The sequence below is a fragment of the Abrus precatorius genome, unplaced genomic scaffold (assembly GCF_003935025.1).
Source record: "Abrus precatorius isolate BTA unplaced genomic scaffold, Abrus_2018 Scaffold11, whole genome shotgun sequence".
Lineage (NCBI taxonomy): Eukaryota > Viridiplantae > Streptophyta > Magnoliopsida > Fabales > Fabaceae > Abrus > Abrus precatorius.
Genome location: NW_020874303.1, coordinates 28173084 through 28410460, shown reverse-complemented (window position 1 = coordinate 28410460; position 237377 = coordinate 28173084). Strand labels below are relative to the sequence as shown.

Sequence of the window (237377 nt, the reverse complement as noted above, 5' to 3'; positions counted from 1 at the left end):
TATACACGAAATAAATTAATTAATATGATAAAAAAAAGATAAATTAAATCTCGTTATGATAAATATCGGATATATAATATAATTTATTTTGATAAAATAAATAAATAAAATTATTACGATTATTGCTGAACAACAAAAGGAAGTATACCAAATTTACCAGCTGGAAAACACTTTACAGTGTAACTTACACAGTGAGACAGAATTAGAGGGGTAGGACAACGACCCCACCAGCAGCACTACTACATTACAATACCATACACAATTTTTATAATAATTTCTAAACTTTTTTTTATTTGTTTTTTAATTACAAAATCTACTTTATTGTGACTTTTTAAATATTTTTCTAGTGTGTAATTTTTCTAAAATAAAAACTAAATACAAATATAACTACTCTTTAAAATTATATCCATCATTGGATTAGTGAATATATTAATTCACGGTCATATTATATATTTTGTAAGATAAAATTTTGTAATAAATAATTAAGTAGTCAGAACACATCTTATATATAAATCTTTATTTATTAAAAAGAGATTAAAAAAAACAATGAAAATTTATTAAATTTGTTGAAAGTAATCTTTGTAATATGAATTCTTAACTTGATTTTTTACCGATATTTTATTTAATCGAATTTGAATTGTCCAATGTAATAAAGTTGACCAATTTGCAAGAACTCACTGATCCTGTACTAATAGAATAGTTACTAACTAATAATAATATTTTATTTAGTTACTGTTTCTTTATTAATCCAACGAACAAACTGGTAATACTCCCAACTCAACTAACTACCTTCACCAAAACCCAAAAAACAAAAACCCACAAACAAAAGAGTCACAACTAATCAAAATCCTCGAACGTGTGAGGAATAAGCACCTATCATTATTTAAGGAAAAATGGTATTTTTAGTGTATTAGTTATTAAAAACTTTTTATTTATTAATATTTAACTAATGTCTCGTAACATTGATTAATAAACACTTATCTAAAAGGAAGCAATATACATTGTACTAACACAGTTAAAAATAATCTATCAGAAGGAAGAGACAGAGATGCCGAAGATGCTAGCTGCTGATAGATAAACAGTGCCTTTTATATGTGAGTGCACAATAGAGAATCAGTTTTTCACTGATCACAAATTTTTCTTTTCTCTTTTTTTTTTTTTTTTTTGCCATGTAAACTTCACAGATTCACTACTCAGTTCCTTTTTTTTTTTTTTTTTTTTCTTTTCTGGTCTTTAGTTACTGCATTCTGCAATGCCACTACGCTTTTAAGAAGGGACTAGGAAGACACATGCACCCCAGCAACAGGGATGCTTGAGGTCAGTGCTGAATGTTTCTGAGGCATTGTAATTTGTAAATCATTTGGTTTGAGTAGTTGTGGTAGTTGAAGAAACACTAGTGACGTACAAAACCTGCTCTATGACAAATAAGACATAACTAAAGTCTAACCAAAAATGTTGCAGAAGTTCAACTTTTGCCTTTTCCTTCTGCCATTTTGTTTATTTGGATGAAATGCTTCTCTTGATCATTCAGAGAATAATCAGTGTACAATAGTAACATAAATGGTTCTTTAAACACTGCAGGGTATTGTGAATTTCTTGTAAAGGTTCACTCTTCTCCTTTTTTAGAATATTTAGCTTAGCTTTCTTCAATTGAAGTGTTTTCCTTACAAAATCCAAATTGGTGCAGATTAATTGGTGAGTCTTGTGTGTAGTGTGCTCTGAGAAAGGAAAATGCAGAAGCCACTAGAGCCCCTAGATTTTGCTCTCAAGGAGACCTCACCCAACATTGGAGCAGGTGCAGTCGCAAGGAACAAGCTCTCCTGCACCTATGACCTGGTTGAACAAATGCAATACCTCTATGTTCGAGTGGTTAAAGCCAAGGATTTACCTGGGAAGGATGTTACTGGAAGTGTTGATCCCTATGTTGAAGTGAAGCTTGGAAATTACAAGGGCCTTACCAAGCACTTCCAGAAAAAGTCAAACCCTGAATGGAATCAGGTTTTTGCCTTCTCCAAAGAGAGAGTTCAAGCTTCTGTTTTGGAGGTGGTGATCAAAGACAAGGATGTTCTTGTGGACGACTTGGTAGGCAGAGTGCTGTTTGATCTCAATGAAATTCCGAAACGCGTGCCGCCGGATAGCCCATTGGCTCCACAATGGTATAGGTTGGAAGATAGGAGAGGTGACAAAGCCAAGGGAGAGCTAATGCTGGCAGTTTGGATGGGAACTCAAGCAGATGAGGCATTTCCTGATGCATGGCATTCTGATGCAGCAAGTGTTGGTCCTGAAGCAGTTGCAAACATAAGATCAAAGGTTTACCTTTCACCCAAGCTTTGGTATGTCAGGGTCAATGTTATTGAAGCTCAGGACTTGATACCAAATGATAAAAGCCGGTATCCTGAAGTCTTTGTGAAAGCTAATCTGGGGAGTCAGTTTTTACGAACTAGAATATCCCCAAGTAAAACCATAAATCCCATGTGGAATGAGGACTTGATGTTTGTTGCTGCTGAGCCATTTGAGGAAGCCCTGGTTCTGACTGCAGAAGACAGGGTTGGACCAAACAAAGATGAAATCCTAGGAAAGTGTGTGATTCCTTTACAGAATGTGCAAAGGAGGTTGGACCATAAGCCTGTGAACGCAAGGTGGTTTAATCTTGAAAAGCATGTGGTTGTTGAAGGGGAACAGAAGAAAGAAACCAAGTTCTCAAGTAGGATACATTTGAGGATTTGCTTGGAAGGTGGCTACCATGTGTTGGATGAATCAACACACTACAGTAGTGATCTTAGGCCAACTGCAAAACAACTGTGGAAGCCCAGCATTGGAATTCTGGAAGTGGGGATTATAAGCGCACAAGGGCTAATCGCAATGAAGACAAGAGATGGTAGAGGAACCACAGATGCATATTGTGTAGCTAAATATGGGCAGAAGTGGATCCGTACTAGGACAATTGTAGATAGTCTTGTTCCAAGGTGGAATGAGCAATACATTTGGGAGGTTTTTGATCCATGTACTGTTATTACAGTAGGGGTTTTTGACAATGGTCATTTACAAGGGGGAGACAAATCAGATGGATCAAAGGATTCAAGAATAGGGAAGGTGAGAATTAGGCTATCCACTCTTGAAGCTGATAGGGTGTACACACACTCCTATCCTCTTTTAGTACTGCAGAATTCAGGTATGAAGAAAATGGGAGAAGTGCAATTGGCTGTGAGGTTCACAAGCTTATCTTTGATAAATATGTTATCTACATATTCACAGCCATTGTTGCCAAAGATGCACTACATCCATCCTCTATCAGTGATTCAGCTAGACAGTCTTAGACATCAGGCTATGCAGACTGTGTCAATAAGGTTGAGCAGGGCTGAGCCACCACTAAGGAAAGAAGTGGTGGAATACATGCTAGATGTGGACTCACATATGTGGAGTATGAGAAGGAGCAAAGCTAATTTCTTCAGAATAATGAAAGTCCTAGGTGGGTTGATAGCCATTGGAAAGTGGTTTGATCAGATTTGCAATTGGAAAAACCCTCTCACAACCATACTCATTCATATCCTTTTCATAATATTGGTTCTTTATCCAGAGCTTATACTTCCCACAATTTTCCTTTATCTATTTCTCATTGGAATTTGGAACTTTAGATGGAGGCCAAGACACCCTCCTCATATGGACACACGACTATCACATGCTGATGCTGCTCATCCTGATGAATTGGATGAAGAGTTTGATACATTCCCAACTTCGCGATCACCAGATATTGTTAGGATGAGGTATGATCGTTTAAGAAGCATTGCAGGAAGGGTCCAAACAGTTGTAGGTGATCTTGCCACTCAAGGAGAAAGGTTCCACAATCTGCTAAGTTGGAGAGACACAAGGGCTACCACTCTCTTTGTGACATTCTGTTTCATTACTTCTGTAGTTCTCTATGTCACTCCCTTCCAAGTTGTGTCCCTTCTCATTGGCTTCTATGTGCTAAGGCATCCCAGATTCCGCCAGAAATTTCCATCAGTCCCATTCAACTACTTCAGGAGATTGCCTGCTAGAGTAGACACCATGTTGTAAAAATGGATTATCACATCTCAACATCTCCCATCAGATAGATATATTCAAGCCGGGGAAGGAACAGTTGTGCAACCAGCTCCTTTATCATAATGCTTCATATAATGTGTTTGTCCTTATAAAGTGCAATTTTCATTAGACTGCAATTGTGTTATGCTCATCTAATGTTAATTATAAACTGTAACTAGATATTCCTTGTAACCCTTTCCAGTATGCAAAACTAGTCATTAGTATTATTTTTCAGTGATGTTTAGTGTAGTTAATGTTACTATTGGTGTTGGACAATTTATTGGAGTTGCTGTAGTTATTTTACTCATAGGTATGGAAATGGGAGTTTTTGAAGGAGAGGTGAGGGAAAATTTTGTATTTTAAATAAATATATTTAAAATTAATTTTTTTAAATAAAAATAAAAATTAATATATTAATAATATATATTTTTCTTAATTTAAAACTTAAAACGTAAAACTTGCTTTCTATTGAAAGCAAAAATTGCTCAGAGCAATGATTCATCAGTTAATTATGCTTAACGAAGTTAATACTTTAGAAAATATATGAACCACGTATACTAATTAAGGATCTGTTCGTATTGGAACTCAAACTCTATATTTTTTAAAGCGAAACAACGCGTCCTGTAATTCATTTAAATTCTGTTTCTCTTTCAAGACAAATAGGAACTAAGTCACCTTGCATTGCTCCTGAAAAAAATCATTCAAACCAAATAATAATTCTGAAAAATGATTAAAGGTTATGCACTCAATAATTTGAATGAATGAGTTTGTTTAATGACAAATGCTAGCATTCTTCGATTTAGAAACCATGGCATGATGCAATGCCTTTGTAAGCGTTGCCAATTGGCAAAACACTTAAAAATATGACTTCCACAATTTTGTAATTAATTACGTACTGTTAATAATTAATTTAGTGCGAAATTTTATATTTAATGTAGAAATGTCATTTTCCCAAAAAAGGGTACCGTTTGTCAATGCACTTTATATTATATCTAATTGATTTTCGCTTATGGCTGTAGCCATATTTTAGTCAAATCGAAAATGAAAGCACAATGGCCTGCTAAGTCTAATATTTGAGGGAGTCTACACTATAGAAATTAACCCCATAATTAGCATCACATTCATGATCTTTCTAGTGATGAAAAATTGACACACACAACAGAGAGAGAGAGAGAGAGTTTATAAAATTTGATTTCTTATATATGCAGATTGTAAGTTTTACTCATAATAAGTCTCACAAGATAGAGGATAAAAAGGAATAAGAAAGGGATAGTGTGTTATAATAAAAATAAAAACCATACTTACATACACATAATTCATATGATTATATTTAACTGAGCTGAATCAAGGGAACACTCTTGCTTCTCACATTATTCGGTGCTAGTTCTGAATATAATGCAGACTCCAGATCAATCATTGATTAAAAACCAGATAATCAATAATATATATTAAAGTGATGAATTGTGTTAAATGAATAATCCATGCAAACTCTAACTTCGGAAAATCTATTTTTTTTATGAATTTCATAAAATTCTAGCCCTTTTGTTTTGAGTGTTCTCATATGATTTTTATGTCCCCTTCAACATCATACTACAAAAAATGAAACTTGTAACTGTCTTGTCTAATGTCAAAAGCAACGAGAGTTTATCGCCATAAACAAAAGGTTGAGAAATGAGAAACCATGGCATGATGATGCAAGTCTTTCGCAAGCCATAGGCCAACACCGAATAAACAGTGCATCAACGACCGTGTAACTTTTATTTAGAATGAATCAAACGTCAATTTTAATATTTATTTCAGAAATGTCATTTTCATAAAAAAGGAACAATTTGTCAATGCTCTTCAAATTGTGTCTAAATAATTTCTGGGTAGCAGAGATGTTTGAGTCATTGCGAAAGCAAAACTACAACGGCCGGCATAAATTTAATTAACACAATTCATCATCTTTTATTCACTTGTTAATAAGCTAAAACATCATTTTTTCATTATTTTATTTTTGTAAAATGAGATCATGCACTTTTATTATTTATATGTCCAATTAATTGAGTAAATTAGTGTAAGAACACTATATAGTGTCTTAATTCACTTAATGATGATTAAAGAATATATTGAAAGAATGTATTAATTAATATATTGTTAACATCTTATCATAATAATTTTTCAAGGTGTGTCTAAAAATGTATTATACGGAATATTAAATATATCTAATTAAATATTTTACATTATCATTAGAGGTAAGTATTAAATATTTTTATTTTTAATAATAAAATTATTTTTAAAGATTAGAAACTCGTTAACATAGTAATACACATTTTCCTTCAACACCGAATGCTGATGATGAATAAAAAACACCTACATGCATATGCACGGAATATTCCATCCATGTTCATCTCTTCTTTTCTTATTTTCTATGCCTTTAATTTTTTTTATTTCCAGATATAATATTAGGCCTTTGTATGTCATTCAAAGTTCATTCTAAGATTACGCACTCTTATTCTAGAATTAATTTTTAGAGCAAAAAAAAAGCCTTAAACGATGATAATTTTTGTTTTATAAATCTTTTTAAGTCTATATTATTAAGTTTATTCAATTTGAGATTTTTTTTTATTGACCTTCATTTTTCTCTCATCCATATTCATTTTTTTTTCAAATTTTTAAACAAAACGATAAGAATAATATTAAGAATCAACTGTAATTTTAAAAAAATTACAAATAAGTTTTCTGGAACGTCTAACACAGAAATAGTAAAAACAAATGTATCATTAATGGTAAATTGATGTTATAATTTATTTACTGAATTAAGGTGGAGAAATATTATTACGAAACAAAGGAAAAATCTCATATATTGTTTGCTATCTTTCTAAATTTAATGAAATATTACAGTTACTCTAAATTGTAAATTATAAGTTGTAAGTTGTGATTCTTTTAATATTTTGAAAATTATAAATTGTGATTTTTTAATATTTTTAAATTAAAAAATATTTATGTAATAATATATGAAAGTGAAAAAAATATTATTATAAAACAAAAAAAAAGATTTAATTTAAAAATACTCTATCAAGTTTACCAGTATAACAGCAAACACCTTATTTTAACCTGGGTATTAAAGTAAATATAGTTTTAAATTAATTATTTTTAAACTTAACAATTCTTAATTGATAATTTATAATTAGATAATAGTATTAAAAATATTTATACAGAAAGTAAATTTAAAATAAATTATATCTTTAAAATAAGCTCAGTTCGAAAAAAATCATAAAAAAATTAAACAATGAAGAATCTAGAATATAGCAGAATTTAAGAATGTGTCTGGCAGCATCTTGCGAAATCGAAATCCAAGTTCTTGAAGGATTATTACGGTAGCGACATCCCCAGGAAACAAGTATATACCACAACTTCGAAATTATAAAGCAAACTATTATATATACTATTAAACAACGTACTACTTCTGAACTCTAATCTGTTAAAGACAAATAAATAATCGACAAATCATCACCAGCTTTGGAGATTTCGTTGTTTATTCATCGGATAAATATGAAGCACATTGAGATTATCCGAATCTAGAAAAGAATATAACTGCAGTGATAATGCGTTTATGTAATCTGCAATTGTGATAGCATGATTTTCTAGTGTTAAGTGTAAAATTTTTTGATTTAACAACGTTATTATTACAAGGGTAAGGTTAATTTGTCAGCATCAGACGGAATCGTCCAAGGGAATCTATCTCCTATTGATATGTTTTGGCATGTGTTAGACAGAAAGTGAAATTCTCGTAGTTATCGAGAACGGTTGAACTGCAATAATACGTTGTCACTACTTAGGACTTGGGAATTTGAACTTTTGGACGCTTTGACCCTTTCTTTTATATATTACTGCAATGAGTTCAGTGGAATTCATTCTAAGTATCCAAATGCAATTGAAACCATTGTTTACTTTTCCTCACACGCCATTTGGCATTCACTAGGAACTACTAAGAGTGTTCCAACCACTGAGGTAACTATAATAACTATTTTTCTTATGTTGGGTTTTTTCTTGCTTATAACCATTATTCATGACCATGTTTGATCGCATCCACGTCAACATGTCTGAAAGTCTGACGGAAATTTTCCCATGTCATGCGTGTTTCATGTATTGATCACTTCAAGTTTGATAGTTTATGATGACAATGACATTGCTATTACAGCAAGTGATGCACGTTGATTGACGAGCAAGTGCTTCACACTTCTGCTGATATCTAAGGTATTTTTTTCTCTGACCTTTGGGATTGGACCTTGTTCATAAATGATGTATGTAACTATGTCTGCAAATACAACTAAAGCAACTAAAGTTGCATGCTGTCATTGGACAGAGTTTGATAAATGATATCTCAACGACTTCCACAGATTGCAGGTTTTGAATTCAAAGATGGATCCAGAAAGATCAGTAGAGGACCAATTCTCCAAGTTACATCCTTGCATGCCAGTAAACACCAGAATTGGAATAGTGGGTGCTGGTCCAAGTGGCTTATCGGCTGCTTATGCACTGGCCAGGCTTGGTTATAATAATATCACTGTCTTGGAGAAACATCATGCAGTTGGTGGCATGTGTGAATCAGTAGAAATTGAAGGTACCCATTATCTTACTATCACTCTCTAGCTGATCCAATTTGATTATGAATTAAATATAAGTGTTTTTATACAGGAAAAATTTACGATCTTGGAGGTCAAGTTCTTGCTGCAAGCAGTGCTCCAATCATCTTTAACTTGGCAAAAGAGACAGGCTCTCCACTTGAAGAAATGGATTCTCACAAGCTTGCTATTATTGACAGTTCCTCTGGACAATACCAAGATGTTAAAGTTGCTGATGATTATGTATCTGTTATGTCACTTACATTAGAAATCCAAGTTAGTTTCTACTGTTTATCCTTCATAAAGAAATTTTCTTAGTTCTTATGAGTTGATAGTTGAAAGTTGAAAGTTGAATGGTGTTAATTCTCCTTGTGCTACTAACAGGAAAAGGTGAAGAATTCTGGTCGTTTTGGGGTCCATGCAGTTAGTGAAGTTGCTTCAGACCCAACTCCAGATTATCTTGAGTGTCATGGACTCAAACATGTACCTAAATCCGTGGCTTATGGTTACACTGCTTCAGGATATGGATTTATTCAAGACATGCCTTATGCCTACATTCATGAATTTACCAGAACGTCCATGGCTGGAAAAATTCGAAGATTTAAAGGTGGATATACAAGTCTTTGGCAGAGGATTGCTGAATCACTTCCTATAAAACTTCACTGTAACACTGAGGTGTTGGCAATCAAGAGGAACTCTGACAGGGTCATTGTCAATGTTAAGAGCTCAAATGAAATTGAAACTATGGAATTTGATAAGATCATTATCTCTGGTAACTTTCCATTAAAATATGGAAGAACTTATAGATCGGTGCCTTCAACTTGCTTAGGTACAACGCTTCTCACTGCTCCATGTTTACAGTGTTTTTGTTTATTGCTATTTCCTGATTAGTCAAGTCTTATTGCAGAGAGTGAAACAGAAGTAATGGATGTAAGTGAGCTTGAAAAGGATTTGTTCAGCAAAGTAGAAACAAATGACTACTACACCACTGTTTTAAAGATCAAAGGGTTTGAAAATATGCCAATTGGATTCTATTATTTTAATGAATACATGGAAGATCCTAGCACAATTGGAAATCCAGTTGCCATGCAGAAGTTTTATGCTGACACTAACATATTCTTGTTCTGGTCCTATGGCAACTCCGTCGATATTAAGGGACCAAATGTCACTGAACTAGCAACCAAAGCAGTAGAAGCCATGGGGGGAGAAGTTGAGAATTTCATTCTTCAACGTCGCTTCAAATATTTTCCTCATGTTAGCAGCCAAGGTATTTTTCTCAGTAGTTGTTAAATTCCATTTTTCCTTTCAAGTAAAATTCTAAATTTTGGAAGTTTGAATTCAGACATGAAAAACGGATTCTATGAAAAGTTAGAATCAGAGCTTCAAGGTTCAAGGAATACTTATTATGTCGGTGGTCTTATGGCATTTGAGCTTACAGAGAGAAATTCATCTTATGCCATGGCTCTGATCTCCAAGAAGTTTGCCAATAGCAGTGATTTTCCAGTATTTCCATACACCAAGGTAATTTGGCATATTACTACCCCTGTTTCATGATCATTAAGAACATGATTGGTTTTAATCCTTTTCCGAGAAATAGTCGTTATGTGAAATAAGAATTAAAAAATATATTTAATATCTTGTTTTACTAAAAGCATTATCAAATTTTCTATTATACTCATTTTGAAATTTGTTTATGTAATAAATAAACTGAGAAGATAGAAAATGAATTTTGAGATAATAATTATTATAAAGGTAAAATTAGAAGGAAAAAATTAATTCTACTTTAAAATTGTAAAATAACTATTATTTTGAGAAAAATAAAATTATTTATTTTTTTAAAGACAGAGAAAGTACCAACTATTATAGTAAAATAAATTAATTTTACCAAAATACTCCTATTAAAAGTGAAGTTATTGCAGTAGTTAGATGATAAATAATCTTAGGGTTATTTTAGTAGTTGGTTGGAAAAACTATTCCTAATAAATAAAAGTATTATTGAAAAAATAATTAATACTTTTTTAAAATTCTAAGGTAACAGTTAACAAATAATTCAAGTAACATCTAATACGAGACAGAGTGTATAACCAAAAATTGATTTGAATAATGATTAATCTAGCTTTTTGTGTACTTTAAGCAATCATGTTTTCCAAATAGACATGCACTTACTGGAAGCCTGTCTTATGCAGAGTTTGTTTCCCTTGCAAACTGAGTTCCAAAGAAAGGAACCTAAAGAGCTAGGTGAATTGGCAGGAGTGCAATTTCCTGATTTGGCTACTTTGAGTAGCTATTTAAAGCATTGGGGAACTCATCCAGTGACTCAAAACAGAATACTTTATTATTGGGTAAATGAAGGAGGAACAGTTGTAGCCAAGAGGACATTTGAAGAACAACATTTAAATGCTTCTTGCATTGCATATAAGCTCTTAACAAGCCAAAAGCCAATTATCAAGCCTGGGGACAAGGTTCTCTTGGTCTATGTTCCTGGTCTAGATTTCATTGATGCCTTCTTTGGATGTCTAAGAGCTAAAGTGATACCAGTTCCAGTTCTTCCACCAGATCCCATGCAAAGAGGTGGACAAGCACTTCTAAAAATTGAGAATATTGCCAAGTCATGTGGCATAGTGGCAATTTTATCAACACTAGCATATCACTCAGCAGTACGTGCTGGTTTAGTGAAAAGTTTGATCTCATTAACTGGAAAAAATGGGAAATCCACAGCAAAATGGCCTAATCTCCCGTGGCTGCACACTGACACTTTGATCAATAACTCAAAAAGTTCAGCTATGGGAGATGTAGATGATCAATGTGAACCTCAACCTACTGATTTATGTTTCTTGCAATTTACCTCAGGTTCAACTGGTGATGCTAAAGGAGTTATGATTACACATGGAGGGCTTATGCATAATGTGAAGTTGATGAAAAGAAGATATAAAAGCACCTCAAGGACAATGCTAGTGAGTTGGCTTCCTCAGTATCATGACATGGGGCTGATTGGAGGACTTTTTACAGCTCTTGTTAGTGGTGGATCTGCAGTTTTGTTTTCACCAATGACATTTATCAAGAAGCCACTCTTGTGGCTTGAAACCATCAGCAAGTATCAAGCAACTCACAGTGCTGGCCCAAACTTTGCTTTTGAATTGGTGGTTCGAAGGTTAGAGTCTGACAAGGATAAGCTTCCAAGTTTAGACCTTTCCTCCATGATTTTTCTTATGGTTGCTGCTGAACCAGTAAGACTGAAGACCCTGAAAAAATTTCTTGAGCTAACTAGTCCTTTTGGCTTATCTCAAAAGGTGATGGCTCCAGGATATGGCTTGGCAGAAAATTGTGTGTTTGTCAGTTGTGCATTTGGTGAAGGCAACCCTATTCTTGTTGACTGGCAGGGAAGAGTTTGTTGTGGATATGTTCACCCAGGGAATGCAGATATTGACATTAGAATAGTTGATCCAGAGAGTAGAGAAGAGCTTCAGGAAGATGCAAAGGAAGGAGAAATCTGGATCAGCAGTCCAAGTGCTGGAATAGGCTACTGGGGAAAGGAAGAATTGAGCCAGAAAACTTTTAGAAATGAGCTTCCAAACCATCCTGGACTCAACTACACAAGAACTGGAGACTTGGGAAGAATAATAGGTGGGAAGCTATTCATCACAGGAAGAATCAAGGATCTTATCATTGTTGCTGGAAGAAATATCTACTCAGCAGATGTTGAGAAGACAGTTGAGAATTCATCTGAAATTCTTAGACCTGGGTGCTGTGCTGTCATTGGTGTCCCAGAGGAAATTTTATCTTCAAAGGGTATTTCCCTGCCAGATGGCTCTGACCAGGTTGGCTTGGTTGTGATTGCTGAAGTGAGGGATGGCAAATCAGTTGGCAAAAATGTGATTGAGCACATTCAGACTCGTGTGGCAGAAGAACATGGAGTCAGTGTTGCTTCAATCAAGTTGATCAAGCCTAGAACCATCAGCAAAACAACATCAGGAAAAATCAAGAGATTTGAATGTCTCAAACAGTTTTCAGATGAAACATTGAACTTGGTACCACAACCTATTTTGACAAAGAAATCATTGATAAGGTCATTTACTACAGGAACATGCACAGAAGGAAGAACACCCCGGCCACAACTAGTGAGAAGCACACGTCTACCAATTCCAAGATTCAGTAACAAGGAAATTGTGGAGCACTTGAAAAGGCTTATTTCTGAGCAATCTGGAATCCCAATCAACAACATTTCAGTCACAGACAACTTGTCAACCTTTGGAATTGATTCAATTGGTGTGGTTAAAGCAACTCAAAAACTCTCTGATTTCCTGGGAGTGCCGGTTGCGGCTATAGATGTTTTTACTGCATCAAGCATTCAAGAAGTGGCTAACTTCTCAGAGAATCTTCTACGGAAGTCTCAACCTCAACTCATGAGCAATCCATCCCATGCTGAAGAAGCTGAAATTGATTCTGCTGACTTGGTTGTGGATGTGTCCAAGTCTCGTCAATTGGGTATCCCTTTACTTCAACTCCTAGCACTTATTTATGTTTCTAGCATCCTGGTATCTCCTGCTTATCTATCAATCAATGCTTTTCAAAGTTTCATGCCTAATGTCAGTGAATCAGTATATGGAATTCCGTGGTCAAACTATTTGATATCCTTGACCTTGGCACCCTTTTCTTGGATCCTTTGCATGGTTTCTACTTGCGTATGCATTTCACTTTTTGGGATTTCTTTCTTGAGGCCAAACTATGCCCTTACACCTGAAATCTCCATATATTCAATGGATTTTGTCAAGTGGTGGGCGCTTTATAAAACTCAGGAAATTTCCTCAAAAGTTCTGGCTACACACTTCAGAGGGACAGTGTTTCTGAAGTACTGGTTTGAGATGCTTGGTGCAAGAATTGGATCCTCAGTTGTGCTTGACACAGTTGACATCACAGACCCATCTTTGGTTTCAATTGGAGATGAAGCTGTCATTGCTGAAGGGGTTATGGTTCAAAGCCACGAGGTAAAGAATGGAATTCTAAGTTTCCTTCCTATTAGGATCGGCAAAAATTCTTCAATAGGACCATATGCTGTCATTCAAAAAGGAAGTGTTATTAAGGAAGGATCTGAGGTACAGCCTCTGCATAAGGTTGAAGGAGGCCAACATGTGCTCAAACCTGCTAAGCTTGATAACGTTAAAGAGGTCAGTTTTGAGTAAGACATACAAATTTTTCATAGATATATTCTGTGGGCAATGTTATTTACTCAATATTTTACTGCTACTACTTATGAGAGCATTGTCATTTTTTAGTGCTCACAACTTCACTCCATATAACTCATGACATTAAATTAATGCCCGGTAATCAATTCAAGGTTGAACTAATAAATGCTGTTTTTTCATTTTTATTTCAGAATGCAGTGCTGCTTGTTACAACCAGCAAAACGCAATCTGATGCAATCTACCACTTTCTGGGGATCTATCTTATTGGTTTTCTCAGCTCCCTTGCTGCAGCTATTGCTTACTTCCTATACATAAAGTTCTTCCAAATACCTGCATCACTTCAACAATTTTCATTTGTTTGCGTATGTGGAGCCTTCCACTGGATCCCGTTTACAATTGTTGCATATGCCACCATGTTTTCTAATGTCCCATCAAATCCCATTGCCTTTACTATTTCATTTACCGGTGCATACTTCCTTCATGGTCTCATACTCACCTTTCTCACCTGTGCTTTGACTCGTTTGCTCAAACTCAGTCACAATCAAACCCACTTTAAAACGTGGCTTCGAAATCAATTGACCATTTCCTGCCACCTTAGATTTGCAAAGCTTCTCTCAGGAACAGAAGCCTTCTGCGTATATTTACGCCTTTTGGGTGCAAAAATTGGCAAGCACTGTTCCATCAGAGCCATCAACCCAGTTTCAAATCCAGAGTTAATGTCAATAGGTGATGGTGTCCATCTTGGTGATTTTAGTAAGATAATCACTGGTTTCCACTATTCCAATGGATATGCTTGTGGGAAAATAGAGATTCAGGATAATTCAGTTGTTGGAAGTCAAAGCCTAATTCTCCCAGGTTCTCTTGTAGAAAAGAATGTGATTCTGGGGGCACTTTCAGTTGCACCAATGAATTCCATACTCCATGAACGTAGTGTTTACATTGGATCTCAAACGCGAGTGGCAACGAGGAACTCTTCAAATGCTTTAGATGAACGGATAGAGGAGATGGACATGGAATACAAGAAAGTAGTTGCAAATTTGGCTGCAAATTTAGCTGTCACAACTATTAATGTTAAAGCAAGATACTTCCATCGCATTGGTGTTTGTGGAAAGGGGCACTTGAAAATATATGACAAACTTGAGGGCATTCCAATGCACAAGATTTTTCACCCTGGAAAGAGCTATCCTGTTATGGTTCGACACAGTAATAGCTTGAGTGCTGATGATGATGCAAGGATTGATGCACGTGGTGCATCTTTGAGGATTCTTTCTGATGCACCTGGTTCTGACCATGTTCCTCTCATTGACCTGACACTAAAAACTGGTGAGGCATTCTATGCTCGCACTCTTGCTGACTTTGCAAGCTGGCTTGTATGTGGAATTGCTGCAAGGGAGGAACTAGTGAAGCGTGTCCCACATGTTCGTGATGCAGTGTGGAATTCCCTGAGACATGCTAAATCATATGCTGAATTGCATTACTACTCAAACATTTGCAGGCTCATGCGCTTCAATGATGGACAAGAAATGTATGTGAAGTTCAAGTTAAGGCCTTATGACACAAGTATCAGCAACGACACGGGTAAGGTTGAACCAACTGGGATTCTTCCTCCTGAGACAGGTGCAATTCCTAGGGATGAAAAAGATGCACGTCCTTTACTTTTCCTTGCTGATGATTTTCGACAGCGTGTGAGTTCCAGTGGTGGAGTTCGTTATGTTTTCCAAGTGCAACTACGAAAAGTACCAAGTGATGAAGCCACACGTGATATTGCATTGGATTGCACTAAACCATGGGATGAAAATGAGTTCCCTTACATTGATGTTGGAGAGATTAATATCAATGAGAACCTTTCTATGGAAGAATCAAATAGGCTTGAGTTTAATCCCTATCTCAAAAGTCATGAGCTAGATGTCATCCCAGCTACTTCCTACACCCAAAGTGCATCAATTGATCATGGCCGTTCATTGATCTACGAGATTTGCCAACACGTGCGTAATAAACAGCCACTCCCAGAATCTTGGAGGAACCTTGTAGAGCAATCTAACGTTAAGGTAGACTTGTCATGTTGTCCAATGGCTTCATCAGCACCATTACCAAAAAAGGAGCCAAAAAATTTGACCTTGACGTTGACTTTGACAAGAACATGGTATCAAACCTTCACGGCACTCTTCACTCAACCGTTGCTACAAACGGTTTTGCCTTATACGGTGGTGGGTTTAGCTGTTTTTGCTCCTTTGAACTTCGTGGTTCACCTAAAGAATGTAGGAAAACTCCCACTACATTGGCTGTTTCCAATGTTTTGGGTTGTGTCGGGTGTTATGGCTGCGTTGGCATGTGTTATAGGCAAATGGGTTCTCGTGGGAAGGAAGATAGTTGGTGAAACTATAGCCATATGGAGCAAAAGGGTAATCATGGATAGCACGTGGCAAGCCATTAGAACATTGGTTGGAGATTATTTTATGGACATGGCAAGTGGGTCATTTTTGTTTGTGGTGTGGATGAAGTTGATGGGTGCTGACATAGACATGGATCATGGCACTTACGTGGATAGCATGGGAGCATTGTTGAACCCAGAAATGGTAAAGATTGAGAGAGGGGGTTGTGTGGGAAAAGAAGCATTGCTATTTGGACACATATATGAAGGTGAAGGAGGAATGGTGAAGTTTGGTGAAATCAAAATAGGAGAAGATGGGTTTGTAGGGAGTAGAGCTGTGGTTATGCCTGGCGTTCAAGTGGAGAATGAGGGCATCCTTTGTGCCCTGTCTCTCGCCATGAAAGGAGAAGTAGTTAGGTCAAGATAAATATGTATTATGATGTCATATTTGTCACTGTAGAATATGATGTTTGTTTTCATATACATTTATTTGTTATCCCATCGTTAAACAAGTTAGATTAAGGTAATAATTATCTTTAATTTTTTTTAATGATGTGATAACATATGAACACATGATAGTGGGAACCAAAATAATTACACTATCATGGATTCAAATTATTGTATTATTGTCTGTTACGTTTCAATAAGACTGATAATTTATGGCTATTATAATCAGAGCATTTATATTATCACAGAAAAGTTATACTTATGTTTTATTTTAAATGTATAGTCGTATGTTTCTTATTTTTTATATGTATTCAGCAGTTGTTTTTATAAGTAATTTTTTCTTTAATACAATCATTTTAACTCAATAATATATTATACAATAATTACTTAATTTTATGCAACGCTCGATAAAGTTGATATTTTACACCACACCTGATTAAGATGACAGCTTACTGAGACTATTGTATTACCCCTACTTTGTCTATTATGTATTCTAAGTGAATTATGTTTAAATTCATTTTTTTCACTTTTTTTTCCTTTCATTATTTTTAGTTACATTTTCTTCCTTTTTTTTTTTTTTTTTACAGTGGTCTTTATAGTTTTTACTTTTTTTCTCTTATTTTCTTGTCTTTATATTTTTCTTTACCTTACATTCTTACCATATATCTTTATGCTAGTTATTATGTAATATACCTTACACCGATCGCATAAGAATTTATTTCTTGAATTAGAGATTATTTTTAACTAATATTTTATTATATTTGCATATGAGCCGATTGTGTTTTATATATATATATATATATATATATATATATATATATATATATATATTTGTATATAATTTTCATTTAATCTTTTATATATAAAAAATCTAATATTTACTTGTAAAATATGTATATTTTTTAACCATCATCTTTTATCTTTTGTAATTAGAGAATAAATTTAGTTCAAACTTAATTATATTTTGACATTTTTTACTACTTTCAATGAATTTTTTCTAAAAGTAATTATACATTTATATCATGTATGGATTAGTTGATTAATACTGATTTAAAACTTTTGTTCAACATCTTTTTTATTATTTATTATTTTTATTAATAATTTTTATGGAATCAATTTATTATATTATGTATATATATATATATATATATATATATATATAATTGAAATATATGAATAGTATAAAATAATTATAGTATATTATTTAATTATAAATTGTTATACTAATAAAAATTATTAATTTTGATGATAATCAATTTAAACATAATTACATTTACAGTATATTTGAATTAATTGATATTGTAGTAGAGCATCAAATGATAATAATTTGATTTTATCTAAATATATTATTATTTTCCTCTTTTTGCTATATTTTTTTAAGAGTGCTAAATTTTCTTGAATTCATTACCTATTTATTATATTAGATATTATTACACGCACAAAATTTTTTTATTTTAAAAATAGTTAATATGAAAACTTTTTTTAACAATTTATTTATCAGAAGGTATTAAAATACAAAATAAAAAAAATTAATTTCCATTATCTGAAAAATAAATAAAGGAATCGTTTGATTATCATGATTTATGTATTAATGAAATTTCTTTAAAGGGGGAATTTTTTCATAATTTTCTATTATTACTCGGTGTTTAGGTACAAAGAATGCATTTTGAAGAATACAAAGTATTAAATCATAATTAGAATTAGCTAATAAGATTGCGATAAATATATATAAAGTAAAGGATCAAATTATAATTAAATTAAAGATTAAAATTATAATAAAATAATCTATATACATTATTATGATGATTATTATTATTATTAATTCTAAACCTAAAATCCATAGTTTATTCGTTAAATGGAGACCGTGGATTCAGACAGCCAAAAAGAGAAAACAATAGAAGTTTGAGTGATTGAGAAAGTGAGGTGCAGAGTACATAAGATGAACGTAAAGTAGGGAATCTTGACATTCAATGCCACACTTTGAACTCAATTTCTCTTTTCTCTCCTCTCTGTCTCGGTCTCTCTCTCTCTCTCTCTCTCTCTCTCTCTCTCTCTCTATCGCCAAAATCTCCGCATCATTGAAATTCGGGCCATAATATTGGGTTGCAAAAGCTAAACCCCTTTTTGGGTTCTCGTGATTTTCGCCAATTATCAAAAACCGGGGTACCCGAACAAATCGAATCCGAAAGTTCAATTCTTTGTGCTTCCAATTTGCAAATATCGTCTTTGCAGAGTCTATCCCTTCAAATCCTCTTAGATGGGTGAAATCGAAGAAATTGGAACTGACGTTTGGTATGTCTAACAAGCTTTGTTGTTCCCACAACTTCAATTTAGTTGCATGTTTTTATGTATTGTGTTACGTTGTTTTTTTTATTGGTATTTTCAGTTTTTTTTATTTGGTGCTTTTTCCTTTATGATGCTATGTTTTTCGATAATTATAGCTGCTCCTTGAATTTCTATTGGCTTTCGTCAATTAGTTGGATTGCGTTTATGGGCTGTTGAGATTCATGCTATAGAAATTTCTCAACTGTTATGGGAGGTCAACTACTGTACAATAATTTTACTGAGGAATCTGTCTTTTGGGAAGCTTGTACAAGATCATTGAGGACTTTAATATTGTTAAAATGGAAACAATGTCTGTTTCTTTGTCTGGTTTCCGAGGAAAAAGAAATGGGAATGAAAATTTGATTGTTGATTAGTACCAATAATTGAAAACCTTGCATGTTATTCTGCTTAGTAAGTTCCAATGATCATTTGGGATATGCAAAGTTCCGTTTATGTCTATCGAGACCAAGTGAACCTAATCTTTTAAATTCAAAATCTGCCCCTTATATTTTTGTTCGATAGATTGCTTTTCTTAGCAACCAAGCTAAGAGAACTTGTTATTTAATTGAATGGAGCATCTTCTGACTAATGGTGACATGTTGAACTACAGTTCAGATATAGATGTTGATGATATTAGATGTCACAATATAGCAGAGAAAGATGTTAGCGATGAAGAGATTGAAGCAGAAGAATTGGAGAGGCGGATGTGGAAGGATCGAATCAAACTCAAAAGGCTCAAGGAAAAACAGAAGCTTGCTGCACAGCAAGCCGCAGAGAAGCAAAAACCCAGGCAGTCCTCTGATCAAGCTCGCAGGAAGAAAATGTCCAGAGCACAAGATGGGATTCTTAAGTATATGCTAAAGCTTATGGAAGTCTGCCAAGCTCGTGGATTTGTGTATGGTATCATTCCTGATAAGGGAAAGCCAGTTAGTGGTTCCTCTGATAATATTAGAGCTTGGTGGAAAGAGAAAGTAAAGTTTGATAAGAATGGCCCTGCAGCCATAGCCAAGTATGAAGCCGAGTGTCTAGCTATGAGTGAGGCTGATAATAGCCAAAATGGGAACTCTCAGAGCAGTCTCCAAGACCTACAAGATGCAACTCTTGGATCACTCTTATCATCTTTGATGCAGCATTGTGATCCTCCTCAGAGGAAGTATCCATTAGAAAAGGGTATACCCCCACCTTGGTGGCCAACTGGGAATGAAGATTGGTGGTCACAGTTGAATTTACCTCACGGTCAGAGTCCTCCTTATAAGAAACCACATGATTTGAAGAAGATGTGGAAAGTGGGAGTGCTAACTGCTGTTATAAAGCACATGTCACCTAATATTGCAAAAATAAGGAGGCATGTTCGCCAATCAAAATGCTTGCAGGACAAGATGACAGCAAAGGAAAGTGCAATTTGGTTGGGAGTATTAAGTCGAGAAGAAGCTCTCATTAGGCAGCCTAGTAGTGATAATGGTACATCTGGAATAACTGAAATGCCACCTGGTGTTCCTGTTGAGAATAAGCAAGCTGCTGCTAGTAGTGCTAGCAACTATGATGTTGACGGTACTGATGATGGCATTGGTTCTGTTTCTTCTAAAGATAATAGGAGAAATCAGTGTGTGGATACCGAACCATCAGATAACTTGCGCAGGATTAGGAATTCTGACAAAGACACAGATCAAGATAAGAAGCAACCCAGGAGAAAAAAACCTCGTTTGAGGTCAAGCCCCACTGACAAACTACCAGCACAATCTGACAATGAAATTTTACATGTTGAGCCAAGAAGCAAAGGGCTCGATGTGAACCAGACAGAAACACAGGTAGATGGACTCCAGATTCATGGAAACGAACAGCACAATGAGACAGATCCTGCTGTGAGACCCCTGGAAAAAGGACTTGAGGTCCCAGCTCAATTACCAGGAGCCGAGTTTGATCATTACTCTTACCTACATGCAAACAACTTAATTTCCTCAGAAAGCATGTATATCAGTGGAAGGCCAACGCAATATCCTGAGTTGCAAAACCCTGACATTCATCATGAAACTGCTTATAATCTTTATAATCCAGCGGCACAGTACGGGCCTAATCAGGATGGGCAGCAGCTTCAGTCAGGGAACAACGAAATTAGGCCAGAGAATGATGCAATTTCTATACCATCAGTACATATGAAAGGGGATGAAATTTCTGGAGGAGACTTGCAATATTTTGGTAAAGATACGTTTCAAAATGAGCTTGATAGACCTATTGATCAGTCTTTCTTTGGATCACCGCTCAGTAGCATGTCATTAGATTTTGGAGGACTTAACAGTCCATTCCACTTAGATGATTTCTTGGGGGATGATGAAATGATACAGTACTTTGGAGCATAAACTATTGAAACTGTTGACTCAGCAGAGAACGTAAGTGCTATTCTTCTTTTAAATAATGTTTTAAGTCATCGCATGCATCGTGATTCATGACTTCTGTGTTTTCTTTGTTTCATCCTTTTTCCAGGAACTACAAGATTTCCAGCACCTGTTACTCATCTGGGTTCAGGATCCCACATTGGTATTACTTTTTATGGCTTTATGCAGTTTGAGGTGGAAGAATATAATCTTAACATTGACCAGTCATAAGTTTATAGAACTGGAAGAAACGAAGCATGATTTTTGTTCTATTGATTACCCCATTTCCATATCAATAAATATGTTTGGGGTTCATGTAAATTTATCAATTGTTGGACTGTCCGAACTACACATATGAATGCTTAGCTAAATTTATTTAGAAAGGTTTTGACAACTTTATGCAACTAAAATGGTAAATTTTTACATTGAAAGGAAATAAGTGTAAATATTTCTTTTCTCAATAAAAACTTATTGCATTTAGTTGCTTAAAGTTAAAACCTGATGTTAATACTTCCCTGTTTGCAATAGGGTTGCCTCCAAATCTAATGAAGTGTTTGTCTTCATGTTCTCCTCCAAGTCCAAATTCAACGAGTTAATTTGTCCTCATGCTCTCTTATATCCGAGATTGGTTGATGTAGATTCTCCTATGCTTTACATTTATACGTTCACCTACTGAAGTAAATTGGGTTTCCAACAATTGCGCACTAGTCCATACTAGGAATATAAAAATATGGCAAGCAAATCATTCCATTGTTAAATGAAAAAAGACAGTGTCAAGTGCCACTCAGGTGTAGTGCCGAACTACGAATTATAGAATTCAGAGGTGGAAATGTCGAGTTTATAACTTATAGTCCATATCAAGGTTAAGTGAAGTTGGGTTCTTATTTATTAAAGACAAACGTTAATAAGAGTCTTCATCCATTAAAAAATTATAAGTAAACAGAAATTAATGAAAAATATTCACAATGTGATTTTTAATACAATTACACATAATTTGTAATGATTTTTTTATTTTTAATTCTTTAATTGGTGTTTTTGATACATTGGTAAAACTCTATTAATTGATTTTTTATTTAAAGCTATTAAGCTAAAAAGATTAAGTTTTACATCACTAAAAAAATAACACCTAATAAGTTAGCCTATTTAAATAAATCAACGACAACAATTATGGATTACTATTATTATTAAATGAATAAATTAACCTTGAATCTTTAATAAACATTTCGAGTGTTGTAAATTTTGATATATTTCTACCTCGTACTGAAGCGAGTGTTGCACGACTCTCGATGCATGCCATTTTTTCAGATGACGCTGATGAACTATAATTCTACCTGGTTTTTTTATTCTTCTTTTTTTCTCTAGATTCCTTCCTTCCCTCGAAGAGGGTTAGATCTTGCTTGTACATAATACGACTGTTGTAAGACTACTCCCGCTACACGTTAACACAAGAATGTTCCTCTCTACTCTCTATCTAAATGATATTGAATTGATTTTGATCTGTCACAATTTAATTGGGGTTACGCTTATCTGAAAGATCACATGTTGGCTTCAACTTCTCCACACGCAATTCCCTTCAATTCCTCGTATGTAAATAAGAATTTTAAAAGTCGATATGGTTTTAACAACAGTAATGCAGCAGTAAAAGGAAAATATGTATAGCAGCGTTAAGGGTGCAAAACAAAATCAAATATGAATGTGCATTACCAATAATTCGTATCAGTAACCAGTAGCAAATTCAACTTTTTTAATGAATCACTAATGCATACTTTTTTCCGGATGAGGGCAAAATCCTAAGAGAAAGGTTTGCTCTGTGACCAGAAATGGACCCAAATCCTGGAAACAGCCTCTTCGCTTACAGAAGGCTGCATTCAGAGAACATTAAATACTCTATTTAGTCTAAGTCTCGTGCAATAAGTCGCCTTCTTTTATTCATACCTTTCTGACTACAGTTAGAATGTCAGCTTCTCTTTCTCGTACGATTCTACCGACATTTCACAGTATTTACAAAATTTACAAACCAAGCTTCTTTGGTCTCAAGAATGTGGAAGAACCCTTTCGCAAACCTGGCATGGAGATTTGCTGTTGATGCTTAGCCATCTTTTCCTTTTCCTTCTGTTTCCGTTCTCTCTCAAACTCTGCTTGCTCCTTCTTCAAATTCTCCATCTCCTCCTCCATAGCAGTTTTCTCTTGTTTCTGTCTCTTCTTATGCTCCAGCAATGATGTATCCGACTCCTTAACAGAGAAAAACATGGGTCCCAGCTCAGCCAGCCACTGGGGCTCCACCGCTGTGGCACACTGCATGTACTCCTTCGTGGTCAGGATTAACTCATGATAAACCACATACTCAGGAGTGCAACCCATGCCAAAGAGAGCACTACTGGGATGTAGATGACATGGCATTCCGTTCCGGCAATTAACATACTCCCCCACACCCTTTAATCTTGCTGCATTGTGGAAGTATGCTGAACAAATTGCTTTTCTGACAATGTCGGTATCAGGCCAACTTGAGGTTAGAGGAATCTTTAAAGTCTTGAGAATATCAAGCAATTGGGATCTCACCTCTCTGGCCTTGCGTAGACCCTTAACATGCAAAAAATGATCATTGCACCAATCACCTCTGTAATCATGCTGTTTCCATTGCTGATAAACGTTGTACAGGGTTAAATGATCAGATTCTGGAACAAAAAATCTTTCCCGCGCAGCATCGCTCTCCTCTGCTCGGTCCTTGGGTCTAAAGAAAACAGATGGCACTGAAAGCATGGAAACAATTGTCAAAACCTCCTCAACACACCCCAACTGTTCACCCATCAAAAGCATCTTAGCAAGCGGAGGGTCCAGTGGAAATTCAACCATTTTCCAGCCAAGATCAGTTAATCCCCCCACATTGTTAAGGGCACCTAACACCCATAACTGGTACATAGAATTGAGAATATTATCTTGCGGAGGTGGGTCCATGAAATCAAAATCAAGTAAATTTTCAACTTTTAGAGATTTCAGCAACAAGACCACATTGCCCAGATTAGTCCTCTGAATCTCCGGAACAGGACTGGGCAACATTTCATTTAGGTAAGCACTCTCAGTATACAACCGATAGCATGTACCAGGGCCAGTTCTACCAGCTCGACCAGAACGTTGGTCAGCAGCAGCACGGCTAACAGGGAAGACCTGGAGGGCATCCATGCCCATCCTAGGGTTATAAACCTTCATTTTACCATAGCCAGTGTCTATGACATAGAAGATACCATCAACAGTTAATGATGTCTCAGCAATATTAGTAGCTACAATGCATTTGCGGGCTCCATCTTCAGCTTTCTGGAATATCTTTGCTTGCAAGTCAGCAGGAAGCTGAGAATATATGGGAAGAATCAAGAGTTTAGGAACTGCTTTGTTTGAAGATGACACCATCTGCTCCATTCTTTCAGCAAGGGCATAGCAAGCTGCCTCAATCTCATCTTGGCCAGTCATGAAGATAAGGATGTCACCAGGAGGGCTGGTTATGTGAATAGTCATAGCCTGCTTCACTGCACCTTCAACGTAATCTTCAACTGGAGTTTTACTCCATAATATATTCACAGGAAATGTTCGCCCAGGAATATGAAAAATTGGTACACTGCAAGGATCCCCCAATTAGGTCAAAGCAAACAAGGTTAACAATAATGAACAATCCTGCACGAGGAACTAAACTACCTTCCAAAGAAATTTGAAAATTTTTGTGCATTCAGAGTTGCTGATGTAACTATCAGCTTGAAATCACGACGTTGGGCAACAACTTTCTTCAATATTCCAAAAAGAACATCCGTGCTTAATGATCTTTCATGGGCTTCGTCCATGACAATAACCCTGAAACAGTTTGAAACCACATGACTGGTAACATTGTCTTTATTGCAAACAAACAATGAGGGGTAAATGTGGAGGGAAAATTTTGTTAATATTTTCATACCGATACTTGTCTAGATCAGAGTCTTTGAGTGTTTCACGTAGAAGTACCCCATCAGTCATGTACTGTAAAATTTAACCCCAAAAATTTAGAAGATAGCACAAGTTTATGATTAATATGTAGACAATACACAAACTTACAGCAGAGGCTACTCTCAGAATGAAAAGAAATGACAATTAATAGCAGTGTAATATCAAGAACAATAATAAATTTTAACTCTATAAACTCGAGAATTCACCTTTATAATGGTACTTGGCCCAGTCACATCCTCAAAACGTATGGCATAGCCAACTTTACCGCCCAATTCTGTATCCATCTCCTCGCTAACTCTCTTGGCAACACTCATAGCTGCCACACGCCGAGGCTGGGTGCAGCCTACTAGACCACCAACAGTATAGCCATCCTCATGCAGATACTGTTCAGGAACCCAAATGTCAAATTCCATTTCAATGAATATAAATATCTATTTCTGACAAATCCAAGAGATTCTTATGTCTTTTTTTTTTCTTGATTGGATAAACATTAATTAATAATATAAGACACAACAAAAAGAAAAGAGAAGACAATAAAACCTGTGTCAATTGCGTTGTCTTTCCTGAACCAGTTTCTCCCACCACTACTATCACCTGATTTTCACGAATCACCTACACATTGTATATCAAGAAAATTATTTCAATAACATTTTATCTGCATTTAGAAACAGAAAATCCAAGTGGAAACAATACTATTGAAGGTAAGACAAAGCTGAATCAAAACATATTGATAAAAGAACAGAGCAATCCAAACAAGCAGGTAAAACGGTGAACTTACAAATAAATGCATGACCAATAGGATGAGAGAAGGAAAAGGGATCTGGTTTGTGTATATATCAAAATCATATAATGATAAATATAGTTTTATATCCAAGTCAATTAGCAACATAATCAGTAAAATAAAAAGGAACAATATTGTGTTGCCAAGCTTAATCCCAGCCCCCATTCACAGATTAAAACTATAGGTCTTAATGAATGACTAAGATACCCATTGTCCTAAATTTGAACATTTACCCTCAGTGATTGTGATCATTAATTAGGAATTACTTTGATCTGAAAGAATGAATTCCCATAGGTTCCTTACATTTTCACAAAAAGCAACCTTAACAATTACTATCACATCACGCATGTATAACCAAGAAAAGAAAAACCAACCTGTAATAACTCTTCTCTCACTGAAAAAATAGGCAGATACTTTCTCTGCTCCGCAATGCTTTTTGACTTAGCAAATTCACTCACAGCTTCTCCCTTCTTCAAATGCTGTGAAAACTTGGCTTCCTCCTTAAAATCAATTTCACCATCTTCCCCCACTACAGCAGTGTCTGCATCAATCTGGCATTTGCAAAACAATTAAATAGAATGAAGTCAATGAAAAAATGAAGCAAAGGGACACAAAATACTCCAAAATCCAGAAGAATACCTGCTCTGCTGTTTTTTCAACACCTAAGATATCACCAAGTTTTGAACCTGCAAGTTCCCAAAAGCGTTGGCGAGATTTGTTCATACTCTGCTTCTCATGGATTTCCCTGACCAGACCAGATCCTTTACGAGATATTATAGCCATATCAGATGTTGGATCTTTTATTGGCATAATTGGCTCTGCCTGCTTAGTAAAAACAACTCTGCCATCAAGGAAAGGAGGCTTTGTATCTGACCAAGAGGGACAAATAATCAATCAAAATTGAAGTGATACAATACAGTAAGCAAACTGCATTAAAAGGTAAAAATTGGCCAGATGAATATTTACCATGCACAAGAAGAATAACTTTGCGTTCTTCCTCATCATCAAATTCTGTCTGAACTTCTGTACCTCTAACAGCCCCTGATCTCAACAGTTGCCGATCCTCCCATTGAGCATTATCAGCCGTGAGCTGAGACAACCTTTTGCTCTGAGCAAGGGACATCTTAGTCCCATCTCTTCGGACCTATGTTATTAATAAAAACTCTTATCATCAACTCGTACCAACTTGCTTTAGTCTAAAAAGCATACACCAATGCATTCACTTTATATATAAGATGAAACATGAACATTTCACCACATACAAGAAGAAGAAAACATGCGAATAGTACATATAGCATATTGCAAATACCACTTCTAAAACAAATGGTTGTTGCAAGAATAGTTAATTTTGCAAGCCAATCTCCACAGTTAAAATGCATATATAGAGAGGAAAGGTACAACTTAACCACATTTCACTTCATTGCAAACACAAACATCTAGTATCAAGTTCCTTCAACAGAGAATTACAGAAAACTATATGTCCAGTTGCAAACTTGGGCAATTTAAAGTTCCAAAACTACACATTATTGATTGGAAAGGTATCATAATCCTAACTCCATGAGACAGAACACAAAACACTGGAATTGGATACAGTATAAGCACCATCCACAACATTAATTTTCTGGTTTATTTAATCAAGGCATTCAAATGCCAATAACCCAAAAGCCACCTAAGAATTAAAATAGAATATTACAACATAAAAATATGCATATCTAGCTTACCACACCATGACCAAGCATGTGAACAAAGACAAACATTCACAAACTTATGATAAATTTCATAAAATTCAATCGCAAGCTAGATGAGATCCAAGTACGCATAACAAAAAGAATCACAATGGAAAAAAATTCCCTGCTATTATCTACAAAATATAAAACATAGGGTGTAAAACTTTTTCCCATACAAGCTTTTAAATTTTTTCAGTTCTCCATATGGCCAGTCAGTCTTTAATTAGTAGCAGGAAGCTCCAAACAGCTCCAAACAGTAACAGTCATGCACTTACAAGTACAGGAAAAGTTAGTTTAAAAAAGATTAAAATTCTATAAGTTACCAGTCTTTTGGCCAACTCAGCCTCTTTTTTCTGAAAGGAAGCTTCATCTCCAAGAAAAACTGATGAGTTATCACCATCAAACATTGTGCTACCTTCCTCTCTATCATACCTTCATAACAACAATTTTAATTTAGATTAAACTACAATATAAAAAAAAAAATAGTTTGTCAATCACACAATATAATGTGAAGTCTGAAAGAATCATCAACAACTTCAGCTCAATCACCACTAAGATAAGGTAAAAATTGAATGATGAGTTAAAATTCAGATCTATACATAAAAGAAGAAAATTTTCAAGCAATCTAAAAATTTAAAGTTAGAACAGGAATTATAAAAGCCAAGCAAAACAAAGGAACCAGCATATTATTCCAATATATTATTAAGCACTCTGATCTCTCTTTCCAAAAGATTCATCTATCGTAACACTCCATATTTCAAATTCAGTGATTTAAAAAGATATCAAAGTAAAATACTTGTCAAACTAGATTTAGATACCATGCTCGGTCAGCATCATATTCCATCTCTAAACGCATGCTTTCAGTAATCTCATACTTGTGGTCTTCACCCAAGTTAGACTTATCCGCCACTTCATCCTGGGGACATGAAATTAGTAATTATATTATTTGATGAAATGGCATGCATATCAAAAGTAACCCATAATAATATGGGTATGAAAAAAGAAAGTTGCGCAACATATTCAGCACCCTGCCTTTTCTTGTGATAGTCAAAATCATTTATGTTCAGCATCTATGATGAATTATCAAATATACCAGAGAACTATCAGACATGAGATGCAAAATATACCTTGTATCTATTTGAAGTTTCAGAAGAAAAAGCAAGTTGATGTGACCTCCCATGATGTCTAGAAATAGAAGATTTGGCTGAAGTTCCAGAAGCACGTATTGGGACAGGAGATGGAGAAACATGGTCCCAAGGAGAAGATGAAGTAACTACATTTAATTCAGCAATAAAACAAAATTATTTCTCAAAGACTACCATGAACAAAGACAAATTAGGAATTACAAACATAAAAAATTTGACATAAACAAAAACAATATTATATTTGGAATGACATACAGGATGAATGAGGAGTGTGCCCCCCCAACCACGGGGACACTAATCGGGCATCAGGTGAGGCACCTACAAACATTGGGGATGGTGAAGGTTGATGATGTCTAGAACTAGAGACACTGTCCCTACGTGGAGTATCTTCCCATTCCCAGCGGCCATCATCCCAGTCAGACCTGCCTGCAAATACAAAAATTGGTAATTCCTAGGTCATAAAGAATCGCTACTTTTCCCAATGCAGTGGTGCTAAATTGCAAATTTGTTATTTGAAATAAAAATCTCTTAAATGTCAATTAAATATAGTTGGAAAAACACAACAAAAAATTTATAGTATTCCAAGCAGATATATCCATGACATTTCTTGCTTCAATAGTTGGATTAATTTAAAAATATAGATGCAAGAAACAGAAAAGAAATAATTACATACCAGGTGTTCGCCTGGAACCTTCATATCTATTTCGCTTTCTACCATATTCACGGTCATACCTACTACGTGAATCCCTCTCTGAATATGATTCCCTACTTTCGTAGTTGTTTCGATGATAATCTCTTCTGCTACCACTTCTTGAATCATCCCTGGGACGCCTCCTCTCACTCCTATGGTTCTCCCTGTCATATCCAGAAGGCGAAGCAGGAACCTTCAAAATTGATATATCAAAATTAGAGATATAAAGCAAACTTTCAAAATAATGATAATTTTATTGAAAGAAAATTGTTAATTGTAGAAGTTAAATGTCAATATTAAGCAATGAAAATGCTGAACATTTATTAATTTTTTTGATACTTTCTATAAAATCTAACAGTCAACATACTCTCCCTTGTTCTTCAGAGCATATCAAGAAAACCAAGTAACTTGAAAGTAACACAATAATCTAAAACGTAAGTTTTTTGATTCCTCCTTTTCTTCACCTTCCCAAACCTGTCTGCTGGTAACAAGTTTGAACTCCAATCCAACACCATTGCTTCAACTAGTAAACAAAAAATGAGCTAACACGCATGCATACAAGGGGTTGGAAGGGGGAGAGGTAGGTTTCAATGTGGCTTGAGTTAAATAACACGAGATTCTATCCTCTTTACTTCCTGCTACACTAAAATTTTCAAACTTGCAAATGGACATGTAAGGAAAAATTAAATGTTAAGGTAATTTTGACATGTCCTCCATATGTTTCGAGACAAACCAGTAAAGAATGATATCACAGGCTAGTAGTTCATTAACGTTTTCTCTAAGATAAGTAAAGCCCACTAATGGAGTTAAAAATAACTATTCAATGGTGAAAGAAATAGACTAATTTTCAATCCTATACTCCATCTTTAGCCTTTACAGATCCAAGAGAAAGGATTACAAAATTAAAAAATAGAGAAAAACAGATTTTAAAAAAATGAACAACGATGTTGTAAATGCTATATTTTAACCCTGAATTGATCATGTCAATATTAATTGAACATTTGATCCTATCAATTTCAAGAAATGCCAGATCATTGGACTACCAAGAAACACTCAAGGGGGAGTTTCAAAAATGAAGTATTTCCTTTGGATAGAATCAGGACACTTTTAAACGTTATTCCTAAAGCAATAAAAAGAAAAGACCATTAAAAATGAAAAGGGAAAGAGAAAATAATCTTACATCTGTACTCATTTGCTCAGTTGAACGAGACCCATGTGTATTACCATAGTGATCTTCAGTCACAGAACTTTCTGCGCAGACAAAGTCACCGAACCTTCAGATGTTATTGTTTGGTTTTCTTGAGGAAAAAGATTAATGCCTAAATTCCACAAATACACATGCAAAAAAGCAATGCACACACTACTAAAACAACTTTAAATCGTCATTAACCCTTTGTACTACACTGATTGAGCTGAACTGGAGAATTTTCCTTTACAATTACCCTTTGTACTACACTGATCACTCACTTTACATATCCAAAAAGCTTTGTATCTGCCATTTCATCAATTTCTTCCCTTCAACAACTCCTCACGTGACGAAATATATCAAGCAATGAAGAAAATAAATTGTACTTCCACCTCAAGTGTATAATTAGTATCAACCTCCTTAATGGAAGTCGAGTGAGAGATATCTTAATATCCCCTTCATGAGTACCCACTTTAAAGTAAAAAATCCATTCAGACTTTATCAACAGCATTCATTTGCAACAATAAAAACATACAAAAGCAAGAACAAAATTAAAATGTTACTGCCCAAATGGAAGAGTGATATGCTATTCATATATATAACCTGTATTTGAAAATGAAACATTACCTAACAAAATACTAGGAGCAATGTTAGCAACACATATATACAAAGAAAATTTAACAATAGAATTCACCAAAAAAAAAAAATTACCTGTATGCGACGATGTTTCATGGGTCGTTTCACGATATCTCCTACTAGCGTGTCTGCGTGTACCCACATTACCATCATGCCCACTTTCATCATCAACAGAAGACTCGGACTTATCTTCATCCTCTGCAGATGCTGCAATGGAAGTGGTTCTTTCTTTTGGTACCTTGAATCCCCCATCATATTGAGACCCTCCCCGTTTTGCATTGGCGAGGGCATCAAGTCCTGTTAGAACATTCATTAAAATAATTTTGAAAAAATAAAAATAAAAATCAGCATTCAGTGCTTAAGAATATAAAACACTCTAATAGACAAGCAATAGAACTAAAACAGAGACGCGTGATTCAAAAATTCATATAAAAACAAAACAAAACCTAAGCGAGATTTTCTTTCTGGAGGCACGTAAACTACTCTATCTCCATCCTTTCCAGGAACAAAGAGTCCACCACCCGAAGGCTTCTCTGGTTCCAATGTCATCGTAGTCTTGTCTATGTCAACGACTCCATCATTCTATTCACAAACAACAACAATCAGAAGCAATGAATTACAAACCGTTGACCAATGAGCAACGGAAACGAATATGATACTAACCTCCATGATGTGAATTTTAGTGTCAAAATCTACACGGAAAAATCTTCGAAAGAGCAATTCGGATTCCTTCTCCGAGTGAAGAGTGAAGGGAAACTAAGCAAATAAGTATATTCGCATTACGAAAACCCTAATCGAGAGACGCAGCAGAAGAAATTGAGAAATTCGAAATTGAATAGGAAGTATATGAAATTTAGGGATCCAAAATTAAGCTACACACTCCATCGCATTCACAATAGTTATGCGAACGTCGACGATGCAAGCAATGAGGCGGCACGCCACTCCTTTTGATTTCTAACTTCTATTTCTCTTCCGACCGACTTCACCCAGAGACCACAAAGGAAAGTTTTCAATCAATCATTTTATTTTAAATTAATTTTTTTTCATTTAACCAAAAATAATATTTCCTCGAATAAAAAATTATTCTTTATTACGGGTGTTAAAAAATTTAGTTTTATAAATCTAATCTATAACTAACATTAAATTATTTTAAAAATTTAGATATACAATAAATTAATATTTTTATTAATCACATTTATATAATTAATTTAATGTTTAAATTTATTTTTTAAAATAAGCTTTTTTTATTTATTTAAATTCTATATATAAAATTATTGTCTTATATTTTTACTTATTAATCCTTCATGCTATAGTAATTTACAAAATTTTACTATAATTATATTTTGTCACTAATTTTTTTAATAATCTTAATTCTTCTAATTAAAATTAAATTTTAAAATAATTAAAGATAGTAAAATATAATAAATATTTTTAAATTAATTATTATTATTATTTTTATATTTATGTTTATTTTTTAATTTTTAAAATATTATAACATAATATTTTATTATTATTTATATTATTAATTTTTATTTTTACAGATTTTAATTTATATTTTTATTATAAATTTTGTTTAATAAAAATAAATTAAAAATAATAATAAATATTTATACACTTCTACAAAATATAATATATTAATAAATATTATTAAAATCTTTTTAAAATGCACTAATTTAATATAACGTTTTGTATAATAAATTATTTTTATTTTAAAAGTAAAATTTGAAAATTATTTTTGCATTAAAAATTAAATTTAAAACTACTTTAACATAAAACTAAATTTAAAAATAGTTTTGATAAAATTAAATTTAAAAATAATTTTACTGTAAATTTAAATTTTAAAATTATTTTTGAACATATTAAAAAAAATTAAATAATTTAAAATTTAATTCATATAATTAAGTTGTGTGATGGATAGATGATAAAAAGTATAATATATTTAAATATTTATTATTTTAATAAAATATAAAAATAAAAAAATTTATTAATAAATTAAAATATATGCAAATATTTTCTTAACATATATTGTTAATTCCTTTAGAGAGGTAATAATTAGAATACTCTTTGTATTCATATGCAAATATAATGATATTATTTATTATAAAATTTAAATATTTTTTAATATAATAATTTAATAATAATAAAAAAATATTTATAGTATATTTTTATCATGTATAAAAATTATTTAAAAACAGTTTTAAACTAAATTCAAATTTTAAAATTAAATTTAAATTAATTTTTAGAAAAATTAAAATGAATTGGTTTATAATCTAATTCATATAATTTAATTTTAAATAGATCTAGATTAATTTTTTAAAAATCTAATTCACGAACACCTGAGTCCTGTTTTTTACTTTCCTTGTATTACAGCAAAATTAAGATAATTATTCTTTTATTGGATAATTTATATATATATTTATTTATTTATTTTATTTTATTTTTACTTTGATGAAAGGAAAATATCTTTTTAATAAAAAATAATATATTTGTGTATATTTAAATTTATACAAATTTAATCTTTAAAAAATAAATTTTATGAGAAAATAATTATAATTTTTTTTTTATGGAGGGTTGATCACTATAATCTACAAGTTATATGAGCTGATCATAAAAATTAATAATCATTATAATTTTAACTTTCTAGAATACAATTAGTTAACCGAAGATGAGTTCATATTTATTTTCACGACTTTGTGTTTATTTACATGAATCAATCATGGAATGAAAGGTTGATATGAAAAATATTAAAATAACAAATTGTATCTAAATTTAATATACAACAAAATTAACTACTCAAATAACTTATGAATCTAAAGTAATAAATATGAATACAATTAATTACTAAATAAAAACTTAAAATTTGATGATTATACTTTTTAAATAATTATAACATAAAAAATGTTGTATTGTTGAAAAATTATAATTTCTAATAACCGATATCAACTGAAACCATAATACAAGTGATAAAATTTAATGAGGTCTTTATTTAAAAAAATCATCTAATTTAACTATAAATAATACACTAAGATTAAATTTGGATGATTCAAATAAAATTTTAAATTCAATTCAATCCAATTTAGAGAAAGGTGAAATATTTAAAATTACAGCTAAGGATGACAATGAGTAAAACACTTGATAAGTACTCGCAAAATTTATCCTTAACGAATAAGGTATTTATTTACTAAACGAGTAGAGGTATGAATATAAAAAAATATCCGCACATTTTAATTGAAATTTGTGTGGATATGGATCACATCGCCCTATTCCTGTAAGTATATATATATATATTATTAATTATGCTACTTATATGAGGAAGTTTTAATTCAAAAGCTCATGATGAGGGAAAATTAGGGTTAATACTTTATATATTTGGATACATTTTTTTATAATCATTAACAATCATATGATCATATAAGTTATTCCAAAATTTACCCTATTAAGAATTGTGCTTTAGGAGTCTGACTTACAGAAAAAGATCTAACTTATTATTACTTATAAATTTCAGAGATTAAGTATGACAACTTTTATACAAAAGTAAATCTAAAATTCTATTATAATTATTATTATTATTTCTAATTATCTTTATTATTCTAATTTTATATAATCTCATTTAAATAATGTTTTACTTACAATGGAACAACTATGAATTTAAGAAAATAATAACTTAATCTACTTTTATTTTTTAGAAGTTTTTTGAAGATATTTTTGTTAAATTTCAGTTAAGATAAATATTTCACTTTTTTATTTTATATAATTTTATATCTTATATTTTTTACTTAGTTCAAAGTTCATTTATAGGTTATAATTATTTTATTTTTTGAATGGACAAATTTTCTATTTTGAAATTTTAAGTGATATTGTCTATTAATTTATAACTCTATGTTTTCAAAAAAAAAATAAAATTATGCAAAATAAAAGGTTGAGAAATTTCATATAAATATTTATACTACTCAAATAGAAAAATGCATATTTAAAAATATAAAAATTTATCTAATTAAATTTATTTTATAAAATTAACATAAAAATATATTTACCAATAAAATAAAATATAATTTTTTTTTCATATTTTTAATAAAAAAATTTATTTACTATTTTATATCATTTAATTAGACTAATACAATTTAATTATTACATGATTAATATTAGATTGACTTTTAAAAAATATATATTTATATATAACACATACAAAATGTTTTAAAATTTAATGGTTAAAATTATGTGATATTATATTGACTTAAGTTAAATAAAATTTTTTATTTATGTTCTTACTATAGGTAATAACAAATGGTTAGAAGTGGTATTGTTTTTTATCTTTACTTGAACTTTGTTCGGTAAAATTATATAAGTATATTTTTTTATAAGTACTTTTTATTGTTATATACATAACATAAATGGGGACACACATTGTGACATTTATACTAATCTAATGATGTATCTATTAGATTAAAAAAAGAATCAACAAAATTATCTTTTATTTTTCAAGCATACAATTTGTTATTTGGTGAATCCATAAATATAGTATCTTTTATATAAATTTTGATTAGACTGATTAATAAGAAAGAATAAACTCAATAAAAAATTTTCAAAGAAATTCAGATTTATATACAAAAATGAGTATCATTACTATTATTAATCAATATTTATCAAAAACAAGAGAAAGAGGAAAGTTTTCTTTCCATTTTTTTATAGTAAAAAATTCATTTATATCTATTATTTCAATTTATATTCCTAAATTTTGTTAATTCTTTATAAGTTTTTTTTTATGGGAACAAGTATGAGTATGCGAGTATTTAGAGAATAAAAATACAAGAATTAAAAATACTACCCACATAAATATAAATTAGATACAAATATTTTTTTTGAAATATAGATATGAAAAAAAATGAGTAACTATCCATACTTTACCCATTGTAGCACCCGGTGGTCTTTAACTACCAGCTAGGTTTGGGTGGAATGAGGATCACGTTCGACTATATTCTGAGGTTGTTGGGTAACATTCATGTCTAGTATAACATTACACATACTCTGATACATTTTTTTAACACACTTTTTAACTACAGATTGAAATTTATATTACAAAAATATACGAGTCACACTTCTAATTTTGTAGCTAGCATTCCTCTTCATTTCTATATTTCTTCTTTAATTGTGAAAGTGAACGGGCTTTGGGCAAGGAAAATGAGACAGCAATTGACTGCCTGGGATTTAGCATTAAGGTTTGGTTTGGAGTTGCAATTATTATCGTAGAACTACTTGTTGAGACCTTCAAATCTGTAACGTTGTAGTGACTACATACAACAGTAACAATTATTCGAGGTACATAAACATTATTTGGTCACTTGTTGCTGTCACATAAGACAAACATTCAGAAAAACATCAAAGACCGACAAAAACATTCAGCCCTGGAGACTCAATTAATCTATACAAAACACACATCACATTGGCTAGAAAATTTTCCTTCAACAATTCTGAATTACTCGACTTTGAGAAAAATAGAATAAAAACTGATTCATCATGAAGAGGGGGGCAATGCAGCAGATAAGAACTGATCCATGCCCCTAACAGATGAACCCTTAAACCCGTCTTCATCTTTCATAGCATTCCTTATCATGTCCCTAACCTCACCAGCTTTCTTCCTCATCTCCAACCCTTTGTCCCTCTCACCCATCACCAACTCAATTTTGGCCAATATATCTTCATACCTCACCTCGCAGCTCTTCCCTCTAGCCACCTCCACACAAACACCAACCTCTTCCTCCAACACCTTACAGTTGTAAAACTGTTCCGCCGCCATAGGCCACCCAAGAATCGGCACTCCATGACTCAGCGATTCCATCGCAGAGTTCCACCCACAGTGACTCAAAAAAACAGACACAGCTTCATGTGAAAGGATCTCCACTTGCGGTGCCCAATCATGCACTATCAACCCTCTATTCGATTGCAGAATCTTCTCCATAAACCCTTCAGGGAACCACTCTTCCGCTCTGAACTCCGAGTTTATGTCAAAACCAATGGGTGGCCTCACGACCCAAATGAAATTCGTCCCACTTCGCTCCAAAGCCGTTCCAAGTTGCATCATTTGCGAACCAGAGATCGTGTTCATCGATCCAAAACACACGAATAACACTGAATTCGAAGGCTTTGTGTTAAGCCATTCTCTGCAAAGTTGAGGGTCGATGCCACCCCCTTTCCCGCGTGAACCGCTTCCGGTTGAGAGGAGAACCGGTCCAATAGCCCAAGCCGGCCGGTTCAGTTTCCGGGCGAAGTAGTTTAACCCAACCGAGTCAAATTCCTGAACCGTGTTGAACAGAAACCCGTCCGAGTTGACCCAGTCGGAAAAATTCTTCCTTTGGAAAATAGACCAAGCATCGATGCCATCAGCTTCTGATATATTAGCGGGTAACTGAGTTCTGTGAATGGCACGCGCTTCTGGAAAATCGGGTAAAAAAAAGTGGTGGGAATCGACGCGCCGATGGGGAAGGTTGATCCAGAGAGAGTAGTAGCAAGCCAAGCCGAAGCTGCTGCAGCCGCTGAAGATGACATGAGAAACGCCGAGCTCTTTAGCCACGCCGGCTGTCCAGCCGAAGAAGATGTCAGCTATGATGCATAGTTGTTGTTGTTGATTGATGATGTTTTGTATGAGTTGTTTGAAGGCTGGTCGGAGGGTAGTGGAGGCTTGGATGAGTCGAATGACGAGGTGGTATGGGACGACATCGGTGTTTTCTGTGTTTGGTGGGAGATTGTGGTGTTCACTGTTGAAAGGGATCTCGATGAGCTTAATGGAGGAGTTCGATGGGAGAGTTGATGCTAACTTTTTTATGTTTAGAGAAGTGTTGACTATGATGATGTTGTAGTTTTTTCTTTTTTCCAGTTGAAGGGCTAATGCCAAGAATGGGATTATGTGGCCTTGCGCCATGAAAGGGAATAGCACTATCGATTGTTTTCTTTCTGCCATGGCTGTGTTGTTGGTGAGATTGAGAGAAGTTTTCTTCTCTTTCCTCTTCTTCGTGGTGTTGGAGTCTCTTGGTAGGTGCTGCCTTTAATTTGTTTGTATTTTAATTTTTAATTAATGAAATTTAATTAACCTTTGACTGCGAGAAATTAGAACGCTTTTCCATGTAGGAGTTTTAATATATGAAAATATTCTTTATTTTGAAAATTGAAGAAAGTATTGATTTTTTTTATTTATAATGTATTTATTCAATGTAGAATATAAATTAAATGGTGATATCATTTATAATTATACTTAATTTTTTAAATTTTAATTATAGTCTTTAAATAAAATTTTAATAATTCATGGTCAAATGATAATAAACTTTAATTTAATAGGATTTTGATTTAAAAAGGTGTCTCAGTTACAAGGATTATTGGTATAGTCAATAAGTTTTAAAAACATGCATATTGCCTTAAACAATGTAATAAATAATTTATTTATTTATTTGCCAACTACTTAAAGACAAATTATAAAAATACAAAAATGGGGTGGGGTGCATTAGTGGGCCAAAAGCCTAGGCCCAAAAAGATTATATTATCAATTCGGATGATTGGCAGCAGGTAGCAATTACTGCCACATGACACTTTCCTTTAATCTCCCTACAACAATGTGTTTGTTAATGAAAAAAAAAATGGAACCAATAATTTCACACAATGTGAAAAGCATAGCTGTCAATAACCTAATTAATCCTATTTCTCACCAAGTCCATTCTTAATTGACTCTGAAACCTACTCCATTGGGCTATGAACAACGAGCCCAAAATTTATGATGGAACCTGCTCAATTAATTAGGACTTTTACAGACACAATTTAGAAAATAAATATAATAAATTGGACATAATAATGATAATAATACAAGGGAAGATGAACTAAACAGAGTCTTATTTGGTCTTTACGAATAAAATTAGTCTCACCAGCGATAATTTCCACCAATTGAAGTTGTAGCTTTTCAATTCTCGTCGCCACATTGGTAAGCCACCTAATGAATGGAAAATCAGAGATCCAAAATGCAAAAGTGATACAGTGACCCCTCCAACTATATTCTTTCCCACGTGGAATACAATATGAACATACGCTAAAAAAATTCTTCATCTAAAATTAAATAAGGTGAATCAAAAGAAACGTACATTGTGGCAATGTATATCTGGTATAGTACATGCTTTACACGAGAACTCAGAATAGACAGAAGCAGCAAACGGGTAAAGATACAATTTCACATTAAGCTATAGACAATGGTAACAAGAGTTTAATTTAGTTTATCCCTTAGTTAGAAATAGACTAACCAATTTGAACGATTATTCATTATCACATACATTTGGATAGTTACAAACTTAGAGAAGAGAGAATCTAAATTCTAAATAAAAGGAAAATAAAATGGACAGTGAAATCAAACCAATTTCCAAATTCCATTTTACTTTAGGGTGCAGATTTGTGCCTGCAAATAACTCTACACCTCAAGATCCTATCCTGAACATAAAACCCTGGCACCACCACGATCTTGACCCGGCTTGGACCTTGTGATCTTTGCCTATCCGTGACCAAATCTTCCATGTAGTGAGGATCAAAGCTTCTATTCTCTTCAACCCTTAGAATTCCCAATGGTGGGTTGAAAGAAAAGGCCAACAAATGTAGCAACCATATGCACTTTGCTGCCACAAAGAAAGCTTGAAGTAGTTGCTCAGGCCAAGGCCTAGTCCAACTGAGTGTAGTGATGATGCAACTCATTTTTTGGTCACAGAACTTGCTGAATTCCTCACTGTAGTACTTTGTACCCTTTCTTAGTACCTCATTCCAGCTCAAATTCCTTAGTGCAACAAATGATGAGAATTGTGCCTGGCGATCTTGTCTTGGGTCTAAGAACTTTGTGCAACCATTCTTTTGGAACACAATGTTCTCAAAGTCTTGAAAGAAAGATTGGTTTATGAAAGCTTCAAAATGGTATAAAACTGCCTTAGAGTATTTGGAATTCAAGGAAAGCCTATATGGTTGAAGGAGCAAGTTCAAGTTGTCCATCAAAGAATGATCCGTTTCTTCAATCTGGCATATAAGGGTCTTGCAGAATTGCTTCACTGATAACCTTGACTCTGACACTATCTGCAAGAAGCCTTCTACCATAACCTCCTCAGCCACAGGCATCAAATTTTCTCCATTCCCATCAAAGGGTATTCCTCTTTGAGGATGGTTATTTAGCTTTTCAGAAAATGTGGTTTCTTTTGTATGCATTGTTTGCCTCAAAACTTTCTTCAACTCTTCACAGTAACTCTCCAAGTACTCCAGCTTGTGTTTCAGCTCCCCCAATGAAGATCTCATCTCAGAAACTTCCATCAATGCAGCATCTCTACTCTCATGTGCTTCCATCAACTCCCTCTTCAATGACTCAATGGACATTATTCCCATGTCCTTAAGAACCTGAGAAACTTCCTCAGATTCTGTCCTGTTTGGAGAACTCACACTCCTATGCTTCTTCTTGAACCGAGGGAACAGCCATGAAATCACCCCTTTACTTTTTGGTTGGGTTTGAAAAGAAGCATGAGAATCTGTGAGGGGAACAACAATATTGGAACTTTTGTGGTTCCTGGTGCTCTCATATTCACTAGTTATGACAGCAGGCTTACATCTATTGCAAGAAGATAAGGGCTTCAAGTCCCCTAAACTGCTTCTCCTCCTAGATTTGAAGTAGTCATTTGCAGGTGAAGTTTGAAGAACCGTAATGTGATTTGCAGTAGAACCAGTCACAGATTTGGTATCATCAGCAGGACATGTGTGAGAGTCATGGTTGGCAAAACCAAAAGGTAGTCCCTTTCTTGAACCTGATTTCTCCTTGTAACCTGGGACCATGATTTCTATGCTGTTCCCTCCTTCTACCATGTTCTCATCCCAGCTTTCTGATACAGTTCTGCTCCTTGTTGGGTTTTGATGTGGCTCGTCTTCATAACTCTGTCAATGATTCTCACATTTAGAGACTAATTCTCCAACATAAAAGCATGATCTATGTTTCCAAATTAGAAGAATGAGACAATAAACATCATTGTTTGGTTTCATTAAAGTCAAGGTTCAGTTCAGTTACGAACTTACAATCTTAAAAGTTTCATGAAAGGTAAAATAAAGCAGAAGTCCTAAAAAGGTCTCATTTTTTAATAAGAAGTCAAAACACAATTCATGCTTTATGTTCCACTTCATATACGTGAAATAGATTTTGAATACCCATTTCAGAGAGGAGGTAGAAGAGAAAGTTGAATGACAAAAAATGAGGTAAAATTGCTTCTTCTTACTGGTGTGAAAACAGGGTAATCTTGAGCAGAGAAGTGAGAAGCGGAGCGTGAAGCAGGGGAAGGGGATGGGAATCTAGCATGGGTTGTGCCTGGGCTACTTCCTTGTGTTAATGCAGCATGAAGGGCCCTTAGTTCCACCGCTTTGGATATGGCGGTCTGAATTTCCTCCCTTGTTATTTCAGCGTTGTTGCCATTGTTGGTTTCGTTGTTGTGATCTTGAAGATAAATTGTTGTAGTTGCAGCCATGAAGAAGAACAGAGGAAAGAACAAAGCGGAGCATGTAATGTAAATGCTGAGAAGATAATATGTGCACTAGATTAAAATATTGATATAGTCGGAATTCTTATTGACAATTGGAAAAGAACAAAACGGATTAACCAGTGCTGATATCCAACGGCTGGATTTGATTTGAAGGCTATTATTATATGTGTGGTAAGAATGGGATCTTGGAGAACCAGAAAATAGAATGAGGGATAGAAAGGGTCACGGCTCAAACCCAATGAGATGAGCTTTGTCTCTGTTCTCATATGAAATCTAATGGCGTAAACACATGTGAAGAAGAGAGAGAGGAGTAATTTTTTTAAGTGCATGAGAAAAGTGATTTTGACTCAATAAAATATTTATATAATTTTTATGATTTGATTTTAGTCATTTTGATTTATCACTTGAAAAGTGATTTATATTGTATTGGTCTACCCCAAACCCAAGGATTATACGTCTAACTCTATTTGTGCATCCAGCAGAGTGATTTCAGTTTACCAAAATGCCCACACATTTGGAAAAATACCAGAAATCAGGTTAGGTGTATTTCTTTAGAAGCAACATGGGAGGTTTCTACTATATTCCTTCCTCATCATACTAAGGATATTGCTTTGGTACTCATTTATACTTTGTGTGTAATCATAGCCTCAGTATGTTCCCTATCTTCAAAAACCCATCAAATACTTCCTTATCCCAATATGGTGGAGAGAGTTGGTGAACGACCTAACTAAGCTATAAGCCTTTTCTTTTTTTTATAAAGAAAACATGTTACTTAATATTTATGTGAAGTGATATTATATTTGAAGTTTCCTGTATGAAGTATTTGCGTTTAAAAGAAGAAAAAAAAAACAGTGAACATGGAATGAATACCTTATTTTCTTTACATTAAAAAAATTCTATGGATTTCACTTTTTTTTTCATCATTTTTCGTTTTGAGTGTTAAAAAAAAGAACCGAAAAACCCTGTAAGAATAATCTTCTCTGTATTAAATGCCCAATGCACATGCCATAACACAAACCAGGTTGTTTTTTCTTTATCCAAGCAAGCGTGGTGACCCTTCATGAAGATTAAGATTGTAAACCTGCCCCATAAGACCAAAGGTCACTAGGAATCTTCAAAATGGAAAAACCACTAATCAAATTCATGGAGTTGATCTCAAGTTGGATAATTTTACCTACTCGTTTAATTCAAAGTAATATAAGTAAATTTAAGTCATTAAATGTAACTAAAATATGTATATAAATTAATTTAAATAATGTTTTTTCTTATCAAAATATTCAGTGTTATTAAAAATATAAAAAACAAACAAGCCAAAAGCGTCTTGGAAAAATAATCTTACTATAGAAGGCCCTAAAGTTTTGAGCTTCTATAAATTTGATTACTATCGCTGAGGTTAATATCGTCCAATAAGAAAATGGAAAAAACAAATATATTGAGCCGTGCAAAGATTCAGGTTTTTCTGCCGAAAGGGGAAGAAAAATAACCAAAAGGTTCAAAAACATCCAAAAACTTGCAGACAATGAATCTTACAAAACAGAGTGCCACAGTGGGGACCAATTGGTTCGTAGCATCTTTTAAAATTACATAATGCCCTAGTCATGCCACATATAAATACATGTTCCCATATGGTATTTTTGAAAATGGAGAATGTTTTTTCTTTCTTGGACTATGGTATCCTTTTGTATAATTGAATTTGGAGTTCCATGTAGGACAATGTAATTGTTTATTGAGGAGTTTGTTGTGACTATGACCACCCTTTTTCTTGCAAATTAAAGTCACTAATTTAAGGAAATTAATGTCCCTAAGCTCAATCAACAAGGGCAGTTAGTTAGATTTGTCAAACAACCACATGCAAAAAGTGTCTTTTCTTGCTTAATTGATAATATTAACTCAGGTGCCTGAATTAAATTCTGGTATTTTCTTTGTTCATGGAATATAACTTAGCATTTCACAACCACTCAAGCAATTCATAGTAGGTAGTTTAGCTATTTTTTAGAAGACAGGGGCATTAGGTTTTGACTATATAATTGATGTAGTAGTTGGGAAACGTTTAGTCTTCTCCTATAACCACCAAATATATTTTTTGCTCCCACCAAACGGATAATAGTAGGATAGTATTCAATAAACAAAAGTTTTAAAACTATAGGGAATACAGCATATATAGATTATGTTTTATCTGTGGTGGATTTAAAAGATAACACAAAACTAGATATGCTATGAAAAAAAATATACTTTGATTTTATTAAATTAAGTAAAAAAGAGTTGAACAAAACTGATCTATTCCATTTTATTGGATCACCAAATGCTGCTGTCTTTAATTATTCTTTGATATCATACTTTCACTCAAAATTATAAAAATAGTAAGTTACTTTAACATTACCATTTAAAGTGCCAATAGCATCTTTAAAATCCCAAAAGAGAAAATAAACAGAGGACACTCAAAATAGTAGGTCTTGACATTTTTTTTTATCATTGAAACTATTCAACTATATATCTCATAGTAGCTATACAATCTATTGACAAAATAATAACAATAATAGCTATACAATCTATCTATATTACATCATTTTTAAAGTACATGACATAAAGACAATTTCAGCACACAAGTTAATATTGTATTTGACACATGATTATTTTTGTTTAGTTGTTACTCTCAAATCTTAATCCATTTTTTTTCTCTTGTATTTTTATGAAATCAAAAGTAAAACTACATGTTCGTTTCTTGAAAGTCTTTTTTTCCTGTTATAACCCCTCCCCCCCTCTCTTGTGTAAAGCTCATGTTTTACATCTCATGAAATCATAGTTCCTTTTAACCAAACAATAAAAGCATAGAGAAACAATTATTTGTGATATATATAAAATAAAGTTAATAATAAATAATTATACGACATAATATTAAAATTGTTGATTTACCTAACGTTGAAAAGTATATCACACATTTTTTTTTTCTCTAACGTTGATTTACTTAAATAATGTCTGCAAAATGGGACCAAATATGAAAGGATACAGGACCAATCAATCATTGGTGCAAGGTTTACTGATAGGTATCTAACTGTTTTATATTAACTGGCTTCAATTTTTGACAATGGTGGGAACGAAGGAATAAGCCCCATGAATCCACGCTTAGTGTTCACGCAAGGCTTATGAGGACGGGCTACTACAGACAAAGGTTAATGAAAACGATGTCTTAGCCTAATCTGAAAAATCAAAATGGTGAAGATGCCATCTACCTTCGTCTTCTATGTATTTATATCAGGTTAAGCCACCGTCAAAGGCCACAAATTGAAGATTCACGTTATGATCAAATTCATTATTATTGGAGCTGATTTTGTAGGGATGTATATCATTTTTTTTTTTGTCAGTTTTACAATTTATTAACCTTAATTTCTAGAGTTCAATTTAAAAATAAATTTTATTAAAGAAAGTATATATTTATTGTATTAAAAACATAAATATATAATAATTTTTTTGTTTTTATAAAAAATATTAATATTATTAATTATTTAAATTTAACCTTAAAATTTAAATTAGTAAAATTAATTTTTATGATGTAATGCTTTCAATTCTATACTGAGTCAAGGATTTATTTTAGTTCTTCACTTGATTATTTTTCTAAATCTTGACTACAACCAGTCTTAAATTTTTTTCTTAAGCTCTGTTTGGATAATTTTTTAATAAATATTTATATAATAAAAAATTAAATAATAAAATGAATCAAATTCTTTTATTTAATTTATTTTAAACATAAGAAAATAATAATATTTAACTTAAAAATATTTATTTTTTATATTATTTTTTCTTATAAAAACTTATTCGCGTAAGTATTAATTATTATTTTTTATATCATGTAGTTATGAGTTAGTAGTTATCACTCTAACCTAAGTTCAGAGTAATTAGACACTCTAATTTTTAGAATATAAACTTCTAATACATTGATTTAGTAAGAATGTGAGAAACTTATCTTTGTGAGTGCATACCAAGAATACCATTACATTGACAGCTAAATACTAATTCATTAGTCATATATATTACGTAAGTAAATTTTATCTCTCTAAAAAAATTTATTATCCATACTCAATAAAAAATCAAACTTATATATCAGTATACCTAAAGGACAACTATCTACTAAGTGTAAGTGAGAGCTTATGGTAGTTAATCTAGGTTTTGAATTTATGTTTGAATAGTCTTAAAGTTGTGTTTACTTCAATTATATTAGTTGTAGTTTCTAAACTATATTTATGTTTATAGATTTTTTTAAGGTGTTTTAAAAAATACGTCATGATATAATGCAAACCCCACAAGCTCCAAGTTTAAAAGCGTAGGAGCTTGCATTAACGGTTGATCCAAGTAATGTATGTATGGTATAGAGCGAGTATTTCTCAGTAGGTACACTTGGCAATGCAACAAGCTTGAGTTCTAAAAAGGAAACTTCTCTTAGAAACAAAAGAACAAGGAAATAGGGGACCGCTAAGCTCGTTTGTCACAGACTCAGCCATTAAACAAATGCCGCAATGCACTGGAAATGGTTGTGTAGCAGTTAGAATGATATTAGTGAAAATTTCCATTTTAAATATTTTCTTTGTTTCATTGCCCCTAATTGGAAACAAAACATGGGAATGTACCTGGATTCCAGCTCTGTATGCGTGAACATTACTTCTCTTTCATTTTCACTCACGGTCACAGCCTAGCTTGAAAGAAACAAGTTATGCATTTTGTGGCTCTTTCTGATTAGCCCCCGTGAAAAATTATAGTGGTAAAGAAAAACCAAGCCAAGTACTGCTGCTAGTGTAAAATGACAACAACAATTATCTTTTTAGGTATCGACTTTTATGAAACATATATTGCAAATGCAAACTGAAGTAATTATTACTTATCATAAAGTTCCAAGTGTACTTGGATTCACGTTTGAATGAATATGCATTCATGTTCCCTTTAACACTAAAAATTCTAACTTTTGCATTTGACTAAGGTTTAAAATTTTTTTAACGTGTTTTTAAACATCATGGTCTAGAAGCTACATTATGTGAATCTTGTCCTCTTTGATTTTGTCTTGTTTTGGGCGGTTAATTACAATACAGCAAAGCCAGATTCCCCATTTCTTAATTACCAGTCTTTCACATCTCTTAAATTATATGTGTAGCTTGCCTTTCAAGTTGTCTTCAAAAACCTGCCATGTTTACTGTTTCTTTTTCTCGTAGCTTGATAAGAGTCTGAGAGGTCTCAGGAGAAGTTATATCATTGTCGATGAAAACTTAGAATGTAACAAATAAGAAAAACAAAAGACGTGTGGCTGAATCGATAAAATTCATGGAAGAAGTTTACCTTCACATGGGTTAGTTGAAGGTTAAGGAATAGGAAGTATAACAAGATAATAGAACGGGACAAGTCCGGGATTTTCGTGGTTTCTATTAATTTGGTTTTCTCTCGAGAAAAGATATCAAAATCGATCACCTTACTTTAACATTCAAACTCTATCAATCATTCTTTAATCAAATGTTTAATAAAAGAAAATCATACACAATTTTCCATTTTACAATAATAAGCTATTTGTGTAAACAATACAACTTGGTCTATAAATGTTAATAGAAACAAAGATAAATTAAAATTCAATCATTCAAGTAGTTACATACACTACAACACTATATCAGAAATGAGATAAAAAAGTAGTTTTATTTTAAATTAGAGAACATTTAGAACTACTGTAGAATTAGAGAGAATCGTTGTCTAAAGTATGAAGTAAACTGCAAATTTAAAATTTATTTTTTTTGCAGCAAATTAAAATTAATTTATTGTTAAGTTTAAATTTTAATTTATAAATTTGACATTCAAAATTTCTTTATTTTTATCGTAAATCAAAATTAAATCTTAAATTTATACACTATTAATTAAATAACTCATGTCTGCACAAACCAAACACAAATAAGAAGATAAAAGAGAATAAATTAGTAAGATAAATAAAAACTAATTTGTTAATGCTAAAAAAATAAAAAAAATAGAAGATGAAGAGAACCTACAAATATAAAAAAAATTAAGGACACCAACTTTGCTAACTCATAAAAAATGAAAAGAACTTATAGAAATAAAAGAGACTAACTTTGTTAGCAAGACGAAAAAATTCATGAGTTGAACGTGTTTTATTTATAAAAGTTAAAGATTTTAGAAATCAGTTCCTTATTAACCACTCTCCAAGAATAACTTTAGATAGCGATTTTTTATTAACTGCTCTGTATGACTTTACAGAGCGGTTTTATATTATCTGTTCTTTAAATGTATTGTTATAAAATGATTTTTACTAAATGCTATCTAAGTTAACGCTTTAAAAGCTTGTTTATGACGTAATGAAAATAAATATATTATTTATAATGATAATTCAATATTAGATTAAAGAGTATATTATTTATTAATAATTTAATATTAAATTAATCGTTATTAGTATAGGTTTATTTTTTTCACTACTTCCTCTAGTCTTGTATTATTATTATTTTTATTTTCTTTCATTTTCATTTTCTTAAACCAACCAAATTATTAAAGTGTACATTCTGTAAGAGGTACTTATAGTGTCCTATTTTACACAATTCCAATGATACAAGTGAATGTAGAATGACAAGTGTGGAAAAATTACCTACAATAATCATTCTGAATCGTGTATCATGCCTATAGTTTATTCTAGTTCAAAATTTTAGTGGACAATATATTATTTTTAAATAAAATTAATGACAATTAGATAAAGTAGGGGAAGAAAAAATATAAATAAGAATTCATTTTATTTGTTTTAATTAAGAAATAATTTTTTTTTTGCAAAACTAAATATTTTTTCACTTCAGTTTTTAATTTAATTTTTTCTCTCCTCTTATTATATTCTTTTTTTAAAAAAATTATTTATTTTCGGTCAATTATTACTTCTTAAACAAAGAATTAAGCGAATGAATATAAAAATAATATTTGATGAGTTTGGGCCCATATATCACATAGAATAAGCCCACAATTTGTTAGTCCAAAAATTCAATAAAGGCATCCTAATTCATAGCCCTTTGATTTTACGACAGATGAGATTGGTGCAATTCTATTGGTCTATTTTACATAGCCACAGATCACCATCTGTGTCCATACATTAATATCTAATCGAGGGTTCATATTTATTCTATCCCAAAAACAAATTTAGACTTCCCGCTTCTATTTTTATAAATCCTCGTACTTAAACGCCACACACACATAACTTCAATTCAATTTTCAGAACGATTTTCGATTAAGCGTTGAAACACACACAATTGTTCACTGTAATGGCACGAACCAAGCAAACCGCGCGCAAGTCCACCGGAGGGAAGGCGCCGAGGAAGCAGCTTGCCACTAAAGCGGCGAGAAAATCAGCTCCGGCGACCGGCGGCGTGAAAAAGCCGCACCGATTCAGGCCAGGGACGGTGGCTTTGAGGGAAATCAGGAAGTATCAGAAGAGCACGGAGTTGCTGATCAGGAAGCTTCCGTTTCAGCGTCTGGTAAGGGAAATCGCACAGGATTTCAAAACCGATTTGCGTTTTCAGAGCAGCGCTGTTTCTGCACTGCAAGAAGCAGCAGAAGCTTATTTGGTTGGTCTCTTCGAAGACACCAACCTCTGTGCGATTCATGCTAAACGAGTAACTATCATGCCTAAGGATATTCAACTCGCTCGTAGAATCAGGGGAGAGAGAGCTTAGGTTTCTTCACCGCTGGGTACGTTAGAGTATCGTCATACACATTGTTGTGATTCCTGTGATTTGTAATTGATGGCATTTGCTTTAACAAATTGATCCGATATTTGTGAATTTTATTGTATTGTATCTATTGGACGAACTGAAATTGTTCGTTCTTTTAGGTAAAATGCATCCATTTTTAATCAGATTTTTTTTATTTGTTCGTTTCTTGTTTTAATACTTAATTTTTTTTACTGTTTAATTTTTTATATTGTTCGGTATGTTATTTTATTTGTTAACCCAATAGGCCTAACGTTTGCGCTTACACAATTTTAAGTTTGAGATATACATATTTGTGGAAAAATAGGTATGGAATTTTTAATAATATGGAAACTGATATTGGTTGGTCAATGGATATTCAAACCGATAGAGTTTTTTTAATTGATGTGAATTATAAAAGCTTAAAGCTTTCTTTTGAGAGAGTTTGGAGGGGAAGAGAAGTAAAGAGTTTAAAAAGAGAAGAAAAAAAGAAAAAAAATTAAAGTTTAATAGAGATAAGAGAGTAACATAGAATTAATAATATAAATAATATTATGTTTTTTATTTTTTTTATTTTTAATTTTGTTTTTAAAAATATAAAAATTAAATATTTTTCTTATTCTAAAAATTAATATATTTTGAAATTATCACTTTATAAATTATATTTCTATTTTTTTAATAAATTTTTAAAAAAATTACTCTAAAAATTAATTTTTTTATTTTTTAATTGTTTTAAAAAAAATACACAAATTACATTTTTTCTCTAAAAGTTAATATTTTAAAATTTTTTATTTCTATTTTATTATTTTTTAAAATTAATATCACATTTTCGTAAAATTAAAAAAAAATTCTATAAAGCGAAGAGCTTGCTGAGAGAAATAGATCTTAATCGGAGAAAGGATAAGGATTGAGAAACAATTGAATGAAAGGATTGAGAAACAAACAAGGGTAAATTAGTTTAAGAGAGTTTTAGGGGTTTACCCTCTTCCAAATTAATTATCTCTTCAACAAAAATTAAACTTTGCTAACCCCTCCCTTCCACTCTTTGGCGCTGCCTGCTGTCGTGCAGCTGAACAATTCAGCTGATACAAGACGATGGACAGCACAAGAGGTTTGAGGAGCTTCTATCTATCTTTGTTGAATGTATTGATTGAAGTTTATAATTTTGCATTCCTTTCTCGGCTTTGGATTTTAACTTCTGTTGCTGTTTATATGAAACTTTGCTGGTTACTTTTTGGGGGCGTTTTCCTGTTTAATACCATGAAAGTGGCTTTTCGCTTCTCTTATTCTATGATATCTGAACAAAAAATCGATGAATCATATTATTTTTCGTAATTTGTCAAAATGTTTATGAAGTGATTATAATTTAGAAAGTTTATTTGTTAAAAGAGAATAAGTTTTATTTCAGGGATTATCAAAAAGTTTTAAGTGAGAGCTAATAATTAAAATGCTGAAATTTACATTTGCCTTAGAAGGCTGATTCGGAAGATGTTTCAGCAAAACTATAACAAGTGTACCTCTTACCCCGAAATATTATAACTGTAATTTCATGGACGCTTAAACCTTTTTTTTTTCTCCTCACTGAATTTTATTGAAAAGTATTTGATAGTTTTGCGATGTTAATAATCCCTAACAATGGCCTTTCTGTTTTTTTAGACTCTGCATCTTTAATGCATATCAGTTGGTGTCTTCCTTGCAGGAAGAGGCAAAATAAAAGAAGAAAGTCAACAAGGGAATCGTCAAGTTCTTGGAGACATTGGTAATTTGGAGGCGTTTAGTATTGCGGAAGGGAAGCAGATTTTGCGGCCAGTTAAAAGGTTCTCCAATTTTCTTCTTGTTCACTAGTAGCTTGCCATGTCTCCTCTATTTGCTAGTTATTAACCAAACTTGTTTGTTACCTTTAGGAGGTTACTTGCAAAACTGTTGGAGAATGAACAAACTGTACAGTATAAACTATGTCTCCTTCGCTATCTTTATTCGGCAATGAACTTGAATTGCACATATATCACATATATCTATGCACTAGTATTTAGTGAATTTATCCCTGTTGGATTGCAGAATCCAGTGTTAGAAGTCCAAGCTAATGAGCAAGGAGCTGCACAAGGGAATAAAGTACAATAGTATTCAGAAGACAATTTTCTTATCTCATTTAAATAATGTTTGAATAATCCTTATGATTGACTTAGTGCACTTTCAATTGCCAAATGTTTGTTCTCAGCATGTAGTCGTAGCTGCACTAGACAAAAATGCAATTGTTCACCAGGAACACTATGTAGAAGATTTATTTCACAAGCTAAATCCTGAGCTTGCAGATGTGGTTGGTTTTGAAGCTAGAAAAAAGGTAATATTTTCTAGGGAAAGGGAAGGGAGTCAAGGGAGAGATTTTGTAGGAAAGTCAAGACTCTAACTTCAGTAGTTACTGGACAAAGGAAGGAGGTTCAATTTTGTCTACAACACACATGGTGGTAGATTTGAATAAGTTGCTCTATCCCCATTTTGGCTTTTTATTGGCGGTTTCTTATATTGTTTTGGGTTTTGATGAAGGCTGCTTCAGGAATCTTGGTTGAAGGTGAGGATCAGCCTGTTGACATTGATGCAAATGACGCAAATGAAGTGGTAGTAGCTGAATACCTTGATGACATGTACAAATTCTATAAGCTAACAGAAGTACCCATCACCCTCAGATCTTGTACCTTTAATTATGATCTTCATCTGTTTGTTAATGGAAACTATATGATGCAGGAAGATTATCAAGCTTTGGATTACATGAAATCACAACATAATATTAATGAGATGATGAGGTCTATCACTGTGGATTGGCTGGTTGATGTCCATATGAAATTCAAATTTAAGCCTGAGACGCTCTATCTTACTGTAAATATAATTGATCGATATCTCTCATTAACAATTGTGTCAAAAGAAGAATTGCAGTTAGTGGGCATAGGCTCAATGCTCCTAGCTTGCAAATATGAAGAGATATGGTCTCCTCAGGTACCACAACTTTTTATTTATTAATTATACTCATTAACTCTCAATATTGAAAATAAAATATATTTTATGGGGATGCAGGAAAGTTATGAAAAAAATTGTTATTTCATCTCATTAATTTTTAATAATTAATTATCTATCTGATGGTAAATATGAAAAATAATTAATAATTTTATAAAAGTAGTAGAAAAAAAGTAATAAAAGTTTTCTTAAACCTCTGACAAAAAAAATAAAATAAAATTCTGAAGCCATAACTTTAAAAGGAAGAGAGGGAGTGTGATTTTTAAACATTTTAACAGTTTAAATACCTATTATATATATATATATATATATATATATTTATTTATTTATTTATTTTTATTTTATTTTTTTATTTATTTCTCAATTATTTCACATTAGGTAAGTATCATTTGTCTATCTTCTTGTCTTTCTCTTTAAATGTATGTACTCAAGGTGTTATTTAGGATTTTTCTTTCTAAATTTCTTACTGATTGTTGGAATTGTAGGTGAAAGACTTTGTTAGCATATCAGATAATGCTTACACCAACAATCGAATTCTTTCCATGGAGAAAACAATTCTTGAGAAATTAGAATGGCATTTAACAATCCCCACACTCTATGTCTTTCTGGTTCGATTTATCAGGGCTTCTGGTTTGCTAGATCAGCTGGTAATATCAATTACAGGATTCTGGTTTCCCTTGATATTCCAAGTTCATGTTTGAAAACAGCTAACGCTTTATTGGGTCTTAGAAAGAAAATAATAAAAAAGAATGTGAATACAAATTTATGAGAAAAAAAGGTAGAATTTTATATTTAGTAGGAAAGAAATATAAAAAAATATTTTTTTACATTAATTAAAAATTATTGTACTTTAATAAGAAAAAAGAAGCACAAAAAAGTAATTTTTTTTCATATTTCCTCCTTTCTTCTGCTTTTTGGCAACTTAGAGAAGAGATTTAATGTGGGCCTCAAGCAATATTTTGTTTCTATCTTTGATGTTTCAAATTATAGGGAAGATTAGGAATTTTACTTCTTTGCTTCTATTTCTTTTACAATTTCTTAAGTCCGAAACGAAAATTTACATTCGACAATTATTTTCTTATAAATTATCTTCGAACTTTAACAAAAACAAGCAATTATTTAAAACATATGTCGGATACTGTGCAGGTAGAGAACATGGCATATTTCCTGGCCGAACTTGGTCTCACGCACTATAAAGTCGCCATCTTCTACTGTCCTTCAATGACTGCTGCAGCTGCTGTCTATGCTGCTCGCTGCACACTCAATAGAAGACCTTTCTGGACGGAAATTCTCATGTACAAGGCTGGATACAGATCAGAACAAATTAGGTATTTTTTTTCCCCATTAATCCATTTCCAAACAATGCATATATTGATCAAATCACTTAATTAAGTTTCCTGTGTATTCAGAGACTGCGCCAAGATTTTAGTTAGGTTACACAAAAATGCTCCTCGTCGAAATCTCAAAGCAGTGTACCAGAAATTCTCAAATATAGATAAAGGAGGCGTCGCTTTCTTACATCCTCGAGAAGATATCGAAAAACATTTATAATATCTTAATGCATGTTGGATTTCACATAAACTAGCATGTGTTGTGTTAATTTGGATATGCATTCAAACTAAATTAACACAAATCCAAACACACTTTTAATCTGTTGATTGGATTATCTCATGTTTTGACACTCATTTATTTTTGAATGAATAATTTTGCTGTAATTAGCATCAAAGCAATGTACCAGATATTCTCTAGATAAAGGACGCGCCTCTTTCTTACATCCTCGAGAAGATATCAAAAAACATTTATAATATATTAGTGCATGTTTGATTTCACAAAAAAAACTACATGTGGTGTGTTAATTTGGATATGCATTCAAACCAAATTAACATAGATCCAAACACACTTTTAATCTGTTGATTGGATTATCTGATGTTTTGACACATTTATTTTCAAATGAATAACTTCTGCAGTAATTAGCATCAAATTTATTTAAATGTAGATTCAATCATACGTTTCACTGAGTTAGAAATTTACACAAGTTCAGATCCAGATTTTCATGAACTTGAAATAAGATAAATTTTACAATGCAAACACATTTCAAACATAATGAGATCTGTAGCATACTAAAACAGATAATAATCTAATTTTAATTGAATTGCAGATGAAAGCTACGTAGCTTAAGCCCTCTCGCCTCTGATTCTGCGAGCGTGTTGAATATCCCAAGGTATAATGGTAACTCTCCATGAATGGCGCAGAAGTTGGTGACCTCGAAAAGACCAACCAGATAAGCTTTAATAGCTTCTTGAAGAGCAAAGACGGCACTGTTCTGAAACCTAAGATCAGTATTGAAATCCTAAGCAATTTCTCTCACTGGTCTTTAGAATGGAAGCTTCCGAATAAGAAGCTCGGTGCTCTTTTGGTACTTTATGATCACTCTTAGAGCCACTGTTCCCGGCCTGAAGCGAGGCTTTTTGACTCTACTGGTGGCCGGAGTTGACTTTCGAGCAGCCTTCGTTGCCAATTACCTTCTCTGTGCCTTTCCTCCTGTAGACTTACGTGCGGCTTGCTTTGTACGAGCCATTATTATCGTCTTGCTTGAAATTAACAAACGTATTAGGGTTAAATTGTATTGGTAAAGATTATATGATTGTGGTGTTGGTGTGAAGGATTTGATAAGGTTTATGGTGTATATATAACGGTGGATTTGGAAAAAAGTGTAGAGAGAAATTTTGAATTGTTTTGGCTTTGGGAGGTTTTGATTGAGCGTTGTGAAATCTTTCAACTAGAGCCGTAGATGAGTTCGTCAATCAACGGTTCAAATGTTTCCTATACTCAAGCCACGGATCACGTGACATTCTATTCTAATAATAGTACAAAATAGTCGTGAATTATTATGACATTATTTTATACTTTTATACACTAAATCGTGAAATATTGTTTAAAAATTTAAAATAGTGTAACTGTAGCTAGCTTTATCCGTCTGTAAACCCTTTTTGATTAATAATGAAAAACAATTGTTAAATGTTTTATTATCATTATACAAGATAAATTTTATTTAATAATAGTAAAAATTATTAAAAAATATAACTTAAACTTTAATATTATTACCTTTTATACTAGATTATTAATTTACTTATTCAAACATTCACTTGATATAAATTTGGCCTTTTAAATTTTTATGATATTAAATGAGTCATCAAAATATTAAAATTAAAGATTGATAATCAATATCACCTAATTTCTTGGTCTACAAACCAAAAAACATTTAATATTAAGAAACTTCCACACAAAATGTGTGATTATTTTAACTCTATTAAAGGCTAAGCTTTGCAGGATTGTGTAGTAACTAGTAACCAATCTATTTGTAGCCAAATAAATCATGCTACCAATTATTATTACTGCACCGCCTCTTGATAGTAAAAGTTTACTGCATTATCTTCTTAGTTTATGTAAATGAATTGAAATGTCAAAGATTAGAGTTACATAAAGCAAAAGATAGCTAAAGTTTGTTTGCACTTTTGCTATTAGACTTTTCTTAGCCTATTAAGAATAATAATTTATTGAATGAATTTTGCCTATAAAATTCCATCTATGCACCATACAAATATTTGAGATTTCCTCCTCCTGTGCGTTAGTTTTGTGAGTTAACAACGTTCAATTTAATATCACTATTTAGCAAGTGGTCTAATTGGGTTGAGGTGCGGATGAACCAAAATAAAATTGGACAAACCAACTATCTTAGTTAAGTTACTTTGGGCCTAGCAACAAGTCTGTCATTCAGAATTCAGAATGAATCCATTGTAAGAGTACGTGAACCAACCATATCATTTTCAGCACTACTTAATCACAGAAAGGAAACAGTTACGAGATTTCTTTCACCAATTAGAGAACTAGAAATCATCTTGAGGCCACTTCGATAAAACTATTTTCACCCACTTCAATAATCTTTACTTTTCAAAAGAAATAATCTTCAACTGTCAGTTAAGAGAGAATCTTATCTTTTAATACTAAAAAATGTTTCATAACGTATTCTGAATGCTTTATTATTCTGCTTTTCCGTGAGGCAAAACAAGCTCTAGAAGGTTGAAGTATGAAACAATGTGCATTATATATGTACAATAACAAACTACAATTGCATAACCATCATTTCATAATTCACATGCGATCACACCCAGTTGCTAGATAAGGAAAAATCGTGGAATCTAAAAGAGAATTCGCCAGCTGTGTCTCTCTCAAGCCTAGACTGCGAAAGTTCAATGGTAATATCACTCGGTTCAGAAAGTTCAGGGGGCAATGGCAGTGCATGAGTTTTGTTTGGATGATATGTTAGTTGACCTTCAGAAGGTGCTGACAACACAGAAGAAGGCAGAACCTTAATTCTATTGCTTCCTCCACTTGAAGTAGCTAAAGCTCGGTCCCATAGAAAGAAGTGTAGGAGAATGGGAACTGTGGTGTGTCGGTGCAAGGAAAGTTTTTGGCTCACTGAAACAGTGTCATAACACCGAATGGCTCCGGTAGAAGAAACCATCCATGGAAGGACTTTTTGATTTGACACTCTTGAAACTACCAACAACCTACAAGTATCTGTTGCTAGTTTATACAGATTACTAAGGCCTGACCGAGTAGCTGGTACATTTTCTTGATTAATAACCGATGAGATGAAGATAAATCCCTGTAAATTACAAAACAGCTTATTAGTTAAAACTTTAAATAATATGATATGATGTGCTTAATTTAACCATGTATAGTATAAGGGTCATATCAAGAGTGTGACCTCTTCTGTACGACTAATGGCAAAACCAAGCTTTGAATCGTCCTCTTTTAGTTTAATTTCAATAGAAAATTCTCCTCCAACGGGAGCATACCATAGACGAACTGCTCTAACAACACCTATGTCTATTCCGTGATAATCTTCAAAGCCGTAAAGGCTTGCATTTGCCAGGTTAGCTAAGTCAGATAATGATCCTGCACTTACAGTGGAAGAAGCTGTCTCTCCCGATATCTGTCGCACAAATCAAAAGAAATCTCCATGTGTCATATTGTACAACAACAACCAGCAAAGAGCAAAGCAAAGATTCTCTCATGAAAAGAAATTAAAGATTTTCTTTATGGATAATGGACCTAAATTATGTTTCCTTAATTATGATCAACTGCAATATATATCGTGAAAGGTATAAAACATTATAACTAACACTTCAATTAACCATTTATGGACCTCAATATTAGTCTTCCTTCCAGCCTTTGAAATGGAAATTCAGTTTGTTGGCAAAACAAACATCCCCTCAAGGCCTTAGGAACCAACATTACCAAAAGTTTTGGGCTTGAAGCATAGATAATGCTACTATCTAATGTCGTAGAAGCTCTTAACCAATTCTTCCAAGCATAATCTCTGTAGTTAAATGCTCATGAATGGCACACCTGATTGAGTCTTATTGTGAATAGGGAGTGACTGTTTACCTTAGTTAGTAGGGACTCAGTTTGGATGTTCATGAAGACTATAGAAATCCCCGAAGCTTGACTTGCATTAAGCCATGCATTTGCCCTGGCTAGGGTGTCCTCTAGATCATTGTAGCGAGAAGCTACTCGATCTGAAGCTTTGGGAAGGAATAATATGGAAAGAAAGTTGCTAGAATTCGGAACTGATAGCATTTCCTGCATCCTCCTCTCCCATGAATACGAAACATATCCATCCTGTAGCTTGGTCCTGGTTAGCTCACTTACCATCCTAGTGCTCCTTGAAGCTGCAAATTGCAATTGTTCACAGATTAGATACGATCTGAGAAAGTAAAAGAGTAAAAGAAACTACAATTCCAGTGATGACCAAATAACTAGAGATTCTCAGCCAACAAAAGTGGGTAGATATTGAAACAAAGCGGCGCTACAACTTCCCAAAATAAATTATGGCGAGTGCAAGATGCATTAATTCTGCGTTGTTCTGAGTTTCAATCCTTAATCTTATTTAACCATACACAAGCTAATAATAATTCATTACAAGAGTGCATGTTCAAACTAGAATGTTTGATAAGACTCACAATGCTTTGTCATATGGTAAGATTACATTCTTGCAATAAAATTACAACTGACAAAAACTAATTAACTCTAACTTAGTTGCAAGGAGAGAACCATTAAATTAAAAACAATAAGCAGATGTTCAAGCTTAGTTCAGTATTTAAGGTGACAACATAACATAAATATTAAGCCTCATTGTAACATACAAATAAGAGTCTGCAACAAGAAGAAGACTCTTTTTAACATATTTTTTATTGTTAGTTAAAATTTATTAAATTTTTTTAAAATATATAAAAAACATTAATTTAATAGGAAAAAAGAATGCAACATATATAATTTTTAATTAATTTTAACTATTAAAAAATGTATGATTAACATTACTTTTTTTAGATTTTGTTCATGAAGTCAGTAATGCAAATCCATCACAGCTTATCTTGGAGCTGCATAATAAAAGTTTAACACGTAAAATAAGTTATTACTCCACGAGAAAGAACTCAAATTACATTACTTTTATTAAATGTAATGATTAGAGTCAAGTAAAATTATTAAATTAAGTTTAATTAACTCATAACATTTTAAAGAATATCGATAGGTAAAATCTGTGATGATTCATGAGACTACAATTAGTGGTACAGTATGTATGATGCTAGAAATCAGGGGATTTTGAAGTATTGCAAGGCAGAACAGCATTACGAAATCAAAAGGGGGTATTTTAATTCATTGTGAAGCTATCAAAGCTCCATTTCGTCATAATATACGATTATACGTTACACCAGATTAACAAAACCAATTTTATCACAATAGTAACAATGACTACTACGTGTCAATATACATTAATCAATCAAATGATAGCCAACAGAAATCCTAGGTCTACAGAATTTTCTTCTTTATTATATTTTTAATAAATTAAATATCTGAAAAGCTATAGAAAAAGCAGGAGGTAAGGGTCAACACTAGTTGTAAAGACTTCCATAATATTTCATGAACCAATTATCTCAAAAGTTTAAACTTTTAGGTGAAGACACTTAAACGATTTTGTGTGAAAAACATCGTTTCCTGAATCCATAGCAAAAAGGGAAAAAATAAAGAGAATTGGATGGACAGACCAATCGTCCTCATCATTGGTGACCTCACAAGAGGAAGTCACAGGTTTCACACAGCACGGTGCATGAATCTAACAAAGTTTGTAAATTTTAGAATAGTGCTATTTTAATTTAAAGTTTTCACTATACTTATTACAACAAAAAATGAAATATAGGATGAATGAATGATGTAATGGAGGGGGAAAAAAAAAGTTTTTCGAACATTTTAAATACAAATAATACTCTGACCCATAAAGAGAATTTAGTCCAATAAAAGGAGGACACTGTGTATATAACTGAGTATACTTAATTTTGAGTTATTAAATATAAATAAATGATTTGTAATAGTAAAACAAATAAATTGCAGTTGGATGAAAGAGACAAATGGACCTAATACACGTGCGGAAGATCCAACGTGGATGCAGAAGCGGGCAATTCCTTTCGTGCATTAAATACCTCACCAACGAATGCAGTGAGAAGCTAATCAAGCAAAACAACAAAAATATTGCAAAATTAATTTTTACTTTGTTAATTTTAATTTTAATTTTTAATTGTAAGAGTCCTCCTATACTTGATGAAAAAATGCATATCTTTCTTGTCTTAATAATTAGAATAAATTATAGATATATAAGATAGAAATTATTTAAATATTTAAAAATAAAATATTATTAACGTCATATACAGTCACAGAAAGTGAATGCGCCGTGTGAAAGAAAATTACGCCGCCATTGAAATGGCGGTGAAGAACTGTTCTGTTCCAAACGCACTGAAAAGTCAAAAGCAAACGGAAAAACCGAGGGAGGAGAGTAGTATAGTACCTTGAAGCCCGAAGCATTCAGCTTCGGTTCGATCCAAGAACCCGACCACATAATTCGGGTCACAAATCGACCGGAGAACCAACTGCTTCTTGGCGGCGAAATCGTTCGGCACAATACACGCCTGCAACTCCGCCAACTCGTCGGGTCCTCGCCGAACCCGAACCACAATGGATGTCTCCTTCTTCTTGTAAGCGTCGTTGAGAATCTTCTGAACGCCATTCTTCCCTCCCTTGATTGGCGACTTGAACCGGATCTGAGAGTTTGTGGAGGATCCGATCCGGAGCTCCTCGACGATATCACCGGTCTGGAGCATGTCTCCGCTCCACTCGTCGGCTTTTGAACTTCCTTTGAGACATTCGATTGAAAGCACTTTGGGATCTCTGCTCGGTGAATCGGAGCTGCTTTGAGATAATCTATCCATTCTCGTTTCATGCAAATTCCGCTGTGAATTCCAATCAAAGTAATTACTATTATATGTTATGAATATTGGTGCGAGTCAAAGAATCGAGGTTAACAATGGAAACACGATAATTCTGTGATTACATCAATAAAGTATCAGTAAAAAACTTTATGGAAAAGTATGTGAAGCATGCTTCAATTCCATGGTGTTGTAGACTTTGACCATTTTTCTTTCCATTGTTCTTTCCTGCAATGCAAGCTAACATTAATTTCGTATACCACCAAACATATATGAATATTCCACCATTTTCTTTTGTAAACATTAATTAATATCTTTCAATGATTCGTTAAAATTACTAATTATATTTATATATTCTTATCATACTTCTAATGTAATAAAGTGTTTATTTAATACATTTTAAATTAATATTTCCAGTAATAATCAGCCTTCTTACCAAAGATTAATTGCTTAATTTATTAATTCGACAAACAACTTGAATTTTCACATCTATTTCATTTTGAATAAACAATGACTACGCGTTTGACTTAAGGTTTTATAACTAGCGTTTTTTATCCATAGCATTCTTCTATACGATGATCCTTTTACGTTGCATAATATGATTATACAAACGATAATTTATTTGATGTTTTTGTTAAAAAGCATTGTGTGTCAAATGGTTATTGATGTATTAGTTTTATATGATAAAAACTAAACTAACTTAACACTTCACTGCTTAAGATAATAATTTTAATTGTTTTATTATAATCACAATTTTTTATGTAGCTGATATAATCAGACACTAAAAGTAAGAAATTGGCTTTTCTGGTAAAATTTAAGGACTATTGCATTAAGTTTGTTAACTGTCGTAATCTGAAAGTACTGATTATGAGTTACTGATTTTAGACTTCCAAAGTTGATAAATCAGATTAAAAATTGAGGGTACGTATTAACGATAATTTTGGAAAGTAGCAGACTAGCAGTCTAGTCGAAAATGATTATTATATTTTTTATTTTCTATATTTGTAAAAAAATTATTTATTAAATAATAATAATAATATTTTTAAAAATAAATAAATTTTTATTTACTATTTATTTTTAAAATATATATAAAAATATAACAAAGCTCACTTAGCGTGTAAAAGTAAACTATCATCTGACAAGTTAAGTTAATAAATTGTAATTGATATTGATAAGTTAGATTCAATAAATCATTAGAATATCCTTAACATACCACTTCACCAAGTATGACAGTGATCTTAACTTCAGTTGATTTAGGACACAGTCAAATGCCATATAACATTGATTAGATATTGCACAGAGTTCTTTAAAAATATGTACACTGTTTTACTCCCATATGAAAAAAGTGAATATCCACTTTTGTTTTTAATTTATATGCATTCGTCAATTTTATTTTTAAAGTTTTTAAAAGATTGTGTTAGTTTTAATATTAACATTAAAAAAAATCAATAAACTGAAAAGTTAACACGTTAGATGATATTGTATGGCATTTTCACGTCACTAAATTGAAAGATTATTATGCGATTCGAGACTATGTGGCCTACGACTCTACGAGCAGTAAAATTATTATGTACCATTATTGTCACATCACTTTTTCAACGCAACTTCTCACTCTTAGTGAAAAAAATCTTCAAACGCATTCTCAATCTAAACCTTCTCAGTTTGTAAAACTTGAACGACAAGATACCTAAATCCTTATTGAATTTTTCAAAATTCTTGTTCATACAAGACGCATACCCAAGAACGAGATTGAAGCATAAGATATTTTTCCATTTTATTCTTCTTGTTCAAGGTTCCACAAACTCAAAATTACTTGAGACATGTCCAAAAGCCTCGCAACATAAAACACAAGCACCAAGCCATGTTTAATGTGAGGATTTGGATCCCCTCATGTTCGATTTCGAACATGACGGTCATGTTCGCATATTTTTTAACATTCGCTTAAGCGAGTAAAAATTTCGCTTAAGCGAAAGTTAAAAAACATGCGAACATGACCGTCATGTTCGAAATCGAACATGAGAGGATCCTGGCGCTTAATGTGAACCTCTTGAAAAAGATGCATCTCAATAAAAAGAAAAGAGAAAAGATACAAAGTTAATGGATAGAAAAAGGAGGAAAATATATTTTGTTATTTTATATTGATGTTAAAGTTGAGATACAAAGTTTTCTTATATAAATCAACAACAAAATAACTAATAAAAATAACTAACAATTAATAAAAGAAAAATTTAAAATCTATTGTAATACCCTCCCTCAAAGTGAATTATGTATATCATACATGTTCAATTTAGATATAATGTTTTGAAAAGGAATTGATAGTAAAGCTTTAGTAAAAATATCAGCAATCTGATATGAGGATGAAATAAGAAATAATTGAAGTAGACTATATTGAAGTTTCTCTCAAGTCACATGACACTTAATTTCTATATGTTTCGTACCCTCATAGAGGGTTGAATTTTTGGCAATATGAATGGCAGAGCTATTGTCACAATACACAGCAGCAGGCTGAGAAGGCAAGATTTAAAAATCGTCAAGTATGTAACAATCCATTACAACTCACATGATAAATGAGAAAGGGCTCGATACTCGGCTTCAGAGATATCTAGAAATGGTGGATTGTTTCTTCGACTTCCAAGATACCAAGGTTGGATCAAGAAAAATACAGTAGCCAAAAACAGACCGACGAGATTCATTACAGTTTGCCCAATCTGAATAAGTAAAAGCAGCAACTTTGAAATCAAATTGAGAAGAGAAGAACAATCCTTTGGAAGGAGATCCTTTTAAATATCTTAAAATTATGGTAGCTACGTCAAAATAAGTCGTCATAGGATTTGAAACAAACTGATTAAACTGTTGGACAGTAAAGGAAATATCAGATCTTGTTGTAGTTAAATATAGCAATCGACCAATAAGTCTTCAATAGGTAGAGGCATCAGAATAAGGAGGTTCCATATTAGCAGAGAGTTTAATAGAAGAGTCTAAAGGTGTAGAAACATGTTTGCAAGCTAATAGACCAGCATCTTCAAGCAGTTCCAAAGTATATTTTCTTTGATTGATAACAAAACTAGATTTAGATCTTAAAATTTCAAAACCCAAGAAATATCACAGGTGACCAAGGTCTTTTATTTTAAATTCATAATCTAAAAATCTTTTTATACGAGTAATTTCAGTCATGTCATTTCCAACAAGCAAAATGTCAGTAACATATACTAGAAGTGCTGTAAAAGAATTCCCAAAAAGCTTGGTGAATAAAGAATGATCCAAGGCACATTGTTTATAATTCTGAGAAATAAGAATAGTAGATAATTTTGCATACCATTGGCAGCTAGCTTGTTTCAAGCCATATAAAGACTTATGAAGTCTACAAACCTTTGAGGTTGAAACATGTGAGAGACCAAGAGGAAGTTTCATATATACTTCTTCATGAAGGTCACCATAAAGAAAAGCATTATTCACATCCAATTGTTCAAGAAACCAACCTTTAGCAGCAGTAATTGCAAGCAAAATGTGAACAGTGGTGAACTTTGCTATAGGAGAAAAAGTGTCAAAGTAATCAATTCCATCCATTTGTGCATATTCTTTTGCAACTAATTGTGCCTTATATCGATCAATTGAACCATCTGCTTTGTATTTAATTTTGTAAACCTATTTACAACCTATGGGTTGTTTACCACAACAATGGACTAAGTACCAATTTAAGCAAGAGCATCTAATTCAGCCTTCATAGCATTACGCCAACATTCATCCTTGCAAGCTTGTTGATATGTAGTTGGTTTAGAATTTTTAATGATATTAAAACAAAAGTGTTGATAATGAGGGGAACACTTGGAATAACTAAGTACAAAAGATAAAGGATAGACAACTTTAGAAGAATTAGCTGCTGTAACATAGGAAGAATAATAACAATGGTAGTCCTTTAAATAAGTTAGACTGCGCTTAGAGCGAGAGGATCTTCTTAGAATGACTGATAAGGGTTCAGATTCTGTAATAAGCTCAAAGGAAGCTCTCATAGATGGAGTGGAATCTATCATAAGTGGAGAATCATCATTAATGATACTATCATTAAAGTTTAATCTTAGTGGAGTAGCTGTTGAAGGAGAATCGAAGCTATGGATGAAGGGGAACACATTCTCATAAAAAAGAACATTTATGCTAGTAAAAATTTGATGAGATAATAGATCATACAGAAGATATCCTTTTGTGCCATCCTTATAACACAAAAAGACTGACTTTCAAGCTCTTACATCAAACTTTGTTCTCTGTGTTTCAAGTGTACGAGCATAGGCAAGGCAGCCAAAGACTTTTAGATGAATTAAAGTAGGAGGTTCAAAATAAAGAAGTTCATAAGGACACTTATTTCCAAGTGAAGTTGAAGGAATCCTGTTAATGAGGTGAACAACATGTTTAACAGTAAAAGACAACATGATTTCTGGTGTTTGGGCTTGATGAAAAAGGGCTATTGCAATATTGAGAATATATTGATGCCTTCTCTCAACTACCTCATTTTGTGGGATGTCTCAACACAAGAGGTCTGGTGATGGATACCTTTATTGAGATAAAATTCAAGCATCATAAATTATGCTCCATTATCATTCCTAATACACTTAAGTTTTCTTTTGAATATATAGTCTAACCTCAGATTTTGATTTTAGAAGAATAATACAAGTAAATCTAGTGAAATCATTAACCATGATCAAGAAAAACTTGTGTCCCAAAATAGATGTAGTAGAATATGGCCTCCATATATCAACATGAATCAAGTCAAAAACATTATTGGTATGAGTTTCACTAAAAAAAAAAAGACAATTTTTGTTGTCTAGCTAAATGACATATATCACAAGGAGCAATTTTATTGTATGGAATAAAGGGAAACATATTGCATAGAAGCCTAAATTTGTTATCAGCAACATGTCCTATTATGAAATGCTATAAGGCACTCTCATCTAGATGGCATGAATTACAATTATTCAAAGTTAGAAGCAAAAATAGATTGATTGGTAGTATCAAGTACAAAAAGATCCTTGAACAATTTAGCTGAACCAATTCTCTTCTTGGCATAAATCTGCTGTGTTATGCAAGAATCATGATAAAAAGTGAGAGAACATTGTAAAGATTTAGCAAGTTTGCTCACAGAAACAAGATTTACTTGAAAAACTGACACATAAAAAATATCATGCAAAATTAAATCATTGAAAATTTTAAGTGCCAGATATGTTTGTAAGGACCTTTTGACCATTAGGAAGAGTAATAGCAATAGGTTTAATAGAATGATAGCTAGTAAAATTTTCAAGAATGAAAGTAATATGATCATTGACACCTGTATCTAAGAGCCAATAATTGGAATGTTTACTTGCTGCATTTACTAGACTTTTCTTTTGCACTATATTTGTTGCATGTGTGGAGGATGAACCATTTTTAGATTTTTGTAAAAGCTGCAAAATAACTTGATATTGCTCATGAGTGAAAGTAATATTATTGTTTCCAGTATTGGTTCCATTATCATATGTGTCTAATGAGTAAAATCTTCATAAGCTGCATTTATCTTTATATTTTTTAATTTTGTAACCTGGAGGAAAACCATGTTTGTAAAAACAAATATCAACAGTGTGATTACTCCAACCACAATGTGAGCAAATTCGCCTATTGTTATTGTTGTACTGGTTTCTTCCTTTACCTCTTCCTCTATTTTGAAAGTTATTTATTCCTCTGCCTTGTCCATAATGTTGTGGTGATTGTTTTGAATTAGCAGCTAATGCCTTTGATTCCAAGGTGATGTTATTGTCTCTTATATTCATCTAACTTTCTTGTTGTATTACTAAGGAAAAAACCTTGATAATAAGGGGTAAGGGATCAAAAAGCATTATTTGAGACCTGACTTGTGAATATTGTTCATTTAATCCCTTGAGAAACCGAATAACATGATCTTAATTCCTATAGATTTTAATCGTATTTATCATCCACAAGAACATGGTGTGATACATTTGCATTAAAAGGGAGGACGTAATTCATCTAATTCATCCCACATAACTTTTAATTAAGTGAAGTAATCAGTGAGTGTTTGTGTACCTTGATGACATTTGTAAATATCTTCTTGCAGATTAGAGATCTTGAATATATCTCCTTGAGAAAAACGATTTTTCAGGTCCTTCCATATCTCATAGGTTTTATCCATACAAGCAATAGAAGGAAGAATTAAATTTGAAATGAAATATTACAACCATGATACAACAGCGAGATTGCATCTCTCCCATACTGGATACATAGGATCAAATTCTGAAGGTTCTTTAAAACTTCCATCAATGAACTTTAACTTGTTCTTTGATCTTAGAGCAAGCTTCATCAACCGAGCCCAAGAATAGTAATTTTTGTTATTTAGAAGAGGATTAACAAGCACCACAATTGTGTTTTCATTATTGTTGAGATAATAAGGATTTAAAGAATTGGTATTGTAATATGCAAATTGATGTGTAGGTGTTCCTGAACTTGCCATAATCGTTGGGTGAACAAGAACTCTATAAATCTTGAAGAATGAGAATGTAATTTTATGAAAACATGTTAGTTCTAGATACCATCTTGAAAAAGATGCATTTCAATAAAAAGAAAAAAGAAAAGATACAAGGCAAATAGATAAAAAAAAAAAAGAAGAGAAAAACATATTCTATTATTTTATATTGATGTTAAAATTGAGATATAGAAATTTTTTATATAAGTCAGCAATAAAATAATAAATAAAAGTAACCGACAATTAATAAAAGTAAAATTTAAAATTTATTGTAATAGAACCATTTTTCATGTCTTATTCCCAACCTCTCCAACTTCATTGCTTTGAAACTTATCTTTTTGTCTCAAAGTGATTTTTTTTTGCGAAGTTCCTTACAATTGTAACATCATTTTTTTCTTACACTCAGTCTCGATCAATCTCATAAAAACATCTTTGGCATTCTTAATGACCATCACATAACTTTTCTTTGGTTGTACTCGTCTTGATCTATTCCACAACAATTTCCAAAATTTCTATTTTAGTCAACCATTTAACTTGATTCGTTTCATAATAACTTCTCTAGCAAAATTTCTCTTTTCGTCAACTATTTTGCTCACTTTTTCACTCTCCATCTTAACAAGAACATTTTCTCTATCTGCATTCTCATTGCAAGCCTTTCAAACTTACAAAGCAACGTCATTTTATTCTTTGACATATTCATTTAATACGTCAACTCGTTATCCTATTAATTATTTTTAACGTTGCTTAACAACAATAATTAATATAAATAATAATTTTAAGGATTAATGTAATATTTTAAAAAGCTTAGGAACAAAACTGATGAACACATGCAAATTTAGGGATGAAAGTGGTAATCACTTGTAATTTTTTATAAAGAAAACCTAAATTGGAAATTCTTTAATATTTGAAAAATTGTATTCATTCAATAGATATTTCCTCATAAAAGTGTGTTGACTCTAGAAACTGGGCGATGAATGCAGTATCCGCCGACAAAGAAAAGGCGTGTACATACGTGGACTGAGTCTGACTGGTGGGAAGCTTCTCAAAACGTTGGACCAAATGAAATTCGTATTGCAAAGCGCAGCCACGCCCATATGCTTGTTGCGCACACCTCAATCCATTTTGCAGACCAGAAGAATTAGGGAATAGTTGACCCCCTAAAAAAAAGGAATATATTTTATAATATTTTTATATAATTTTCTTATTATTTAAAATTTATAAAAATATGAATAAATTATTAAACTAAGAATGAAATTTAAATATTTTTAAAATTTAATTATTAATAAAAATATGTTTAAAATTATATTCTGTTGACACTTCTCTTTTATTTATTTATATATATATATATATATATATATATATATATATAAAGAAGAGAAGATATTTTTATATTAGTATAAATTTAAAAATTTTTATATTTAATTTATATTTAACAGTAATAAAATAATAAATTATAATCAATTAGATGTTAGGTGAATAAAAAGTTTCAGATCAAACATGTTCAGTCCTTTTCTACTTTTGGACTATAAAAAAGGAAAAATATGAGTCAATAAAATAAGTGTCATTCGAAAACCCAGAAATATGAATTTTTTAGGAGTTTTAAGCCAGTTAAGCTTCACACGACATCGAGGTTTCACTCGTTTCAGCTTCTTCAATCACATGATAAACAAATGGACCATCGATCGACCAAATTTAATGACCAAAACAGTCCATTAGGATATTTATAAAACAAATAAACATCCGTTACACAGCACTTACTAATAACTACATTTGAATAAAATAAAATCCCTATGCTGCGATCTGCAATTATCAATCTAAACCATAATGTGCAATAAGTATTTAAATAGTATAGACGCCTTGAGAGTATTTACCATCTTATGTTTGACACGATCGCATTGGCTAATTGCAGAACATTAGCGCAACCTGTCCCCTCCGACCTACATTTCCCACAGCAGCCTACAAAGAGAAAAAGATGGCGAAGTCACCTCTTAATATAAGACGATTTCAATCTAAAACGAGAAACCAAAAAGATGTATTTATTCGTGGCACTAGTTGGTGACTTGGTGCTTAGTTTATGTAAAAAAAATTTTGGATCATGTGAAGAAATTTGCTGCTTTTGATAATATATTTGAAGCTTTGATGCCAAGATTCTTAGCTTCAAATTCAGCGTCAGTCAGTCAGAGGAATAGTTGAGGATCAAAATACAGTGAAATAAAAGTTATGGCAAATTCAAGTAACAATGTTGACATGATTCTAGATTACTTACTCATTACTATACCCATTTCTTATGTGCAGTCGCACCCTTGTCTCCATTAAGAGATCGTCTTCTATTCTTTTTTAAGTCTCCACGAGCTGACAATTGCTTTTGGCCTGAAGAAGATGCATTAGGTTTCCGGCCAGTTGAAACTTCTTTGTGAGGACTAAGGGATCGAGATTTGGAATGACGTTCAGAAACTCTCTTTGATGAACTGAAGACTTTTGCTGGTGCAGGTTTCTGATCAATTGTGGAAGCAGAACCCTGATTCAGGACATTGACATCACCCGTAAGGTCTGGTGCAATGGAGGTAGGAGAACAATCTGAATCAGAAGATGAGGAGCTAGTGGTGCTATCCATATCATAAATGAGGTTATCGGTCATGTGCGGCAATTGATCGCCATTTGATCCGCTGGTAGAGAAAGAGGGTCTGCGAAGTCTTGAAAGCTGCACAACCTGCAGTTAATTGCGAAAGAGTCAGTTATATAAGAAACATTTGAAATTTGTAGATAAGAAACTCTTCTTGTTTTGCAATCCTTTGAGAGCATATAGTAATTTAACGTATACTTATAATTCAAATTACTGGGTTTGGCTTCTTATCATGCAAGACATCAAAGACCAAACCGGTGCGTCCCAATTTTGTTTATTACACCTTGTATAGCTGCATCTTACCGTTTGTTCTAGAACCACCAAGTCTTTCTTTAATTTTGAAATTGTTGAATTCTTCCTCCGTACGATGTCTTCTAATTCAGCAACCCTCTGTTTTAAATACCAGAGTAATGAGTGGATTAAAACGGGAAAAAAAGTTGCAAATTATCATCTCCAAGGATAAAATGCAGATGAGTATTACCTTGTAATTGGCAACCTCAGAAGAGTTCAACAGTGTGGTTAGCTCCTTTATCGTGATATCCTTCTCTTCACAGTCCCTCTTAAGATTATAAATATCTTGTTCCTCAGCTAAGCTGTTTAACTGGGGATAACAGAATGCATGATAAAGGAATCCGAAAGGAAAAGAAAAGAAAATGTATATTCGCAATTAATATTCAAATGATGATGGAACTAATATAACACAAGAAAACCTGAAAAAATAATATATAAAAAAAAAGAAAGCAAGAAAGTAGAACCAACTATCAATACAATTTTGTAATTACAATTAACCATGTCCAATACAACAATATAGTTAAACAATTAGTATTAATTATCCTGGTTCCCATTAAAGTCCAGGACTTAGAATGAAAACAAGCTACAAAAATATTTGATGCTTTTCATCTCTGACATCCTTATTACAGAAAAATCATTATCAAGATCACATAGCCTTAGAAAAACATTCCACTAATCTGTTCAATCAAAATTGAAAAGAAGAAACCAATTTCTTCAAAAAGAATAACGTCACCATTTAACTAAAAGGTAAACATTTACAAAATTACACATATTCCGTGCAATCAAATGTTGATGCTACTCAAGGTGCTTAGATGAAAAGTTGGTCCCTTTGCTCGTATAGCACCCCCAACAAAGATGAATCTGAAGAAAATAGTACCTGAATATCAGCAGCAGATGTGACACTTGAAGCCCAATCTGACAAGTCAGACATTCTTCTCTCCTCTTGTTCTTCATTAGAGAAGGGCATCTTATACTGGAGCACTTCATTTCCACAGGAGGCTCTTGTAACAGAGGCACCCTGCAGACAAAGTCAATGAGTGATCAAAGCCAAGTTGTTGTGTGTTAGGGAATATGCACCGTTATAATTGCGCCGCAACATCAAAAGAAAGCAATGATAGTATAATCAGCGTAAGTAAGGATGAGCTCTTACCATCAATTCATCAAAGAAAGCAGAGTGCTGTTCACAATGCCAACAACCACAATCAACAAACTTAATTTTCTCGGTGCCAAAAGTTTCATTCAATTCCAACTCTCTATCCTTGGTGGGTGACTTATCGATGGCGGTAGTTGAATGCTCTTTAGAACTATTAACCAGCTCGCAGAGATTGTCAAGCTTCTGCTGCATGCTAGACAGAACCTGATCCTGGCAAATAGTAATAAAATGATTAAATACAACGATATCACTTTTTTTTTGTGATAACAAATTAGACAGACAAACAAGCAAAGAAATTTATATTACAAATAATAAATCAAAAACACCATTGCAGACCAGCAAAGAAACAGCCCCATGTTCAACAAAAGTAGAAAAATTGGAGTAAACACAGATTACTAAAAATCAACATAGAGAATCCTAGCCCTTTTTGCAACAGTAAAATCACAAAAAAACTTTAAAGTGATAGAATCATTTTTTCAAAGGGTATTAAGCAGCAGTGCATGTTGCATACATTAGAACCGAGCATTGATTTTTGAAAGCGGAAACCGTAACGGTAATCCAATTTATTGCCACGAAAAATGAACGCTAGCTACAATTGAGTGACCCCAACTAAATATGTGTAAATTATTAAATTGAAAGTGAGTTGAGTACAAAGAAATCGACTCCATTCACGTTACTATCATATGCACTAAATTAATTGAAGTGAGAAATGCAAATTTAGGGACCCTACCCTTAGTTCAACGGACTTTTTGAGGTGACATATCTGAAGGTTCTTTTGGGAGTGTGCAACGGCAGCACCAATGACAGCCACTATGAGGAACCTTTGAACGGGAGGGAAAAGGTTCCAAGCCAGGGCTTCCTCTGCGCTTAAGCCGCCACCGATGGTTTGCGCCGAGCTGGCTTCATCGGCGTTAAGTATCCGTCCCTGGAGTGATATCCACGCCACCGGCTTCGCCGAGGAGACAGGGCGGCTCGGCTCAGCGAATGTGGCGGAGAGGCGGCGCCGGGAGGTAGAGAATGAAGCTACGGTTACGACGAATGGAGATGGTGGAACGTCATCGTCCATGGGAGCGTGGTTGAAACGACACGCAGCGTTTCAGCGTTTGGTTTTATCGGTGCATTCAAACATTTGAAATTGAGAGGGAAACAACAACATAATAATAATAATAATAAGCAGTGATATTGTTATGCTCCAAGACAAAACGGAGAAATGGTGAAAATTCGATGCAGACAAAACTTACATCCCCCAAACAATTTTCTTTCCTGTCTCTGTTTACCCTATTTCTCCGATTTTTTTTAAGAAATATATTTTAAATATTTAAATATTAATGCATAAGAATATGTTTGAATGATAATTTAAGTATTTATTTAATATTTTTTAATACTTAGAACGGTATATCATAAATTTAATTACGAAATTTATAACATAAATTGAAAATAATTTATTTTAGTAAATTATCTAATTTTTTATCAAAATAACTTAAAAAGGACGTAAAAAGGACGTAAATTGTTATTGTAAACTTTTCTAAACATTCTTGAAACTTTTTTTAAAAAAATTGAACCTATATTTTTATCAAAGATAAGAATATAAATAAAAAAATTACATTTTGTATATATAAATTTATGTGTGTAATTAATTTAGGTATTAAAATTTTAAATCATAAGAATAAAAATATATTTTAAAAATATGCATTTTAAAATTAGAGTATGTTATATTTAAATAATAAAGTATGTAGTGTTGGAATAACATACTCTTATTTAAATATAAAGGTGTAGCAGTAAAGCCTATATTTTATTTGGGTTGGAGAAAATCTTTACTGCTTTTATTTACAACTCTAATAGATAATAATTATGATATTTTATTTAAATAATTATTTTGTATGAAAAAACTTTGTTTTTTACTTCTTATATTCTTCTCAATCAAAACACTAACTAATAGCGTTATTCTTTCATTCTGTTGTTTTTTTGTTATCATTAGTAAGTATATGTGATTTAAATGTTTATTTTTTGCTAATGAGAGATAATTATAACCTAGGACAATTGTTAGATTTACAAAAAATAATGTTTTTATTTTATCATTATCTTACCTTTTATCCTCTATAATATAATCAAATACTTGTAAATACATTTGTATGAAATCTCTTATTTTTTCTTTTCTACTTCTCCTCTCAAACAAAATAATAACTAAGAGTGTAAGGACTTGACTGTTTCTATTTTTATTTTTATTTTTTAAAAATTATATTTTAAAAAAACATTTAGAAAATAAAACTTATATTAACAAATAAATTTTATTTTAGCTTACTTTAAAAATTTGTATTTAAAAAATAAATAAACAAGCTCTAATTCTTTCATTAGCTTTTTTTTTTCTTTAATAGAATCATGCTTTAAATTACATGCTTACAAATCATAACTGCAAGACACTTGTTTGGTTTACCAAAAGAAAAAAGAGTGTTTTTGTGACAGATGCATGCTTAATTTTTATTTACAAATTTACTATTTATTTTTAATATAAAAACTCGTTCCTCGCTTTTGAGAATTTCATAGTTTATACACAAGATCAAACAATAGATAATACATCAAAGGTATTTTTAACTACTACAACGACAATTTTCATGGCGCCAATTTGATAATTTTAAAAATATCTATTACATATTTTATCATCAATAATTAACATTAAAACATAAAAATCATAAACATTTTAAGTTTTTGTCTTTTTAATTAATTTTAGTTTTTATTTATGTATAATTATATGATCTAAATTAATTATTATGATTACATTAAAAAAATTATTTTTATTAAATGCACCATCAGTAAATAGATTAAAAAGTATTGTTGATCAAGCCGTTATTAAAAAAAATTGAATAAAAAGCATTGTTAATAAATTAAAAATATTCTTAGGCCTAAATCCAAGCCTTGGCCGAACTTAACCAACCAATTCCTCTTTGCAAAAACGATAAATACTTATTCACAATCAAGATCAATTTTTTTTCCTAGATTGTGTCACCTATTGTTGTTTTTTTAATCTAACTTTATATAGTTTTTAAAATAGAATAATTAAAACGATTTTTCTATCATGTATTAAGAATATAAATAATAATTTACGTACAATGTATTCTTTTATTAAAAATGAAATGATATCATGAATTATTAAAGCAATAACATTATATACTATAAATTTTAGTAAAAAATTATTATTTTTTATCACATTTAATAACAGATGGATTTAGCAATTAAACATGTTTAGTTTATTAAAACAATTATTGAATGGAATCAGAAGAAAAATAGTTAAAATTGATAGAATAATATGATATCGATATAAAGAGAAGAGAAAATGAGTTCAATTTATAGAATCTCTTTCCCTTTGTAGGACGTAACATGGGTGAATTGGTATATTATGAATCCGTGTGCTTTGACATATTCAGATGAGCCCCGCCCCCAGAAAAAGAGATTAATAGAAACGAAAGCACAAATTTGCAAAAGACGCTTGCAAGTTGCAGGCAACGCACCCCATCCCCATCCCCATCCGAATCAATAATAATCGAAAAAGACTGATTCATTCAACCATTTTACATGCCAAAGACTTGGTTTAGCAGCTACGAAAAATCAAAAATCAAATGAAGGGTAAGAAACGTTAACTTCACACATCTAATAAAGTTTTATTTTATATAACCTTATGATAATAATGAGCAAAAATTGATCAAGTTGAATTTTGAATTATTTGTACATTGTTGTGAATTGTTTATTTCCATTAATAGGTTGATGCAGGTACCTACCTCCCTCAACGCTGAGTGACATCATATGTGACATGGCATTCACTTAAATGAAATTGGACCCCACATTTGGACCAACAGGGATATGCTGACTCGTCCCGTCCATTGCTTCCAGCTGTTCCATATCCATCGATATTTACTTTTTCTCTCCAAAGCATATCGATTCCCAGTAACTCAAAACCCATTTCATTTTCCTCTTTCGCCCATCCATCCCCAACTATATTCTCTTCTTCTCCCTGTTCATTTTAGTTATCAGACAATTCAAGTGACTCAACACATTCCACCAAATCAAAATAATACATGTCTGTTTTTCCCTTTAATAAAACTTCCCTAATGCGGCACCAACAACAATAGTAAATTAACTCATTTTAGAAGTTGAGCAAACGTGTCATTTTGTGTTTTTTTAATCTAGCCCATTTAAATATTATGAAATTTATTTGTTAATATCTTTAAATATCATTGGTTTTTCGTCAAGTTTATGTAAATATATATAAAAAAATCATCTAAATATTAAAAACAAGTAAATGAAATTGGATTTTTAAAGGACGAGAAATTTAATGAATCTTGAAAACTAAAATAGTCGAATAGAAATTGGCGATAGATAGCATCCAAAAATCAATCCTCATAACAAGGAAGTTGCACCATTCATAAATGGCTTGAGATAATGAAACCCCAAAAATGGATATGACAACCACCGTATTGGCTTTATCGAACACATCTAGAGGAAAGAAAACGGTAAACCTCACATTTACTGTATAACCAACGAAACCATGTCGGTCTCGGCCCCCCCATGTTTCCTATGCCATTCATTGTGAAACCAAACACGTACGTTAATGCAATACCAATAAATTTTCTCATTTTTCCATCCCCTAAAATGGGGTCTCCAATGGCGTAAACTTACAAGTTACAACATCAACTTTCTACACACACGCTTTGCTCATGCACCATCAAAAGTCAACTTTTATAAGCGATTTTTCTCCCCCACCTCCGCAACCGTTGAAGAAGTGGCACACTCGCACCCTACAGCTACATAAATTTATCTTTATCCCCTTTTTTTTAATACATGAAGGGCCAAATAAATTTATCTTTGTAAGTGCAGAAACATAGAAACGCTAATTATCTTCTAGATTCTAGCTTTGCGACCAAATTATTGCTAATATGTACATATATTAAGTTGGTCTTCTTTGCCGTTATTGTTGCTGCTCTTTTGAACACGTACACTTAGAGTGACAATCTGAAAGTGTCTATATATATATATATATATATATATAGACGAATGTGGGAAGAAAGTGAGTGATTAATGGGTAAAATGCCACAGTAATAAATGACATATTGACTTTGTTGATAATTGATAAAAGTTGGCTTTTCGAAGTACCTGAACTTGCTTTTGAAGATCTTTGATGTAATCAACGGCCAAATCCAACATGTCTGCTGTGTTAGTTTGCTACAAATGGGAGAGAAATAACGTTATGCCACCACTCTCCAGTATCAACACACACCATGATGTCTCAGTACTCTTACCTTGTCCATGTTTGGGACCAGATCTTGTAGTTTCCTCATACGCTCACTAATTTTAGTTCTTCTAACCTGAAGGAATTTTTAACAAAAATAACCATTAATAAAAAAACATTACTCCACTGTGGATACCCACCACTTGCTCTAATCATTCCTTATTAGCATCCAATAAGTAACAATGTAAACTGTTTGATGCTTTCCAAATTGAGAAAAGTGATGTGGGGAAATCAGGTTGTCTACTTTAGAATCAAGAATGAAGTACAAGTGAGGATAGAAAAAGGGGAAACATTTGGTTACAATAAAATAAATCGTACCCTCTCTGCAATGCTTCTTGGATGAGTGGCACAGCCCCGTTTGGCACGAATTTTGCATGGGACAGAATCTGAGAACTGCAGAAACTTTTCAATGGCTGCCATTTCAGCTGAAGTATTTGGCAAACTCAAGTGATGGGCCAAAGGAGTAGGAGACTGTCCTCCAGTTTCATTCTGATTAAAGACAACAAAATCACGTCAATGACATTCCACTGACAAACATACATAAGATAAGACCAATGTCAGATATATATAATACTACATAATAGAATTACTACTATTATTCTACCTGAGTCTCAGCTGCATTTAAACCAGAAAATGGTTTTGCATCGTTTTCTCTAAATCTTTTTAGACCACTAACATTGTCAGATATCAATGCAGAATCATCCCAAGGACCAACTTGGAAACCTGTGATAAAATCGTTACCGTGGCTTTCAGCAAAAGCTTCACTGTCTGGATTATTCTCTCTATTGACTTTATCCCCAATTTCAGCTATTGATGACATTCGCCCTGACGAGTAGTTTTGCGGATTCTTCAACCTCTTTGCAGTAGAAAATTTCGCTTCTTCGATAGAGTTATTAACAGCCCCTAAAGTTCCCATGCCTCTTATAACATCATAGCCTGCCAATTAAGCTTGCATAACGTCATTATGACAACCTACAAACCTATTATTCAGTGTAAACAAATACAAAGATTGGGGCAAATATGATACCAAATACCCCAATTAGCCCAAACCTAGTCCAACATAAATTGGCTTTTCCTTTTTCATCACTGATAGGTTTAACAACAAATAATAATCAGAAATTTTCAAATTTTGGTGATTTAACAGTAGTGTAAAAAAAAAAAAAAAAACTTTAAATTTGGGCATGAAAAATTTTGAATTAGTATTTTTCCAAGAAAAATTTTATTTTTATTTTTATTTTTTTTCTAAGTAGAAAAAGAAATTGGGTATGCTATTGTACCTTGTAAGAAAAAAAAATTCAACAAAAATAGTAAAAAAAAACATAAAGGAAAATAAAGTGGATACACAACATACCATTTTCAATGTTAATTTGGGAAAATAGTCCTGCTGGTGAGCTACTATGTCTGATAAGATTGGAATGATTTCCACCACCGGTCTTCATCTGCGTCTGCGGCAACCGATTAACTTCCATTGAAAACGCGTTTTGATTTGGCAAAGGTGGTCTTGCTGAGCTTTGATAAAAAGTCTGAGAAGCAGAGTTATAATTATCAATACTATTACTCTGCTGGAGAACCACGTGTTCATCGCTGATGACCTGTTCCTGCTGCTGGTTAATCTCTTCCTTAACTGCAGAATCAGTAGAGAGTTTTTGATCGAGTGCTTCCTCTGCTGCACCTTCACCGCTTAAACTGTTCATGAAGCGTGAGAAAACTCGCTCTGTTTCGGGGCTAGAAGGTCGATTGAAAATGTGCTCGTAGAACTCACGGTCAATGATGTTGGTGAAATACGAACTCGGCGCCGATCGGTATCGCGTCAAACCTGAAGAATTTACCTGCGGCTGTTGCTGAAGATCTGACTCCATTGTTTCACACGTGCTGGATAAGAGAGAGAAAACAGAAAAGGGTTGGAAAATGAAAACCCAGCAATTTTACTCAGATCTATATGAACCCAAAATCGGATAAGGAAGTAAAAAGAAAAAAGGTGGCGGAAAAATTATAACTTGTTTTTTTGGTTCTTCAAGTGAATCACTCAACTCACGGGACGATTGGCAGCAAAAGCAACAGCTGAGTTATTTTTTTTCTATTTTTTCTTTTTATTTGTGTTTATGTTGTGATTAGGGTGGTGGAGATGGTAGCTGTGGGCTTTAAGAGAGAGAAAGAAAAGAGTTGTTTTTAAATAATAATAATAATAATAATAATAACAATAATTCCTCTCTCTCTCTGGTTATGCAGTGCAGCCGATGAAAAGCAAAACACAGCCATAAATCTTCGGTTTCAGATTTAGGATGTTGCGTGACTGATTTTACCATAATGCCCTCTTTTAGGAAGAAAAAGAATATGAGGGTATCAGACACTAGTGCAGTTCCGAAGAGAGAAAGCGAGAAAATAAATCCAAATTTTTAGTTGATAAAATGGGAAGGGTACGAGGTGAAATGACTTTATTACCTCCACTGTTGTTGTTACTTGTTATGCTGCACTGCACCATACACAATAATGCAATGTGTGCATAAAAAGTGGATGCAATTATGCCTAACGGATCACACTTCATTCTTTAACATTCTGGGAAAATTTTAAATCTAAGTTACCTCTGTAATTACACTTAGTTACCCCTCCTACATGAGTACCATCATGTTTATTTCATAACAAGTACAAAATTCATATGCATGCATTCATTGTGGAACTCGATTCCCTCCTTTAACTAAGGTGCAGTTCTAAATCTGACGGTGGTTAATTTTCAAAGCGTTTTTTCATAACTTTTAATAAAAAATTGGAAAGTTAGTGCAGTTAAGAGAAAACTTGATTCGAATATTATGGAGGCAGTGTGGCAGCTGTCCCGGGATTTTTTATGCGATGCATTAAATAACACTACAATACAACCAAGCACTTGTGTATGTTCATCCTTTCTGTTGCCAAATTAACCAAAGAAACCTCGCCACAATGTAACTCATGTCTCACATGAAAGACTTAGAACATAAAAAACATGATTAAGGTTATTTCTATTTATTTAATAATATTCTTTTGTACTAATAATATATGAAAATTATAACTCTTGATTACGTATCTTTCCATATCTTTATTTTTTAAAAATATTTAATAAACTCAAAATATATTATGAGTATTGAGTATTTATTCACAATTTGAAAACGTCTCATTCAGCCAAAATAAAACAAAAGTGGTTAAAATGTGTGGCTAATCACTAGTTAGACGTAAGGATGACAGTTGAGAAGGTATTATAGCATTATAATTTTATTTAAGATAAGTACCGCTATTCTTACTCGTACTTGCGTGGATAATCATTTTAAGGGTCTATTCGTGAACATTATTATTATTATTATTATAAAAAAAACAATTTAATTATGAATTTTAAAGCGTTTTAAACAAAATTCTTTGACGTAATTGGAAAATCATTTTTAACAATTATTCATACTCAAGTTTAATCTCAGTGAGTAGATAAACATCTGATCAATTTAAATTTTTTTTTTTTGTAAATATCTATTAGGTATACATCCAATTTTTTTATATATATACACGAAAATTTTGATATTTACAATTTTTTATTCTTAAATAACTGTAAATATTATATATCTTTTGAAACCCATTTCTTTATGTGGTCCCAGATTGATTATTTTTGCATAAATAAACCACGTATAGACAAAATCAATCCCCATTTTGTTGGGGTGCATACAGGCATACAGCTGTCCTTTTCTTTCTTTATTTTTCTTTCAGTCAGTTATTATTAGATATATATAACTACTTCTAAAATGTTATTTTTATAATTTGAAAGTTATATTTTTTTAAAATAAAAAGAAAATTAAGTAATTTAATAAGCTGCAAAATGAAATTATAAAAATAATATAACTCAACATTTCAGTAATTCTTCCTATTATTATATTTTTTTTACTAAAGCTAACTGAAATTCAAAACATGACGCAGTCTTTTACGAAGCAAATCATGCTATTTTAAATGGATAAGGATTTCAAAACAAAATGCATATAAGTCGCTTACGTGACGCAGACTATGCTTATATAATAAATTTATGTATTGTTTATTACGTGGTCTTGTGTTTAAAGATATTTGTGGATTGAATTTTAAGAAGAAGAAAAAAAAAGTGATCCAAGACACCTGTTTTTAAAATTTGATCGTTAAAATGTGTTTAACTCGGTAGATTTGCTCCTTTTGTGCAAACGATTAATGAAGACGTGCATTTTTCTTTCTTGGTGCTACCTGGAAGGGGATTATGAAATCCTCGGCTGTCATATTAAATACACTTTAAATTTTTTTTTAGTCAAAATATATATTATTATAGAAAGTTTAAAAAAGACTGAAATCTTATATAATATAAAAAAATTAACACTTATATAAAAAAAAAAATAAAAAAATCATACTTATGTTAAGTAAAAATAGATGTAATTTTATGAATTTAGATACTAATTAGTTAATAAAATAACTTTTTTTATTAATAAGTGATAATTACTTATCTCAAAATAATAGAATTTATAACTTATAACTTTTTTTTCATCTAAAATATTATTTTATTTTTATATAATCACAAATACTATATTATATTTACTTAGATAATTAATAAATATATTTTTTTCTTTCTACAACCAATATTAATAAAAAAAGTAAGTGAATTGATAAATCTAAAAATAAAATTAACAAAAATTAAATTAATACACAGTAAATTATTAGATTTGATATAAAATTTAATATGTTAAAAATAATTGATTTATAAATTTTTCTAAATTATAAAAAAATAATAAATTATATTATTAATTTGAACATAGCGATCAATAATTAAATATTTATAAGAAAATATATTTAATAATAATTATAAAAAATATTAAAAAAACTTGTATTTTCTACTGTCTTTATAAGTATACTTTTAATTACTTCATGTTTTGATGTTAAAATGGAAAGAATTTTTCATATTATATTAATTTTTACAAATAACGAAGATATGATCATATGAGTTTTATATCAAGTGAGACAACAGAGAAAAATGGTGTTACATCACGCTTGGCTTGAGATAGGAACATTCATATTTTAAATGATTTACTATGCATGACATCTCCATAGAATTGTCTGAAAATAAATACTATGACAGTCTTTTTTTTTTAATTTATTAAAAAATCCCTCAATCAGAGGCCTGAATCCTAAAAAATGAAATCGCGATGATCTCATCACTGACATCAAAATTACGATCTACACGATTGATCATAAGCTACCCAAAAGTTTGAAAAGCAAGGGATATTGTTTTTAAACAGCTTCCTTTTATTAACTTTACTTGCTGAAGTATCCGTAAATTTGAAATATATTTTCTATTTTTTTAAATTAACAGTTATAATTTTTTAATATTTTAATGATGAAAAATTATTAACATTTTTAACTCAATTATTAATTTTATTGTTTATTTATATGAATTTAATGATTAGAATTATTTTACGTAAAAGTACTTAAACTCTCTCACTTATCTAAAATATCATAAATTTTTTTTTTATTAATTTTCTTTTAAACTGAAACAAATTTTGAAGGAAAGAGAAGTTGATGATACATTTTATATTTTAAATAAATATATTTTAAAAAATTTAAATATAAAATAAATAAATTTATTAATTTAAATTTAATATATTAATAATTTATTTATTATCATAAATGATATATAATTTTTTAATTAAATTTTTTTAAAAATTTCTTACTTTTTTCCTTCAAAAACTCTCCTTTTAAATTTCAACTAAATTTATTAAGACAGTTCACTTAAATTCTATTATATATATTATTAATTAGTCAACAATTGTCATTTCATTAAAATAGATACTTTTCATTTTAAAATAAGAATATAATTAATAAAAAAATTTATATTAGATAAATAGTGATTAAAATCTTCAAGTATTAATTGAGAAATGAAATAAATTATTAGAAATGTTATTAATGCATTTTAAATGCGATTTTTAGCGAAATGGTTAGCGCTTAATTTTTAATAAAAAAAATTTTAGGCCATCGATAAAAGAGAATATTTTTTGGATTGAGAGTAATTAAAACAATAATTTTTTTAAAAAATATTTAATATATAACTGCATTAAATATTTTTATCTGTTGCTGCACATTATAAACATTAATTGATAAATATTTTATATTGTTTACAATTATTAAAAATGACAGATAAAAAATCTTTATAAAAACCGAAAAAGTACAATGCTTGGCATTAATTATTGTAAAATGTCTTCGCAAGAGAATAGTAAAATGGTAAAACTAACTTTTAAGACTGATAGGTGTTAAAATTTGACTATTGGCATAGGGTGGACGAACCTGCGATTGGGAAGTTGCAGCCAACGAAGCCAAAGATTATAATAAGTTTACAGCTTATTATAATCTAAGTTTGTGATTTACGCCATTAACTACTGGATCCTCACGTCCTTAATCTTAGTTAAATCACCTTTTTATGATTTTAGAACTTTAGATTATATAACTCTTTAAACAAATGCACGATTATTCATGTGTTTGTCGGTAATTAAGAATGCTAATGGTAGTTTCATTGAATTTAATAATATTTTAAAACAACTTTGCTGAAGAAAGAGAGATAATCTAATATAATATGGAATGATAGACTATGGTTATCCAGTATGAACAATAATGGTAATAAAAACATTATATAATAAAATGATCTGAATATCATCATATTCACAAAATTGGAATTCTAGAAAACCATGACTAAAATCTGATTTTTTGAAAGTAAAATGTACTCATGTTCTATGGTCATACAAAAAATTGCAAAAAATTAATGATATCAACCTATTTTTTAATACAACTATTAATTAAAATTTATTAAGAACTTTTAAAATATAAAAACTATTAAATTAAAAATAATAGCCGTTAAGTGTTAAGTTTAAAATGTGATTGATGTAAATTTTATAATTTTTAATTAATAATAAAAATATATTAAAATACGTTTTTAAATAACATGGTCTTCAAATAAACTTTCCTGCATAAAAATTAGGACAATTTAATTAAATAAACTGTAATGAAAGAAAATAGATTTCAAATCCAGTAAATTTATTGTTTTCAGATTTATCTCCTATATTTAGACGTGACTTATTTTTCTTAAAAAAACCTTCATTATTAAATGTACATTTGTTTCAATTTTTAAGAGAGTTTTTACTTTTAAAAATAAAAAATACATATAATTTTAGTTACAAAAAACTCTTTTAAAAATTGCGAAACAAACATGTCTTAAATATTTTTTTTCCACAATTTTATCCTGTCATGAATATTATTTTATTAAAAGACATGTGATAATACATGTTTCTTTACAAGAATAATTTCAGACTTTTCTCTTATTTGTGAATAAATGAACTTGACTGTGCATTAATATCTAATGTTATATTTATTAAACATAGTGTATAATAAAAAAGGCTATCCTTAAATAAAAATTCTATTTCAAATTAATTAGTTAAAATCTATACTAAAATACAAATACAAATTAAAATTGTTTTTAATTGAATTTAGCTTGCAAACATATTTTAAAATAATGAATATAAAATGAAAATTATATTTACATTACTTAATTTTTAATTAAAATAAAAAAATATCTAATTTCATATTAAATACTTATTAATCATATTTTTTTGTTTTAATTATATTTTAAAATGTATAGTAAAATTAAAATTATTTCAAAATCTTTAACATGTCAACAGTATGATCTATCGATGCATTATATTATAAATTTTCAACTACAGATAATTTAAAAAAAAAACTACACAAATTATACATCTTCATGATAAAATTTTCATGCATTGAATTAATTAACTTACGTTATTTTATATATAAAAAATGAACTTGAAAAAAAATCAATTTACAAATTTGACATGTAGTATTAAAATGTCTAATAAATATAAAATTAAAATAATATAATATTAGATATTTATTTGTCATTTTCTTCGTGAGTTTAAAATATTAAACCAGAAATAAAGGTTAATTTTGGAGTTTTATATAATTAAAACAATATATACAACTTTTTTTGCTTTGTGTGTGTGTATATATATATATAGATAACTTTACTAGAAAATATCAACATATATTGTTGATTTCAATGAAAAATAAATATACTTTGCTTAAAATTTTATCTGTTAAATTATAAATGGGTGATTTTTTAAAAATATTTTATTTATTGTAAATTATATATATTGTTATATTTATACAAACTCTTAAAGCGCACGATTATTATGTCTAATCAGTAGTATATCTTAGCCCATATTTCTGTTTATTGCGTGCGTGTATATGTTCTTCTGGTACGTAGAGTAGAGTACAATCATCCATAGATAAACCCTAATTTACTTTCCGAAGCCAAATTGAGGAATAAAAAGAGAAGAGGTTACTCAAATACCTGGTTAGGGCTTTGATCCGTGCGTATGGCAGTAGTTTTCTCGCATCAAAGGAAGATATGGAAGGAAAACAACCCCGAGTGAGGTCACCTCTGCTTCCTCTATATTTCACTTATTATTTGCATTTTCATTTTTTTTGGCTTCATTTTTCATTTTTATTCTTGCAATATCTATTGGTAGTTGTTAAATCCTCGATATACGGCTTCAATTTCCATAAATGATAAATGATTTAATCTAAGTTTTGATTAAGCTTGCATGATAGCTATTCCGCTCATTTAAAGCAAGGAACTGTATATTTGAAGCTGTTTCAATATATTTTAAATATTATGAAGTCAGATTCTGCTAAACTAGACTGTTAAAATAGAATTATGCATACATATATAGTTAAATAATTGCATGGAAATGCTTAGTATTTTGGTGAAGTTTTAAAACCCTGTTTTGGCTGTTTTATTGAAATATTGAGCCCTTGATTTCTTTACAAAAAAATGTATATGCATATCAAGAAGATCATTTTTTTCACTCCTGGCAAAGTCTCTCAATGAAGCATTGTTGGCACTTGGCACTGTCTTTACAGGATTATTGAGACAAACCTTTGTATCTTTCATATATGCAATACTTTTGGACGTGAATTAGTTGATCGGGAAGTGAACTGGATCTGAATTCTGAATGTTGCTGCAATAGTCATGGATTCTTCTGTTGTTGTGGGTAGTGCAATTTCGGAGCCTCGTAATGATATGGAATTTGAATCTCATGAAGCTGCGTATATATTTTACAAAGAATATGCTAAGTCTGCAGGGTTTGGCACTGCTAAGTTGAGCAGTCGGCGATCTAGGGCATCGAAAGAATTTATCGATGCCAAATTTTCATGTATAAGATATGGTAATAAGCAGCAATCTGATGATGCAATTAATCCACGCCCTTCTCCTAAAATTGGTTGTAAAGCAAGCATGCATGTGAAGAGAAGGCAGGATGGTAAATGGTATGTGTATAGCTTTGTGAAGGAACATAATCATGAGCTGTTACCTGCTCAGGCTCATTTTTTCCGGAGTCACAGGAGTTCTGATCCACTAAGTAATGATGTTCGGATGAGAAGGCGGAAGAACACAAATGCAGTTTCTAAATTATTTACTGCTTATCAAACTGTTGATTGCTTAGAGAACTTCATGAAACATCAACATGATAAGGGACGAAGCTTGGCTTTAGAAGCAGGGCATGCCCAGTTGCTTCTTGAACTCTTCATGCACATGCAAGAAGTGAATCCAAAATTCTTCTATGCAGTTGATTTGAATGAAGAGCATCGACTGAGAAATGTGTTCTGGGTTGATGCTAAAGGCTTGGAAGATTTTGCTTACTTTGCTGATGTTGTTTCTTTAGACACAACATATTTTGCAAGCAAGTATAAATTACCACTGGTACTTTTCATTGGAGTAAACCATCACATTCAACCAACATTGCTTGGTTGTGCATTGATTGCTGATGAAACAATATATACTTTTGCCTGGTTACTGCAAACATGGTTAATAGCAATGGGGGAACGAGCTCCACAAGTGATTCTTACTGACCAAAATGAGGCTGTTAAAGCAGCTGTTGCTGCTTTTCTTCCAGGAACACGTCATTGTTTTTGTTTGTGGCATATTTTGGAAAAGATACCAAAACAACTAGAGTTTTTAGGCACATGGCATGACAGATTTTTGGAAAAATTTAACAAATGTATATACAAATCATGGACAGAGGAGCAATTTGAAAAGAGGTGGTGGAAGTTGGTTGACAGGTTTAAACTTAGGGATGTTGAGTGGGTCCAATCCTTGTATAATGACCGTACATATTGGGTGCCAACTTTTATGAAAGATATTTCTTTTGCTGGCTTGTCTTCTAGTTCACGCTCAGAAAGTTTAAATTCATTGTTTGACAACTATGTTCATGTTGATACTTCATTGAGAGAATTTATAGAACAGTATTGGGTGATTCTTGAAGATAGGCATGAAGAGGAAGCCAAAGCAAATTTTGATGCTTGGCATGAAACACCTGAATTGAAGTCTCCTTCCCCTTTTGAAAAACAAATGTTATTAGTTTACACGCATGAAATTTTTAAAAAGTTCCAGGTTGAGGTATTGGGTGCAGCTGCTTGCCATCTTAAAAAAGAAAATGATGGTGTGACTACTACTTATACCGTGAAAGACTTTGAAAATAATCAAAGCTATGCAGTAGAATGGAACACATCAAGCTCAGATATATGTTGTTCATGTCACTTGTTTGAATATAAAGGTTATCTTTGTAGACATGCTATTGTTGTTCTACAAATGTCTGGTGTATTCAGCATTCCACCAAAGTATATATTGCAAAGATGGACAAATGCTGCCATGAGCAGGCATCCTATTGGTGAAAAATTAGAAGATGTTCAATCCAAGGTCCGGCGATTCAATGATTTATGTAGGCGAGCCATAATATTAGGTGAAGAAGGTTCTTTGTCACAAGAAAGTTACTATATTGCTTTAGGTGCTATCAGTGAAGCACTAAAGCAATGTGCAAATTTGAACAACCCTGTTGATAATGGTATGAGACCTGATGCCTCAGGTACCCATCTTGTTTGTCGTGTTGAAGAAGAGTATCAATCTGTTGTTGCATCTAACAATAAGGTCTCTGATCCAAAAATGAATACGGGAAAGAAGACCATGAGGACTGGTGTGACTGCTAGGGGTCTAGGAAGTGTTGAAAATAGTGAAGGAAATAAGGGAAAGGTCTGTAATCCTTTTGGTGATTAATGATGACCTCCTTGTATTCAGTTTCTTTTAAAATTGTCTCTTTAAGATTGCTCTGTTTATGTTGTAGGTATCACAGCTAGAAGCAGTGAGCGGGAAAGATGGTTTTCAACCAATGGTATGCTGTTCCCTAACTTTTATTATTTCCATCACAAGTCTGTAGTTATATTTTGTTTTAATTTTCATGAATAAATTCTGCTAATTCATCAAATTCCATAAAATAACTGTTTTCTGAGATTGAACTCTTTATTGACTACATTTATTTTGGTATGTGCATAGAATATGATATGGTATCCTCAAACAATGAAAAACATTAGTAAATTAAAAAAGAATACTAAAGGAAAAAAGAAAGAAAACCAAAGAAACAAGGATGCTAGGATTGCAGTAGGGCAGTCAATCCCTTTTGCATATTGAATGACACAGCTACATCCCCTTGAAATGCCCATTAACTGAGCACCGGAAGACCATTTTATTCATTGTCATTGTAGTATTAGTGAAAGCAAGATTGTGGTATGGTTTTAAATTTTAATGTCTGTATGTGCTTGTTCCAGGAGCATACTGATCTGAGGTCGCATGGTGTCTTGCCAATGCAGTTTCACAGTATGGTACCGGTTCTTTTCCATAATGTTTCATCCCCGTTTCACACTGCACCCGCAACTCACTTGCATGACAATCGTCTTCCTCGTTAGCTTAATAAAAATTTAATTTTAGAAAGACATGAAGACAATGTATAGAACTGTGTGTACATAAGAAATGCCACATCTGGAAGGCATCCCACCTTTCGCTTAATGGTAATATGTGTTGAGAGAGGGGCAATTGAATTTGATAGTTGTGCTTACCTGACTACTGTTATATTCCGAAGGTAGGCTTACCACGATGGTCGTTGTAGTTACCCTTTATTGGGTTGTCTATATCTTATGGGCATCTATTTTAAGCGTCGATAGGGTTACGTACCCATGTAGACATATGGAATGAAATTACAACTTGAGGCAGTGTAGTTGTTCTAGTTCAATGTTACCATGTAAATCACTCTTAAAAATCAAAGTGAAAAATGCATTTGCTCCAGTATTACCGTATTATTGACGACAAAAGGTGCCTAACTTTAATTCTTTTCTCATCATCATCGGTCCAAAGTTAGATCTTTGTATAATCAGCGCATGCGAGGTAAAATTGAGACCATTGAACTTAAAAGTAAGGAAAATGATAGATTATAGCTAAATTTGGTCCCCGGTAATCTCAGTATCTTTGTAGATTTTCTACTTCGTCCAATATTTGTAACGAAACACTCATTGGCGGGTTATTGATAATTGTATTAATTTCTCTTAGCTTTTTCTTCCCTCTTACCCAGTTCCCCCTACTTGCAATATCTCCCGTGTCTAGTTAAACTTTGTTCTTACAAAGTTATATGCTTGGTTTCTGAATGAAATGCTCGTGTCCTCTTGTTGTCTTGCCCCACTTTACAGTATTTATTAATTTGTCAATATTGCACTTATAGGGCATTATTCAAGATTGAACGTAGTATTAATATTAAAGTCATAAATTAAAAAATGTCAAACGAATTGTGTTTGTTTAAGCACAGTTTAGACTTCCTCACTTCTTTTAGTAACCAAGTAAACTAATTCTGAATGCTGTTTGTTGAACTCAGAAAATCTGCAACAATCATTTACTTTGGAAGGCTACAGAAAATTTTCTCCCTCGTTTAAGCAGATGTCGGGCTGGAAAACCTTTAAATTTCTTTAGTGACCTAAATTTCTTCCACATATATCTCGTGTTTGTCGGGATGCCCTCCAAACAAATTGTTTATCATTAATGTAAACTAAATTATTATGCACAAAACATTGCGTGACTGAAGGTTAATTCATGTATTTTGCTGGCTGGAAATGAAGATCAAACGCGTAATGGTCCTTGTTAGATGGCATGTTTGACGCACCAAATACGATCAATCCCACACACTAATTTGGATTACTTGATTATAAATATATTTAATTGATGGCTGACGTTGAACTTGTTGCATTAATGGAATTATGAATCTGTCTGTCTGAATATAGAAGCTGTCCGTTGTTAAATTTAATTTCTTCTTTAATTCACAAGCTAGAAACCTATGATTTATACATATTATATGTGGTATGACAAATTATTGTCTCTTTATCTTCTGATAAATCGATTCATTTGAAAAAATTTATTTAGATTTGATGATTAAGTGTTACTGTCAACATCTAGCAACAAAAAAAGGTCAATTGGGTAAAAGGTCCTCCATCCCTTTTAATTTATGTTTCGAATTTTTTGTTATTTTAGAAATTAACGACTTATTTTTCCTAACTATATTCCTATTTAATATGTAGACAAACAAAAACTTTGCGAAACTATTATAATTATCTCTCTCTCTCTTTTTTTTCACCTTCTTTCTTCCCTATCCAATAGTTTTAAAGAATAATGATAAAACAAGTATAGTTTAAACGATGATATTATCGTTAAAGTATAATAAAATTATAAATATTTTTTTAAAAAAATTAACTCATGCATAATTTTTAAAAACAAAGGAAAAGAAGAAGTGATAATTCTAAAATAAATATTAATATCACGTGATCATTAAGTTTTAGTAGATTAAAAATAGAGTATTGGCAATTGAGTAGAATATAAGTCATAGAAGAATTGAGTAATATGACAATAATTACACAGGTGACATTAGATGGATTAGGTTAATTCATAATTAAACTCTTGCAATTATGTGAGACTTTCGTGTTTTGATTGCTTTTACTATTTTTTCTTTTATTCTTTGTGAATTCATCTTGTTCAAATTATAAAATTTTTATCGTTTAAGTAATAAAAAAGTTGACTAAGCCTACTACTTACGAGTAATCCATACGAAGCAATATTTTAGAGTTTTAAATATATTTTTATCAAACGTGCTTTTCCAATCAGAACATGGCATTTTTATGAGACCCTTGTGTGCAGGATGCTATTTTTTTAGTGTCAATTTTTTTCTTAAAAACATGTCATTGCTGCTTGACAGTTACTAATATTTTGGTTAACTATTACACAAAAATAAGAAACCCAATTTTAACGTCTATGAGGACCAAATTTACAATTACAACTACAGGTATTAGAAGTTTAAATTATTAATTTTAAATCTATTTTATTAAATATTTACATGATATTGTTCAGAGAAGTTATATATTCTTCGATGGAAGTATATTGCAATGATAAATAAAATGGCAGTTCTTTGACCAAGACAAACTATTTGCTGGAATCTATATATGACCAACCGTCTTGGGTGAAGGTCATTTTGCACATGTAGACACATGCTTATTATCAATCATCTTACCTTAAAAAATGGCAGGATCATGGGTTATTGGTTTAGTCAATCTAAATTCAAAGGGGAGAGGCTCGCGTATCTTCTGTAATATATTTATTTATTTATAGGAAAATAAAGAAGGAAGGTTTTCATGCCACCTAACAGTGAGGTCTTGTGCGAAATCTTGAGTACAAACAAACAAAATAAATAATTATTTACTGGCTTTATTTATATTTAATGCAATGGTTCCTGATTCCCATAACTAGGCGTAAAATCCTGCGGATAAGGTTTTCTGAACATTTATATACTTGGCTTCACTGGATGGTCGGATTCTTCCTCTTGAATGCAAAGCAAGAGAGCTGAAATAATTGAAAACGCACACATGTATACGACAATAATTTGTATGATTTATTGCATTCAAATTGGCTTCTTGGATCAAGCTATTCACAGAGAAAACAATACAATTTCTCTCTTCTTCAAATATGATTTGCATGAAAAACAAATGTAGAAAACAGTAATAGTGTTGTTATATTGATAATGCATCTTTATTACTATTATTATTAGTATTACAACTTATACTGAACGGTCATGAGATTTAGATCAATTACACTTGGCATTTTTAAAATTTACAGTTATTACTATCGAGCACACTTATTTCTCCATTATGAGAGTTAATTGAAATTACATTGAGACTTAAAGGGAAGTGAGTTCGGCTGTTAAAGTATGAGGAATACTGAGTGTAATTAAATATTTTTAAACAGTGTTATTTTCAATAGAAATTAGTATAATTTTTTCTTCTTTTTCTTATTTAGGGTTAGAGCGGATGAAGAGGTTGATGTAATATAACGAAGAGAAAAAAATGATATGATATGATGGGGTTGTCCTTCTCGACCACCAGTACTGACCCATATGCAATATCTTCATGCAATGCAAGTGGGTGAGTTTTCAGTGTATGACCACAAAAAGGCATTTGGATTAATTAACTCTATATGATCCTCTATTTATTTAGTTAACATGTACAGATTCTGATAACCACTACAATAATTATCTTACGGCAAATTAGGTTAAAATGAAACGCATTGATTATGGAATTAAACCTAGCTCCTTAGGGACAAAGATTTAGGTACCTGTGGGGTTACTTTGCGTTGTACTATTCGTCAATAGATGGAGCGTGACAGGGTCCTAACTCCATTTACGTTGGATAGACTTAAGATCTCTTCCAAGCCTACATATGACATCTTTTAAACATAAAATTTCCATTTTTAGCTGTCCACCGCGTGTAATTAAAAGTCTCTACTTAAATGAACTTCATAAATGAAAAAAAAAGGCATTGCAAAGACAAGTAACCAAGTTAATGTGAGAACACCATTGCTGCTTCTGATTCTGAAAAGAGCCAGTAATTAATAATTAACTTGATAAATAACGAGTTAGAAGGTCCCAATACAATTGTCAATTAGTGAATAGAACCCATGAGCCAGCCTCATAATTTAGTTTGGGACCTTTCGCCACCATGTGCGATTGTGCATGCTTCAACCCTCAATCTCTTTCTCTGTCACACCATTTCCCTCTACCCACAAACTTATCCTCTCTCCCATGTTCACCTGTTCCTCCTATTTCTTCAAATTTAAAAAAAAAAGAAAAAAGAAAAAAAGTTGACCAGTTGCATGTAGTCCAAGACTTCACCAGTTACGAGCTCTATAAGGGGCAAACTCGTCACAAAATATGAATTAACAGTATAAATAAGAGTATCAGAATCCCAAACTCCCATGCAAAAATAGACACTCTCAGAGACACACACACAAACTCACACGCTTCCCACCGTTTCATTAATTTACTTCACACATAGCCGTAGAGGCACTGAGTTTTCACGAAAGCACATTAGTTGCAAATACATTCCCGCAATTTCCACCGCAACCACAATGGTTGGCGTTAGGTTTATAACAGTCGCGGTGCTATTCCTTGCGCTCACAGCCGGCGTGCGGTCGTGTCCGCCGTCGGACAGGGATGCGCTGCTGGCAATCAAGGCGGCGCTCCACGAACCGTATCTCGGCATCTTCAACTCGTGGACCGGCGCCGATTGCTGCCACAAATGGTACGGCGTTAGCTGCGACCAGGAGACTCGGCGCGTGGCCGACATCAACCTCCGCGGCGAGTCGGAGGAGCCAATATTCCAGAAGGCACATCGCACCGGCTACATGACCGGTTACATCTCGCCGGCGATCTGCAAGCTCGCTCGCCTCTCCAGCATCACCATCGCCGACTGGAAGGGAATCTCCGGCGAGATCCCTCGCTGCATAACCACCCTACCTTTCCTTCGCATCATCGACCTCATCGGAAACCGCATATCCGGCACCATCCCCGCCGACATCGGCAGACTCCGCCGCCTCACAGTCTTCAACATCGCCGACAACGTTATCTCCGGCACGATCCCAGCGTCGCTAACGAACCTCATAAGTCTTATGCACCTGGACCTTCGAAACAACCGAATCTCCGGGCCCATTCCGCATGACTTCGGGAAGCTTAAAATGCTGAGCCGGGCCTTGTTGAGTGGTAACCACCTTAGCGGGCCGATCCCGGACTCAGTTTCTTGGATTTACCGTCTGGCGGATCTGGATCTGTCTCGGAACCAGATCTCTGGGCCCATTCCGGAATCGCTGGGTAAAATGGCTGTTCTGTCAACGCTGAATTTGGACATGAATAAGCTGTCTGGGCCCATTCCGAAAAGCCTATTCGGGTCGGGAATCAGTGACTTGAACTTGAGCCGTAACGGGTTGGAGGGGAACATAGCAGACGCGTTCGGCGTTCGGTCGTATTTCACGGTGCTTGATTTGTCGTATAACAATCTGAAAGGGGCCATACCCAAATCCATATCCTCTGCTTCGTATATTGGGCATTTGGATTTGAGTCACAACCATCTCTGTGGCCCAATTCCGGTTGGGTCACCTTTCGATCATCTCGAAGCGTCGTCGTTTGTGTACAACGATTGCCTCTGCGGGAAACCACTCAAACCTTGCTAGCCAAACCATTTTTACAGTTGCAAACTCACTCACCTAATATATATATAGAAAAGAGTTTTGTGTGTCTTTTAGTTAACTGATTCGGTTTGTTTTTATGATGATTGTGATTGGCAAATAAAAGTACAAAGTTCCTTCCCTCCTCTTTAGTTAACCATTCTCTTCTTCCTTTTCATTCCAATCATTTTTAGTGGACACACCCTCCCCCTCTACACCTATCAACTTTATTCACTTGCCATCTTTTTTTTACTTTTTTTTATTATCAAATTTGTATTATTGAATGATGAATCGAGCATCGATCTTGGAGGAAGTTGAACTTGCAAATTAAAATGCAGAAATTTTAGCATATTGAATGAATTGAACATCAATCTGTCACATACAATCTCCAACCCATATCTATTCCATGCACGATCAATATAGTTTTTTAAATTCATTATTTTCATTTTTATTTGTTTTTTTCATAATACTGAGTCAAACATTTAAAAATAATAAATCTTTATTAAAAATCAAATGTTTATTATATTAAAAATATACTGTATAATAAATATTTTTATTGTTAATTATTTAAATTTAACTCTGCAAATTAAAGGTAACATTTTATATTACTATAAAAGTTAACAATTTTTGTTAGTATATTTATAAAAAAAAACTTATATTGTCAATATGTTCAAATTAAATTAATATTTTTTATTTGCCAACTTATATTTCCATCACTCTTTTATTTTTTAATTTTTTTGAATAATATCATAAATGTATCGTCCAATAAATAAAGTGATAATGTTTTATTTAAAAAATAAAAAAAGAATTATTCTAGGACCATCAACACTATTTTAATAAGATAGAATGAGTCTTATTAATGAGTATTTTTAAAATATTTTTAGTTATTTTACACATGTTTAGAAAAAATATTAATAATTTTATGGAATTAAATTGAAATTGGAGTGTCTTTCCTGATACCATAAAGATCCGAGATTTGAGAAAAAGGAAAATAAATGATTATGTCGGAGGAAGGACAAAATGAGTGGATAAGAAGAAGAGAAAACAGACACCGCACATGGTGAGATAATGAGTGGAGGCTAGCTGAAACATTGAAGGAGCCTCTGTAACTGCTAATCAATTTCTGAACTTTATTGCTCTGCTCTTTTATTCTACTCTCTCTTCTTCTTCTTCTTCCTCATCACTCAATTATTGTATTCCAAACAACATTCGCAATGGAATGCATTTGAGTGAATCAGAAGCTCCCTTTTTATTCCTCAAAAATCAACAAAATATGAACTGGTTCACAGGCTGTTAGAACTTGCCTTTTTGGTTCTATTGGACTTGTGAGATTAATAAGAAAAGAGAGGGGAAAAAATGATAAGTAATGTTATAACAAGTAAATATAAAATAAAAAAGTATGAAAAAATAAAATAAAATCTCATATTTATTATCCACTTGTCAAATTGTTTTGCACCCTTTAATATGTGTTTTCAGTGGCTAATATTATGCCACTTGGTTGTAACATTAACCACATCTAAAGCCGAAATTATACAAAGCACTTGGACACCAAAAGGCCCAATTCAGACACCATGGTCCATGCGAAACCTCAATAAATGATTGACTGGACAAAATCACAAAATTCTAAGGAAAGAACTCAAAAGTAACTGTTGATATTTATTGATATTTTATGAGGATATTAATATTTTACAAATGCATGTTAACATATATCTTAAACTTAATACATTAAAAATATTTTTAAAAAATGATATAGTATTTATTAAAAAATAACGATTAAAATATCTTGGTAATATGTTTCTCAATCTTAACTTTTAACTAATACAATAAAAATGCTTATTAATATTCTCCTTCTTAAAATTGCTTACATAACTTTATATAAGTGAACTGTCGATTTTAATGCTTTAAGATATACACAATAATTGTTACTTAATTTACTTTTAGCATTTCATGAGATGAGAATAGAGTCAATGTAATGATGCTCTCACTTTTCTTTTCTTTTATTTACTTTTCAAATTTTTTTCTGTCTCTCACCCTCCTTCCACATGCCATTGCACAGAGGAATCCTAATTTCTTTTTAGGAAGCAGAAGCAGAAGCATATATACTGCATACAAGCTTCCCCAAGGAAACTCATCCAGTTCATGCTTCAGCATCAAACCCTTTGACAGATCACAGAATCGCAATGCAGCATGCTAAGGAAGTTAAACACATGCCAATAATTATTAAAAAAAAAAAAAGTTTAATGGTGCTTTTCTTTTTACCATTAGTTATTCTGATGTTTTTAATTTCAATAATTGAAAATCTTATATCTTAAATTTAGTTCCCCCATTCAATTAAAATTAGTGTCCCCATTCTATTCTCACCTTCAAACACCCCTTTTTTAGAATATTATCGAGTGCATTCTTATTGCTCTTCTTTTAAAAATTAATAAAATATAGTTGTTTCTTTAAAATAAATAAATTCAATTATAGGATACCAAATGCATTGCTTCTGTCTTTAGTTAGGCCATTTTCTATCACTGTCATCACCGTCTCAGCAATTGTTACGCTTAGGTCAATTTTGACGGAGAGTTCTTTGTTTTTTTCTTACAAGTTAAGCAATCATATCTTCTAAGGATCCATTGTTCGAGTGTAATGAATTGACAAACTAAGCTACTGTGTATATGTCCAATATAAGGCACAGTACTAAAAATGGGTCCGTTTAAGATGTGATTGTGGAAGAGAGGGATGAAACAATTGGAGATAAAAAGAGATTGGTTTAATTAAAAGCATATGTTACCGTTTAAACGAATACATTATTGTTAGATAAAATCTTAAAAAGGAATGAGACTAAATTGGATATAAAATCATGAAAGTAATTGACTATGTTCTGATTGTTTAAAAAATTATTTCATAACGATTTTAAGTTTAAACAAAAGTAAATGTTTATGAGATATAAGAATGTGGTAACTTATTTGATAAACTTTTTAAGATTGAACTATTAGAGAAAAAATATTTAAATTATATATATATAAAAAAAATTACATTATGGTAAGACCTATAACATTTATTAAAGACAGTATATGATATGACACGTCTCACTATAGAGTACTCAAGGAAGCTAACCTTTTACATGCTTGTTTGAGGAGTGATGCGAAAGTGAACGCTCAACAACTTGTCTTCTAAATTCACGTGGGTGCTGTTTGAAAGGGTCCAAAATAGTATCAGAATTTTAATATAAGAAGCGACATTTCCCTCAAAACTAAAAATAACATCCACAATTGAAATAGTTCAATAGATTGCCAAAACAGTTATTATGAAGGGCACACCCCATTTGGAAAACACTTAAATATCACTCATAAAAAGGATCCTAAGAATTGGTTTGATCAAAGGTTTGTGTTAATAGTTGTGATTGCGTTGTTATTATCAAAATTGCCAAAAATTACAGGACTCATAGTTATGGTTGTTGTTATGAAGATTTGTTGCCTTATAAACCAATTTGAAAGTATGGTTAGATATACAGTTTGATTCAGTATAATGGCTCCATATTTCAAATTAAGCTTGAGATGTACTGAATGATGTATAGAGTTAGACCTTTCCTTTCTTCAAAATAGATGGAATTTCCCAATTTTGAGAATGCTTCAATTTGAAAAAATGAGAAGAAAAACCTTAACGTTTCAAGTCAACAGAATGATAAACTTAGAGAGTAAGGAATTTAGTGTAGGTTGAATGTTTGATTCATTTTGATATAATGATGTACAAAATCAATGCACACCAAAACAAATAATCAAACATAATGTAGTTTGCAAAATTTTGATTTTGATTTTTTAGTTCATATTATGTGAGATTATTTTATTCGCAATAAAGTAGAAGTAAGCGGATTACTTGTAAACTTGCAAACTTGCCAAAACTTTCATAGTGACCTTACTTTTAATAATATCGTTATTAAATATATCCTACACTTTCTTGACACTTGAATCTGGGTAAATTTGTAGCATGTTAGTTGCATTTCATACATTTCCTCATTTTCTTTATGAATAACACATAAAAGAGAACGTTTATTGCTGCTGCTGATACTCCCTTTTTTTCCTTCTAAATTTTGTTTTGCACGTAGATGCTTCCTGTTTATCATTTGAGTACAAGTAACTATCTAGGGTACATCTTAAAACATATTACTAGAACATTGATAGATAAAACTTATACTATTTTTATTTCAACTACTGTATCAATCCTTGATGTTGAAATAAACCGTATAGGGCTCATCTCTAAAGGCAAATAATGACTGTAGAAGAAAATTCTTGTTTACCCCTCTGGCCACAAAACTGATTGGATTATATTCAGTTAATCCTCTCCTTGCAATAAAACTTGTTGAATGTTTAAATGTAGCATCAGAATTAGACTTGCAACTAAGTTTCACTCCTCTGCCAATGTGAATACCACTATGGACGAAGCAACCATTCTGACTTTTGGACTCTAAAGATATGGTTTCTTTTCTTCCATCTAATCCTGGCACAAGAAGAAAATCAGAAGACCCATCAGATGATGAATCTACAATGCTAAGAGGATTTTCTGTTCCCTGGTGAATCACTCTCATTCCTGGATGGTCAAATGGCTCTAACATCACTGTTTTACCAATAGCATATGTTAATGTTGAGAATTTTGAAGATGATTCTCTTTGGATAACTCTAAAAGTTGCATGGAGAGCCAAATTACTTCCAAGCTTGGGCAAATTTTTCATTGTAAATGATTGGTTTGAGTTTGTTAAGACAAAAGTTGAGTTTGCATAATCTTGTGAAAAATAGAATAACTGACTATTGTAGCTGGCTGAAATTGGAGTAATCCAATTTGCCAAAGATGCATTAGGTCCAGCTTTAATGTCCCAATCACCAGTGGTGTGACCAGCAAGAAGATAAGGACCATAAAGAATTGCTTTAACAGAGGCATACTTAGACCTGTCATCTGTATTTAATTCAAAAAATAATTTCAGTGACGCATGGTAAACAATTATTTTTTCCACTGTAAATATATATTGTGACAGACTAACATTGGTAACTAATATACATGGAATGAAGCTACCTTTTATAGTTTCTGTTTTGAGCGGAATGGGCAATTGAAGGGTCAGTTGGTCTCCAGCGTTCCATCTTCGCTTGATTGATAAAAAATTTCCTACAGATTCACTAAGTTTCAAGTGTTAATGTTTCTCCAGTTTAAAAAGATTATATATACACAAAATCACACGGACAAGAAAGAGAGAATCACACCTGGAGTTGGCAGAGATAAAGTTTCATTATTTAACATGCCCTTAGCACCATCCCTATGCGTCCAAGTTGGTATTCGAAAGTTGAGTGTTGACGAAGTAGAAATTTTCTACCAAAATAGATAGGTTTTAGAAGACTAAGAAGAAAAATGTAGAGGATTTTTTACTTAGTAGCTTGTTGATTTTTTTCTTAAGAAGTTTACGTAGAAAAATTATTTTATAAGTACACAGATATCATCACCTGTCATCAGAAGATGTACTCTTTCTATTATCACTCTTAGCAATCAAAATGCAAAAGTTAAAGAAAAAAGTAATTTAACTTGCCATCATCAAGTCGAGAGATCACTTTTCTACTATCACATGATGAATCCATCTTTAAATAAAAATAAGATTGCTAAGGTGTGACACTACTAGGCTATACTCACAGATCAGAATATTTCTTTTTTCATATCACACGTGACCATGGTTTATTGATCACAAAGTAATGATCGTACACAAACACATACAGAGAAAAATTACGTCCGAAAAAGTGACATATATTAGTAAATCTATAAGTCATGCTTAACAATATTGAAAATTGAAAGCATTAGTAGACTGAGGGCAAATGAGACCAAATTAAATAAAGCCAGATTAGCCAGTGTTTACTCTAGCATCTACAAGTTATATAAGATTAATATTTGCAATATAACAAGCACCTTGGTAGGAGATAATGTAAAAGACACTCGTAGGAAAGGATCCCATGAAGCAACAGGAACAACTGTCTGATTAAGGATAATTTGTTCTGACTTCCAATTAAACAAGCTTGATATGTACTGGATGATGTAAAGAGCAGGATTTCCCCCTTCCTCTTCAAAATAGATAGAATCTCCTAGCTTTGAGAATGATTCAATTCCTAATAAACAGGAAAAAGAAATTAAGACATACCAAAATATGGAGAAGTTAAGAAATAATAATATGGTGTAGTTTGATGCGTTTTGTAGAGTATGATCAACAAAACATAGGGGTACCTGTTCCATAACAGCACCAAAAACTGTCAAATTTGTTTCCCCAACCAAGGTTAGTTTTAGCTTTGGAAACCCCACGACCCTGTGGAAGCATGTATAGCATCACTCCAGGTTCTCTTCCTCTTTGAATGCTTAACACACCATTTGTTAAGGCACGCTCATAATAATCTGCATAAGATACCTTTTTCGTCCATCTAAACAAGTGGCGTGAAACCTGAAAAATCGTTTTTTGTGCTTAGAAGACAGCATAAATACTTCAATATAAAATATTAAGGTTTGTCTACGAATATCAAGTGTTACATGCACACTCACATACCCACTGATTCATACTAATGCATCATCGTTTGATAACAAGTCTAACCTCTTCCAACACTACACAAAATATTTGTGACGCCACTTTATATACTAATTTTCAACTTCCAAAGCATTTCATTATGAATTTATTTGATGTCCTAATAAAATGATGACGATTGGCTGTACCTTCAACATATTATATGTTGTGCATGATTCCTCATTCTCCGTTGTTTTTAGGGTGTCTGCCATTCTCTTTGGATTACTCCTATGTAGAAAAATTGGAATAAAACATTCTTGTTTTTAAGAAAAAATAACAATAACATCTATGAGTAATTTCAACAAGAAGAAACAGAACACTTGCTCTTGTAGCATACAGTTATTTAATGGATAATTAAGTGCACATGAAATAATTGAAACTAAATTGCTATCATCTTAATACCAAAACTCTTCAACCGATGTCCCTCCAGTTGCATATGTGTGAGAAGAGTTAACAAGATCCATAAAGAATGTTCCAATTTCCTAAGACACCAAAAACCAAAAACCAATATTTAAAATAATATGACAAATTTCAGTATCGGTAATCTACAACATACATTAAACAATTCACCTTATAAAGTGGATCACCGGTGACTTCATAGCGCATCTGAGATCCTATAACCACTGGGATATGTGTATTAACATGAAAATCAGCTATATCATTAGCCTACATGAAATTGAAGTTTAGAACTCTTAGGCCTTTGACAAAAAATTAATACATTTTCATAATATTTAAATGATAGTCGCTTAAATGATTGTTATTACACGATCCGTTTCTCAACAGAAGGGAAACTTGAAACAAGGCAATGATTGTTTTCACTTTGAAACTTGTTGGTATATATTATAAGCATACTTTTTTAGATGTTCTTGCTTGTTTGAAAGCTAGCATTTTCATAACCACAACCCATGAAAAAGAGTAATTGAAAGACCATAATGTAAATATTGTAACCTCCCGAAACTACAAATCAAATTTTGAGTCAATGTAAACTTGGTAGCCATTTTATCTTGATATATATAATCACTACCTTCATTGCAAGCAATCCTAGAAAGCATGGCTTGTCAAAAAGGTGAGCCAACAATAGATGCTTTGGATTTCCCTGCATAGATTAAGTATTAAAAAGACATGTAAGTTCACAACAATACTAATATTAATATAATTCGTAGTCCAACTGAAATTATTAATAAAAGATAAATCTGGCAAGTATGGATTAATGGTCAATAAAAGGAGAGTTAAAGAATCTAAATAGAGCAATTAAAGTACCGTTATGCTATATAGTTTGTAAAGGACATCATTCATTCCTCCAGTTTCCTCATTCTGTGATTCATAGTGTCTACTTATACTATACTTTGTTATAACATTCTGCACTCGGCTGTAAAAGTAATCAACCATCCATGTCACCATATTTAGAGCTTGAGGATTTTCAGCTACAGAATGTTGATCCAAAAGGCCAGCCAAGATCTGTCAAAGTTGACTGGTTGAAGTGTCACAATATTAAGACAAAAAGTGGTTGCAAAATCAATGTCATTTTTTATTGTACCTTGTGAATGGTGTAATAGGGAGCCCAAACATATTTAGTAGCTTCAAATCGATCAAAAAACTCAGATGGAAAGGCAGAGAGATATCCTGTGCCTATTTTCTTCTGACACAGAGAGAGATTGGCAACAAGAGCTGACATTTTCTTCTTCAGGCTATCATTATGTGTGCTGGCCCACATAAGAGCTGATGCACTTAGGTAGTGCCCTTTACAATGTCAAAAGCAAGCAATTTTAATATACCATAAAAATGAGTTGCAAAGGTTTAGAGTCGCAGCCACGAGTAAGTTAATTACAAGTAAAGACTTTTACACCTTTTAAATCTTTGAATGAAAAAAAATACAAATTAGAGTTATGTTTAAGCAGTGATAAAGTCAATAAGACTTATAGTTACTTAACATGTTTTCTGTTAAGATTCAATTTCAAGATACGAGACTTGAGTCCCTCGTTAAAAGTATGACATTCTAGTGTGAAGTTTACAAATAATTTTAGACTTTCCAACTAAGAGGGCTAACCTTTATAGCATGATTCTTTCAAGTTCCTATTACTTTTATTGTTTTAGATACCCTTTTTCTTATTCCCTTGTCAAGAAGTCTTTATGAAGAAACAGAAGAAGCTTAGAATGAAAAAAGAACTTTAATAGAGAGACAACTAAGATTTGGAAACATAAAACCAAGATTATCAATGAAATAAACTAACCAACAAAATGACCCCGGATCTCCATTTTTGGATCTTCCCACCCTCCATATGGTATTCCAGGTGTTGGAAGACCAGCTGTTTTCCTGAAGCTCCAGAGCAACCTGTCCACATCTAACATCAACAGATACTCCAAGTTTGTCTGTTGTGCCTGAGCATGAATTGATCCTTCTTGCAATCTCACATCATGCAGAGACACCTGTTTAAGAAAACCTTGGGGTGGCTTCAACACACACTCTTTTGTTATTTTCTCGTACATCATCGTAGTCCAATGTTGTTGGTCTTCCTCTTTCAACAATTTCCTTGGTGGCAAATCTGTCCAAACATGATCTACCGTTGGTGTCAAATGATAAAGTGACATCACCTTTGCCTTCCAAGTTTCATTGTTGGATGTTAATAACTGGAAACGGAAAGTATGTGATTGAGCAAGATTGTTTGTGCACTCTTTACCCGCAGCACAACCCCACAACACAATGGCAACAAACACAAACAGAAAAGCCATCAACCTCCTGAGAAATTCAAATTCAAATTCAAATTAACCTTCTACTTAGCCAAATTATACGTACAAATTAAAAACATTAAGCATAATATCATTGCGCAAAAGACAACCTGAATTCAAGACTTGAAGTACAACTATAACTTAATGGAACCAATAAATTAAGAACTTGAACTAATGAGTATAAAAACAAGTAAAATATTTAGCTGTTTTTGATTTTCCGACTAAAGCTTTGGAAAAGTAAGAGTGAGAAACATACGCATGCACTTGGAGTAGGACAAAGATCAAATGGTTAAGACAACAAGAGACATGCGAGTGGGAATATATATATATATATATATATATATATATATAGACACACACACACACACAAAGCAAGCTTCGAGTGCAGCCAATGAGGAAGTCACATTTCAAATAAAATCATATCGTGAAAAGTAATGTTTGGGATTTGGAATCTAACACAACAATATCAATTTGTGAATAATAGCAGTATTGATAAAGAGCACTAACTGATGTCAATACGACCACAGAGGTCACGGCCATTAATGTTGTCAAGTTTAGATTCTAGAAAGTTTCTAATTTTTTTATGCCCGTACATTCTTGACAAGAGATCATTTTATTTTACGCATATATAATTGGACATTAAAGGTTTGTTTTGAATGAACTTATGAAAAGTTTATAAGTTTTCTAAATTTATTTTGATAAATATTTAGTTTATTTTTTAAAACTTATTTTACTAAACTTCTTAATTATATTTATACCATAATTTTTTACTTAATAAAAATTTCTACGTGTAATTCGTTTAAAACATTTCTAAATTAAAGCAAACAAGGTTCCAGAATTATGATTCAAACTATTATTCCACAAAATTGTAAAAGACTAAAGCTAAAGCTTTATACAAATAGCAAAGTAATCCTTTCAACATTAAACGTAAAATGTGTTGAATAAAAAAAATAAATATATTTAAAGCAATTAATATATTAAATAGAGATAGAAAAGGCTATTTATTTATAATAATTTAGCATTCTCTTCTAAAATTTTAGCTGAACATATACTTGCTTGCTGGGCGCCATAGAATGTGGGCTGTGCACATGAAAGAGGTTCAAATTGACCAAAAATATAAAAAAAGCCGTGGTGGCATTAAACTATTATTTTAATTTATTAACGAGCTTTGCACCATGAAATTTGTTTATTTTACTCCATTTAAATTGATCGTGATTTAAAATGACTTCTACATACCAGAGAATTTAGAAAAAATAAAATAGTATCAATCTTTAATATTCTAAACATCAAAGACTTTATTTGAAAATTAATTTTTAAAAGAAAGAGAAGAAAGTTTTATGTGAGAGTTTTTAGATAAGAGATGGAAAATTTATAATTTCTCTAAAAATTTCTTAGTTTTATATTTTTAAATTCTCTTAATTTAAAAGGTGCAGTATTAAGTGTCATTTCTTCTTCTTTATCCTTTAAATCATTTTCTTTCCGCTCTCTCTCCAAAGATCCAACCAAAACATAAGAAAAGAAAAGAATTATTTTTATATAATTTATTAGTGCAACTCTAATTTTGTAATGGCACCCGGTTCAGTTACATGCACATCCCTAAACCGTACGTAAGAGCATTTCGGGAACAACATTGGCGCCATTAATGATTAAAAGTATATGCTATATAAACAAAATTTCTGTCAAACACTCCACCAAGCAATCAAGTAAAATCGTTTTGATGAGTTCAAATAGTCGAAAAACGTCAAGTGAAAAATCACGCAAATAATAGTAATTTAAGAATAACAATGACCCCAAAATTTAGCACTTTCCCTATTTCTAAGGGGAGAAAAGAGGAAGATATGCACTTTCATCTGATCCTTTAGTAGGCACGTATGACATAATCTACTGTCTTTCGTTCTTATGCACTTCATGATCACCACCAATAATTATAATCAAATCCTAAAGCGAATTTAAATATGCATAGTTAGCTACTGTCCTTTTTTATATCCAAAGTTAGAGAATATGCGGTATCTCTAAATCTAAAGGAGTTAAAAGACTAATTTTTACTTGTAGTTCGTGATTGTCATTGGCTAGAAAGAATTTTACACACACAGTTTGAATACAAGATTTTTTTTTTTTTAAAAAATAATCGACCATACACATAGTTAGCTGCGATTTTTGTTGTCTCTGTTTTTGCACTTTCATGGCATGTTGGGTTGATTGTGATCTGCGCCTTGTGTGAACCTGAAATAATGTAAAGCAGGATTAACAATACTTAACTCTGGTGCTTTATCTTGACGAGTGTTGAATAAATTTGGAAAATTTTCGTCACGATTTGGTGAGTCGCGGTACATGTATATGTTGCCCACCAAAACGAGAAAGAGAAGCATTTCCCCCTACCAAGACCCGAAGAAATTGTGTTTGGATAGAGTTTAAAAAAACTATGTTTTAATCGTTTATCATTGAGCTCATCCTAGTTGATACATCAAAGTTAGAAAATTACCTACAAATCAGCTAGACTGATAAAGTTAATATAGGGGGTGATATGAATGATAAAAGTTGATACGTAACACAAAGCAGATAGAAGATAGATAGTCTCAAAATTCACGTAAAATATGGCACCGTGAGTCAATGACTAATTTGGGTGTTAATAGGGAGAATATAGGATCAATGGTAATGGTTGACGGAGAGGGGAAGTTTTTATTTCTAAAAAAAGGTAAAGAAATTAAAATGAGAGAGTAGAGTACAAGCAAAACATATACCGAACACACCATCCAACAAAAATATATGATAATGTCTGAACATGAAATGATGAAGAACTAGATTAGCAGTTAAGGTATCTGTAGCCTTTTTATCTACATTATTTTTCAAGACTGAGAATTACAAGAGATTCTTTTATTGTTATTATTCGGCCTAAATCAAGTGAAATTGATATGATTGAATTGTTCATCAAAAGACGGTTCTTGTTTGTTACGGTATGTTTTACTCGAAGAAAGTGGCTAAAAATAGGTAACCAATTAAGATTGCATCTGGTGAAATTACGTGCGTGAGGGGTTTACGTTAAGGAAACCAAAGTGCAGATTTATTGCCAAACCAAGTTTTGGCTTCGATTGGGAGAGAGAGAGAGAGAGAGAGAATTTAAAAATTAAAATATTTTTTTGTCTCCAGCAATTAAAGGAAGGGGTTTTACTCCAAAAATCCAAATATTTTGGCCCAAAATGTCATTTTGAACAACTTCTTAGCAATATATGAGGGAGGATATATTTGGGCCGAACTAACAGATAATATCTTTTTCTTTACCAAAACAAAACCTTTTCTCTTTTTTTCTAGCTTTTGATCAAATTCATTATAAATGGTGCACGGCCACTGTTTTTTTAGCGACCGTGCACATTCCTATAAGAAAAATGATATATAGACGGAAAAATAATTATTTTTTATTAATATAGATTCCATCTAGTAAACTAAATTATTTATATGTATACATATTGTAAGTATATGTTAATAATATAATAAATAATTTATTGATTTTATCATTAGTTTATCATATTATTAGTATAACATAATACTATTAGTGTAAATTTTCTATAGTTTATAGCTAGCTTAATTTTCATGAAGTAAAATTAATGAAATAAAAAATAATAGTAGTAAATCTAATGACGAACATTATTTTTAGTTTATATATATTGTTATTATTATTATTATTTGTAACGAACCCATCAATGTCCTCTTAGAGGATGATGAACTTAGGTTGGATGCTTTATCGGCGAAAAGGATCAATTCCCCCGAATTTGGTCAGAAAAAGGTTCTAACTTACAATGTCAAGTATGGTCAGAAAAGGATGATAGGATGTGGGCATGCGTTGAATGCATTGAGGGTTATACTTTTTATCTTCAAAAAGCATATATTGGGTAATTATCGATTGCTTACAGTTTATTGGTTTAACATTGAACTCACCCACTTGCCACTTTTCCATTCAACATATAGGCTTTTCGATTACTTTCACATCCAAAGTTAAAAGTATTTTTTCTTCTAAAAAGCTTGGACTAAATTCTTCCTATTATATAATTATCCCAATAACTTTCGGCAACTTACTCTTTCAATCATGTAACCTTGTTATGATACGAGTACACTTTAGTGGCGTATACAAATGAGCCGTAAGGAGCCAAATTACAAGTCAGATCACTGATCAGAGACAATACAAGAGAAGGCTTCAAAGCTAGCTTAATTAGGAGTTGTTTGTTGAGGGAAATGCCATACAAAGCCAAAAAAAAACGAGTAATTTAGAGCCACCCACAAGCATATTTCATGACTAATGATTTATTACTCGCTTTCTAATTACTAGTTGCTATATCCAAACACACACCCAGTAGATGTTTGCATGGAAGGACCATAAGCTTATGCAAGTGGTTGACCCAAAAACAAAAATAATGAACATATGAAAGTGCAATGATCCAAACGCATGCAACGTAGCTTGAGTGAGTGAGACAGAGGAAGACGACAAAAGGGCACATAAAAGGTTTTAAGAAGCAGTAGGTCCTCAGAATCAGAATTATCTTCTCTAACCAACTTAATACCTTATAAGCCAAAAATTGGCCGACACAAGGAATACTTGTTCACGTTACTGCTAGTTGCTAGGGAACCCGTTCCTATTTTTAGTCCTTTGTTTTCAACAGAGCACCAGATTTTCCGCAAAATAGACAGTTGAGTGAAGTAACATTGTGTACTATATAGCATTTGCCAGCAAGCCAGGGATTCCTCACCATCGCAAGTTTAGACTTTGGAGTACTGATAAATATGCATACGTCAGAATCTCACAAAAATCATAAATACAAAATAATGATTGATATTTTGTTTTATCTTTTCATAAATCAAAACTTTGTAGTCACGAGAGTAAGACTATTCAGTTAAAGATAAGTCAACCTAACTCAACCCCATTTTTTAAAGAATTAAAAAAGTTAATCATCAAATTTATATAAATAATTGGATCACGTTTTGTGAAATAATACAATCAAGCACTTAATTTATATGTACTACATCAATAATATACTTATATGTGTGAACATAGATAATATAATATATTCAATAAAATACTTAACAATTTTTAGTGCAGACGAGCAGAACTGGCGTCCATACCGTTTGCCTTGTATTTCTCCATGGTTCTTAGACAGAAAACCGTGAAATGTGGATTGCAACAAAAGCTGCTGATCATGAAGAGAACAAGTTTGGGCACGTGTTAAAGAATTATAACTTCAGTATCTCATTATTATGTAAGGACTTTATTTGATAACAAATCGCCACTCTTCACGGGATAAACAGTGTTATTATCATGATAATCTTTCTTTGAATAAGATGGTGCCACTTACTACACACAGAATTAAAATAACTGGTCCTACTATTACTTTCTTCTCAAAAGAGAGATGCCTTTTGTGCTTTCCCAATTGTAACAATGTATCAATAGGCCAACGTTAACGGGGGCATCAAGACCCCTCAATGCACCGAGATCAAACTGAAAACAACTATTTACAAATAGTAAAATTGGACAATGGTAATGCACTCGATGCACCTTTCAAACAATATTAATAATCATGTAAGGTGTAAACAAGATTGATTCATTGATCTTACGATGGGAAAACCAACAATGCAAATTTTTATTATGTAAAGCCCATTATCAATCAAGCATGTTCTTTAAGATTCAAAAACTTACATACGATCATCTCCCCAAATGAAATACTGATCAAAACCCATGAGTTTGCGCTCTCAGGTGGAAGGAAAACATATTTTACTTTATATTATATTAACATATGCATTAGTATTCTTTTTAAATAGGAGTTCTATCATTTTACTCATTCAAAACTAATTCTGTATTTAATATTATATGTTATTATTTTTATCTTTTACTTTTTATTCTTTCTGTTTAGATATATTTTAAAAATACTTTTCACTTAAAAGGCACTTTTAAGTATTCTATTTTGATATAGTTCAAAAAATATTTTCCAAAAGGTAAATATGTAGGGCAGAATGGGTGTATACGTATGTAATACATCAAAAAGATTATACCTATATATAGACAATCGTATTGTACAATTCTATTTGTAGTTCTTTAACTATATATAACGATATTGTACAAAGTAATTTCACTAACGGCGCCGTTTCTTCTCGGTGTACGGTTATTCTCTATGTACTCAGAATTTCGGAGAGTTACTAAAAAGAATAACTGGGTCTGGCTCAAGCATGCCCTCCCACACGTGCGTCAGAATTCTGGTAAAGAAGCATTCCTCTCAAACTCAGCATCAGACGGCGACGGTAACGGCGAAGGGGGCAACGACGGTGGAGATTTCAAGCTCTGGAAGTATCCCCTTATGTCGAGTCCACCGGTGAACGGCTTCGCCGGCAACACAACGTCGTCTCTGGACGGAATAAATGGCGGGCGCATAACCTCCGTTAACTGGTCCCACTTAAGCCCTCTGAAGAACTCGTGCTCCTTGATCTCGCTGGCGCCTCGAACGTAACCCAATCTTCTTGTGGGATCCTTCTCAAGCAACCTCGCGATGAGGTCCGTCAACGCAGATTTCTTCCCAATAAACTCAGGCGTTTTCAAAAGCACGTTTCGAAACGTTTCCTTGCGGTTGTTCCCCTTGAACGGCGTCGTGCCGTAGAGCATCTCGTAGGTGAGCACTCCGAGGGCCCACCAGTCAACGGCGAACTCGTGACCGTCGCCACGGACGACCTCCGGCGCGACGTACTCCTCGGTGCCGACGAAGGAGTTGGAGCGTTCGCCGTTGGAGAAACTCGGCCTGCGTCGACTGACTGGGCTGACTCGGGCGGGCTTGGGCTTGGGCTTGGCGTGGATTGGGATCCACATGAAGCGAAAATTGCGGCGATGTTTTCCGGGGGCGTCGTCATCAGGGATGTTGGAGTGGTGTGAGGGAGTGATGGTTTTGGGTGTGAGGGTTCGAGAGAGGTCGAAATCGGTGAGGGTGACGTGGCCGGATTGTTGAATGAGAACGTTTTCAGGTTTGAGGTCGCGGTAGGCGATGCCCATGGAGTGTAGGTGTTCGAGAGCGCAGAGGATTTCCGCCACGTAGAAGCGTATAACGGGGGGAGCGAATACGCGATCCGTTTGGCGGTAACGGAGGATGTTGAGGTCGGAGCCGGGGCAGTATGGGATGGCCCAGCCCAATAGGTTTTGGGTTTCGAAGGAGCCCAACAGGGTGGGGAGGAACGGGTGCGAGAAGCGAGATAGGAGTTGCATTTCCCAGCGTGCTCGGCGTGACCCGTCGTGGATTGAAGAGGTTTTGTCTACCACTTTGAGTGCCACGTGGGCTGTGTTGTGTTGAACCAGAAACACTGTTCCCATTGCTCCTTTCCCTAACACTTTCAGTGGTTTCAGCTCCTCCATTCCCCTCTCTCTTTTTACGTGCCTTTCTTTCCTCCTCTTTCCCTTTTATAGCGTTTTCTCTCTCCCTGTTCCCCTGCTTTCTCTGTCTCCTATTTCATTCAAATTCTAATTATAACTGTGTCTTTAGTAAATGCATCACTTTTCATCCGAAAAGTTAAGAATATGATTTTTTTAAATTTCTTTTTATTTATGGATATTTTTACTCATTTAATCGAATATTTTGACTAATGAAATGAATTTCAGCCATATAAAAATTATCATCAAGTATATTCTAACTCATCAATGAATAACAGATTCAACCAAATGTGTGGTGTAGCATTATGTTGGTAGTCATATATATTTCATGTGTAGTAGAGACTTTTGCAGTTACTAGATAGTAGTTGTAACGTATATAAAATAGAAGAAATTTAGCATAATAATTAAGATATAAAAACAAAATTTGTCTAAGGTTTATAAATAAAAAAAACCTTTGTATAATAAATGAAAAGCAGTAAAATAATTAGAATATTTTATTCAAATTGTATAATTAAAATCGATTCAATATATATTATAGCTATACTAATAAGGATTCAAATTTAATTTTACTTAAATTTTAAACAAACCAACACTAGAGTACTAACGCATTGATATTGTGTAATGATATATTTTTCAAAAGCAAGAAGCTGGCTTGATTTGCATATGAATGGTCACACGTGTGAGAAAGAGGGAAACAAAGATACTCTTTTAAAGTAATCCATTAAAAAACAACTCTTATATATATATATATATATATATATATATATATATATATTGAAAAGGTAATTTAAATTTTTTTTATTTATGTAAATATTTATAGATATAATTAAATTTAAATTAATAATAAATAAAGTTTTACTTTTTTATTTTATAAAAATTGTTAAACAATATGACAAAATGAATTGGTCGTACGGTAGTCACATGGGCGCTCCCTTATTATGAGGAGAACGTGAATGTTGGAACCTTGTCATTTACCAATCCATTATTTTTGTGCTCCTTTCTTAATTTAATTAATAAAACTCGACATTTCACTTGCCCTTCGTCATGCTACTTTAAAATCTTAAGAGTAATGATACTCTTATAATATATTTTTATAATAAAATTTATAATTTAAGAGAAAGTTAAAAAAGAATAAAAATAAGACGAGTGATGTAATAAAAATTTATTATTAAAATTTTTGTAAATTTTTGTGTGTATAAAAATACTTAAATCTTAATCAGCTTAAAAAATTATAGTATTTTTCAAGTATACGAGCTGCCATGTGTAATGCACTTAAATTAATTATATACTGTAAAATTGACTTTTTATTGATGAAATTTAGGTACATGATTTTTTATTTGCTACAATTGGAGTTGGACATGTTTTGTATTTTTAGGCGTCATTTGTAATCTTACACAATAATTCATATACTATTTGTCCTTTTTTATTAGATTGAGGTTGACTAATTAGGCTCGGCAAATGGTTATCTAGAAATGCTAATTTGCTGTATCATCAATAGTAAACTTTTAGACATATATTTTAATCCTCAATCCCGTTGTTTATGTTGGTAAATGTTGAGCTATAACCACAGAAAATTGAAGAGGAAGTACAGTTCGTAACAAAGGACAAAGCAATTAACGAGTTTCACACGTTCAATGTTCCTTAGTTGTGTTTCTTTTATTCATGCCTTCGTTGTAATGTAACGTACGGTGAGCCACTCCACGGGTGAGAATTTGTAAATGGGTCGTGTATGGTACCAAAATCATAAAATAATCCTGAGGAGCCATTGCCATTTTGACAATCAATTAGGTGGATGCTGAATTAGTGATGGCTTCATCGTCAAAAGTGTGGGCTTTATGCCAACATAAAAGATGTTGATATATATAAAAGAAGGCATATAAATTAGAACCAAGTTTATGGTTAAAATAGATGTAGGGTAGACAAGTGGAGGACAGAATGATTATGCTGCCTTTAACAAAGAATTGACGATATCCTTTTGATTTGCAAATCAAACTGTGAACTTAAGGAGAAAGATATTTACCAAGAAAACACACGTATAGAACAAGTCACTAATTCATAAAAATTCTTTTTGTAGTTCACAGAAGACGATCTTCAAAATAACGTGGAGTCGTGATTTGGGTAGGCGTTAGGTGATCTTCCGTTGGATCAAATCCTTGATAACATTATCTACCAACTACTAAAAAGAAAACATGTATAAAGGAGTAGAGGAATGGTTCAACCTAGTTGGTGGTTTCAATTCCTATTCCTTCTCATGTTATCATATATTCTTTATTCTCTAGTATATGATAGTGGGATTATGATTCCAAAATGGGTTACCATAACCTCTAGTATGGCTAGATGCTCTCTGAATTTCCAAGAACACTAATGTCCACAGCCTTAAAATATTCCATCAGGGATTCTCTATATATACCTTAATTAAATTTAGCTCATCTTCGGTTCTTAAAATAACAAAAATTTTAAGAGAAAATGCATGATTTTCATACACCAAACGTTTATCGGAAGAGTTTGGAAGAAAAATATATTTTTAAAAAATAACTAAAATATTAGTAAAAAAAGATGATATTAATATAAGTCATATGATGGTATAGATATTTATTTTTCTTAAAATAAAACTGATCGCCTTTCTTTCCCTTCGAATTTCCCCATCCTAACATACAAATTAGAGGGAAAAAAAACTCCACTCTTGGTTAATTCTCTATAGTATATGATAGTGGGATTATGATTCCAATTGATTACCATAATATATGGCTAGATGCTCTCTGAATTTCTAAGGACACTGACGTCCACGGCCTTGAAATATACCGTCTGGGATTCTCTACATTGATTAAATTTAGTTCACCTTCAGTTCTTCAGAAAGAATCTTTTTCAAGAAATATGATTTTCATAGACGAAGCATTTTCCTGAAGATTTTGGAAGAGAAATATATTTTTTAGTTAAAAGAAATAAAATATTAATGAAAATTGGAGACATTATATTAATAAGTCATACAATGGATTCGATATTTATTTAAAATAAAATATATTTTATCCTTTCTTTTCTTTAAAATTTATCCATCCAACGTATAAAAAATTAAACTCCATGAAACATGAGGTGCAGATAAGTGAAAAGGATGCATGAGCAAGAGCATTGCTGGGGTTTGTTCTCAATGCTTATACCACATGTACGTAGCACTCAGTGTGTGAAGGTAACGATTCGCAAGCATTTGTTCCAGTGTGGACCTACTCCTACTCACGCTGCCAAATAACTTAAATGGTACTGTCCAAAATCCTATCCTATTCTTCAATGCGTTCATCTACATCATCTGTCCAAATTAAAGCACCTAATTGCTATAGTTAATTTAAGGCTGCATGTGTGAGAGAGAGAAGATGATATAATGCATTATTAATATTTTTATTATAAATTATTTTATAATATACAAGTAAAAAGTCTAAAATTTTTTATATTTAATTTAAATTTTTTATTCAACTTATATTTGTAACTGACTGTTAGATATAAATTAAATTAATGAAAAGCTTAAATCAAATATAAAAATTATTAAACTTATACTAATATGAGAATATCCTTTCTTATAATATATATATATATATATATATATATATATATATATATTTTATTAAGCAAAATATATATTATTAGAGAGAGTTCAAGAGAAACTCAAAATTCATATACACAGAAAAAAAATACTTATTTAAAAAAATAAAAATTAAAAACATACTTATATAAAGTTAAGACGGAAGTAATTTTATAGATTTGGATACCAATCTGCTAACAAAATAACTTTTCCTTTACTAACAAATGATAGTTATTTCCAAGACTTTAAAATAATAAAATCTATGACTTTTTTCTCATCCAAAACACAATTGAAAAATATTATTCTTATAATATATATATATATATTATAAATTTTATATTAATAATTTAATTTTATTAAAAAAATTCACTGAATATTATAGAGCATGTGGGCGTGTATGGAGGAAGGAAATTACTGTACCTTAGAACGATATAAAATTAGATAAATAAGACTAAGCTCGCTTGAAATTTTATACGTGTGTGTGGAATATGCTACATTAAGTGTTAAATTAAACAAAAGGACATTTTTAATAGAATTTTTTTTATATATGACATAAAGCTGGTCTATAGTTGTCATGTGATACTGTGGGGAAATTGACGGACAGCCAAGTCCTACTAGCAATTGGCCAGTTACCATTTATTGCTTATAACGAATGAAATATCATAAAAAAAACATATAAAGCAAATACAGGGGTGTGTTTGTGTTGTCTGATATGTATGAGTGAGGAAGGGAAAAGGTTACCCCCCCCATGAACTTACAGATTTTGGTACCACAAGCTAACGCATGCAACCAAAGGAAGGAACTCCTTGGAAAAGGACCTTTACCTATATATATATATATCTCAAATCCCATAAAATACAAACTTTAGGTTACACGGGATCTTTGTATGCAATTTAATTTTTGGCCTTTTGAGCTTGTGCTGAAGACACAATAACCCCACCCCACAAATTTTAAAGAATGGCTTTACATTACCGTAGAAGTTTCACCATATGAGTTCCTGTTCGTCATCATTTGATGCAAGAAAAATATATAAGCTTCCACTAAACCTAAATGTGTCTACACACACACACACACACCACTCATGTCAAAGTTGGGAGCAAATGCACTTTAAAGGAAAAAGTTCTTTTACACTTTGTTGAAGCCCATGTCGGCCATGACTCCACAATCCAAAAGAATTCCTCACTTCAGGAGGTCTTGTTTATTTATTTTGAATGTGTTATTGGGCAATATATACTACAATTAAGTTAAATTTACTATAGTTGAGCTTCCATTATGCGTAATGCTTTCTTCTTGCTAGGTTGCTTGCACAGACAAACACATGTTTAGTAACGAACGAGACATTTATAATTTTATTTTTATAATATTGTATATTAGATACAGATTTTATTTTCTGCTACATATTCTTAGTATTGGATCACTAGGAGAGACGATAATGGTTAAAGTAGGGATACGCATTTATGAATACACTTTATTAACTCTGCTCGTATATGATACATGAGTTCTAATATATTTTATGACTGTTTTCTTATTTTTAATTTATCGTAAAATTATTATACAATTTACATTTCTCTTTAGATTTTTAAACTCTATAAGACCCCACATCAATGACCCAATATATATTGATCAAAGGTTGTTTTCATATTTTCATTAGAGCTGCACACGGAACATAATCATTGAACGAACTTTTTAGTCAAGCCAAAGCACTATTTAGATAAATTGCATTTTCCGTTTTTTAAAAATGTCTGAATTAATTTTTATTGTTAAAATTTGCATAAATTTCATTGGAAAAAAGACCATTACTTTTAACGTAAATCAACCTCTTAATTAATATAATAAGAAACAAAAATAAGTTATTTTTTAAAAATATATTTTCTCACTATTATTCTTAATGCAATTAGCTTTAAATATTGTATTATTAATTTTGTGGCTTTAAAGTAAGAAATTAAGTTTTAAATACTCTTATCATCAGCTTTGAGATTTCACTCCACATTTATTTCATGTTTCATAATTTACCCTTATTTACTTGCTTTAATGAAATAACTCCAAGGTTTCCATCACATCCATCAATTATGACCTTTTTGGATCAAATTCTGAATTAATGGACCATTTCGTGGGGCTTTTATCTGTCTTTTGCCAGAAAAGAAAAAATGGTTTGAGTTATTTTATAGCATCATATATTATAATTACTTGATATACTTAATTTTGAATTCGAGCTTTGGTTGCATCCACGTGGAGGCCTCAGCTTTACGAATCATGATGGAGGAGTAGGCATAAAACATTGCACCAGCTATGACAAATGGTATAACCCTTTGCTTTTCCGCTTTCAGCTTTCTTTTATTCTTCTCTGTTGGAGATTTAATTATCGTTGCTATTATTGCGGACATTGATGTCGCAAGGAATTCCAAGTATACCATCATTATCATTACGAAGTGGTTGATCATGAAAATATTGCAAATGGGCAAGGTCTGTAGCTACATGTTACATGTATATGTCTTTTTTTTTCTTTTTTCTTTTTGCTTTTGCTTATTATGAAAACGTGTAGTTAATAGAGTATACTCTATCATGGAATTTTTTATTTGATAATATATAATTGTATGTAATAATAAGAGTATGTTTTCCTTCAAAGCTAGCCATATTGAGAGGAAGTGAAGGAGAAGACGAGTAAGTACTGATTCTGTTTGATTACATAAGCAATTAATTTCCGTAAAGAAACTTATGTTTCACTACGCAATCTATTTTGCATAAAAAATTTTAAGAGAAAAAAATGGTGTTTCATTCCAATATAAAAAGTTACATAGAATTTTAAGTGACCATTCCTAAAAATAAACTGGAGATCTTTAATTTCTAACCTAGATTATACAATATCTGAATGAATGGTGAAACCAAATGAGTAATTTTTTGTTATAATTTTCAGGAAAAAAAAACTCTAAGTGTGATAATTAATAACAACATATCAACTATTAAATTTAGCTATTGTAGGTCGTGAGTACTATTGCTGTCTGTTGTTGTCGAGTTCCTTTTCTTTACATCTACTTGGCTGATGTTTTAGAATATTTCTTAATGGAATTCAAGCTTATTATTTGCTTACAATGCTTGTTCTCTCTCTCTCTCTCTCTCTCTCTATATATATATATATATATATATATATATATATATATATTTCCTTTCTTTTTCTTCCGTTAACACTCTAATTGTCTATCTAGTATCTACTTGCATGCATCCACAGAGAAATATCTACTTGTTGGAATTTGGATGTGAGAGATGGGCTTTGGTTTATCCAATCCACTTATTTTGTTTTTGGGCTTTCAGGCCCTTTATTGAATTCGCTTTGCTTTGTCTGACGAATAAATATGATATGCAAAAATCATATCATATGAATAGAATCAATGATGTTAACAAAATGAAAAAAAAAAAAAAAGAGAATCAATGACTTGTCTTGAAATTTCAAATATTAGGTTTATCATTTTTCTTAGGTGTTTTATTTTATTTTGTTAGGATCCATGACCTTCGAAATCCATATAATATAACATGTTATTTATTTTGTCTATGAGAGTGCATTATCTTAGAATAGAAATTGGGTTACAAATGGAGTAAATTCTGCTGTACTTCTAATTATTGAGACAGTATAATATTTTTTTATACGTAGAATAATTATTTTTATTAATTTTATATTAATAGATAATAGAATTAGTAATTTAATTAAAAATATATATAAAAGACTCTCTAATTTTTAAGATATAAAAAAAATTACAATTATTAATGTAGAGAAAATATGTAATAATCTACCTACAAATGAATCAATACTTATTGCAAGCTATCTGAAGCTGTGGGTTCCTTGGATCTCAAAACTTTACTTGGACCCGGCCCAATGTCCAATGCCCAATTGCGAATGCTGCAATGGTTGACAGAAAACAAAATTGACCCTTGTATGAAAACTGTGAGCGGAGATACCACGGCCATGTAATTATTGCATTGTTGCTGCCTCGATTCTTTGGAACACTCTCCATTTCCGCATTCGGTACGCTCTCGTTTTTCCCAACTTGAATCTATTATCTCTGCGTTGAGATTAATTCTGTGAATTCCATTTCTCTTGTTACTGTTTTTATGCGTGATCTACCTTTCGGTAATTGGATTGATTGTAACTAATTTTGTCTTTGTTGTTCTTGAACCGGAGATTTTTATTTTTATTATTGAAATTTTAATTTAATTACATTGATATTAGCTTCTGAATTGAACAACATTGATGGATTATTCATTTCTGGTGTCAGATGTGCATTGTTTGAGTGAAATTTCCCTCTACTAACCCCTAAACCCTAATTGAGAACTTTGGTGTGGTGTGGCGTGGCGTGTTGGTTGAATTGAGTGAAGAAATAGCATTATGGTGAAAGCATATAGACAAGAATATGTATACAAACACCCATGGGAACGGGTAACTTGTGCATCTTGGCGCAAGTTTGCTGACCCTGAGAACAAGCGCATATTATCCCATATTCTTGATGTTGACACATTGAACCATAGCCTCGATCCTTCATCAGGAAGGCTTTACACAACCCGCGCCGTCACGGTCCATTGCCCTGGACCATGGTTTGTACGCAGGATTGTTGGTCAGGATATTTGCCACTGTGTGGAATCAACTGTAGTGGATGCAGGGTCACGCTCCATGCAACTAACTTCCCGAAATATCAGCCTCCAGAAGTTCATAGAAGTGGAAGAGAAGATCCAGTATGATCCGCATCCGGATAACCCGACCGGATGGACAATTTGTCAGCAGGAGACTAGCATTCGGATTAAGCCGTTGTCAGCTCTGGCATCCATGGCTGAAAAGGTGGAGCAGCGGTGTGCTGATAGGTTCCTTCAGAATAGTGTCAAGGGTAGGGAGGTTATGGAGAGGATTTGTAAGTATCTTGAAGCAGAAGCTAGTAGCCTTGCCATGTGATTCTGTCTCCCTCGTTTCAGTTTTAGGTTCTTGTAGTTTAACTTTTTATATGTATAAAATAACTGATAAAACACTGCAACATCAAGTCATGGAAGGTGTAGCTTGCGGTTCTTCCCTTAATCAAAAGAAGACTGTTGGATCTTCACCAAATTTTGATATGGCAAAATAATTTTTCAAATTTATGTAATACTGCTTAAAACAGTATCTTGAATCTCTTTTTATTTGAATCTTGATCTGGCCTTGAGAGTGACTTTGGCACATAACTTTGTTGTTCGTGTTTGCCACCATTCTTCGTCTTCTAAAACATGAGTGATTACAAGCCTTTATTATTTTAAGAATTTATCTTGAGGTTCAAGTGTTTATCCACGGATTATCAGGTAAGCCTAAGTGATGACTGGGTTGATCTTGTTTTTTACGTCTACATTTGACATTGACAGTGAACATGAAGTTATAGATAATTACTAAATCAGTTCTATTATTGAAGAGTTAGCTTCGCATATAGCTATTCGGACGAGTTCCAAATTTGTCGTATCCGGCATCCAGGTGCATGGGAGACGGAATTGGATTTTGGTGAGTTTTTAATGGTGAAATAACCTTTTTTTTATAACCTTTTTTTTCGGTAGGGTTATAGCTTGTTCTGCTTGGCATTGGGTAGAGGTGACCTAAAAATTCAAGTTTGGAGCTCTCAAACATGATTTTCAACGGGAGGAAAAGAAGAGGTCATGCTTAAACATGATTTTGCTTTCAAAATACATGTTCTACTAAAATTGAAAAATGTGACTTTTATTTTTGGTTAAACAATCTTGCATTGAGTGCTGTTACAAAGTTTTGAAATGAAAGATATCACGTATAAATTATTTTTCCTTAAATTTGCTATTAATTATATAATGTACATTCACTTGGAACACATTTATCATAAACATTTTATACGAGTTTTCGTGTTAAGCATGAATATGACTGGAAGACATTGGTAATACATTTTCAATTTATAATTAAAATTTATTAAAATTAAATGGGTATGTTTTTTATTTAATGATGTTCTTTTTAGTTTTTAATAAACTTTGGTTAATAATTAAGAGTATATTAAAAGGGTTATTTGTATTTTTCTATAACTATTTTGTTGAGATTATACATTGATTATAAATAAGATAAAGGGAAAAATAAAGACTAACAGTTTTCGCTTAAACAAGTTGAAATTTAAGATATTATCAAAATATTAGGTCTTTAGAATTAAAAAAATAATAATCTCACAATTTTCAATGTAGTTAACTATGCATGAAATGAAATGTGGGGGCAATTCTCACTTTTACCGGCATCATCTTTTGTAGTAGTTAATTACAAAAATTCATTATTCTACAAATCCTTTCCTTCATGTTTGCGCAGTTCAGATATGTTTTTCCCTTCGAATTAATTTCTGCAATATTATATTGGAAATTACCAACAATAACTTAACTAAATACGAGTTCAAGTGGCCACGATTTTGACGTTGATTCTCAAATCCTCATCGCATGCATCTTGTTCTCTAGTTGCTCACTGAAGATATACCCAACTTCGAAAATTAAATATATGAAAAACAGTTAGTCCAAACGATTCCAACACGTAGTTAACAAGATAAATTTATAGATAACCAAGAAACCATAAACAATAATTACAATCTAACCAAATGTTCAATTGTCCGTGGATGCTCCTGAAATCATCTGTAAATTGCACATCCCATTCTGACATGTACTACTACAGAGATAAGGAACAGAATAGACGCATTACAATGCTAACAGCACCAACTTCCATCAAACCAGCAGAGATTTAAAGACTTGAAATTAAAACATTGGCGCAAATTTCTTTCGCCAATCACATGAAATATAGTCCTTCAAACTGCAGGGATGTCATATAACTCCAAGTCTCCCGTCACATATAACAATATACTAAGAATACCATTAAAATATTCAGGAAACTCGGATCATCTCATGATAACGACATTGGGCACAACAGCATTTCAAGGCATGAAATATCAAGACACCAAATCTAGATCTTATCAAGCTTCTCAGCCTTGACAACTGGATTTGCTTTAGCTATGGCATCCCGTGCAGCAGAGCGGTAATCAAATGGGCAATTATGTTTGTCTGAGTAGCGGTGTACAGCACAGAAAAGGTTACCACATCGACAATTAAATCCTGTTAATCCAACTCGCTTATTACAGTTGCTGCATCGTTTCGGACCATCCTTGGGCTTTGCCTCGTCACTCTCCTTTGCACCTGAAGCAACCAAAGGTTGTGCAGAGATAGTTCTAGGCTCTATTGAATTGACTGAGATATCCACGTTGGTAGCAATGGCAGGTTCATTTCCACTGCTGCTCGATGAACCATGCATAATATTCCCAATAGACGATGCTGCAAGCTTTGCCTGCTCTTGTTTCAGCATCATATCTTTATGGCACTTAGAACACATGTTCATAGTAGCAGCACTTCCAAAAAATCCACAGTTGTTGATGCACAATATAGGAGCTTCCGGGGGAGCTTGGCATCCAGTCTTGTCATGGTCCATTTTTTAAACTTTCCTGCACCAAAGAAATTTAAATACAAAATCATTTAAAAGATAAAGTAATAACTATTTTATCAACAAATATGTCATTTCTGAGCATACATAGTATCCAATGATATGTTTGGACCAATATATGGCATACAAATTAGCACCCCTTCCTCATACTAATGGGTAAATATGTTAAATCAAGAAGGGCTAATCTCAAACAATTCCACCACACTACTCCCTTTGGCCTAAACAGCAAAAGTTTAAGCATTCATAAAAATCAATATCAAGGGATTACACAACCATGTGAAACACCAACAAACCAAACTTATACAACTAGGTGGCACTAGCTTCATGGATCAAACTTCGAAGACATAATGTGCAATAGTAAAATAATTTTACAGCATATCCAGTAAATTACTGTGTCAACGAAGACTATCAAACAAGTTCAAGATCATATAAGATACACACAGAACAGTCCACTAAGCTTTTCCCCAAACAGTCCTGTGTTCCAAAAATTTCATTTTTATTGTGCATATATGATTGCTCAGCTCATACAATTGTTTGATCGAGCATTAAATCACAAAACTTCTCAGATTAAAATTATTGCACCATTTTCTCCATTAAACAAAATAGACTATGCATTCATATAAACATTGCAAGCTGCTTCAAAATATCTATCTCTATTAAATAGAAACCATTTGAAAAGGCATAAATTTCAGGAAAACGTGGAAGCCTTAGCACCATCTCGTCTACCTAGACCAACACGAAATAGAAAAAAAAAAAAAAAAAGTCCCAAAAGCATTGAGCAGCAATCAGGCGACAAATACCACAATCCAAACACCATACGAATATACGGTGTTGAGTCTCTGCAAGGAAAATTCAATAAATCCATTACAAGACGAATATGGCAACCCTAGTTGTGCACCCTCTGTGCAAATCTGCATCTGTAAATTAGTATTTCCAATTTTTCACCCAACCAGAACAAAGATTAAAAAAAAAAAAACAGACAATCAAAACAGGACAAAAAAAAAAATGAACACAACAGAAATTTCGTCCACCACACCACGCGAATATTACAAGACATAATCTAACCTGGTAGCCAGGAAAAATTATAATAAACAAAATCTGCTAACTGAAAGCTTCAGGCCGATCTATAAGGTCAAAATCGCACCGAACAATAGTCCTGTTCATCAAAATCAAAATGAATGATTATTAATCACATAACAAAACAAATAAACAATTATAAAAAAAGAGAGAGATATTAATCGAAAAGAAAAAATAATAAGGCAATGGAACCCTAACCCTAGTAAATTTGGGATCTATGAGGAGAGAGAAGGCAAAGCCAGGGACAGAGGAGTGAGAAAAGAGAAAGAGGTGCTGTCAGTCTCTCTTTCTCTTTCTTTCTTCTTTCTCTCTCTCTTTTCGTGAATTTAAAATGACTCTCCTTCTCTCCCAACGAACGCTACGTGTGAAGCTATTAATGGCGCGACTGTTTTTCTCACATTCACCATTTTGTCCCTTTCCTAATTGCTATTAACCTTGCTGCCATTGCTCACAGTGTTAACGTTACCGCCTTTCGAAAACATGGGCAAAACGGTCCAGTTATATATATATATTTTATTATGTGCTTTTAGTATTGCGTTAATGGAAGATTTGGTGAGGGTGGAGGTTAACCATTGCTCCAAAACTTGTTAGTTTTTTTATTTCCTTTATTTTCATTTTTAAGGAACACCTAGATTAATCATTTTTGCTTTCGGCAACTAACAAGGATTAAAGAATTTCGTGTGAAACTTAAATTTTAAAGATTGAAGTTCAAAATGTCTACTTTTTGAAAAATTTTATAATGATTCACGATCATATAGTAATAGATATTGATAGGTATATATTCTTTTATAAAACGTAAAAAAATAACACTTGACACAATATGAGTCGTTGAGATTACATAATTTTTCTTTTTTTCCTTAATAAGCTTAATTTCTGGATATAAATTATAAATATATTTTTATTTTCTTATAATATTGTCCATCATAAAGTTTTATTTTCGAAATTCGATCATTCTAATTTTCAGTTAGCTATACGTTTTTCATATTTATGAAGTACAAAAACAAGAGGGATGGAATATCGCTACAGGAAGGGCATATGTCATTGTCTGGGTAAGAGCACATTAAACCTTTTGGTAAGTAACCTCTTCAATTTAGCATTAGAATTTGCTACATTGGAAAAAGTTGTAATATGAAAAGAAGAAATAGAAAATGGACCCTTAATTTTGTTATTACTTTTTCTAACTTCTTCTGTTAAGAGCCTCAACTAAAAATTCAGAAACTACAGCATACATAGTTGTCAATAACATATGAGTCATCCATTACATGTATTTTGCAGAGCAAGAGACATTTCCAACAACTTTGAGTGATGGATAAAACACTAACCAAACTAGTACAATTCTTTGTTTGGATCAGTAACATTTAAAAAAAGTACATTTATAAATTCGACAGTAATGTTGTGTTTCTCAATTAGAATTTTAGCATGATACAAACAATGTTCAGACGCATGTGATGGAGGTCTGAAACTGCCATGACCATGTTGTTTTGATGTATAATAATTAACCCTGGCAATAATTTTATTTAACAATTTATACGCTTCTAATTTTTAAATGTGGCTTGTGTAAATGTAGATGGGGTGGAACTAGCATAAATGCCAGTCATGAACCATCAAATATCTCTTATCTTGACTTGAATAGTAAGTGAATGGTGGAACATATCAATTACCAAAGTTTGTAGGGTTGTACCCTTCCTCAAAAGACACCAAATTCTACACATGTAACCTTAAGCTTCTTCTCCTGTCACTTTATCATACCTCACTTTATTCCAAAAACTCACTGATGAGTCAAATGCAACATGAGTCTCAAAAATAAAAACCACTAATGTGTAATCATATCTAACATGATCTTTAAATTACGTATCACATTAAAGGAAAAAATAATGGTACAATGAGTATCACATTAAAGGAAAAAATCAAACTTCAAATCCGCATTAGTAATCATCACCCTTTGATATAACTTCTTTGCATGTTGGTCGGAGTAAGATTGTATGTTCAAATTGTGATACATAGCTTCCTTTAACGTCACACAGAGGAGGACAAGGCTACATGAAGAAAAAAGGTAATACAATTAATCTTTCACAAGCATAATTTCAAACAGTTAAAAGTAATCTGCTGGCAGATTTGGTGTAAAATATTGGATCAGAACTAAATTAAGTCAATGAAAGATTTCAAATTATCAACAATGTACACTCTCGGGTTCACAGTTACCAAATACCCCCTTAGACCATTTTTTTTTTTTCATTGCAACAATGCGTTCAACTTAATGTCTTTAAAAATCTTTATATCCCAAAATTTCTTGATGTTTGTAACTCCAGATGCGTACCTGAACAATGCCAGAGTCACACAGATTCTTTAGTGCCATTAAGTATTTGGTCTCTCCTAGGCGATCTAAATACCGCCTACAAAAAGCCAATGTAGAGAAATTCTTGTTTATAGTTGCTAACAGTTGCTTCGCTCTAGGCAATCTCAGTGGGATATGGCCCACATCAAAAATTTTCATGTAGTGGCTCCACTCCAGGTCTTCTCGCACGTATCCTTTCCCTAAACATTAACATTTAAAGACCAATTCTATCACGTATTATTACAAGCCAAAATAGCAATGAAACACCCGAAGAAACTACTATTACCAGTTGAAGCAAAGGTTTCAATAGCAAAAAATTCACCCTCTTCCATCTTTGTCTGCTCCCCTCCTTTCACAATGGGAACAGATTTTTCAGCATGAATTTGGTAGCGGCCAATGCTATGTCCATTCAAATTCCGTATACTCTTAACTGCAATTACATTCAATTGCAATATATCACTCTGTATGACACATAATACTGGTAAATATTCATATAAGATCCATCACAGAATAAGAAACTAACAAGTTGGCATTTAATATTGTTCTGTCAATCAATATATCTTAAAATTTCAGTTGATAATAATGTGACCACTAAATAAAATTTTACAGGAACTAAAATTTTGAAGTCAAGGGGAACCCTGATGGTTCTGTTGCTTGGTTAGAAGCTTTTTTGGTTGTCAAAGGTTGTGCCTTAGCCTTTGGCCCTTGGTTAAACTTGCTTTTGTTAGTTTATCATTCTTGCTGCCTTGCATAATTGATTATTGCTTCTCTCACCAACTTGATAGTAAGAATATTTTCTTGCATTGTGATCTTTTAGGAAGAAGTTTACATCTAACAAACTTCATGATCATTGTTTAAGGGGGGTTAATGAAGGTATGTAAGCTACAAAAGCCCTTTTATCAGTTGAATAAGTATCTTGGTTTAGTAGATCTAATGATGTTTCCATTGAGTGTGGGAAGCAGAGGAATACTTACAATTATCATTCAGCTGTTTACCAAAGTCTTATTCTAGGCGTATTCCTTGGCTGTGCCCATTTGACGATATTATTATATTATATGCAGTGATGTGTCTTTGCGTTCATTGGTGCCTCTTGAAACTTTCTTTCATACTCTCATCCAAACTATAGGTACACTGAAATATTTTTTGGTGATGAAGGTATCCAGAAATAGAAAAGGGATTTTATTTAAACTTTCAAAGAGGGTATACTCTTGATTTACTGAATGAAAAAGACTCGATTGAAGAAGAATGTTGTGATGCCAAACATGAAGTTAGGAGCTGAAGATGTAAAGAAGACCTTGTTTATTTGCAAAAAGTGGGGGCAAAATAAAAATCTTCAAACAGTAAAAAAAATGGGCTTTATGTTGACAACTATGCAATTCAATTTTGTTTTTTCATATATTGAAGTACCATTTTGGGGAGGCGGGGGGGGGGGTGTGGAATCCATATAAGATTCAAGGGTATGGTAGATTTGAAGGCTTTTATAAAGGAGATTGAGCTGGTTACCTACTTGATAAGTGATTGCTTCTTGAAAACTACATAATAATATTTATTCCATTTACCAAGTGAACTAGATACATTGTAACTAACGAAAGAGTTAGAAATAGAATTTTTAATTACGTTCTCTTGTAAATTACAGTGTGTATTTAGTAAGATTTGTAATTCTCTTGTATATAAATTCCTAGAGGTGAAGCATATTTTCGCTCAGGCATTTCATAAGAAAACATTTCCTTTATTCATTTTAAAACTCAAGTTAGTATCTGTTGAGAATCTTTGGAGAACCATACTATAAAAGGTAGTTGTTGTAGTTAAAGAGCCTAAGGCCTTATAGACTCCATGCTAGAATCCCATACTTCTAAAGTAGGACTCGAGTCTCATACCTTTTAATCATACATTCTGCCACACTCTACAGCCTTAGTGCCCAAGTAGGCTAACTGTGCACTTGCCCCCTAGCTAGCCTCAAATGAACACTGCATAACATCACCACCCACATTGCTCTTTTGCAGCTGAGAGGCTTGGTAGAACACTTTGATACCATTTGATAAGAATTTTGAGAGAATCACTGCCCACATTGCTCTTGTAGATGGCTCTATGATTAAAGCTACTACTACCATTGGTCATGTTATATTTTATGCATTGGTGATATGTGTGTGTGTGTGTGTGGATATCGAGTCATGTTACAGTTCATTGCTCCTACAATCCAACACCTCTCTTCTGTTCCAACCTAAAAACTTGATTTTGACAACCCTGCTAATAAACACTTTAAGGAGTGATCCTGCAAATGAATATTTTAGCATCCTTATTCAATAATTTTATGTCTTCCGATGGCATGAATCATCGATCTTGCTGCCTACTTATTTCACAAAAAAAATGGTCTTGCAGAGAGAAAATGACATGACCTTTATAGTACCCATACGGCCATACCTTACTAATTTAAGCCAATGCTCTCTGAAAATTCAACCAAATGTGGTTCATACTAGTGGTTACTTGATGGTTCATGGCTTCTTGGAGGACGACTAACCTTTCCTATGTATTTTGTTGCAAGCAGTGGCAACATCAAAATAAGATTACATGAAAGTGAAAACCTAATAAGATATTTAATATTAAGCTTTTGCTTGAGGATGACTGTTATTGTTATATAACTTAATACTATTTAAGAGTGACAGTCATTTTCTTCCTACTACGCAATATGCTTGTATGCATAAATTTCTAAACAAGGACAAGATTTGGCTCATTTGTCACTTTTTTCCATATTTATCATCCCCTTTTATCAAAAATATAAAAACTAAAGCAATTTGCAAGCAAAATTCGTAGCTTCCAAAATCAATCTATTGCGTTGAAACAACATTTAGTAGATGATTTGTCATGCATGTTTACGATGTTAGGGCATATCAACCATGAACCCTTAACATTTCATCTAATGATAATGAAAAGCAAATTTTATATTTGTTTCCATTCCTAAAATTCAATGCACGGAAAATAGATTGAGAATAAAAGATCCAAATAAATAAAGGCAAACAACGAGCAAAACCATCCCTACAAGCATCATACCTTGATACACCTTCCCGTTAATCTCAACTTCGTAGGACTCCATGACCTCTTGAATTGCGGCACCAACATCACAAAGGCGCACATCGATTCCAGCTTCCTATATGGTATCCACATGTCAAATGCATTTAGTGTGCATAGAAATTAGTGTCTAGGAAATAGCACTCACTTATCCTTTGTCTTGTAAATTGCATCATGAATAGTGTGCAAGTGCGTGTGTTTTGTGTGAATGAAGTCGAGTGTCTTTTTACTCAAGCTATTTAGTTTTCTCTTTCTCAAATTCAATTCAACTAAAATTAAATCCAAAACATTTTCACTGTTGGGCTTAATATGGACAACTGCTGCTATTCTACTGTCCTTGAGATGAAACTATAGAGAAGAAGCCCTTCTATGACCAGGAGAAACTATGAGATGCACTCAACTATCAACCAAATTGAGGGAAAGGAGTTTATCAATATATGAAATAAATGAACTGAAAAATGAATACGCACAGATTCAAAGAATGAAAAAGAAAATGAACTGAAAAAGGGAAAGCTCCTTCAGCAAGTGTGGACATGGATTAAGAGTCAAAGTAAGAAATCATAAATAAATGGCAACCGTTATGGCCACAGCCCCTAATAATTTGTTCTGATTCAATTCATCCTCTGCAAGAAAGATCCTCCATAATTTTTAGTGGATTAACATAATAGCAATCAAACCATAACTCTGCATCACTTTTTACCAAAAAATCTGAGTGCAGACAGCCTAACAGTATGTGGCGAAAAACGTAAAAAGACAAGCCTCTAAGTCTTGTTACTTGGCAGACAATAAAATTCAAATAGCCTTCAATCTTAAGAATGATTTTTATCACAAATCTTTATGAAATAGTCATCTATACAAGTGTTCCATGCCAAGTACCTAAAACAATAGCACAATAAAAGACAATATTGCAATTTGTTAATTAATCAGGATGCATTACTTTAAAAAACAAAGAATTAGGGAACAATAATCCTGACGTGGCATAAATTAGATAATTGTTAAATTTTTTAATTGATAAAAGAATATTTCAGAAAGAGAATGAAGTTACATCTACACTTGTTGATCATACAGCATAAATGGATGGTACTGTTTAAATTGGTGCTCCAAGGCAAGCATGCTTAATCTTAGAATTCTTAAGTGATAAACTATCAAAAAGTAAATACATTTTGTTGATATAGATAATACGAATCAATTTCTTTTATTTCTATTATTTGTATCCATCTCTTTTTAGTTGTATATTAAATTCATTCATATATCTTTACTGCTGGAAGTTAGCAGTAAGTTTGCCAAGGATGCTCTTTGTCCATACTTCATTGCACTGATGATTACTCCTCATCCAGGATGTCGCAATTAATTAACCAAGTAGTGTCAAAAACATGATATAACACCCTTATTTTAACATTGGGTTGCGCTTTTTTCTAGAAAGTACCTTAATACCAGTATTGGTTGCTTCACGAGAGGCTTCAAGCAGTGGATCGAACATTGGGTTGAATGCCACAGTAAAAGCACTGTCAACTATGTATCCTACAAACAAAATTCATGACAAGGTGTTGAACAGAATAATACTAAAATACGCACACCAATTACTAGCATTATCCCAAAAACGCTAGATCAAATAAAATTTTCCTGTTTATTACCATCTACATGGGTGCCAAAATCCAACTTCATCACATCATCATACTGAAGTATAGTCTTATCCCCTGAATTTGGGGTCCAATGAGCAGCAACCCTGGACGAGTAAGAGTCTCATTAAGAAAACAATTCTCGGAAGAAACCACAAAACAACAATTGAAGCCTTTTCGCAGTATAGAGGTCAGCTACAAACATTATATGAAACAATTGTTTTACATAAGAAAAGCTAACTCTTTGTAAAAGCCACTTACATCTAAATCGTTTTTAAGGGTATCACTTAGAGTTTTTCTTGGTCTACCTCTACCAATCCAAGAGTAAACTCTCAAGTCAATCCTCAAAATTGTATAAGAGGATCATTTTAGTTCTTAAAATTTTAAAAACTTTTTACTTTTTCAATGACTTTGCAAAATGTCATTCATTTTAGTCATTTTTTCACTATCTTTTTCCTTTAAAAAAAAATACTACAGTGAATGTCACTTTGCAAAATCAGATATTAATAACAACCATAAAGCTTTGTCCTATTAGATAAAGTTAACTACATGATTACACAACTTCATTAAACTCGGTTAAAAATTAAATTTTCCAAGATATTACCGTGAGATCTCTTTTAATAACTTCATTTAAAGTTCTAGATCTCCCCTCTACCTCTCTTTATTAATTAAAAGTCATATCATTCACTTTTTTCACTAGTGCCTCTAATGACATTTTTTGTATGTGTCTAAACTACTTCAATCGATTTTCTATCAACTTCTTAGTTTAGTTTTTTCAACATTTTCTTTTGTACAATCATTTTTTTTTTCACTGTGATTATTTTTCTATCTTCGTATTTTTTATTTATGCAATTCTCTTTTTTTTTTGTTGTCCTTTTAAAATTTAATATTTTTAAAACTTCAGAAATTAAATTCTCAACCCATTCGATCTCAATGACTAATTTACTGGATATTTTAGAAATTATATTGGTCAAGTTTTTTAATTATGATTTCTATCTGTCTTTCTCACATCTCCAAAACATTTGAGATGTGATTCCGCCAACTTTTTTCTTAATATGTGCGGTTCCTACATTTTCTCAAATACATTCATTCCTGATCTTAACTTTTCTAGTAAGATCACTCATTCAACACAAAATTCTCATCTTCACAACATTTATGCTCTGGCTGGCCCTTCATTGCCCAACATTTAATACCATAAAGCAAGAAACCACAAAACACAAGATAAAAATTGTAAACTTTTTTATACAGCAGTACCAATTTAAAGAGCATCCTGTGGGGAAAGCAATGCCTGCTTGAAGGCCATCCTCTGATATTAGCTTACGAACTGTGTTCTCCAATGTTTCGCATAAGTCAATCATTAGCATTCCAGGTTTTATAATGTTTTTCATATATTTGCGAACCTACTTAGAAATAAAGAAAGTCATTATAAAGAAAGTCATTATACAGATCTATTGTTATAGCACCAATTTATATCGAAGAATAAATATACTTTCCAAGAACTCTTCACTTGAATGTAAGGGAAAATCAGATTAAAAAAATTTAGACAAAAGGAAAGTTGGATTTTTTCTTGGTCTTAAAATCTAATGGGAAGTTCAAGGAACGAGAAAGCAGAGATAAAAACGGTCAGGCCCACATTAATTCTTCCTCCACTTTCCACTCTTTATTAACATAGAACAACCTTGTCCAATTTTCCTTTTAATCAAAACTAGCCATCAAAACAAAGGGTTAATGCTAGAAAGTAACAATAAAAATTACAACCTGGCGATGAACTTCTGCTGCTCGACGAACCGAATTATATAATGGTTTCTGAAGGCGCTCCAGTTCTCTCTTCTCCTCTGATGTGGTTCTCCATAGATTACTAGCACAAAAATTCCAATTAAAAATATACAGATATTTTTTAAAATTTACACAAGATATTTTAAAAACATTCAGAATCTAGTTGTTGTTAATGTTGTTCATCGCTGCAAGTATCTCATTTATGCACTCCTCACTTGTGTAAAACAAAGTTGGCCATGAAATTAATTTACCAATAGTATGCTCTATTCCTTCATTTGGGTTTGTTCAGATTTGAGGTGCGACTCTAGATTTTATAAGGATTCACGGGTGAGCAAATCAGGATTTATATCTTTTCTACAATTTTCCAGTATCTTTTCCTAACGAAACACAAGCTTTGGAACCATAATCTCTTGGAGTACAACCTATTTCCAGTCAAAGCAGTTAATGGTGGTATGTAGTGTGGAACAGCCACATCCAAAAATGTTAAAAATTAGGATATTGGTTGGGTTGGTCATTTGTTAAATTTGAAGTATTTGAGTCCCTGTTGTCATAAATTGCTTAAGTTTTGACTCGTCAAATGAACTGCCAACATACAAATACAAGTACATAAAAAAATATATAACTACAATTCCAAATTAGGCTTAAATGTAATTTTGATCCGCACTAAAATACCAATTTTTGGTTATAGTCCTCTAAAATTTGGGTATTGGATATGTTGGTCATTTGTTAAAAGTGAACCCTTTCAATCCCTGTTATCATAGATTTGGTAAGTCTTGACTTGTGAAATGCACTGCCAGCTAAAATTTGCCATGCAGCTCACATCACCCACGATCATTGTCACATCTCCTCTCCTTCACTCATCTTCTTTCCCTCCTCTCTTGCAAAAGTTCACAGACCTTTCCATGAACATTAAGGTGGAGTCTGAATCCACAATATACCCATCTTTGCTATTGGAATCTGATTCAAGATACTTGTTGTGGAGAGTCTCGAGACACTATATAGTAGCCAAAACTCTTAACCCAGCGATGTTGGGTTTACAGACTTGGCAGCATAATTGGAAATTGGGATGAGAATGCACAAACATTGTGGGTTTTTATAGTTAAAATTTAGGTACGTACTCTTTCTTACTTATTAAAATTTATTGAAAACTTAAAAAATATAAGAGAAAAAGATTAATTTAAAAAAGAGCAAGACCCACGGAATTTTTGTAATTAGGGTGTTACAAGCATTGGGCCCTATTTCTAGGCACATCTTAACAAATAAGCTGTTCAAGCTGCTATTAACTTGTCTTTGATCAGTGGATCTCATTCTCCAAAATAGGGATCAACGCCCACAGCCTGAAGGTGAACTGTTAAAAAGTTCAAATAGGCCATTTTGAAAGTCAAACCACCATAATTGGCCATAATCTCAACTTACCAAACAACGCATCTACCTCATTCGAAAGTAGTTTTCTTACAATTTTTTTATTGTGCATAGCTAAGTTGTTTACTATTTCAGAGGGTTTTATTTAACAGGAAAGCTTTGGTTAGCCAACATGCTTCCTCTGTGATGGAACTTTTTTTTTTTTATAAATATAAAATAAATTCAAAGAAAAATAAAAAACAGAACCACAATTCACTTTAATCAAATCCACATCAAATTTACAAGGAAAATTTCAGGTACTGCTTAAATTTATTCATCATCAACTTACTCGTCTTTGTACTGCTGAATTTCACCTTCAGGGAATTCTCCAGATGGAAAAAGGTCGACAACAGAAATTGATGGTGGATCAGTCTGCTGTAGAGGTTCTTTCTTTTTCCTAATCACACGGATAAAGTCAAAGCTTCAGATAAACTTCACAGTTAAGAGAATAATCTCTAATAACAGAAGAGGTCAAATCCTCACTTGCTTTTAGCTTTCTTCTTTTTCTTCTTTGAAGCTTGTGTCAGAAGAGAAAAATGCATTAATAATTCAAAAGTAAAACATCAAATAATACATTCCGTTAAGCCACAAAGGCCATATATAACATTATTACCTTTAATGTCATCTCCCTGTGTGTGTGATGGTGGAGAAAGGTCAACTACCCCTTCCACATGACTTTGGAGCTCTGAAGCTCCATTTTCTTCTACCAAATTGTTTGAATGAGAATTTCCCTCTGCCATTGAAGAAGTCCTGGAAAAGGATGAGAGCAAGGACGCGGTCTGCTCAGGTGGCTTAGGACAAAATTTGCGTTGTGAATTTTTTGAGTTTGAATATTTATTTTGAATGATTAAAATAAAAAAATTTATAGAACCCGAAGTAACCACAACTATCCACGACCCCGCCAACACCGATCAACGATCAACGATCCTTTTCCCGTAGCTTAAAAGAACTCGGTTGTACCATCCCAACTGAAGGTACGTTCGAAGTTTGGGGTTTCGTGTTTGTTGTTTAAGCTTTAAGCTTTAGAGGTCTCGTTGCAGTAAACATGAGCATCCCTTTGACTCAGTTGCCGCCAGTTTTGAATGTAACCACAAATTTTCAAAAGTATCATTACACAGTAATTTTGACTTGCAGTATTTTAATTCTCATACTTAATGAAGTTTTTTCACAAAATTAGGTAAGATTCCCTTTTATGTTTTGTCTATCTTTTTTATATTGTGGTGTAATCATGATAATCATGTTTGTATTATCACTCTTTAAACAATTATCATATTAGAGTATCCTTAAATTTGTATTCACATATCAAGTAAAAAATAATTATTATTTTTGTACGACAATATTATACATACGTTTATACATTCATGAAAGTTAGGGAAGAAAAAAGAGAGAAATATAAATAAAAAAAATAATGCAATGAAAAAAAATAAGAGATTATAAAATATTTTATAAAAATGGTATATAGATAGCATAACTACCGATCAGTATCAAAATGTGTGATATATAGTTAATTTTAATCCTTTTTATTAAAATATATTTGCTAATTCTTTATAAAATAGTGATGTTCAACTAATAATTTTACAGCACGCCAACTAAAAGAATTTATTTATTTTTTATTTCTTACCTTGCACTTTATTGAAAATATAAAAAAAAAAAATAGAATGTTTCTTTCGGTCACCTTGTAGTGTAACATTCTTATTTAATATATTAGAGATACATAAACAGAATACGTTGTATTTGAAATGTCACATGACCATCTCTAGTTTAGTCAATAAACAAATTCTAACAAAGAACAAAAATGACAAAACATTCATACAAACTAATTTTAAAATTCTATTTGAGAGAAAAATATTGATAAATGTGTGATTAATATGTTAAATTCATATTAATATATCATTTTATTTTATTTTTTAAAAATATTTTTAAAATAAAAAATTGTCTTCAACTTTTAAAAATTACATTAAATCTGACTTTCATAGACAAATTTGAAGTTTTAGACTATCCAAATTTATTTAATAAATTATAGCAAAGGACTCTTAAAAATTTCCTTTTAAGGGCTTAATTATGAAAAACTTGTGACAAAATTTGAATAAAGGGAAGATATCCAATTCCAACTTTATAGCAATTCTTGAAGACAACGTTTTACCTGTGATTTTCTTAGCTCACTACAAAGGAGCTTTTTGTAACAAAACAGGCATAAATCGGGGTAAAAATTATGGTGCGACACAAGATTTGAAGAAAAGAAAGCACATGTTGAGAGAAAAACAATTGAAATAGCTTTCCAAATATACTAGCACCAATGCATATCTCACATGATATTGCATTATACAAGCAAGTAGGTTAAACGGGTGATGTTTTATAAATTTGATAACACTTAGCAGTAAGATGACATTGTTAGGGAGGACTTTCTAATATGATATTATAGCGACTGAAGATATGTCCCAATTATTAAACGAGTAATGTCAAACTCAGCAGGCACATCTGCAGTTATAAAACTAAGACGTTGATGGTATAGTGAAAACAGTTGATAAAAATAATGGTACAATGAGTATCACATTAGAGGGAAAAAAACACTTCAACTCCGCATTAGTAATCATCACCCCTCGATATAACTTCTTTGCATGTTGGTCGGAGTAAGATTGTATGTTCAAATTGTGATACATAGCTTCCTTTAACGTCACACAGAGGAGGATAAGGCTGCATTGAAAAAAAGGTAATAAAATTAATCTTTCACAAACATAATTTCAAAGAGTTAAAAGTAATCTGCTAGCAGATTTGGTGTTAAAATATTGGATTACAACTAAACTAAGTCAATGAAAGCTTTTCAAATTATTAGCAATATACACTCTCGGGTTCACAGTTACCAAATACCCCTCGACACCCTCTTTTTTTCATTGCAACAATGCGTTCAACTTAATGTCTTCAAAAATCTTTATGTCCCAAAATTTCTTGATGTTTGTAACTCCAGATGCGTACCTGAACAATGCCAGAATCACACAGATTCTTTAGTGCCATTAAGTATTTGGTCTCTCCTAGGCGATCTAAATACCGCCTACAAAAAGCCAATGTAGAGAAATTCTTGTTTATAGTTGCCAACAGTTGCTTCGCTCTAGGCAATCTCAGTGGGATATGACCCACATCAAAATTTTTCATGTAGTGGCTGCACTCCAGGTCTTCTCGCACGTATCCCTTCCCTAAACATAACACATTTAAAGACCAATTCTATCACGTATTATCACAAGCCAAAATAACAATGTAACACCCGAAGAAACTACTATTACCAGTTGAAGCAAAGGTTTCAATGGCAAAAAATTCACCCTCTTCCATCTTTGTCTGCTCCCCTCCTTTCACAATGGGAACAGATTTTCCAGCATGAATTTGGTAGCGGCCAATGCTATGTCCATTCAAATTCCGTATACTCTTAACTGCAATTACATTCAATTGCAATATATCACTCTGTATGACACATAATACTGGTAAATATTCATATAAGATCCATCACAGAATAAGAAACTAACAAGTTGGCATTTAATATTGTTCTGTCAATCAATATATCTTAAAATTTCAGTTGGTAACAATATGACCACTAAACAAAATTTTACAGGAACTAAAATTTTGAAGTGAAGGGCACACTGATGGTTCTGTTGCTTGATTAGAAGCTTTTTTTTGGTTGTCAAAGGTCGTGCCTTAGCCTTGGGCCCTTGGCTAAACTTGCTTCTGTTATTTAGTCACTCTTGCTGGCTTTCATAATTGCTGATTGCTTCTCTCACCAACTTGATAGTAAGAATATTTTCTTGCCTTGTGATCTTTTAGGAAGAAGTATACATCTAACAAACTTCATGATCATTGTTTAAGGGGGGTTAATGAAGGTATGTAAGCCACAAAAAAACGTCATTAAAAATTCATGATCATCTGTCACATTTTCGGTCATCCCCTTTTATAAAAAATATAAAAACTAAAGCAATTTGCAAACAAGATCCCTAGGTTAAAAAATCAATATATTGCAATGAAACATCATCTAGTAGATGATTTCTCATGCATGTTTATGATGTTAGGGCATGTCAAGCATGAAACCCTCAACATTTCATGTAATGATAATAAAATGCAAATTTTATATTGGTCTCCACTCCTAAATTTCAAGGCATGGAAAATAGATTGAGAAATAAAAGATCCAAATAAAATGAAGGCAAACAATGAGTACAACCATCCCTACAAGCATCATACCTTGATACACCTTCCCGTTAATCTCAACTTCATAGGACTCCATGACCTCTTGAATTGCGGCACCAACATCACAAAGGCGCACATCAATTCCAGCTTCCTATATGGTATCCACAACATGTTGGAGAAGTCAGCATATTACATGACGTAATTGGTCCATTCCCAAAACATGACACCACACAGATCAAACAAAAATTTTTTCATTATTTTACATTAATAAAAATTCTATGATAAACCCAGACATACATAGTCATAAACAATTATGTTCACATCAAAAACCAAATATACAGACACAGGTGCTATGTTGTGAACAAGATGATTTAACAGAGGAATCATTGCTATTATTAACATAAAGATAGAAAGACTTTAGTTACATGTCAAAGGCCCTCTAATTCTCATTGCTATTGTCATGGTACCAATTATATTGGATTATTGCAACCATAGTAGTGAATAGCAGCAAAAGCAGGTGCAATCGTGGCAGAGTGGAGCAGAGCAGCTCCCTGCTGCAATTCTAGGGTCATCGCATTGCTGTTTTTTGTAGTGACTATCGCGCCACAAATCGTGGCCGCAAAAGGTCAAACTTTCAGCCATCTCAACCACTATATCAAGCAGGGGCAATAGGGCAAGTTTGTCATCCCTTTCCAAAAGCTTCAATGCATTTTAAGGGGGGCAATCTTGGGATCCTCCCCCCCCCCCCTCTCTTTTTACTTAAGCTATTCAGTTCTCTCTTTCTCAAATTCAATTCAACAGAAGTTAAATCCAAAACATTTTCGCTGCTGGGCATAATAGATAAATTTCTACTATTCTACTATCATTGAGGTGCAACTAATGAAGAGAAGCCCTTTAGGACCAGGAGAAACTATAAGCTGCACTCAACTACCAACCAAATTAAGGAGAAAAGAGTTTACCAATGCATGAAATAAATGAAATGAAAAATGAATATGCACAGATTCAAAAAGTGAAAAAGAAAATGAACTGAAAAAGGGAAAGCTCCTTCACCAAGTGTGGACATGGATTAAGAGTCAAAGTAAGAAAGTTTCATAAATAAATGGCATTGTTTGTTGTTTTAGACAAATGAAGCATAAAGCTACATCAACACTTGTTGATCGAACATCATAAATGTGTGGCATTGTTTAAATTGGTAGTTTTGGGCTGAGCAAGTTGACATTATTAATTAACCAAGTAGTGTCAAAAACATGATATAACACCCCTCTTTTAACAGTGGGTTATGCTTTTTTCTTGAAAGTACCTTAATACCCGTATTAGTTGCTTCACGAGAGGCTTCAAGCAGTGGATCGAACATTGGGTTGAATGCCACAGTAAAAGCACAGTCAACTATGTATCCTACAAACAAAATTCATGACAAGGTGTTGAACAGAATAATACTAAAATACGCACACCAATTACTAGCATTATACCAAAAACAAAAGATCAAATAAAATTTTCCTGTTTATTACCATCTACATGGGTGCCAAAATCCAACTTCATCACATCATCATACTGAAGTATAGTCTTATCCCCTGAATTTGGGGTCCAGTGAGCAGCAACCCTGGAGGAGTAAGAGTCTTATTAAGAAAACAATTCTAGGAAGAAACCACAAAACAACAATTAAAGCCTTCTCTCAGTATAGAGGTCAGCTACAAACAGTATACAAAACAATTGTTTTACATAAGAAAAGCTAACTCTTTGTAAAAGCCACTTACATCTAAATCCTTTTTAATGGTATCACTTAAGAGTTTTTCTTGGTCTACCTCTACCAATCGAAGAGCAAACCCTCAAGTCAATCCTCAAAATTGTATAAGTCAATCATTTTAGTTCTTAAAATTTTAAAAACTTTTTACTTTCAATGACTTTGCAAAATGTCATTCATTTTAGTCATTTTTTCACTATATTTTTCCTTAAAAAAAAAAAAATACTACAGTGAATGTCACTTTGCAAAATCAGATATTAATAACAACCATAAAGCTTTGTCCTATTAGATAAGTCAACTACATGGATCACACAACTTCATTAAACTCAGTTAAAAATTAATTTTTCCAAGATATTACCGTGAGATCTCTTTTAATAACTTCATTTAAAGTTCTAGATCTCCCCTCTACCTCTTTTCACTAATTAAAAGTCATATCATTCACTTTTTTCACTAGTGCCTCTAATGACATTTTTTGTATGTGTCTTAACTCTAAACTACTTCAATCGATTTTCTATTGTCTTCTTAGTAAATATTTTTCCAATATTTTCTTTTATACAATCATTACTTTTATGTTATTCTTTCCCATGAGATCATTCATCTAACTTAGCATTTTCATTATGCAACTCATTTTTCCCATGTTGTCCCTTTAAAGTCTAATGTTTTTAAAATCTTAGAGACTAAATGCCCAACTCATAAAATCTCAAGGACTAGTCTGGGGATTTACTCAATATTTTGGGAATAATTTGGTCAACTTTTGTAATTGAGATCTCTATTGGTCTTTCACACATCTCCAAAATATTTTATGTGTGATTCCACCAACTTTTTTCTTAATAAGTGCGGTTCCTACATTTTCTCAAGTGCATTCATTCCTGATCTTAATTCTATGATGATCACTCATTCAACATAAAATTCTCATCTTCACAACATTTATGCTTTGGCTAGCCCTTCATTGCCCATCATTCAATGCCATGTAGCAAGAAACCACAAAACACAAGATAAAAATAGTGAACTTTTTCATAAAGCATTACCAATTTAAAGAGCATCCCGTGGGGAATGCAATGCCTGCTTGAAGACCATCCTCTGATATTAGCTTACGAACTGTGTTCTCCAATGTTTCGCATAAGTCAATCATTAGCATTCCAGGCTTTATAATGTTTTTCATATATTTGCGAACCTACTTAGAAATAAAGAAAGTCATTATACAGACCTATTGTTATAACACCAAACTATATCAAAGAATCAATATACTTCCCAACAACACCTTCATTTGAAGGTAAGAGAAAATTAAAAAAATTAGACAAATGGAAAGTTAGATTTTTTCCTGGTCTTAAAATCTAATGGGAAGTTCAAGGAATGAGAAAGCAGAAATAAAAAAAATTGTTTGTTCGCATAATAAAACGGAGGGCACAATTTAATATTTTAGTATTATTAATTTATTACTAATATATTCTTGTAATTTTTTTTTTCATCACTTTGTAAAATAGGTGATTTGATTTACACCAAACCCAACTTTCCCATCGTATGTTTTAGAATCAACTTTCTCTGAATATTTTCCCCAAATTCATGGAGAAAAAACAATAGGGGTCAGGCCCACATTAATTCTTCCTCCACTTCCCACTCTTTATTTCCTTCACCCGATCCAAACAATAAACAGTAACAACCGTGTCCAAATTTTTTTTCATCAAAACAAAGGGTTAATGGTAGAAAGTAACAACCAAAATTACAACCTGACGATGAACTTCTGCTGCTCGACGAACCGAATTATATAATGGTTTCTGAAGGCGCTCAAGTTCTCTCTTCTCCTCTGATGTGGTTCTCCATAGATTACTGGCATAAAAATTCCAAATAAAAATACAGGGATATTTTAAATTTTACACAGGAATTTTAAAAACACGAGACTCAAGTAGTTTTCTTACAATTTTTTACTGTGCAAAGGTTAGCTATTTGCTATTTCAGAGGGGTTTATTTAACAGGAAAGCCTTGGTTAGCCAACATGCTTCCTCTGTTATGGAACTTCTTTCTTTTTCTTTTCAAATATAAAACAAATTCAGAGAAAAAGAAAAAACAGGACCATAATTCACGTCAATCAAATCCACATCAAATTTACAAGGAAAATTCCAGGTATTGCTTAAGTGTATTCAACAGCAACTTACTCGTCTTTGTACTGCTGAATTTCACCTTCAGGGAATTCTCCAGATGGAAAAAGGTCGACAACAGAAATTGATGGTGGATCAGTCTGCTGTAGAGGTTCTTTCTTTTTCCTAATCACATGAATAAAGTCAAAGCTTCAGATAAACTTCACAATTAAGAGAATAATCACTAATAACAGAAGAGGTCAAATCCTCACTTGCTTTTAGCTTTCTTCTTTTTCTTCTTTGAAACTTCTGTCAGAAGAGAAAAATACATTCAAATTAAACATCAACAACATAAGAAACGACAGGTACATAATGATACATGCTCAAAATAATTCAAAAGTAAAACATCGCATCTACACAGACTTCGGTTGCAACAGCATTACTAAAATGCATTAAATTAGGCTTAAAATTATTATTTTGCGCATTTTCTTATACTTACAAAACATTAGGTTCTGTACATCACAATATCAATGACCATCCAGAAACAAAGCTTTCAATTGCACTTCCACAAAAATGGTTTTTTATATAAAATGAACTACATCCCAGGTGCTTATGAAAAATAAATCCTAGTACAGGACACAAACGCATTCACTCTTAACATGCAAAAGAGAATATTTTATTATTGGATATTACATTTCAGTTAGAAGATGAAGAAAAAGTACAAGTGAAAATGAAACATAGAAAGAAAAGAAAAATAGAATTCACTCACAGAAGGAATGAATAAGGAATCAAATGGCAATTTAATATCTATAGTGGATAAATTCATTTGCATTTGCACATAATACATTGCGTTAAGCCACAAAGGCCATATATAACATTATTACCTTTAATGTCATCTCCCTCTTTTTGTGATGGTGGAGAAAGGTCACCTGTCCCTTCCACATGACTTTGGAGCTCTGAAGCTCCATTTTCTTCTACCAAATTGTTTGAATGAGAATTTCCCTCTTCCATTGAAAACAAACTCTTACTGAGATGATCGGCGACGGCACAGTGGCTTTGCTGCTCTCAAATGAGAAAGGCGAGGAGTGAGACTTGCTCACTTGCCGAGAAAGAGACAATATCTGACATGTCGAAACCCAAAGATCAAATTTAACAAAGAAGCGTTTCAAGAGCGGACAGGGCAATTTACCTTCAGTGAGAAAATAAGGGCAAAGGAATCGACGACACGTAGCGATGAATGTTCAGCGCGATGAACGACGGCGTCACAGAACGTTGAGCGATAGGCACCCGACAGTGTTCAACTCAGCATAACCTAAGAAAAGCCCCAAGTTAGCCGTCTAGGGCACGCTTACTGCCCAGTTGGGTTTGGACAATATCTAAGTTGAATAATTAAAATTATAAATTTATATGAAGATTTTTTTTTCTTTCAATTATTAAACACTTTTATATTTATTTATGACCTCAGAATTATATTTTTTTTTCATAAATTGTAAAAAAAATTGATATACAGCGTAACATTAGTGGTTGAAATTATTTAATCTTCGACTACCTAGTAATTTTATCTATTTTTTTAATAAATTAATTTTTTATATATTATATAAATATATCTTTACTTTCAATTGGCTATAATTTGTATATTTATGGAATAAAAACAAACAAAGGGGTCAATTTAGCATTAGAAAATGAACCCTTAATTTTGTCATTATTATTTATTGTTTTTACTTTTTTGCTCGAGTGTCTCTGCAGCATACATGGTTGTGAATAACATATATGTGTCATCGTCCATTTACACGTATTTTTTTAGGGAAAGATGCATCTCCAACAACTTTGAGCGACAAACAAGACTAAGTACAATTCTTTGCTTCTATGTCACTAAAATTTTGAAAAAAGTAGTTATAAATTCTACAGCAATGTTGCGTTTCTCAATTAGCATTATAGGACGATACTAACAGTGTTCAGCCGCATGTGGCGGTGGTTATTTCAGTATTGTATCTTTTAAAACAATATCTAACCTTGCTTTTGTCTAATCAAAACCCCCAGTTTCTATTTCACTTAATCAATTAATGATACAAAATCGTGCTTAGCTTTAGCATTTTGGTAAAGCAAAAATATTGAGCTTTTAGTAGCAGAGTGTATGTTAAGATGTGTCTTGCACAGTGTCTTTTCAGTTCTCAGAATATCAGAAGAAAAATCTTAATACATTTACCTATGATGTGTGCCACAAATGTTATATGCTCGTGTAGTTATGTGAATATGATAGTATTGCTGTGCTAGGGCATTTCCAGAAATATCAAAATATTGACACTATGCTCCATAACCCAGAAACGTGTGGATTTTACATATAAAGTTTGAAGGTCCAAATAAATTTAACACATTAAGTAAATATAAAATGTTCTATTATACATTTAAAGTTTAAATGTAACATTAGCTTATAATTCATTACAAAATCAATATTAAAGTATAATATTCAATGATGTCATACTAAAGTTCACAATAATCAGAAAATGAAACTTCTTACTAAGTTAGATCGAAAGTAATATCTATGTAAGTTTAATAGTAAATATTAAATAAATAGAATTATTATTAAATGAAATAAATAATCTATAAACAACTTTAAAAAATACTTAGAGATATTATCAGAAATTATATTACTGTGAATGTCAGGCAAACTTTAATAATTATAAAGTATGTATGTATAAAACAAACACACGTTAAAAAAAAATTTATTATTTTAAGAACATATGAATTATAAATTTTTACTATACTGAGGTAAGAAAAATCTTAACCGTATAGCCTTTAAATTAGAGATTAATTAATATTTATATGAATATTTTAACATTATACATATTTTTATTTTAATTATATGAAATTTTTATATAAAATATTGGATCACAAATTATATTAATAACAAATCTCTCGTTATAAATATTTAATGTAATTATATATTTAAAATTACCACTTTTAATCTTAAGAATTTAAATAAAATTAGACTAGTATTATTTAATTTCTCAAAATAATTATGATTAGTTATTGTATTATCTTACATTATTTTAAAATTTTATTTATAAAAAATAAATACGTAGTTGATTCAGAATAATAAAAAATAATTATATATTATAAATGTATACTTTATTTTCAAAATATAATTAATTTAGTATGTTGTATGTTAAATGAATAAATACATTGTCATGTATAAAGAGTTGAACATCTTGTTAAAATAAATATTACAACAAATATAAAAGTAAAAAAAATTAACAATGACTACATATTACAAAATAATATATTGTTTATATTTATAAAAATTATAAATATTTTATATAAATAAGACTAAAAGTGTTATTGGTAACTCTAATTTCAAAATTAGTCTTAGAAATGATGTATACAAAAAATTAGTCTTGGAAAAGGGGTAATAAATATTCAATTATCATAAAGTGATCTAAATTTTAGTTAATGGTATTAAATGTTATCTCTTTCCTCTTAACTCGACGTTTAAATAGGGCGGCCAACGTTTACTAAGAGGTTTACCAATTCATGCTTCAAATAAAAAACACCACTCTACAATAATTTCTAATTTCTAATTTGATGTTCCAAAAGTAAACTGATTCTAGTTGTTAAGGTTAAATAACAATTTTTTTTCATAAAAATAAATTAAAATACATTACATAGTTTGTTGTGTTATTATTTAATTATGAATTAATATATCATTAATAACAATTAATTCATTATTAACTACTTTAAAAATATATGTAGTATAATTTTAATTAGTTAATGATATAAAATTATTTGTATTCACAAAATAATAAAATTAAGCTATCACAAAAGTTATAAAATATTTTATAATAAAAATTATCAAAAATTTTAAATTAACGTTCCACGAAAAAAAATCATAAATAAAAACTTAATAAATAGCTAAATTAAGAAAAAATAAATTTTAAAAAACCACTTTTTCTTTTATTTTTATTTGATTGAAAATGTTCTCTCTCGCTTTTAAATAGAGCTGCATGTTCCTTGCACTTTAGAAATTAGTCATGATTTTAAAATTTTCAAAGACAACGACATTTTTGTTAATTAAATATGATAAATGGTAATCAAAGTGACTTCTTAATTAATACCCTAAAAATACCTATTATTAACATAACATCATAAATATAGAAATATTTTAATTACTATATATCGTATTTAATTATCTAGGATATATAAAAATGTTTATCTAAAATATAAATAGAAATATATATCCATGGTTGTTGGGTAAGGGGGGTAGTTCACTGAGCGTTGGTCTGCTAGCAATTGGTTCTGCTTCTGGAAATTGAATCACAAGAATCGTTGGTATCGACGAGAGAGAACCCTAACCTAAGATTGTGGAGGCATGGATTCTCAGGTGGCCGTAGCTCTTGCTCTTTCTCTTGTTGGTGGTGTCAGCACTTCTATCGGTAACACTATGTGCTCTTTCACTTACCGTCAACTTTAATTTTCATGCATTTTCAATTTCAATTTTTTTTTTTTTAATTTACCCTGCTTAACTTTGGGAACTTTGTTCATGTTTTTTCCTTTCTGTGGCAAAGCATGTTGTAGATTGTTTTAAACCTCTCGCCGAGATTCTCAGAATACTAATTATTATTTTAATTTATTATTCACTCAGACTAGCTGCAGCTCTTGTGGAAAGAAATTGATATATTTGATTGGTTCCCAAAATATTAACATTAGAAATATTCTCATTAATTTTTTTTGGAGTTATGTATCCTTTAAGCTTTTATGTGCTTGTAACTGGACTATATGCTGTCAATTTGAAACAGGTGCACTCTTTGTAATTATTAATCAAGCTCCCAATTTGAAAATGCTTGGGCTATTACAGGTGGTTTTTTTTTGTCAACACCTCACTCTTTGTTTTTGCATTTTTTAATGAGAATGCGTTGATTCATTTATAATCATTCTGTCTCTGTTTTGATAAGTGTGATGAATTGTATTGTATTTGTTGGCTTGCTTATCCAAGTGTGATTTTGAAAAAAATTTCATTACATGAAGGGTTTTGCTGCTGGTTTGATGCTCAGCATATCATTCTTTGATTTGGCTCATAATGCTTTGAACTCACTGGGCTTCTTGAAAGGCAACCTTTGGGTAGGCAGTGCACTTCACCTATTGTAAAGTCATCTAACAGCGATATTTTTTCTTCACCATTGTCTTCTCTCATGCTAGTTCTGACCAAAATGTTTGATCTTCTCGTTCATGTAGTTTTTTGCTGGTGTAATATTCTTTGCTGTTGTTGCCAGCTTTATCCCGGAGCCAACACTTACTCCCACTTCAGATGTGAAGAGTAGAAAGGTTTTCATGAGCTTGTTTCTTACAACTAACTGTTAACTCTGTCTTGTTGAATTTGCAAAGTGGCATTGGAGCTGCTATGTTATGTAAAATCTACAAAGATAAAAAATTTTGATAAATGTTATCGCATGCTTCAAATTAGAAAAATGGGGATGAAGGAGGCAAGGATATTATGAAAAAGCATCGCCGGCAAGTTTTATTTAGTGGAATTATTACAGCCATAGGTATGATTGTCTGGGTACTTTCAAACCTAATATTTTCTTACAAGTAGTTCTTTTTGGAAAGATTATAAGAATATTAAAGGGTCTTGGAAATTAAATTTCTTTTGAATTTTCTAGGAGTTTGGGTATTCTACAGTTAAATATCCATGTTAATCAAAGACTTGTGCATTCTTAAGAACTTCAATTCTCATTTTCATTTTTCTTATCATTTTACGTTGAATTTTATTTATTTTTCTCCTTTTGATTCATTTTCTAGGCATAAGTTTACACAATTTTCCAGAAGGAATGGCGGTGTTCCTTGGATCCATGAAGGTACCCTAGAACCTGTTGATATGCATATAGATCTGCCACATCATCATTAGTTTTTGAAGGATTGCTTATATCCACACTATTATGCTTGTTAATGCGACTTCAATTTGATATTGGTAACATTATTTTCTCAATAGGGCCTCCGTGTTGGGCTCAACTTAGCATTGGCCATTGCTCTGCACAATATTCCAGAGGTATAAATTTTCATCTTATGGTGCAACCTCCTTACTTTGGATACAATAGTTATATTTAAGTGGTAAAATTAATAATGAAGGAAACCTGCTGTTCCTTATAGACCTTGACGCTTTCTTGGGTCAATATTTTATTTTATCTTTTTTGTTCAATTTTTGAGTTTGACATTTTTTTTTCTACACACCTTATTTTCTGAAAAAAATCATTTTAAAAATGTTTTATAGATCTATTGTAATTTTAATGATCTTCTACTTTCTAGGGTGTTGCTGTTGCACTTCCTGTTTATTTTGCGACACAAAGGTAATAACTTTAAGGACTCCTGTTGATTCAAGTTTTTGTAGCACTTACAATCAACAAGTGACTTATAATAGATATTCAAGTTCAAAGAGTTTATGGTTGATTGCTGCACGGGCTAAAATATGTACATGAAATAGTGTGAGCTCAGCAATGATATATATGAAAAGTGGGCAGATTGTGGGAAATATATTCTCAGTGGCTCTGAGAAGGTGATATTGGAAATGTTATCTAAATAGTGTGTGGTGTAGAGGGTTGCTGATGTATATTATTACCATTTTATGGTTTATAATTTTTTAATTCTAGTATTGGTAGTAGGATGCAATGATGGTTATCATGTGATGCAAAACCTTTAAATTTACGGCCATAATGCTATTGTTTCACTATGTGCGCTTTTTTTTTTTAACTTCTGCTTCTACAGAAAAAAGATTAACAAAAGAAAAGAAAATTGAGCCTGTTTTTGGATTTGAATGCCAGTGCCTTTACAAATGAAAATAGATGCTTATAAAATTCTAGTTACAGGATGCCATGATGCATTAATTTGCAATTTTTGTTGTTGTCAACATCATTCTTTTGTTGCATAATACCTCCTGGAATTATTAATTAATCTTAAATCTTGATTTCTTTTGCTATATTAAATGAAGTTGAGTAAATAATTATGCATTTGAATTATACAACAAAGACCAAGCATAACACTTTTTTTTGGGTTTTTGGATGTGTCTTAGTAAATGGCAGGCATTCAAATTGGCATCACTATCTGGCTTTGCTGAACCCCTGGGAGTTATAATTGTAGGTATATCATCTGCTTTATGTTGCTTTGCCCAATAGTCTGCTTTTCATTTCAAAGAAGAAGAAAGCAAGAATTAGTGGTAATGTGGTATTATAACAAGATGAAGCATATCGCATGCTTCAATTTTAAGGTCAAGTTAGGTATGCGTGGTTGGTTCAATGATGTCTTGTCCACTGAATTTCTATATCTCTACTCCAGAGTAGGGTTTTAAGGTTTAATTAGGTAGATTCATTATTTTTTTACACAGAATTCTTAGATATGTGTGAATTACAAAGTTAAACTTACTTTGATGATGTCATTTCTCTCACTGTAGCCTATCTATTCCCTAGCAGCTTAAGTCCTGAGATTCTAGAAGGTTTACTTGGATCAGGTTTGCAATTATACAGCTTCTACAAATTACAATGGGATTTTTAGTATTTATGTTATCATGCAGATTTGTTCTATGATGATTACAGTTGGTGGAGTTATGGCTTTTCTGACCCTTCATGAAATGCTGCCATTGGCTTTTGATTATGCGGGACAGAAGCAATCTGTTAAGGCTGTCTTTTTTGGGATGGCTTTCATGTCTGCAAGGTGATAATCTCATTGCTAATGAAATATTGTTTCCAGAGATAATGATATTGTTTGCTTTTTATTGTTACTCTGGTAACATATTTTATGCATTTGAGTGTCTTGTTTCACATCCATATATATTGGAGTAAATTATTTTGCATGTTAACTAGTAACTAGTAATAATGAATGTTGCTCGCTGAAAAAAGAGGAAATGTAAATGTTATTGTGGAGACAGAAAGTGCAGACGGACAGACGGGCCTACTACTTATTTATCCAGGAGTCAATAATAATATCAACTTATTCTGACAAAAGAATATTGGCTCTTCAGTATCTTCCTTTCTGAAAATGTCTGTGTACCCAGATTCGGCACAAACATGGTCAACATTATTTGTGAATATGCAAAATACGCAAATTTTCAACAGAGAAAATAACTAGGAGTTTAGTGCTACCTTCTCGTTTGTCGATTGGGTCCTTAAAAATGAAATTTAAAGTTATATGAGTTTCAAATTAAAAAAATGTTAAAAATTGTGTATCCCCCAATTTCAGGGGAATATCATAACATCAAAATCTTTGGCTTGTGTTTGGCTTTGTTTTCGTCTCTTCAGTGAAGATATCTCCATATCCTTTTCAGATCAAGAAAGAAAGAAAAAAATAATTATCTTTTCACATTTTTTGCTAGTAAGTTGTCTCATTTTTATTGCTGGATGTGCAGCCTGTATTTTCTAAGTATAAGCTTGCCAGAGGACTTGAGCTTGTAAATTGGACCCGACAAAAAAAAAAGCTTGTAGATGGGAACAACGCGTCTTTTCTTTTCTGAATGTCATGAATTCCGCGGTATCATTATGGTGTGTCTTCTGATTCTATTTTCAGTAGCAGCAAAATTCCTTCAAAGGGGGTCTCACAAACTGTTCAACGACAATAATGCCAGGCCATCTGTTGAGGATTGCAATTAGAAAATCAATATAGAGAGATGCATTTCACCTCTGATTGTGGTTTCCCCCCTGTAGACAAAATGTACAAAAGAAAATGAAAGAATAATTGTATTTCACTATGTCTCTTAATTCGTTATCGGACTACCAACCTTTGTATCCTGTATCATCAATGAAGACCAGACTTTTTAAATTGCATAATTTATCGATGTGTTATGTAATTTTTTGGTCAACGCAATTTTTTTTATCGACTGGTCAACGTAATTATGTTAGTATACTTATACACTGGACTTTGATTCCATTCTCAAGGCTCCGGCATCCCAGTGGGTATGGGGTAATCGGGTACCAACCATTTGCCTGCTTTGGCACCCAGTTTCGTTCTCAAATCTACGATATTAAGCTAAAATTTTAAAAAGTACTCCAAGGAATGGGTCATGTGAAAATACCATGCGCTTTGAAATTCACCAATGTAATTCTCTATGCTCATCAAACCATGTTTTTAAACCATAAATTCTCTCGTGATTAAAATGTTTACTTTATGGTTTGACCTAAAAAAGTGTTTATGTTAAACTTTTGGAAAATTTAATTCAATTGTTTTATTGTGTACTGAACATATTTTCTTGTATTTAAGAGGTTACTTTGTTTGAAGATGTAGATATTACTAAAGTAGATTTTATTTCACTAATAAAATCTTTGCTATATACATGACTAGAAATTAAATCCTAGTTTATTCACATATCAAAATATTTTGTTACTTAACAAATGGGAAAAAAAGATATTCAGGTAAATTGGTGTCATTAAATTAGGGTTAAAATTAGGTACGTCATACAATTTACATGGTTCGTGTTAGGTGTTAGAATGGTGTAACTTTTGTTCAAAATGACAAAAACTAATGGTGTGTAACGGCCGAAAATTCATTGAAGTCTATGCTTTATGTTACTATATTTCATTAACGTGCCATTGGATTATTTTAATTACTACACAATCTGTATAAAATTTGTGCTGTGAACAACTTAAAACGAATTTGGATGATTTTAATTAGGAATGACCATTTTCTTCATTATCAAAAGCTACTTTTTTTGGGGGGGTGGGGGGTAAGTTTCAGGGTTCAATTTACTATTTTTTTTCCTGCAGAAATAGAACCAAATATCTGCCAAAGCATGCATGTGGTATTTTAGTTATTTTTATGATTCGATATATTAATTTAATTTTTATGATTCTTTTTTATTATCTTTTCAAATTTGGATTCCTACGAGCACGCGGAAAATTAAAAATGAAAAAATGAGAAAAAAATCGTTAATTAAGATCAACAATTGAGACTCGAGAGGAGAAGCGGGGAGGTACTCAAAACTTACTGGCATCCCTAATCCTAATTTAATGTGTTGGATAATAGAAAATAAATTTTATTAGGAGATTAGTAGGTAGTACTGGTAAGGTCAATGGTGTAATTTACTGATTAATGATAGATGACCCTTTTCTTTTTAACGAAGCTTTTGGATTGGATGTGTCAAAATTCTATGAAAGATGACTGGGAGAGAGTAAAGACACCTACATCCAAAATAAGGGGACAGAAGTTTTCAATCAACTGAAAGGAGAATCTAATCAAAGCAAAAGAATCATGATAAGGAACTCAAATTTCTTTTTAATAATGCTACCTCCGCAGCTTTTCTCCTGTATCAGTATCCTATAAAATGTATCTTGTAGAGTATAATTTCATACTGATCATTGTCAATATTGTTCAAGTACTTAGAAAATATAAACAATCACAATATTAACAACAATTTGCTATAACTAATTGTCCTTTTGATTATGATTCCACTTTTAAATAGTGAAATCATCGTCCTTTTACAAATGCTGTGCATATTGTACTTTATACGACTTAACTAAACACACCGACAATCTCTTAGATGGGGCAGCATGAAAATAGTAAAGCAACAATGATGTGTTATTTTCTTTAGTTATGATATTGTTCCGATTAACCATTTTCCATTTTTAAGTCAATTATCAGTGGGCATGGTTTTTTTTTTTTCTTCTTCTATAAAGCTATATCCAATTATATCACTTTGGATTCGTCATACCCTTAACCTAAGGAGGAGAGTTGTGGATGGGAAGGGAGGAGGGGTAAGTCAAGTCTTATTCTTAACAGGTCCAATTTGTTTTTTTCTTTTTTGTAATATAAAGTCTAAATTTTTTTTTTGGTATAAATGTTTTTATGGCTAAATTAATCTGTTAATTTTTAATCCTCTCTACATTTTCTGTATTATTTTATAATTTTTAAGCAATTTCCAGCTTCCATTTCCATTTTTTTTGCTTTTCTGTTGTTTGTTTCTCCGTTTGTTGCACTTGGAGTGATAATCAAGTATCAACTCTAATTCGTCTTCTTTCTCCTTACTTTCTTCGTTGAACTACCAGTAGGTGTGCTTTTATGTGGATTGTGCTTTCTTTTCATTACTATCCAGTTTATTGCTTTTTAAAAAATTTCTATCAACCTGTCTTTATAGTCTTCTTGTTATTGTTGCATGTTTTTAAACCTTCTATACAAACCTTACAATTTTATAAATCAGATTGTCAGAGACTCTCAATTGAAATTAAATATCTTAATAAATAAAGGAGGTAAAAAACTTATTTTATTCGTAACTAGTTCAATTTAATCACCAGTTAATAAATAATCTAAAATATCAGGAATTAATAATTAATTTCTGACAATTTAAGTCACCAATTGTTCGTCACTTACTTTGTCTTTTGATCCCTTAAGATTACTATATAATCTCACAGCCTGCAAATATTAGATGCGACATGTATATATTTGACAAAAAAAACAAAAACTCACCAAAAAAATAACATTATATGTGTGTAGATAGATAGAACCTAAAAAACTTTGTCATTTAACATAGATAATTAGATATTAATGTTAACCAAAAGTGAATCTCAACTTGACAAATAAATTGTTTCAGCTTCGAGTGTTTCCCCTGTATAAATTACACTGCAAATGGGATATTCTAATTAGCTTACTTTCACGCCAACTTATTTAAAGGTGTGTAATTAACATCAATGGACAGTTGATTAATGCAAGTGATACAATTTTTTTTTATAGAAAATCTCAAATTTAAATATTGTGCATATAAAAAGCTTTTAACTTAATTATGTTGCGAAATTTTTGGATTCGAGTAAAATGACTTTGCTTGAAGAATACTTATAGTATATATGCGTAGAGTACATGTTAAAAAGAACATAACTGCGTAGGATAGCAATGTTTGATACATGAATTTTGACGTTGTACATCAACGAACCATGCTCGCGGCTTTTCTATTGTCTAATGTTTTGCTTCAGTTTATCAGGTTTTGTTAACTAAAATTTTCTTACCACCCTTTCTAACTTTTTATAGGTCATACTCAAAGTTCGTTGTTTAAGTATGCGTGATATCTGAACTCTTGTTGCTCTTATAGTCTTATTTTAAGAAGAAAATAAAATATCTTTTGACCTCCATAAAAAAGTCAAAATTAAAAAAAAAAAAAAAACTTTGACATGCATTACATTCAAAAAACCCTTTAACACTAATATAGGCTACTCTCTCTCTGTGGCAAAATATCAACTCGTCTCTTAACTAAGTTCAATCGTATGTGCATTTAGGCTTCAAATCCAATATATTATTCTAATAAGAGAATGTATTTTGATGTTTTTAGCTTGGACATATCTATTAGAACCAACCTCTTCTTGGGAGACCCTTAGCGGAAATAGGAGGTGCTTGTTAATTAAGTGAATAACTAAATTAACAAGTTAACAAATTATTTCCCTCTTTTTGAATTCACATTTGAAAGCATATAATAATATTAATAATAAAACAAAAATATTAGATATGAAGATCAACTTCAAATGACAGGTCTAATATTTTATGGTGAAATAAGGTTCACATGCCCACAGAAACATAATCTATAAATATAAGTTGGTTCTTATTTACTAAATATTATAAATTATAATCCATCATTAAAATCTTTGTCCGAACCCATGCAAACAGCCAAATAACGTCAGTTTCATTATTGTTCTTCTTAAGTAGTAGCTTTTATGTTCTGATACCTCTATTACATCCAATCCAAATGCACCGATCGACCCGAATTTTTCTAACGAATATTTCACAGTATCGTGCTATTTTCTTCAAGAGTGAATTATATATTTAATTATGAATTTTATTAAAATAAATTTAAAATAATTTATTTTAATAAATTAATTATATAAAAATTTATTATAATAATTTAACAAACAAAATAATAAACTAATTTTAAAAATTTCTCATTTATAATTTCTTTCAAACACTCTTTAAATCACTCAACATGTAAATTAACTAGCATAAGGTTATTTCACCATAACTTATTATCTTGAGTTTAAGTTATAGTGATCTCTCAAACACAAATTGTTGGCTTAGACAATACATTATACGATCTAAACCAAAACATTAATCATTTTTATAATTAGTTTTATGGCCGTATCAGATTTTACTTTGATATAGTTTTACTTTCTTTTACAATAATCAAAATTTGACGTATGCACTTAGATTTCATAACATTTTTACATTAAAAAAAAAAAGAGAGTTAAACGTGCTGTCATAAAGTGACCATATATATTTTTGAAAAATTATTAGTCGTTTGCACATATGTAGTATAATGTAAAACAGCACTCTCGGATGAAACGTCAATTTACCCTTAAATATATTTGTATTTGTATTCTATATATACGAGCTTTCATTGATCTGAGCTATTAAGGAGACAAAATTGTCCCACACAGACAAAAAATCGAGCATAACGCATTTTTCTCCGAGTATTAATTTCATGTTCTCTCTATCCTATCGCTTTGTAATAATGACACCAATAACTTAACAGTAATCTTGAGCCCTACATGCATGCCCCATTGGTCTTTGCAGCTAGATGGGTACCTTTGGATATATCATGTACAAGAACTTTATTCCATTATATTGATTTTGCAATGGTCCCCAAGTTCGTAATATTCTCTACGATTTTACACCAATGAACAAGGAGAAAGGTTGCAGTAAAAAGTCAAATCCAAAATATATACGTGTACATATAATCTCATTTATCAGCGTATAAAACATTAATTAACTTTAATTATTAATATTGAAAGCGTTAGCACGAATTGTTTTATTTTTAATTTATTGAATTACTTCTCATTATAGATTATGTTTGTTTAAATGTATATTTAAAATCATGACTAATTTCCATTTATTTTAACATCATTAGTTATATTTTTGTGTCAAATTGATGTTTACACAACGGGTTTCTGAACATGTAATGTATTAATTATTTTGCTCTTCTTCTATTGCTGTACATGTTTACCAAGCATTTTCCGAAAATATGCATTTGGTGTTTTTGCGGCAACATTTTGTATGATAGAACCACAATTGTTTTATGAAATATAGAAGAACTAGTTAACGTCTACAAGGTTCCATCACATCTGTCCATGTTAAGCTGACAGGTTTGTGCTCATTGGGTATGTTGTGACAGATTGACGTTACACTGGATACCATGGATAACAAGAAAAGAATCACATAATTATTAGTTATCGTTTTCATCACCCTTTTTTACTGTTTTGTTAAATCTTTAATATTGTAAAGTAAAATAGCCAAATAGAAGTAGAAACCCTGCTACTAACAGTCATAGTAGGCTGCCACAATACTCTGCATCTCTTCAAGTCCAACTGAAAAAAAGATTATTCAAAGAAAGAGAATTTACCCAACAAATTAAAGAAAAAAAAGGGCGTGTGTGAGAGAGAAAGAGAGAGAGAGAGACGGAGACAGGGAACGTGGAGTCCCGTTTTTGTTGGTTGGGTTTATCAGGGAAATAGACTGAAGAGTGAAGCCACGCTACAATTCATACTCTGAAAGTTTTGTACTTTGAAATGACATTTCAAGAAGTTCTGACCCTATTACTCTCAGAACTGATCTGAAACCACAAAGCTGCCATCAAGATCCATTGCATACCATTCAAGTTCCAACCTTGAATTCGCATATTAAAATATGTAAATAAATGCTTCTGAATGTTATGATTGCTTTTCTATCATCTTTCCTTTTTTTAATTATTTTAAAATATTTAAAAGAAATAAGAAATTTTTTAGAAGAAAGGAAAACAGCCCATTTTTCTTCAGAAGCTAATCATTTTCATCCAAATCATTATGGTGAGTCTAAACATAGTATTTGATCGGTCCATCATGCTGGACATAGCAAAAGGGAAATAGTAGCATCATAAGAGTCATAAAGCTGATCAATGACAGGCTCAAAAGCTTCCCCCAACTGCATTTCCACCTTTGTCTAGCTAGTTATATTCCCCTTTTCTTTTGAAAAAAAATTACTGCGCATTCTCGCTTGTAATTTTAATAAATGTACGAGTGTTACTCGAACTCGTTACAAGGATATGTTGACAAACTTTCGAAATTTCTCAGTAATTTACACGAACCATAACTTTGTTTCTAATTTGAACATTGGCGTGTTACTTTGAGACATGAAATCCTAATTAAGTACGATATCTCCGCTACCATAGTGTGCCTTAATTAATAATGTATCTAGATTCTTGGTGGCATCCAATTCGGTGTTGTTAGTGTCATATATTAGAAAGAATGAGCGATCACAAGGCTAATTTAGACTTATGTTGCATGGCTCTCCACACCTTTTCGACATAAAGATTCTCATAGCGTTGATCATTTGAAAATCCTAGCAAACAATATTGAAATCTTTATATATATATATGTGTGTGTGGAAATGAATCCTTTAGAAAGATAACGTTTAGTTTTTATATTTGTTTCTCTCCTTATAAATATTAAATATGTAAATTTTGGTGGAATCTAGTAAATGTTTATTTTAAAAAATAGACATAAAATTTCACCACCATGACCTTGTTCAAGTGCCATATTTACAAGACAGTGAGAGAGGAGTTGGGAGAAACCAAACAAAACCAAAACGAGAAAAGGAAAATTTTCCGCATTCGAAGTATGCAAAATACCAAGACACAACGAAATCAATAAAGGAGGAAAAAATTGAAGGATCGGGGCTAGAGAACTCGTTAGTGATGGTAGTCTTAGTCAATGATATAATTAGTTCAAAACATGAGAATCCTCAATTGTGTTGTCTTCAAAGTTGAAAACATATCAATTATGACTTGAAATTAAAGATTCATTTTCTTGCTCAATTTCAGAGCCCGCTTCATCATCTTGATCAAGACAGTCGATTCCATAAGCTTTATGTCCATTCCCAAAAGCCTTGATATGATCTTTAAGAGATCTTTTGTGCTTAAAATCGGACCCACAAGAGCAATACCAAAGCTTCCCACAGTTCTTCTCGTGAGTTCTCCAATCACCTCTCACAGCAAATGCTTTGCAACATTTTCTGCACATGAAAGGCTTGATTCCGTGCTTTCTCTTGTAATGGGTTTGAAGGGTTCTAAAGTCTTTGAGTGGCTTTGCTCGTGGATGATCAATGTTGTTCTTGCACCCTGGTGCACAGCAATAGCAAGGTAGTCTAAGCATAGCTGTTGGTTGCGTTCCCCTTAGCGATTCTGGCCCCTTTCTATATTGAGATCCATGCCCCCACATATGCATCTGTAGATTTTGGAAGAAATATCATATAGGAGCAAATAAATAGTTTGAAAAGGGAAGTGGGGAAGAATGAAAGTCACTCACTCACATACTGAAGTAAATCTTTGGCACTATCGATAGGTCCAAAAATCTCACTGTGAAACCGCATTTACTACTAACTCTATCTTTGTTGCATTGCATGTAATTTGTTTAAGATTACGAATTATTTTTCCATGCCGGCCAAGATTTTGAGTCAGAAGCCTAAGAGGATAACCAAGGATCCGCGTCTTTTTCTACATGTTTCTATACTTCTTAGTCACCTATGGTCTAGGACTAAAGAAAAAGGTGACAATGTAGGGCATACTAATAAAGAAGTAGTTCGGAAGCCCAATAAGGGAATATTGGACAGCTATTTATGTTTATTTTTATGGAGACGAAAAGAAAATTTCCTTCCATGCGTGCTGTACTATAGTTTTGAAAAATTAATTGATGACTTTGTTTCATTTTGTGACTCCTCAAGTTGGTTCTAGAATATAAACTACTAAGATTTATCATTAACCCTAGAGATCAATTGTGATCAGTCCCTTCCGTTTTCTATTATCCAATACAAAAACTTTGAACGTTGAAGGTCCAAAAGCCTTTAATTGGACTGGAAATTTTCCACTTTCATCTCCTCACGGTAAAGGGGGGCACGGTGGAACAGTTAAGATCAGCTCAAGATAAAGTAAAGGACATGCAATAGTTGATGCAGGGAAAAACCCTAAATTATGCACATACACAAATCCCGTACTTTCATGAATTGAAGACAAGATTGTAGGTGAAAAATTAAAGTGACACTACAAAAGAAGAGTTATCTACAGGATATATAGAAACGGACATTTTCTTTTTCAGTAAATATCCACAAAAGTAAGATCTGGGAAAGTAGGGGGTAGGATAGTAGGAGAAAAAAAAGGGAAAAGAAAAACATTCTTTTTCTTTATTTCTTCCTATCATCCATCTTCAACTAATGTTTTCATTGTTTTGAATACCTGCATGTTGTTGTATCTGTTGAACGTCTTGAAACAAAGGGGGCATGAAAACTGTGTTGGACCAATCAGAATCTGAGCTGGGGTAGGGATCCAATACTGACCCCTGTTAATTGTCGTTGGTGAATACTCAGAAGCAACCGTGACTTTCTCTTTGTCTGAAATCTCCGTGGAGTATACGTTTGAAGTTAAATCAGCTGAAGTTGTGCTTGGAAGCCCTAAGTGCAAAGCCACCGTCACAGTATCATCATTCAAAGACCGGTTAGATGATATGCTTAGTTCTCTCTCTTTCTCCTTGTTCACTTTCATGGCACTGAAGGAAGATTCAAGATCTTCACCTTTTTCTGGGCTTAAGTTAAGGAGAGGAAGGGCTTCTTTTAGAGGAGGAGAGGGAGGAGAAGATTGATGCTGAGAGAAAGAGATATCACTTGTGCAGTTATGATGATAACTAGAAGGGAGATAAAATGGTGGGCTGGAGCAAGGTGATGATGAAGAAGAAGAGATGAGACATGGAGAATTGAGGTCAAACCAAGCATTGAAGTCATTGGAGCAGTAGGGATGAGTCATGATGAAAGATGAGAAAGGAAGGGATATATGATCGCGTAGAAAGGATTAGGTTATTATAGAGTAGAGATATAAAGGGAAGGGTAGTGGAGGGAGAGATAAAGGTGAGGAAAAGATAAGTTTTAGATTTAAGAAAATAACCATAATGGAAGAGTCAGGATGAAGAGTTAAAAGATGTGTAGAAATCCAATGTTGGTAAAGCAAACCCAATAAAGTAAAAAAGGGGAGACAAGAAATCACTTGCCAATTGTGACTTAACAATGAGAAAAATATATATATCCCTAAAGCAAAGAGGTAGAGAGAGAGGGAAAAAGTCATGTAGTAGAGAAGGAGATGATGAGATTATCTTGGGACTTGAAAGAAGGTTTGTAAGAACAGTGTGGACAAAAGGTTGCACAGATTAAATATATATAATATTCTTATATGTTTTTAAAAATATAAGTTGTCACAATTCTACCTACCCATTGTGGTAGGAAATTAGATCCAATACAAAGTCAGTCAACGAAGTTGAAACCTTGAAGACTATCTGTTCATTCATTACTACAATCCCGTTCCCATTTCACACCCATCTTTCTTACCGTACTTATCTTACAGTATTATTCTTTTCAATTGTTCCCAGTATACGCAAAAAAGAAAATGTTCTTTTCACTCTTTTTTCTTTCCATAACTCGTGTAATAGATTTTAAACAGATGAAGACACTCTTGCTACTCTATTTAATTTTTGAACCAGACTGTATCTTATTAAATCAAATTTAATTAACTAATATTAGTATATGAAATTTAACACGATTAGGCATCAATCATTTCAAACTGTCCAATCAACAGCGAAATGAGTAAAGGAAAAAGAAAAGCACGATTTATAAAATAGGTTTAGCAAACTAATAAAAAATCAATATAAATAATTTAATGTAATAAATATATTTTATATAAAAATAAATTATTTATAAATACTTAAACTCGGAGATAAAAAATGAGTGAAGAAAAATTGAATTAAGAATTAAGAGTTGCTTAATTTAATTGTTGGGAGGGAATTAATGTGTTAGTTTGAGACGATGGGTTGTGATCTTGTCTTCCTCGGGAAACAAATAGTTAGCATTTAAACCAGCAAGTGCTTTGGGTTGCACGCTCTGGTCGGCATTGGCACCTCTTAGGAGCAGAAGACTCAGTCCGTGTCTCCGCTACTGCTTTCACCTGTTACATGCAAACCCTTCACTGTTCCATCCACCCTGTCTTTTCTTTAGCGGTTTTCTTCATCAGTGCCCCATTTTTCAGTAGTTAAGACACATCCAAGATTAGAACCACTAACATTTCGGAATTCGGGTGTCACACTACAAACAAAACACTACCACCCCTTCACATAAATAATGCTAAACAGTAGTAATAGTAGTTAACCATAAACACTGACCAATATTGCCACCCACATCATCAACACACTTTTGGTATCTGTTTTTTCCATCACCCACGTCGATCATACTCTTCAATTCCCACCTAGTTATAATAATTTGAATTTGTGGGCGTGTGTCTGGGTGTCTTCAAAGATACAAAAAGTGTGTTTATATATATATAGCATGATTTAGGAAGAATGACAATTTTGGCCAGTTCCTCATTTTTAATTACTTTCTGGGTGAGAGTATAATTATAACATTATTTTGGAGAATGTATAATTAAAATTATTTGTTTACGTAAAGTAACCACGTTTTTTCCACGGAAGAAAAGCAACCGCATTGATATAGCAGGATAACTACAAAGTATAGGGGAATCGCACTGCATCTAAGTATATATAACTTTACCAACAAAAAGTTCACCAAAAGAAAGGGGAAATTATGACAGAATGCTCAACAACTGTCCCATCTTGTTAACTCGACTTGTCTTAAAGTTAATTTAGACGAATTTGAATTTCAAAATTACACGTGATGTAGGTTGGAAAATTAATCTAAGTCATACTTTGAATTTATTTTTTTTAAATCGCATATATTTTTTAATTGAAGATAATCATATTTGAGTTGAAAATATTCATAATTTATAAAGTGAAATTGACTTTTTTTTATTATTTATAAAGTTTGAATATGGGATATTACTTAAAGAAAATTAAATATATATCACTTTAAACAATTAGGGTTAGTTTAATCTAGTTTAATATTTCATATTTTTTCAATTTTATATATTTTAAATTTTTACGTATTAATGTAATAATATTAGAGTTTGATTTTGATATATTATTATATTATTAGCATAGAAATTTTCATATTGTCAACAAGTTATAAATTACTTTAAATCTATTTTTTAAAATAATTATTACAAAGATATTAATTTTTAATTATATAGTAATTCATTATTGAATGTAAAAAATGTTTTTATTATTAGTGTCTTTTAAATTACATTTTTAGTACTGAAATTTAATGTAATTAATTTATATTTTATGAAATGATTTATAATTATAGATAACGTAAAAATTAATTTACTATGTTAATGAATCAGATTGATTTCATATTATTTTATACAGTGTCTAATCTTAATTGGGACGAATTCGAATTCAAACAAATAACCTAATCAAGTTTTTGTTCCCTCGTGGGCTAAAATAAAACTATCCCAGCCTAGAATCCTATAAACACCCTTAACAAATCTATTAAAATTTAAGATGCCAAATATTGATTTCAGCAGCAAATTAACATGCACAGTACTATTAGGATGATTGTGTTCCCTTAAAAATCTCTTTAAGGAAAAAATAAAAACGTAACTAGGAATGAATCGTTCATATTTTTCCTTAAAGAATCTTTTTGTCTTTCTTCTTTTAACTTAACCAATGGATCTCCTTTTTATTCTATGGTTAACTTTTTGCAATGATCTCTCCCTCTACTCGCCTCTCCTTTGCTTGACCATTCCTAGTTTCTTTGCAATGTCCGTAGCTACCCCTCTAGTGCCCGCCTCAACAATTTTTTTTTTATCAAATCTAGAATTTATTACTATTTATGGAAGATTTAACTAGTTCGATCCTCCCTCTCTAAATTGATCTATCTAGGTGTTGGTCTTTCGATGTGCTTATCCTCTTCCCATGTTCTTTCTAGAGTGAGAAAAGGATATACTATTGATCCAATCGCTGCAAAAGGATAACTAGTCAAAGATGATGAGGAACCAACCAGGTACTACAGGCTCAAAATTGGTTTCACATATAAGCAAATTCCCCTTAAAATGAGCATCATTTAGTTGGGAGAACTTTTTTTGGCCTAGACCACAATGATAAATGAAGAAACTGTTAATACGTGGCTTGTATTTAGTCAATCACTATGGAAAGACTTTATGTCTCTTGCATGATACAAAATAATTGACAGGATGCAAAATTTACACTGAAAGTGTATTAAAATCAAACTCTATCTCTTATTACATTTTCTTAAAAAATATTGTCATAATACCATTTCTTAATTAATTTGATCATATTAGGATTTCATGTTTTGGAAATTGACAAATGATCATAATTTATCTAAACTTCTCTATTATATTTGGATTATAATAACTTTAGATGTCTTATGTTTTTCACATTTTTCTATACATTAACATGATATTAGGTTTGTTCTTTTATATCAGCCCAATTGCAAGGAGTGTCTGAGTGTAATTTTAATTATCTTGCTCCATGGAGTTAACAGAAATGGACATCATGTTCATGTAGATGTAACAGAGATGCGTTGGCCATATGAGCGACGATGCGTCATTGTGTTTGGCATGTAGTACTAGTTAATGGTGCAGAGTTACAAGCTTGAGTTTTGTGAATAATGCACGATGGACAAGGACAATGTAGGGCTTGTCAATTATCATTGTTGTCTCAAAAAACTTTAGTTTGGGCTTATGTTATCCAACTCATAATAGACATGGTAAAAAGTTGGGGTATTGATAGGATACAATGAAACATATTTAACTTGCTATATATATATACACATGTGAAATTTTGACAGGGATAGCTATTTGAATTTAGCTTAACTTCACTAAAATTGATAATAGATGAGATACGATTTGTTAATATAACTTATAAAATTCAATATTATTTATACTTCAATATCCACTTTAAAATAATATTTGGGATATTTTAGTTTTATATTATAAACGGAACATGAATTGTAAATTTTAAATTAATTGTATCATAAAAAAAAAGATGCAAATGAAAAATGAGTGTAAAGAAATATATTTGGTCGAGTAAAACGTTTTAACTAGTGCAGTTTACTGAGCTGAGACTTTTTGGATTTGCCTCCTTGTCGGGTTGAATCTTTAAGCATGATATTGATACAACATTTCCCATGTCATTCACTCTGTCCTTCTTTTGTCGGTGTTTGTCATCAATCCATATCCTTTTACCAACTTCTTGATCCCGTCTCATTTCTGCCAACTCTTAATTCATTCAATATATAATTTATTCATGATTTTGCTAATCATTATCCTGTTGAAAATGATAAATTATTTTATATGTATAATCTTATCAATGTATTTATATTATAATATTTGAATTATTAATTTTTAAATAATTGCCTTTTATAACAATACTTAACCAAATTATTTTGCTGATAATAAATGTGATCTAGTATTTTAAAATTTAGAAAAGAGAACCAGTCCCACGTTTAATATTCTCTTTGGTTTTATTTATAACATCCTTAATCACATAGATTAAAAAAATTATTATAATTAGTTAATGTATTAATTATAATATTTAAATTAGTTATTTAAAGCCAACTCTATTGTTGTATTAATTGTTGAAACGTTTAATATTTATAACGAATAAATATAAAGAACCATAAATACTTTTAAAATTTTATAAAAAATCTTATGTGAAGGATTTATAAAATTCTTTAAAAGTCTAATGAAAGATAATATATATATATATATAATGAGAAATTAGTGTATTCTTTTTTTTGTTCCATTGTTTAGGTTCAGAAAATATGGTAAATATTTCGTTTCATTGTTCCCAACCCCATGATTGCTTGCTTGGCCAAGAGCGATGCTGTATAAATTATGAAGATTAGATATTCCCTGTTAGACATAAAGTAAAACATCATATAACATATAATAAATATATTCTAAATAGTATTCTTACAACACAGCAAAACAAGAAAAGCACAATTCAATAATTCAACATATTACTTCTTTTTTTTAGTTTGACCAAATAGTGTTACACACACACACACACACACACTTGAGACTATTATACCAAAATTTGTCATTTTGTGAGTTTAATTTAATTTTCCTTTTAAATACTTTTTATTCAATAAGAAAAGATAATTCAGATGAAAGTCCTATTATATTTTTTATGCTTTTAAAGTAAAAGGGTGTGTTAAGAATTTTTCTAATGTAAAAAAAAGTGGAGTGAGATTTGTAATAAGGTGGCGAAGATGAAAATTTGAAAAAAAAAAAAAAGAGTTAAAGCTTATAAACTCAAAGCTAAATGAAGTGAAACTTTAAAAAAATGATACAAATTAATGGAATAATTTTTTTTTAGTTACAAATAAAATACAGTCTTTGATCAAACAAATTTTTATTCTAATCTTATTTTGGTAAAAAAACTTAAATCTACTAAAGTTTTCAAATAAATTACAAACTTGTCGGCATGAATAAAGCCCATAGAATACTAATAACTTGTCTTCAATTGGGCCACCATCCATTAATAGCATTTCACTTGCGTCTGGACAAGTTTAGAATACTTCACTACCAACATGAGCCTATTGGTAGGCTCCTGTTAAATTCAGCGGGGCTTAGTTTCTCTAGGATTTGGACCGAAAAAAAAATTATGCTTCTTTAGGATATCTTTACGAAATGAATTTTTTATTTAAAAAAATTAATTTTTATTTAAAAAATAATTTTTATTTTTAATCAATAAATTTTAAATTAATATAAATTTAATATCTTAATATTTCATTTATTTTTATAAATGTTATATATAATTCTAATTTTAAAAGTCTAGAATTTATTTAGAGATTAGATGAAAATAGAAAAATAAAAAAAAGATATACTTTTCTATAAAAATTCATTTTTTTGTCTATTTTATTTTATTTCTCCTTTCTTTTCTTTCCATTGAAGGAATCAAAATATAAGATTTTATTTCTACTTTCACTTCAATTAAACATGGATGGGTCTATATTAGTCAATGGTGTGAAATTCCTATTATTCTAAAATAATGGAATCGTGGCTTCAAGATAACAAGATGTAAGCCAAGGATATATTCATTCAACGTAATTAAACTTCTGATTATCATCAAACAAGTAATACATCATAGTTTCGTGTTCGTCTATTTTAATTGATCCAGCGTGATTAAAATGGAACAATATTGACTTCCAAGAGTATTTGGACTTTAATTAAAATACATGTATACAAAATATAGTAGCCGATCTCACCACCAAATGGAATAAAGCTTTATTGTTGTTCATAATACATAAGCCCGGTGTATACAGAATATAAATATCAACCTCCTCTCGGGTTTTCAACCTCTGACAAAACATTGAGATGTTTTTTAATGTAAATATCAACACCATGCTACACATGAAACAAAGCAGAGCTGCAAATTTATGTAGATATGCAGAAAAAGTCAACTACAGGGAGAAGAAGACAGATTGCCGAACGTGGAGAACTGCATGAAGAAGAACCAAGAAAGAAAAAGGAGATTGCTGGAGGTGAAGAACTACATGAAGGAGAGTGCTTGATAAGAGAAACTATATAAATCAGGGCAAGAACCAAAAAGAAAAAGACGACCAAGAAAAAGAAGACGGCAGTGATTGCTGGAGGTGGAGAACTACTGCAGAAGAACCAAGAAGGAAAAATAGGATTGTTGGAGGTGAAGAACTACATGAAGCAGATTGCTGGAGTTGGAGACAAATGAAAAAGCCAAGAACCAAGAAAGATGAAGACACAGATTGCTGGAGTTGGAGAATTACATGAAGGAGATTGCTGGGGGTGAAAAACTACATGAAGAAGAAAGAAAAATAACCAAGAAGCAACAACACCGAGAACCAAAACCAAGAACTAACAAGTGCAAGAAGAAGAAACAAGACCAAGAACCAAGATTAAGACACAAGAAAAAGAAAAAGAAGAACAAGAACAAGACCCAAGAAACAAGCAGAACTGAGAAAGAAGAATAAGACCAAGAAAGAAGAAGAGCCAAGAAAGAAAAAAGAGATTGCTGGAGGGGAAGAACTACATGAAGAAGCAACAAGAAGAAGCAAGACTGAGATTAAGGCTCAAGAAGAAAAAGAAGAACAGGAGCAAGACCCAAGAAAGAAGCAAAACTGAGAAAGAAGAACAAGAACAAGAACAAGAACAAGAAGCAAGACCAAGAACCAAGAAAGAAAAATGGAGATTGCTGGAGGCGATGAAATACATGGAGAAAAAACAAAAAGAACCAAAAAAGAAGAGTCAAGAAGCAACAAGAAGAAGCAAGACTGAGATTAAGACACAAGAAGAAAAAGAAGAACAATAAAAAGACCCAAGAAAGAAGCAGAACTGAGAAAGAACAAAACCAAGAAGCAAGACCAAGAACCAAGAAAGAAAATGGAGATTGCTAGAGGCAAAGAACTACATGAAGAAGAAACAAAAAGAACCAAGAAAGAAAAGCCAAGAAGCAACAAGAAAAAACAAGGCAGAGATTAAGACACAAGAAGAAAAAGAAGAACAGGAGCAAGACCCAAAAAAGAAGCAGAACTGAGAAAGAAGAACAAGACCAAGACCAAGAAGCAAGATCAAGAACCAAGAAAGAAAATTGGAGATTGCTGGAGGCAATGAACTACATGAAGAAACAAAAAGAACCATGAAAGAAGAGCCAAGAAGCAACAAGAAACAAGACCGCGATTAAGACACAACAAGAACAAGACCAAGAACCAAGAAAGAAAAATGGAGATTGTTGGAGGCGAAGAACTACAAGAAGAAGAAACAAATGGAACCAAGAAGCAATAAGAAGAAGCAAGACCGAGATTAAGACACAAGAAGAAAAAGAAGAGCAAGACCCAAGACCCAAGAACAAAGAAGAAAAAGAAGCGGGAACCTTAACCAAGAAAGAAGAACAAGCAAGACCAAGAACTAAGAAAGAAAAATAGCATGGCTTTATCTGTTTCAACAAAATACTCACTGTTATCCATCACCCTTTCCCACCTAATATGTTATGTTTTCATGTTTTTGAGATAATTTTGAGGCAGAAAATTTAAGATATTTTTGAAAAAGAAAAATAAACTGAGATGTTTTTCATGAAGAGAAATAAAGAGAAATTTTGACTTTAATTTTTTTCTCTCCCCATTTTTATTTTAGTGCAAATTTTTTAATTTCCTTCTCCACTCATTTTCTTTTCTCTGAAGTAAACAGAGATTTAGGGTCTCTCTTTCCTATCGTTTGAAAAATTCACAGGATCCATTCCACACTAACTAGCACCCACACATCCTGTTTAAGTTCTCTCAATGGGAAAAGATGAAAACCAAAATGAGCCATTTCAGCATACCTATAGGAAACACTTTAAAAAGGCATCAAGGTAGCTAATTTGATTTCTTTTAGAAAAATGATATACAAATTTCCTAAATAAGGAAAGGGCCATGCAGGCTAAAAGAATTTGGATTATATGAAACAATCAAGAAGCACCTAGTAAGAATTGTCTTCCAAGAGGGCGTTTAGTTTCTATGGCCAACTCCAAAGTGAAACCTCTTCTTTTTCCTGTCGTTAAAGGCATATTCAAGACGCAAAGGACCCAAAGGTGAATCCACACGGATGCCAAACCCATACCCATATCCACTTCCAGGCTTGCCCCTTGCTCCAGCAGGGTCACCTAATGAAAAACCAAAAACACGTTCACTAAGTGCTTCATGAAGGACAGCATGAACAATATTGACAAATATCTAGAGAACTACCACCAATTGAGATGAACCGGTTGACAAGTCAGAAACTATTAAAAAAAAATGACATTGCGGTTATTGTTGCTCAAAGGAGCCTAAGCACAAGGATAAGCCAATAAAGGCTGGTTCTGCTAGGAAAATGACTAATCTATGATTGTAGTGTGTGCTTGGTTGTCTCCTTAACTGCAAGTTTTAACAGCTTCCAAGCTTCATAGCAAAGAAAAAGTCCACCATTTTATCAATATCAGTGTGATGTTTTTGAGAAAAAAATTTCAGTATCATAGCTATGATACCATTCATCAGCATAAGCCATTAGGAGGAATCGGGAAAATTAATCATTCTAATGAGTTACAAAAAGAAGAAACCAAATTTAAAAAATCAAACCAACCAAATAAAGACCTACCAGGGACAGTTGTGCCTGATGCAATATCAGTTCCATAGTCAGAAAATATAACACCTTCTACTGGTCCCAACTGCAAACAGTAAGATCAATGAGTCAATTTCTCTCTAGCTTAAATTGAATCAAATGCTTGCACCGGAAGGCACAGGGACAAATGAAACAGATTTTTTTATCATCCATTTAGATAAATATGCACAACCCACTTACAGGATAAATTTTTAGAAACCCAGCATTCTATAATTCTTTGACTAAAAAACCAACCATCACTACAGTTATAAGTGGCCATATATTTAGTTTTTCGCACCTGACAAAGTTGTGGGGTGACCTAATAAGGGGATTTGGTTTTTGGATGGGGTATTACACAGAGAGAGAGAGTTAATTTAGTAGTTTGGTCATCACATAATACCTTTACAGTGAACATTTGGTAAATAGGGACTAGCTGATTCGGGTGAGAATTGAAAGAGTTACTTCTTGTAACCTTCATTGATCATAGTGAATTTTCCTTAAGCACTTGCTCCCTACAGTGAGGCCTTTGGTTCATGCTAAGTTGAACCATGTTAAATCCTACATCAATTTCTCTTCTCCTTATTCTTGAGCATGTCTGGTTAAATACACCACTCTTACATTTGGGGGAATCATTGGAGATGACAAGATCAGATCAGAAAAGAAAAAAAAAAAAAAAAACTTAATTGCTATGATTTTCCATGCTCAAATGACAAGTCATATTCAACTTGCAGAAACATAGGAATGAGTTTCTATATAAGTTTTTATCAGTTTTCGTATTCTACACATTCTTCTGTTTTGCTTTCTTACCTGTTCTTAACACTAGAAAGTATCATCCTTCTATGTTTATACCTTTTTTTAACCCTTTCAAATTCATAACAGTTGACCATAATATGCACAAGAAGCATAACTAGATTGAGCAGGAAAAAACTTGATAAAATTCAAGTACCATGGGGAAAGAAATTTCTCCAGAGCCAACAACATATGATCGACCAGAGCCCACACTACCTTCTTCATAGCCTCTCACACTGTTTGTTCCTCCAATGGCAAAAGCTTCATAGGGAGAGAATTTTCCCACCACATGGCCACCAGAGAGACTACCAGTGAACCAATTAAAGTTGGTAAAACATAAGATTGTCTATTTTGCTCTAATGTAAATTGTAAACAACAATCCACTCCTTTTCCTTTGCATGAAAAGGGGGTTGACTTGATGACATGTATCTCTTACCTCAAATGAAGTCGAGCAGGACCTATCTCAACGCCCCTCCTAGCACGTGCATTCACCCTAGTGAAGGACAACCATTCAGACAAAAGAGGAAGTCCCTGTTCCACATTAAGGACAAACTGCAAAACCAAGCAAATAATAAGAAACATAAAATTAAGGCTAAACTGAAAGACTTCATCCAATTCATAACAAACCATGGAAGATCCGTGGTCGCCAGAACCAGTGTATACAGTCTCAATCTTAGCAAGCAACATATCATCATGGGTATTGCCACTACAAGGAAAATTTGACATAAGTTAGAAACAACCATACTGCCACAACATGTAAGATGTAGGATTACATAAGATTACAACCTTGCAGTAAGAGGACTGCTGTAACAATCCTTAATGATAGGAGCACCTTGTTCATCATGGACTCCGGCATGCTGAAATGATAGAGAAATTTTAAAAGAGAAAAAAAGGGAATCAGTAACATAAATAGACATAGAAACTATATTATGATTGAATAGTTTAACTAAGCTAAGCAAATCATCAATTTGCAAGTGGTATTTAATATTTGTAGCTGGAGTGTCAACACAAAAATTAGAAATAAAAAGATATTACAATACACAAGAACAGTCATCAGAATTGTCAATGAAGTACCTGAAAAACAAGTCCTGCTGTTCCGCTCCACTTTGGCCTGATTGGTCGACTGAACTCTATACCACCTGTGATACGGCCAATGGTCAGGCCACCACTACCATCTGCATTACCATGAACAATTGTTCCTGGCGTTCTTGAATTCTAAAGAAAAATTGATTAAATATCAGCAACTGCAGTTTTTAACTTTCTACCATCAAAAGTAGTCAATGGGTTTGGACAAATAAACATTCAGAAATTACCTGAATCATAATTGTTCTAGATGTTCGTTTATCATCTCCTTGAATCCAAGGGTCTGTGTAGTTTATACGAAAGATTGAATCAATCTGGCCCCTCTCTAAGGAAATATTGAGCTTCTGGTTTTTACCGAAAACATTCCTATGGGAATAGGCAAAGCTGCAACGGAATAAAAATAGAATTCAGTGGATCAGCAATGAGTAAACCAGTTGCAGTTGGACCATAAGTTACATGCCATGTGAAAACAAATATTAAAGAAAAAACAACTGTTGATAAGGGGGAAACATGCATAAGCCTAGATAAGCAGAGGTAAATTATCCAATATTAATATCAAATAAAATTTCAATATGGCTCAGTTCTATCTTCTGAAACATTATGTACTGGAGAGTAGTGTGCTTACAGAGTCACAGCTACAAGTGGCATATTCACACATGTACCAATGTCATAAACACTGCTTAAGCAGTGTATAAATCCAGCACCAGAAAACTTGAGACAAATAACCTTTAAAATGGTTTCAATTGCAATGAAGTGAACTTAGCTGTTAAACAAGGGAGAATAGGATGCCTAAAGACAATGCATCAACTCATAACATCACCCATCACATGATTAAAAAATAAGCTAACCTTCCAATGAGCCCTCTCAGTGGACCACTTGTAATCCTGCAAATGTAAATACCTAGTCAGATACTCAGATTATACAGCAACCAACTAATATTGGAAATAAAATCCACCTCCTGCCCAATGTAATGTGTATTTATCACACGCAGTATGGAGGGGGTCTAAAATATAAAAATCCAATGGGTATTTGTCTTCTGAAAATTAACAGGTTAGATTACAGTAATTTCCAGAATTATGGTAGACTAGGGAATTTCATCGAACCAAAAGGAGGTAAGTGTAATTCACCTACTGAGAAAATTTAAGCTTCATTTATGTAATGCTTTAGACTAGAATCACTTACCCACTTGATATCCCACCACCTGCAGAAAATCCTCCACTGGGACGTTCCACCACATTCATCACCAAATCAACCTTCCCTGTATCTATAGCATACCAAAGAAACAAAATAAAGAAATTTAAACTTTAGAGAATACCATGGATCTAATGTGTGAATACAAGGAAAGACCAAAAAATCAATTTATGTCCATTTGTCAAGAATATACTTAATTTTCTTTTTGACAGCATGAGTAGAGGTAAAACATAATATATAACACCTTACAGGCTGTCATGCACAAAAAAAAAAAATTATTGAGAAAAAAATGGGTCATTTATAGAGCACTACAACTTTTTTAAGTCCTGTTTAGCACTAGCTAACTTTATAAGAGAAAAACACATATTTGATGCTAGCAAATAACATCCTAGTTTCTTTCTTCATTTCATTCTTTTTGGTCTTCTTGTATTTTTTGTGAGCTTTAATTTCTAGTTTCTCCCTAAGTTAGTTCAGCACTTTCTCCGCTTTATTTTACAAAAATAAAAAAAAAATTCAACAGTCATTTTTGGTAGGACAATGAAATGCTGAATAAAAGAAAATTATACTTATATACTATATATAGGGCTTGGCAAGTGTAGTTACTGGTTAAAATTTAGAACTGAAATGTTTCTTTTTGACAGATATTTGCCTTAACTTAAAGCCCAGTTTCAGTGTATACATTACCCGCTGGTTGGGGAATAATGCTAACATCTTCCATGATCCCCATAGTTAATACAGTTTCTACATCTCTTTTTCCCTGAAGCATGCTGTAGACCTGGAAATAGAAGTATGGAAGATGCCAAATTCCTTCTTAGTAAGAAAAGAAGGCATGTTTCGCAAAAGAGAAAAGATATATTTGAAACTTTCCCTTGAGTGAACTAAAAACAATACCTACATCTAATTTCCATCAAACAGACCAGAGAATATTATCAATCAAATTTGATAAAATAATTTTACAATCAGCTTTAAAACTTAAATTAGACAAATATTAAATCCTCTTGTTTTATCTTGCTTCACAATTTCACACAAAAATTAAACATACATTAGTTCTTGATAAAACTTTCAAAAGCTAACTAGCAATTATGAACCATAATCAGTTGGAGTGGTCAGCAGTCCAGCACTAGGTCAAGGAATTACGTGTCCCTTCTTGGTTGTAATTTGCCGAAGTATTGTTTCAGGCTTTGTCTTCCCTATTGTCGTCTCTCCTCTGCAGATAGAAAATCAAGTTGGTAAACAAAACTTCTCAGCAAAAAACATAGCAAATATTTTGCAGGTATGTTTGTCTCTGCATGAGAGTACTTATATGTGTCAATAAATTTGAAAGAAGGTGCTTACGTTTTCCTGTCAAGAAACCGTATGGAAATATTATTAACCTCAGCCTCCGAAACTTGTAATCTCAGAATACCCCCAGAGAGAATCTCAACAGCTGAAACCTAAGGTGGTCAAGGCAGGGGAAGAAAAGACAGTTCTAATTGTAATACTGGTTAGAGCAATGTAACCAAAGTTGAATGATATAATATTATGGTGCTTTCTGTAAATAAAAAATGGATACAAATTCTGGATTTCCACCGAGCAGGAAGATTATATTACTACATTGTGAAGTTTAAACAGAATATAAGGGAAATTTACCATGGCAAAAAGACCACGCTCCATGTACCAGCCATTAATGGAAGATATAGCTTCATCCAAACGCCTCAAATTGATAATTTTCCCTGCACAACTTAACATGTAAATTTGAATAAAGCGAAGGTCAAACACAAGCAACATGCCAACGATACAACTGCACGCATAAGGAGAAAGAAGACTTAGTTACCATATCCATCTCTAAACGAGTCTTCTAAAAACCTAGCCGGAAGTACATTAGCTCCTTCACATACCAACCCCTGGAACTCTTGATTTGGTTCTACCTTATGCCACAAGAAACCAGTAGTCAGACAACAGAATTCAATATTGCAGGCTTAAATAAACAGCACTAGAATGCAAAATTCTATTGGGGAAAAAAACGAAGAGCTCAATTCCAATGCTTAACTGTGACTGTTCAACAAAACCGAACATACCTGAAATACTAATCGGATACCGTCACGCGTATCAACGGCAACCGGCATGCAGGAAGAAAAATATCCACTATTGATTATGCGATGCACATCCTCTTGTACCTCGCGCACTGTGAGAGCCGAGTTAGGTCGACAAGCTTTGAGAGCCTGCACCGCCTCCGCCTCCAGGTCCTTCCTTTCTAGTTCCTCGCCGTCTTTGTTTCGAACCAGCACTTCGCTGATCAGCACTCTCTCCTCATTCTGCCGAGCCTTCTGTTGAGCTTCCTCCGCCAAGGACAATGACGCCGAACACAGAATCGGTAATGTTAACTTCGGCGAGGACAGAATGGACGATTTTCGGAGCACAGAGCGAGTTAACTCAGTAGAGTGAGCGGTGAAGGAGTGAATGAGTTGCGAAATCGAGTTTGTGGCGTTGGCAATGTGAGTACGCGCGGTTTCGAAAGGAGAGTTTGGGCGTTTGTTAGAGAGAGGAATTTTAATGGAAGAAGAAATCACGCGGATGTCTTCGTTTCGAAACATTGTGCCCTCCGTGTTTGTTTTCGTAGACGCAATTTGAATCTCAAGTGATTGAGTGAATGAGTGAGTGAGCTCAATCCTTGCCTTGCCAGTTCCCACTGCTAAAGCTCCCTTTCCTTCAGTAGTCACGCCACTGAACTTCCGGAGAAGCGATTCTTTTTCTAAGAAGCTTTTCGATTTGTACAAGGCTGGGCCGGTCCTACGCTTTTTTTTATTATCATGGGCTGGGCTTTTCTTGGCCCATATTAACCCTATTTAATCGCACGTGTGTAGAACACAAAAGAAAGTGGTGGTTTATGCTATGCTTTGATGACAAGTTAAATGGAGAGGAAAATCACCCAACAACTGAACTGGAACCAACTAAGTTTAAGGACAAAAACGGTTGGATGCAATCGGGTGACAAAGGAATGGTTATAGTCATTTGATGTCCGGTACATAATTCTTTTTCATTTGTAACCGTTATTAAAGAAGTAAATTACAATATTTATATTTATATCTTCATTTATTTATCTATTTTCTATAGATAAAACTTATTACTATTTATATTTATAACAAAATTTATATATATAAAATTGACTACACCTATTTATTATTATATATATCTATAATAAAATTTATGATTGTTAAAATTTAAAAGTTATAAAGTTATTTTTATATTTTATACATACTTATTACTTTATATATAAAATTAACTACATCTACTTATTACTATGTGCATTTATATCAAAATTTATTTATCTTTTATTTATACGTACACTTACTTATTACTATGTGTATTTATAACAAAATTTATAAAATTTATCTATATAAAATTGACTACATTTACTTTATTTACACATACATAAAACTATACATAAAATTAACAACATTTATTTATTATTATGTGTATTTATAATAAAATTTATAAAATTTATCTATATAAAATTGACATCTACTTTATCTATATATACATAAAATTGACTACACCTATTTATTATTACGTATATTTATAATAAAATTTATAATATATATATATATATATAATTCATAAAATTAACTAAGCCTATTTATTGTTGCGTGCATTTATAACAATATTTATAAAATTTATAAATATAAAATTGAGTACACCTATTTATTATTATGTGCATTTATAAAAAATTTATGAAATTTATAATTATTAAAATTTAAAAATTATAAAGACACTTTTATATTTTACACATATTTATTACTTTATAAATTACACATGTTTATTATTCTATGTAATTATAATAAAATTTATGTTTATTAAAATTTAGAATGTTTAAAGTCACTTTTATATTAAATAATATACTTATAATAAAATTTATAAACAAATTTATTATAAATTGTATTAGATAAAAATTATTTAATTAAAAAAATTAATTATAATATTTTTTATAATTTATAAATTAAATTTATATTTAATTTATATCTATTATTTTTGAATTATATTTAAAATTTTTTATTATAATTTGTAATTACTGTAGATGATAACTTTTAAAAAAATATTTAAAATTTTTTTAAAAATTGTTGTCAAGTGTTAAAAAAAATTGAAACTCCTCTGTGTTAGAGAAACACGTGATTTTAGAATTTATCTTTGTTTATTATTATAGTATTTCTTTTAACTTTTTTTTCTCATAAGAAGTATAGGATAACTTTTGTTTTTTATCTATGAAGCTTAAAAAAAAGGTTATTTCTACAAGTTTATCAAATAATTATTAGAAAAAAAATCAAGTTTTTTAAAAAAGTTTATAAAAATATATATTTTTTAGATTATTCTAATGAATTTGTTTATTAAACAGTGTAATTATTGTATTAAGAAAAGTGATGAAACTTTTTATTTCACGAATACTAGGTATATATACCTAGTTGTACACAGAATCCACCTGGTAAGGTAAGGCGATTGTTACGACTGCGGGGAAGAAAGAATCATCCCATCAACTGTAAACGTGGAGGAAGATAAAAGAAGTCATGAAGTTGGTCCCCCCCCTAGCAGAACAGAGCAAAAGCTTCTTCATTCTTGACTTTTTCTTATGCTGTTGCTACTGCTACTGATCATAATCGGCCACCAACAGACAACAGGTAAGCTCAAACAATATCTCTAATCTATCTGAGGTGTTGTCATCAACCTTGCTTCTAATCCCAGTGAATATTAGCTTATCACACAAACGACAGATCCACCTTGTGATGATCGTTACTGGTTAATGCGTTCGCATATTACCACTTTGCGGTTTCTGTGCTTTAATTTGTTTTTAAGATGATGTGTGAACGAAAAATTGGCTTTTCGGTTTTCTCGTGGTGTCAGGCTTAGTCAACTGGTGATATATACTGTTATGAATACGACCCAGTTGAGATTTCAGTTTCTGTTCTAGCTTGCCTTCTATCACCACCCCTAATTTGAGGGTTAGGGTTTTGAGACTGCGTTCCAAGAATGAACAGTTCAGGTTTAGGTGGTGGTTTTTTGTCTGGTCCCAGTGGGGGAATTTTGGACTTGGAATCTCCATTTCATAGACACCAACAGACCCAGTTGGGTCATCCTTCAGTGACTGGTCAACAGCACATGAATATTATGAGTGGTCTCGAAAAGGATCATCCCATTGGCCTAATTGAAGTGAAAAGTTTGAATGCATCATTGAATTTTGGAAAAGGAAAGGCAATTGCTCCTTCTAATCCTGCCAATAGTAATGATTTGAGTGAAGATGATGAGCCGAGCTATACGGAAGATGGGAATTGCGAGAACTTGGATGGTGGGAAGGGCAAAAAGGGGTCTCCTTGGCAGCGAATGAAGTGGACAGACAATATGGTTAGGCTTCTTATAGCGGTGGTGAGTTGTGTGGGTGATGATGGCACAATTGGTGGCATGGATGGTCTTAAAAGGAAATCTGGGTTTCTACAAAAGAAGGGCAAATGGAAAACAGTCTCCAAGATAATGATAGGCAAGGGTTGCCACGTGTCTCCGCAGCAGTGTGAGGACAAGTTCAATGACTTAAATAAGAGGTACAAGAGGTTAAATGACATACTTGGAAGGGGAACTTGTTGTCAAGTGGTTGAGAATCCTGCACTTATGGATTCAATGCCTAACCTGTCAGCGAAAGCTAAGGATGATGTTAGAAAGATATTGAGCTCAAAACACTTGTTCTACAAGGAGATGTGTGCCTACCATAATGGGCAAAGGATACCAAATTGTCATGATCTGGACTTACAGGGCTATTCTATGGAGCATGGGAGGGACTCAAGAGAGAATAATGGCTCTGAGGACGAAGACGAGGATAACAATGAAAGCGAGGATGATGAGTTGGAAGATGAAATTAATATTAATGCACATGAGGATGGAGGGAGGATGGAGGAGCTCTGTGATAGAAATAAATTAAGTGAGGAGGATGGCCATTTTGGCCCACAATCTGTTCGAATGGATAAATTTGAGGTTGAAATGGCAAGGGTTTTTCAAGACCCCACAAAGTCATCATATGAACGAAGAGAGTGGATTAAGATACAGATGTTGCAGCTTCAAGAGCAAAATATCGGCTACCAAGCCCAAGCTCTTGAACTTGAGAAACAACGGTTTAAGTGGTTAAGATACTGCAGCAAGAAGGACAGGGAGCTGGAAAGGCTGAGGTTGGAGAACAAGAGGATGAAATTAGAAAATGAGCGCTGGATCTTGAAACTGAAACAGAAAGAACTTGAGACAGATTTCAGTACATCTGATATGTCATTAGATCCTGCCCCTCTTGGGAACCAGCCACAAGGAAGGGAACATATCAACTTAGGCAGACAGCAGTAGCTCCTACTCAGAAATGATCTGTCGTCATTGCTTAATCGACGTATGAAATGATAGCTTTTCATTTAATGTTACATTATTTCTTGTTATAGTTAGACTCAATGACTACATAGTAGGTTGATATGTATAGAATTGTATTGACCTTGAATGAATAACATATAAATTTGTTCTTGAGCATTCCATTGTATGGTTGAGAAGTGAGTTCACTAGACTTTCTTTTTACCTTTTGCAGTGGTGTGACATTAGCAACTGGGCTGCAAAGCATAAATTCATTTGGAATGTGAAGAAACAAACGTTTTGCTGAACTAGTTGTGCTCTTTACCTCATTTAATCCTTATAATATTGGTATGTAGGATTTTGTTGGTGACACAGAAATGGAAGGATATTGCTCTAAAGCACTTGAGCCTTTATTGGTCAACCTTGATGGGGGTTTAACTTCTCTTTTGCCAAAATGGTAACTGTGTTACAGTGGTAGCCACATACCACATGCGTGATATAATTTTTGGCTTTATAACTGTATACTATACGCAAATAATTATGCGAACTCGGGGGAAAAAAGGTTGGCAACATCCCTGGTTGTGGGTGTATTTCATCGATTTTGTTGTAACTTGTTAGATTATGTAGCAACATGAAGCAGTCGTGGTTCATTTTTAGCTATATATTATCCAAAGCACCATCATGAAAGCTTTCACTTAATCTTTGAAAACTTCATTTGTTTCCTTTTTTATGATTGAACAATCAAGTACGCCATTTCCTTCCCCTGTTTCGGTCTACGTTTTTGTCGTCAACATGGAATTGTTATTTGTTCCTTCCTCTGTTTCGGTCTACGTTTTTGTCGTCAACGTGGAATTGTTATTTGTTCCTTCCTTTGTTATTTTATTTATTTCCTATTAAGCGGTAAACAGGACGGCGTGTTTGACTTCGATTATTCTAAAAGAAATAATATTTCTTAAAAGTTTTTTTAATTATAATATTTTAAATACAAAATAATCTAATATTATTTTTGGATCTTAAGTCAAATGGATTTAAGTAAATATTTTATGTTACTCTTGAATGTCTTGTGATCTTAATTCATCTAAGCATTAGGTCTTAATTCATCGATTTAAAAGTTCATATATTTTTGCTTCTTTTATATAAACCTTTTAATATATTGACTGACTGATACAATGTGAACATTTAGTTATTTTGATGAAATTTATGTGGTAAGACTTTGACCAAAAGCAACCATTTCATTCAAAATTCTAGAAAAGAATTTTCCATGTTTTTTTGGTCGTGGACCTTTCCAAATTGAATCAGAATTTGAAAATTACGGACTTCAATCCCAAGGTCCCAGTGTCCCCACGATTTAATTTATTGTAAAAAACAGTCCAACTTGAAAAACTTGCGTGAATAAGAGAATGTCAGAATTTTCCATGAAACTTCCGTTTCCACTTTTCAAGGAGTGGAAACTAATTTTGTAGCATTAACTATTCTATTATAAAATGTAAATTCAACCTGTTGCTTCATTACCGTAGGATTTGTGCCTACCATGCTTTAACGCCCTAAGATTTGTGAGTTCATCTAAACTAAGGAAAAACAATATAAGTATACCACTTTGCCTCGTTATCGTAATGGTTACAAGTCTCCCTGTGTTCATGAGCGTTGGACATTTTTATTCAAACGCCTCGTTATCAATAGTCTTAGCCTTTGTCCACATTCCAGAAGCCAAAACCAACGATACAATCTCGCTGACAGCCTTTGGTTTGGTCTCTATTTTCGTTTCTCTTTGTAATCATGTTTGTGTTGATTTACATGTTAGTTTCTGTGGCTTGTTTTGTCCTAACTCTTTGGTTATGGTTTAAGCTGGTTTGCTTATTTTGTTTCATTTATGTTTAAAGACCCTTTGTTTACTGGAATCTCTAGCTAATTGATTTTTATCTGTTTCCTATTGAAATGTGGTTTTATCTGCATAGAGATATTGACATGTAAGTTTTATTAGAATCAGATGATCTTTATGGATGGATTTCTATGATAAAGTAATGCTCCAGTGATTAACTTAAGATATGGTAAGGTAATTACTGAAGACAAGGCAAAGGTGTTATGTTTCTATGCGGTATGCCTCATGTCTAGACTTAGTAATAGTCCTGAGCTATTATGTATTAGAAAAGCCAGAGAGGTGATCTTGGCAGTTATCTTGATTTTGGTCTTGGGTGGGTGGTTTAGTTTGTTTAGAAATGCTAGCTAATAACACTTTTTAATATATTCTTAATTATTGATTAAATTTATTGAAAACTACAAAAGTATGAAAGAAAAATAGTAAATTAGGAATGAAAAAGAGTGAAATCTACATAATTTTAGTAATTTTTAATAAATTTTAACTAATAAATAAGAGTGTGATAGGGAATGTGTTGCTAACATTTCTCTTAGTTTGCTTAACAAGGATCAAGCTGGATTTTTATTTAATGCTGCTATTCTTTCGCTCGAGGGTTGTAACTAATATTTTTAACTTGAAAATTGAAAAATATTGCTCATGTTGGTGGCGTTTCTGGTGACGGTTTTGGACATGCCTTTACTTATGGCTGATTAAAGAAACAAATGATGATCAATTGGTAAAAACCAACCTTCACCAATCACCATGTATATCTGCACAGTTAGGTCAAGGTCATGTCTTATGATATATATGTTGCGAAGGAATCATAAGGTCTCTTTACAAGTTCTGCATGTTAGGTGAATGAGTTATCTTAGAGGGCAAATTGCTCATTTGAACAAATAAAAAAAAAATGGTTACTTATTATTTTATAACAAAAGAAATGGCTTCATAGGAGTACAGAAGTTACTGCTTGTATGATACTATGATTGGTACCGCTCCAAATGTCTATTGCTACACCTTTTTAAATAATTTTTATATAAAATACTTTATCTATTGGTTAGTTAAATTAATAATAATAATGTTTAAATAAAAAATATCTAAATGAGGTGTAGTAATAGACATTTTGGAGTGACAATAAACATTCTTCCCCTTTTCTCCTTAGAAATAAACAGGAACAGATTTTCATCTTCTCATATTGTTGAGTAATATGATATAGTCATGTTAAGGAAAGAAAGACATTTTTATTAATTTCAATTAGTAGGACTTACTACCAAACAAGGTAGATTCTTGTTTGATAAAAAATGTGTCTTTTCCTTTCCAATACAATCATATCATGTTACTTATTAACATGAAAGGATCCAAATTCAAATCAATTAGTCAATTAACTAGGTCTTGGTTTCATTTAAGTCCATAAATAGCTTACCATAATATATCTTGCTGCAGGTTATAGTGGATTAATAGTAATAATAAGCGCTCAACTACTGAATTAACAATGGCTGATAAGCAACAGTACCCATCAATTATACCAAAGTTTTCTCACCAGTTTCACTTGGGATCCAACCTTTCTCCACATGTTGCAACTTATTATGGAGGTTTAAAAGGGCCTGCTCTGTTTCAGCAACAGTTTTCATTCGAAAACTATTCAAATGCAGGGTTGCAACGTCCTGTCATGCCTGCACTCAAAGCTCCGGATTGTGTAGGCTCAGCAGTATTTGTCCCATCCCCATCAGAGAAAAGCTTTGCAAGCTTTGCCACTGATTTTCTCATGGGTGGAGTTTCAGCAGCAGTGTCCAAGAGTGCAGCTGCTCCTATCGAGCGTGTGAAGCTCCTAATCCAAAATCAAGATGAGATGATTAAGGCTGGTCGTCTCTCCGAACCTTACAAGGGCATTGGAGATTGTTTTGGCAGGACAATAAAAGACGAGGGATTTGTTTCATTATGGAGAGGGAATACTGCTAATGTTATTCGTTACTTTCCAACACAGGTTTAATTAATTGTCACTTCTACAGTTTCTCTGAATTATGCATTATTTTCTTGTCTCGTATTTACTAGGCCTATCTGTGATTCTTTTGCAGGCATTGAACTTTGCGTTTAAAGACTACTTCAAGAGTCTGTTTAACTTCAAGAAAGACAGAGATGGATACTGGAAATGGCTTGGAGGTAACTTGGCATCCGGTGCTGCAGCGGGAGCTTCATCTTCGGTCTTTGTTTATTCACTGGATTATGCCCGAACCCGCCTTGCCAGCGATGCCAAGACTGGAAAGAAGGGTGGTGAGAGACAATTCAATGGTTTAGTGGACGTCTACAAGAAAACTTTTCAATCTGATGGTATTGCTGGCCTTTATCGTGGCTTTAACGTTTCTATTGTTGGAATCATTGTCTACCGCGGTTTATATTTTGGATTATATGATTCTTTGAAACCAGTGGTCTTATTGGGAACATTGCAGGTGAGACACTATGATATTGCACTCTTAAGTTAACCTCTTGATAATACGATGAATCAAGTTCAACTTCTTTTTCTTTGGTTTCGACTATAAGTGTGTCATCTACAAATGTCTAATTCTGAGCTAGAAGGAAATGGTCTTAAAGATTCTAATACTTTTTGTCACCTAACATTGGTTTCAGGATAGTTTCCTGGCTAGCTTTGCTTTGGGGTGGCTTGTTACAACTGGTTCTAGCGTTGCGTCCTATCCCTTCGACACTGTTCGCAGAAGAATGATGATGACATCGGGTGAAGCAATCAAATACAAGAGCTCTTTTGATGCATTCTCGCAAATTATCAAGAAAGAGGGTACAAAATCTCTTTTCAAGGGTGCTGGTGCAAACATTCTTCGTGCAGTTGCCGGTGCCGGCGTGCTTGCGGGTTATGACAAACTTCAGGTGCTTGTGCTGGGGAAAAAATATGGCTAAGGAAATTATTGACTTTCAACATGAGTGGCAAATAGCACGAGATGACGATGAAAAACGGCAAAATAAAAGTCTTAAGACTATGTTTGTTTATATTTAAAAAAAAAAAAAATTCTCTTTTTAAAAATTAAAATTATATATATTTTTAATTTTTAAAAAAAATATAAACAAACATACTCATAGAAATCTATCATTTATTTCTCATAATTGTTATATTCTTGCAGATTTTCTTTTTAGCAATTTAGCAATGATTCTAGCAGATTTTGCTTGTATTACATGGATATTTTTGTTTTAAAGAATATAATAAAGTTATGTTTGAAAAAGTCTTAGACGCCTATACATTTATTGCTTTTATACATTTTTTAAAATTTTATAATATAATAAAATTGTAAAAAAAAAAATAATTTAGAGAATATTTAGTTTTAAATTTTTTTGGTTAATGGATTGTCTAAATTATGTTTAAAAAGTAAAAATACTAAATTTTTATGCATATTTTTATACTCAATTTTCTTTCTTTCTTTTTTTTTTTTTTTGCTTGTCAAGGTATGTTGATTCACATTTAAAATAATAAAACTTAAGTAGAGTAATATAACTATTTTGGTGTTATTCTTTAATTAAAATTTTATCATAATAATATGTGTTGATTTTTATTTCATAGATCACTGAAATGAAGTTATAATTTTAATTTATATTTAATATCAAAAGCACCTATAATACATTGTCTAAGTTATCTCCTAGTTAAAAATGGTTTTATTTCTTATTTTATGATAAAGCTGTGAAGATTCTTGATAAGTTTCTTAATCTAGAGCATCGTTATAGATTTGAAACGGTACATAGTGATATAATAAATTGATCTGAAATAAACGTAAATATCACATATCACATTGTTTATATTTAATGATAAAATTGGAAAAAAAAATATATTTTTTTTTCAAAAATTAGTAGATGGGAATGAAATTATAAAAATATATTTTTTAATATTTCTCCTTTTTTTAAAATTCATATTAAGTGTTGAGATTGAAAACATAAATATAGTTTCACAAATTATTTTCTCCTTGTTTCTTTATTTTTGTACTAGATAAGATACCAGTTGATCTTAAAAATAAAAGAAAGAATTTGAATATCCTTTCGCCTTCAGCAGGACGAGTATTCTGTCGTTTAAATTAAAGAATAATTAAATTAATTAAGATAAATAATTAAATTATTATTTACTTAATTATATAACTAAAATTAAAGTCGATTCACAAAACTTGTTAACCTATAATATTATCTATAAAAAAAAGTTAAAAAGTATAAATAAATAGTTAGTTTATGAATATTAAATAATATTTATTATCTAAACTAATGCTTAATTTTATCTACGTTAAATCAGACAAAGGAAAACTTACAATAAAAGAAGACATCATCTCATCTCATATTGAAATGATAATTTGAAAATCAACGTTTTTTTAACAGGAACAATTTTTATTTAGTAATTAAAAAATTTAAAATATAAAAACTTAGAACTATTCATAACGGCATTAAAAAAATGTCATTTAGCATGCGCCATGCCCTTTGTACACGACATAATCAGTTGTCCTTTCATGACAAGCAGCGAATCTTTTGAATTTAGTATATGGAATTGAATGATATGGCGAATGTCTCAGCGGGTGTTATTTAAGCTTTTGCATTGCAGACAAAAGGAATGTGAACGGAATATGTGAATATAATGATACTTTTCGTGCATCGCTTCACTTGCACGCCAGGATTTTGCTTATTCTCCTCACTCCCCCTTCTTCCTTTTATGCTTCATTTTCTCACATGCGTCGCACTATCTTTTCCTTGTGTTCCTCTCAGGTACCAACGCTGCAGAGTAATGAAAACAGAAAAATATGGATTTGAAGTGAAGTGCATCATTTTACAATTTGTTTATCTTAATTATTTTAAAAGGATAAAAATATGCTCTAAATTAATATAATATGATTTATTTTTTAAAACGATATAAAGTTTATTTTTGTAAGACTGCCATAAAAGTATTTTCATGTCCATATCTCGTTTTCCTTTTTCTAATTTATTCTTAAAAAAACCTTTAAAATTAATATTAAACAAACACACACTTATCATTGATCGTAGGTTTGTACCTGCCTGATACCAACTTGATTGGATCAATTGTGTTTGGTGATCTCTCTTCAACAAAAATTATATTTCAGGGGATTGATTTTCTAGGCACTGACCAACCACTAATCCCTATCGAGAATCCAATCCTTCACGTGGAAATCCCCAATTTAATCCAATTTTGCTGGAGCCCCAAAAGAATACAAAAAGAAGTACGATAATTAAATAAAAGACAAAATTAATAAAAAAAACTGTAATAGTTGGAAAACAGGTGCGATGCAGCTGATCATGGTCTATCTAACTGAGTTGGCGTGTTGGTGAAATAAGTGCGTAAAGGTGGAGAGAGGAGAGTGAAGAGAGGCAGTTACAACTTACAAAGCCATTCGGTCATTCATTGTCAGCAACAAAAGCGATTGAGGTCCGTTTCTTCATATTCCTTTCATCCAATTCATTTCTTCTATTCAACTCTTTAGAATCTCATCGTTGTTTATATTCACCCTTCACTGATCACAATTCTTCTGTTTTTGATCCATTATGTAACTAAACTCCCATTGCTCTCTGCTGCTAGAATCAACCGAACTGCGACCCTTATTGTAATTCTTCGCTTCCGTGCATCAAACCAGGTACTCGTCATTGAATTTTTGTTTCTTCACGATAGATCGAAGATTTCACTGCTTGTTTTATGCGATCTCTAGTGAATAATCAACTGCCTCAAAAATTTTCAGCTCTGTCTCTTTTTCGGCTTCGTTAGTTGGTTCTCTCAAGTTCGCGTGAAAATGCTTCATGCAACTTTGTTCCTGTCTAAGAAATGCATAAAACATTCATTGATTTATATTAAGCACCAATAATGTCTTCTGTAAGCAATAATTATATATAATAGAATTTTAATTTTTTTTCATGCGTTGTTGATGAACTTGCATTGTTGAATTTCTATGCGTAGGGATTTTAGTTCTGAAATTTTTTATATTTTGTGGTTTGTGTTCCTCTTTTTCTTTGCACTGCTGCTTGTTATTTTCTGTGAATTCACTCTGTTGATTACTTGTCTGGTAGAAAGGATTCACTATGAGTTGGGACCCACACATGGAGGTACATTACAATAACATCAGCTATCCCTATAGTACATCAGGAAGCTTTATTGAATATTTTGAAGGTCTTACCTACGAACATGTCAACTTCATTTTTTCTGGTCCCTCACATGCTCAGGTACCTTCAGAGATATTATCTAGATTCTGTTTTATGATAAATGCTGTTTATTGATAGAATTTTTGCACTTCTGTTTTTGTTTCCTCTATATAGATTTGTTTGAATGACTCTGCTTAGTTTGATATACATTGTGGAACTTTTCAAATCAAAATTATCAAATATAGAATAGATGTCTGTTAAAGAGTTTATAAGCAATATTTTCATGTTATTTCCCTATGAATGGGACACTACTTTGAAGTTGCATACTATTCAAGTAAAAATAGTTCATATATATATACAGGAGAGTTCATACCCGTCAACGACAAGTTTGTACAAATCTGGGATATTTGAACCCGAGACTGCCTCATATTATCGGGACAGTCATAGTTATGAGGTGAATCATCATGAAACATTGACGGATGAGTATACAAGACCTTCAGAATACTCAGCAACAATCAACGAACAGATGGCAACCGTACATATAGAAAGGGAAGAAGTAGTAAACAATGCCACACGAAACCGTATGTTATTGAGTTTCCCTAGAAGATAATTTTCCTCAAACATATTGTCCACCCAATCCTCCTTTGCAGATCTGTAGTTTGGTACCTGTGTATAAAATGTATCCTCAAATTTAAGCAAATACGTCTCTTTTCTTTCAGATCCACGAAGAAATCAGAATAATTCCAATGATTATCAGGTATTTTCATTAAAAATTACTGGTGCATGAAATAATTAAATGGCAGTTCTTTAAACATCGAAGAAGTTGTACTGCATTTGGCTATTCATCAATTAGAAGCATAATAAAAGACAATCTAAGCTATTCTTTTCAAAACTTTTCAGGTCATTTGGCAAGACAATGTTGATCCCGACAACATGACCTATGAGGTTGGAAAATCTTGGCCTTCTTTTTCTAGTCTACATATATTTCTTCTTTAGGGACCAACTATCATATACAGTATAGAATATAGATGTATACAATAGTTAGTCTTACAATTATTTGATTGTGAGAACTTACACCCGTAATTCCTTCCTTTGATTGTCTTCTGCTTTGCCCATACACAAGCCTTACTCCTTCCTTTCTTCATGCATAATGTTAAAAGCTGTATAATGGTGTGTTCAATTGAGAAATTTCTTTTCTGATTATGTTTTAACTATTTCTTAGATTAGTCTTCCCAGGTGACTCTTGTTTGATTGACTTGGCAATTAAGACCTTGTCACTCATTATAGTCATGAGAAAGGAAGCCACTGCAAAACCTCAATAGTCTATACCCTTCTATTTGGTTAAAACAAGCAAGAAAGCATGCTCTCGACAACCCTTAGTTGTGACCTTCCCCTGTTAAAATAAGGCTGTGGAAGTTATTAAGTGTTCAAAACCACTGGATGAGTCTGTGAAAGACAACCATTGTAACTGACAACAATAGGGCCATTCAACTTGAATTATCAGAATATACGGACTGTTGATAGGATTCTACGTTGTGATATGCGGGTGGATCTGAGCAATCACGATTACTACAGTAGTCTTGAGGTTTTCAATTTCCTTCCTGTTCTCCTTCATTACAGTTCATCGGTACTTGATAATTTGTAAAATACTGTTTCTTAATCTCTTCTTCATGGTAGTTGCTGCAGATATTCTTGGCAGTGTATTTTTTTCTTGAATCTATTGCTAATGTATGCCATCTTGTGGAAAAAGGCTTGGCTGTTGTTACTAATGACGTGATCCCAATTCCTTGTAGTTATGTGAACCATCTCGATGAAGAGCAGTATTTGTAGAAGTTGGAAGTATAGACTTCTTTGATTTCGTTTTATTCTTTATCTTTCCCCTACACTGATATCATTTTACTTATTATAGGAACTGCTTGAATTAGGCGAGACAGTTGGAACTCAGAGCCGGGGTCTGTCCCAAGAACAGATTTCATTGCTTCCAGTTTCAAAGTACAAGTGTGGTTTCTTCTTCTTCAGGAAAAAGTCACTGGACGAAAGGTAATATTTCGCTTTCTAAACTTTTTGTTTTCTCCAATGCAATTGTCTTCTTTTTTCCCTTCTCCAATCGATCATTATAATAATATTCTTCTTCACGAGTCTTGCTTTCAAAATCGTTGCTTCAACCTTTTGAAGTTCTTTACTAGCTCTAATTTATATTTGTTATCAAGTACCAAATTTATATATTCAGGGATTAGAAATTGCTGCCTGTAAGTTTTTTTTTCTGTTGGATTAATTTTAATCAGAATTACATGTCTTCTAGGCTCTGCTGAACTACTACGTTGTCTAGCCTGGTTAGAACGTCATTAAGAAGGATAAGGTGCGGTTGCAGCTCGCTCAAAATTATAAATAGATAGATTAGTTAGGGTACAGACATATGGATTCTTGTGAATTTATAAATAATCATGCAATAAATGAACATATTTGCCATCATTCATGGTCCTAAAATCTAACGCTGCCTGTCTCACATAATCTAATGCACCACGTCTCTCTCTGAGCCCTATAGCCTAGTGAGATCCCTTATGCACCATTGCAGTAGTGAGACTTCCCTTAAGCTCTATCAGGTTTAATACCCTAAAAAAACGTGCATGCAGAGATTGTACTCCAATTCTACAATCGTATGGTGGATACACAACCTTTGCTTGCTTTGGAGTTGCAACTATAGTCCTTGTCTCATCTACTGTTTTCATGGTGGAAGAGCTTGGAACTTGCCTCGTTCTCTAACGTGTTATTCTGACTCGTGTTCTTGTTTAGATGCGTGATATGCCAGATGGAATACAGAAGAGGTGACAAGAGGATTACTTTACCGTGTAAACATATCTATCATGCTAGCTGTGCGAACAGATGGCTTAGCATCAATAAGGCAAGTTATTTAGGATTGAGATCCTGTGAGTGCATGATACACTATTTTCATATTTTGTGAAGCACATAATTTGTAAAAGCATTGATGAAATTTACAAGGGTTGAAAATTTTATAAATACAAGCATTTTAAAGGCAAATCAAGAATAAATTTTATAAATTTAATAACAAATCATGAAAATATGAGATCAAATTATTTACTTTTCTCACTAGTAACTACTACTGCCTAATTTTCTTTGAAGTGCTTATTTTTTTAGGATCGAAATCAGTTAGCTGATTCCCATCAATTTATCATGAATTCATTAAATACTTCCGGTGCTCATTTTGGCATCCGCTGAAATACCACGCTTTTCTTTTTCTGTTGTGTTATTTTTTCAGGCTTGCCCAATCTGCTACACGGAGGTGTTTGTCAACGTGTCAAAACACAAGTAATCACCTACGAGCGAATAGAAGTAACCTGCATATGATTCAGTTTTTCCTTGAGTCTAGTAGGTATCATTTATGATTCATTTTGTTCAATTTTCCAAGTTAGACGACCGTGAAGTTGGTTTTGGCAAGGAAATGGGAACTGTCGGGAGGGTTGTAAGTAAAATTCAAAATATAGCATAATGGGTTTTTATTGCAAAGGCTGGATTACCTCCTATATAAGTTCACGAATTAGTATCGATGTTATTAACGTCACCTAACATCACCTGCTGTGAGTGCTCAAACAAAATAGTAAAGATATGTTCTAAGCGTATTAGATATTGAAGTCAATAATTTCTTATAGACATTAAGTTTCACTTATACAACCGTTACAATGACATGCACACAAAAAGTATCCAGGCATCGTATATACTTTAATATCTAACATTTACATATATTTTAAAAAAATATAGCTAATTTTTAATGTGTTTTGAAACACAGTCATATAAATCATTAGGTTGACAAAAGAAAAAATGGTAAAAACAAATAGTAAATTTTCACATTAGTTAATATAAGAGAAATGAGAAAAAAATATTTCTCTATTTATTTAATTAGATGAAAACATTTTGAAGGGATAAAATACTCTCTCTCTCTCTCTCTTAAAAATGATAAGTGTAATCCTAGATATAAAAAAAATTAGAGTGATTTTTCGCCTGATTAACAAAGTTGGAAGGAAAAGGTATTTTGGCCACTTGAGAGTGTTAGTATTGTTCTCTTTTTCTGTTTCACACACATTCAAAAACTTTTCCTTTGCATTTTGAGAAGAAGAAATAATGACGAGTTTCATAATTATTTATCCTTCTCTCTACTTTCTTCGTTGATCCAAATAAGAAAAGTTTTGGATTATTTTTTTAATTTTATTGTATAAAAAATTATCTCATCTTTTTCTTTTTAATCTTAATCAGGCATTACCGTTAACATAATCTAGTTTGATGCGAGGTAACTCAATTTATGTTTAGAAATGTGATTGATGCAAATAGAATAATTTGGCTTTCTAACGCAATTTTTTAAAGCAAAAAGTTCTTACATCTATCTCATTGAAATTTCAAGTGTCTTTCAATTGAAAAATAAATAAATTGCTAATAATTTGTTGCAACTAGACATAGTATGATGATAAGGATATATATGAGTGGATTTTAAAAAAAAATGGAAGTAAATTTTTATTTCTAATAAAATATTCTTTGAATAATTTATTAAATAATAAAATGTCAAGTTAACATAAATTTAGTACCTTGATCTTTTATTTAATTTTTTTATAAATATAATATAATTATTTAATTTTAAAATAAAAATTTATTCTTTCTTCTCCTTTGTATCAAAACCTTACTGTCAAGTCAACTCAAAACTAGTTAATTTGTTTCCATTATAATGCCTTCGCCTTGGCTATTTTGGAGGTCATATATGCAGAGGAATTTCATTTGTTTAAGAAGTTTGTATAATTTTTCTTACAATTAACAAAAAAAAATGTTATAATAAATAATGTGACAATATAAAAATAATATAACAGATATTTACAATTAGTCATTTCAATGTGACATTAATGCATATACACGTATACTAATAAAAATGGACCTAACTTAACAAACAGGTATTATGCTTTAAGAATTCAGGACTAATGTGATACATGTAGAGTTTTTTTAAAACGAAAAATAACATTCGTGTTGAGTTGTTAAAATTTCAAAACTTCGGTGAAATAAATGCTTCTTAGTTAGACACCGAAGTAGTGTTTTACTTTAAAGAAAATTATACTTGCAATCATAGCATTTTTTTTTCAATGTGAATTTCTATAAAACTAGAAATTAACTTAGCAATTTAATATTGTGAATTTTCATTAAAAATAAGTGACCATTAAAGCTTGAATTATAAAATACTAGTATTTGGTTACCAACCAGCAAGTATAAGAAAGTCAGCTGGCAGCTTGGAGGATCCATATTCTCTATTTTTTTTATGAAGAATTTTTTATTCAGATTACAAATATTTTTTATTAAATACTTAATTTGTTTAAATATATGTATTGATTTTAAAAAAATTATTTTTATCTCTTCAAAATTTTAAAAATGTTAGTTATAGTTTATGTTTTAATTTTATTTAAAGAAGTAAAAAAATAAGAATACATTTGTTAAATATAATTTTAGTTTTTAAAATTAAATATGTTTAAACATACTTTCGTAATTTATATGTAAAATATTGGGTACAAATTATTTCAAAATAAACTAAATAAAATATATATGCATTACCCGGTATTGAAAAACACACATGAATTTCTCATCTCTTGTATAAAAAAAAAAAAATACAAAAATGATTTTTGAATAACATCTCTAAAACACTCAAAAGCTTCAAAAATTCATGGTTTTAAAATTACTTTCTTGCCATGAAGATCGCTGGTTTTAGTAGAGCAATCGCTATCAAGATTGTATTTTCATTTTTCTTTCAATGTGGTTGACTTTCTTTTTATTTTGTCGTTTAGACTGACACCTCGATCTTTCATAGATTCTACCAATACATATGCGAAAATTACAAGTGAGGGGGGCAATTTTACGGGAGAATGTTGGATATGTATACTTTTAGGTTTTTTTTTTATATATGTTAAGTACATTTTAAAGATATATGTATAAAAAACAAAAAAAAATACATTATATTAATTTTGAGTAGTTTAAGTAATAAAATTTTAATCATATGTTTATTTATAAGATAAAATTGAAAGTATAATATTTTATATATTTTTAATATGAGTTTTATTATTAAAGATTTAATAAAAAGGTATTTTCAATTTTTATAATTTTAAAATATTTATTTATTTAATATTTAGTTTATTAAATATTAAAAATAATTATTAAAAAAATATTTAAGAAATCAAAATTTTAAATAAATTTTTATTAAAAATTATGTTAGAATATATTACAAATTATTATAAATTTGTTAATAATTTTTTTAGTTCTTTAATTAGTACCATTATATTCCGAATAAAAATAAATTTTATGTAAATAACGTACTTAAAATTTAATATACATGTTATCAAAATAAATTTCTATAATCAACGAAAGTTGATATGAGTAACAAATGGTTTAGTATCGTTTAAGTAAAGTTTTGAGTTTAAATCTTTATGTATATAAAAAGTCTTCATCATATTCATATGTACGACTCGGATCAGATCCATGTGAAAATTAAAAAAAAAATCTCTATATTTAATTTAAAAATAGTCTTTATAATATTGAAATTGTCTTTATTTATAATTTGTGGTTTATATATATTTTTTCATTTAAATTACAATTATTTTCACTAAATACTATTCAAAATGAAAATATGTACATTATGATGTAGCTAGTACTCTCGGTGAATTTTTTTAATGTAATATTTGAATCTAATATATTGTTTAAGAGAAATGAAGTATGTATGACTTACACTTAATTTATATCTAATGTAATATTAAGATTAAAATTACATTAATTAAAATACAACTAATCTTAACCCTATAAAAATTTAAATAGTTAAAATTACTTATCCTATGATAATATCTCGTGCATTTTAGAAGATATCACCATTTTCATGAGATTAAGAAGAACATGTGGGGAGGGAAGATTATTGATGGCTTCCCTCAAAATTCCAAATAGTATTTCCTTTCCTACAGCTGGCCACACAGAAACCTTCTCATTGCCAAACAAATTTACTTTAGAAGTCGAATAATACACAAGGATTGCCTCCGAAATTGCCTCCCCTCTAAACAATTATACACGACATTGCAACTAACACATAACCCACCTGCAATGTCTATAAAGAACAAAATATGATGCAATTTCTGCTTGGCCTATGAGAAAGCATACGTTACCTGTACCAATATCATGTCAAACGATTAGACGTTCTAGCAGCAAAATTGCACTATTAAGAAGCTTGCATTTGTATAATAATGCGTTGAAAGTCATTAAGAAGATTATTTTGATGAGGGATTTGAAAATAGAATACTAAAATAGCAAGGTATATATATCGTGATTACCATTACAATTAAGTGAATAATTAACTTTGTAAAATTGAGGAAAAATGTCTAATAGGACTGTAAGAGAATTTAACTTTTATGAACTATGTATTATTGTAGAAGGAATCTTCTTCCCCGACCGTGCTTCGAATTTTCAACTAATATTAAAACTAAGATCAGTTCAATATGTGCAATATATATTGGGTGCAGGTAGATATACTAGTAGCATGTATGGTCCAATCATGATTTCTCACATCCAAAACTAGGCATTCTGATCGAATTCTTCCTAGTTTCACTCACGACTAGAAACTTGCACGTTAAGTTACCAAGAACATAGAGTGAATCTCCAAACTTCTTGATAATGAGTCGATGACTGCCATAAATAGTTAATACTGACAAGCACATTAAGAGCCAGCTTGAAATGTTACAAGAATGTGTTGACAGAATGATATAGAGCTAAATTCTAAAAACCATTCGTGTTTAAATTTGATGGCATAATAATGCTGCAAGAACAAAAGCGGTATAGATCATTTCACAAAATAGAATAGTTCCTTCTTAAAAGGTTTTAAATGTGATTTTCTTCTACGTATATAATTTCTCTTTCTCATCTTTTTCGACTTTTCTCGCAGCATTCTTGGAGATAACGAGAAAATAAAACAAGATAAAATAAAGGAAGATTCTAAAATTCTGTTCCCATAAATCATTATTCACGATGCCAAAGATAAATCCCCAAGAGTGATGAGTTGAGCAAATTGCGTTCATCTATGCAATTAAACGACTATCAAAATACAACGAATGGATGGCCTTATAATAGAATACAGCATGTGAAGTGTTAAAAAGTTTAAACAACATGACTGATTGCAAAGTAACAACGACAGCCTCCTGATGTATAGTTAACATTTTGATTAACTAAAGTAACAAAATAGGTTAATGTAAGTCTGCCTAGATATATGTACAGTAATTATACCAAGTCAAAATTAAATTCTTTAAGTCACATTATCTTGCTGATCATTTTCAATATAATCATCGTCATGACCCGTGAATGTCAGTTAGCTTATTGATAGGGAAGTCTGGCAGGTTTTATTTTCAACGACAATCTATAAGAGAATAAAATAGCTAATTATGAGTTTCTACAATCCTGAAATATTTGCCATTTCGAAGAAAGAACCAAAATTGTTAAGCACAAAAAAGAACCTTGGCATCTTCACATGATGTTTCATACTTTAGACTTGATTGATTATAATCCCCGGTTCCCTTAAAATTAATGGTAATAAATCAAATAATCATAGCTGGTTTGCTTTGACACGCTTTTTCAAAAATTTAGTCCAATTTAAATAGTACTTATATCCAATCACGTAATTACCAACCATCTTCCTTGACTTTGTTCCCTGTCCATATTGTGAGAAATATGAATTCACTTAATGGAGAACCACAACTTCAACTTGAAATATAAAATGCTTTGAACAAAAGGGTAATGTGCAGCATGTATAATTTAAATAGTTAATCCAGTCTGTTGATGCATCTAACAAACAAATATCATATGAGCCGTGACTGATGGCTAACACTATATAAAGGGTGACGATCCTTACTCAGCAAAGCAAGCAAAGAGCACAGGTCATCTAAAGGAGAAGTGGGGCTACACATTCACAGAAGATGGGAACTTCAGCAGGGCCGAGGCATTGGCCTCGACTCATCTACGTAATGGCATTTTGCCTAGTTGCTATCAATGTGGCTGCTGATTATGGGCCTTACTATGCATCCCAGCCAACCTATCACAAATCAACTCCATATACATACAAATCACCAACTCCACCTTATGTCTATAAGTCACCACCACCTCCATCTCCTTCACCGCCGCCTCCTCCATATGTGTATAAGTCTCCACCACCTCCATCCCCTTCACCACCTCCTCCATATGTCTACAAATCTCCTCCACCACCATCTCCATCACCTCCTCCTCCTTATGTTTACAAGTCTCCACCTCCTCCATCTCCTTCACCTCCACCACCATATGTCTACGAGTCTTCGCCACCACCATCTCACTCGCCTCCACCACCATATATTTATAAGTCTCCATATGCCGACAAGTCTCCTCCACCACCATCTCCATCACCACCTCCTCCATATATTTACAAGTCACCACCACCCCTGTCTCCCTTACCACCCCCACCATATGTTTACAAGTCTCCACCTACACCATCGCATTCACCTCCACCACCATACATTTACAAGTCACCACCACCTCCTCCATATATTTACAAGTCTCCACCTCCACCATCTCATTCACCTCCACCACCATACATTTACAAGTCACCACCACCCCCATCTCCCTCACCTCCACCACCATACGTTTACAAGTCTCCGTATGCCTATAAGTCACCACCACCCCCATCTCCATCACCACCTCCTCCATATATTTACAAGTCTCCACCTCCACCATCCCATTCTCCTCCACCACCACCATACATTTACAAGTCACCTCCACCCCCATACGTTTACAAGTCTCCGTATGTCTATAAGTCACCACCACCCCCATCTCCTCCATATATTTACAAGTCTTCACCTCCACCATCCCATTCACCTCCACCACCACCATATATTTACAAGTCACCACCACCCCCATCTCCCTCACCTCCACCACCATACGTTTACAAGTCTCCGTATGCCTATAAGTCACCACCGTCACCACCTCCTCCATATATTTACATGTCTCCACCTCCACCATCTCATTCACCTCCACCACCGTACGTTTACAAGTCACCACCACCCCCATCTCCCTCACCTCACCCACCATATGTTTACAAGTCTCCTTATAAGTCACCACCACCACCATCTCCACCACTACCTCCTCCATATATTTACGAGTCTCCACCTCCACCATCTCATTCACCTCCACCACCATACGTTTACAAGTCACCACCACCCCCATCTCCATCACCACCTCCTCCATATATTTACAAGTCTCCACCTCCACCATCCCATTCACCTCCACCACCACCACCACCACCATACATTTACAAGTCACCTCCACCCCCATACGTTTACAAGTCTCCGTATGTCTATAAGTCACCACCACCCCCATCTCCATCACCACCTCCTCCATATATTTACAAGTCTTCACCCCCACCATCCCATTCACCTCCACCACCACCATATATTTACAAGTCACCACCACCCCCATCTCCCTCACCTCCACCACCATACGTTTACAAGTCTCCGTATGCCTATAAGTCACCACCATCACCATCTCCATCACCACCTCCTCCATATATTTACAAGTCTCCACCTCCACCATCTCATCCACCTCCACCACCATACGTTTACAAGTCACCCCCACCCCCATCACCCTCACCTCCCCCAGCATATGTTTACAAGTCTCCATACGTCTATAAGTCACCACCACCACCTCCATCCCCGTCACCTCCTCCACCATATGTTTCCAAGTCCCCATATGTTTAGAAATTTCTATCCCCTCCATCTCCTTCAACGCCTTCATATACGTACAAGTTTCCATCTCCACCTTCTTTGTCACATCCTCATTATGTCCACATGTAGCCACCATATCACCTTCTCTGCTTCTATAACTCGCCACCTCCTCCTTTAAGAGTCTATTAATCTAGTTAGACCAACTTAAATTGTTTCAATAACATTATGCCACACATTATTACGTTTTATTTGAAGACTTTGTTAATTATATCAGGTCTACAGTGAAGAGCCTCGTTATGAATGTACTTGTGTCATGTCTCATTGTTTATTCAAATATTTGTCTTGTTCTGAAAAATTTTCATGTATAATTCATTGTTGTTAAGTTTTCATTTCTTTATTTGCATGATATGATCATAATGTAATTTGTGCCGTGCTCCTTCGAAATAAAAATTTTATTTGATAATATTTTACTTTGCCAAAAATTATTAAGCTAGAGGTGATGACACAAAAGGAACCTCGTACTGATCTCATGTCATATAATATAGTTCAACGTAATATTAGCTCTCTGTCAATTTACATGTGGAATCTTTCAGAATGATTGGCACTTTGAAAGATAAAATAGTAAAAACTAAAAAAGACATTGTCTCTCCCTGACTTTCAATGTTTGGTTAAGACATGGGGAGGCCAATAAGTGTACATGAATTTTGAAATGTATCTGTCACAGCATCGTGGAAGCATTAAAAATTGTTGTGGCATTAAAAAAAATGTCTCTTTCACAGCATCTTCCAGGTCAAAGTGCATCTCCATAGGTGTTGTGGCTTTTCAAATATTGTTGTGATGTGTAGTGCAGCATCCATCAAAATTACTCAATAATTTAACTAATTAATTTTAAAACTTGTATATTTCAAGTTAATAATTAATTAAAAATTTAACTGATACAATTTGTTGAAATTAAAATATTCCAAGTTATTCAAAACCAATTTACAATGTCCCCCTAGTCTTCTAGTTCTAGGGGTTCTGTTCAAGTTGTACTTTAGTTGTTGTTGATTTCATCCATGCTAGCATTTATTAGCTATCTTTTGTTTTTAAATAAATTTGATGTTTTACTTAGTGTTGTTTGAATGATTCAAATAACTTAGTCAGCATGTTTCAGATTTTTAGGAAGTGGTTAAACGTGTAAACGTAACTCATGTGTAGTTGCTATTTTCACGTACTTTCAGTTTTAGAGCTTCAGCTGTATTTAAAGTCTTCATTAGTTCAATAATAAAATATGACTTTACACAGCAATTTCATTCTTATGAATCTTTCTTTTCCTTTAAATATCCAACAAATTGGTATCTAGAGCCCTCTTCTTTAAGGGACCTGTGAAACGATATTCTATCTTGTTTTTTCTCTATCAATGGATGTTGAAACACCATTCACGGCATTGGCTCCACCAGTGTTTGATGGCGAAGGTTACCATGTGTGGGCAGCGAAGATGGAAGCCTATCTAGAGGCAAACGATTTATGGGAAGCTGTGGAGGAGGATTATGAACTTCTCCCCTTACCTGCAAATCCAACAATGGCGCAGATCAAGTCTCATAAGGAGAAGAAATCAAGAAAATCCAAGGCAAGAGCTTCATTATTTGCTGCTGTTTCTTCTGATATTTTTCTCAGGATCATGGCGATGAAATCAGCGTTTGAAGTTTGGAATTTCTTGAAAGGGGAGTATGAAGGAAATGAAAGAATTAAAGGAATGAAAGTTCTAAATCTGATCAGGGAGTTTGAGGTCCAACACATGAAGGAATCGGAGACGGTGAAGGAATATTTTGACAAACTGCTCAAAATAGCAAATCACGTAAGATTACTTGGATCTGATTTTCCTGATTCTAGAATAGTTCAAAAAGTTCTTGTCACCATTCCTGAGAGGTTTGAAGCTACTATTGCCTCCTTGGAAAACTCTAAAGATCTGTCAAAAATTAGTTTGACAGCATTGATGAATGCATTACAGGCACAAGAACAGAGAAGGATGATGAGGTCCGAAGGGTCTGTCGAAGGTGCATTAGCTGCAAAGGCTAGCTCGAGTTATGGGGGAAAAGCAAAGAAATTTGAAAGCTATAAGAAAGGAAATTCAAGTTTTGATTCTCCAACAAAGTCTTATTTCTCTCCATGTAAACATTGTGGAAGAGAAAATCATCCACCGTGGAAGTGTTGGAGAAAACCAGACCAGCAATGTGAAAAATGCTTGAAAATGGGGCATCATCAAAAAATCTGCAAAAGCAACAGTCAACAAAAGACGGTGACACAAGAGAATGTGCAACAAAAGAATGTTGCTCAAGTTGCTGATGAAGAAGAGCAGCAGCTTTTTGTAGCCACCTGCTTTGCAGCCTCTAATTCAAATGAGAAGTGGCTAATTGACAGCGGTTGCACTAATCATATGACATTTGATCGTGATCTCTTCAAGGAATTGGATACTTCCATTGTTTCTAAAGTGACGATTGGCAATGGAGAAAAAATTGCAGTCAAAGGAAAATGAACAGTGGCAATTGAAAGTATTTCAGGTACAAAATTTATCAAAGATGTTTTATTTGTGCCTAATATCAGTCAAAATTTGTTGAGTGTTGGCCAGTTGATTCAAAAAGGTTTCAAAGTTATATTTGAAAGTAATGAATGTTTGATCAAAGATGCGAATGATAATGATGTATTCAAAGTTAAAATGAATGGAAAAAGTTTTGCACTTGATCCATTGGAGGAGGAGCAAGCAGCGTTTCCTGCAGCAAAAGCCCATTCAGAAATTTGGCACAAGAGGCTTGGACACTTCAATCAGAAAGCTATTGTCAACTTGCAGAGAATGGAATTGGTTCAAGGTCTCCCTTGTCTTGAATCTGAAATTCCAAACTGTCAAGTTTGTCAACAAGGAAAGCAATCAAGACTTCCATTCAAGCAATCAACCTGGAGAGCTACTAAGAAACTGCAATTGATTCATACGGATGTGGCTGGACCTCACAGCACAACATCTCTCAATGGCAGCAGGTATTTTTTGACATTTATTGATGACTTCTCCAGAATGTGTTGGATCTATTTTCTTAAATTCAAATCAGATGTTGCTGGTGTTTTTTGGAAATTCAAGCAATGGATTGAAACACAAAGTGGTCACAAAATCCAAGTCTTAAGATCTGACAATGGCAAGGAGTACACTTGCAATCAATTTAACCAATTTTGTGAAGAAGCAGGGATAGAACATAAACTCACTGCTCCATACACTCCACAACAGAATGGAGTCAGCGAGAGAAAGAACCGCACCATAATGGAGATGGCGAGATGTTTGATGTTTGAGAAGAATTTGCCAAAAGAGTACTGGGCAGAGGCCGCACATACGGCCGTATTCCTTCTTAATCGACTTCCTACCAAAGCTGTCGTAAAAAAAACTCCATATGAAGCCTGGTATGGTTTCAAACCCTCTTTAACAAATCTCAAAGTATTCGGTTGCTTGTGTTTTGTTTATGTTCCCCACACAAAACGGGATAAGTTGGATAAAAAGACAGAAGCTGGAATCTTTGTCGGGTACAGCTTGGTCTCTAAAGCTTACAGAATTTTCCAACCAAACACTAAGAAAATTTTGATCAGTAGAGATGTGCATTTTATGGAGAATGATGAGTGGGATTGGGATAAAAAACAAGGAGTTGAATGTCTTGGTCAAGTTTCAAAAAATCAACTTGATGAAGATGAGTTGGTTGATGACATCCCAACTAGAAGTATGCGATCACTTTCTAATATTTATCAAAGATGCAATGTTGCAGTGCTTGAACCAACAGATTTTTGGGAAGCAGAGAAGGATCCGAAATGGGTTACAGCAATGAAAGAAGAGCTGTTAATGATTAAAAAAAATGAAACATGGAGGCTAGTGAAAAGACCCAAAAATAGAAAAGTGATTGGAGTGAAGTGGGTATTTAGAACCAAGTTGAATCCTAATGGTTCAGTCAACAAGCATAAAGCTAGGCTTGTTGTAAAAGGTTATGCTCAAATTTTTGGTGTTGATTTTTCTGACACATTTGCTCTTGTTGCCAGATTAGACACAATCAGGTTGTTACTTGCAATAGCTGCACAAAAGAATTGGAAAGTATATCAACTTGATGTCAAGTCAGCATTCCTAAATGGTTTTTTGGAGGAGGAGATTTATGTTGAGCAACCGGAAGGCTTTCTTGTGAAAGGGCAAGAAGATGATGTGTACTTGCTCAAAAAGGCTCTGTATGGTCTGAAACAGGCCTCAAGAACATGGTACAGCAGAATTGATGAGTATTTGATGAAACTGGGTTTCAACAGAAGTCTTAATGAAGCTACCCTATACATTAAAGGTGATGAAATCAATTTTGTTGTTGTTTCATTGTATGTGGATGATCTACTGGTCACTGGAAGTAATGAAGAGATGGTGAAAATGTTCAAAGAAGATATGAAACAAAGTTTTGAGATGACAGATTTGGGGGAAATGGCATATTTTTTGGGAATGGAAATAAAGCAGAAATCTGGAGAAGTGTTCATCTGTCAACAGAAATATGTGAAGGAAATCCTAAAAAAATTCAAAATGAATGAATGCAAGATAGTAGACACTCCAATGTGCCAGAAGGAGAAGTTGAGCAAAGAAGATGAAGCTGAACAAATTGATGAAACTTTCTACAGAAGTCTAGTTGGTTGTTTAATGTACTTGACAGCTACTAGGCCTGATATCTTACATTCAGTAAGTCTACTATCTAGATTTACAAATTGTGCAACTGAAACTCATCTTACTGTTGCTAAAAGAGTCCTGCGATATGTGAAAGGGACTTTGAGTTTTGGAATTAAATTTTGCAAAAGTCAGAACTGTGTTTTACAAGGATATTCCGATAGTGATTGGGGAGGCTCTCTTGATGATTTGAAGAGCACTTCAGGATACTGTTTCTTGCTTGGTTCAAGTGTATTCTCATGGAGCTGTAAAAAGCAAGATACAGTGGCACAGTCTACGGCTGAAGCTGAATTGGTTGCTGCTAATGCTGCTGTGAATCAAGCCTTATGGCTAAAAAAGGTGTTCGTAGATTTGAAAATGAAGCAAGAGGGATGTACTGAAGTGTTTGTTGATAATCAAGCTGCTATTTCGATTTCAAACAATCCTGTTTTTTCATGAAAAAACCAAGCATTTCAACATCAAATTGTTTTTCCTTCGAGAAGTGCAGAAGGAAGGTACAGTTTGCTTGACATATTACAAAACTGAATTGCAACTAGCCGATATATTCACAAAGCCTTTACCGAGAAGCAAGTTTGAATTTCTTAGAGAAAAACTTGGGGTTTGCAGCAACCAAAGTAAGGAGGAGTGTTGAAGTTGTACTTTAGTTGCTGTTGATTTCATCCATGCTAGCATTTATTAGCTGTCTTTTGTTTTTAAATAAATTTGATGTTTTACTTAGTGTTGTTTGAATGATTCAAATAACTTAGTCAGCACGTTTCAGATTTTTAGGAAGTGGTTAAACGTGTAAACGTAACTCATGTGTAGTTGCTATTTTCACGTACTTTCAGTTTTAGAGCTTCAGCTGTATTTAAAGTCTTCATTAGTTCAATAATAAAATATGACTTTACACAGCAATTTCATTCTTATGAATCTTTCTTTTCCTTTAAATATCCAACAGGTTCTAGGGTACAGACTAACGGATTCCTGGTAGAAAAATCCAGCTATAACATATCTATGCTCTTGCGGAAAAAGAAAATGCGATGAACCATGCAAAATTATAAACTACCTGCAGATTCCAATTTGAAGAGTTAGAAAAATCACCCACTACTTAGAAAACTATCAACAGAAGCAATTAATTAAAATAAAGATGAAGCATGATCTTTAAACATTGTGATTCATTTCACAAGTGCCACAGGCAATGGAGAAAAACTTACAAAGTGGAGGATCCATCATTCCGAAATGCAATACATACACTTAGTTTTGCCATTATCATAACAAAGCGATAGACAAAGGAGTGCAGAGAAGGGAAAGCAGAGTAGGGAAACCCTGTGATTTTATAGCGGATTTTCTTATTATCTTAGTTATGTGTTTGGTCCCTTTAAATATAGTCATTTTTGTGATTAGTCCCTACAAACATTTTTATTAGGAAGTGGTCCTTCTAAAATAAAAAATTTAGAAATGGTCTCTGCCATTAATCTCTTTTTTATTATGTGCTAAACTGACTAACGGAGAACCAGCTCAACACTCCATATGATACTACGTGGTCATTTTGAAGTCCAATCACAGTCTATATGTCATACCACATCATTTATTATTTTTTATTTTTATTTAAAATTAAAATTTATAAATAAACTCCTGAACCTATTTTATATAATTGCATAAAAATTCTTGTAATTTTTTTTCTTTCTTCTCTACAGCCCCTCTCCCTTCCTTTCTTCCCCTCTCCCGCCCTCGCTACCTCCTTCAAGCACTCATTCTTCCCTTTCCCTCCTCCTCCCTCACAACCCACTGCAAGCACCCCTTCTTCCCTTTCCCTTCCTTATAACCCCCTTCAAGCATCCCTTTCTTTCTTTCTTCTTAAGCTACTTGAGTGGTTAAAACCTGAGCCTCGAGAAAACAAGCTTCCAAGATGGGTCCATTTAAGTGGCTTCCAATCAATTGAACCTAGAGAGTTTTCTCTTTCACATCTCAGGCTTGTTACCAACCCATTCACACCACCCATCTTATCATGTTGATCTTTCAAGTGGTGCTGGTCCCAAGCATGAAAAGTTGGAAAGCATATGGGTTTTGCTCCAAATTATGAAAAGTTGGAACCTTTGTGTACTTTTCGGATTTCCCATATCATATCACTTGAAAACTGTCTCCACCTTCGTCAATCTTTCAAAATCCCACTCTACAATCACCATTTTCAAGAAAACCAATTGTACCACAAAATCCTCACCTACCTCGACTCTCTCCCTTCCGTCCAAGACTCCGATTTCACCAACCTCTTCTCTGGGCCCAATCCCTCCGATATCTTCCTCCATCTTGACCCTAATCACACTGCCCACGACACCTTTCTCGGTGCCAAGCTCTCATGGACCAACGACGCTACCGCCGCCACGTTCCTCCTCAAAATCACGTTCCTCCTCAAAATAAAAAAGAAAGACAAGCAAAGGATTTTTTACCAATACTTCCAGCACATTCTCTCTATCGCCGACGAGATCGAACAGCGTCAGAAAAAAGACATCAAACTACACGTCAATTCCAACACCTGCGAGACAAAGGGGTTAGATAGAGTGGGTAGTGAAGACGAAGAGGAGAGGGATGGGGTGATGGAGTGGGTAGTGGAGAGGTGTAGGGTTGGGGTTATAGTGGGACAAGGTGGGTTGGAGAGGGAGAGGGGGTGGTGCGGATGGGAATGAAAGTGTGGGCATTTGGAGGATAGTGGAGGTTGGAGTTGGGGTTGAGGTGAGGAAGGTAGAGTGTGGGGAAGAGGAAGAAAAAAGAGTGTGGATGTGGGTGGGAGTGTGCGGGTGAAGGGGAGGAGTGGTTGTCTAAGGAAGAAGGGGATAGAGTGGCTGTCTAAGGAGGGAGAAGGGGAGGGAGTGGGAAAATGAGTCGGGGTAGGAGTGGTGGAGAAGTGCTGGTGTGAAGAAGGTTTATTTACAAATTTTAATTTTAAATAAAAAATAATAAATAATGTTACATGTTACGTAGTTTATGATTGAATTTCAAAATAGCTACATAGAGTGCTGAGTTAACTCTTTATTTGGCAGCTCAACATTTAACAAAAAAGAGATTAACGATAGAGACTATTTTTTTAATTTTTTATTTTAGAAAGACCACTTTTTAATAAAAATATTTGTAGAAACTAATTATAAAAATAATTATATTTATAGGGATCAAAAATATAATTAAACTTTTTTTTATTTGACTAATCAGCAGGTTTGGGATTGACGGGCTTTGGACTTCGTGGGAGGGAGAATCGTTTGGAGCACTTTTATTTGGGCCTCCCTATTTAAAATTTGATAAATAATACAAACGAGGACCAAGGAATGTTTTGGTAAATTTTTTAAATTAATGCTATTAATACTTTTTCATTTATTTTTTAATTTACCTTGTAACCAATTAAACAGTATCAAGTTCTTCTGTCATAATTTTGTGCAATTTTTTTCATATCGAATTGCAATTTTTTTTTGTCCAAGGCCTTTGGATAAGTAAAAAGAAGATATAACACAAGGTAACCTTGTTTTTAGATCAGTTGTTTCGGGAAAAAAAAAATGTGACTTTTAAGAGTATTTAGAATATTCCACATTAAAATCTTATGTTTGGATATCTAGACAAAGAATTCTAAAAAAGATTAGAATTTGAATCGATTTTTTAATACAAAATGGAGATTTTGAATTTTTACCTTATTAATTGCCGTTTATAAAATCCTCTACTGGTGTTCACTATCAAACTTTGTTTGTGTATGATAATCTCAAAAGAAGTGAGAGAAGAGGAACCACAGGAATGGATGTGGGTGCAGTAAAGGTTGATGAGTAAAATAACAAAAGCAAGGATGATGAGGCAAAGGTGAAAGTTAGAAGAAATAAGGTGTTTTAAAACCTCTGGTGAAGGTATCGAACTCAACATCAGACAAAGAGGCAAATGAGATGAGGGAGGAGAGAAAATGATGATAAGTAACAAAGGTTCCAAGACCATCGTAAATACTTTGATGGTGTCTCCAAAAAGCTGTATGGCCTCAACAAGTGTCTTTGTCTCTAGAAAAGATACAAATTGTTTCATTGAGTATTTTCCTATCGTGAAAATCAGAGAAAATTTAATTATCATATTCTCACAAAAAAGAAGTTTAATTGAAGTATTTGAATTTCATAAAATTTTTTATTTCTTAAAATTTTGAAATGAATCATCCAAACTTAGGGTTAAAGTGCTGCTATATTTGGTTCTAGACTTCTAATTTTTTCTGATTATGATGATGAATAGTACAAACAATTATACATAAAACTGTCGGTGAATAAATGGTAGTCGTTTATTTATGCACATGTCATGGGATAAATTTAAATGTTGATATTCACAAAATTATCACATTATTTGTTGAAAATTCATGAAGCTATTTCAAACCATAGAACATTTCTCTTCAAACAAAATTATAATCAAAATACATAACGCATATGTAGTAGAAGTTTAATTTAGAAAAATCAACATATAATTTTATAAGATAACTTGATGAAAAGAATATTAAGAACCCAACCTATATATTGTCCATCTAAAATTCCCAATTAACACCTACAAGGTATAAGTAAAAAATAAACTTACTCCGTTAACTTTTTTAGTCTTATAAGATAATGACACGACACTAATATTGAAATTATTTCTTAAATTTCCAATATGTTTTATCCCTTGTTGATTATAACTATTCTTATTTCATTGAAATTCTCAAAGCATGTAAAATTATAAATGTTTGAGGATAACTAGAAGTAATCCATTTTTATTCTTCTTTTAACATTAGATTTTTCAATAATTTTATTATTTAATTTTATGATAATTGTGTAAAATTGAAAAGGATGGGAAGGGGTATAATCTAATTAACCAAATTTGATGTTTTGTCTTCGTATGTGGCTCTATTATATGATAGATCTACAAATACATTTGTGGCAGTAAGACCCGTGTTAATGGGAATTAAATATAGAAGCAACAAAGATCAAGAGAGAGGTGAGATGGAGCCGGTAACAGTAAAGTTGACATTGCTTTGCTGCCACGCCCGCGATTGCTGCATCATATCAGGAGGTGAGAGGTGAGAATTGGACATTCTCTAGGTTTGAGCCCAAGGTTTTGGACATGGGATGCATTATTTGTGAGCATTCACTTGTGCTAAAAAATCAACATCTGAATGAGCAGAGTATCAAACACTAAGTTTGGGATGGAAATCTGAGTTAACAAACGACGATGATAATTCATCTAAACAAGCCATTCGAATTCTCTCAGGAGTTGCAGGACTATCAAGAGGAAACCAATCATTACATTCCATTTCAGCTCTCGCAGCTATGATGGCATCCTTGATGGCAAAGAGCACTGCAGATGCTAGGAAAAAAGGAGGCTCACCAACAGCTTTAGATGAATGGATGGCCTTAACATTTGGATGGCCCTACCAGTTAGCAAACACAACAATAGACAGGGTTAGTGATAGTGATATCTTTAATTTTGTGAATGTACATGTAGGGAATAGCCAAACAACCAAGAAAATAGTAACTATCAAATGGGCTTTATGTTATGAGAAAATTTTCAAAATCTCAAAATGGTGAAGACGTGAGAATGATGTTGAAGGAGATATGAAAGCATTTTGAAAAATTAACACGAAAATGAACAATTGAAGATAATTAGGTAGCATTGTGTTCCGAATTCCAATAGATACCAAAAAGAAAATGTCAACAGAGCTCTGGTGATTCTATGCATAAATTAAGTCCAGGATTTCGTATCAAATGATGGACATTTTATTTGATTTACAGAAGAAAAAATATCATCATCTATTACCACAATGTCAATGTCCCAGACTTAAGTACTAAACATGGTTTTTCTCGTACAACAGACATGTAAGACAAGTGATTGTTTTACGTACAACATCAAATCTATTAGTTCCATCATTCCTTATTATTAGAGATGGGGGGCAGTACTTGATCATTTGTTAATCACAAGGATTATCTTTGTTTATTTTTCCTCTTTACAGCCACAATACCCGTGTCTGGGATTACCCTCGTGACTCCACTGGGCAAGGTAGCACAATGGAATCATTTTCATGTGCATCATCCACTTACCTCAAGAAAAGAACTACAAAATAATTCAGGGTTCAGGAACATACCTTGAGGAGTGAGACATTAAATTTCAAGGGAACATCATTTATAGAAGGAATTTTATAAGCTCCAGGTCCACATGTGTAGAGGCACCCAGATGGAATCCATTTATGTGCTCCATCTCCCCATTTAAGTTCTTCTAAAGCTACCCAACCCAAACCTTGCATAAAAGCTCCCTCGATCTGAGAAAATAAATACAAAGAACAATATGAACTTACCATCCAAAAATACATCAACAGGATTTTCAAGAATAGGGTGGAAAAAATTAGGAAGTTGTAATTGACAGAAATTTTAGAATATCAAGAAGACAAGGAAGACGACTTTCATCATTTCCCCAAATTGGTCACAGTATCAAGAATCCAGAACCGTTTACCTTGCAATTAAAACATTGCAAAAACAGTCTTCGAAAATTTTCACAATTCTCACAAAGTTAAGCCAATCTTATATTAAGAAAAGTTATTTTATCACAATCAAATGTTTGTAACCAAAAAAGTCAACACAAGCACTTAGATTTAAAAAAATGCTTACAATATTCAAATTATTCATCGAAACCAAATTTATTCACCATTACAAAATTTAAGGAAACTGACTTTAGTTCTTTTCCATCAAATTTTCTGATTTCCGTTTAGAGGAATTCCTGTCCTCTCTTTTGTGCTCTTTCTCCTTCCTTAATAAATTTGCTTGTCTATTCTTTAATTAATAATAAAGAACTATAGAAAAAGAAGTACCTGTCCAACATCTAGAGCTGGATTCAGTGAATAACCAAGATCCAAAATTATGTTTGCCACCCCGGTGTAAAAATCTCCAGTCAGGGTGTCAATTTCAACCTCAGCAAACGCAGCCCCATACGTGAAATATCTAAAAGGTTTTCCTTTACCCGTCGCCCAATCAAAACCAATATCAGGTGTAATATAAAATCCGTGGGCAGAAAGGTCTATTCGCTCTGCATAGCATGCACTAACTAGCTGAAATAAAAAAGCATAACAAACCACGTTCAGTAGTTTTCAATCACAAGGAACCTTGTAACAAAAGTGACAATCATAGAAGTTACTTGCGCAACTAGACTAATGTTGACAAAGCCTATGCAACATTTTTTTTAAGTAGATCACTTTTTAGACTGAAAAGAAAAATATGCAAATTTGAGTACCTCAGCGAATGAGTTGAAGTTACGTTGTGAAGCAATAGGTTCCATGCGTGCATTTATTTGCTCACATGCATCTAAAACCGCTGCTCCATACATATCAGAACTTGCAGACGCTGCTGTGGGAGAAGAATTAGGAACCTAATTTTGCAGCAAGCATGAGGATATCATAGCAATTTAGTATCAGAAACAATAGCCTCAGATTCAAGAAAGGGTAAAAGGGGGGAAAAATAAAGGAATAATCCAAAATTCCAAATGAACCAGAAAAAGCACAGAAGGATATTTAGTATACTCAAAATATTTATAAACAAGGTTGCAAAGACATAGTCTCTTTCCTATGATTGCTTGCGAGTTTTAGTTGTTCTTCTCCGAGTTCCTTTGGAGAATTTATGAAATTCTATATATAAAACATTACAATAATGTTGGTCTGTTTTCCCATTGTTTTTGCAAACATGTGCAAGTTTTTTAAATTACCAACTACAGTTTGGTGTTCTAAAACCCTGAACTTGACTTAGCTGATTTTCTTTTAGAAGAAGTCCACGTAACTCACAAATAATGTGGCAAGGGAAGATGAGAAAGAAAGTAATAAAACTACTTATTTATCTGGTATACACTAATTTTCAATAAGAAAACAACATAAACCTTTTAAAAGAGTTACTTAGTACCTTGTCAGTACTGGTATCTGATATAAAGACAGAACTAAGAGGTATATTGAAAGCTGAAGCAGCAATTTGAGCAACCTTCGTATGCAGTCCTTGCCCCATTTCTACACCTCCATGGGTAACTAAAACAGTCCCATCCGTATAGACATTAACCAGAGCACCTGCCTACAGTTATTAAGAGAAAATGAAAGTACACCACTATCATTATCTAATAATAGAATTTTACAACTAACAAATATTAAATAGAAATTTTTTTAAAAATAAAACAAAATGAAACCAAATGAGGAGACATCTATGTTAGAAATAAGCTCTGGGCGTATCCCTAACAGCAGCTACCGAGTCTTATGCTAGAAAACGTTACCACAAAATAAACATGACAAGCTTCCTTATTTCATCAAATTTTAGTTGAAAATTTTAAATCCCCTTTTTTAAAAAAAGAAATTAAAATAGCATGGTACAATTCAGATTTTACCTGGTTCATAAGCTTCGTTGTAAAGGATATACCAAACTTAGTAGGAACCATAGCAATGCCGCGCTTCCTCCAGCGGTTATGACCATTGAATTGGTCAACTTCTTCACGTGCCTTTGCAAAGTCACAGGATAACTTAAGTTCATTCCACAACGGGGCTAGTGTGCAGTACTGAAGACTCTGCCCATAATGCAGAACAGATCCTTCTCCTTGAAAATTAATTTCCTAGAAAGAAACTTGATTTAGTAAGATTAACTAGAAATTCCGACATCAAGTGGGATGTCAGTAAAATTTCATATGTACAATTAAAGAGAGAAAACACCAAAATTTTGTAGCTTACCCTTATCTTTTCAGGGCTCATCTTGAGTTCCACAGCAATCCTTTGAATCCAGTTTTCAGTAATGAGCATGCCTTGAGGACCACCAAATCCACGGAAAGCTGTATGGCTAGGGAAATTAGTGAAGCAAACTCTCCCCATTATTCTCATATTTGGTATTTCATACACATTATCTGAATGAAACATTGCTCGTTCAAGGACAGCAAGTGACAGATCCAGTGAATTTCCAGCATTGTTATAAATTTCAAGATCCAGGGCAAGCACCTTCCCTTCATTTGTAAATCCAACCTGAATCAAAATAACACCTCTCATTAATTATCAACCATGAGAAAAATTAAGAAAACAATGCTGTTACGCAATTTAAAACAATTGGCCAAAAAATAGGATGTACAAAACCATGGGTCAGCAAGAAACAAAGCAAAGTTGATTATCTCTCCTAGTAAGATTTTCTTTCCCCGCATCTGATTCATTCTCATGATCTTTTAAGTTATTCACACAAACTTGGCACATCTGAGAGGCAAGGGCTACTGACTCATTTTTTATTGTATTTAATTCCATTTTATGCGAGATGTTATGGCCCTAGTTAACGAGTCAAGAGGTGTAAATCTAAGCTTATAGTTGTGGAGAGAGACTGGAATCAAAGCATTTCTGCTTATGTAGGACTTCGGAGTAGGACTTACTATATATAATGCAAGTTCCAAAAGATGTTAGTGATCCATGTTTAAGAGTTGAAAATTGATGGAAAGAGCTGTACAGTTTATCCATCTTCAATATATCATTGTATCACACAAATACAATGTAATGAAGATTTTGATGGTGAACTTACGCATAGGATTTAATCTAGGTGGGCAATGGAGAAACACTTGCTACAAGACCAGTGTGGCGGAGGATAAGCAAGTGAAAATGCTTTGATAGTGAAAATGAAGGATCAAATGGATGATAAATCCATTACAGAGGAAAAAGGTAGGCCTAAGAAAACATTAGGAAAAACAATTAAAAAACTAGATATTCTCAATTTCATACTGTAGCAGAGTGCCTTAAGAAAACAAAAAATTCACAGGATTTAGTTTTACAGTAAGATATTGACGTATGAAGAAAAACACCAATTAAATGTAAGTAAATAAATGTTGCAATACCTTGTACTTCCCTAGAAAACTATGTCGTTGACCAGTTATCATCATGTCTACATCTCTGTCCAGTGTGATTTTCACTGGCCGATTTAACAGATATGATGGAACTGAAGCTGCAGCAGCAACAAAGGCTGATCTTGTCTCCTTGCCCCCAAATCCACCACCAATTCGCTTTGTTTTGCAAACTACCTTTGACATGGGAAGCCCCAGAACATGAGAAACATATTTCTGGTGTTTCTGAGGGGCCTGCAATAACATATTGTTATTTTCACAACACAGCTGTTTCCTTCAAGCCATAAATTACAGGCAATATAAGCAAGCAGCATTCAAGAATCACACACACACACACACTCTCTCTCTTGCATAGACACAAACACATGACTTCCTTCCATATATCTAGGAGTAACACAACAGACAAAGTGAAAGTGAGAAAAACATCATCAGCTCACACAACTATCTTGCAACAGAAAAGTAGTGGAGTAAATGATTAAACATTTTCCACCCTGTCAAAATAAAACAAAGGGAACCATCTGAGCATATATTGGTAATCCTCTTTATCAAGTTGTTTCTCCTTCTCAGTGCCAGTACTGTCATAAAAAAAGTTTTCAAAACATCCATATGAACACCAGCTATTAAGATAGTTTTTTTGCTGGAAAATTCCATTTCCTAGTCCAAAGAGCTTTAGATAAAAACTACTTAAGTAAGAATGGTATACTTTGTATTCTTGCATACCCTGCCTTTTTCTTATTGTCCATTTTTTTTTAACTGTTATCATCATTATATTCATCTGCAGTTCTCAGCACTTAATCGTAAATGAATACTGACGTGGTTCAGTCATACATGGATGAATCTTTCAATAAAGCAATTGATACAATAAAACAAGCTACAGATTTCAGATAACTCAGTTTCCAAAAATTACATAGATCATAAACTTTAGGTATTCACTACAAAATTGTACAACTTACTTGAGTAGATGATATCATATGAACTTCATTTCCACCATCCACTGTCCATACCAAACTGCTATGTGGCTCCAGATAAAAGTGTTCCTGACCTCCCATCTGAACTTCCCCTTCAATTATTCTGTCACATTGACCTGATTGAAAACAGTTATCAACATCACCTTTAATCAAACACTTTTCAGTGTTGGGATGAAAACTTTTAGCATTGATGGCATCCTGTATTGAAAGGATGGCTGGGAGCTCTTCATACTCAACATGAACTTTTCTTGCTGCAATCTTTGCATTTTCATGAGTATCAGCCACAATTACTCCTATAACCTGGAAACATACATATATCCCGTTTTTACTAATAATGGCAAAAGGTTAATCCTAGTAATCCAAGACTAAATATTCCATGACCAACACTGTAAAGGACATACATCAACTTTGAGATTTGGTCAAATTTAAAGACTGTTGGAAATAGACCTTCAACTATGAGAGGGGATACAGGAGAGCTGTAGGAGATCATTACCCATAACTGTGAACTTTGTTGTAAAACTAACTAACTGATTAATGAAATAGTTAGTCAGAAGTAACGCATAGTTGGAAAGAATATATAGGGGCTGTTAGAAACTGTTTGAGGCATTTAGATTGTAATTTGGAAAATTCTGGGAGAGAGCTGAGACTCTCAAATCAACTCAGCATTCACTTTTATCACTCTTGCTCCGTTTTTCTGGGGTCTGTTCCTCATTCGGCAGGTTTGGGAAATTTCAGTTTATGCATTAAAGGTTATATTATTTTTCTCTTTTCAACAGTTCTATCAAAGACGATCATAGGAGGAGGCCAAGTGGGCATTCCTGTGTGATTGGGAATAGGAATGTACAGTAAAATGGGCAATTCATCATCATGATATTAAGTGAGACATTGAAGTAGAATTTATTTTATGATTAGATGATAAGCTGATAGTGAGGACTATTTAAGAGACTCTACCTCAGTTCAGCAACCAGACTGTATAGATCTATAAATAAATATGTTGCGTGAAAAAAAGAGTAGGTGGGGCAGGGCATTCAAAGCACAAAGATGAGAGCAAAGTGTGAAGATTGAAATCAGAATTCCTTTCCCTTTAAGCTCAAAATTATTATGAACAAATCGTGAGTGAGATATTATTCAGTAAGCTACATACCTGACCCACACAAGTGACATATTCTACAGCAAATAGATCCTCATCGGCAACAACTGGTCCAATTTTGATGTCACCCGGGACATCTTTGGCCAGAAATAAGCCTACAAATCCAGGCGAGGATATGGCCCCTGAATCATCAATTCTAAGTATTCGAGCATGGGGTTTTCTACTTAAAATTAAGGCAGCATGCAAACCATTAGGAGGCATTTGTGTGTCATCAGCATATTCTGCTTCTCCTGTAACCTGAATGTAAGTTATATTAACCCTGTAGCCAAGCATTCCGCTGAAAAGTAAAGTGCATAATTTACTGAAAGAGACGACATGTGCCAAACATAATAGAAAGATTGAGAACACCTAGTGAAAATGTGAAACTAGAGAGAGAGAGTCCAGGTAACATTCAACTATAAGTAACAATCGAGGAAAGACTCAATTAATGAGATTAGAATTTGCTTAATAAACTAAAAATATGGATCCAATATATTTCTATAAGAAACTAAAAATAAGGATCCCATATATGGAAAACATTTAGCCAACAAAAAGGACATCATATCAAATCTTTTTATTTTTGTATAAGAAACTAAGTCTGTGCCCATTATCGAACAGTCCCAGAAGGCATCGCTGCCAATAACATGCCAAGACAAGGAATGATAGTAGGCAAAAGTAGATGTAACAAAAATAGAAGTTGCGTTTTGCATATGATATATGGGGACAGCAGAGACAATACAAGTTTCTTCAGGATGCATCTCATGTTCAACATACGATTTCTTTACAGGATCACAAAGTAACAAAATCCTGCCATATTTTTAATTTCCACTACAATGTAGAGAAAAGTAACAGGATTCAATCTTTCATCCTATCACATCTTTGCAAGTTAAACAGCAAGACAAACAGGAAAAAGATACAATATAACTAATTTAGGGAATACTGCATAATTGTCAAACCTGAAGTCTTGAAGATAAATGAACCTCAGGAGAACCCACAGATGTCCCATGTTTCATGATTTCATAGTCTTGAGATGCTGTAGTTGGTGGACGGTGGACTGAGTGCATAGCAGATAGATGGGATAATGGTATACTCTCTTTGATGCCATCCATCTGATGAGACACCCACACAAAAAATTTAAAAAAAAAACTTAGAGTCAAAGATCTACGGAACTCTACCATTCCACCAGGAGCATCTTCCTTCAGTAATACATCATTTTGTAGGACTTTTAATGCATTTTGCAACAAATCTTGGTCCCAAATCTTTCCTATGACAAATTCCTTAGTTTTTTTAGCGGAAAGTGAAAATGGAGCCACCCCACCATAAAAAATTGAGGCATCAGCAACCACCCAGTTTTCACTATGTTCCTGCAGATGAACGCGAATACCTGCATTTACAATTGCAATATCATCATCCCTTCTATGAGACTGTTTAAATTCTTTCACAAACTCAAAGCTCCTACTCCATGGCAGGAATATTGACAGCAAGATTTCATCACTTTCCAAATCCACCTTACGATAACCTAGGAAGAAATTTTCTGCCAGTACTGTCCTGATATTTCCCTTATTGTTAATAATTTGAAACTTTGCTCTAGCTGCCATCCAGAGAGGATTCAAGTCTGATATTGGACTGGCAGTGCATATATTCCCACCAATAGATGCAGCATTTCTTATCTGTGTTCCAGCAAACCATTTCAGTTGCTCAATAAAAGCTTTACAAGACGAAGTTTCATGAGCAGCTCGCTCAGTTACAACCTTTCTGAAAAAATTCAAGAGATCAGATAGTCTTACTGCTGCACCTATCTCCAAGCCATCATCCTTTGCATCCAAGATATTTAATTCTGGCACATGCATTACAGAAATCAGAACCCGATATTGCATTCTCTTTAGTCTCATTTCAATTCCTACCTCTGTATTACCAACTAACAACTTTGCATCAGGATATTTGGCTTTTAAATCCAATACATGTTGAAGTGTTAAAGGCCGATACCACATTAGCCCACCAGATCCAGTCAAAGTTAACAAGGTTGGTGTCCTTAACAACAATTCAGGAGGAAAAATAAGTTCCTTTTCCGTGAATTTGGTCCCATCTATTTCATCATAGGAAGTGGGCTTATATCTATCATCACTAGCTACACATTTATCATTTACATTGTTTAAATTACACGAACAGGGTTTTCCTGATGATGGGCAAACAGACTGGCCCTCTGGAAGGCTCAACGAAGAAACACCAGTATATAAGCTATCGCTAGTTTTGGCAAAGACCCGGAATGCATCAAGTATTGGTCTGTAACCAGTGCATCGGCACAAATTTCCAGCAAGACATTCTTCAATTTGTTCTTCACTAGGTGGTGTTTGACTTGACCGCAATAATGCATACATGGACATAACAAAACCAGGCGTACAAAATCCACATTGCGAACCATGAGCGCGAGCCAGGGATTCCTGGAGAGAAAACAAGGGTAACTCCAAAGTATTGATGGGTAAATATAAACTTAAAATAAGAAGAAATCTCATAGACGAACCATTACAGCATGAGAACCAAACAACTAAATGATAAACACGCATGATAAAAGAAGATAATAGTATGAACATGTGTGACCTGGATAGGGTGTAATCCACGCTTGCAGCTTCCCAAACCCTCGACTGTAATCACGTGCATCCCTTCTACAGAATATAGAGGGGCTAAGCAAGCATTGATAGCATAGTGTCTGAAAGAACATTTTCAAACTAAAATAGTAATTGTGGTGTTAAAATACAAGAGAAGATAAATGTTTCACATTTATGAGCATCAAATCACCATGGCATAAGAAAGAAACACTTACGAACATTTCTTCAATTTTCGATCATAATAAGAAACCATAACTGTGCAAGCTCCACAACCACCTTCACCACACCCTAGCTTAGTCCCTGTCAGACCTATATCTATTCAACCAAAGAGCGTGGAAAACCATAATCAGCTTCGTTTTTATATGAAATAACCGAATCATCACACAATGAACAAACAAACAAAAAGGGATAAGACACGTTCCGTTTTTCTAGCGACCAATCAACAACCAAAAACTATGAATCCTAAAATAAATAAATAAAGAAAATAAAAACAATAATCTCTTCAGTAGAAGATGCCACGATTAAGCACGTAAGCTAAGATTTTAAACATGAATTCCAAAAACTGAAAAAGAAAAAGGATTCATAGAGAGAGCGAAACCTCTGAGATACTCAAGAAGCGTCAAATGAGCGAATCCATCAGGCAACACTCTACGAACTCCGTTTACATATAAGATAGCTTCAATCGACACCTTCAAATCTTCCTCTGCCTTTTCCTCCGTTTTCAACGATCCCATTTCAGTGTTCGTAACTTGTTCTTCTTCTTCTTCAACTAAAAACAACTACAATACTAAACTAATCACAATGAACTTTGTATGCTCTCTTTCTATCATTGTGTTTCTCGTGACAAAGCAAATCGGAATCACTTACGGAACCAAGCCAGAAATTAAATAAATTAAATATCATACATAACGTTACCGTATTTATTTAGTGAAACGTGCCCATGCTGCCTCATCATTCCCACAAGAGTACACTGAGAATGTCACATTGAGAAACTTAATCAATATTATTTTATTCGAGGGAAAAGAAATTAATATAAATGCTCTTGTTATAATAAACTTCTACAATAGTGACTTTCACATGTTTGTTTATTTTTTATCGCTTGCTGTTATATTATTCATTTAATTTTTTCCATACTTCTTTATTTGTCTTATTCTTTAATCAATAACATTAAGAGATTAACTGATAAAATCCAAAATAAATATAAAACTATGATTATTATTTATTCAAAGTGCTAACAAATAGGCGGTTATGCTTAGCCAGTTGCCCCGTCAGCTCTACCCAATACTCCCACTTTTGCCAGCCGCCTCTATCTAAAGGATTTGTCACAAGCGAACAGATTTACTATTATTATATGTTGATTTATTAGGCTACAAAAACTCCTTAAATAGCCTGAAGTTGTCTTCTTTAACTGAGCAAACTTTTGAAAAAAAATTATCTAACTTATTTAGTAAATGGCCCTAGTAGTTAATATAAGTTAAATTACAAGTCTCCTATTTATTTTTATCCCTTATTAAGAATTAGTCTATGGCTCTATGATAATAATTTTAGGTCGAAAGTCACTTGTCAAGCAAAAAAGAAAAGACATATAAAAGTTTTAACCATTTTGTTTTAGTTATACCTTTTTCATGAAAAAATAGTTTTTAAAAATATATTTTGAAAAACTATTTTGAGTCATTATAAACAGATAATTATAATTATTCTTTAAAATAAATAAATTGTTTTTTATAATTACAATTAAAGAAAAAATATTTTTTTTAATTTTTTGAAAACAAACAACTGTGTTTTAAATTTTAACTAACGGACCCTTAATACAATTGTTGTAAAAACAATTAGGTTTAACAGGCCGAAAGACAAACATACAAATATTTGTCCTAATTGATAAAAAAAAAAGAAAAAAAAGGCTAGTTACTTTTAAGATACACAGAGACAAGTTAGGTTAATGAAATTGTTATAAAAGAATGAAGAACTAATCAACTTTATTGAGCCACTGAATGCTTTCCTTCCTTTCTGAAGACATCGTATTTGTTGTACCTTTTAGCTAAAAGTTTTTATCTGATACACCAAAATGCGAAAAAAAATGTACAAACATGAATCTAATACAAAAATTATAATTTTTAATATTAAACCAATGTGAATTCATATCATTCAAATGTGAATACAAATAAGCACAAAAATGTGTTTCGTTCTAGTTCATCCATAAAAAATTTCCTTTACCTAAAAAATAATGAACACGAGATGTATGTACTAGGAAATAAATGTGACATTGTTTTATTTAACATTTAACAAATCCTATATTTTCAAGCCAGAGAACAATGGATGGAAAATATATGTAATGTACACATGCAATAGAGACATCTAATTTGTAACATTAACATGTGTGCTGAATCCTTGCTTATGTCATGTCTGAAGAAGCCTTTGCTTCATGGGGTCTTGTGTAGGTAAAACCATGGGTTTAGAACGCTCTGATTGAGATGAATGAATGAGGATTTCCATAATAACTGTGACGAGGACCAAGAAAAGCACTGTAAATAAGATGCCTTCCCATGAAGAGAGGATTGAGGACCACTGGAAGCATTTAAATAGAAGGAAGCCAAGGAGACACGACCAAAAAACCACAACCTGTTCAAACCCCAAAATGGTAATATTTACACGATATTAGGATATCAAATCTAATTGTGTTCACTTGTTTTTTTTTGCCTATATTTTAAGGTTTTTTTTTTTGGGTTATTTTTACAAAATAATAATGTATTTTTAGGATAAATTATATTCTTCTCTGCAATAAGTCTCAACGTGATTAATGAATAATTTTGAATATTTATTAGTAATTTTTGAACTTATAAAAATAAATCTGGGTTTTAAATAAAACTTTAAAATTAATAGTAGATATATTTAAAACTTTATTCTACTTTTTAAAATACTAAAATCAATAATAGGATATTAGGCTTGTGACACTAAAAGTTTTAGAAAACAACAAATAATATCATTGAGAGTCGCACTAATTATAATTCACCATTGTTAAGAGGTTCATTTAATCTAAAAGGACCTAAAGGATAACTTAAATTTATCTTTAAAAAAAACACCGTATATTTTAAAATAGGAAGAGAAAAGGGTGCAAAATTTAAACAATTTTTATAAAAGGAAAAAGTAACATACTCTTATTTTATCGGTTACTACCGAACACAACTTTTTAAAAAGTCATTATTTTGTCAAAGGAATCTGATACCAAACATGTGTTCATAATGTCTGTCATCTTACCAAAATAGAAGTTTTAGGCCGACAGATTTCTTGAAGTTCTTCTTCACTGAATAACTCCGTAGTATTATATTTCTCCAGCAAAGCATCCTGGTAATTTAGAAAACAGACATTGTTTACACATTTACCATAGTACAGGAAATTTCTAGGCATGCATGCATGCATCTGATTAAATTTGTATAAAGGTGTGTGTGTGTGACCCTTAATGCAGAATATAATGTTCTAACTAATGGAGTTGCAAATATGAACTATGAGAATCACAGAAAAAATATATGATTTTCAGAAACATGTAATACCTTGGCAACAAATATGTCTTTGCACCATTGTGCAATGCCATCGGAAGTTTCTGGAAGTTCCTCCATTTTGTGTCTCTTAATTTGAACCTTCACCTGCAAAACAAACGGAGGATATAGCTATAGGAATTATGGTAGTTAACTGTATCTACTGGTAGGAGAATTTTATGGGCAAGAAAAATTTAAATTATTGTTTCTTATAGAGCTGCGGTTCATGATATCAACGATGATCGCAATACCACAAACTAGTTTCAAGAGATAAACTAATTAAAAGACGAAACTAAAGACAAACATCATCAAAACCAACAATGAAAACATTCTTTTTCTTTTCACGAGTACAATATATCCAAGAGTTTCAACTTTCAATATAAGTTGATTTTGAAGGAGTACAGAAACAGCGTTGTGTATTTTCTCTAACTTAGCTTTTGTCGAAGTTTTCAGCTGGCTTACCGAACTAGATTGCCCTTTAAATATTCTCAACAACGTAGGTGAAGGCTCACTCTTTGGAACTGTATATGTGCAATCATAAATGGCTGGAATCGTTGCCCGAAGGTTTTTTACAACTGAGACAAAACCCTGACGATTATCAACTAAAAAGAATCAGCTAAAACACAATCAAAATGTGTAGTTTTAGAATTAGGGTGACAAAAAGTGAAAAAATTGAAATGGGAAGTTTTGATTGAAAATTGTGTCAGACTGCATTGGAAATTACGGAAATATTGTATTTACAATATTTTCTAACAAAAAATTTATGTTTTTAGTTTCTTAAGCAGAGCCCTAAGGGCATTATTTAGCATTTGCCAAAAAGTCATAGGTTATAGCATATCAGTTAAAAATTGTACTACTCTCCTAATAAACAAAGCTTCAATTTTGTTCACCTTTGTTCGAGGAATCAAAACATTTTTAGGTATAGGTAGCCCTTTTGAAACAGCAAACTCTTGTGCTGCTAAAAGCTTTGACTCTGTAAAACGAGTTCCTTCAACAAAAAGAGCCAACCAAAAAGGCATTGGCATGTGCTCTAGGTGCTTAAAACCTGACTGCCACACAAAATTCAAGACATTTATAAATAAAATGCTAATCGGGAAAATTGTACTAGATGGACGCATATGTAAATTAGGAGAATTTCTTTAGATTTACCTTCAGTGATGATTCATCTTTAGTCCAGTTTCTTTCAAGAAATATATATTCAGCAAACCACATTGACCAACCTAGAACCTGCATGGATGCATATAAGGTAATTATTTATTATCAATTTTCTATCGTGGTAGCTGATTAGCACCAATTTATCAAAATGCTGGTTATGATTTTCTGTTGCTTCAAACACTAAGATATTCTGAAGTTCAAGTGAGTTCTGCTACATGATCAGTTGTGTTGCAGTTTGTTGAAGCAATGGCTACGTTTTGATAAGTTCAAGATTGAAGATCACTTTGGATTGAATTACTGTGAAAATAGAACTCTCAACCTTATCATGATGCAAGAACTTACAAGATTCTCTGCTTCATTCCTACACCATAGTCACTTATTTATTTTCAAGGAAAGTCCTGTTTTAAATTATTGTTAAATTATGTTAAAGGATTGAGAAGTTTCTGCATGTAGCAGTTAAGTTTAAAAGAAAAGGTCTTGATAGAATCCCTAATTTATAAAGCACAAAGGAAGAGAGATTTACAGAAACTCACTGGAAGAAATTTGACTTCTTTCTTCATAATGGCTCTAGTGTTACCAAGGCAACCCGAGCGCTGTCAAAGATAAGTCATACGTGTGTGTTTAAATATATAAAAATGAAAACATGAGTCAAGAAATGATAAGTTGGTAAATGGTAACAAATAGTGTATGCTCATAAGCCATGCAACTTGTGTATACAAAAGATATGGTTAGAACTAGGAGAAGCACACCCTAAATTTCAAAGAAAAAAATCAAATTCAATATGCTTTAGACATTAACCTTGATGAAAAATGACTGCAAAATTGTTGATTGCATAGAATATTTAGACTGAAACAAATTAAATGATTCTGAAATTACATTAACTCGCACACTTTGAAGCAAAGTCCTCACACAAACTCAAAGATGTAATTTAATGCTATCATATATGACATACTTTTGCATTTTAATAAGTTCACAGAAAATAGGCACCTGAGCTAAGACCCATCCAATAAGCCAATCAATGTCACTCCTGTGGTTGCAGATCAGAAGGGCATTTTCTTTCCCTAAAGTTTTCTCGGATGAAAAAAAGAAAATTTGTGAGATAAGAATAAAAAATAAAATAAAATAAAATAATGATTTATAATCACTAAACCACGAATTGGCTGTCACTTACCCATTAGTTGAAAAGTTTCTGAATCTGTGTATAGATCAATCTGCAACCCGACCATGCAACTAGTTAGAATGTAGTGTGGATAATGCAACACTAATCTACGTTACATTAATCCTCAGCATGTCAAAAGATAGACACAGGTAAAGTATTAACGATGAAAATCCATAATTGAATTGCCAGAAAAAAAAAAAAAAAGTTATCCAAAAGAACAGCATTTGTTCCGAGTTTGCTACACCTTGATGCCAGCCCACCAATCAATGAGCCATATGAGCTCCAACCATAGTGATTCTGTCAGCAATTTGTTTATTCTTCTGTAACAATTCGTTGATAGTGGACGAAGAAGGACAAAGAATACTGCCTACAAATGCATATATTCACTGACATTAGGTGAAACAAGCAACTATTCAAAAGTTAAAATAAAAAACAAGATTTTGTAAATTAAGTTCTATGGTCAAGCAATTCCTGCTGCTTCTTTCTTTAAAAACTCGAATGCACAATAACATGGCAGAATTGATCAAGATGTACATAGAAAATTAGAAGTACAACATGCTTTATGTATAGAGAAGTAATTATAGCTTTAAAAGAAGAAAATATCAAAGGAATAACTAAGAAACATTTATGCAATGTATCATAACTGCCGTGTCAGTGAATCTTGTTTTTTTTTTTTTCTTCTTTTAACGGCATATTATTATTAAGGAGTCACCGGATCCAAATGCAGAGGCAAAGCAAAATAATGTGCAAGTAAATTACATAAATACCAGTAAGACAACTATGAATATCAAAAGGACCCTTAAAAAGAACAAGAAGAAAAGGAAGAATATTATAATGATTTGGGGTTGAATCTTACCTGAATTATATTTACAGTGAGGCCTGAAAGGATGAAAAGAATGCCTAAGGGAAGAATAACAATAGTAGCTGGGAATGCCATGCTTTTTTTTCTCTCACATGCTAAGCTACAGAAACAAATTCAAATGAGAGAGAGAGAGAGAGAGAGAGAGATAATATTTGGATTTGTTATGAATGAATAGCTGCGTCAGGGTGGGCGGTTAACGAGACCGGTTAAACAGCCATAAATACCGTTGCAAATAAGCAAACACCATGTGGAAAGTCGCATGCTAAGTGGCGCTTCTTCAGCTTGTCATGTACAATAACTTAATAATGTCCTTTTGAGATTTTGTTTATTGTCAATTTTTACTAAAATACTTTTTTTAAAATGTTTTTATTTTCTCTTTTATAATAATAATAATAATAATAATAATTTTTAAAATTATTTAAATAAAAATAACAATAAACACAGTTCTCTCTCGCACCATGTATCATGGTCATGATCATTGCGGGACCAAACATGCACATGACATAAATCGAGATATATTCATATCTTCTAAAGGCCAATGATATGTATATTTAAGGTTTAAATACGTTTTTTAATATATATTTTAGTGATTTTTTGTTATTCTTAATTTCAACAAAAAATTAATACTTGATAATATTTTAACAGACCAAATAAGTAATCGAAAGAACTGAACTGAGTGGCGTTGGAGGCAGTGTTCCTTCCCGCTTGGAGTATCGTTGAGGATGGCGATGACATATTCGGGCTATCATCAACCTTCGTCCATAGAAGAAGTTCGAACCCTATGGATTGGGGATTTGCAGTATTGGGTGGACGAAACCTATCTCACTCACTGCTTCGCTCACACAGGTGAAGTCCTTTCAATCAAAATCATACGAAACAAGATAACGGGCCAGCCGGAGGGCTACGGTTTCGTCGAGTTTGTATCGCACGCCGCAGCAGAGAGGGTTCTCCAGAGTTATAACGGAACGCAAATGCCCGGAACAGAACAAAACTTCAGGCTTAATTGGGCCTCTTTTGGTATCGGTGAGCGTCGGGCCGATGCGGGTCCAGAACACTCCATCTTCGTCGGCGATCTTGCGCCCGATGTTACGGATTATCTGCTTCAGGAGACATTTCGGGCCCATTACCCTTCCGTTAGAGGTGCCAAGGTTGTGACGGATTCCAACACTGGTCGCTCCAAGGGTTATGGGTTCGTTAAGTTTTCTGATGAGAATGAGAGGAACCGCGCCATGACGGAAATGAACGGCGTTTATTGCTCCACCAGGCCCATGCGCATTAGTGCTGCTACGCCTAAGAAGACCACTGCTTTTCAGCAACCTTATGCTGTTCCTCCACCTAAGGGTAACTTTAACCTTTTTTTTGTTTTGGAATTATGATAATTTTTGTTTAGTACACTTATTGATGAATCTTCTTGGCAGTTATGTATCCAGTGGCAGTGAATACAGTTCAAGTACAAGCAGATTATGATATAAATAATGCTACTGTAAGTTGTAATAGGTTTACATTTTCGTGGTTTTCATTTGCCATGGTACTCTTACATACTCTGTGTTGCAGATTTTTGTTGGTAACTTGGATCTTAATGTCTCAGAGGAGGAGCTGAAGCAAAACTTTCTGCTATTTGGAGAGGTTGTTTCTGTCAAAATTCAGGCTGGGAAAGGATGTGGTTTTGTTCAATTTGGGACCAGGTTTTCTTTCCTCCCAATTATTTTAAGCATGGTTTTATGTGAAATGTTTTGAAACTACAAGGATTATAAGATTACGAGGAAGTAAGTTTCATGTGGCCTAGTTTTGCTATGCATATTAAGCTCTTTATTTCTTTTTTTATTGTACGACTCTCTGGTTTTTTACCTTTCCATATTTGATGTCTGTAGATCATCTGCTGAAGAAGCCATTCAGAAGATGCAGGGAAAGATGATAGGTCAACAAGTGATCCAAATTTCCTGGGGTAGGACCCCAACAGCTAGACAGGTGATTTTTCCTTTAGAAATGGCCCATTTCTGGACAAAACATTTATTTGAAAGTTTTCATGATGTAACTGTGTGCATCGGTGATACTTCATGCATTCCAATTTCAGGAACTCTTGTAATGTATATATTATATTACAAGTATTCCAGATATTCTCGGTTGGTAACATAGCATCCATATGTGGTTTTAGATTCTACTGAACAATCGTGAGAGCAGATGATGATATGCAGTAAAATCTGAATGCTCAACATGGAATGGTGAGAGCTTTTTAAATGGGCTAATAGAATAGAAGATGACATGTTAACATGATATTTATAGATGTGGTAGTTGAAGGGGTAGTCAAGACTTAAAACTGTAAGGATAGATCTTACTTGGAAAGGTATTTATTTGGAGGATGACAAATAGCATTTCATCAAATGTTTATGTACACAATTATTGATAGTTTAAACTTAGGCTTGGTCTTGATTATTTTATGAACATAGCACTTCCATTACAGACCCCTCTTATGACAACTTTGAACTTGCATCATGAAAGCTTTTGCCTAAACATTATATTAATATTCGAGGTTCTATATGAATGAGTTTAATACCTCTGATTAGCTCAACAAGTAGCTCATGTATTTTGGTCCTAATTTGTTCTAGGAACCTGGTGGCTGGGGACCACAGATGGATCCAAGTCAATGGAGTGCCTACTATGGGTATGGACAGGGTTATGATGCCTATGCATATGGGGCTACTCATGATCCTTCATTGTATGCATACAGTGCATATGCTGGCTATGCACAATACCCCCAACAAGTATGTTACCTAATGTTAACTTAGTTTAGATATTATTTTGGTTTCTATGCAGAGAATAACGTTATTGTGCTACTCATGTCTGGGGATTCTTTATTTTTTAGGTTGAAGTTGCCCAAGATGTGTCAGCTATGCCTGTGCCTACCATAGAACAAAGGGAGTTGTATGATCCCTTGGCAATGCCTGATGTTGATAAGTAATTTTCCTCCCTTACTGTGTAAAACTTGGGAGACAGACACATTTACATGGTCATATTGGCTTCTTGTGTTTCTGATAGATCCCTGATTGCTTTGCCAGGTTAAATGCTGCATACCTCTCAATACACGGAAGTGCCATTTTAGGGAGATCCCTCTGGCAAAAAACCTGTTCGTCTTCCTTACCACAAGCTTAGGATCTATTTGTACTGCCCGGTCAACTGTGTGCATTATATTTCTAAAACTCTGCAACTGCAGCTAAAATGTAGTCGGCTTAGGTTTAAATTCCTGTTAATACAAATGAGTCAATCCCAATGATTTTTCCTTGAACACGGTTGGCTTGTGTAAAGAATGGAACCCAACATACAAGTAGAAATAGTCTTCGATCAAATCAATCCAATTACCAATGTTAATTAATCGTGTTTATGAAGCAGGGATACATCTTTTTTCGTCATTATGATGAGCAGTTGAATTTAAAATTGCAGAACTCGACTAGGTTTTAAGTTCTGGTTTTGCCATCAGTATGTATTGATGTTTTGATGCATGATACGACTATATGAACGCTTCTGCCCTTGTGATTGTATATAGTTTTGTTTTTTAATTCTTGCTTCGAACAAAATTTTACAAGAAAAAAAAAGCCGGGTCTTTTCATTAAACAGATGTAGCATCAAACGGATAAATTATTTCGAGGTACGATGATGATTATGAAGTCATAAAAGAATTGAAAAGAAGTTTGGGGCAAAATTGTTCTTTTAAGAACAGAATGCAATTCTCCTTTCCTACATTAGATACTTCGACAACCAAGGTAGATCTTTGCAGTCTCTCAGCGCAAAGGCCACATCATCACTGCCAAAAGTAAAATGAAGCCAGTCAAATTAATGGAAACAAGTCAAATGTAGGTTATGAATGCTGCAAAATAAACAGGATATATAGTTAGACGACTTATGTACAAATACAATCATTTACTCTTGCCACGGAATTGTGCTTCAGATAAATTGACCAAGACGATGACGGTCTACAGGTAATAAATTCTATACTGGAAGAGAAAATAAACGGGTTGATAATTATTATATCCCAGTCATTAAAGATAGGTTATCCCTTCGCACTACTGTTTAGATCTTGATTTTTATGCACACTATAAGAATGATTTAAGGCTGGATGGACCAACTTAATTTTGAAAAAATGATCTACTTATCAAAAATAAAACATCAGAGAAACTCGAAAAAACTGACTTCTCCCCGGATTGAAAATTAACATACATGTACGTGGCTCACATGCAAAGGATAAAATCGCGTTCAGACTGCAAGATAATTTTGACTAGTATGCTTTATTGGACTCAGAAAAATGCACTACTCATAATCCCGTCATTTGTTTCTATGGAATAGGCTAGAGAACTAATAAGGGCTTTGAGAACTAACCTCGGGAAATTGAGCTGCAATTTTTGCAACCTGTGCTTGGCACCTGCTTCGCATAAAATAATCCTGCATTCGCCTAGCTTACAGCTGCAAAACGAAGGAACAGAAACATCTCAGATTTAGAAAGCAAGAACACCCCCTCCCTGGGTCTCAGCCACATCATTTCAGATGCGAAAAGAAACATTCAAGTCTTACCCAACTTGCAAGAGAGTATCATATCCAGGAAACACTTCTCCGTTGCTGGTACAGAGACATGAAACCGTCATTGCCAACTGCATTGTCAAGTAAAACCTTACATAAGAACGGCAAAAAATCAATCTTTTACCTTCAATTTTCATTAAGGTAAAAGGATATATGGGGGAGGGGAAGGCATAGAAGCGCGTGGGATCGGTCAAAGGATAGGTAAACCAATACTGCGATCAATTAGCTTCTAACGAATTCTATTCGTGTAAAAAGCAAATATCAGAATATAAAACTTTTAAATTCACCTAGAGCTTTTATAACTTAGTCAAATATGCATGACATGCAGAAAAAATAAAAATAAAAATAGTCATGTAATGGTGTTCAAGTGAAAACTGAGGTTTAAAGGTGAAGAATTCTATGGCTGATCTGAATGCAAATCAAGAAAAAAGAAAATAACGGAAAAAAAAAAACTTCAGAAGCTGACCTTTTCAAAAGTGGTTTCTCCCATTCCTGTTTTATAAAGCTCGTGCACCATAGCTGTTAGGAAAATTTTGCTAAGTCTAGAACAGCTTTTCATAACCTTCAAAAAGAAAGTATGAGGTAAATGTAAGACTGAAATAAAATGTTAGCATCGTTCTACCAGATAAAGGAATATATAAAGGACACTAATAACATTGATTTCTTAATTTACTAGTGTATCACACCCTACGACCACTGGCCCCAAAAATTATCAGTCATGATACCGTACAAAGGTATTTCAAGCATCAAGAAATAAATCAGCACATTGCAAATTTCAACTCACTTGAATATGAGGTGCTTGGAACATTTCTTGAATGGCTGCTTCAACATCTGCCATTCCAACATTTCCCTTTCCTAGAGAGCAGATATAAATGAATTAGTAGGCAGAAGCACCATCTCAAAAGTAAGGAACTAAGGAACCCATGCATACAATTAATGCTGATCATTAGTTTAGAGTTAATTCAAATATTTCATTATAGATGTCAGAAGATGAAGCGATGTGAGATTTGTAAATCAGGGCAGCTTACATAGGCAACGGCAGGATAACAAATCTGGAAGAAAAGAGGCTAAAACATCAGGTTCACATTGTTTTCTTAATGTCATGTTAATATGATATCATACATACAATTCCTAAGCAAAGCCCAAAAATTAAACTTTTTGATTGTTGTGTAAGTCTATGCCTATAAAACAAGAAGTGCATAGTGTGTACAATAAGATAAAACAACACTTATCCAACTACCCACCAAGCAATGCATCAGAAGACATGCTATTTCTCTCGTATACGGTCAATGATCAATGTGAATATAGAATGATGATGTAAGTATATGCCTGGACCAAAACAAACAAGCATTTAAATGTATATTAAACTATTGACAATTCCCATCAACAATTACAAACACATTAAAAGGGAAATTAACATAAAAAAGAGATCTTCCTTGACATCTTGCACATGATGCAAATTAATTAACAAAAAGCAAGAAACACTTCATGATCCCCCACCCCTCTACTGTGATGACATGCAAAATTTTAAAGACATGCTCATATACCTGCAGAAACAAAATCAGGATTTGAAATTAGCTTCATACGATAATCCGCTATTTCAGCTGCACGTCTGCATATCTCCAACGCACGACGCGCATCTCCTGAGATTGCTGCAACCTAAATAATAAAAACATTTTAGATTTAAATCAACAAGCTATTCAACCAAAACAAGTGTTTGCATATAAAAATCCAGAGAAATCAATCTTCACAATGGCATAGAGACATGCCTTTCTTGAAGCAAATTCTATAGCTTGCTTTTCAAAGACATCAATTCCCTTGAGGCGACTTGAAATTATTTCTTGAAGCTGCTGGTAATTATATGGGCCAAAGCAAAGTCTCTGTATGCCCATTCGACTTGATATACGAGGAAGTAACTTCTCTGGAAGATCCATAGTATTTGCTATCCCTGAATTAATTACATTATTACTAGAGAATAAGTTTTCGCAGTCTACAAGAATCAAGTTGTTATAATCATATGGATTCTTGTTTTCCCACTATTTTAAATTATTTCTGCATATTGGAAGAGGTTGGTCATACCTATCACAATTAGCTTGGAATGTGGCTTAGTAGGCCAGTCAAGAATATTATACAGAACCTGTGATGAAAGGAAAGTTATTGCTATGTAATTCTTTGTTAAAGAATGTGGACCTAATGACAAGTTTCCTGTTACAGGATTTGTAGATTACCGACTGGTTTCTGGTAACTAGAAGATCAAGTTCATCAATAAGCAAAATACATGGCCGGTCAGCCTCTTCTCCAGTTTTCTTCCCCTCTACAAATCTCTCATTTAGCAAGTAGAGAGCCTTTTTCCAGCTGACCCTGTGCCCATTTAATGCCTCATATATGACCTAAAAGAATATCAGAACTATAAGAAAATAACCAAGGAATGCAGTTGTATCAGGAAAAAAAGTATAAACTTCAAGAACTTTACCCTATAAATATTCTCTGGTGATGCCAATTTCAGACCATTAATCTCCACAAAACAGTAGGGTTTGATATTTCCTGCATCAACTTCTGACCTCAGACTTCTCATTACTGCTAGTACACTCATGGTCTGCAGTTGCACATGGATAAAAGAACTAAGAAACAAGATTTGCTCCATGATAGCTGAGTTAAAGCTTCATAGGATAGTGGGCTATAGAAAACATATAGCATATACAAAGATAATACCTTGCCAGTTCCTGGAACACCATGAATGTAGAGGCAACGCCCCAGACATTGATCATCAGAAATAGCACCTTTGATGAATGTAGTTATCTCCTCCATTTCTCTAAATAAAAGAATGTTTTGATTAGTGACTTCAGAGAGATATAAAATATTTAAAATGGTGTTCAAACTTCAACATACTTATTTCTACAAGGTAAAGATTTAGGCTGCGATGCTAACAACAAAGTAGCCTTTGCTCTCTCAAGATCTGTCTGTTTGTGAGACCTTACATGCTCAGGAATTTTCTTTGTGCCTATCTTCTGAAGTCCAAAGAACTGTCCCTTGTGCAGATTCTGTATCATTTACACATTTATTTTCTGTTGGTAATAACAAAAACGGATTTTTTTTTTTTTTGGGGGGGGGGGGGTTGAAGCACATGAGTACACAGAGTGGACAATAATATACATACTGCAGCTAACTGATGGTTTGTTGATGGCTGAAATTGTGCATTTCTAATATTTTCTTCTTCATATTCAACATCATCTGTATCAGAATCTGATTCCTTGTCAAGATTCCAATCTTCGTCACTGTCAGTCTCTTCACCATTCTACCAAGCAAGAATAAACTCATTAAAATTGGGACTACTGAATAGTTAACTCTTTTAATGAGAAGGATCTTGCTAATATTCTGTCATGTTTACCTCTCTTTTATTGTCAATATCAGCAAGACGTTTGAAGCTGTGCCAATGGATGTCATATTCATATTCACATAAGAAAATGTCGTCTCCTGCATCGCTAGCTTTAGCATACTCTTTGGGGATCATGACATAGCAATGTCTAAGGACAGATTCCATCTACAATAAACATGGGAGCGCCATTATGAAGTACAGGAGGATAAGTTCCTAGTACCGTTAACATAATGTCTGAGGCTGTAGAAATATTAAAAATAGCCATGAAATACAGTACTCCTAGTTATGTTAGGTTTTGATATAGCTCTCTACTTGATTCTATAATGTAGGCATTAGCTTCACAAACTGTTTCACTGTTACAACTTCTAAATTCTCCTTTATTTTGTAGCTACTATAATGAACACAAATGATAAACATATTTCCTGGAGCAATGATGATGAAACTTAATTGTTCAACTTCTTTCCTGACAACTTAAATTAATGTGGCATGATTTTGCACTTTATGTTCTAACTTAATGGCTTAGCCCGAAAATATAATTTCCATCTCTTATGATAAGAAAGAATGCAAACAACCCAAGCATGTAAAGGATGGATAAGATTCATAAAGGCAAATAAACACTGATCTATTTATAAATACGTGATTGTAGATAAGTTAAATTAATTAATAATGCAATCAATCTATCAAAACAAGCAACCAATATATATTATTGACGGCTATTATCTACTCAATTCTAGTTGTATTCTCTTTCGGTACATCTAAACAGCTTTGGTTTGCTTTTCCAAATCAAGAACTAAACTTGAATTGTGTATAAAAAAGAAAAAGCAGGCCATCTAGATGTACTAAACGATTTCAAGGATTGCCACCAAAACATGCTAGATTCAATTTATTAAATATTAAGCTCAATACATGGCAAGTTAGACTAGAAAACGATGGTTAGCATTTTACTATCAGAATGCAAGAACCAAAACAGTGATCATCCAGTACCTCAATGTCTGCAAAATCATTAGTTCGATATAGCTCCCTGCTCAGGTTATGTGGTTGTCTCCCGACAGAAGTCTCTTCTGGGATCATATACCACCGCACCCGACACCAATAGTTGCCATCTGTCTCTTTCCATATACTGCTCACATGTCCAATTGGCACCAACATGATTAGTATTTGACAAAAGAAAATGCAGTGTAAGTATATGTCATAGAGCAACATAAGAAACACCATACCTTTCAATATGAGAAGCCCACAAATCACTTGAAAGAAGCTTCTGCCTCATTGTTCTAGCCAGCTTCTTTCCCTCAGGAGGCTTTGGAAAATTAACATCCCTACCCATCTTACTAGCCTCACAGAATCCACATACCCAATCCCCTTCAGGAACATCCTTCAATGGCGGCGTCAAGCATCGCAAATGAAACCCACCTAAACAATTGTCGCACTCAATCATAATCTCATCGCCGGAGAAAAAACACAACCTACACTCCTCCACTTCGGGATCTTCGTCATCAGAGCTAGCATCTTCTCTCCTCTTCACATAAACATCATCCCCCACTTCAAATTCTCCCCCATCGTAAACCACTTTTTTGTAATATACACGCTTCTCGGGCAATCTCGCCCTCTTTCCCCGATTCGCCGATTCCCCTCTTCTCGCAGCCATAGCTCTAGTAACAACCGTTCCCTCACCCTCCCTCTTCCTCTTCTTGGTTTTCTCAGATTGTTCAGGCGATGCCGGAGCGAGCGAAACATCGACGGAAACCTTCCCATTTCGCTTCTTCGATGCATCAATTGAACCGTTTGTTCTAGCTGCACTTGTGCGGGTTGTGAGTTTTTCTTTGCTAGAATCCTCACCGTAATTGATGCATCGACGAGGGATTCCCTTCAGAGTTTGAAGTGAATTTTCAGAAGGTGCGTGGGGAGGTTTGGGAGAATCGAAGAGGAGGGACTTGGCGCGTGTGGATCTGCGAGTAGGTAGGGTTTGGGGAGTGAGCGGGGTTATGGCAGGTGAGGCTTTTGCATTCGATTGGGATCGTAGTTTGGCTTTTGCATTGGAAGGTGTTGAAGCCATTGACAAGTGAAGGATTGAGAGTGAGATGAGTGCAGTTAGGGTTCAGTCAATGTGTCAAGAAGAACACAACAGTGCTTACAAGTTACAGCTATGAGAAATGGCGCCAAATATTCCCTCTCGTTTTCTCACCTTTGAACATTTTTTTTTATACAGAGATTCTTCGGGCCGACACCCCTTTTCATTTCGGCTGAAAAATTATAATTAATTGATGAGAAAACACTTAATTTATACTGCCAAAAAAACAATTGTTGGAAATAATTTATTATTTTTAAATCACCAAATAATATTTACTTATTATGATAAAAAATAATTCTAATAACATCTTTTATTATACAATACTAGGAAGGTAACCCATGTGATGCACGGATAAATTATTATGTTATAGTATAATATGATAATTAATTATTATAAAATAAAAAATAATTGTATAAAATATTTATAATAATATTTAAATTATTTTAAATTTTTAAATTAATTAATATATATTAATATTATTACTAATAAAATTATTTCACATATTATATAAAGATTTATAAAATACTTTTAAATATTTGTAAATTAACTTTAAAAACAAAAGAATTAAACTCAAATATTATTTCAATTTATAAGATTATAAATTTAATTTTATAAAATTTAAAAATATTCTTATAATTAATTTATAATAATTTAATATATATACATACATACCACAACAACAAAAATCCATAATAAAAAAATAAATTTTAATATATTTAAAAAATTTTGAGACAAAAAATATTGAAGGAATCAAATTGCATATCTTAAATTTTTTAATATTAAGATATATGATGTATAAATTATTTCAAAGTTTAAAATTAATTAGTACATATAAATTATTACTAATAAAAAATATTAACTATTTGAATAAAAGAAATATAATATATAATTTTATAAAATTATTTTTCTTTCATATTGGCATTAATTAAAAAAGAAAGTTATATTATAAATTAATTTTATAAATATACTAAAAAAAAATTTTTAAAAAATCATTGAAAGAATAAAATTATATATCTTATCTTACAAAATTATATAGTATATAATTTAAGGATAAAAATATTAATTCTTTTATTGAATAAACCTATTTTTTTATTGTTGAAACCACTCTCATACATTATAATTTAACCTCTTATTATTGAATCATATATTTGTTGCTTATATATATATATAATTTAGTTTTGAAATAATTATAATTTAAATATAAAATTATTTATTTTTAATATAGCAGAAAGATAAAAAAATATTAAATGAAATTTTTTATTATTTTTTAAAATAAATATAACACTTAAAAATAATTTATATGTAACTTTAAACATTATAAATATTATTAATAATAAATTAATTATAAATTAGTAAATATATTTATATGTCACAAAAATTTATTTATATTGTACATTAGTATATATTAATATTATATTATATTGAATAATATCAAATATAAATAGATTAAAAAATAAGATAAATAAATTTTCATATGCAAATTTTTATGTATTTTATATATTTTAAAATTTTAATTAGAATTTAAATAGAAAGTAAAAGAGAAAAATAATTTTATTGAATACAAAAATAAAATCTTATATCAATTAAAATTACACATGTTGATATAATATGAAATTTATGAATTACATATAAAATATAGACAAATATTATCATAAGAACAACTTTATAAAATTTTTATAATAATATTTAAACTATTTGAAAGTTTAAAAATAATTAGGATATACTAATATTATTATTAATAAAATATTAATTATTTGGAAGAAAAAAATAGAATATTTAAATTAATTTTAAATATTCTTCTTTAATTTATGTATGTTAGACACATAGTCAACATTTTTCTAATTAATTTTATATGAGCTGGTTTAGTTACGTAACAAATATAGTAATATCAAAAGTTAAAGTAATAATAAAATTTATTCATTTAATCTACTATACCTCATTAATTAGATACTAATTAGCAGTTTTCAATAATAAAATTTACATAAACTATTAATATAAAAAATTACAATTGTCATAAATTTTACAAGAATAAATGTATTAATATGTTAATATTAAAGTTATAAATACTAAATTAATATTAATTCTTATTATTTCATTGTTGTATGACATTTTAAATATATAAACTAATTAATTATAATTTATTTATTCAATAATTCTCCATGAATGATCCTATATGTTAATATTAAGATTAAAAAAAATGTACATATATGTTAATATATATACACACTAAATAAAATATAAATTTTTTATCTTTATTAAATATTTTATGTTTGTCCATATAATTCTCGTTTAATTATTTATAACAAATTTAAAAATTACATACATGACCTTTAGAATATATATATATATATATATATATATATATATATATATATATATATACTCATCAATTCTTTTTTTTTCATTTCACTATTATTCATTAATCATGTATAAATTATCAGTTTTTAAGAATAAAATTTAAAGTAAATCATTAATATTAAAATTAAAAATTGTATTTAACTGTTAATTAAAAAAAATGCGCATCTCGAATATATTAAAATTGCTAATTAGAAATGAATGCATTTAAGTTTTTTGAATTAAATAATTCAAAATGACCTTAAACTTTGTAAGAATAAATGTATTAATATTACAATACTAAAGTTATAAAAAATTAAGTAAATATGTTAATTGCACTAATATACCCTGACTAATATAAATAATGCATTTCACAATGATAATGAAAGACTTAAATCAAAGTGTGCTAAAAAAAAATTTAAAAGAACTTAAAAGTTTAATTTATATATTCAAAATCTTGTCTACTCACATAACATTGGTAGAGAATGCAATGATTCAGATATATTAAAATATCAGCAAATAACTTTACAACTAAACATCAAAAAACAAAAGAAAAGTCACATATAAATAAAAGGAAATTAAATCCACAAAAATTAAACATTTAACTTCTTTTTAACGATGACCTTCTTTAAAGACTTAGTTATTCAACTTTGTGTTTGTGACTCTTCAATAACTGATAAACTCATTTCATTCTCATTCATTATCATCTTGAAAGGTTGCTTGGCACCTATAACTACTTCAACAGAAACTATCTGGGAATCATAACACAATTTAAATTATATTCAACATTTAAACCAATACTTTAAAAATATTGTTATTCATTTGAAGTTAATTCATTTTTTACCTTTGTAATATTAATTATTTGCTCATCTTCAACATTACTCATGGTTAAGCCAGCACTTTCATTCAAAGTCTTCATGCATCATTAATTAGAAATAAATACATTCAAACTTAATTTAAAGTTCAAGATTTTTCTGTAATTTTATTAATTATTATTTTTTAATAATAAAATTTAAAATAAACATTAATATTAAAGTTTAAATTTGCCGCAAATGATGCATATTTTGAATATATCAAAATTGCTAATTAAAAATAAATGCATTTAACTGATTTGAATTAAATCATTCATATTAAAGTTCAAATTTACCGCAAAAGATGTATCTTTTTAAAGATAAAGATATATCAAATTTGTTAATTAAAAATAAATGAATTTAACTGTTTTAAATTAAAATCATTTAAAATGAACTTAAATAGTAATTATTAATTATTATATAAAGATTATTATCTTAAAGAGTGAAGACAAATTCTCTTCTAAAACTCATTATAAATTTTTTTAAAAAACTCATATACTTTTATATATATAAAAATAAAGAATTAATTTTTATTTTAATTAAAAATATTTAAGATATTTCACACAAAATTTGCCTATCCACCTTTCACTGACTTTAAACTCCCAAAATCTTTTATTGTATTTATCAAACTTAATCTACGTAATAAACCGTGCAAAGGACAAATAGACATCCATTAACTAAAGAACCAAACTTCAAACACGGTACTGAGTTTGAGCTTGATCATTGTATGCTACAAATACATGTTTAGTACCATTCATCATATTCAATCACATAAACAAGGGAATTATACTACTATAAAGCATCTCTACTCTATTTTAAACTTCATGATATTAGGTCCATCAATTTTATTCGAAACACCAACAAAAAACTAAGCTTTCATTGAGAAAATTAATGTGTCTAAACTCCATGAAGACCAACGTACAATTCGAGGAAGAAGTTTAAAAAATTGAACAGTCTACTATTTCTTTTTGTGCTTCCAGGCTTAAATAAGGCCATGCAATATGGCCCAATCCCCTTAGATAAGCACTTTTTATGGGCACCTAAGACTCGCCTTTGTGGTCATTGAAGCATTGACACGTGGTGCCTAAAAGAGATTCCATCAATATTTGGAATTTTTTTACTAAGTTTCCACGTTAAGTTAAGACACGTATATACGTCTTTCTAACAAATTGGCATATAATTTAATATGTGCAAGTTGAAAGTGAATTTTAAGATGAAATTTTTTTAAATTAAATAAGATAATTTATCAAAATCATTATTATTTTATTTATAAATTATCTTTTTAGATTTTGTTTGCGAGTTTGAAAGAAAAAAAATTAAAAAATATAGAAAAAAAAGAAAAAAGAAGAAGAAGTGAAATAACAAAAAGAAAAAGTTAAATCTCTAGAGTGATTAAAAATTTAATTATATAAGTAATATTATTATATTTTATAATTTTTTATTTATATTTTTTATTTTTATAAAAAGTTAAAAAATAAATATTTTTTAAAAAAGTTTAATAATTTTATTTTTTAAAAAATAAATATTTAAGAAAAAAAAGTTAAAACTCTATTTGTAAAATAGTAAAAAAGTAGGAAAGAAAAAACGTTCAAAATAAAACAACTTAAAAAATTAAAGTTTAAAAAAATTCTCAAAACCTCCCTTCCGAATTAAACCATTTTCAAACAAAAACTAAACCTTCTCTTCTCTCCCCGCTCATTC

At 32.5% G+C, this 237377-nt stretch overlaps 30 protein-coding genes, 1 non-coding gene and 2 pseudogenes across 53 annotated transcripts; 15 read left to right on the top strand and 18 right to left on the bottom strand.

Annotated features, from left to right (window-relative positions):
- The first annotated feature begins 1174 nt into the window (after window positions 1–1174).
- On the top strand, window positions 1175–4324 carry LOC113856154 (FT-interacting protein 7-like). The gene has a single exon (XM_027487849.1). The coding sequence runs from the start codon at window positions 1732–1734 to the stop codon at window positions 4054–4056; it is 2325 nt and encodes a 774-aa protein (XP_027343650.1). The 5' UTR covers window positions 1175–1731; the 3' UTR covers window positions 4057–4324.
- A 4142-nt stretch (window positions 4325–8466) lies between these two features.
- On the top strand, window positions 8467–10223 carry LOC113855981 (polyenoic fatty acid isomerase-like). The gene is made up of 5 exons (XM_027487610.1): window positions 8467–8668; window positions 8743–8945; window positions 9054–9498; window positions 9577–9936; window positions 10012–10223. The coding sequence occupies exons 1-5, from the start codon at window positions 8467–8469 to the stop codon at window positions 10221–10223; spliced, it is 1422 nt and encodes a 473-aa protein (XP_027343411.1).
- An 8412-nt stretch (window positions 10224–18635) lies between these two features.
- On the top strand, window positions 18636–21969 carry LOC113854545 (ETHYLENE INSENSITIVE 3-like 3 protein). Its single transcript, XM_027485579.1, has 3 exons — window positions 18636–18962; window positions 19606–21382; window positions 21477–21969. Exons 1-2 carry the CDS (start codon window positions 18928–18930, stop codon window positions 21350–21352), a joined length of 1782 nt encoding a protein of 593 aa, XP_027341380.1. The 5' UTR covers window positions 18636–18927; the 3' UTR covers window positions 21353–21382; window positions 21477–21969.
- A 1032-nt stretch (window positions 21970–23001) lies between these two features.
- On the bottom strand, window positions 23002–32499 carry LOC113853627 (pre-mRNA-splicing factor ATP-dependent RNA helicase DEAH7). 2 transcript variants are annotated; one of them, XM_027484105.1, is made up of 18 exons: window positions 32383–32499; window positions 32166–32258; window positions 31949–32084; window positions 31578–31799; window positions 30861–30931; window positions 29663–29873; window positions 29245–29415; window positions 28972–29117; window positions 28663–28760; window positions 28168–28276; window positions 27084–27261; window positions 26757–26986; window positions 26492–26668; window positions 25877–25948; window positions 25543–25719; window positions 25308–25369; window positions 25055–25207; window positions 23002–24977 (listed from the first exon to the last, which is right to left on the bottom strand). In XM_027484105.1, exons 2-18 carry the CDS (start codon window positions 32169–32171, stop codon window positions 23378–23380), a joined length of 3819 nt encoding a protein of 1272 aa, XP_027339906.1. In that variant the 5' UTR covers window positions 32172–32258; window positions 32383–32499; the 3' UTR covers window positions 23002–23377. The 2 variants fall into 2 exon arrangements, with proteins under 2 accessions (XP_027339906.1, XP_027339905.1); XM_027484104.1 differs by having other exon boundaries at window positions 32166–32499.
- A 4458-nt stretch (window positions 32500–36957) lies between these two features.
- On the bottom strand, window positions 36958–38470 carry LOC113855467 (UDP-glycosyltransferase 92A1). The gene has a single exon (XM_027487110.1). It carries the CDS (start codon window positions 38455–38457, stop codon window positions 37015–37017), a length of 1443 nt encoding a protein of 480 aa, XP_027342911.1. The 5' UTR covers window positions 38458–38470; the 3' UTR covers window positions 36958–37014.
- A 1426-nt stretch (window positions 38471–39896) lies between these two features.
- Window positions 39897–42294, bottom strand: LOC113855279 (IRK-interacting protein-like). The gene is made up of 3 exons (XM_027486854.1): window positions 42146–42294; window positions 41768–42059; window positions 39897–41432 (listed from the first exon to the last, which is right to left on the bottom strand). The coding sequence occupies exons 1-3, from the start codon at window positions 42292–42294 to the stop codon at window positions 39912–39914; spliced, it is 1962 nt and encodes a 653-aa protein (XP_027342655.1). The 3' UTR covers window positions 39897–39911.
- Window positions 42295–49272: 6978 nt separating this feature from the next.
- Window positions 49273–49719, top strand: LOC113853952 (histone H3.2). Its single transcript, XM_027484692.1, has one exon. It carries the CDS (start codon window positions 49309–49311, stop codon window positions 49717–49719), a length of 411 nt encoding a protein of 136 aa, XP_027340493.1. The 5' UTR covers window positions 49273–49308.
- Window positions 49720–50829: 1110 nt separating this feature from the next.
- On the top strand, window positions 50830–55471 carry LOC113855980 (G2/mitotic-specific cyclin S13-7-like). Its single transcript, XM_027487609.1, has 10 exons — window positions 50830–50845; window positions 51434–51551; window positions 51639–51675; window positions 51793–51846; window positions 51953–52075; window positions 52279–52401; window positions 52477–52725; window positions 53229–53390; window positions 53890–54071; window positions 54902–55471. Exons 1-10 carry the CDS (start codon window positions 50830–50832, stop codon window positions 54903–54905), a joined length of 1068 nt encoding a protein of 355 aa, XP_027343410.1. The 3' UTR covers window positions 54906–55471.
- Window positions 54918–55321, bottom strand: LOC113853953 (annotated as a pseudogene).
- A 1433-nt stretch (window positions 55472–56904) lies between the features above and the next one.
- On the bottom strand, window positions 56905–61082 carry LOC113853950. The gene is made up of 4 exons (XM_027484690.1): window positions 60650–61082; window positions 58198–58481; window positions 57515–57742; window positions 56905–57412 (listed from the first exon to the last, which is right to left on the bottom strand). The coding sequence occupies exons 1-4, from the start codon at window positions 61068–61070 to the stop codon at window positions 56906–56908; spliced, it is 1440 nt and encodes a 479-aa protein (XP_027340491.1). The 5' UTR covers window positions 61071–61082; the 3' UTR covers window position 56905.
- An 8180-nt stretch (window positions 61083–69262) lies between these two features.
- Window positions 69263–72913, bottom strand: LOC113853951. The gene is made up of 7 exons (XM_027484691.1): window positions 72367–72913; window positions 71634–71846; window positions 71361–71501; window positions 70674–70793; window positions 70496–70582; window positions 69836–70279; window positions 69263–69525 (listed from the first exon to the last, which is right to left on the bottom strand). The coding sequence occupies exons 1-6, from the start codon at window positions 72700–72702 to the stop codon at window positions 69842–69844; spliced, it is 1335 nt and encodes a 444-aa protein (XP_027340492.1). The 5' UTR covers window positions 72703–72913; the 3' UTR covers window positions 69263–69525; window positions 69836–69841.
- A 3050-nt stretch (window positions 72914–75963) lies between these two features.
- Window positions 75964–79113, bottom strand: LOC113854522 (transcription factor bHLH122-like). 5 transcript variants are annotated; one of them, XM_027485540.1, is made up of 8 exons: window positions 78953–79080; window positions 78269–78789; window positions 77522–77853; window positions 77236–77406; window positions 76928–76993; window positions 76782–76850; window positions 76571–76640; window positions 76198–76426 (listed from the first exon to the last, which is right to left on the bottom strand). In XM_027485540.1, the coding sequence occupies exons 2-8, from the start codon at window positions 78774–78776 to the stop codon at window positions 76368–76370; spliced, it is 1275 nt and encodes a 424-aa protein (XP_027341341.1). In that variant the 5' UTR covers window positions 78777–78789; window positions 78953–79080; the 3' UTR covers window positions 76198–76367. The 5 variants fall into 5 exon arrangements, with proteins under 5 accessions (XP_027341342.1, XP_027341341.1, XP_027341340.1 ...); XM_027485539.1 differs by having other exon boundaries at window positions 78269–79074; XM_027485542.1 differs by having other exon boundaries at window positions 76198–76650; window positions 78915–79072.
- A 6007-nt stretch (window positions 79114–85120) lies between these two features.
- Window positions 85121–89138, top strand: LOC113854013 (protein FAR1-RELATED SEQUENCE 4). Of its 4 annotated transcripts, none has more exons than XM_027484796.1 (4): window positions 85121–85380; window positions 85870–88033; window positions 88125–88172; window positions 88606–89138. In XM_027484796.1, the coding sequence occupies exons 2-4, from the start codon at window positions 85979–85981 to the stop codon at window positions 88741–88743; spliced, it is 2241 nt and encodes a 746-aa protein (XP_027340597.1). In that variant the 5' UTR covers window positions 85121–85380; window positions 85870–85978; the 3' UTR covers window positions 88744–89138. The 4 variants fall into 4 exon arrangements, with proteins under 4 accessions (XP_027340597.1, XP_027340598.1, XP_027340600.1 ...); XM_027484797.1 differs by having other exon boundaries at window positions 85802–88033; window positions 88606–89118; XM_027484799.1 differs by lacking the exon at window positions 88606–89138 and adding an exon at window positions 88334–88510.
- A 3750-nt stretch (window positions 89139–92888) lies between these two features.
- LOC113855086 (DNA damage-repair/toleration protein DRT100-like) lies at window positions 92889–94389 on the top strand. The gene has a single exon (XM_027486554.1). It carries the CDS (start codon window positions 93269–93271, stop codon window positions 94364–94366), a length of 1098 nt encoding a protein of 365 aa, XP_027342355.1. The 5' UTR covers window positions 92889–93268; the 3' UTR covers window positions 94367–94389.
- A 4172-nt stretch (window positions 94390–98561) lies between these two features.
- On the bottom strand, window positions 98562–103658 carry LOC113855979. Its single transcript, XM_027487608.1, has 12 exons — window positions 103160–103658; window positions 102466–102668; window positions 102189–102386; window positions 101953–102024; window positions 101499–101594; window positions 101331–101410; window positions 101078–101156; window positions 100601–100811; window positions 100283–100485; window positions 99598–99703; window positions 99413–99502; window positions 98562–99295 (listed from the first exon to the last, which is right to left on the bottom strand). Exons 1-12 carry the CDS (start codon window positions 103656–103658, stop codon window positions 98562–98564), a joined length of 2571 nt encoding a protein of 856 aa, XP_027343409.1.
- A 5923-nt stretch (window positions 103659–109581) lies between these two features.
- On the bottom strand, window positions 109582–111198 carry LOC113855280 (serine/threonine-protein kinase UCNL-like). Its single transcript, XM_027486855.1, has one exon. The coding sequence runs from the start codon at window positions 111031–111033 to the stop codon at window positions 109885–109887; it is 1149 nt and encodes a 382-aa protein (XP_027342656.1). The 5' UTR covers window positions 111034–111198; the 3' UTR covers window positions 109582–109884.
- Window positions 111199–118558: 7360 nt separating this feature from the next.
- On the top strand, window positions 118559–119973 carry LOC113853930 (protein slowmo homolog). The gene is made up of 2 exons (XM_027484653.1): window positions 118559–118637; window positions 118888–119973. The coding sequence occupies exon 2, from the start codon at window positions 118998–119000 to the stop codon at window positions 119553–119555; it is 558 nt and encodes a 185-aa protein (XP_027340454.1). The 5' UTR covers window positions 118559–118637; window positions 118888–118997; the 3' UTR covers window positions 119556–119973.
- A 1184-nt stretch (window positions 119974–121157) lies between these two features.
- LOC113853931 (zinc finger A20 and AN1 domain-containing stress-associated protein 8-like) lies at window positions 121158–123533 on the bottom strand. The gene is made up of 3 exons (XM_027484654.1): window positions 123384–123533; window positions 123174–123264; window positions 121158–122109 (listed from the first exon to the last, which is right to left on the bottom strand). Exon 3 carries the CDS (start codon window positions 122094–122096, stop codon window positions 121578–121580), a length of 519 nt encoding a protein of 172 aa, XP_027340455.1. The 5' UTR covers window positions 122097–122109; window positions 123174–123264; window positions 123384–123533; the 3' UTR covers window positions 121158–121577.
- Window positions 123534–125104: 1571 nt separating this feature from the next.
- On the bottom strand, window positions 125105–134122 carry LOC113853553 (methionine aminopeptidase 2B-like). Its single transcript, XM_027483971.1, has 11 exons — window positions 133996–134122; window positions 133866–133899; window positions 133672–133779; window positions 131964–132063; window positions 131460–131605; window positions 130221–130312; window positions 130013–130107; window positions 128569–128665; window positions 125807–125950; window positions 125503–125720; window positions 125105–125221 (listed from the first exon to the last, which is right to left on the bottom strand). Exons 1-11 carry the CDS (start codon window positions 134120–134122, stop codon window positions 125111–125113), a joined length of 1272 nt encoding a protein of 423 aa, XP_027339772.1. The 3' UTR covers window positions 125105–125110.
- A 1550-nt stretch (window positions 134123–135672) lies between these two features.
- Window positions 135673–142715, bottom strand: LOC113853551 (methionine aminopeptidase 2B-like). 3 transcript variants are annotated; one of them, XM_027483968.1, is made up of 12 exons: window positions 142555–142715; window positions 142250–142486; window positions 141638–141674; window positions 141444–141551; window positions 141018–141117; window positions 140319–140464; window positions 139058–139149; window positions 138850–138944; window positions 137604–137700; window positions 136661–136804; window positions 136356–136573; window positions 135673–136076 (listed from the first exon to the last, which is right to left on the bottom strand). In XM_027483968.1, exons 2-12 carry the CDS (start codon window positions 142374–142376, stop codon window positions 135966–135968), a joined length of 1275 nt encoding a protein of 424 aa, XP_027339769.1. In that variant the 5' UTR covers window positions 142377–142486; window positions 142555–142715; the 3' UTR covers window positions 135673–135965. The 3 variants fall into 3 exon arrangements, with proteins under 3 accessions (XP_027339769.1, XP_027339770.1, XP_027339771.1); XM_027483970.1 differs by lacking the exon at window positions 142555–142715 and having other exon boundaries at window positions 135731–136076; window positions 136356–136431; window positions 136518–136573; window positions 142250–142485; XM_027483969.1 differs by lacking the exon at window positions 142555–142715 and having other exon boundaries at window positions 141638–141671; window positions 142250–142485.
- A 2900-nt stretch (window positions 142716–145615) lies between these two features.
- LOC113854134 (zinc transporter ZTP29) lies at window positions 145616–149809 on the top strand. Its single transcript, XM_027484999.1, has 12 exons — window positions 145616–145795; window positions 146159–146217; window positions 146388–146480; window positions 146595–146684; window positions 146824–146905; window positions 147159–147214; window positions 147349–147405; window positions 147663–147703; window positions 148423–148490; window positions 148801–148857; window positions 148943–149060; window positions 149752–149809. The coding sequence occupies exons 1-12, from the start codon at window positions 145732–145734 to the stop codon at window positions 149795–149797; spliced, it is 831 nt and encodes a 276-aa protein (XP_027340800.1). The 5' UTR covers window positions 145616–145731; the 3' UTR covers window positions 149798–149809.
- Window positions 149810–157117: 7308 nt separating this feature from the next.
- Window positions 157118–159135, bottom strand: LOC113856385 (zinc finger protein WIP2-like). The gene is made up of 2 exons (XM_027488182.1): window positions 158572–159135; window positions 157118–157567 (listed from the first exon to the last, which is right to left on the bottom strand). Exons 1-2 carry the CDS (start codon window positions 159133–159135, stop codon window positions 157118–157120), a joined length of 1014 nt encoding a protein of 337 aa, XP_027343983.1.
- Window positions 159136–165439: 6304 nt separating this feature from the next.
- On the bottom strand, window positions 165440–174174 carry LOC113854445 (outer envelope protein 80, chloroplastic). Of its 2 annotated transcripts, XM_027485420.1 has the most exons (17): window positions 173505–174174; window positions 173261–173354; window positions 173077–173159; window positions 172783–172880; window positions 172585–172654; window positions 172132–172222; window positions 171439–171520; window positions 171105–171140; window positions 170487–170640; window positions 170248–170388; window positions 169960–170030; window positions 169801–169879; window positions 169610–169725; window positions 169331–169478; window positions 168382–168451; window positions 167728–167911; window positions 165440–165596 (listed from the first exon to the last, which is right to left on the bottom strand). In XM_027485420.1, exons 1-16 carry the CDS (start codon window positions 174018–174020, stop codon window positions 167757–167759), a joined length of 2004 nt encoding a protein of 667 aa, XP_027341221.1. In that variant the 5' UTR covers window positions 174021–174174; the 3' UTR covers window positions 165440–165596; window positions 167728–167756. The 2 variants fall into 2 exon arrangements, with proteins under 2 accessions (XP_027341221.1, XP_027341220.1); XM_027485419.1 differs by lacking the exon at window positions 165440–165596 and having other exon boundaries at window positions 167488–167911.
- A 1728-nt stretch (window positions 174175–175902) lies between these two features.
- On the top strand, window positions 175903–178597 carry LOC113854791. Its single transcript, XM_027486010.1, has 2 exons — window positions 175903–177835; window positions 178025–178597. The coding sequence occupies exon 1, from the start codon at window positions 176446–176448 to the stop codon at window positions 177793–177795; it is 1350 nt and encodes a 449-aa protein (XP_027341811.1). The 5' UTR covers window positions 175903–176445; the 3' UTR covers window positions 177796–177835; window positions 178025–178597.
- Window positions 178598–179402: 805 nt separating this feature from the next.
- Window positions 179403–182803, top strand: LOC113854940 (ADP,ATP carrier protein 1, mitochondrial-like). 3 transcript variants are annotated; one of them, XM_027486288.1, is made up of 4 exons: window positions 179406–179532; window positions 181085–181625; window positions 181717–182088; window positions 182267–182803. In XM_027486288.1, exons 2-4 carry the CDS (start codon window positions 181134–181136, stop codon window positions 182549–182551), a joined length of 1149 nt encoding a protein of 382 aa, XP_027342089.1. In that variant the 5' UTR covers window positions 179406–179532; window positions 181085–181133; the 3' UTR covers window positions 182552–182803. The 3 variants fall into 3 exon arrangements, with proteins under 3 accessions (XP_027342088.1, XP_027342089.1, XP_027342087.1); XM_027486286.1 differs by having other exon boundaries at window positions 179490–179537; XM_027486287.1 differs by having other exon boundaries at window positions 179403–181625.
- Window positions 182804–185681: 2878 nt separating this feature from the next.
- On the top strand, window positions 185682–189284 carry LOC113856184 (annotated as a pseudogene).
- Window positions 189285–194799: 5515 nt separating this feature from the next.
- LOC113855978 (extensin-2-like) lies at window positions 194800–196557 on the top strand. Its single transcript, XM_027487606.1, has 2 exons — window positions 194800–195762; window positions 195904–196557. The coding sequence occupies exons 1-2, from the start codon at window positions 194800–194802 to the stop codon at window positions 196555–196557; spliced, it is 1617 nt and encodes a 538-aa protein (XP_027343407.1).
- Window positions 196558–197923: 1366 nt separating this feature from the next.
- On the top strand, window positions 197924–199039 carry LOC113855977. The gene has a single exon (XM_027487605.1). The coding sequence runs from the start codon at window positions 197924–197926 to the stop codon at window positions 199037–199039; it is 1116 nt and encodes a 371-aa protein (XP_027343406.1).
- Window positions 199040–205968: 6929 nt separating this feature from the next.
- On the bottom strand, window positions 205969–216663 carry LOC113854968 (xanthine dehydrogenase 1-like). Of its 6 annotated transcripts, none has more exons than XM_027486342.1 (15): window positions 216368–216586; window positions 215985–216084; window positions 215762–215870; window positions 214951–215604; window positions 214120–214833; window positions 213179–213421; window positions 212020–212334; window positions 211061–211300; window positions 209928–210212; window positions 209591–209812; window positions 209122–209283; window positions 208463–208597; window positions 208044–208280; window positions 207324–207497; window positions 206031–206612 (listed from the first exon to the last, which is right to left on the bottom strand). In XM_027486342.1, the coding sequence occupies exons 1-15, from the start codon at window positions 216501–216503 to the stop codon at window positions 206370–206372; spliced, it is 3969 nt and encodes a 1322-aa protein (XP_027342143.1). In that variant the 5' UTR covers window positions 216504–216586; the 3' UTR covers window positions 206031–206369. The 6 variants fall into 6 exon arrangements, with proteins under 6 accessions (XP_027342139.1, XP_027342140.1, XP_027342145.1 ...); XM_027486343.1 differs by having other exon boundaries at window positions 206125–206612; window positions 208044–208060; window positions 208193–208280; window positions 214120–215604; XM_027486338.1 differs by having other exon boundaries at window positions 205969–206612; window positions 214120–215604; window positions 216368–216663.
- A 1503-nt stretch (window positions 216664–218166) lies between these two features.
- On the bottom strand, window positions 218167–222553 carry LOC113855975 (1-acyl-sn-glycerol-3-phosphate acyltransferase 3-like). The gene is made up of 11 exons (XM_027487604.1): window positions 222473–222553; window positions 221861–221983; window positions 221629–221668; window positions 221445–221518; window positions 220991–221050; window positions 220452–220529; window positions 220193–220351; window positions 219765–219890; window positions 219318–219410; window positions 219025–219111; window positions 218167–218388 (listed from the first exon to the last, which is right to left on the bottom strand). Exons 1-11 carry the CDS (start codon window positions 222551–222553, stop codon window positions 218167–218169), a joined length of 1143 nt encoding a protein of 380 aa, XP_027343405.1.
- Window positions 222554–223118: 565 nt separating this feature from the next.
- Window positions 223119–226010, top strand: LOC113854428 (polyadenylate-binding protein RBP47B'-like). 4 transcript variants are annotated; one of them, XM_027485393.1, is made up of 7 exons: window positions 223119–223819; window positions 223897–223961; window positions 224033–224163; window positions 224350–224446; window positions 225085–225240; window positions 225342–225433; window positions 225535–225919. In XM_027485393.1, exons 1-7 carry the CDS (start codon window positions 223201–223203, stop codon window positions 225626–225628), a joined length of 1254 nt encoding a protein of 417 aa, XP_027341194.1. In that variant the 5' UTR covers window positions 223119–223200; the 3' UTR covers window positions 225629–225919. The 4 variants fall into 4 exon arrangements, with proteins under 4 accessions (XP_027341194.1, XP_027341195.1, XP_027341196.1 ...); XM_027485394.1 differs by having other exon boundaries at window positions 223133–223819; window positions 223909–223961; window positions 225535–226010; XM_027485395.1 differs by lacking the exon at window positions 223897–223961 and having other exon boundaries at window positions 223133–223819; window positions 224067–224163; window positions 225535–225855.
- Window positions 226011–226167: 157 nt separating this feature from the next.
- Window positions 226168–232549, bottom strand: LOC113855351 (origin of replication complex subunit 1A-like). 2 transcript variants are annotated; one of them, XM_027486965.1, is made up of 17 exons: window positions 232084–232549; window positions 231641–232011; window positions 231408–231543; window positions 230436–230588; window positions 230205–230342; window positions 229937–230088; window positions 229760–229859; window positions 229521–229643; window positions 229276–229437; window positions 229127–229184; window positions 228817–228995; window positions 228595–228706; window positions 227832–227902; window positions 227514–227609; window positions 227042–227118; window positions 226850–226933; window positions 226168–226277 (listed from the first exon to the last, which is right to left on the bottom strand). In XM_027486965.1, exons 1-17 carry the CDS (start codon window positions 232474–232476, stop codon window positions 226211–226213), a joined length of 2472 nt encoding a protein of 823 aa, XP_027342766.1. In that variant the 5' UTR covers window positions 232477–232549; the 3' UTR covers window positions 226168–226210. The 2 variants fall into 2 exon arrangements, with proteins under 2 accessions (XP_027342766.1, XP_027342765.1); XM_027486964.1 differs by having other exon boundaries at window positions 227832–227897; window positions 228605–228706; window positions 230205–230330; window positions 231641–232549.
- Window positions 230451–230528, bottom strand: LOC113856728. Its single transcript, XR_003502962.1, has one exon. It is a non-coding gene; the product is annotated as a small nucleolar RNA snoR28 (small nucleolar RNA).
- Window positions 232550–237377: the final 4828 nt, after the last annotated feature.

Bases quoted from the DNA above. Each gene is read 5' to 3' on its own strand.
- LOC113855981 (XM_027487610.1), top strand. From the start codon at position 8,467: ATGGATCCAGAAAGATCAGTAGAGGACCAATTCTCCAAGTTACATCCT. The intron at 8,669-8,742 runs GTACCCATTATC...GTTTTTATACAG, and splicing joins TGAATCAGTAGAAATTGAAG to GAAAAATTTACGATCTTGGA. The intron at 8,946-9,053 runs GTTAGTTTCTAC...TGCTACTAACAG, and splicing joins CACTTACATTAGAAATCCAA to GAAAAGGTGAAGAATTCTGG.
- LOC113855980 (XM_027487609.1), top strand. The intron at 51,676-51,792 runs GTACAGTATAAA...GTTGGATTGCAG, and splicing joins TGTTGGAGAATGAACAAACT to AATCCAGTGTTAGAAGTCCA. The intron at 51,847-51,952 runs GTACAATAGTAT...GTTTGTTCTCAG, and splicing joins GAGCTGCACAAGGGAATAAA to CATGTAGTCGTAGCTGCACT.
- LOC113855279 (XM_027486854.1), bottom strand. From the start codon at position 42,294: ATGAGAACAGAGACAAAGCTCATCTCATTGGGTTTGAGCCGTGACCCT. The intron at 42,060-42,145 runs GTTAATCCGTTT...TTATCTTCTCAG, and splicing joins GCCGTTGGATATCAGCACTG to CATTTACATTACATGCTCCG. The intron at 41,433-41,767 runs GTAAGAAGAAGC...AATCATTGACAG, and splicing joins ATTACCCTGTTTTCACACCA to AGTTATGAAGACGAGCCACA.
- LOC113855979 (XM_027487608.1), bottom strand. From the start codon at position 103,658: ATGGCTTTTCTGTTTGTGTTTGTTGCCATTGTGTTGTGGGGTTGTGCT. The intron at 99,704-100,282 runs GTTATATTGCAA...CTATTTTGGTAG, and splicing joins TATCTCCTACCAAGGTGCTT to AAAATTTCTACTTCGTCAAC. The intron at 99,296-99,412 runs GTAGCTTCATTC...AATTAAATACAG, and splicing joins CAAAACAGAAACTATAAAAG to ATGACAGGTCTAAGTATGCC.
- LOC113853952 (XM_027484692.1), top strand. From the start codon at position 49,309: ATGGCACGAACCAAGCAAACCGCGCGCAAGTCCACCGGAGGGAAGGCG.
- LOC113854968 (XM_027486338.1), bottom strand. From the start codon at position 216,503: ATGGGATCGTTGAAAACGGAGGAAAAGGCAGAGGAAGATTTGAAGGTG. The intron at 212,335-213,178 runs GTATGTAGCTTA...GTATGTTTCCAG, and splicing joins ATGTCACTTGTGTGGGTCAG to GTTATAGGAGTAATTGTGGC. The intron at 207,498-208,043 runs GTACTTCTTTTT...TTATTTTCTCAG, and splicing joins CAGCTCTAGATGTTGGACAG to ATCGAGGGAGCTTTTATGCA.
- LOC113853551 (XM_027483968.1), bottom strand. From the start codon at position 142,376: ATGGAAGAGGGAAATTCTCATTCAAACAATTTGGTAGAAGAAAATGGA. The intron at 141,675-142,249 runs GTAATAATGTTA...CTCTTCTGACAG, and splicing joins AGAGGGAGATGACATTAAAG to AAGTTTCAAAGAAGAAAAAG. The intron at 139,150-140,318 runs GTAATGCTTTAT...TTACTCCTCCAG, and splicing joins ACGGGATGCTCTTTAAATTG to GGTTGCTGCTCACTGGACCC.
- LOC113853950 (XM_027484690.1), bottom strand. From the start codon at position 61,070: ATGGATAGATTATCTCAAAGCAGCTCCGATTCACCGAGCAGAGATCCC. The intron at 57,743-58,197 runs GTAAACAGTCAC...TTTGTGCGACAG, and splicing joins CTGAGTCCCTACTAACTAAG to ATATCGGGAGAGACAGCTTC. The intron at 57,413-57,514 runs GTCACACTCTTG...TGTAATTTACAG, and splicing joins CCATTAGTCGTACAGAAGAG to GGATTTATCTTCATCTCATC.
- LOC113854134 (XM_027484999.1), top strand. From the start codon at position 145,732: ATGGATTCTCAGGTGGCCGTAGCTCTTGCTCTTTCTCTTGTTGGTGGT. The intron at 145,796-146,158 runs GTAACACTATGT...AATTTGAAACAG, and splicing joins TGGTGTCAGCACTTCTATCG to GTGCACTCTTTGTAATTATT. The intron at 147,704-148,422 runs GTAATAACTTTA...GATGTGTCTTAG, and splicing joins GTTTATTTTGCGACACAAAG to TAAATGGCAGGCATTCAAAT.
- LOC113853931 (XM_027484654.1), bottom strand. From the start codon at position 122,096: ATGGACCATGACAAGACTGGATGCCAAGCTCCCCCGGAAGCTCCTATA.
- LOC113855978 (XM_027487606.1), top strand. From the start codon at position 194,800: ATGGCATTTTGCCTAGTTGCTATCAATGTGGCTGCTGATTATGGGCCT. The intron at 195,763-195,903 runs GCCTATAAGTCA...TATGTTTACAAG, and splicing joins ACGTTTACAAGTCTCCGTAT to TCTCCTTATAAGTCACCACC.
- LOC113855280 (XM_027486855.1), bottom strand. From the start codon at position 111,033: ATGGAGGAGCTGAAACCACTGAAAGTGTTAGGGAAAGGAGCAATGGGA.
- LOC113856385 (XM_027488182.1), bottom strand. From the start codon at position 159,135: ATGACTCATCCCTACTGCTCCAATGACTTCAATGCTTGGTTTGACCTC. The intron at 157,568-158,571 runs GTATTCAAAACA...CAAAATCTACAG, and splicing joins ACAGATACAACAACATGCAG to ATGCATATGTGGGGGCATGG.
- LOC113854545 (XM_027485579.1), top strand. From the start codon at position 18,928: ATGGGTGAAATCGAAGAAATTGGAACTGACGTTTG. The intron at 18,963-19,605 runs GTATGTCTAACA...GTTGAACTACAG, and splicing joins GAAATTGGAACTGACGTTTG to TTCAGATATAGATGTTGATG.
- LOC113855467 (XM_027487110.1), bottom strand. From the start codon at position 38,457: ATGGCAGAAAGAAAACAATCGATAGTGCTATTCCCTTTCATGGCGCAA.
- LOC113855351 (XM_027486964.1), bottom strand. From the start codon at position 232,476: ATGGCTTCAACACCTTCCAATGCAAAAGCCAAACTACGATCCCAATCG. The intron at 228,707-228,816 runs GCATGTCTCTAT...TTTATTATTTAG, and splicing joins TAGAATTTGCTTCAAGAAAG to GTTGCAGCAATCTCAGGAGA. The intron at 227,610-227,831 runs GTGAGTTGAAAT...TTCTTTTTGAAG, and splicing joins TCCAAGCACCTCATATTCAA to GTTATGAAAAGCTGTTCTAG.
- LOC113853930 (XM_027484653.1), top strand. From the start codon at position 118,998: ATGGTGAAAGCATATAGACAAGAATATGTATACAAACACCCATGGGAA.
- LOC113855975 (XM_027487604.1), bottom strand. From the start codon at position 222,553: ATGGCATTCCCAGCTACTATTGTTATTCTTCCCTTAGGCATTCTTTTC. The intron at 221,051-221,444 runs GTGCCTATTTTC...TATCTTTGACAG, and splicing joins TTGGATGGGTCTTAGCTCAG to CGCTCGGGTTGCCTTGGTAA. The intron at 218,389-219,024 runs GTAAGATGACAG...GGGTTTGAACAG, and splicing joins GGCCTAAAACTTCTATTTTG to GTTGTGGTTTTTTGGTCGTG.
- LOC113853627 (XM_027484104.1), bottom strand. The intron at 31,800-31,948 runs GTTTTGTTTTGT...ATGTTCTAACAG, and splicing joins AGAAAGAAAATCTCGCTTAG to GACTTGATGCCCTCGCCAAT. The intron at 28,761-28,971 runs GTATATTTTGCA...TCATGTCCCCAG, and splicing joins AAACTTCAAATAGATACAAG to GATGAAGTGGCGGATAAGTC.
- LOC113855977 (XM_027487605.1), top strand. From the start codon at position 197,924: ATGGATGTTGAAACACCATTCACGGCATTGGCTCCACCAGTGTTTGAT.
- LOC113854940 (XM_027486287.1), top strand. From the start codon at position 181,134: ATGGCTGATAAGCAACAGTACCCATCAATTATACCAAAGTTTTCTCAC. The intron at 181,626-181,716 runs GTTTAATTAATT...ATTCTTTTGCAG, and splicing joins TTCGTTACTTTCCAACACAG to GCATTGAACTTTGCGTTTAA. The intron at 182,089-182,266 runs GTGAGACACTAT...CATTGGTTTCAG, and splicing joins TCTTATTGGGAACATTGCAG to GATAGTTTCCTGGCTAGCTT.
- LOC113854013 (XM_027484796.1), top strand. From the start codon at position 85,979: ATGGATTCTTCTGTTGTTGTGGGTAGTGCAATTTCGGAGCCTCGTAAT. The intron at 88,034-88,124 runs GTCTGTAATCCT...TTTATGTTGTAG, and splicing joins GTGAAGGAAATAAGGGAAAG to GTATCACAGCTAGAAGCAGT. The intron at 88,173-88,605 runs GTATGCTGTTCC...TGCTTGTTCCAG, and splicing joins AAGATGGTTTTCAACCAATG to GAGCATACTGATCTGAGGTC.
- LOC113853553 (XM_027483971.1), bottom strand. From the start codon at position 134,122: ATGGCAGAGGGAAATTCTCATTCAAACAATTTGGTAGAAGAAAATGGA. The intron at 133,900-133,995 runs GTAATAATGTTA...TTCTGACACAAG, and splicing joins ACAGGGAGATGACATTAAAG to CTTCAAAGAAGAAAAAGAAG. The intron at 130,313-131,459 runs GTACTGCTGTAT...TTACTCGTCCAG, and splicing joins ACAGGATGCTCTTTAAATTG to GGTTGCTGCTCATTGGACCC.
- LOC113854445 (XM_027485420.1), bottom strand. From the start codon at position 174,020: ATGTTTCGAAACGAAGACATCCGCGTGATTTCTTCTTCCATTAAAATT. The intron at 172,223-172,584 runs GTAATTCCTTGA...TTCTATTTCCAG, and splicing joins TTACAACCAAGAAGGGACAC to GTCTACAGCATGCTTCAGGG. The intron at 171,141-171,438 runs GTAAGTGATTCT...TTACATTTGCAG, and splicing joins GGTGGTGGGATATCAAGTGG to GATTACAAGTGGTCCACTGA.
- LOC113856154 (XM_027487849.1), top strand. From the start codon at position 1,732: ATGCAGAAGCCACTAGAGCCCCTAGATTTTGCTCTCAAGGAGACCTCA.
- LOC113855086 (XM_027486554.1), top strand. From the start codon at position 93,269: ATGGTTGGCGTTAGGTTTATAACAGTCGCGGTGCTATTCCTTGCGCTC.
- LOC113854791 (XM_027486010.1), top strand. From the start codon at position 176,446: ATGAACAGTTCAGGTTTAGGTGGTGGTTTTTTGTCTGGTCCCAGTGGG.
- LOC113854522 (XM_027485540.1), bottom strand. From the start codon at position 78,776: ATGGAGTCAGATCTTCAGCAACAGCCGCAGGTAAATTCTTCAGGTTTG. The intron at 77,407-77,521 runs GTAGAATAATAG...GTCTTTAATCAG, and splicing joins TAAATGCAGCTGAGACTCAG to AATGAAACTGGAGGACAGTC. The intron at 76,994-77,235 runs GTACGATTTATT...AAATTCCTTCAG, and splicing joins CAAGAAGCATTGCAGAGAGG to GTTAGAAGAACTAAAATTAG.
- LOC113854428 (XM_027485393.1), top strand. From the start codon at position 223,201: ATGGCGATGACATATTCGGGCTATCATCAACCTTCGTCCATAGAAGAA. The intron at 223,820-223,896 runs GTAACTTTAACC...TCTTCTTGGCAG, and splicing joins TGCTGTTCCTCCACCTAAGG to TTATGTATCCAGTGGCAGTG. The intron at 224,164-224,349 runs GTTTTCTTTCCT...TGATGTCTGTAG, and splicing joins TTTGTTCAATTTGGGACCAG to ATCATCTGCTGAAGAAGCCA.
- LOC113853951 (XM_027484691.1), bottom strand. From the start codon at position 72,702: ATGGACGATGACGTTCCACCATCTCCATTCGTCGTAACCGTAGCTTCA. The intron at 71,847-72,366 runs GTAGGGTCCCTA...ACTATTTGCCAG, and splicing joins AAAAGTCCGTTGAACTAAGG to GATCAGGTTCTGTCTAGCAT. The intron at 70,794-71,360 runs GTACTATTTTCT...TGTTATCCCCAG, and splicing joins CATCTGCTGCTGATATTCAG to TTAAACAGCTTAGCTGAGGA.